Below are 288,358 nucleotides of genomic sequence, written 5' to 3'. Positions count from 1 at the left end.
AGATCCGGCCAAACTCTTTCAGTCGGAACCTGTTCCAAAGTAACCACCCGATGATTGAGCGATTTCCCTACTTTGCGCAACCTCATTATTGCAAACGTCTTCAGCCTTGACGTACATTTCCAACAATTTTATCACAATAAATTTTCGGTATTCATCCAGAGTCCCCAAAATATCTCTCAGAGTTTAATCGTCTTCGATGTTAAACTCAGCATAACAAGCAATCCCTTGCGGAGTCACATAATACAGATATCTTCAGGTTATTTTAAGATTCGCCGAACGTTTGCTCACACTCATTTTTTTACATATCAACGATACAAATTTATCGTACTCCATTGTAAGTGGCAACTTAACATGAGACTGTGGAGATAAACTATAGCGTACTGAGTTATTCGCCACCACAATCTCACCCCTCCCTCCCCCCTCCCCAATATAATGAAACCCTAATTTTTCGCTCTTCAGACATTATGACAAAATGCAAAACAACTTAACAAAGAAAAATTTCAGAACACTTGAAAATGTTTATGAATAGATTTTTACAAAATCCTTCACCTCTTTAAATAAGGGAAAAACCAGTCCGGGCGTTCAATTATTTGAGGTATAACGTCTTTTTAAAAAATATTATACCTAGTTGAATTATGTTATGTAAGTTAAGCATGAGAGAAATTCAAAAATAGCCAGATTTATAAGTGGTCATTCAAAAATAGACACAGTTTCAAAAGTAATCGAAATTTAGCCACTTTTCATGTAAAGATAAATCTGAACGAAAATATTGTTCAAAATCCAGAAAAATACTCCAGTATATTATACTAGAGTTCCAGCATAAGTATACTGGAACTTTCCGTGTGTTGGAGTTTCAGCATAATATACTGAAAGTTCATACAGGGGTGCACCGATCTCCAGTATATTATGCTGGATTTTTTCATGTTGCAGCAAAATAGTGACTATTTTTTTAATGACATTGCAAATGCTGGCTATTTTTGAATGACCAGTCCGAAAACTGACTAGCCCGTGCTATTTTTACGTTAAGCATAGAAGAATTATTTGTAGGCCCACTTAATATGTATTGCGTTTTAGTAAAGAACGCTATATGTATAGCGTCTTTTTGAAAGATGCTATACTTAACTGGCCAAACGACCGTTAAGCTATAACGTTTAAAAAAATGCTATATATATATTTGATTACTAAGTTTTTTCCCCATATATTTTCATTCTTTGGATCCAAAAAAACCACATTTTAATTCCGGATTCCCCTTGAACCTACCGACAACACTGTAAGAGTAGGTTCAGGTGTGCTAGCAACCCTAACGTATTCCACTGCATCATTGTGACACTCCTAAGCCTCCATTAATATATAGCTCGGATCATTATCGCAACTGGCAGGCATGGTCTCGAGATGAACATCGACAACTCTTGACTGCGAATACCCTCCCAAATATCTTTATGTTCATCCCCAAATTGGGATGTGGGCTCGATCATTGATTCTTGCTCAATATAGCTACAAGATCCTCTTTAATCAATGTGCTTCATGATAGGTCCACAAGATGATTATTTTATTATGGCAAAATACCTTACCATCTCCCTAAACTTGTCACGGATTATTAGTTACAGCCTTAAACTATTTGTGGTCTTAATTACTCCCCCCCCCCAGCTAGGCCTTTTGAGAGCCATTACCCCCCATTGACGCTGATGTGACAAATTGTATGGGTGCACTCGCCTGCCACGTGAATTTTTCTGTATATGTGGTATTTTTTGAAAAATAAAATATATTTTTACCTTTTTAAGTATGTTACTTTTTTAGATAATATTTTCCCGAATACAATTTATAATAAAATTTGGATAAAACTACATTATTTAGGCTAAATTTTGTTATTTGGCTAAAAATAATAAAGTTTTAGTTAATCTTTTTTTGAATTTGACCTGAAAATAAAGATTTATACAATTGAAATAAATAGTCAGTTCATCTAAAAAGTTATAAAAATACATAGTTTGAAATTAATTATTTTGGCTATAATTTTTTATATAGCTCTAAATTATGGTGGTGCTCTAAATAAATAAATATATATATTCAGATTTTACCTGAAAAAGTAAAAATACACAGTTGAAATAAATAGTCATTGTATCAAAAGAAGAAATAAAAAGAGTGTACAATTGCAAAAAATAACTTACTCTATGGATACATTTTTAGAGAAATAAAAAAAGAGGAAAAAATGCATAAGTACCTTCCTGATCTATATCCAGATTTCCAACTACACACTTTTCCTTTGCGGGAATCCTATTACCCCCATAAACTTATTTTAAATGGAATTATTTGCACCTTTAACGCTGACAACCAAATTTTTGGCAAGTGGTGAGCTACACGCGTCCCCACATGTATTTTTAGTACTTTTTTTATTCTTTCTTCTTTTTCTTATCCTTTTTTCTTTTTTCTTATTATTCTCATTTTTTTTGGTTATTTCATTCTCTTTCTTTTTGTTTTGGTCACCGGCGGCATAAAATGGTGGTCGTCGGAATTTCACAAACACTATTTTTTCCTGCGAATTTTTTTTCTGGCAACAAGTTTTTATCCCGATCTAAGTGTGTTTTGTTATATATATATAAATTTTTCTTGAAAGTGTAATTTATGTGTGGGAGGAAGAGCAAAAGAAATAAAAACGAATATAAGCTGAGAAAACTTTTTCCAGTTAAAATTTTAATACATTATTTTTTTTCCGGCTTGGGAAGGTTTTCCGATGATGAATTTTTTTCCCCAAATCTGCGTGTATTTTGCTTTGCTTATGATTATATCTTTTTGAGAGTTTAATTTATGTGTGAAAAGAAAAAATGGAAGAAAAACGGTTAAACAAAGTCGTCGGTGAATGAATATCCGCCGGAATTAGAGAAGAAACGAAAAAAAGGTAAAAGAAAAAAGACAAAGAAAAAGGAAAAAAAAAAGACGAAAAAATAGTAAAAAAGAATAAAAAATAATCTGAAAATATTTTTTCTTACTTCTCGAAATACACACACTCTGTCACGCCAGTGTTAAGGGTGCAAATAATTTTATTTAAAATAAGTTTAGGGGGATAATAGGATTCTCGCAAAGAAAAAATGTGTAGTTGGGAATACGGGTATAGGTCAGGAGGGTACTTATGTATTTTTTCAAAAAAGGCAGCCCGGTGCACTAAGCCCCGCTATGCGCGGGGTCTAGGGAAGGGCTGGACCATAAGAGTCTATCGTACGCAGCCTTATCCTGCATTTCTACAATAAGTATCTTTTAGAGCAATAAGTATGTTAGACATTATAAGTTATTTCTTGCAATTGTTCACTCTCTTTATTTCTTTTTTTGATGCAATGACTATTTATTTCATCTATGTAATTTTACTTTTTCAGGTAAAATATGTAAAAAGTATATTTTTAAGAGAACCATAATTTAGAGCTATATAAAAAATTATAGCCAAAATAATTAATTTTAAACTATGTATTTGTATAACTGTTTAGATGCCTTGACTCTTTATTTTAATTGTATAAATCTTTATTTTCAGGTCAAATTCGAAAAAAGATTAATTAAAATTTTATTATTTTTAGCCAAATAAAAAAATTAGCCTAAATAATGTAGTTCTGTCCAAGTTTTAATATAAATTGTATTCGAAAAAAAAATTATATAAAAAGTTTATTTTAAAAAAAAATACCACATATACCGAAAAATCCACGTGGTAGATGAGTGCACCCACATAATTTGCCACATTAGCGTCCAGGGGGTAATGACTCTCAAAAGGCCTAGTTGAGGGGGGTAATTAAGACCACGAATAATTTAAAACTATGACTAATAATCCGTGACAAATTTAGAAGGGGGAGGTGATAAGGTATTTTGCCTTTTATTATTTCTAAAAGATGAATCTTTCTTCTTGTCTTTAACCTTTACTTTTCTTAAAACTCAAACAAAGACTTTATTAGATTGAATACCAATAATCTTACAATAAAAGTATAAGCATACTCCCAATGAAAAGGATTAACATAATTTCTCGATTCTCTTGCTCAGCAATGAATAACTAAATCTTGCCTCTGAATAGTGACGGAATCAGAAATTTTATAAAGGGATATAAATATAAGAAAATAAATACACACAAAAAAATTAGTATATATATATATATATATATATATATATATAAATAAAAATATTTTTTTACCTAGCTAAACAATGTAATTGACACCTCTTACTATAAGGTGGCTCCAGCACTGCCTCTGAATCCAAATTAGAGAAACACTAGCATTTTTCTTTAACAAGAAATTACAATCCTATAGAAGCACTTCAAACTCTATAAAATCTTCACTTGAGGAGTTACAAAAGAAAAAAAAGTACAATTTTTTGGGTATCACATTCAACTATACATGGCTATCACATTCACCTTTAGTTACTATTTACTGATCACTTCTTAAAACATGAAATATGTGTTTAAATCCTAGTGATCTCTTCCTCATCACAGATAATTGGGACTAATTTTTGTCGAAAGACATGTTGACATTACAGTAATTCTGCTCTTGTAAACTTCTGGTACCATAGATGTCGAATTTAATTTGGTGTATCAGTTATTACGCCCACGGTAAATACTGGATAGCCAACTTCGGAGAGCCGACATCAACGTGCCAAACTTTTCCGTGAATGTGAGGTCTTGAGAAGAACAGTTTGTTATCCCTTAAAAGCTATTCCCACTAAAAATGCGACTTTCTGGTGCACTAAAAATCCGACTCTTGGAGTGAGAGATGAACAGTGAGAACATATCCTTGGAAGAGTTGAAAACAACTAATCCATGTGGAAGTTTATCCATCACTTATAAAAGAAATCACGCATAAGCTCTAACTAATAAATATTTGTTGTACGCTTGAAAAAGAGGAAGTGACCTCTACAGTCTCCTCCATAGTGTGAATGAGTAAATAGGTCAATGTGTCACTTACAGACTGTTTTTATTTTCTTTGGTACTGCATTAAATGAAAAGTCAGTTCTGCTCATTAACTGAAAAAAGTTATAGTCAGCTCATTAATCATTTGGTCTGTGCCACAGTTTGAATGAGAGTATAGTAAGATTTTTTTTTTGTTTTGGCTAATATAGTAAGGTCTTTATATTGTTGGCGCTGGTACTGTGGAGTATTGAAAAACTAAAGTTTGTGTACTATAAAATTACAAATATACTGAAACTCAATAATAATTCATATTATTAGTATATTTTAATATATTACAATATTTATTCACTTTATCTTCTAACTTATTATGTCGACTTTGTTAAAACTAGTTACTTATTAATTCAGGTAACTTAACATGATGGTTTAAAATAACTAAACACCGATTAATCCTTTCACTTGCTCACTTGCAAAGGCGTGCAGTGACCCCACGAAACCAACAAATTATCATTCAATCAGTCATCATCTTTAATTTTTATTGCTGGTTTAAGTGCCCAATGATTCCCACATTAGCAACTATCTCTGCACAATTCAGAGCCATTTTTTTTTTCGGGACTTAGCTTAGATTTGTTTTCAGTTATTTGAAAATAGAATTGTGACCAGCAACAATTCGTAATTTAACATTTTCATAAAAGAAAAAGAATCGCAGCAGAAATTTTAATTTTTGGATAGTGATTTATCACGGTTTATTGCAGTCTACTATTACCACTTGCCAGTGGAAAATTTAGATTTCTTATCATTATTGTGGGGTGCTTATGTGATTATTAAGGCATGATATCTATTATACCAGTGATAGAATGGGATCGAACTATTATTTCTTGAATTCTGTACGAGTAATTATAAAACATGTTAATTTACGATGAGGTTGAGTCTACGTCTTGATGTGCATATTTACTGTTATTTTTTTCATAATGACTTCAATCATCAAAAATATAATTTGGATAAGATAAAGGATAAAGTGATACCCCCTCCATTTCTATATAGTTGTAGTTTCTCATCTTGAGAGTCAAATTATATGAACTTTGATCAACATTTTAAAATGTATATTTTGTTTGCACTATAAAAAACGGAGGAAATTGAGGCGGTTCAATATGCGTATAGTGACGGTTCTTAACCGCCGTAATTGTCATCAGTGACGGCTTTTCCATCCGCCATAATCTCTTCCGCCAAAAAGTTTAATACAACGATTTCTTTTTAACCGCCGCAATATGCAGTTAAATTTGACGCTTTGATTGTGGCGCTTAGGAACCGCCATAATTGATGTCTTTCAAATTGTAGACAGTTTATACTGCCATAATTGTAATATATTTATTGTTAATTTTTTAATTTTACATTTAGATGCTTTTTACTACACAAAATTCATCATAATATGTAACCAAACACCCATCATAGTAATTAACATAAATTATAGAGAATTAGATAAGCAAAATATTCATCATTTTAAAACATAGGTCCCCAAAATCCCATATCATCCAAGATTCAAGTTTAAGTTGGTGAGAGTTATTCACCAATTACAACACACAAAAAACATAGTTCATCCTAACAATTACAACATAACAAAAATATAGTTCATCCTAACAATGATTACTAATTGTCATTTGCTCCGCTTTCATCAAAGGATCTTCTTGGCCTAGTTGGTGACCGGACGCCGTCTCCTAAATTGGGTGCCTGTATAAAAAACTAATTAGTAATGACAAACTAAGTAGCCAGTACTAATTAGAAGTACTCAATAAAGTTGTGGAAGCCTTCTTTCAAGGGGCCTCCTTACCCAAATTATTCACACACACATGTATAGTTTTACTGCCTAAAGTGGAGTCTCCTCAAGATTTTTCTACCTTTAGATCTATTAGCCTTTGCAATGATTCTAGCAAGATCATTGCTAAAATGCTAAACTCTAGACATATATAGCAGAATGCTACCCAAGATTATTTGGCATAATCAGAGTGGCTTTGCCAATTAAAGAGCTATTTCTGGCAATACCCTTCTAGCTCAATCTATTCTTAATGACATAGGGATACCCCTCTTTTGTTAAATAACAGATTATACATAAAAGGATATAGAAAATAAAATAGCAATCAGACTCAATTACTATTTGCTAAAGGACTATATTAAACCAATGAAAGCAGAATAAGTTACCTACTAAGGTCTGGAACATTGATCAAATGCACTTTTGGATAAGTGAATTTAGAGCAGATAAGGAATAGAATTACTTGTAGCATACGATAGGTGTGTCATGCGTTCTTTCCTAGTTCCTACCTAGAAGTAGCTAGTGGGAATATATCGGGTGAAACCGATAACTCGAACCATTAATTATTATTGGGTTATCGGTATTGAGTTATTTGGTTAACGGTTCGGTAACGGGTTAAATTTTTTTTTTATTGGGTTGTCGGTTCGGACTCGGTTTGGCAATTCTGTTATTGGGTAAAACCGATAACCCAATAAGGATTAACTAATTTACTAGTTTACCCTTAAGTATATACATACTAGGGTTTCATAATTCATAGTTCACTTTTTAATTTCCCAATTCTTTCTCAGTTTTTCCGCCTCACGCCCTCACCAGTCAGCCCGTCAAGACTCAGGCCGGCGTCAGCCGCATTTTGCAGCTTCTTTCTTTCACTCTTCAGTCGCATCTTCACTTTATTTCTCGGATCCATCACATTCTTCAGTCGCATCTTCACTTCACTCTTCAGTCGCATTTCTCAGCCGCATTCTTCAGCTTCATCTTGATTCTTCGTGTAAGTTTTAGTTGCTTCATCTTCATTTTTTTCTTAGTTTGTTTGAAAGTGTTCTGGCTCTGGATTTTTTTTAGTTTGTTTGAAAGCTGAAGTGAGATTTGTCGTGTGCTTTAATTGTTGAACTGTTACGAAGTTATCTTATGTCAGTTGTTATAAAATTTGTATTTCATAACTAATAAACTTGTATTTCTTATTCATTTAGATCCCTTGTATTTGCAGAAAGTGTCGAAGTGAAAATATGACTGATATTCTATTTTTTCATCACTGACTGATATTGGGATTTTTATTTATATTTTTTTGGGTTGAAGAATGAAAGATAGAAACTTTGGTTAGTGTTAATTTTATTAGATGTTGCAGTAAATTTAAATTCTTGTGAAATAGAACAGTTCTGAAAAGAGTTTTAGCAAAATAGTTCTTAAAATCTTATAAAACTACTTTAGCAAAAACGTTTTATACCGAAATTGTTTTATACATTGCAAAACAGTTTTAGTTGTTTTATCATATCGGGTAAACCGATAACCAAAACGACAATGATCGATAACCGATTAACCGATAACCGATAACCAATATCTTATCGGTTTGGTTATCGGGTTATGATATTTGTAAACCGATAACCGATAGGCAAAACCGATAATATTCATAACCGAACCGAACTGACCGATGCCCACCCCTACATTGAGGTAAGGATTTTGGACCAAAAACCCGTTCCTATGGTATTATTTCACGGATTAGAGCTATAATTAAACGGAATTAAGGGTTACAATTGGGGAAAACTAGGGCTTGGTATTGGAGACCTAGACTTGAGGATTTGAGGGACAATTTGTGGTCAGATTTTGGTACTTTTGATATGTATGAACTCGCGGGGAAATAAGAAATCTATTGATGTGAATTTTATCGAATTTCAAGACGTGGGCCCGGGAGTCGGGTTTTGGTAATTTCGAGATTTATGTTGTAAATTGATTATTTTCGCTTGGGCTTCGTTCCCTTAGCATATTTTGACGTCTTGATTCTGATTTTGGATAGATTCGACACAAGTGGAGGCCTATTCGAGGGGCAAAGGCATCGCGGGCTAGAGGTTGGACCGGATTGAGGTGAATAATGATTGTAAATGATGTCCTGAGGGTATGAAACCCCGAAATTGCATATCGTTGTGCTATATTAAGGTGACGCACACGCTAGATGACGAGCGTGGAGTCGTGCACTATTGAGGATTGTGACTTAGTCCATCCCGAATGATTGTTTTACCGTTGACTGAAAAATATTTGCTATCATCATGTTTTGGGCTGAATGCCATATTTGGGCCTCGTGCCAACTATTTGAACCCTTAAGGGATTTTTATTGATATTTCCTCACTGTTTTGACTTTATACTTGAACTCAATCATGCTATATTCCACTATTTTTATAACTCAACCATGTTTACTCTGCTTTAACACTTAAAATGATATTTTGGGCTCAGCATCATATTTTACTATGCCGAGTGGCTGTGAGATTCTGACTGAGTAAGGATGAGGGCCTATGATGTGAGGAAACACTGATTATGACTAGAGGCCGAGGGCCTGAGATTGTACCCCAAGAGGTGGCTTGTTGATATGAGGCCGAGAGCCTAGTGATGATGCCACGATATGGCTTGATATTGCGCTTGGGCCATAAGGGGCCCCTCTAGGAGTCTGCACACCCCCAGTGAATACCCATTGTGATGTGAGATATAGCCCGAGGGGCTGGTATTGTTTCTGAGATGTTTGCCCGAGGGGCGGATTTGTTGATACTATGCTCGAGAGGCGATCCTTTATGTGTTTATCTTTCCTAATTGCATGTCATTTACTTGCTTAATTGTTAAAAAGGGCGTTTTATGAAGTTTAAACTGAACTAAAGGGAATTGTGCATATTTTCACTGTTTCCTTACTTTATTGGCTTTTACTGCTTCATTATAGTCTGTTATGTGCCTTACGTGATTTCATACTTTTCAGTCTTTATTTATGATTATTACTCACTGAGTTGGAGTACTCACTTTACTCCCTGCACCCTGTGTGCAGATATTAAGGTGACGCACACGCTAGATGACGAGCGTGAAGTCGTGCACTATTGAGGATTGTGACTTAGTCCATCCCGAATGATTGTTTTACCGTTGACTGAAAACTATTTGCTATCATCATGTTTTGGGCTGAATGCCATATTTGGGCCTCATGCCAACTATTTGAACCCTTAGGGGATTTTTATTGATATTTCCTCACTGTTTTGACTTTATACTTGAACTCAATCATGCTATATTCCACTGTTTTTATAACTCAACCATGTTTATGTGTTTATCTTTCCTAATTGCCTGTCATTTACTTGCTTAATTGTTAAAAAGGGCGTTTTATGAAGTTTAAACTGAACTAAAGGGAATTTTGCATATTTTCACTGTTTCCTTACTTTATTGGCTTTTACTGCTTCATTATATTCTGTTATGTGCCTGACGTGATTTCATACTTTTCAGTCTTTATTTATGATTATTACTCACTGAGTTGGAGTACTCACTTTACTCCCTGCACCTTGTGTGCAGATTCAGGCATTGTTGATCATGCTAGCGAGAGTTGAGAGCTCCCGACAGGTTTCAGAGTTCACGAGGTAGCTGTTTGGCGTCCGCAATCCCATGTTTCTCCCCCCTTTATCTCATTTATTTTCCCTTATTAGTGACTTTGTAATAGTTTTGTAGACTTTTCAGACTTGTACTAGAATTGATAGATGCTCATGACTGGTGACACCTGCAGATCCACCAGCCGCCCCAGTTTAGGATCATGTCCTAGTTGTGGACGCTCCAACAGCACCAGTTCAGGCACCAGTTGTGCCCATTATGATTTTGGGTTTTCAGGAGGCCTTGGCTCAGATCCTATCAGTTTGCACTGGCCTATCTCAGGCGGTTTCAGTCACTACAACTGCAGCTACTTCTCAGGTCGGGGGAGGCACTCAGACTCTCGCCACTCGCACACCTAAGTAGGTCGTGCAGGGACTTCAAACGCCGGGGGCATATCCAGCCCAACCAGTTGCAACCGCTCAGGACTATGTAGTTCTTGCCATGCTAGAGGATGAGCAGCGTAGGTTGGAGAGGCTTGGTAGACTTCAGCCTCCGACCTTCAGTGGTGCAGAGGGCGAGGATGCCCAGGGTTTCTTGGATAAGTGTTAGAAGATGCTTCGTACAATGGGTATTCTGGAGACCAGCGGGGTCGCTTTCCACTACTTATTAGTTTTTTGGAGCTGCCTTCACTTGGTGGGAGGCTTTTGAGAGGTGTAGACCTGTTGGTGCAGCACCCCTTACCTGGCAGCAGTTCTCCATTCTTTTTCTGGAGAAGTATGTGTTGCAGTCTCGTAGAGAAGAGCTGCGCAAGCAGTTTGAGTGGTTGCGTCAGGGAGAGATGACTGTGATGCAGTATGAGATAAGGTTCTCCGAGTTAGCTCGTCATGCAATTTGGTTGGTTTCGACAGATAGAGAGAGGATTAGGAGGTTTGTGGATGACCTCACTTAACAGCTTCGTATTCTCATGACCAGGGAGAGGGTGACTGGTACTACTTTCGAGGAGGTTGTAGACATTGCTCGTGAGATTGAGTCTGTTCGTCGCTAGGAGCGAGGGGAGAGGGAGGCCAAGGGACCTCAAGGATTTGGTAGTTATAGTGGTGCTCCTTCGAGAGGTCAGCTTCAGCACGTCAAAGGCCGTCCATTCAGGCATGCTCAGCCAGCTCGCCCAGGTTATCGTGGGGCTTCATCGGGTCATGGTTCTCACAGTTCTTATCAGGGCCAGTCATCACTTAGTGCCCTTCCAGCTCAGAGTTCATCCCGTGCTCCATCAGTTCAGGGCTCTTCTATGCCAGGTTGCATCTGCTAGTCATTCCGGTGCTAGAGGTTCCCTTCAGTCCCCGTCTCTAGCATCCAGGAGTTGCTATGAGTATGGAGAGATGGGTCATATATAGAGGCAGTTTCCTCATTGCCTTGCGAGTTCATCTCAGTAGAGGAGTCAGCCATCGGCTTCAGCACCAGTTACTTTGCCACCACCCACCCAGCCAGCTAGGGGTGGAGGTCAGTCAGCTAGTTGTCACCCTAGAGGGGGAGGTCGATCAAGTGGCGGTCAGGCCCAATTCTATGCACTTCTAGCTAGACCCGATACTATTGCTTCCGATACTGTAATTATAGGTATTGTTTCGGTCAGCCACAAAGATACCTCTGTATTATTTGATCCCGGCTCCACCTTTTCTTAGGTGTCATCATACTTTGCTCGTTATTTGGGTACGCCGTGTGAGTCTCTTGTTTCACCTGTTCATGTATCTACCCCGATGGGCGATACTGTTATTGTAGACCGTGTGTACCGGTCAAGTGTGGTGACTATTGGGGGTCTGGAGACCCGAGTGGATCTTTTACTATTATGTATGTTGGATTTCGATATCATTTTGGGCCTGGATTGGTTATCTCCATGTCGTGCTATTCTGGACTGTCATGTTAAGATAATCACGTTGGCTATACCGGGTGTGCCATGTATTGAGTGGCGAGGTGTGACTGATTATGTTCCAAGTAGGGTAATCTCATTCTTGAAGGCCCATCGTATGGTTGGGAAGGGTTGTCTTTCGTATCTAGCTTTTGTGAGGGATGTCAGTGCAGAGACTTCCAATATTGATTCTATTCCAGTTGTGAGGGATTTTCCCGATGTGTTTGTCACACCTCCTTTTTCCGCACCCGCGAGGGTGCAAGGGAGTTTTTTCCAATTAAAGGACAATCGAAATGGGATTTGTTTATTTATTTCAGAGTCGCCACTTGGGAGGTTTTAGGGTGTCCCAAGTCACCAATTTTAATCCCGAATCGAGGAAAAGAATGACTCTATATTATAGTCTGCGTACCAGAAATCCGGATAAGGAATTCTGTTAACCCGGGAGAAGGTGTTAGGCATTCCCGAGTTCCGTGGTTCTAGCACGGTCGCTCAACTGTTATATTTGGCTTGATTATCTGATTTTATACGAATATGAACCTATGTGCGAATTTTAACTTTTAACCGCTTTTAACATTTACTGTTATTTTTGTCAAGAATTGCAACGTTGTGAAAATGTATCTCGAACCACGTTACAATCAATGTACCCGTGGTTGTCGACATACTTTGACTCCGTTGAGATTTGGATTTCGGTCACATCAATGTGCACCCGAGTTTAAGGAAATTAACTTATTAAAGGCGCGCCTAAAGCGACTAGCGTATTTATTTTGGGTAGGACCGTGGAATTTTGCTAAACGGTCCATCCTGAAATCTAAGCAATTTGAAAGCAAATATTTACTGAGGGCCCCGCAATTTTGTATTTTTATTTGGCGAGGCTCATCTCATTCTTATTTTTTTTAAAGGGGATTTGCAACGTCATGGACACGCATCTCGAACACGTCACAATCAATGTACCCGTGATTAGAAACACATTTCGACTCCGTTGAGAATTGGATTTGGGTCATATAAATGTGCACCCGAGTTTAAGAAGGTAAGATTTATTAAGGCGCGTCCTAAAGAGTCTAACGTATTGTTATTTTAGGAAGAGGCCGTGAAGGTTCATTAAACGGCCAAATCCAAGGTTTAATCAATGGTTATGTATTTTATTGAGGGCCCCGGCGGTTTGTGATTTATTTGACGAGGCTCGTCTCATTTTCATTTTAAAAGATAAACCTATAGTGACTATATTTTCTATTAAGTTCGTCTCTAAAATAAAAGAAAATCTCTTAATTATTTACATGCTGAAAACGTAACTTATTAGTTATTAGTTTACGGCTAATGCGATTGGAAAATTGCGATCGAGTTTGTACAAAGAAAAACTGCTTTCATTTTTATATTCTATTATTTACTAATGCTAGAACATGAGAGGGATACACAATAATATCAAAGCAGATTAACTATTCTTCAAATAATTTAAACTAGCATTATTAGATGAAGAAATCATACATATGCAACTTCATTACTCATTAATTAATCGACTACATTTTATACAAAGAAAGGAAATTTAATATTCAAACACAGATCCAAACAAAAGAATTCAACAGGAACAGGAGCCTGATTAATATTTCATTTTTCGCTTCAAGCCAAGAGTGTACAAATGTGTACCTGGAAACAGCAGTACAGGAACAAAAGAAGTAGGAGTCAGCAACAGTAATAACGCGGCAACAGCAGGTTCAGCAACACCGCAAAACCAGTAACAACCAGTAGAATGACCCAGTAACAGATTGAAAACTCAGCAGTGCAAAAGTACAATCGCAGTCAAAGCAGAAGAGAGAAAAGATACGAGATGCAGTAGTTTCTGACTTTTGAATAACACTCGAAGAAAAGCAAACAGAATTGTTCGAGTGAAAGTTCAAATTGTCTTTCTCTTTTACTATCACAAACTCTCTTAAGTATAAAAGTATGTCAACTCTCAAGTGTAAAAAAAATCTCTCAATAATCTCCACCCTTTTTCTCTCAATGTTCAAGTTCTAGTCCCTTTTTAATGTCAAGAATGACTCTATATATAGCAAGACAAGTCTTCCATTCCCAATCCCAAAATTATTCCCCCAATGGCATGCTTTGGCCCACTATTAAATGTCTTCTTTATTTTAAATTTTGTCCCCCATGCCTACATTAAATAACTAACACATTCCCAACCCATTACAATTTGTCCCCCATGCCTATATTAAAAAAGTACAAGATTCCTCCCCATTATAATTTGTCCCCCATGCCTATATTAAAAAAGTACAAGATTCCTCCCCATTATGTTTTGTCTTGTCCCCCATTATATTAAACAAATACCTCAAAAACCCCACCCCATTATATTTGTCCCCCATGCTTAACATAAAGAATCAAAATAATGTTCAATTACCAAACTACCCCTCCGACCTTATTGCAATTACAAATCTACCCCCGAATGCAATGCAATTTACCAAATTACCCCTCTGCTCTAAACAATCAATTAATCATAACTCAACCAAAATATAGTCAAGATGACCAATTTCTCAACAATCTTCAACAACAATTATATGAACACGATGAACAACACAACTCAAAATTAATGGAATGAATTAACCATATCGGGAACCAATCCTGGTTAATTTAGACCATGAATGTATGAGCAAGAACACAACAATACAAACAACAATATGCATGATTCAAATTAAATCAAGCGAATCACAAACAAACATAAACTCACATTAAATCACTGAATTTACACATGAACTTCAAACAAAGATGAACATGGATTAAATCTATTTTTAGCAACAAACATGACGGATTCTAACGATTCAAACAACATTAATATTTTCTGGAAAAATACATAACACATGAAACAAATTGAAGAAATAATTAATTAAATTTTAATTTGAATCTAACAAACATTAAACCAACAAATATTCACTTAAACAACAATATAATCATGAAATAAACATGAAAAATAACTAATTAATCCTTCATTTGAAATCTGAAAAATTAATTTAACAAACAACACATGAACATGAACTAAACAAAAAATCAAATATCTAAACATAGACATGAACAAAACAAACATTTGCCGATTTTAGATTCGAAAATATCAAAACAAAATACGGACGAAATAAAATTCAAAATCTACCAACCGGATTGAAATGACGAACAACGAACAACTAACGACGAACTCGAACAATGATCGACGACCTCGTCCAAAAACCCATTCATGTGCGCGAGGCAGAAGTGAAGAAGACGAAGTGAGGCAACAACTGTTTGGACGCCATGGATGTGAGAGAGCAGAAGCAACAACGGACAACCATGGACAACCATGGACAACCATGAACAACCATGGATGCCATGGACGTGAAGAGCAGAAGCTGTATCCTGGAAGGAAACAGAAGCAGCAGCACTGCTTGGAGTAGCCATGGACTCACGTCGCAGCTGGACGCGGGCAGCAGTGTGACACAATGGCGTCGACTTGCCGGCGAAGAAGATGAGGGCAGTAGCAGCAGCTCGATGGGTTTGTTCGGCTTAAGGACGTCGAAGGAGAAGGACGCAGCAACAGCTGCTCGAGTTCGGACGAGGGGGGTGACGACGAAGACGCAGACAAAGCCATGGGAGGCAGCCATGAACGGGGTTAAAGGTTTTTTTTTCCAGTTTTTCAAGAGGAAGGAAGAAGGTGATGAGATGGAGGGAGCTGGAAGTGGGTTGTTGTCGACGGGGGGGGGGGGGGGGGTGCGACGACGACGGGAAGGTGTGCTCGTGTGAATGTGTTGACGCAACTGTGTGTGTGTGCGTCGATGAGGAGCTTGGAGGTGGAGGGTGATGAGGCTTGGTGAGGGCAGCCATGGATGCTTGGTTGGAGCTTTGGAGGAGTTTTGAGTTTGGGAAGAAGAAAGCCAAAAAGGGTGGGGGCGGATAGTTTTTAGGTTTTTTTAGGGTTTTTTGGTTTGTCTTTTGACAAAATGAAGAGTGGGTCTTGGGTCAATGGGTTAATGGGGCGGACCGGGTCGACCCGTGTGAAGTGGACTGGGTCGTGGACAATTGTTTGGGCCTGGGGTTGAAAATTGAAGAAGTGGCCCAATCCGATTTTTATTTGTATTTTTGTTATCTTTTCTTCTTTTATTTTCTAAAACTAAATTATAAGAATACTTAAATTATTATTAAGAACTAAATTAAGTTATAAAAGCGCAAATTAACTACCAATAACAATTAACGCACAATTAAGTAATAATTAAGCATAAAATTGTTCATTTGGACATTAAATGCTAAAAATGCAAAAGATGCATATTTTTTGTAAATTTTTTAATTTTGATAAAACTAATTTAATTACTAACAATTATAGAATTAAATCTTACATGCAAATGCGACATATTTTTGTATTTTTTATTAATTTAGCAAATAAACAAACACAGACAAATACAAATAATAATCCAAAAATGTCACAAAAATACTCAAAATTGCACACCAAGGAAAATCATTTTATTTTGCATTTTTTGGGAGTATTTCTCATATAGGGCAAAAATCACGTGCTTACAGTGTTTCCTACAGACCTGCCGGGCATGCCACCGGACAAAGATATTGACTTTGGTATTGACCTGGTACCGGGCACTCCGCCCATTTCTATTCCGCCGTATTGTATGGAACCAACGGAGTTGAAGGAGTTAAAGGAGCAGCTTCAGGAACTCCTTGATAAAGGGTTCATTCGGCCTAGTGTGTCACCTTGGGGTGTGCCGGTTCTATTTGTGAAGAAGAAGGATGGCTCTATGAGGATGTGCATTGATTATAGGCAATTGAACAAAGTAACAATTAAGAACAGGTATCCTTTGCCTTGCATTGATGATTTATTCGACCAGCTTCAGGGAATGAGAGTGTTCTCCAAGAGTGATCTCCATTTAGGTTATCACTAGTTTAAGATCAGGGACTCGGATATTCTTAAGACAGCTTTTAGGACCCGATATAGTCATTATGAGTTCTTGGTAATGTCTTTTGGGCCTACTAATGCCCCAACAACATTCATGCATTTGATGAACAACGTGTTCCGGCCTTATCTTGACTCATGTGTCATAGTCTTCATTAATAATATTCTGGTGTATTCGCATAGTCTTGAGGAGCACGTGGAGAATTTGAGAGTTGTGTTGCAGAGATTGAGGGAGGAGAAGCTTTATGAAAAATTCGCCAAGTGTGAGTTTTGGTCAGTTCAGTGGCTTTCTTGGGGCACGTGGTGTCCAGCGAGGGTGTTCAAGTTGATCTGAAGAAGATAAAAGCGGTTCAGAGTTGGCCCAGACCGTCCTCAGCCATAGAGATTCGTAGCTTTTTTGGTTTGGCAGGCTATTATCACTGGTTTGTTCAGGGTTTCTCATCTATCTCATCGCCCTTGACCAAGTTTACTCAGAAGGGTGCTTCATTTGTATGGTCAGATGAGTGTGAGGAGAGCTTTCAGAAGCTTAAGACAGCCTTGACCACAACTCTAGTGTTAGTTTTTCCATCAGCTTTAGGTTCATATACCGTGTATTGTGATGCTTCAAGAGTTGGTATTGGTGGTGTATTGATGCAGGATGGTAGAGTTATTGATTATGCTTCTCGTCAGTTGAAGCCCTATAAGAAGAACTACCCCGTTCGTGATTTGGAGTTGGCCGCCATAGTTCACACGTTGAAGATTTGGAGGCATTACTTGTATTGTATGTCTTGTGAGGTGTTTACTGATCATCATAGCCTCCAGCACTTGTTCAAGAAGAAGGATCTTAATTTGAGGCAGCGGAGGTGGTTGGAGTTGCTAAAGGATTATAATATTACTATATTGTACCATATGGGGAAGGCCAATGTAGTGGCCGATGCTTTGAGATGAAAGGCAGTGAGTATGGGGAGTTTGGCATATATTCCAGTTGGGGAGAGACCTCTTGCAGTTGATGTTCAGGCCTTGGCCAATCGGTTCGTGAGGTTAAATATTTCGGAGCCCAGTCGGGTATTGGCTTGTGTGGTTTCTAGGTCTTCCTTATATGATTGCATCAGAGAGCGCCAGTATGATGATCCACATTTGCTTGTCCTTAAGGACAGAGTTCAGCACGATGATGCCAAATATGTGACCATTGGTGATGATAGCGTGTTGAGTATGCAGTGCCGGAATGTGTGCCCAAGGTAGATGGGCTTCGGGAGTTGATTCTGGAGGAGGCCCATAGCTCGCGGTATTCCATTCATTCGGGTGCCGCAAAGATGTATCAGGATCTGAAACAACATTATTGGTGGAGGAGAATGAAGAAAGACATTGTGGGATTTGTAGCTCGGTATCTCAATTGTCAGCAGGTGAAATATGAGCATCAGAGACCGGGTGGCTTTCTTCAGCGGATAGATATTCCAGAGTGAAAGTGGAGGCGGATCACTATAGACTTTATTGTTGGACTTCCATATACTTTGAAGAAGTTCGATGCTATTTGGGTGATTGTGGATCGGCTGACCAAGTCCGCGCACTTCATTCCTATGTGTACTACCTATTCTTCAGAGCGGTTGGCAGAGATCTATATCCGGGAGATTGTTCATTTTCATGGTGTCCCAGTTTGCATCATTTCAGATAGGGGCACTCAATTTACTTCGCAGTTTTGGAGGTCTGTGCAGCGGGAGTTGGGTACTCAGGTTGAGTTGAGCACAACTTTTCACCCTCAGACGGACGGGCAGTCCGAGCGCACTATTCAGATATTGGAGGACATCTTGCATGCTTGTGTCATTGATTTCGGAGGGTCATGGGATCAATTTCTACCGCTTGCAGAGTTTGCTTATAACAACAACTACTAGTCGAGTATTCAGATGGCTCCATATGAGGCTTTGTATGGGAGGAGGTATAGATCTCCAGTTGGTTGGTTTGAGCCGGGTGAGGCAAGGCTATTAGGGATAAACTTGGTGCAGGATGCTTTATAAAAGGTGAAGGTAATTCAGGAGAGGCTTCGTACAACACAGTCGAGACAAAAGAGTTATGCTGACATAAAGGTTCGGGATGTGTCCTACATGGTTGGCGAGAAGGTTCTGCTGAAGGTTTCACCCATGAAGGTGTTATGAGATTTGGGAAGAAAGTTAAATTGAGTCCTCGGTTCATTGGGCCTTTTGAGGTGCTTCGGAGGATTGGTGAGGTGGCTATGAGCTTGCTTTGCCACCCAGCTTGTCGAGTGTGAATCCGGTATTTCATGTTTCTATGCTCCGAAAGTATATTGGGGACCCATCTCATGTTCTAGATTTTAGCACGGTTCAGTTGGATGGTGATTTGACTTAAGATGTGGAGCCAACAGCTATTTTGGAGCGTCAGGTTCGAAAGTTGAGGTCAAAGGATATAGCTTCAGTAAAAGTGCAGTGGAAAGGTCGGCCAGTGGAGGAGGCTACTTGGGAGACCGAGCGGGAGATGCGGAGCAGATATCCTCACCTATTTGAGGCTTCAGGTATGTTTCTTGACTCGTTCGAGGACGAACATTTGTTTAAGTTGGGGAGGATGTGATGACCCAGCCAGTCATCTCATGAGTTGTTGCTCTGTTTTCCCCATTTCTACTTCTTATTGCTTTGTCTATCGGTTCTATATGTTATCGGGTTGGTTGGCTCGGGTTTGGAAAGGATTTGGTAAGGTTTGAGACACTTAGTCTCTTTTGAGGAAGCTTAAGTTGGAAAAGTCAACCAGATGTTGACTTATGTGTTAGAGGACTCAAATGTGAGTTCCGATGGTTTGGATAGCTTGGGGAGGTGATTTTGGACTTAGGAGCGTGATCAGAATGAATTTTGGAGGTTCAGAGTAGATTTAGGCTTGAATTGGATTTTTGGCATTTTCCATTGATAGGTGAGATTTTGATATAGGGGTCAGAATGGAATTCCGAGAGTTGCAGAAGTTCCGTTGTGTCATTTGGGATGTGTGTGCAAAATTTCAGGTCATTCGAACGTGGTTTGGTTGTGTTTTTGATCGAAAGCGGAATTCGAAAGATTTTGGAAACTTAGGCTTGAATCAGATGTGTTTTGGTTGATTCGATGTTGTTTGAGGTGTTTTGAAGATTGGTATAAGTTTGAATAAGGTTAAGGGATATGTTTGTGCTTTTGGTTGAGGCCCCAGGGGCCTCGGGGTGATTTCGGATGGTTGACGGAGAGTTTGGAATATTTGGTGAAGCTGCAGATTTTCTGCTTTTGTTGTTTCCGCACCTGCGGATTAGGGACCGCAGGTGCGATGCCGCAGATGCGAGGAAGAGGGCTGCAGAAGCGGAAGAAGGTAAGGGAGGCAAAAACTGTAGAAGCAGTTGGAGAACCGCACCTGCGATGGCGCAGGTGCGGATAGTGAATCGCATATGCAAAAATGAGGACTTAAGTGAGGACAACAGATGCAGTGGTCTTGACCGCAGAAGCGGGAATTGGGCCGCAGATGTGAAATCCCTGGGCCAGAACATATAAATTATTTCTTAGTTGTCTTTGGAGCTTTTTAGGAGATTTTGAAGAAGGATTTCAAGGGGACTTCATTGAGATAAGGATTTTGGACCAAAAACTTGTTCCTATGGTATTATTTCACGTATTAGAGCTATAATTAAATAGAATTAAGGGTTAAAATTGGGAAAATCTAGGGCTTAGTATTGGAGACCTAGACTTGAGGATTTGAGGGACCATTTGTGGTCGGATTTTGGTACTTTTGAATGTATGAACTCATGGGGAGATGAGGAATCTATTGATGTGAATTTTATCGAATTTCGAGACGTGGGACCGGGGGGGTTGAGTTTTGGTAATTTCAGGATTTATGTTGTAAATTGATTATTTTCGCTTGGGCTTCGTTCCCTTAGCATATTTTGACGTCGTGATTCTGATTTTGGATAGATTCGACGCGAGTGGAGGCCGATTCGAGAGGCAAAGGCGTCGCGAGCTAGAGTTTGGACCAGATTGAGGTGAGTAATGATTGTAAATGATGTCCTGAGGGTATGAAACCCCAGAATTGCACATCATTGTGCTATATTGAGGTGACGCACACGCTAGATAACGAGCGTGGGGTCGTGCACTGTTGGGGATTGTGACTTAGTCCATCCCGAATGACTGTTTTACCGTGTACTTGACTGAAAACTATTTGCTATCATCATGTTTTGGGCTGAATGCCAGATTTGGGCCTCGTGCCAACTATTTGAACCCTTAGGGGATTTTTATTGATATTTCCTCACTGTTTTGACTTTATACTTTAACTCTGTCATGCTATATTTCACTGTTTTTATAGCTCAACCATGTTTACTCTACTTTAACACTTAAATGATATTTTGGGCTGAGCACCATATTTTACTGTGCCGAGTGGCTGTGAGATTCTAACTGAGTAAGGCCGAGGGCCTATGATGTGAGGAAACACTGATTATGACTAGAGGCTGAGGGCCTGGGATTGTACGCCACGAGGTATCTTATTGATATAAGGCCAAGAGCCTAGTGATGATGCCACGAGATAGCTTGATATTGCACTTGGGCCTTAAGGGGTCCCTCCAGGAGTCTGCACACCCCCAGTGAGCGCGGGTACCCATTGTGATGTGAGATATAGCCCGAAGGGCTGATATTGTTTCTGAGATGCTTGCCCAAGGGGTGGATTTGTTGATACTGTGTCCGATGGGCGATCCTTTATGTGTTTATCTTTCCTAATTGCCTGTCATTTGCTTGCTTAATTGTTAAAAAGGGCGTTTTATGAAGTTTAAACTGAACTAAAGGGAATTTTGCATATTTCCACTGTTTCCTTACTTTTACTGGATTTTACTGCTTCATTATAGCCTGTTATGTGCCTTACGTGATTTCGTACTTCTCAGTCTTTATGTATGATTATTACTCACTAAGTTGGAGTACCTATTTACTCCCTGCACCCCGTGTGCAGATTTAGGTGTTGTTGATCCTGCTAGCGAGAGTTGAGATCTCCTGGCAAATTTCGGAGTTCACGAGGTAGCTGCTTGGTGTCCGCAGTCCCGTGTTTATCCCCCCTTTATCTCATTTCTTTTCCCTTATTAGTGACTTTATAGTAGTTTTGTAGACTTTTCAGACTTGTACTAGAATTGATAGATGGTCATGACTGGTGACATCCCGATATCGGGCTGTGTTGGGTTTAATTCCGCAACTGTAATGTTCACTGCTTACTTTGGGATTATTTATTACGTTTCAGACTTAATTCTTATTGTATAATTTCTTAAAAACTGGAATGTGGAAAGTGTCGGCTGACATTGTCTTCACGAGATACGCCATCACGATCGGGTCCGAATTTAGGGTCGTGACAGAGGTTAATTTTGGTATTGAGATACAAGGAGTTTGGCGCTTTAATACTCTCAAATTCTTAGGGAACTCTTCGTGTTTCTTTGATAAATTTAGCTATTGGTGGTAAGTGGCCATAGAATATACCAAGAATGATGTGTTGAATGAGAAAGTAAGAAACAAATCTCGGGGTTCATCCTCGTATGTAGATTTTTTGGTTATAATAAACAGGGGAGATATGTAATAAAAGGTTCGAGGAATAGAGGTAAAAGCATAACCAAGTCAAGGTCCAAATACCAAAATTATTCGTGCAACCATTATAGCAAGAAAGGACATTTGAGAAAGTTATGCTACAAGTTAAAACAAGACATAAAAGTAGAAAGAAAGTAAAAATATCGAGAACAATATTGATGTTACTGTTCGAAATGACCTTATCTTTGCTTAGTGATGAAAACGTCATCATATTGGTATTCAATGAGAAAAGTTGGTTAATAAATTCTGGAACTACCTCACATGTCATACTAAGAAAAGACATCTTTTCATCTTATACTCCTGTTGACTCAAGAGTGTTAAAGATTGATAATACCAGTGAAATTAAGGTGTTTGGTATTGGTACAGTTCGTTTCAAGACTAATAATGATTCAACATTAGTTCTTCATCTAGTGAAGCATGCTTCGAACTTTTCTTTAAAATTGATCTCCACATTAAGACTCGATGTAGAAAGTTATTATTGTATCTACATTAGTGGCAAATAGAAACTCAAGGGCTTATTAGTTGTGGCTTGAGGAATTAAGTCTTCATATTTATACATGACATAAGGCTCTATTTTTAGTGATTCCATAAATTAAGTTGAAAGTGATATTTTATCAAAATTATGGCACAAAAGTCTGAGTCATATGAGCGAGAGAGTGAGAGATATTATGTGTTTGGTTAAGAAAAATATACTTTCTAGAGTAAAACAAGTAAATCTGAAAAAGTGTGTTTATTTCTTAGTCGGCAAACAAAAAAATATTTTCTTTCATAGCCATCCTTCTTCAAGAAAGTCAAAATTATTGGAGTTATTATACTATAATTAGTTTGGTACCTTTAAAGTGAAGTCAAAAGGTATCATACTTTAATTTGTGACTTTCATTGATGATCATCCTCGCAAGGTATGAGTATATCCTCTGAAATCCAAAGTTCAAGTGCTTAGCGTGTTTAAGGAATTTCAAGCTTTAGTTGAGAGACAGACCAAAAAAAATTAAAATATATTTTCACTGATAATGATGATGAATATTATGGTCCCTTTGATAACTATTTTAGAGCACAAGGAATTCGTCATTAGAAAACTCCATCCAAGATGCCTCAATTGAATTGCTTGGCAGGATAAACAAAACTTTGGTTGAGAGAGTTAGATGCTTGCTTTAAGAGGCTAAACTTCTAAATTCTTTTTTGGGTGGAAACACTTAAAACTGTTGTTTATGATATCAATTTTTCTCCTACTGTTATTTTTATATCCCAAATAAAGTTTGGCTTACTAAAGATGTTTCATATGATCACTTGAGAGTTTTTGGGTAAAAAGCTTGTGTACATTTTCCTAAAGACGAGAGATCGAAGCTGAATGTTAAAACTACACAGTGCGTATTTATTGGTTATAGTCAAAATGAGTTTGGATATCATTTCTATGGTCCAGTTGATAAGAAAATTATTAGAAGTCATGGTGTAGTATCCTTTGAAGACCAGACTATTGAAGATATTGATAAAACTGAGAAGACAGATTTTCAAGGTAAAAAGAGCTTAGTTGATATCAATACAATTTCTACTACTAAGACACCTATTGTACATATGAAGGAATCCAAGATAATAATGAAGATGGTGGTCATGATCTAAATTATCATCAGGGTGTAGATATTATTGATGATGTTGTGGTTGATCAACAACCGATTTCTACTCAGATAAGTACTTCAAATGCTCCTGAAATCTCCCTTAGAAGATCTAAATTAATAATAATCAATGACTAATTAACAATACGTTAGTAAAAATATTGTGATTATTTATTTGTTAATTATAACTATATTTTAACAACTTGAAATTGATGACATAACTATATGCATGTAAACAACATGAACTGTTATTAACTATATTATAATTGGTGACTACGGGTAGAAAAACGGATTAAAAAAAATAGTTGTCCACCGATATTATCCATTAAAAGTGGGTTGGATAATGAACTTTTTAAAAATAGTTTAAATATGGATAAGAACCATATTATCCAATGTCACGACCCCAGTCCGCCCTCCGTGAACTGTCGTGATGACACCTAGTCTCTACGACTAGGTAAGCCTAATGAATGCAAAAAATAAACAATTTGCGGAAGAAATAGTTAAAAACCAAAATAACCGAATGAAACAGTATTTAAGATGCCACTCGACATATACAATACAACTCTCGAAACTAGCAACATTTTCCAAAACCCGGAATCTCATGAAACCACAAGCCTTTGAATTCTACAAGTTTCTAACTCCAGAATGTCTAACAATAGTAAGTACAGAAGGGCAAATACTTAAAGAGAGAATAGAAAGGGACTCCTCGGTCTGCGAACGCGGCAAATATACCTTGAAGTCTCTGGGAAAGTCTCCTCGCCTCAAGGGTGATAGGACTGAGTCAAAGTACCCGGATCTGCACATGAAAAATATGCGCAGAAAGGGCATGAGTACACCACAAAGGTACTCAGTAAGTGCCAAGCCTAACCTCGCTCGGGTAGTGATGAGGAAGGTCAGGGCCCTACAGAGGTTAAATAAAATTAAAGGTTTAACAGTATAGAACAAAACAGTATAACTAGGTACAACAGTAAAAGTAACACAGGATAGAAGAAGAAACAACAACAACTACAGAGGCAAAGTAAAACACAAAAAGATATACAGCTCAACACAAGACAACAACCGGGGATCTCCAAGGATACCGTCCTGTAGTCCCAAATATAAATATCCAGTGGATCTCCCGGGATACCGTCCCGTAGTCCAACTCATAATGCGAGAGGATCTCCCGGAATACTGATCCGTAGTCCCAAATGTAAATACTCAGTACAGGGGAAATCTACCAGTGCAGTCCTGTAATTCCAATTAAATGTGCAGGGGGATATCCCAGAATATCGTTCCGTAGTCCCAAAGTAAACATACATGGGGATCTCCCAGGATACCATCCCGTAGTCCCAAAGTAAATACACAGCAACAACAAGAAGAATACACAGTGCAATTCAAGTTCCATACCAAGGTAAAATAGGTAATTCTAACTTAGCATGTTGCACGTAATCCAAATAAGGCAATTTGAGCAAGTAAGACAATTAAGTCAGTTAGACATGCTTTCCTAAGCTAACAATAGGTTTAAATTGCAAGTAGTATAAACATGAAAAGAGACATAATTGTAATTACTTAATGAAAACCAGATTTTCAACAATTAGCACAAGTACGCACTCGCCACCTCACGTACCACGTATTTCAATTATTAATAATACCAAATCCTAAGGGGAGTTTCTCCCACACAAGATTAGGCGAGCCACTTACCTCGAACCGGCTCAAAGTCAATCCGAAACCACGTTCTTGCCACGAGTACTCGATTCCAAATGGTCCAAATCTATTCAATTCAAATGCATAATGTAAATAACGCTTCAAGTAACTGATTCTATAAAGAAATTCTAAGCTAATACACGAAATTAGGTAAAATAACCAAAATGCCCCTCGGGTCCACGTCTCGGAATTGGATAAAATTTACATTTTCAGAATCCTCACACTCTCACGAGTTCAGTCATACCAAAAGTACCACAATCAGACCTCTAATGGTCCCTCAAATCATCACTCAAAGCTCTCTAATTAACCTAGCCCTATCCCCCAATTTACTACAGAATTCAGCAGCTTCAGCTGCAACTCCAAATTCCAAATCCTTCCGCCAACCCTCTGAAATCATTCCGAGGCCACTGAGACCTCAACCAAAAACACAAAAAAGTTTAATACAACTGTCCAAACTTATACCAATCCTTAAAACACATAAAACAACGTTGAAACATCAAATCAACCACGGATTCAAGCCTAGGAACTCCAAAACCCTCAATTTACACTTTCGATCAAAAAGTCTATCAAACCTCGTCCGAATGGCCTGAAATTTTGCACACACGTCACATTTAACCCTATGGAGCTACTCCAACTTTTAGAATTCCATTATGACCCTTAGATCAAAATCTCACTATCAAACTGGAAACTTCAAAAATTCAACTTTCGGCATTCCAAGCCTAAATAAGCTACGATCCTCCAAAACACAATCCGAATACGCCCCTAATCCCGAAATCACTCAACGGAGCTAATGGAACCAACAAAATTCCATTCCGAGGCCGACTTCACACTGTTTTGACTACGGCCCAAATTCTACAACTTAAACTCTCATTTAGGGACTAAGTGTCCCAAAACTCTCCGAAACTCCAATTAATTCCTCCCAGCAACTCACCATAGCAAAAACAAACATGGGGAAAGCAGTTAATAGGGGATCGAGGCGTAAATTTTTAAAACGACCGGCCGGGTCATTATATCCAATTAGAAAATGGATAACCAATGGATAACTAATGAGTTTAACTTTTACATTTATAAAGATTCAAATTGGGGGTTTCTCAAGCTTGGGAGACTAGGAATTCTCCAAAAAGTGATCATATTAAAAAGTCCATGGATAATATAGTTACCCATATTATCCGTCGATTAATCAGTTTTCTATCCGTATTAAATATGGGTCGGATAGGATAATTTATTTATATTTTGCTTTTGTAACGACCCGACCGGTGGTTTTGAGCATTTGCACTTTTCTTGATAGTTTATGGGCATGAGTAGCTTCGTATGATATATTATGACTTATGTGAATCGTCAGTTTAGTTTTTCAAGTTATTGAGAATCGATTTGGAAGAATGAATTTCATGGTTTAAGCTTTATGTTGGAAGAGTTGACCAAGTTTGACTTTTTAGTATTTGACCTTGGATTAGAGTTATGATTGTTTCGTTAGGTCTGGATGATACTTTTAGATTCGGGTGTATGCGCGAATTTGTATTTAGATGTTCCTAGAAGAATTCAGCACTAATTGGCGAAAGTTGGAAATTTGAAAGTTTGGAAAGTTCAAAAGTTTGACCGAGAGGTGACTTTATAGATATCAGTTTCGAATTATGGTTTGGGGGATTGAAATAGCTTCATCATGTCATTGTGACTTGTATGTATAATTTGGGTTCATTCCGGATTGATTTGCTATGTTTCAGCACGAGTTTTGGAAGTTGAAAAGTTCAAAGTTCATCAAGTTCGAATTGAGATGTGATTTGTCGTTTCAATATTGTTAAATGTGATTTGATGCCTCGAGTAGGTTCGTGTTATGTTATGGGACTTTTTGGTATATTTGGATGTGGTCCCGAGGGGCTCGAGTGAGTTTCAGACGAGGTTTAGATTTGCTTGGATCATTTTTGGCTAAATTGCTGGTGGCAGATCTGGTGTGATCGCACCGGTGGCTGGTTTGCACAGGTGCGATGGTTGCAGAAGCGACAAAAGTGTCACAGGAGCGAAAGTGATGCTGGGTCCTGGAGTCCGTCGAAGCAGAGGTTTCTTCGCATCTGCAAAGGCAGATGAGGTAAATTTTGGTGCTGAAGCGAATGCCAGCGCGGAAACGCTGTTTGGACTCGCACCTAAATGTGCATAGAAGCATAGTTTTTACCACAGGTACGAAGGTAGGCCTCCAATGCTTCTCCGCAAAAGCGTGATTTTGGTTGCAAAAGCGATGCCGCAGAAGCGGCTAGTGTGTCGCAGGTGCGAAAATGCTGGGCAAAATGCTATAAAATGAGGCTTTTGGTTCTTTTATCATATTTTGAGATGTGAGATTCATATTGATGCAATTTTTGGAGCAATCTTTATCACAAGGATTGGGGTAAGTGTTCTACGCTTGATTTTGATTTTATTTCATGAATCTATCTTTATTTTTGGCAATTGGTTTATGAATTTTAAAGAGAAATTGGGGGTTTTAGCCTAAAGTTTAGAGAGAATTTGTGAGTTTTGAACATTGATTCAGAGTCGGATTTGAGTGAAACTAGTATGGTTGGACTCGTAATTGAATGGAATGTCAGATTTTTTGAGTTTTGTCGGGTTCCGAGGGGCGGGTTCAGATTTTGACGTTTGGCCGATTTTCGGCTTTTGATCAAGGATTCGACCTTTATCATTTGGAATTGTTTCCTTGGGTTTTATTTGATGTATTTGAGGATCTTTTGGTTAGTTTCTAGCCGTTCGGAGGTGGTTATGTGCGAGATAGCATTTTTGGAGCATCGCTAGGCTTGCTCGGTAGTGGATTTGGCTTGTTCGAGGTAAGTAACACTTCTAAACTTGGTGCTGAGGGTATGAAATCCCAAATTATGAGTTATGTGTTTTGGTGTTGAGGTGACGCACATGCTAGGTGACGGGCGTCTGGGCATACACCATGTGAATTTTGATACTGTTATTTTTGTGGTACCGTGTAGTTACCTGATCTTATCTGTAACCATGAAATTTCTACGTTCTAAGTAATTGATCTATCAATCATGCTAGAGATCATGTTTAGGCTATATGCTGGTACTGTTAGGACTCATAGTGGTCGTTTCTTGTTGTTGACTTATTGATCTCATTGAAATTTCGTACTTAGACATATTCATTCATTACATATCATATCCCAGTCTCTATTGTTATTCATGCATACATCATATCATCATTTTCAGACTAGTTTCATGTCATGGTGAGCCCGTGAGAGAGAGACTGGAGAGATTGATGACTGAGTGAGGCTGAAGGCCTAATTATGAGAGACATTTATGGGATCGGGCTGCACGCCACATCGGGTTTTACTGATTTATAATAGCGCTTGGGCTAAAGGAGCCCCTCCGGAGTCTGCACACACCCCTAGTGAGCGCGGTTAATTTATATTGAGGGATGGATCTTTCCTAGACATGGTTTATGTACGAAGCATTTAATGTGATGACCCAAAAGGTCATCTCTTGTTTTAGAAGTCGAATCCGTGTTTCGAGACCTTAAAAACCTCCATTTATCTCTCCTCGATTTGCATGCACAGTCCGGGCGTGTATCCGAAAAGCCCTTATGTGAAAAATTTAAGAAATGTTGGTTTTTGGCTTAAAAAGATGATTTTGTTGACTTCGGTCAACGTTTTGGGTAAACTGTCCTGCACCCGTAAAATATGGGACTTGAGCGTATGCCCGGAATCAAATTCCGATGTCCCTAGCCCGAGAAATGAATTTTTGAAGAAAATTGTTTAACAGAAAATATAATGATTTTTAGAAATTGAACAATATTTGATCTTATTCGTATCGGGCCCGTGTTTTGGTTCTGGAGCCTGGTACAGGTTTAATATGGTATTTAAGCCTTATATATGAAATTTGGTAAAAAATAGAAGTGATTTGACGTGATTCAGACCTTTTGTCGAAAAGTTAGAAGTTTTGAAACTTTCTTGAAAATTTCATGTAATTCGGTGCTAAATTTGTAGTTGTAGGTATTATTTTGGCAATTTGATTGCGCGAGCAAGTTCATATGATATTTTAAGACTTGTGTACATGTTTGGTTTGGAGCCCCGAGGGCTCTGGTGAGTTTTGAATAGGCTACGAAATGATTTTGGACTTAAGGAAAATTTTCTGGTATATTGCAGGTCTGCAGACTTCGCATTTGCAAAGTCTGGCTCGCAAATGTGAGCATCGCATTTGTGAAGGTATTTCACATTTGTGATAAGAAGGCTAGGAAGGGGACATTCACATTTGCGAAGCTCATTGTCGCAATTGCGATTGGAACAGAGGCCGCATTTGCGAACACTTATTCGCATTTGTGATGCCAGCAGACCTGGCCAAGCTTCGCATTTGCGAAGTAGTGTCCTCATTTGCGAGTTTGCAATTGTGAACCTATGATCACAAATGCGATATCTGCGACTGTTCAAAACGAGTTTTGGACGGGATTTTTGACTCATTTCTCAAATTTTCAAACACTAAACTTCAAGAGGCAATTTTCCAAAGACCACTTCTTCCCCAAATCGTAGGTAAACGTTTCTTAACTTATTTCTTTCAATCTATTTCATCTTTTTACAAAATTTCATCCTAGAATCTAGGGTTTTTCATGGTAGAATTGGGTGTTTTTGGGTAGAATTTAGCAATTTCGAAATTTGGGGATTAAGACCCCAAATTGAGGTTGGATTCCAAAAACCAATTATATATCCGGTCTCGGAGGTGAATGAGTAATCGGGTTTTAGTCTGAATTTCGAGTTTGGACCAAGCGGGCCCGGGGTCGGGTTTTGACTTTTTGGGTAAAATGTTAGGAAACCTATAAATATGTATTGTAATTTATTTCTTTAGCATTTATTAATGTTAGTAAGTTAATTATGGCTAAATACGAGTGAATTGGTGGTGGAATCGAGAGGTAAAGCGGCTGTTGAGCTTTAAAATACCCGTTGGCTTGAGGTAAGTGTTTGGTCTAATCTTGACTTGAGGGATTAGGGATTCCCGACTTGCTTGCTATGTGAAATACCATGCGTGTGGTGTATAGGTGTGGTGACGAGCACCTATGCATCGCCGAATTACTTGTTTAGCCTGTTCCCTTGCCCCGTTTCCCTGTATATTGTTCTCCTGTCTTACTTGCTACTTGCTTATTGATGATTCCATGTCTAATTGGTTATTGTTTAATATTGCTTCTCCATTGGTGTTATTAATTGTTCCATTATATCACTTTGTTGGTTTATACTAGTTTATTGGTGCTTCATGGTACACTTTGGTTGGTGTCACTGTGTAGTTTTAAACGGTAAAGTTTTATAATTGTAGTGATATTCCATTGTGTTGGATTAAAGTATCATTGTTGTGGAGGATTTTAGTTAACTTATGAAACACTTGTCTTTATTTTGGGATTGGTGCTGATATATATATTGGGATCGGGTTGCACGCCACAACAGGAGGAATCAGGGTGAATGTGATTGTCCGGTGGGATCGGGTTGCACGTCGCAACAAGGAGTAATAAGGGTGGGCAGGTGGTATCGAGTTGCACCCCGCAACATGAGGAATAAGGGTGATATATATTGAGTAGTAATAAGGGTGGACTGGTGGGATCGGGTTGCATGCCGCAACAAGGAGTAATAAGTGTGAATAGTTTTACTGTTAATGGTGATATGGTAGGACCGGGATGTGCGCTGCATCAATTATTGTTTATGTATTCATTTCTGCTGAGGCTCATTATTGTGGCATTGAAAATCCTTTGAGGATTGGCTATAAAAGAGTATTGGTAGAAGATTATGTTCCGTATTTATTTAATGCAAGCTACTATTATATTTCATTATGTATTTCCGTTTTGTTTTAGTATTAACTATTGCAGGTTATATATGTTGTTATGCCTCGCTGTAGCCTCTTCACTACCTCATTGAGGTTAGGCTCGGCACTTACCAGTACTTGGGGTTGGTTGTACTGATACTGCACTCTGTACTTTCTGTGCAGATTTCGGAACTAGTGGCTGATCGAGAGGTTGGTTGCTGTTACTGCATTCAGGAGACCCAAGGTAGTCCTGCAGGCGTCTGCAGTCCCTGGCGTCTGCTTTTATCTTTACTTCATTTCTGTTTTACTTTCTCCGAGACAGATGTATTTTCTTTCAAACCATTACTTGTAATATTCGTAAACTGTTCATGAGTTGTGACACTAGTTTCTAGGTGGTATCTTTTTCGACTTTCGTTAATAGTATATGAGTAATTAGTTAAATTATGTTCTTCCGCTTTTATTCCCACTGATTTAGTTTTATTAAATTTTAATTATAAAAAGGATAAAGGAAAAAGGTGTAATATTCTGTAATGTTGTCTTGCCTAGCGAGTACAATGTCAGGTGCCATCACGATCCCGAAGGTGAAAAATTCGGGTTGTGACAAGTTGGTATCAAAGCACTAATTAACAATACGTTAGTAAAAATATTGTGATTATTTATTTATTAATTATAACTATATTTTAACAACTTGAAATTTATAACATAACTATATGCGTATAAACAACATGAACTGTTATTAACTGTATTATAATTGGTGACCACCGGTAGAAAAACGGATAAAAAAATAGTTATCTACCGATATTATCCATTAAAAGTGGGTTGGATAATGAACTTTTTAAAAATGGTTCAAATATGGATAAGAGCCATATTATCCAATGTCACGATCTCAGTTCGCTCTCCATGAACTGTCGTGACGGCACCTAGTCTCTACGACTAGGTAAGCCTAAAGAATGCAGAAAATAAATAATTTGCGGAAGAAATAATTAAAAACAAAAATAACCGAATGAAACAGTATTTAAGATGCCGCTCGGCATATACAATACAACTCTCGAAACTAGCTACATTTTCCAAAACCCGGAATCTCATGAAACCACAAGCCTTTGAATGTCTACAAGTTTCTAACTCTAGGATGTCTAACAATAGTAAGTATAGAAGGGCTAATACTTAAAGAGAGAATAGAAAGGGGCTCCTTGGTCTGCGGACACGGCAGGTATGCCTCAAAGTCTCTAGGAAAGTCTCCTCACCTCAAGGGTGATCGGACTGAGCCAAAGTACCTGGATATGCACATAAAAAACATGCACAGAAAGGGCATGAGTACACCACAACGGTACTCAGTAAGTGCCAAGCCTAACCTCGGTCGGGTAGTGACGAGGAAAGTCAGGGCCCTACTGAGGTTAAATAAAATAAAAGTTTTAACAGTATAGAACAAAATAATAGAACTAGGTACAACAGTAAAAGTAACAGAGGATAGAAGAAACAACAACAACTATAACAGAGGCAAAGTAAAACATTGAAAGAAATACAGCTCAACACCAGACAACAACCAGGATCTCCCAGGATACCATCCTTTAGTCCTAAATATAAATATCCAGTAGATCTCCCGGGATACCGTCCCGTAGTCCAACTCATAATGTGAGGCGATCTCCCGAAATACCGATTCGTAGTCCCAAACGTAAATACACAGTGCAGGGGGAATCTACCAGCTGCAGTTCTGTAGTTCCAATGTAAATGTGCAAGGGGATCTCCCGGAATACCGTTCCGTAGTCCCAAAGTAAACATACATGGGGATCTCCCGGGATACCGTCCTGTAGTCTCAAAGTAAACACACAACAACAACAAGAAGAATACACAGTGTAATTCAAGTTCCATACCAAGGTAAAACAGGTAATTCTAACCTAGCATGCCGCACGTATCCAAATAAGGTAGTTTGAGCAAGTAAGGCCATTAAGTCAATTAGACATACTTTCCTATTCTAACAACAGGCTTAAATTGCAAGTAGTATAAACAGGAAAAGAGACATAATTGTAATTACTTAATGAAAACCGGATTTTCAACAATTAGCACAAGTACACACTCATCACCTAACGTACCAGGCATTTCAATTATCAATAATACCAATTCCTAAGGGGAATTTCCCTCCACACAAGGTTAGGCAAGCCACTTACCTCGAACCGGCTCAAAGTCAACCCGAAACCACGTTCTTGCCACGAGTACTCGACTCCAAATGACCCAAATCTATTCTATTCAATTGCATAATGTAAATAATACTTCAAGTAACTAATTCTATAAAGAAATTCTAAGCTAATACACGAAATTAGGTAAAATAACCAAAATGCCCCTCGGACCTACATCTCGGAATCGGGTAAAATTTACATTTTCAGAATCCTCACACTCTCACGAGTTCAGTCATACCAAAAGTACCACAATCGGATCTCTAATGGTTCCTCAAATCATCACTCAAATCCCTCTAATTAACATATCCCTAACCCCCAATTTACCACTGATTTTCCTTAATTTTTCATGCTTACAATGATAAAAATCACCTCAATAACGTGTTTATGGACCAAAGACCTTACCATAATGAATTCCTCTAAAAATCTCCCTTGAAAATGCTCCCCAAAGCTTGTTCTCATTTGAAAAGAGGTGAAAAATAACTCAAATTTACGAAGACAACAATTTATATGTTCTGTCCAGCGAATCCGCTTCTGCGGCCTTGGTACCGCACCTACGTTCCCGCTTTTACGGAACAAATGTCACATCTGCGACAATTCACTAAACTCAGATTTCGCACCTGTGGTTTCCCATATGCAGATGTGGTACCGCTTCTGCGGTGAAGCTCCCGCTTCTGTGGCTCCTGCTGACTTTTCCTATTTACGCTTCTGCGATTCTAACGCCGCTTCTGCAGCTCTGCACATGCGGGACCCAACTGCAGGTGCGGTTATGACAGAATTCAGCACCTTCAGCTGCAACTCCAAATTCCAAATCCTTCCGCCAACTATCCAAAATCATTCTGAGGCCCCCGAGACCTCTACCAAAAGCACAAATGAGTCTAATACCACTGTATACCAATCTCTAAAACAACATCGAAACATCGAATCAACCACAGATTCAAGCCTAAGAACTCCAAAACCCTCAATTTACAATTTCAATCAAAAAGTCTATAAAATCTCGTCCAAATGACCTGAAATTTTGCACACACGTCACATTCAACCCTACGGACTCCAACTTCTGGAATTCCATTCCGACCCTTAGATCAAAATCTCACTATCGAACCAGAAACTTCAAAAATTCAACTTTCGGCATTCCAAGCCTAAATAAGCTACGATCCTCCAAAACACAATCCGAACATGCCCCTAATCCCGAAATTACTCAACAGAGCTAACAAAACCAACAGAATTCCATTATGAGGCCATCTTCACACTATTCCGACTACGACCCCAATTCTACAACTTAAACTCTCATTTAGGGTATCCCAAAACTCTCCGAAACTCCAAATAATTCCTTCTGGCAACTCACCATAGCAATAACAAACACAGGGAATGCAGTTAATAGGGGATCTGAGCGTAAATTCTTAAAACGACCGGCCGGGTCATTACATTATCCCACACTTAAACATTCGTTCGTCCTTGAATGAGCATACAGACATACCTGAAGTAGTGAAAAATGAGGGTAACGGCTGCGCATATCCTGCTCGGTCTCCCAGGTCGCCTCCTCGACCGGCTGACCCCGCCATTGAACCTTTACTGATGTAATGTTCATTGACCTCAGCTTTCGAATCTGCTTGTCCAATATTGCCACTGGCTCCTCAACATAAGATAGATCCTTGTCCAACTGGAGTGAACTGAAATCCAACATGTATGACAGATCACCATGATACCTCCGGAGCATCGAAACATGAAATACCGGATGAACTCCTGCCAAGTTGGGAGGTAAGGCAAGTTCATAAGCAACCTCCCCAACACGTCTCAATATCTCAAAAGGGCCAATAAACCTTGAACGCAACTTTCCTTTATTCCCAAATCTCATGACACCCTTCATAGGCAAAACCCGAAGTAGAACCCGCTCTCCAACCATATAGGAAACATCACGAACCTTTCGGTCCTCGTAACTCTTCTATCTGGACTGGGTTGTACGGAGTCTATCCTAATATCACCTTAACCTTCTCCAAAGCATCCTAAACCAAGTCTGTCCCCAATAATCTAGCCTCACAATGCTCAAACCAACCCACCGGGGATCTACACCGCCTACCATATAAAGCCTCATAGGGTGCCATCTGAATGCTGGACTGATAGTTGTTGTTGTAAGAAAACTCTGTCAGTGGCAAGAACTGATCCCAAGACCCTCCAAACTCAATCACACACGTACGAAGCATATCCTCAAGAATTTGAATAGTGCGCTCGGACTTTCTGTCCGTCTGAGGGGGAAATGCTGTACTCAACTCCACCCGAGTACCCAACTCATGCTGTACGGTCCAGAACCGTGATGTGAACTGAGTACCTTTATCTGAAATGATGGAAACTGGAATACCATGCAGACGAATAATCTCCCGGATATAAATCTCCGCTAGACATTCCGAAGAATAGGTAGTACACACAGGAAAGAAATGCGCGGACTTGGTCAGCTGATCCACAATCATCCAAATGGCATTGAACTTCCTCAAAGTCCATGGGAGCCTAACTGCAAAGTCCATGGTGATCCGCTCCCACTTCCACTTCGGAATCTCTATCTGCTAAAGCAACCTACCCGATCTCTGGTGCTTATACTTCACCTGCTGACAATTGAGGCACCAAGCTACAAACCCAACTACGTCTTTTTCATCCGCCTCCACCAATAGTGTTGTCTCAAATCCTGATACATTTTCGCGGCACCCGGATGAATGGAATACTGCGAGCTATGGGCCTCCTCTACAATTAACTTCCGAAGCCCATCAACATTGGGTACACAGACTCAACCTTGCATCCTCAATACCCCATCATCACCAATAGTCACATCTCTGGCATCACCGTGCTGAACCTTATCCTTGAGGAGAAGCAAATGAGGGTCATCAAATTGACGCTCCCTAATACGATCAAATAAGGAAGATCAAGAAACCACACAAGCTAGAACCCGACTGGGCTCCGAAAGATCCAATCTCACAAACTAGCTGGCTAAGGCCTGAACATCTATCGCCATAGGCCTCTCCGATGCTGGTAAATAAGCCAAACTCCCCACACTCTCTGCCCGACGACTCAAAGCATCAGCCACCATATTGGCCTTGCCCGGGTGATACAAAATAGTGATATCATAGTCCTTCAACAACTCTAACCACCTCCTTTGGCACAAATTTAGATCCTTTTGCTTGAACAGGTGCTGTAAGCTCCGATGATCAGTATAAATCTCACAAGGAACACCGTACAAATAATGGCGCCAGTTCTTCAAGGCGTGAACAATGGTAGCTAACTCGAGATCATGGACATGATAATTCTTCTCATGCACCTTCAGTTGTCTAGACGCGTAGGCAATCACCCTACCATCCTGCATCAAAACCGCTCCAAGGAAAATCCTCAAGGCATCACAATAAATAGTGTAAGACCCCGAACCTGTAGGCAATATAAAAATTGGGGCTGTAGCCAAAGCTATCTTGAGCTTCTAATAGCTCGCCTCACACTCTTCCGTCCACTAGAATGGAGCACCCTTCTGGGTCAGCCTGGTCATAGGGTCTGCAATCGATGAAAACCCCTCCACAAAACGACGGTAGTAACCCGCCAAGCCAAGAAAACTACGAAGCTCTGAAGATGAGGATGGTCTGGGCCAACTCTACACTACCTCTACTTTCTTCGGATCCACTTGAATACCCTCAATCGACATCACATGGCCTAACAATGCCACGGAGTCCAACCAAAACTCACATTCCGAGAACTTAGCATATAACTTCTTTTCTCTCAAGGTTTGAAGCACTATCCTCGGGTGCTACTCATGATCTTCCCGACTTCGGGAATACACCATAATATCATCAATAAAGACAATGAAGAATGAGTCAAGATATGATCGGAACACATTGTGCATCAAATGCATAAAGGCTGCTGGGGCATTGGTCAGCCCAAATGACATAACAAGGAACTCGTAATGACCATACCAAGTCCTAAAAGTAGTCTTTGGGATATCTGACTCCCAAATCTTCAACTGATGGTACCCTGAATGCAAGTCAATCTTAGGAAACACTCGTGCACCTTGTAACTGGTCAAACAGATCATCAATATGAAGCAAATGATAACAGTTCTTTACTGTAACTTTGTTCAACTAGAGATAATCAATACACATATGCATAGAACCATCCTTTTTCTTCAGAAACAAGATAGGAGCACCCCAATGTGATACACTGGACCAAATAAAACCCTTATCAAGCAATTCCTGTAACTGATCCTTCAACTCCTCCAACTCAGGAGGGACCATACAATACAGAGGAATAGAAATGGGCTAAGTGCCCAGCAACAGATCAATGCCAAAATGAATATCTCTATTGGGCAGTATGCTAGGAAGGTTAGCTGGAAACACATCAGGAAAATCCGACTGAATCAATTGTAGGGGCATCAATACTGACATCTCTCACATAAGCTAGATACGCGTCACACCCCTTCTCAACCATACGCTGAGTCTTAAGGAAAGAAATAACTCTACTAGAAGTGTGATCTAAAGTACCCCTCCACTCAACTCTCTGAACACCTGGCATAGCCAGCGTCACGATTTTTGCGTGACAATCAAGAATAGATAATGGGGTGACAACCAGTCCATGCCCAAGATAACATCAAAATCTACCATGCTGAGCAATAATAAATCGGCTCTGGTCTCAAAACCACTAAGAGCAATCAAACACGACCAATAAGCACGGTCCACAACAAGAGAATCTCCCACAAAAGTAGAAACATAAACAAGGGTACTCAAAGAATCCTAAGATACGCCCAAATGTGGGGCAAAATAAGAAGACACATAAGAATAGGTGGAGCCTGGATCGAATAAAACCGATGCATCTCTATGACAAACCATGAAAATACCTGTGATGATAGAATCGGAGGCAATGACCTTGGTACGGGTAGGAAGGGCATAATATCTGGCCTGACCTTCCCCTCTAGGGTGACCTCTACCTCCCTAACCTCCACCTCTAGCTGGCTGAGTAGGTGGGGTAGTAACTGGTGCTGTAATCATAGCCTGAGAATTCTGCGGGGCACGCTGTGGCTGAGAAGTCTGTAAAGGTGCACCCCTCCCAAGTTTGGGGCAATATGGCATGTGTCACCACACTCAAAACAAGCTCTGGGAGGATGTGAAAGCTGTGACTGGCTCAAGCCAGGCATACTGAACTGACCACTAAAAGCACCCCACACAATAAGCGCACTAGATACTGGAGGTGCATAATAAGGCTCCTGAGGCCTAGGAGGAGCTGGAATACCACTGGATGCTGGAAGAGCTGAATTAACGGGGCGACCCATTGAACCCCTACCATGACGACCTGCAGCTAGGGCACGGGCACCAGAATAATGGCTCGACTCTCGAGACCTACTGGCCTTCCTCTCCTATCTTTCCCTAGCATGCAAACCCTCAATCCTCCTAGCAATGCTTACCACCTGCTGATAAGAAATATCCATCTCCAACTCATGAGATATGCTAGACCTGATGTTGGGAATAAGCCCCTCAATAAACTGGCGAACCCTCTCGCGAACAGTAGAAACCAAGGCTAGGGCATGTCTAGCCAAGCTAGTGTAACAAACATCATACTCCAAGACAGTCATGGTACCCTGGTGCAAATCCTCAAACTCTGTGTGCCATACGTCCCTGAGGCTTTGAGGAACATATATGAAAACTGAGTCCAAGTCAGTGAAGCTGCCTCATTCAAACTATCTAACTCATAGGTGGCTCCTCAAAGCTGGAAGGTAGTGAAAGAAACCCCGCTCGATCCTGTTATACCCATAGTGCGAAGGATACGGTGACACTCCTCCAGAAATCCCAAGGCATCATCTGATGCTATCCCTGGATACAGGAGGATCATACTTCATAAACCTTTCAAGCCTCCGCTGCTCATCCTCTGAAGCCGCTGCCCTATCCTCGGGATGACCTAGCACTGCGGGCAGTATAGGAATAATCTCTAGGACCTAATCAACATGAACTCGCTGCTCAGGAGTGCGGGGGGTGGGAGTCTGTGCTCCTCTCGCGTCCTGAGATGTGGCTGCAGCAAGGGGAAACAACCCTGCCTAAGCCAGAGTGGTGTACATACTCATAAACTGTGCAAGAGTCTCCTGAAGAGCTGGAGTAATAGTAGCAGTAGGCATATCAGGCACCTAGATTCCTACTAGAATTGCTAGTGGTACCTCGGAGGCAGCTCGCGCAGGTGCTCTGGCTGCACCACGTGCACGTCCTCGGCCTCTAGCCCGGCCACTGATGGCTGCAGTAGGGGGCGCGGGTGCCTGATCATCTTGGGTAGCAGGTGTCCTCACCATCTATGAGAGAATAGAAGACAAAAGTTTAGAGTTCTGACATAAAAATCTCATACGACAAGGAAATCAAATGAAGTTGAAATTTCCAAGCAGTTACATAGCCTCTCGCAGATAAGTACAGACGTCCCCGTACCTATCCGTGAGACTCTAATAAACTGGCTTGTTATTCATGACTCTTATGTACCTAGAGCTCTGATACCAACTTGTCACGACCCCAGTTCGCCCTCCGTGAACTATCGTGACAGCACCTAGTCTCTACGACTAGGTAAGCCTAACGAATGCAGAAAATAAACAATTTGCGAAATAAATAATTAAAAACCAAAATAACCGAATGGAACAGTATTTAAGATGCCACTCGACATATATAATACAACTCTCGAAACTAGTAACATTTCCCAAAACCCGAAATCTCATGAAACCACAAGCCTTTGAATATCTACAAGTTTCTAACACCAGGATGTCTAACAATAGTAAGTACAGAAGGGATAATGCATAAAGAGAGAATAGAAAGGGACTCCTCGGTCTGCGGACGCGGCAGATATACCTTGAAGTCTTTGGGAAAGTTGCCTTGCCTCAAGGGTGATAGGGCTGAGTCGAGGTACCTGGATCTGCACATGAAAAACATACGTAGAAAGGGAATGAGTACACCACAACGGTACTTAGTAAGTGCCAAGCCTAACCTCAGTGGAGTAGTGACGAGGAAGGTCAGGGCCCTACCGAGGTTAAATAAAATGAAAGGTTTAACAGTATAGAACAAAACAATATAACTAGGTACAACAGTGAAAATAACATAGGATAGAAGGAACAACAACAACTACTATAGCGGCAAAGTAAAACACAAAAAAAAATACAGCTCAACACAAGACAACAACCGGGGATCTCCCAGGATACCGTATTGTAGTTCCAAATGTAAATATCCAGTGGATCTCCTAGGATACCATAAAGTAGTCCAACTCATAATACGAGGGGATCTCCCGGAATACCGATCCATAGTCCCAAATATAAATACTCAGTACATGGGGAATCTATCGGGTGCTGTCCCGTAGTTCCAATGTAAATGTGCAAGGGGATCTCCCAGAATACCGTTCCATAGTCCCAAAGTAAACATACAGGGGGATCTCCCGGGATACCGTCCCATAGTCCCAAAGTAAACACACAGCAACAACAAGAAGAATACACAGTGCAATTCAAGTTCCATACCAATGTAAAATAGGAAATTCTAACCTAGCATGCTGCACATAATCCAAATAAGGCAATTAAGTCAATTAGACATGCTTTCCTAAGCTAACAACTGGCTTAAATTGCAAGTAGTATAAACAAGAAAAAAGACATAATTGTAATTACTTAATGAAAACTGGATTTTTAACAATTAGCACAAGTACGCACTCGTCACCTCACATACCATGCATTTCAATTATCAATAATACCAAATCCTAAGGGGAGTTTCCCCCCACAAGGTTAGGCAAGCCACTTACCTCGAACCGGCTCAAAGTCAATCCAAAACCACGTTCTTGCCACGAGCACTCGACTCCAAATGGTCCAATTCTATTCAATTCAATTGCATAATGTAAATAACACTTCAAGTAACTGATTCTACAAAGAAATTCTAAGCAAATACGCGAAATTAGGTAAAATGACCAAAATGCCCCTTGGGTCCACGTCTCGGAATTGGGTAAAATTTACATTTTCAAAATCCTCACACTCTCATGAGTTCAGTCATATCAAAAGTACCAAAATCGAACCTCAAATGGTCCCTCAAATCATCACTCAAAGCTCTCTAATTAACCAAGCTCTAACCCCTAATTTACTACTAACTTTCCTTAGATTACAATGATAAAAATCACCTCAATAATGAGTTTAAGAATCAAAGATCTTACCCAATGAATTCCTCTAAAAATCTCCATTGAAAATGCTCCCCAAAGCTTGTTCCCGTTTGAAAAGAGGTGAAAAATAACTCAAATTCGCGAAGGCAACTATTTATATGTTCTGCCCAGCGAATCCGCTTCTGCGGCCTTGGGACCGCACCTGCAGTCCCACTTTTGTAGAACAAATGTCGCATCTGCGACAATCCACAAAACTCAGATTCCGCACCTGCGGTTTCCCATACGCAGATGCGGTACCACTTCTGTGGTGAAGCTCCTGCTTCTGTGGCTCGTGCTGGCTCTCCCCCTTTCTGCTTCTATGATTCTAGTGCTGCTTCTGCTGCTCCGCACCTGCAGGACCCAATCGCAGGTGCGGTTATGACAAAATTCAGCAACTTTAGCTGCAACTCCAAATTCCAAATCCTTCCGCCAACCCTCCGAAATCATTACGAGGCCCCTGGGACCTCAACCAAAAGCACAAACGAGTCTAATACCACTGTCCAAACTTATACCAACCCTTAAAACACTTAAAACAACATCGAAACATCAAATCAACCACGGATTCAAGCCTAAGAACTCCAAAACCCTCAATTTACGCTTTCGATCAAAAAGTCTATCAAACCTCGTCTGAATGACCTGAAATTTTGCACACACATCACATTCAACCCTATGAAGCTACTCCAACTTCCAGAATTCCATTCCAACCCTTAGATCAAAGTCTCACTATCGAGCCGGAAGCTTCAAAAATTCAACTTTTGGCATTCCAAGCCTAAATAAGCTACGATCCTCCAAAACACAATCCGAACACGCTCCTAATCCCAAAATCACTCAACGGAGCTAACAAAACCAACATAATTCCATTTTGAGCCTGTCTTCATATTGTTCCGACTACGGCTCAAATTCTACAACTTAAACTCTCATTTAGGGACTAAGTGTCCCAAAACTCTCCTTAACTCCAAATAATTTCTCCCGACAACTCACCATAGCAAAAACAAACATGGGGAAATCAGTTAATAGGGGATCAAGGTATAATTCTTAAAACGACCGTCGATACATCCAATTAGAAAATGGATAAACAATGGATAACTAATGAGTTTAACTTTTACATTTATAAAGATTCAAATTGGGGGTTTCTCAAGCTTGGGAGACTAGGAATTATCCAAAATGTTATCATATTAAAAAGGCCATGGATAATATGGGTAACCATATTATCCGTCGATTAATCAATTTTCTATCCGTATTAAATATGGGTTAGATAGGATAATTTATCTATATTTTGCTTTTGTAACGACCCGACCAGTGGTTTTGAGCATTTGCACTTTTGTCAATAGTTTATGGGCATGAGTAGCTCCGTATGATGCATTATAACTTACGGTTTAGTTTTTCAGGTTATTCAGAATCGATTTGGAAGAATGAATTTCATGGTTTAAGCTTTATGTTAGAAGAGTTGACCAAGTTTGACTTTTTAGTATTTGACCTTGGATTAGAGTTTTGATTGTTCTATTAGGTTTGGATGATACGTTTAGATTCGGGTGTATGGCCGAATTTGTATTTGGATGTTCCTAGAAGAATTCAGCACTAATTGGCGAAAGTTGGAAATTTGAAAGTTTGGAAAGTCCATAAGTTTGACCGAGAGGTGACTTTGTAGATATCAGATTCGGATTATGGTTTAGGGGATTGAAATAGTTTCGTTATGTCATTTGTGATTTGTGTGTAAAATTTGGGTTCATTCCGGATTGATTTGCTATGTTTTGGCATGAGTTTTGGAAGTTGAAAAGTTCAAAGTTCATCAAGTTCGAATTGAGATGTGATTTGTCGTTTCAATATTGTTAAGTGTGATTTGATGCCTCGAGTAGGTTCACGTTATGTTATGGGACTTATTGGTATATTTGGACGTGGTCTCGAGGGGCTCGGGTGAGTTTCAGACGAGGTTTAGATTTGCTTGGATCATTTTTGCCTAAAGTGCTGGTGGCAGATCTTGTGTGATCATACCGGTGGCTAGTTTGCACATGTGCAATAGTTGCAGAAGCGACAAAAGTGTCAGATGAGCGAAAGTGATGCTGGGTACTGGAGTCCACCGAAGCGGAGGTTTCTTCGCATCTGCGAAGGCAGATGAGGTGAATTTTGGCGCTAAAGCGAATGCCAGTGCAGAAACGCAGTTTAGACTCGCACCTACATGTGCACAGAAGCAGAGTTTTTACCGCAGGTGCGAAGGAAGGCCTCCAGTGCTTCTCCGCAAAAGCGTGATTTTGGTTGCAAAAGCGACGCTGCAGAAGAGGCTAGTGTATCGCATGTGCGAAAATGCAGGGCAGAAAGCTATAAAACGAGGCTTTTGGTTCTTATATCATATTTTGAGATGTGAGATTCAGATTGATGCAATTTTTGGAGATATTTTTATCACAAGGATTGGGTAAGTGTTCTACGCTTGATTTTGATTTTATTTCATGAATCTATCTTTATTTTTGGCAATTGGTTTATGAATTTTAAAGAGAAATTAGGGGTTTTAGCCTAACGTTTAGAGCGAATTAGTGAGTTTTGAACATCGATTCAGAGTCGGATTTGAGTAAAACTAGTATGGTTGGACTCGTAATTGAAGGGATTGTCAGATTTTGTGAGTTTTGTCAGGTTTCGAGGGGCGGGTTCAGATTTTGACGTTTGGCCAATTTTCGGCTTTTGATTAAGGATCCGACCTTTATCATTTGGAATTGTTTCCTTGGGTTTTATTTGATGTATTTGAGGATCTTTTGGTTAGTTTCGAGCCGTTCGGAGGTGGTTATGTGCGAGATAGCATTTTTGGAGCATCGCTAGGATTGCTCGGTATTGGAATTGGCTTGTTCGAGGTAAGTAACACTTCTAAACTTGGTGCTAAGGGTATGAAATCCCGAATTATGAGTTATGTGTTTTGGTGTTGAGGTGACGCACATGCTAGGTGACGGGTGTCTGGGCATACACCATGTGAATTGTGACACTGTTATTTTTGTGGTACCGTGTAGTTTCCTGATATTGTCTGTAACCATGAAATTTCTACGTTCTAAGTAATTGATCTATCAATCATGCTAGAGATCATGTTTAGGCTATATGCTGACTGTTGGGACTCATAATGGTTGTTTCTTGTTGTTGACTTATTGATTTCATTGAAATTTCGTACTTAGACATATTCATTCATTATATATCATATCCCAGTCTATATTGATATTCATGCATACATCATATCATCATTTTTAGGCTAGTTTCATGTCATGGTGAGCCCGTGAGAGAGAGAGAGAGAGAGAGAGATTGGAGAGATTGATGACTGAGTGAAGCCGAAGGCCTGATTATGAGTGACATTTATGAGATCGGGTTGCATGCCACATCGGGTTTTACTGATTTATAATAGCGCTTGGGCTGAAGGAGCCCCTCCGGAGTCTGCACACATCCCTAGTGAGCGCGGTTGATTTATATTGAGGAATGGATCTTTCCTAGACTTGGATCTTGTACGAAGCATTTATTGTGATGACCCAAAAGTTCATCTCTTATTTTAGAAGTCAAATCCGTGTTTCGAGGCCTTAAAAATCTCCTTTTATCTCTCCTCGATTTGCATGAGTAGTCCGGGCGTTTATCCGTAAAGCCCTTATGTGAAAAATTTAAGAAATGCTAGTTTTTTGGCTTAAAAAGATGATTTTGTTGACTTTGATCAACGTTTTGGGTAAACAGTCCTGGACCCATAAAATATGGGACTTGAGCGTATGCCCAGAATCAAATTCTGAGGTCCCTAGCCCGAGAAATGAATTTTTGAAGAAAATTGTTTAACGGAAAATATATTGATTTTTAGAAATTGAACAATATTTGATCTTATTGGTATCGGGTCTGTGTTTTGGTTTCGGAGCCCAGTACATGTTTAATATGGTATTTAAGCCTTATCTATGAAATTTGGTAAAAAATGGAAGTGATTTGACGTAATTCGGACCTTTGGTTGAAAAGTTAGAAGTTTTGAAACTTTCATGCAATTTGGTGCTAAATTTGTAGTTCTAGGTATTATTTTGGCGATTTGATCGCGCGAGCAAGTTCATATGATATTTTAAGACTTGTGTACATGTTTGGTTTGGAGCCCCGAGGGATCTGGTAAGTTTTGAATGGACTACGGAATGATTCTATACTTAAGGAAAATTTTCTGGTATGTTGCAGGTCCGCAAACTTCGCATTTGTAAAGTATGGCTCTTAAATGTGAGCATCGCATTTGTGAAGGTATTTCACATTTGTGATAAGAAGGCTAGGAAGGGGACTTTCGCATTTGCGAAGCTCATTGTCGCAATTGCGATTGGAACAGAGGCCGCATTTGCGAACACTTGTTCGCATTTGTGATGCCAGCAGACCAGGCCAAGCTTCGCATTTGCAAAGTAGTGTCCTCATTTGCGAGTTAAAAAGGCCTTGTTCTTTGGAAGATCTATCTCGTGTCTGGTACTGCATGGTTCCACTCTGCAAGAACTGCAATTGCGAACCTGTGATCGCAAATGCAATATCTGCGACTGTTCAAAACGAGTTTTGGACGAGATTTTTTGACTCATTTCTCAAATTTTCAAACCCTAAACTTCAAGAGGCAGTTTTCCAAAGTTTTGACTTTTTGGGGAAAATGTTGGGAAACCAATAAATATGTATTGTAATTGATTTCTTTAGCATTTATTTAATGTTATTAAGTTAATTATGGCTAGATACGAGTGAATTGGTGGTGGAATCGAGAGGCAAAACGGCTATTGAGCTTTAAAATACCCATTGTCTTGAGGTAAGTGTTTGGTCTAACCTTGACTTGAGGGATTAGGGATCCCCGACTTGCTTTCTATGTGAAATACCATGCGTGTGGTGTATAGGTGTGGTGACGAGCACCTGTGCATCACCGAATTACTTGTTTAGCCTATTCCCTTGCCTCGTTTCCCTATATATTGCTCTCCTGTCCTACTTGCTACTTGCTTATTGATTCTCCCATGTCTAATTGCTTCTTGTTTAATATTACTTCTCCATTGGTGTTATTAATTGTTCCATTGTTCCATTATATCACTTTGTTGGTTTATACTAGTTTATTGGTGCTTCATGGTACACTTTGGTTGGTGTCGCTGTGTAGCTTTAAACGGTGAAGTTTTATAATTGTAGTGATATTCCATTGTGTTGGATTAAAGTATCATTGTTATGGAGGATTTGAGTTAACTTGTGAAGCACTTGTCTTTATTTTGGGATTGGTGCTGATATATATATATATATATATACTGGGATCGGGTTGCACGCCGTAATAGGAGGAATCAGGGTGAATGTGATTGTCTGGTGGGATCGGGTTGCACGCCGCAACAAGGAGTAATAAGGGCGGACATGTGGGATCGAGTTGCACGCCGCAACAGGAGGAATAATGGTGATATATATTGAGGAGTAATAAGGGTGGACTGGTGGGATCGGGTTGCACGCTGAAACAAGGAGTAATAAGTGTGAATATTATTACTGTTACTGATGATATGGTGGGAGCAAGATGAACGCCGCATCAATTATTGTTTATGTATTCATTTCTACTGAGGCGCATTATTTTGGTGCTCCTTTGAGGATTGGCTAAAAAAGAGTATTGGTAGAAGACTAGGTTCCGTATTTATTTAATGCAAGCTACTGTTATATTTCATTCTGTATTTCCTTTCTGTTTTAGTATTAACTGTTGCAGGTTATATATGTTGTTATGTCCCGCCGTAGCCTCTTCACTACCTCATTGAGGTTAGGCTCGACACTTACTAGTACTTGGGGTTGGTTGTACTGATACTGCACTCTACACTTCTTGTGCAGATTTCAGAACTAGTGGCTGATCGAGAGGTTGGTTGCTGTTACTACATTCAGGAGACCCAAGGTAGTCCTGTAGGCGTCTGCAAGCCCGGGCGTCCGCTCCTATCTTTACTTCATTTCTGTTTTACTTTCTCCGAGACAGATGTATTTTCTTTCAAACCATTACTTGTAATATTCGTAGACTGTTCGTGAGTTGTGACACTAGTTTCTAGGTGGTATCTATTTCGACTTTCGTTAATAGTATATGAGTAATCAGTTAAATTATGTTCTTCCGCTTTTATTCCCACTTATTTAGTTTTGTTACATTTTAATTATAAAAAGGATAAAGGTGTAATATCTGTAACGTTGTCTTGCCTAATGAGTACAATGTTAAGCGCCATCACGGTCCCGAAGGTGGGAAATTTGGGTCGTGACAAGTTGGTATCAAAGCACTAGGTTGCCCTGGTCTTGCAATTCATGTACAAGCTTGTTAGAGTCCGAGGGATCGATACGGAAATGTCTGTGATTATCCCCAGAGGCTACATAGTTAGGAATAACTTCATTTCTATTTATCTCTGTCGTGCAATTTGATCTCTTAATGCTAATTGAACTCTCTGCTCTATTCTTTCGTAGATAGCGAGAACACGTACCGCTTCATCAACTGATCAGCAGTTCGAGCCCCTAGTGGCAGCTCCTACGAGGTGTAGAGGACGAGGCCGAGGCCATTCTAGAGGCCGAGATAGGGGAAGGGCACAACCTAGAGCTTGAGCAGCAACACCAACGGTGGAGCCTGAGGTAGAGTTCGATGAGCAGGCTCCGACCTAGACCGCTGTAGTAGGGCCAGCTCAGGTTCCAGAGGGGTTCATAGCTACCCCGGTACTTTAGGATGCTTTGGTCCGTCTAGTGGACCTTATAGAGAGTGTTGCTCATGCAGGCATACTTCCTGTAGCACCAGCCGTCTCTCGTGCTGTGGGAGGAGCACAAACACCCTCTACTCACACTCCGTAGTAGATGAATCCCCAGTTTCAGACTCCAACAGCTCAGCCAGTTTGGGTATTGTATCACAGACCGGTGATGGATCAACTATATATTCGGAGGCTTTGTGGAGGTTGGACAGGTTCACCAAGCTTTTTACTACTACCTATAGCGGTACATCTTCAAAGGATCCCCAGGACTATTTGGACAATTGCTATGAGGTTCTATGGAATATAGGGATAGTGGAGACCAATGGGGCCGACTTTGCTTCTTTTCGTCTGTCAGATTCCGCCAAGAAATGGTGGAGAGATTATTGTTTGGCTAGACCAGCTAGGTCACCAACTCTCACTTGGGACCAGTTCTCGATGCTATTCTTGGAGAAGTATCTTCTTATCACTCAGAGAGAGGACTATCAGAGGCCGCCTTCAGTAGAGTTCTATGACCGTCACTCAGTACGAGACTAGATTTGTTGATTTGGCCCGTCATGCTTTTCTTATACTTACCACCGAGAGAGAGAGGGTGAGGAGGTTTATTGATGAACTTAATCAGCCTATCAGATTGCAGATGGCTAAGGAGATAGGGAGTGAGATTTCCTTCCAGGATGTAGCCAATGTGGCCAAACGAGTTGAGATAGGTTTAGCTCAGGGGAGTGGTCAGGGGTCTGACAAAAGGCCTCGTCACTCCGATGGATTCAGTGGGACCTCATCGGGAGGTCGAGGTACTTTTGGTAGAGGCTATCATCCAGGTCGTTTCATTAAGCACTTCAGACATCCTATGGAGATTTAAGGGGTCGTGGTCCTTATGTACCTCCTTCAGGGAAGCTAGTTTATAGTGCACCGCCAGCTCTTATTAGAGCACCTCCTCTTCAGAGTTATTATCACGGTCAGCCGGCCCGCCAAAGTCAGTCTCAGTTTACTCAGTCGTAGTATTCAGATGGATGTTTTGAGTGTGGCGAGTATGGGCATGTCTGTCGGACTTGTTCGAGATTAGTCGGTGTTCAGTCACAACAGCAGAGTTCCTGTGCCATGATTCCGGCACCACTTGCCCAGCCAGCTAGAGGTAAGGGTCAGGGAGCTAGAGGTAAGGGTCAGCATGGTAGACGTAGAAGTCAGGCCGTTAAAGGTGGAGGCCAACTAATAGGAGGTCGTCCCAGGGATATGGTTTAGGGTGGTCGGGACCAGCCCTGATGTTATGCTTTCCTAGCCAGGCCTGAGGCTGAGTCCTCCGATGTAGTTATCATAGGTAATGTTTTGGTTTGTAGTGGAGATGTTTCCGTTCTATTTGATCCAGGGTCTATGTACTCTTATGTGTTGTCTTATTTTGCTTCGTATTTGGTTGTGCCTCGTGATTCCTTGAGTGATCCCGTGTATGTGTCCACGCTAGTAGGGAATTTTATTGTTGTAGATCGTGTCTATCGCTTGTACGTGGTTATTATTGGGGGTTTTGAGACTAGTGTAGATCTCCTACTTCTCGATATGGTGGATTTCAATGTCATTTTAGGGATGGATTGGCTGTCACATTATCATGCTATATTGGATTGTCACACCAAGACTGTGACCTTAGCTTTTCTTGTCTTGCCTCGATTGGAGTGGAGAGGAACTCCCGGTCATTCTACTAGCAGGTTATCTCTTATATTAAGGCTCGACATATGGTCAAGAAAGGGTGTTTGGCTTATTTTGCTTATGTTCGTGATTCGAGTGCTGAGATTCCTTCTATGGTTTCTGTGCTAGTTGTCCGAGAGTTTCCAAAGGTATTTCCTGTAGACCTGCTGGGGATGCCACCCGACAGGGATATTGACTTTTGCATTGATTTGTCTGTGGCACTCAGCCCATTTCTATTCCTCTGTACAGTATGGCCCCACCAGAGTTGAAAGAATTGAAGGAGCAGTTGCAAGATTGGCTTGATAAAGGATTTATTTGACCAACCGTCTCGCCTTGGGGTGCACCGATATTATTCATAAAGAAGAAGGATGGGTCGATGAGGATGTGCATAGACAATCGGTAGTTGAACAAAGTCACCATCAAGAACAAGTATCCATTGACGAGGATTGATGATTTATTTGATTAGCTTCAGGGTGCCAAAGTGTTTTTAAAGATTGATTTGAGATCTGGCTACCATCAGTTGAGGATTAGGGCACTCAATGTCCCCAAGAAAGCTTTTCGGACTCGATACGGGCATTATGAGTTCCTAGTGATGTCATTTGGGTTGACAATGCCTCAGTAGCATTTATGGATTTGATGAACTGAGTGTTCAAGCCTTATCTGGATTCCTTTGTGATTGTTTTCATTGATGATATCTTGATCTACTCCTGCAGCCGAAAGGAGCATGAGTAGCATCTTCGAGTCATTATCAAGACTTTGAGAGACAACTAATTATATGCTATGTTTTCAAAATGTGAGTTCTGGTTGATTTCAGTTGCATTCTTGCGCCACGTTGTATTAGTAGAGGGTATTCAAGAGGATCCTAAGAAGATTGAGGCATTCAACGACTGACCTAGACCCACATCAGCTATAGAGATCTGGAGTTTCTTGGGTTTGGCAAGTTATTACCATTAGTTTGTGTAGGGGTTTTCATCTATAGCAGCCCCGATGACCAAGTTGACCCAAAAGGGTGCCTAGTTCAGGTGGTTGGACGAGTGTGAGACGATCTTTCAAAAGTTCAAGATAGCTTTGACTACGGAGCCGGTGTTGGTGTTGCCCACAGGTTCATGGCCATATATAGTATATTGTGACGTATCTTGTATTGGACGTGGTATGGTGTTGATGCAGAATGGAAAGCTTATTGCATATGCTTCGCGGCAGTTGAAGATTCACGAGAAGAATTATCCAGTTCATGACTTGGAGCTAGCAGCCATTGTTCACGCGCTGAAGATTTGGAGGCATTATTTATTTGGCGTGTCATGTGAGTTGTTCACGGATCATAAGAGTTTGCAGTACTTGTTCAAGAAAAAGAAGCTCAATTTGAGGCAGAGAAGGTGGTTGGATCTACTGAAAAACTATGATATCACCATCTTGTATCATCCCGAGAAGGATAATGTAGTGGTCGATACTTTGAGTAGGAAGTCAGCCAGTATGGGCAGCCTTGCATATATTCCAGTCGGCGAGAGACCGCTTGCCTTGGATGTTCAGGCTTTGGCCAATCAGCTCGTGAGGTTAGATGTTTCTTAGCCCAGCCATGTTCTAGCTTGTATAGTCACTCGGTTTTCACTATTTGAGTTTATCAGAGATCGACAGTATGATGACCCTCATTTGCTTGTCCTTAGGGACATAGTGCGGCACGGAGATGCCAAGTAGGTTACGGTTGGAGATGATGGGGTTTTAAGGATGTAGGGTTGTGTTTGTGTACCTAATGTGGATGGACTTCATGAATTGATTCTATAGGAGGCCCATAGTTCCCGGTATTCTATTCACCCAGGAACCGCTAAGATATATCAGGACTTGCGGCAGTATTAATGGTAGAGGAGGATGAAGAAGGATGTTGTTGCATACATAGCTCGATGTTTGAATTATCAACAGTTAAAGTATGAGCATCTGAGACCTGGTGGTTTGCTTCAGCAAATTGAGATTCCAGAGTGGAAGTATGAGCGTATCACTATGGATTTCGTTGTTGGGCTCCCACAGACTTAGAGGAAGTTCGATGCAGTATAGGTTATTGTGGATAGGCTGACTAAGTTAGTGCATTTCATTCCTGTGGCAGTTTCCTATTCTTTGGAGCGGTTGGCAGAGATTTATATCTGTGAGATCGTTTGTCTTCATAGTGTGCATGTGTCTATCATTTCTGATCAAGGTACGCAATTTACCTCGCATTTCTGGAGGTCAGTACAGTGTGAGTTGGGTACGCGGGTCGAATTGATCATAGCATTTCATTCTCAGACGGACGGACAGTCCGAATGTACTATTCTGATTTTGGAGGATATGCTCCGCCCTTATGTTACTGACTTTGGAGGTTCTTGGGATCAGTCCTTGATGTTAGCAGAGTTTTCCTACAACAACAGTTATCAGTCGAGCATCCAGATGGCTCCCTATGAGGCATTGTATGGTAGACGGTGTCGATCACCGGTTGGGTGGTTTGAGCCGGGAGAGGCTTGGTTATCGGGTACAGACTTAGTGCAGGATGCCTTGGATAAGGTTAATATCATTCTGGATAGGCTTCGTACAGTTCAGTCCAGACAGAAAAGTTATGCAGACCATAAGGTTCGTGATGTGGCATTCATGGTCAGAGAGTGAGTGTTTCTTCGAGTGTCGCCCATGAAAGGCATGATGAGATTTGGGAAGAAGGGCAAGCTAATCTCTAAGTTCATCAGACCTTTTGAGATCATTGATCGAGTGGGAGAGGTGGCTTATAGACTTGCATTGTGGCCAGGTTTATCAGCTGTGCATCCACTGTTTCATATGTCCATGCTTCGGAAGTATCACAGCGATCCATCCCACGTGTTAGATTTCAGCACTGCCCAGTTGGACAAGGATTTGACCTATGAGGAGGAGCTAGAAGCTATTCTAGACCAGCAGGTCTATCAGTTAAGATCGAAGAGTTATCCTTCAGTTTGTGTGCAGTGGAGAGGTCAGCCTGTTAAGGTAGCTACCTGGGAGTCCGAGTACGATATGCGGATACGATATTCCCATCTTTTTACAGACTTAGGTAATTTTTTATATCCGTTCGCGGACGAACAATTGTTTTAGAGGTGGAGAATGTGATGACCCAAAAGGGCATATCTTGTTTTAGAAGTCGAATCCGTGTTTCGAGGCCTTAAAACCTCCTTTTATCTCTCCTCAATTTGCATGTGCAGTCCGGGCTTGTATCCGAAAAGCCCTTATGAGAAAAATTTCAAAAATGATGAATTTTGGCTTAAAAAGATGATTTTGTTGACTTCGAACGTTTTGAGTAAACGGTCCCAGAGGGTCTAAAGTAAAATATGGGACTTGGGCGTATGCCCAGAATCGAATTTCGAGGTCCTAGCCCGAGAAATGAATTTTTGAAGAAAATTGTTTAACTGAAAATATAATGTTTTTTAGAAATCGAACAACATTTGATCTTATTGGTATCAGGCCCGTATTTTGGTTCCAGAGCCCGGTACAGGTTTAATATGGTATTTAAGCCTTATCTGTGAAGTTTGGTGATAAACGGAAGTGATTTGACGTGATTTGGACCTTTGGTTGAAAAGTTAGAAGTTTTGAAACTTTCTTGAAAATTTCATGCAATTTGGTGCTAAATTCATAGTTCTAGGTGTTATTTTGGCGATTTGATCGTGTGAGCAAGTTCTTATGATGTTTTACGACTTGTGTGCATGTTTGGTTTGGAGTCTCGAGGGCTCGGATGAGTTTTGGATAGGCTACAGAATGATTTTGGACTTAAGGAAAATTTTCTGGTATGTTGCAGGTTTGCAGACTTCGCATTTGCGAACAATTGATCGCATTTGCGATTCCAGCAGACCAGGCCAAGCTTCGCATATGTGAAGTAGTGTCCGCATTTGTGAGTTTGCAATTGCGAACCGATGATCGCAAATGCGATATCTGCGATTGTTCAAAACGAGTTTTGGACAGGATTTTTGATTCATTTCTCAAATTTTTAAACCCTAAACTTCAAGAGGCAATTTTCCAAAGACCACTTCTTCCCCAAATCATAGGTAAATGATTCTTAACTTATTTCTTTCAATCTATTTCATCTTTTTACAAGATTTCATCCTAGAATCTAGGGTTTTTCATGGTTGAATTGATTGTTTTTGGGTAAAATTTAGGAATATCGAAATTTGGGGATTTAGACCTCAAATTGAGGTCGGATTCCAAAACCAATTGTATATCCGGGCTCGGGGTGAATGGGTAATCGGGTTTTGGCCTGAATTTCGAGTTTGGACCAAGTAGGCCTGAGGGCGGATTTTGAATTTTTGGAAAGAATGTTGGGAAACCTATAATTATGTATTAGAATTGATTTCTTTAGCGTTTATTGATGTTATTAAGTTAATTATGGCTAGATACGAGTGAATTGGTGGTGGAATCGAGAGGTAAAGCAGTGGTTGAGCTTTGAAATACCCGTTGGCTTGAGGTAAGTGTTTGGTCTAACTTTGACATGAGGGATTAGGGATACCCGACTTGCTTGCTATATCAAATACCATGTGTGTGTCGTATAGGTTTGGTGACGGGCATCTATGCGTCGCCAAATTACTTGTTTAGCCTTTTCCCTTGCCCTGTTTCCCTATATATTGCTCTCCTGTCTTACTTGCTACTTGGTTATTGATGCTTCCATGTCTAATTGCTTCTTGTTAAATATTGCTTCTCTATTGGTGCTGTTAATGTTTCCATTGTTAAATTATATCAGACTGTTGGTTTATACTGGTTTATTGGTGCTTCATGGTACACTTTGGTTGGTCTTACTGTATAGTTCTAAACGGTGAAGTTTCATAATTGTAGTAAATTCCATTGTGTTGGATTGAAGTACCAGTGTTGTGGAGGATTTGAGTTAGCTTATGAAACATTTGTCTTTATTTTGTGATTGGTGCTGATATATATATTAGGATCGGGATGCACGCCGAAACAGGAGGAATACGGGGGAATGTGATTATCCAGTGGGATTGGGTTGCACGCCGCAACAAGAAGTAATAAGGGTGGACAGGTGGGATCAGGTTGCATGCCGCAATAGGATGAATAAATGTGATATATATTGAGGAGTAATAAGGGTGGAATGGTGGGATCGGGTTGCACGCCGCAACAAGGAGTAATAAGGGTAACTTTTGTACTGTTATTGATGATATGGTGGGGATCGGGATGCGCGCCGCATTAATTATTACTCATGTATTCATTAAGGATTGGTTATAACTAAGTATTGGTAGAAGATTTGGTTTCGTATTTAAATGCAAGCTACTGTTATATTTCGTTCTGTATTTCCTTTCTGTTTTAGCATTAACTGCTCCAGGTTATATATGTTGTTATGCCCCGCCATAGCCTCGTCACTACCTTATCGAGGTTAGGCTCGACACTTACCAGTACATGGGGTCGGTTGTACTGATACTGCACTCTGCACTTTTTGTGCAGATTTCAGAGCTAGTAGCTGATCAAGAGGTTGGTTGCTGTTACTGCATTTAGGAAACCCAAGGTAGTCCTGCAGGCGTCCGCAGGACCTGGCGTCCCCTTCTAGCTTTACTTCATTTCTGTTTTACTTTCTCCGAGACAAATGTATTTTATTTCAAACCATTACTTGTAGTATTCGTAAACTGTTTGTGATTTGTGATACCTGTTTCTGGGTGGTATCTATTTCGACTTTCGTTAATAGTATATGATTAATCAGTTAAATTATGTTCTTCCACTTTTATTCCCGCTGATTTAGTTTTGTTAAATTTTAATTATAAAAAGGATAAAGGAAAAAGGTGTAATATTCTATAATGTTGGCTTGCCTAGCGAGTACAATACTAGGTGCCATCACAGTCAAGAAGGTGGGAAATTCGGGTCGTGACATTTATATTTGTGGATGGATCTTCCACGAGCTGGATTGGCCTTATAGATTACTGGGTGACTAACTAGCAGTTGGTATGTATATATTCGGGAAGGATCTTTCCTGGACTGGATTGGCCATATATAGTACTGAGTGACTGAGCATGTCGAGTGATTGAGCATGATGAGTGGAATGTGTGAGATAGAGAGATTAAGCACTCTGAGAGTGTGAGTACACGAGTTAATCTCTGAGATACATTGCATTGACAGGGTCATCACTTGTTTTAGAAACAAATCATGTGTTCCAAGGCCTTAAAAACCTCCTTTTTACCTCACCTCGATTTGCGTGTGCAATCTGGGTGCATATCCGGAAAGCCGTTATGTGAAAATCTGTGAAAAATAGTAAATTTTACCTTTAAAATAAATTTAGGTTGACTTTGGTCACCATTTTGGATAAACGGGCTCGGACCCGTGATTTGACTGTCCCAGAGGGTCCGTAGGAAAATATGGGATTTGGGCATATGCCCGGAATCGAATTCCGAGGCCCCAAGCCCGATGAATTTTTAAAGAAATGTTTTCTGGAATATTTATGAGTTTTTGGAAATGAAATGTGTTTGAAATCTAATGGTATCGGGCCCGTATTCTGGTTCATGAGCCCAGTGCAGGTCTTATATGTGATTTAAGTTGAGTCTGTGAAATTTGGCAAGAAACGGACTTGAAATGACGTGAATCGAACCTTATTTGAGAAAATTGGAAAATTTGATTTCCTTAAGTGATTTCATGATTTTGATGCTAAATTCATTGTTTTTTATATTATTTTGGTCATTGATTGCACGAGCAAGTCTGCATGATGTTTTTGGGATAGTGTACATGTTTGGTTTGGTGCCCCGAGGGCTGGGGTGAGTTTTGGATATGCCACAGAGTGAAATTTGGACTTAGGATACTGCAGATTTTAACTGGTATATTGCAGTCCTACAGGCTTCGCATTTGCGAAGCCGGGCTCGCAAATGCAAGCTCGCAAATGCGAGAGTTGTGTCGCAAATGCGAAAAGCCCAGGTCCAGCATTACCTCGCAAATGCGAGGTACTCATCGCAAATGTGATGCCTTCAATAGTAGCCAGTGGTCGCAAATGCGACACCACCTTCGCAAATGCGAGTTCGCAATTGCGAACATATGATCGCAAATGCGAATGTTGCAGGTTCCTTAAGGGTTCACATTTGCGAACCCTGGTCGTAATTGCGACATCTGTGACCTGCAAATTTATAACTTAGCCGAAAATCTTCCATTTTTCAAACCCTTTCAAAACCAAAACACTCTTGGGATTTTTTTCAAAGATAACTTCTCTTCCAAATCAATTGTAAGTTATTTCTAACTTGTTTTCTTTAATCTTTAACATCTTTTCACATGATTTCAACTCAAAATCAATGTTTTTCATGGGGGAAATTGGGTATTTTGGGTAGAACGTAGGTTTTTCAAATTTTGGGGATTTGGACCTCGATTTGAGGTCCGATTTCAAAACAAATTATATATTTGGGTTCGTGGGGGAATCGGTAATCAGGTTTTGGTTCGAACCTTGCATTTTGACAATGTGGGCCCGGGGCGCTTTTTGACTTTTTGGGGAAAAACTTTATAAAACTTATTTTCATGCATTGGAATTGATTCATTTAGCATTTATTGACATAGTTAAGTAACTTGTGGCTAGATACGAGTGAATTGGTGGTGGAATCAAGAGGTAGAGCGATAGTTGTATTGTGTTTGTGACATCAAGGTAAGTGTTTGGTCTAACCTTAGCTTGAGGAATTAGGAGTCAAGTCCTATTTGCTATGTCTTATTTGTTGAGTACAACATATAGGTATGGTGACTAGTATCTATGCGTCGTTGTCCAGCATGCCCGTGAGTCTTAAATTGAAGTCATTGTGTTCTTATTAAGTACTACAAATGCCTAAGTTGTTAATTCACTGGGTTGAGCAAGAATTATGATTATTCTCGTGGAAATTGCTTATGGTTGAGTATTGGTGCTAGTTGAGGTTTCTTTCATGAAGTTAAAGGTTGGAACAAGTTTTGTTATAGCTGAGTCTCTTGCCGGGACGTATTTACTTCTTACTGTCGATTCCCTTGCCGGGATATTGTTGTTCTCTTATTGTTCCCTTGTCAGGATTCTTCTGTGATTGGTGTTGAATTCTATATTGGGATCGGGTTTCACGTCGCAACAATATTATGTTTGGATCGGGCTGCACGCCGCAACAGTATTATATTTGAATCGAGTTGCATGCCGTAATAATATTATAGTTGGATCGGGTTGCACGCCGCAATAGTAATATATGATATGGAATGGGTTGCACGCCACAACAGTTTTTTTATGATTTGGATCGGGTTGCATGCCGCAACAATAAAGGATAAAAGTGGTTATTGTTTTGTCACAGTTTCCTATTTTCTTTCTACTATGAGTTTTAAATTGTTCTTTATGCTTTCCTCGTGAGTTACTGTTGGTAAATGATATTCTCCCGTAGCATGATCCCCCTCCCATCCTTAACTGTATATTCCTGCTTTTATTTTCCGCTGTATATGATATAACTACACAGGTTTATTTGGTAGTCTTGTCCTAGCCTCGTCACTACTTCACCGGGGTTAGGCTATGCACTTACCGACATATGGGGTTGGTTGTGCTGATACTACACTCTGCACTGTGTGCAGATCCCGAAGCAGCAGATTTGGGACCTTAGCTTGGGTGGGTGCCTTCAGTCCATACGGAGATCCAAGGTAGTCCTGCAGGCATCCGCAGGCCCTACCGTCTCCCTCTTTCTTTTATTCCTGTTTCACTTATGTAATTCAGAAATAGTGTTGCATTTATTTTCGGACCTTGTTTGTAGAATTCTTAGACCGTCTGTGGAGTTGTGACACCAGTTCTAGGTAGTCTTTGTTTAAGAAGTTGTATTGGATATATTTACATGGTTTTATTGTATCTTCCGCTTGGTTAAATTTCCACTGTTTATAACCTATTTGTTTAATAATTTTAAAGGATTAAAAGTGGGAAAAGATAATTTGTTCAAACAGTTGGCTTGCCTAGCTTTCATTAGTAGGCACCATCACAACACCCGAGGGTGGGAAATCCGGGTCGTGACAGACATACACACATGACATACAAGCATAGAGATGCATTTTCCTCATATTGTACGATATCACGTTATTCATGACTTCTCACACATATTGACATATGGGCATAAAGATGTATTTTACTCTTGTTATCTGGAAAGAAAATGAAACATCTTATTTATTGTTGAAAGGATTTTTGGGAAAAATTACAGTTTTCAAACTCACTCATATTTTTCAACGAATTCGGTAAAAGATTTGGGTTTTCACTAATTTACTTGAAAAGCAGACCTATTTTCTGGAACTGTGAACGAGCTGAGCATTTTATCTCTGAGTTACTTCCTTTATTACTTTTATTACGTTGTTATGAACTATTGTTGGCTATTGGTGTTGGACTCCGATCCATGTTCCAGCTCGTCACTACTCTCAACCTAAGGTTAGGTTTGTTACTTATTGAGTACATGAGGTTGGTTGTACTCATACTACACTTCTGCACCTTGCGTGAAGATGTTGGATGCTGATGTTGCTGTGATCGAGGGGAGCTGGAATTGAAGACGTACCTGTGTTCCGGCAGTAGCTCCCTCTTGTTCATGGTAGCCTTAGATTCATAAAAATCCTTTTATTTACATTTCAAACAGATGATATATTTATTTCGTGCCAACTTTGTAAATTCTAATCTTAAAAGCTCATGATTTGTACTACCAGTCCTTGGGAAATGTATAAGATTCAGATATTTCCTTTTATTTATTGTCTCATTGAATTTCATTGGAATTGAGTTATTGTCAATTGACTTACCTAGCAGGTTGGGTTGGGTGCCATCACGACTAGTTGGATTTCGGGTCATGACAAGCTGGTATCAGAGCTCTAGGTTCATAGGTTCTACAAGTCATGAGCAAGTGTCTATATAGAGTCTTGCGGATCAGTATGATGACATCCATACCTATCTTCGAGAGGCTACAAGACATAAAGGATATACTTCCCATATTTTTTTCCTCATCTTGTGACAGTGATTCAGCTTGAAAGTGTAACTCTTTGAATTCCTTCCATGCATTCGTATGTGCATGTGAGAACTCGGTATTGGCTGTGCATCGACAACTTATGATTCCATAGATGAAGTGCGAGATATGATTTTGGTGTGCTGATGATGGGCTAGTCTGGAGTACTTGAGGACGAGTTTTGACTGTAGCTTGAGCATAGAGGCTTCGGTTGTGTGAGCACGTGCTTTTGGACTTTTATTTACAGTAATGTCCCTATGAGTGGAATTTGTGTATCAATGAGTGGTTGGATGGCTATGGTAGTACAACGTGACTACAGGAAGTGTTCAAATGGATTGAATGTGACGAGAAGAGTTTGCTTGAGATGTAAAAAGGACTATTAGGTGTTTGTTTTCTATCTTTATTTGATGTATTGCTCGAGTTGTGTGTGTGTTGAGGGATCTTTCATGTTGTTTAATTGTGGAGTGAAGTCAATTTTCATGTCTTGTTGTGAGTTCAAACTGAGGAAGGTTAAGTAATTGCGTAGTAATTATGGCAGTGGAAAGGTATAAAGAGATGGAAGTTTGACGCTAAATAGGTGGGTTATAACCTACAAGGCAATTTACGGATGTGTGATTTTTATGATGTTATGTGAAGGCTTTCTTTTCTACCAATGGATTATATTGTGCGATTTGGGTTTGGATCGGTTGTAATAGTTGACCTGAACCTCATGAGGAGGAATGCGAGATTTGCAGATGATTTGAGGTATTAGATGGTTTGTGTTACATGAGCTTATGAATGATTGAGTTGAACTTCGGTGCCGGATTATGGCAGTAATAGAGTATGGGTATTATGAGTTATCGAGTGTTTTGTTCTATGACTTTAAGCCAAGTAAGGGAGTCTGCTATAGACGATTTGATTGCATAATTATGTGTATATTGGTTTAAATTTAAGGCATACTCGTGAATCAGATATGACTTGCGGAGGTTGAGATCGAGGATGACTTGAGTAAAGGAATTTTTGGATACGGGTTATATTACACTTTATAGGTGTGTGGGAATCATGGAATGATTGAGTTGTTATTCATGACGGATGTAGTGTGCATAGAGTAAGGGTTCACTCAATTGTTTAGAGGTGTGGGTTACTTCTTTGGGTGTTGATGTGCTAATGGGGCACAAGTCGTTCGGCCCGTATTGGCGGTGTACTTGAGATGTAAGTAGAGTAAATGACTCCGAGAAGGTTCTAATGGGTTCAAGATTTATAAGTAGCAATTGAGAGTTTTCCAGATTTGTATATGGATAGAACTTGAGATTTACATTGAATGGTATAGGGACTCGCAATATTTCTATATCATTATGGATTATACACTTCGGTATCAAGGAGGTGAATGAAACAACTTTAGATTCACATAAGGTCTCGTCAGTGGGTGTATCAGTTGTGGTGCTTTGGGGTGCTTAAGATGGAATTCAATGGGTTATGGGCCTTATGGTGGTGTGTTTTTATGCTAGGATCTTGTGGGTGAGTTTTTATTAAGGATCGTAGTGTTCTAACAAGGAGAAGTGTCAACCTGAGGGTAATTTGTAAGGAACTCGGATAAATAGGACATCTTGGTAGTAGGTTGGATCAGCACGGTAATGGGTGTGATCGGTTCTTTGGGTGCTTATGATGTGGTGGGTTTCTACAGGTGCTTTGTGGCAACACTCTTGGGTTTGGCGACCTGAGTAGCTTGGTTAAGTTAGAGAAATTCTTTACTGATGGCTTGGTTATGTGCAAATGGGTTTCGAAGAGTTCTCGATGGTTACTACCACGATTAGAGGTGTATATTTTTTACTGACGTGCAGAATATGTTGCGTATTGTTATTTTCTCCTAGATGAGTTGAAATGAAGGGTTCCTTGATAATTGAATATATAGTTTGCTTGTGAATCAGAGTGGATTATGAGATTCACGTACTTTTCATATAATGGAATGATTGGTAAAATATTTTGTGTGGGATTAAGTTTTGTGTGTGCAAGGTCGCGATTCAGTTTTGAAAGGAAGGTCATGAATTATTAGGCACCATGGACGGTTTCAAAGTACTTGGGGAATGATGTTACTATTTGGTATTGCATGAGAAGAGTGTACATTTCAGAAGGCGCATTGTGCTATGGCTTGCAGATGCTTCATTGGTATTGCGGTACTCGCTGGGTTGATCTATTGCCGATATTTAGATTACGCTATGTGGCAGGGTGAATTATAGAGGTATTCCTCGTGGGATGATCGTGTATGGGGATATTAATACATTCAGGCGGTGGAGTTGGGATCAGATATGGTATTTTGTATGTTCTATGGATTGGGAGACTGAGAGTTCTCAGGAGCAAATTGTTCCATAGGTGTGGACGGTGAAGATGTGGCCAAAGTTAGCCAAATGGTATTATGTGTTATGGTTAGTTCATTATTTAATTTTAGAGAGCTATTTATCTATTTGTGGATGATCAGGGTTGATCTGGGGGCCCATTGGTAGACCTAATGAGGATGTGTATCCTACACCGGCTTAGATTGGTTGACTCTGTACTGCTATTGTTGAGGAATGTGCCATTCGATTAGAATTGATTCTATTCATATCTGGTATCTTCTATGTGTTACTCTTACATGCTACGAGGGGTTGTGATCTATTGGTTATATACACACATGGTGCGATTCTATTGGGGCCTTATAGAGAAATTTGAGCGAAATAGGTATTTGGGTGATGCATGATTGATGGCGCACTGGTAATGTTCTTTCGGGTTGGGTGGCATTGTGTCATTTGCTTCCCCGTGATTATGCTCATGAACTTTGGGTACTTGATGTTGAGTTACGTGTGGTTATTGATTTTGAGTTGGGTGGTTTGAGGTACTTTATATAGACCATTGTTTGGATGGGGTCATGAATTGTAGCGGAGTTATGTTGAGATACAATCCTTTTTGTTAGATTCATGTGTTTTAGTTCTACGGAGTGCGATGGGTTTTTACCATTGCGTTGTGGTGGTACTTGCTGAGCTTGCATGATAGTTCCTTCTTTTGAGTCATTTTCCATGTTTGAGTACATCTCAATTGTTGTGTGTTGGTGCACGGATTGCACGATTTCTGTCTTTGGTTAGTATTGGTATGGCATGTACATAGAGTTGCTGGTATTTGATAAGATGAGGTCATCAGATCTAGGATGTGTGTCATCAGATTTGATTGCGACACATTTGGAAGGATAATATCGAAAGTCGGCTTAGAAATTACTATAGTTCTTGTCGAAGGAGAGGGAGCTCCATGACTTGTTGATATGATGAATGGTTATGAGTTCATCGTGTTTCTTTTATCATCGGTAGTGTACGAAGGTTTTAGAACAAGATTTTGTTCGATATGAAGTTTATTACCGGAATTGGGTTGTTTTGAGCAGCTACTATGATTAGAAATTTTGATAAGGTATTTGAATTATGTGGTATATCCCGTGATTGTATATTGGGTTATGGTTATGGCTGGATATAGCTTGTTCAGACTTATACAGTGTATAGATTGCGAGGTTCAGGTCTTGTAGGATATTCGGGATGTTGGAAAATTGGATTCTAAGACTTACAGGCTAAGGTTGATGTAATGACCTTTAGTATGTTGTGTCTTCGGGCCGATATGGAATAGGGTGACATGGGATCACCCTTAGTATGTGCATGGTAAGGTTACACGGCGGTTTGGCGGCTTTGGAACAACTCTGGTCACTTTCGAGGACAAAAGTATGTTTAAGTAGAGGAGAATGTAACGACCCGATCTGTCATTTTGAGCATTTGCACTTTGCTCAGTAGTTTATGGGCATTAGTAGCTTCATATGATGTATTATGACTAATGTGAATCGTCGTGTTTAGTTTTTCAAGTTATTCGAAATTGATTTGGAAGAATGAATTTCATGGTTTAAGCTTTAAGTTGAAAGAGTTGACCAAGTTTGAATTTTTACTATTTGATTTCGTATTAGAGTTTTGATGGTTTCATTAGGTCCAGATGGTGATGTTGGACACGGGTGTATGCCCGGATTTGCATTTGGATGTTCCTAGAAGAATTCGGCACTAATTGGCAAAAGTTAGAAATTTGAAGGTTTGGAAAGTTCATAAGTTTAACTAAGAGTTGACTTTGTAGATATCGGATACAGATTGTGATTCCGGGAATTGGAATAGCTTCTTTATGTCATTTTTGACTTGTGTGCAAAATTTGGGTTTATTCCGGATCGATTTGTGATGTTTCGGCACGAGTTTTGGAAGTTTAAAAGTTCAAAGTTCACCAAGTTCGAGTTGAGATGCGATTCGTCGTTCCTATGTCGTTAGGTATGGTTTGAAGCCTCGAGTAGGTGTCGCGCCCCCTTTTCCCTCTGTGGAAATCAGGTTTATGACATTTTGGTATGGGACAACTCTTTCCTTTTGGGAAAGGGGTTTGCATTTTTGAAGAGTCGTCACCTAACGATTTTAAGGTGTTAGGGCACCTATAGAGTTTATTTATAACTACGTTTGTTAACCAGAGTTAGGGTAAGGGCTTGAAATTATCCTAAGGGGAAGGTGTTAGACACCCCTCAGGATCCACTAGTGTGGTTCCCGGCCAGACCTTTTTTGTGAATTTGTACAAGTAGCAAACAAACAAGTATGGCTCACAGTAGGGGATTTAAGTTTAAATATACAAGTGTCAGAAGAGGACAATTAATAAAAGAAAAGCAAGATTTTGAAAAGAATTACAATCTAAGCATGCTTATGAATGTAAAGAGGGGTGTCCTAGGTTTGTTTATAATATGGATCACATCAATGCGATACCCAGTATGACACTCCTAAAAGAGGGGCTACACGTGGTATTAACGCACCGATCATCATATCCATATCTACCTTTTCCCGCCCCGTGAAGGTAACTAAAGCGAGGGTTGGTCTCGACCCCTATTGAATGTTGTTACTCATCCCTTCCTATCAGTCCCGGAGAAATTTAGGACTCCTATCCTACAAAAGGAGGTTCTAGGCAGACCCTTAAGTTTAAAAGAAAAACATTAAGGTGACATATAATTAACAAGTAGGACTTCAATTAAAGAGAGCATGGAAGACAAACGAAAGGCTCAAATATACCGCCACATACAGTGCACATGAACAACATGACTCATACACAGATAATGTCTGAATTCAGAATTCTAAAGCATGGTATCTAAGTGATAACAGCAGAACCAGATATATTGCATGACTCAGAAAAGAAGTCCGAATCAGGCTTGCCTACTGATTTTAACATGTTGGCAGTTAAACAAAGGGAGTTCTGGTTTTATTATCTAAGTTATTACCTAAGACTTACCTAGTCATAAAGTAATATGCAGCAATTATTCAGAGTTAGTAAGAGAGTTTGGAGATTGTTTTTACCTAAAACATGCTATTCTAGTTGATACGAATGCAGAGATTGTTACCAATTTTATTTACAAACATCACAATGTGAAATTATTACTTTATTACCTTTTCATGAATCAGTAATTAACTAGGTGTTTTAAACAAAATGCAAACAGGATCCTAGAATATGATATCTAATATGCACATGCAAATGGCAGGATTGTCAAAAACAGAATCCCTAAGGCATGATTTCTAAATGGGCACAAAAGTTGCAGAATTATTGAAATAAGACTTCTGAAAGTACAAGAGTAACATCCTTTATGCTAATGTTGTTATTGTCCTAAGAGCAGGATTTCTAAGTGATAAACATAAAACATGGATTAGTGATGGATGAGATGCTGAAGCCAGAAACATGGGACCTAAGAGCATGATTTCTAATGCATGTATGAGTCCTAAGCATGGTTTCTATCGCACAATTAATAATATAACCCTAATAACATATTTTCTACCCTTTAAATCTATAACATGCATATTTACCCCATCCCTTTTCACTAGCCACCCCAATACTTGTTTACAACAGGTTATTACAGACCAATATTGAAATGAATTACATAAGTAAAAATGAAAAAAATAAGAAGTTACACTATAGGAAGCCTGATTAGGACTTCCTCCCTGAGTTATGTAATAAACCACCTCAAGTGCCGATACTGTTCCATAGCCTTTCTCATATCTGGGTGTGTCAGAGTTCCCTAAGGACCTCAAGGGGTCCCGGGTAGTGCTCAAACCCAGATTGCATAACCAAGATAGAGTAAGTGCAGTGTGGAAAGGCCAGATTTTATGTGTCCAAGCTCAGAGGGAGCTCAAGGGTCCCAAGGCAAGGCTCACACAAAAGGGGCAGAACCTAGTGGTCTAAGAGTATATGTGAGACTCATTGACATAGATTTAAAAGAGTTGAGTTGGAAAACAGTTTTGAAACAGCATGTTTGAAATAAGTTTGTAAAATAACAGAAGAGTTGCTTAGGGAAAAACAGTATGGAAAGGAGGAGAGAATAGGAGCAACAATAACTTGGAACAAGCCAATACATACAAGATAAGTTCAAAGAATAGGAACATTCACAAAGAGGGGAGTAAAGGGGTTGGGGATACAGAGAGACCAAATCAGAAACACATAAACATGGATGAGAAGAGAGGCATATTGACCGGCAATCGCAAAGAACAAGTAGGGACTGATTGGCCTTTAGAACATAAACAATTAATTCAAACTGTTAACAAGGGAATCATGCGTGAAATTAGAATAGTAATAAGACATAGGGACAGGGTGTGGGAGCGATCATGCAGGGGTCTATTACACATAATTAGTTATGACTTAGTGTTAGTCAAGTACACTAGGAGACATGCTAGTTGAGGGACATAAACAAGAACTCAAGTAGACATGTTGATTACATTTGAACAAGAGAGGGCAGAACATAAGCATGCTGAATAAAACAGTAAACCAGACAGACAATTAAACACATGAGTCATTGAGTTAGTGTAGAAAGAGACAGGGATTGACAAACAATGGAGTACATTGAGTTGAGTTTCAGAATTGAACTAGGGACATACTAGTTAAGGAAGCAAACTGCAGAAAAGTAAAGCAAGTAGAGTTCCACAGTCTAGCCTTGGCTTTCAGCCGTCTAGACAAGTAGTAGCACAAGTAGTAGAGAAAGAAGAGAGAGTTTGAGTGTATATGTGTGTTCTGAACTGTGTTCGTGTGTTTAGAGGTAAAACAAGAGTGTATATATAGCACTTTAGGAGTAGAACTAATAAGGTAAAGAGAATCATAGTTTAATCAATTAAGGATCAATCAACCAATCACAAAATCAAATTCTATAGTGAAGTTCGGGAAAGACCCCTTTAATTTGGGAATAGTCAATTAATAGTCATAACAGGGTTCACTTAAGGTAATAAATCAAAACCCTACCATATAGGGAGTCAGTAAGATCCCCCAAATTACTGATAACTAATTAAGGCAAGTATAACCAATCAAGTTCACAAATAAGGAAACAAGTAAAATCCCAGCACACTGATTTTAACAGGACAATCATTCGAATCAGTAAAAACAATCTTAGAGAATACCAATTTTAACAAGAAAGATTGCTCAAAACCCTAATAGAAATTAATCACGCAAGGATCCCGAAGAATATTAATTTTTAATAGGGAAGATTGTTCAAACCCCTAATACATTGGGTTGATAGAAAAATAAATAAATAATTGAGAACATGTGAAAGAAAATCAGTGCAATAGACAGAAACATCTAGAATTCACGCATATATAAGAGAATCATTCAGGATAGTGAATAATACTTAGTTTAAACACCGAAAAGTAAGAAAAATCTTTGAAGAAAAGTCTGATATGAACCCTAATTTCAAAAAAAAGAGAGTAAACGAATTCGAAACAATTAATCAGACCAAGAGATTTTTAAAGGAAAACACCCAATGATACTCGAATAACTACAGATCTATAAAGATCTGAGAAAATTCGAACAATAGTGAAACTAGGGTTTTTAGAAAATAGTAGAGATGAAGAAAAAATCGGTTAAAAACTCATGGATATACCTAGATCTAAGACAAATCTAAAGAAAAGTGGAAAATCTCAGGAGTTAGGTTTTCAGAGAACCCAAAGAAGATGAGAGAACCTTAAAACGTCACCGGTTTTAGCCGGAAAAGTCATAGATCTTACTCGAACAACCATAGATGGACGCGAAATGGCACGAAAGACCATAGATAGGAGTTGAACCGTTCCAGGTTCACTTGAGGACCTCAGGGTGGTGTCAAACCAGCGTGGGGTGATGATGAGAGGTCATGGTTTCCGGCGAGGGAGGTGGCCGGAGAAGGGTGGAGAGTGATTAGGGTTTGAGGGTGTCTAAGAGAGAAGATAGGACAAGATGATTCAAAGGCGACTCAACTGAAAGAATGGGGTAGGGTTTTGGGGGGTCGTTGGGTTAGAAAAGGTAAGAAATAACGTGGACTGTTGATTTGGGAGATCAACGGTCGAGATTAGAAAGGGTAGGTGGGGTTTGGGGTTTGGGTATGGGTTAAAAGGGTGTGGGTAGGGTTTTTAATTGAAACTGGACTGGGAATTGGGGTCCAATTTTGGCCATACTTAAAAGCCAAATTTGGCTATAATTTAAATAGCTAGTTCTTTCCTATTTAATTTATAAAAATAGTAAACCATTTTTGAAAAATAATTTATAAACACTAAAATGAGTTATAATTTATAATTAACAATTTAAAAATACAGGATCCAATTTTATGCATATAAAACATAATTAAATCTTAAAAGGGCTAATATTGCAATTATGTGCAATTTAGATTTAAAAATACTAAATATAATTGTAAAAATATATAAAAATTACCGTAGCCATATTTTGGCATAAATATAGAAATCCAATAGATGAATCATCAAAATAATAATTTTGGAAATAATTATTGGGGATTTTATGGATAAAAAGGGAGAAAATAAATCAATTTTAAAATCTTAAAATTATGGAAAAAATAATAAAACCCTTGGACATGCTTATATATGCATATATATGCTATTTTGAAGGTATTTTATGTATTAAAAATATATAGGGAAAAATTGGGTATCAACAGCTGCCCCTCTTTACCCGGGAATGATGAAAGAGTTTTCGGGTAAAGAAATGATGGCCAATCTTGACTGAGCGAAAAGGTTTGAAGAGGTTAGGCCGCACCCTAGCTTCTGAGCTGCCTATATATATCCCTGGTTCACAGGAATCAGGCTGTATGTAGTTCATGATTCACCCGCAGAATATGCTGATGAAGACATTTCAAGAATTGACGTAATATCCAAGGCCGGGTGAGTGAAATGTTTGCGGGAATGGTTAGGTTTGATATGGATGTTCGAACTGGAGCAGGATCGGTCCTGTTGGAATGGTCGTTGCTCGCCGGTTTACCTGCAATTAGAAACAATACAAGCGTATCCTGTGCATAAATTTAAACATGATGCAAATTCCCGTTGGACCATGAATGTTGTATTCGGATGGTGGGAATGATGTCCTTAGACCATGATGTCATGGGCCATGAAGCATATGATAAAGGATTCGCAGGCCATGACATGATGTTCTCGGGCTATGAGGATGGTGCCTCCGAACCATGACACCTTCGAATATTGATATGTAAAAGATTGAAAGAGATCCTCAGGCCATGACATGGTGTTCTCGGGCTATGAAGATGGTGCCTTTGAACGATGACGCCTTTGGATGAGTTGGCGATACTTTAGCCCATGAAGGATGCAATATTATGATGCCGACAAGACAGAGCTTAGTCTTGCGAATTGAAGGGCAGAGCTTAGCCCGTAAGAAAAGCGAGATAAATAGTGCTTGGGATAACGCTTAGTTTCGAAGAAAATTGGAGGCAGAGCTTAGCCTCAGAAGGCAGAATGATAGCCTTATGCAAAGATGTGAATGCATATGGAGGTAGAGCTTAACCTCTGAAGGCAAAATGGTAGCCTTATGCAGATTGGAAGGCAGAATAGTAGCCTTATGCAATGCAGATGCAGATGGAGGTAGAGCTTAACCTCGGAAGGCAGAGTGGTAGCCTTATGCAAGTTGGGAGGCAGAATAGTAGCCTTATGCAATGCAGATGCAGATGGAGACAACATTTAGTCTCGGAAGGCAGAATAGTAGACTTATGCAATGCAGATGCAGGTGGAGGTAGAGCTTAAACTCATAAGGCAGAATGGTAGCCCTATGCAAGAATGCAGATGGAGACATCGTTTAGTCTCGGAAGGCAGAATGGTAGCCTTATGCAATACAGATGCAGGTGGAGGTAGAACATAACCTCGGAAGGCAGAATGGTAGCCTTATGCAAGGATGCAGATGGAGACAATGTTTCGTCTCGAAAGGCAGAATAGTAGCCTTATGCAAGAAATAAAATAACAAATGACAATAGAGTTTTCTTAGCTGATAGCAGATTGTGGCGTTGTGATTACTGGGAGCATTGTGACATACGGGGCATCACTGGTGTGTGCGGATAGCAAATGTTGGCAAGTGAAATGGTTCGGAGGGTCGTATTCTTGAACAATGTTTGTTTCATGGGCGTACATTATATTTAATGATTTCGCAATCCTAGTGCCTTCATTAAAACAAAAATCATGAGTTTTGCAAGAGGGAAGGTTAGTTCGTATCCCCGTTGGCTTTGCTTGACTTGTTCGGCTCTGACTTAATGGGTTGACATTTATGGCTGTTGCTCATGAGGCGATTGGCTGAAATTACTTCGGAATTTTGAGGGTCCTCCTCAAAATTCTGCCCTAGTTTCCAATTGGGGGGGGGGAGAGTGAAATTTTTATTGAATTGTGACTGAACCCATAAGGCTGCCTACATATCCCCTCTTAAACGGGAATCAGGTCAGGCGTAGTTCAATTTACATCATATAAGGAAAGCATAAAGATTACACATAGTAACGTTTGACTGCATCTGAATTGATCGGCTTTGGCCAGACTTCTCCGTCCATATCTGCAAGTATGAGGGCTCCTCCTGTCAAAACCCGGTGAACCATGTATGGACCCTGCCAGTTGGGAAAGAACTTCCCTTTGGCTTCATCTTGATGCGAAATTGTTTTTTAACACCAGCTGCCCCGGTGTGCACTGTCTTGGCTTGACTCTTTTGTTGAAGGCTCTGGACATTCTGTTCTGGTAGAGTTTACCATGGCAGACTGCATTCATTCTCTTTCCGTCTATAAGGGCTAGTTGCTCATAATGACTTTTCACCCACTCTGCGTCGTTGAGCTCAGCTTCTTGTATGATCCTTTGGGAAGGAATTTCTACCTCAGCGGGAATGACAACCTCTGTACCATAAACCAGCATATAGGGGGTTGCCCCGGTTGATGTGCAGAGTGTGGTACGATACCCCAGAAGAGCAAATGATAACTTCTCGTGCCACTGTTTATGTTTCTCTATCAATTTCTCAATATTTTCTTGATATTCTTGTTGGTGGCTTCTACAGCTCCATTCATCTGAGGCCTGTAAGCCGTGGAATTCTTGTGTTTGATCTGAAATTTCGCACATAGCTTTCATCAAGTCACTGTTGAGGTTGGAGCTATTATTAGTAATGATTGATTATGGAATTCCAAATTGACAAACAATGTGGTTGCGGATAAAGTCTGCCACGACTTTCTTAGTCACTGCTTTGTAAGATACTGCTTCAACCCATTTAGTAAAATAGTCGATGGCTACCAGGATAAACCTGTGTGCATTGGAAGCGGCAGGCACAACTGGTCCAATAACGTCCATTCTCCAGGTGGCGAACGACCACGGTGAGCTTATTGTGTAAAGCTCTCTTGGAGGTACCTTTATCATGTCTGCATGTATCTGACAGTGGTGGAATTTTCAGACATATTGGATGCAGTCTGTTTCCATAGTCATCAAAAGTAACCAGCCCCGAGTACCTTCTTTGCTAAGACAAAGCCGTTCATATGTGTGCCGCAGGTCCCAGCATGAATTTCCTCTAGTAGCCTGGATTCATCCTTTGTGTCGACACATCTCAATAATCCCAAATCGGGAGTCCTCCTATACAGGATTCCTCTGCTGTGAAAGACGTTGTTGGAAAATCTTCAAAGTGTGGGTTTTGAGTAGGTTTAGCAAGCTCCAGGTACTCTCCTTTTGCTAAATATTCCTTGATATCATGAAACCAGGGCTTTTCATCTACTTCCTCTTCAACATGGGCACATTAAGCTGGATGATTGTGGACTTTCACCGGAATAGGGTCAGTGAAATTCTTGTTGGGATACTGTATCATAGATGATAGGGTAGCCAATGCATTTACGAACACATTCTGAATTCTGGGGACATGCTGAAATTTCGTCTTCGTGAACCTCTTTCTCAATTCCTATACATCATGCAAATATGGGAGTATCTTGGAGTTCTTGGTAGTCCATTCTCCTCGTACCTGATGTATAAGTAAGTCTGAATCTCCAATTACTAGTAGCTCTTGAACATTCATGTCAATGGCCATTTTGAGCCCCAAAAATGCAGGCTTCATACTCAGCCATATTGTTGGTACAGGGGAACCTGAGTTTGGAAGACACCGGATAATGCTAGCCGGTTTATGATATTAGGACTGCTTCTATGCAAACTCCTTTGAAGTTTGCTGCTCCATCGAAGAACATTCTCCAACCGTCGTAGGATTCTGCAATGTCTTCTCCTATGAATGATACCTCTTCATCAGAAAAATATGTTTTCAGGGGTTCGTATCCTCCATCCACGGGGTTTCAGCAAGGTGGTCTACCAGTGCCTGTCCCTTAACCGCTTTCTGAGTTACGTAAACAATGTCGAACTCACTCAACAGGATTTGCCACTTGGCTAGCTTGCCAGTAGTCATGGGCTTCTGAAAGATGTACTTCAAAGGATCCATCCTTGATATGAGATATGTAGTATAGGCGCAGAAATAATGTCTCAGATTCTGCGCTAGCTAAGTCAAAGCACAACAAGTGCATTCCAATAGAGAATATCGGGCCTCGTACGAGGTGAACTTCTTACTGAGATAATAAATGGCTTGTTCCTTCCTCCCCATTTTATCCTGTTACCCCAGAACGCAACTGAAAGCTCCATCTAATACTGCAAGGTAGAGTAATAAGGGTTTACCTGGCTCGGGCGGGACTAAGACTGGTGGTGTTGACAAATCCTTGATTTTGTCAAAGGCCTTTTGGCAATCATCAGTCCATTTGGTGGCAGCATCCTTTTTCAACATCTTAAAGATTGGCTCACACATAACTGTAGATTGTGCTATGAATCGGCTGATGTAGTTAAGCCTTCCCAAGAAACTCATCACATCCTTCTTGTTCTTTGGCAGTGGTAGTTCTTGAATAGCTTTGACTTTCGATGGATCCAGTTCTATTCCTCATCGGCTCACAATAAGCCCAAGCAATTTCCCGGCAGGAACCCCAAATGTGCATTTTGCGGGGTTCAGTTTCAGGTTGTACCTCCGCAGTCTATTGAAGAACTTCCTCACATTTTCTATATGGTCAGTGGCCTTCTTGGATTTGATAATAACATCATCCACATAGACCTCTATCTCCTTGTTTATCATATCATGGAAGATGGTAGTCATGGCCCTCATGTAGGTGGTCCCTGCATTCTTCAGGCCGAATGACATCATCTTGTAACAGTACACTCCCCATGGTGTAATGAAAGCCATTTTCTCAGCATCTTCCTCATCCATCTAGATCTGATAATAACCAGCGAAGCACTCTACGAACAACTGTAACTCATGCTTTGTGCAATTGTCAATCAGGATGTGTATATTTGGCAAAGGGAAGTTGTTTTTCGGACTGGCCCAGTTGAGATCCAGTAGTCGACACAGACTCTGACCTTCCCGTCCTTCTTTGGTACTGGCACAATGTTGGCCAACCATGTCGGGTATTCCACTACCCTGAGAACCTTATCTTTGATCTGCTTGTTGACTTCTTCCTTGATTTTCAAACTCATATCAGACTTGAGCTTTCTAAGCTTTTGCTTTACCGGTAGACACATCAGATCGGTTGGTAGTTTGTGAGCCACAATAGATGTACTCAAACCATTCATGTCATCATACGACCAGGCAAATATGTCCTCATACTCCTTTAGAAATTCTATGTATTCTTTCTTCTCTGACGGCGATAGGTGAATGCTGATTCGCATTTTCTTGACGTTTTCTACATCTCCCAGGTTGACAATATCGGTCTCGTCGAGGTTGGACTTAGGTCTGTTCTCAAAGTTCTCAACTTCTTTGACAATCTCATCAGGTATGTCATCTTCCTCTAAATCAATGTCTATTTGTTGCATTGTCTCATTGCATGTCACAATCATTGGTTCATCAAGACAAGTAATAGTAATGCTGTATAGGTAAAGTAATGAGAGAAAAATGATAGCAATAAGTATTAACTCATGAGAAACATCAAAATGCTTTCGATAAATTGAATAACTATTTTGAATATTGAAGATCTTATTACAAAAATTTAAAAATGCGAAAAGAAAATCATTTCATAAATAAAAATAGGGAATAATGCTTGTTTTAGCCTTGCTACCCCGAGGCTTGTCGGGCTTTGATTGTCCTGATGGTCCAATTCTTGAGATATGCCCCTCTGCTCACAGCTTGTATGGAAGGGCCTTCCTCCCCCTCTTCCTCGAGAATAACGCAACAGTCTATATCACTTCCTCTAGAAACAAGTTCTTCACTACTGCAAGTGCTTCTTCTTCATCTGACACATAAATAGTGTCGGCTTGTTGGAAGGTCTGCTCCAGATGGGGTATTGGATGGTTTAGTGGATATAAGGACCGCGCCATGGTGCCAACTAGTCATTGAATTCTTCCCAGTGTATTCATATCCCAAACTGAAGGTAGTGCCATATTTCTTGAGTTTTATGGGTTTAGAGATCCCTTGGAGGTTCTTGCCGAGCCCTTTGCCAGGTTCGTACCCACTCCAACTTAGTATACTCTCGATTTTGCTATCCCACCATTTGTCTTTGTCGATATCATTGACCCGCTCAATATGGTGGTAAGTTTCTCCACCCAGCTTCCTTCTTCTCTCGATTGCTAGAATAGTCTGGCGGCTGTATATAGGGTTGCTACCGTCACCATGAATGATCACTTCCTGATGATTCCATTCGAACTTTACTGCCTGATGAAGCGTTGATGCTACGGCCTCAACAGCATGAATCTATGGCCGTCCCAGTAGCAATTTGTAAGACGCTAGTACATCTATCACCTGGAAATCGACCTCAAACCAGGTTGGTCCCATCTTCAAGCATAGAATAATCTCACCAATGGTGGACCTCTGAGAACCATCGAAGGCTTTCACATTGATTGCTCCATCATTTATCTCATGCAGCCCTTTACCCAACTTCTTGAGTGTTACCTGCGAAAACATGTTAAGACTGGAACCTCCATCGATTAGGATTTTGGTGATGAAATAATCTTCACATTGCACGGTGATGTGTAGTGCCTTGTTGTGCCCCAACCCTTCAGGTGGCACCTTTTCTTCATGAAAGGTGATCTTATGGCTTTCTAGGACTTGTCCTACCATATTAGCCATTTCTCCGCTAGTGATGTTAGTTGGTATGTATACTTCATTTAGCATCTTTATCAAAGCATTCTTGTGTGTCTCATAATTTTGCAGCAAGGAGAGAATGGATATTTGTGCTGGCGTCTTGTTCAACTGGTCGATGACCGAATATTCCTTGGCCTGTAATTTTCCTTCAAAGGTCGTCCAGACCTGTCTCAATGAGGGGCGGCTGATGGAGGCCTGTTTACTTGACTTAGCCAGATGTTCAGGAGTATAGACTCTACCAGTTCTTGTCATACTCTGTGCTATGACAGTTTCTTCAACCCTGACCTTACCCTTCCTTCTCGCCTTAGCTATATAGTCCTAGGGTACAACATTTGTATAGAAATGGTGACATGGTTGACATCGTCATTGGGATCGGCGCGACTATCCTCACTTAGATTGGAACATGTGCCTTGGGTGGCAAGACTGCAACCTCAAATGGTACGGGTGCATTTGTCGGAGACACGAATTCAACCTCAATTGGTGCGGGTATCTTTGCGGGTGGCGCTGCTTCATACTCAAGAGGTATTGACATATTCACCTTAGCATCCTCGGACGGTTGGATCTAGACTACGATTAGATTGAGAGTCATTGTTGGTTTCTTTAGGTTATCACCTTCTGCGATCAAACTGATTGATCTCCTGGGATCCCAGTCATCTTCTATTTCAATCATGTGGATACCTCCACCCTTATGGTCTGGCAGAGGGTTGTTGCGGACATTCGGAGCGGTTTCCTTTGCCACAATGATCTGGTTATCAATCAAAGATTGTATCTTATCTTTCAAGGAGCGACATTCATCGATGGTGTGCCCTTTCATGCCGGAGTGGTATGCACAGGACTTGTTTGGGTTAACCCACTCAGAAGGATTCTCCGAGGTTACCGCAGGGATAGGGGTGACATAACCAGCAACTTTGAGCTTCTCATACAGCTGGTCGATGGGTTCAGCAATGGCGGTATATTATTTTGGAGGTCTGCGATCAAAATTAGGTCGGGGTCTAGGGAAATTTTGGCATACAGGGGGTGATTGATAATGGGATGGTTGAGCATTATAAGTTTGGTAGACATGAGCAGGTTGGGAGTATCTGGGTGAGGTAGGTTGGTATGTAGGAGGTGGAGGTAACTGATAAATTGGTGGCGGGGCTTGGTACGAGGGTAAGGGTGCTTGGTAATTTGGGTTTGGTTGGTATGTGAGTGGAGGTGTTGGGTAAGCTTGGTATTTGAGGGGAGACTTGGTCCTTTGTGCAACCATCACGGTCCCTCCATCTCTTTTCTTGGACACACTACCAGACTGTAAAGCCTTATTTGTAGCTTGCAAGGCCTCGAAATTTGTAACCATACCACTTTTAATACCTTCTTCAATTCTTTCACCCAACTTGATAATGTCGGAGAACTTGTGGTTCTCAATCATCATCACTCATTCATAATACTGCGGGTCCTGAGCCTGGACAAAGAACTTGTTCATTTGCTCCTCTTCTAAGGCGAGTCTAACCTTAGCAGCTTCGGACATCCAGCGAGTAGCATACTCGCGGAAGGCCTCTGTGGGCTTTTTCTTCAAATTCTGGATATAGAACACGTCTGGTGCATTCTCTGTATTAAACCTGAATCTGTCCATAAAGTCAGACGCCATGCCTACCTAGCTTGACCACTTCTTGGGATCCTGGCTGATGTACCAAGACAATTCATCTCCTTTCAAACTCCTCATGAACAGCTTCAAGCGGATCCTTTCATCCTTCCCTACTCTAACAAGTTTTTCGCAATATGTTCTCAGATGGATCCTTGGATCACCCGTACCATCAAACATTTCGAACTTAGGAGGTTTATACCCCTCAGGCAGTTCGACATCAGGCTATATGCAAAGATCCTCATAGTTCAACCCCTCGATTCCTTTGCTTCCTTCAATGCCCTGAATCCGGTTGGTCAGTTTATTAAGTTCCTCAGCCAAGTTCCTAATAAGCACATCCTTTTCATCAGACTTAGGTGTGCATGAGATAGGTTGGTGGAGTGTGGCATGGTCTCCACGTAGATAAGAGTGTTATGGTGACCTGGTGTATGGGTGCGGAAATGGTCGTTTGTGGAGTTCTGAGGTTCTGGGATGAGTAGTGGAGTGTTGTTTGGGGTATGGCAGGTGTTACATTGGTTCTTTGGTGGAGCAGTGTGATGTTGAGGCGCGGGTGTTGATACCCAATTTTTCCTTATGTATTTTTCATATACAAAATACTTTCAAAATAACATATGTACGCATATATAAGCATGCCCAGGTGTTTAAGTATTTTTTCCCAATTTTTAAAGTCAATTTATTGCTCATTTTAGCAGTATAAAAACCAATAATTATTCCCAAAGTTATCATTTAGGTGGATAATTTGTTTTATTTCCCATATTTATACCAAAATATAGTTAAGGTAATTTTTACATATTTTTACAAATTTATTTGGTATTTTTAAAGCTAAATTGCATATAATTGCAATTCCAGCCTACTTTAAGATTTAATAGCATTTTATAATTATAAAATTGGTTCCAACATTTTTAAATAAATATTTATATATTATTAACTGATCTAGTACTCTTAATTTACTTTCAAAATCATTTTACTATTTTTTATAAAATAAAAAGGGAAAAACTGGCTATTTAAAATCTGGCCCATTTTTATTTCAATCATAGCCAAATTGACCCCCTAATTGACCCAATTTTTAAACCCAATTGGACCGACCCAATTCTAATATAACCCGACCCCCGACCCAACCAATTAACCCGCCTGGCCCTTTCTTTCAATCCAGGCCGTTGATCTAAATGATCAACGGCTCCGGCGTTGATTCTATGGACTCTCCGTCCTGGCTCCGGTGTATTCAAGCATTAGAAGCCTATTTCTGACCTCTTAGACTCAAGATCGGACCTTCTTCCAAGCCTTTCTCATTTCTAGGGTTTCTCTGAAACCCTAAGCTATTCGAGGTTTTTCTATGGTTATTTTCTCCTATCTATGCTATGTCTGTGCTCTACTTGAGTTTTTAAATGTTTTCCCTAATTTTCTTTCAAAAATTATTTCTCTTCGATTTAGGGTCTCTGAAAAGGTTTTAAAATGTTTTCTGACTCCTCTTCGTCTTCTTCTCTTTGTGTGAATCTGTCTATGCTATGTTTTTATGTTCTCTTTTCTACCTCGCATGTCCTTCTCCTATGTTCTTATGTTTGCCTTATTTTGCATGTCCTTCTATTGTGCTCCGTTATTTCTTCTACTAGTTTCTATATCATTCTTTCACATATTTATCTTATGTGTTTGTTTACCCCTATGTTCCTTTACTGTATTTTCTACTAAGCTTTTAGGTCTTTAGTTGCCTTCTTTTGGATTTTGTTTGAGTTCTTTGTTAAATATGTTTCTCTACTGTTCTCTTAAGTTCTATACTATCTCTTTTCTCTTCTGAAACTTGTTTAAGTTCCAAGCTTTCTTAAAACATGTTCTTTATGCTTCAAATCAGTTCTTCATTCTATTTGCCTTGAACCTGCTATTTTATCTGTTTGTTTTCACTAAATCCCTGAAAGAGACCTCTAAGCATGTTTCAGTTATTTGTCTTCTCTTCTCTGTATCTGACTCGAGTTGAAAACCCTGGGATTTGGGGGTTTTTTGACGTGTTTGATCTTGTGTTTTGGACTAGGGTTCTATTTGGGACCCTGGACACTCTCAAACTCATTCTGAGTCTATGTACTGGATTTGAGCCTCTTTTTTATGACCCGAAATTCTTCTATACTAGGCTTTTTCACATGATAGTTCTTTCTTGTTCGATATGTCTGTATGTTTTATATATGAGGAATTTTACCTTCAAAAGGTTTTGTCAATTTGTGATTGATTCAGAATTCCTCTTAATAAGGTTTGATTGATTGTTACTGATTTTCCTTAAGTAAAACCCTTTCCTTATTTTTCCTGACTTGGTTCATTCGAACAAATCCTGCAATTTTGATTTACTGGCTGTTGAGTGATCGCATTTCCTTATTTGCACAAACCATGTACCACTGGACTTTTGCCTTATATAACTTCTGTGTATTTACCCTTCTTGTGCTACTTTGGAAAAGATTTTGATCAAACTCTTTCCTTAATTATTTTGCCAATTTGAAATCAGAAACCCTTAATTGAAGGGAGACCTTATGTGATTGATTTCGAAACTATTTTTTTACCTTTTCTTACTTGCTTTCTACACTATAAAGGGCACGTCCCTTCTGCACTTTTACACACTTCCAATTCAATACTCTTTAAGACCTTGAGTTCAATACTATGACAACACTTATTGAACACTTTTAGTTTCAATACTCCTACATTCTCAATTCAACACTCTATTCTCTTCTGAAATCTTCTGGCTGTGTGTTTGCAATTTGGCTTTACTACTACTCTTCTCTTCTTATTTCCCTGAAGCTGGTGTGTTCTAATTTAACTTTCAGCTTCATCCCTATGTGTTTGCTATATAGTTTCAACAATCTTGTCTACTTTGCTGTTTATGTTCTATATTGAATATGTTGTCTCTTTGCATCTGTTGCTGTGTGAATTCCCCATACCCTTATTCCTTTCTATGTGTTTGAGTTAAAGTTCAAAGCATGGCAACATCCAAATTGTTGCTCATGTCTGGACTTGATCCTTTAATGGATCCTAACTCCCAAACAATGTGGCTAACAGGCTTGTTGGGGTGTGCCAGCACTTCCAATTGCTGGGTATGACCACTAGCCTGTCTTGGCTTTCCCCAAAATCCCTTATATGCACTTGCACTCTCTCTTAGATTCTAAGTTCTTCCCCCTCCTATGAGCCTTGCTTTAGGACCTTGGGCTCCCTCTGAACTTGGACATTTGAGGGATGGCCCTTCCACAGTGTACTATAATCCAATTCTGCAATATATTTGGGTGTAAGCACTGCCCGGAGTCCACTTGAGACTCTTAGGGAACTCTAACATATCCCGAATTGGAGAAAGGCTTTGGAATTTGATCTTTGGAGTTGGTTTACTTCATGCTTCAGACAGAAGTCTGAATCAGGCTCTCCTTGGTTGGGATTTTTAGCTTTCTTATGTGATTTTATTTTACTTTTCTTTATTCATTCTGGGCTTTAATAATTTGTAATAACTTATGGGGTTTTAGTGAAAAGGGGAGGGTCACTCGTGTATGCATACAGGTAGATATCATGTTCATAGGTATTTACTGCTGCAATCATGTCCTATTTTCACTTCTGCATTTTTCATATAGAAATCATGTTTACAAGTCCTGCACTTCTGCGTCTTTCATATAGACACCATGCCTACAGGTTCTTCATTTCGTGTAAATACCATGTCTATAGCCTCTGCATTTCATATGTAGATACCATGTCTATAGCCTCTGCATTTCATACATAGATACCATGTCATAGCTTCTGCATTTCATACATAGAGACCATGTCTATAGGTTTCTGTGTTTCTTCCTATCACATAGAGAACATGTCTATAGAGTTTCTTGAATTCTGCATATGCATCTATCACTAGCCAAACACATTTATATGCTTAAATAATAAAAATCAACGTTTTAAACACCATGCCTATAGGATTTCTACATTTTCGTAAAGGTTAAACTCAATAACGCCTAGAAAGCATGTCTATAGGAGTAACCAACTGATCTGAATCGTTTACAAGTCTAAAATCAGTAGTAACATTATTCAATGTCTGCAGAACTTATGTTTTCTATAATCAATATGCCTTCTTCTTTTAAAAATCAGTACACTTCTGCATTATTAGATGTCATGCCTGTTGGTTTCACTTAGGCAAGCTATGAAGTAAAATTAGCTAATTGAATCAGACTCTGTTAATTCCAACCAGCAGGCAAGTCTGATTCCGGATTCTTATCTGAAATGTGTAATAGACCAGTCTGCCTCCTTAACGTTTAAGTTTAATTCAGACCATAACCAGTATCTGCAAGACATGCTAAACAATCTGTCTTTAAGTGAGGAGGCCCATCTGAGCCTCTTAAATTGTTATGTGTTTCCCATATCTGCCTTATGTGTTTTTGTTTGTCGCTTTAGAATTTTATCCTTTTTAACCATACAAAGCCCAAATCTCCCTTCCCTTTTGGACTAGTAGTCCCAAATGCCTCCGGGACTGATGGGATTGGGGCGGGTACTAGCATGCAAAAAGTAACGAAACCATTCCACATTTAAATACCTCAACGGGGTGGGAAAGAGTAGATATGGATATGGTGATCGGTGCGCTAATACCACGTGTAACCCCTCTTCTGAGGAGTGATTACCGGGTATTGCATTGATGTTATCCATATTATTTACAAATCTAGGACCCCCTTCCCTTTACTTGTTTATTTTATCACTTTCAAAATTTCAAATTCCTTTTTCTCAAATTTCAACTTCCTTGTTTCTTCAAACTTTAACGTATTTGCAATCACAATGTGACAACCCCTCATATTTAAAACCCTTAATTGCTTATTTATTGTTTGTACTTAAGTCAAAATTGTAGCATGGTCGGGAACCACTCTAGTGGATCTTGAGGGGTGCCTAATACCTTCCCCTCGAGATAATTTCTAGCCCTTATCCAAACTCTGGTTTTTCTGAACAAATTCTTCCTAGTGTCCTAATGCACTTAATCATTAGGTGGCGAATCTTCAAATCAAAAAACCCAATTCCCAAAAGGGAACGAGTTGTCCTCCCAAATTTCATAAACCCGATTTCGCGAAAAAGGGGGTGCGACAGCATGGCGACTCTACTGGGGAATTCTTTAAGGCTTTTACCATTTCATGCTATTTGTGACTTTATGCTTCCTTGAATGTCTTTAATGCCTTTATGTATTTATTTTTCTCTCCTACTTCGAAAACTGACTTGGCTCTTCGTTTCTTCTCTTTATTTCTCTTAATGTTTTCTTTTACCGCTTTCCTTTAATACTGTTGTAATTTTGAGCAATTATTGTAATTATTACCTTATGAATGTGCAAATACATGACAATTTGTTTAATTATTGTAACTGCATATTCAACATCATATTCTACTCGTGCCAAACAAAATACCAGAGCAACGCTTATAATGAGTGGTTGCGCCCTTCCGATATTATTACCCACTAAATTTGGCAAAGACGTATTTGCGGTAAAATCAGTCGATCAACGGTGTAGTTGACGGTTCCGTGCCTTTCCCTCATGAGTTGTCCGCTCAAGGGTACCAGTCTAATACCCCATAGAAAACCTACTCTATTTAATTGTGCATGCATCACTGTCAAAACCTAGCATTCTAGTGATCAGGCCCTCGTCCGAAAATACTTGGGAAATTTACCTTCCCTTTTGGAAATCCAACCCAACAACAAAATTATTGAAGCTGCCACCCTGTTCTGGGATTGCGATAGGTTTGTGTTTCACTTCGGGGAGATTGAGATGACACCCCTACTAGAGGAAATAGGAGGACTGGCTGGTATACCATGGGAGACTCCGAGTTTGTTAATGCCAGAGAATCGCAAAGGTAGAGGTTTTCTCAAGATGATGGGTCTAAAGAAGAATCTGGATTTAACTTGCCTGAAGGAGTCGTACATTCCCTTTGATTATTTGTACGAGAGGTTCGGTCACAGCAAATCCTACCGTACCTATCCTGATGAGTCCGCCCTTACGTCATTAGGACATATCCATCGAAGGGTCTTCGTCTTTATGTTCTTCTTTTTGGGGATGATAGTATTTCCTATAAAGAAGGCTAGGATCCATACCAGACTAGCCATGGTAACCAAGACCTTAATAGAGGGAATTGGCAGGCAAGCATTCAGCATAGTGCCCATGATTATTGTAGAGATGTACCGAGCCCTAGAAAAGTGTCAACAAGGAGCCCCACACTTCGAGGGCTGCAACTTGCTACTCCAACTCTGGCTCATGGAGAATCTTCAAAGGGGTGAATATCGGCAAGAGATTTAGCGTAGAGACTGGGACGATCATGTAGCCTTCCATCAACCAAGGCGAATAAACAACATGCCCAACATGTTTGCTCAGCTAGGAGATGCCAAGGGCTGGGTGAAGCTGTTTGAAAATCAAACTGACGATCAAGTACAATGGATATTCGAGTGGTTCCCTACTCAAGAGTTCATCACCCGATCCAGGGACGCTCCATTTTTTATACTGATTGGTTTGAGAGGAACCTACTCTTATATCCCTCTCCGAGTTATGAGACAAGTTGGTAGGAAACAGGTTGTACCAAGGGTCGACAAGATAAGTCACTTCTGGTCTGACTTCCAAGCTGATGACAGTCCTTATAAGTGCCAAGCTCAACATATGTGGCATTGCAAGATCATCATGGGGAGAGATACTATCGATCCCGACAGATACCATGCTGGCTGCACACCATACTATTTAGGCTGGCTGGAGGATAATCACAATGGTCTAGGCCAACCCGGGTTTGTTCGAGGTCACAGAATCATCGATGAAAGGGAAAAAGCACAGGTCAAATACAACCAACTACGCAAGAGGATTCGGGAATATGAAAGAGAGCACCGGGAGATACAAGAAGCCAACCAAAAACTGATTGAAGAATGGAAAGACATGGCTGTCAGTGCCAACAAACAATTAGGATACTTGGAACGGGGTTTATTGGAGCTGGAAAGAAAGTTTCTGAAAAGGATCGAGGACTGCCAGAATGCTGAGGGAAATGAAGGTGGACACCTGGCTAGAGCCTACTTGCTGCTGGGACTTCGTGAGCTGGTAAAGCTGTTTGATGGAGCCAAAGATGCCGAGTCTGGGGAAGGTCCTTCTGGGACCAAGTAGTTAGGATTCCTTTTCTTTTGCTTTAAATGTAATAAGGCCAACGGCTAGTAGTGACATTTTATCTTCTGCTATTTTTGGGCCGTTTTTGGGATTCGTCTTATTTTTATCAATAAAATGAGGCATTTAGCATTATAAGTTCTCCAAATCAACTTGTCGCTAGGCCTACCTCGGGCACAACAAGGCTCCCAAATTAGGACATGGTTTATATTCTCGCACTATGTGTTTAAATATCGCAATATCTTTTCCTTATAATCCGCACTAACTTGCCACCTTTTTGTTTTTACTTTTGTTTTATTCCCCTCCATAAAGGTTAGTTTGTGCACTCTGGCATCGTCATCATACTCCACAAGATCCAATGGCCCTCCACCCATTCCTCCTCCTAGTCTCGTCAGAAATAGAAACAAGGAAAAATGGAATATTTGAGCAACATTAGAAAGGAAAACTCAGTTGAACGGGTAGAAATCACTCAGGGTACTCATGTCTCCAAAGAAGGTGCATCCCAACTTGAGCAGAAACTGCTGAAATTTCAAGAGGAACTTGATCAAGTCCGGAATTTGGCAAGCTTGTCGTTTTCCCTCACCACCCCAGATGTCAACTTTCCTAACACTCAAAACCCCACACCTCCACAAAACATCCCGAAACCAAAAAACCATCCTGCTCCCCATCACCACTGTAACACTTGCCACACTTCCAACAACACCCCTCTACTCATCTCTGAACCACTGAACTCCGGAAATGATCATCTCCACACTCACCATAACACCCCCATCTATGTGGAAACCATGCCACCCTCCACCTAACCTGTCTCAAGCACACATGAGTCTGATGATAAAGACTCCCTTATTAGGAACCTGGCCACAGAACTCAAGAAGTTGACTAGCCGAGTTCAGGGTGTTGAAGGAAGCAATGGAATCGAGGGATTGAACTACAAAGACCTCTGCATACAACAAAATGTCGAACTGCCCGAGCGGTACAAACCTCCTAAGTTCGAAATGGTTGATGGTATAGGGGATCCCAGAGTCCATTTAAGGACATACTGCGACAAGATGGTTGGAGTAGGGAAGGACGAAAAGATTAGCATGAAGCTTTTTATGAGAAGTCTGAAAGGAGATGCTCTGTCTTGGTACATTAGCCAAGACCCGAAGAAGTGGTCAAATTGGGTATGTATGACGTCTGATTTCATAGACAAGTTTAGGTTCAACACGGAGAATGCGCTAGATGTGTTCTACATCCAGAACCTAAAGAAGAAACCCACAAAAACTTTCCACGAGTATGCCACTCGTTGGAGATCAGAGGCTACTAAGGTCAGACCGGCTTTAGAAGAAGAACAAATGAATAGGTTTTTCGTCCGAGCTCAAGTACCCACAGTACTACGAAAGGTTGATGCTGATTGAAAGCCAGAAATTTTCCGACATCATCAAGATGGGGGAGAAGATCGAGGAAGGTATCAAAAGTGGCATGGTCACAAACCTTGAAACATTGCAGGCTACCAATAAGACTCTATAGTCTGGTGGCACGTCCAAGAAAAGGGATGTAAGTGTCGTGATGGTTGCATAGAGAACAAAATCCCCAATCAAATACCGAACCTACCCAATACCTCCACTCACATATCAACCTACCCCAAATTACCAAGCACCCCCGCCCTCTTACCAAGCTCCACAACCTACTTACCAATCACCTCCACCATCCACATATCAACCTATTTCACCCAGATACTCCCAACCCACACACTTCTACCAAGACTACAACACCGAACAATCCCACTATTAATCACCTCCCCCTGGCCAAAACTTTCCTAGACCCCGACCAAATTTCAATCGCAGACCTCCCAAACAGTATACCACCATTGCCGAACCAATTGACTAGCTGTATGAAAGGCTAAAAGCTGCTGGTTATGTCACCCCTATCCCTGCCATAACCCCCAAAAACTCCTCCTAATGGGTCAACCCAAACAAAACTTGTGCATACCATTCCGGCATGAAATGGCATACCATTGATGAGTGCCGCTCTCTGAAGAATAAGATCCAAGATTTGATTGACAACAAGATCATCGTGGGAAAAAAGCCTGCCCCAAACATCCGCAACAACCCTCTACCAGACCACAAGGGTGGAGGCGTTCGCATGATTGAGATAGAGGAAGATTGGGACCCCAAAGGATTGATCGGATTAATCGCAGAGGGTGACGAGCCAAAGAAATCAACAGTCACCCTTAACCCGATTGTGGTCCAGATTCAACCTTCTGGGGATGCCGAGGTGAATATGTCTGTACCACTTGAGTTTGAAGCACCATCCCCTACAAAGATACCAACACCAATTGAGGTCTAGTTTGCGTCCCCAAAGGCACCTGTACCATTTGAGGTTGCTGTATTACCTTCAAAAGCAAGGGTGCCCATTCCGGTAGCAATGACAGCCATAACACCGTTCCACACAAAATCCATACCATGGGATTGCACAGCCGAGGCAAGAAGGAAAGGTAAAACCAAGTTCGGAGAAGCAGTTGCGGCACAGGGTATGACAAGGACTGACAGGGTTTAAACTCCAGAAAACTTGGCTGAGTCAAGTAAGCAGGCATCTGGAAGGCCAGCCATCACTGAAGCTGGGCCCAACGACCTCTGGAGGAAGATATAGGCCAAAGAGTATTCAGTCATTGATCAGTTTAACAAAACTCTAGCCCAGATCTCTATCTTAGCTCTGCTACAAAGCTCTGACGCACATAAGAATGCCTTATTGAAGGTGCTGAGTGAGGCATATGTACCAAGCAACATCACCGAAGGAGAAATGACAAATATGGTGGGATAGGTATTGGAGAGTCACAAAATCAATTTTCATGAAGATGAGTTGCCACCACAAGGGCTGAGCAACAACAAGGCATTGAACATCACCGTGCAATGCGAGGATTATTTTATCACCAGGGTCTTGATCGATAGAGGTTCCAGCCTCAATATTTGTCCGTTGGTAACATTCACAACATTAGGGAAAGGGCTACATAAGATAAAAGATGAGGCCATTAACGTCAAAACCTTCAACAATTCCCAAAGGTCCACTATTGGGGAAATCATCCTGTGTTTATAGATGGGGCCTACTTGGTTTGGTGTCAACTTTCAAGTAATAGACGTGCCGGCATCTTATAACTTGCTCTTGGGACGACCATGGATTCATGCAGCTGGAGCTGTAGCATCAACCCTACATCAGGCAGTGAAATTTGAGTGGAATCATCAAGAGGTGATCATCCACGGCGACGGTAGCTATCCATATACAGTCGCTAGACCATCCCAGCAATCGAAGGAAGAAGGAAGATATGCGGAGAAACCTATCACCACATCGAGCGAGTCAATGCCATTGACAAGGATAAATGGTGGGACAACAATATCGAAAGCATATTGAACTGGTGCGGATATGAGCCAGGCAAAGGACTTGGCAAGAACTTACAAGGGACTGCTAAGCCTGTCAAGCTGAAGAAACATGGTACCACCTTCGGTCTGGGATACGAGTACACCTGGAAAGAGTTCAATGAATGGTCGCCGCCATGGCGCGAGCCTTATTATCCACTAGAGCACCCGATACCTCGCTTGGAGAAGATTTTCTAGCCATCTGATGTTATATATGGGTCAAAATAAGAGGAAGCACTAGCAGCGATAACATGGATTATTGTGTCATTTTCGAGGAGGAGGGGGATGAAGGCCCTTCCATACAATCCAAGAGCCGAGGAGAGCACCTCAACAATTGGTCCATCAGAACCACCAGAGCTCGGAAAGCCTTGGGGTAGCAAGGCTAAACAAGCATCATGCACTATTTTTCATTTTTACTAGTTGACTTTCCTTTTGCCTTTTAATTTCGCAATAAGATCTTCAATGTTCAAAACAGGTATGGAATTTTTCAAAGCATTTCGATTTTTCTTATGAATCTTACTCTTATTACTTTCTCTCATTTACTTTATTTATAGTATTACTATTACTTATCTTGATGAACCAACGACTGTGACATGTAACGAGACAACACGACAAATGGACTCAGAGGAAGATGATATACCAGAAGAGGTGCTTAAAGAGGTTGAGGATTTTGAGAACAGACCTAAGTCTAACCTGGACAAGACCGAGATTGTTAACCTAGGAGATGCAGAAAATGTCAAAGAAACTCGGATCAGCATTCATTGTCACCGGCAGAAAAGGAAGAGTACACAAAATTTCTGAAGGAATATGAGGACATATTCGCCTGGTCGTATGATGACATGACTGGTTTAAGTACATATCTTGTGGCGCACAAACTGCCAATTGATCCGACATGCCCACCGATGAAGCAGAAGCTTAGGAAGTTCAAGCCTGACATGAGTTTGAAAATCAAGGAAGAAGTCACCAAGCAAGTCAGTAGAGTATCCAACATGGTTAGCCAACATTGTGCCAGTACCAAAGAAGGACAAGAAGGTCAGAGTCTGTGTCGACTACTGGGATCTCAACCAGGCTAGTCCCAAAGACGACTTCCCCTTGCCAAACATACACATTCTAATTGACAACTACGCCAAGCACGAGCTGCAATCATTTGTTGATTGTTTTGCTGGGTATCATCAGTTCTAGATGGATGAGGAAGATGTTGAGAAAATGGCCTTCATTACGCCGTGGGGAATGTATTGTTACAAGATGATACCGTTTGGATTAAAGAATGTTGGGGCCACCTACATGAGGGTCATGGCGACCATTTTCCATGATATGATACACAAGGAGATTGAGGTATATGTAGAGGACGTCATCATCAAGTCTAAGAAAGCCACTGATCACATGGAAGATTTGAGGAAGTTCTTCAATAGACTAAGAAGGTACAATTTGAAGCTGAATCCCGAAAAATGTGCATTCGGGGTTCTTGCCGAAAAACTACTTGCGTTTATTGTGAGTCTCCGAGGAATAGAACTAGATCCGTCCAAGGTCAAAGCCATTCAAGAGTTGCCACCGCCAAAGAACAAGAAGGACGTAATGAGTTTCTTGGGAAGACTCAACTACATCAGCCGGTTCATAGCTCAATCTACTGTCATCTGTGAGCCAATCTTTAAGATGTTGAAGAAGGACGTTGCTGCCAAATGGATTGATGACTATCAAAAAGCCTTCGACAGAATCAAGGAGTACCTGTCCACATCTCCAGTCTTGGTCCCGCCCGAGCCGGGAAGACCTCTCTTGCTCTACCTTGCAGTATTGGATGGAGCATTCGGTTGTGTTCTGGGACAACATGATGAAATGGGAAGGAAAGAGCAAGCCATCTATTATCTCAGCAAGAAGCTCACCCCATACGAGGCCCGGTATTCTCTGTTGGAACACACCTGTTGTGCTCTGACTTGGGTAGCTCAGAAGTTAAGGCACTATTTCTGTGCCTATACTACATATCTCATATCAAGGATGGATCCGTTGAAGTATATCTTTCAGAAGACCATGCCCACTGGCAAGCTAGATAAGTGGCAAATCCTGCTAAGTGAATTTGACATTGTCTACGTGACTCAAAAAGCGATCAAGGGACAGGCTTTGGCAGATCATCTTGCCGAGAATTCCGTGGACCGAGAATACAAATCCTTAAAGACGTATTTTCCCGACAAGGAGGTATCCTTCATAGGAGAAGACATTACAGAATCCTATGATGGTTGGAGAATATTTTTCGACGGAGCAGCAAATTCAAAGGAGTTGGCATAGGAGCAGTTCTAGTATTAGAAACCGGTCAGCATTATCCAGTGTCCACCAAACTCAGTTTCCCGTGCACCAACAACATGGCCGAGTACGAAGCCTGCATCTTGGGACTCAAGATGGCTATTGACATGAACATCCAAGAGTTGCTAGTAATCGGGGATTCAGACTTGCTTATACATTAGGTCCAAGAAGAATGGGCAACCAAGAACTCCAAGATACTCCCTTATCTGTATCATGTACAGGAGTTGAGAAAGAGATTCACAAAGACAGAATTCCAGCATGTTCCCAGAATCTAGAATGAGTTTGCCGATGCATTGGCTACCCTGTCCTTTATGATACAACATCCAGATAAGAACTTCATTGATCCTATTCTGGTGAAAATTCATGATCAGCCAGCCTACTGTGCTCATGTCGAGGAGGAAGCGGACGGAAAACCTTGGTTTCATGATATCAAGTAATACCTGGCAAAATGAGAATACCCAGAGCTTGCCAACATCACTCAAAAGCGCACACTTCGGAGGTTATCTAATAGTTTCTTCCACAGCGGAGGAATCCTGTATAGGAGGACTCCTGATTTGGGATTATTAAGATGTGTTGACGCAAGGGAAGCATCCAGGCTACTAGAGGAAATACATGCTGGGACCTGCGATCCACATATGAATGGTTTTGTCTTAGCCAAGAAGATACTCCGGGCTGGTTATTTCTGGATGACTATGGAAATGGACTGCGTCCAGTATGTCCGAAAGTGCCATCGCTGTCAGATACATGCAGACATGATAAAGGTGCCCCCAAATGAGCTTAATGCAACAAGCTCACCGTGGTCCTTCGCCACTTGAGGAATAGATGTCATCGGACCTATTGAGCCCACCGCATTAAACGGGCACAGGTTCATTATAGTGGCAATTGATTATTTCACCAAATGGGTTAAAGCACCATTATACAAAGTAGTGACAAAGAAAGTTGTGGCAAACTTTGTCCGTGATCGCATCATTTGTCGATTCGGGATCCCAGAATCAATCATTACTGATAATGGTTCCAATCTCAATAGTGACTTGATGAATGCCATGTGTGAAACCTTCAAGATCAAACACAAGAATTCTATAACTTACAGACCTCATATGAACGGAGCCGTAGAAGCTGCCAACAAGAATATCAAGAAGATACTAAGGATAATGATAGAGAAGCATAAGCAGTGGCACGAGAAGTTATTATTTGCTTTATTGGGATACCACACCACAATCTGCACATCAACTGGAGAAACCCCCTACATGTTGGTATATGGTACAGAAGTAGTCATACCCGCTAAGGTAGAAATTCCTTCCTTAAGGATCATACATGAAGCAGAGCTCGACGACGCAGAATGGGTGAAGAGTCGTTACGAGTAACTAGCTCTTATAGACTGAAAGAGAATGAATGCAGTTTGCCACGGTCACCTCTATTAGAACAGAATATCCAGAGCCTTTAACAAAAGAGTCAAGCCGAGACAATTTGCACTGGGGCAGCTGGTGTTAAAGAAAATTTTTCCGCATCAAGAGGAAGCCAAAGGGAAATTCTCTCCCAACTGGAAGGGTCCGTACATGGTTCACCGGGTTCTAACAGGAGGAGCCCTCATACTTGCAGAAATGGACGGAGAAGTTTGGCCAAAGCCGATCAATTCAGACGCAGTCAAGCGATACTATGTGTAACCTTTATGCTTTCTTTTATGATGTAATTTGAACTACGCCTGACCTGATTCCCGTTTAAGAGGGGATACTTAGGCAGCCCTATGAGTTCGGTCACAATTCAATAATGTTTTGAACCACGCCGCAGCTGTCGGTTCATCTAAAGAAAATTATTCTTAATTATGCACTTATATTATGCTTTTATTAAATCATGCATGTCTGTTACCAAAATTGCTTTTTTTAGCAACACTATCCCAATGATACGCATAGTATCACCGAAACAGAGTCGAGCAGGTCAAGCAAAGTCAGCAGGGATACGAACTAACCTTTCCCCTTTACAAATCTCACGATTTTTCTTTGGATGCAAGCACCTGAGTTGGAAAATCATCGAATATACTATACACTCATACTGATCAGGAATACAACTCTCAAAACCGTCACCTACTCACAGTTGTTATACGCACACAATATCCCCAGCAGCCACATTATCGAAATCAGATATCAGCTAAGAATACTCTACTGCCACCTGCCTTTTATTTCTTGCATAAGACTACCATTTTGCCTTCCGATACTAAGTTCTGTCTCCATCTGCATTCTTTGCATTGCATAAGGATACCATTCTGCCTTCCGATACTAAGCTCTGTCTCCATCTGCATTCTTTGCATTGCATAAGGCTACCATTCTGCCTTCCGAGACTAAGCACGGTCTCCATCTGCATTCTTTGCATTGCATAAGGCTACCATTCTGCCTTCTGAGGTTAAACTGTACCTCCATCTGCATTTCGCTGCATCGCATAAGGCTACCATTCTGCCTTTCGAGACTAAGCCCTGTCTCCACCTGCATGGCTAAAATATCGCCACTTTATTTATGTCTCGCATGGCTGAAAGATCGTCACCTTCATCTACATCTTGCACGGCTGAAATATCGCCACTTTCATTATTCTTGCATAGCTGAAATATCGCCACTTTCTATCTTGCATCGGCTGAAATACCGCCACCGCATTTACATTTTTTGCATTGGCTGAAAGATCGCCTCCTTCTGCATCTCATGGGCTGAAAGATCGCCAAATTGTCCGAAGGTATCATTGTTCGGAGGCGCCATTTTCATAGCCCGAGAACGTCATGCCATGGCCTGATGACCCCATTTTATCTTTTGCATATCATTATTCAAAGGCATCATGGCTCGGAGGCATCATCTTCATAGCCTGAGAGCATCATTTCATGGCTTGCGAATCCTTTATTATACGCTTCATGGCCCAGGATGTCATGGTCTGAGGACATCATCTTAACCGTCCAAAGATAACATTCATGGTCCAACGGAACTTGCATCACGTTTAAAATTATGCACAATATATGTTTGTATTGCTCATTTGCAGTTAAACCAGCTAGCAGCGGTCGCCTCAGCAGGAGCGATCCCGCTCCAGTTCCCGCAGCCCGGATTAGACCTTAACTATACTTCTTGACCTGAATACCGCATTCGTTCTTGTAAAACCTCCGTCAGCATATTCTGCCGATGGATCCTGAACTACATATGACCTGATTCCTATAAGACCAGGGATATGTAGGCAGCTCAGGAACCAGAGCACGGTCAAATTCTTCAAACCATCTCGTTCGGTCAAAATTGGCCATCATATCTTTACCCGACAACTATTTCATCCTTCCCGGGTAAAGAGGGGCAGCTGTTGATACCCAATTTTTTCCCTATGTATTTTTCATATACAAAATACTTTCAAAATAACATATGTACGCCAATATAAGCACCCAAGTATTTTAGTATTTTTTCCCAATTTTTAAAGTCAATTTATTGCTCATTTTAGTAGTATAAAAACCAATAATTATTCCCAAAATTATCATTTTGGTAGATAAATTGTTTTATTTCCCATATTTATGAGAAAATATAGTTAAGGTAATTTTTACAAATTTATTTGGTATTTTTAAAGCTAGATTACATATAATTGCAATTCCAGCCTACTTTAAGATTTAATAGCATTTTTATAATTATAAAATTGGTTCCAAAATTTTTAAATCAATATTTATATATTATTAACTGATCCAGTACTCTTAATTTACTTTCAAAATCATTTTACTATTTTTTATAAAATAAAAATGGAAAAACTGACTATTTAAAATCTGGCCCATTTTTATATCAATTATAGCCAAATTGACCCCCTAATTGACCCAATTTTGAAACCAATTGGAACGGCCCAATTCTAATCAAAACCGACCCCCGACCCAACCAATTCACCCGCCTGGCCCTTTCTTTCAATCCAGGCCGTTGATCATTTAGATCAACGGCCACGATTACCCCTTCCTTTTTTTAATTCACTAACCCTACCCTAATCCCTTCATTTCCATCTCTCAGACGCCTTTGAACACTCTCCCTCTCTCAAACTCTCTCGAAGGTTCCTGAAACCCTAGCCTCTCTCACCCTCCTTCAACCGCAATCTCACCGGAACCCATGGCTTCTCAGGCCATGGATGGCCTGTACTCACCCTCCTCCACTATTAAACCCTGGGTGTTCGAAGTTTCGAGGTCTGACCTCGATTATGTCCGTTCAAATCCCTACAGATCCAAGGTTCTATGGCCTCTCCGGCCTGGCACTGGCGTATTCAAGCATTAGAAGCCTATTTCTGACCTCTCCGACTCAAGATCGAACCTTCTTCCAAGCCTTTCTCATTTCTAGGGGTTCTCTTAAACCCTAAGCTACTCTAGGTTTTTCTCTGGTTGTTTTCTTATATCTATTCTATGTATGTGCTCTACTTGAGTTTTTAAACGTTTTCCCTAATTTTCTTTCAAAAATTACTTCTCTTCGATTTAGGGTCTCTGAAAAGGTTTTAAAATATTTTCTGACTCCTCTTCTTCATCTTCTTTTCTTTGTGTGAACCTGTCTATGCTATGTTTTTATGTTCTCTTTTCTACCTCGCATGTCCTTCTCCTGTGTTCTTATGTTTGCCTTATTTTGCATGTTCTTCTATTGTGCTCCGTTCTTTCTTTTACTGGTTTCTATATCATGCTTTTACATGTTTATCTTATGTGTTCGTTTACCCCTATGTTCCTCTACTGTATTTTCTACTAAGAGTTTAGGTCTTTAGTTGCCTTCTTTTGGATTTTTTTTGAGTTCTTTGTTAAACATGTATCCTCTACTGTTCTCTTAAGTGCTATACTATCTCGTTTCTCTTCTGAAACTTGTTTAAGTTCCAAGCTTTCTTAAAACGTATTCTTTATGCTTCAAATCAGTTCTTCATTCTATTTGCCTTGAACCTGCTATTTTATCTGTTTGTTTTCACATGAATCCCTGAAAGAGACCTCTGAGCCTGTTTCAATTATTTGTCTTCTCTTCTCTGTATCTGACTCGAGTTGAAAACCCTGGGATTTGGGGGGTTTTTGGCGAGTGTGATCTTGTGTTTTGGACTAGGGTTCTATTTGGGACCCTGGACACTTTCAAACTTATTCTGAGTCTATGTACTAGATTTGAGCCTCTTTATTATGACCCGGAACTCTTCTATACTAGGCTTTTTCGCATGATAGTTCTTTCTTGTTCGATATGTCTGTATGCTTTATATATGAGGAATTTGGCCTTCAAAAGGTTTTGTCAACTTGTGATTGATTCGGAATTCCTCTTAATAAGGTTTGATTGATTGTTACTGATTTTCCTTAAGTAAAACCCTTTCCTTATTTTTCCTGACTTGGTTCATTCGAACAAAACCTGTAATTTTGATTTTACTGGCTGTTGAGTGATCACCTTTCCTTATTTGCACAAACCATGTACCACTAGACTTTTGCCTTAAATAACTTCTATGTATTTACCCTTCTTGTGCTACTTTGGAAAAGATTTTGATCAAACTCTTTCCTTAATTATCTTGCCCGTTTGAAACAGAATCCCTTAATTGAAGGGAGACCTTATGTGATTGATTTTGAAACTATTTTCTTACCTTTTCTTACTTGCTTTCTACACTATAAAGGGCACGACCCTTCTGCACTTTTACACACTTCCAATTCAATACTCTTTAAGACCTTGAGTTTAATACTCTGACAACACTTATTGAACACTTTCATTTTCAATACTCCTACATTCTCAATTCAACACTCTATTGTCTTATGAATTCTTCTGGCTGTGTGTTTGGAATTTGGCTTTACTACTTCTCTTCTTTTCCTATTTCCCTGAAATTGGTATGTTCTAATTTAACTTTCAGCTTCATCCCTATGTGTTTGCTTTACAGTTTCAACAATCTTGTCCACTTTGATGTTTATGTTCTATATTGAATATGCTGTCTCTTTACTTCTGTTGCTGTGTGAATTCCCCATACCCTTATTCCCTTCTATGTGTTTGAGTTAAAGTTCAAATCATGGCAACATCCAAGTTGTTGCTCATGTATGGACTTCATCCTTTAATGGATCCTAACTCCCAAACAATGTGGCTAACACGCTGGTTGGGGTGTGCCAGCACTTCCAATTGCTGGGTATGACCACCATCCTGTCTTGGCTTTCCCCAAAATCCCCTCTATGCACTTGCACTCTCTCTTTGATCCTAAGTTCTGCCCCCCTCCTATGAGCCTTGCTTTGGGACCTTGAGCTCCCTCTGAACTTGGACATTTGAGGGCTGGCCCTTCCACACTGCACTATAATTTAATTCTGCAATATATTTGGGTGTAAGCACTGCCCGGAATCCACTTGAGACTCTTAGGGAACTCTGACGCATCCCAAATAGGAGAAAGGCTTTGGAATTTGATCTTTGGAGTTGGTTTACTTCATGCTTCAGACAGAAATCTGAATCAGGCTCCCCTTGGTTGGAATTATTAGCTTTCTGATGTGATTTTATTTTACTTTTCTTTATTCATTCTGGGTTGTAATAATTTGTAATAACTTATGGGGTTTTAGTGAAAAGGGGAGTGTCACTCATGTATGCATAAGGGTAGATATCATGTTCATAGGGATTTACTGTTGCAATCATGTCCTGTTTTCACTTCTGCATTTTTCATATAGAAATCATGTTTACAAGTCGTGCACTTCTGCGTTTTTCATATAGAAACCATGCCTACAGGTTCTGCATTTCATGTAGATACCATGTCTATAGCCTTTGCATTTCATACGTAGATACCATGTCTATAGCCTCTGCATTTCATACATAGATACCATGTCTATACCTTCTGTATTTCATACGTAGAGACCATGTCAATAGGTTTCTGTATTTCTGCCTATCACATAGAGAACATGTTTATAGAGTTTCCTAAATTTTGCATATGCATCTATCACTAGGCAAATGCATTTATTGGCTTAAATAATAAAAATCAACGTTTTAAACACCATGCCTATAGGATTTCTACATTTTCGTAAAGGTTAAACTCAATAACGCCTAAAAAGCATGTCTATAGGAGTAACCAACTGATCTGAAACGTTTACAAGTCTAAATCAGTAGTAATGTTATTCAATGTCTGCAGAACATATATTTTCCATAATCAACAGGCCTTCTTCTTTTAAAAATCAGTACACTTCTGCATTATCAGATGTCATGCCTATAGGTTTCACTTAGGCAAGCTATGAGGTAAAATTAGCTAATTGAATCAGACTCTGTTAATTCCAACCAGCCGGTAGGTCTGATTCCGGTTTCTTATCTGAAATGTGTAATAGACCAGTCTGCCTCCTTAACGTTTAAGTTTAATTCAGACTATAACCAGTATCTGCAAGACATGCTAAATAATCTGTCTTTAAGTGAGGAGGCCCGTCTGAGCCTCTTTAATTGTTATGTGTTTCCCATATCTTCCTTATGTGCTTTTGTTTGTCGCTTTAGAATTTTATCCTTTTAAACCATACAAATCCCAAATCTCCCTTCCCTTTAGGACTAGTAGTCCCAAATACCTCCGGGACTGATGGGATTGGGGCGGGTACTAGCATGCAATACGTAACGAAATCATTCCGCGTTTAAATACCTCAATGGGGTGGGAAATGGTAGATATGGATATGATGACCGGTGCGCTAATACCACGTGTAACCCCTCTTCTGAGGAATGATTACCGGGTATTGCATTGATGTGATCCATATTATTTATAAACCTAGGACCCCCCTTCCCTTTACTTGTTTATTTTATCACTTTCAAAATTTCAAACTCCTTTTTCTCAAATTTCAACTTCCTTGTTTCTTCAAACTTTAACTTATTTGCAATCACAATGTGACAACCCCTCATATTTGAAACCCTTAATTTCTTATATATTGTTTGTACGTAAGTCACAATTGTAGCATGGCTGGGAACCACACTAGTGGATCTTGAGGGGTGCCTAACACCTTCCCCTCGAGATAATTTCTAGCCCTTACCCAAACTCTGGTTTTTCTAAACAAATTCTTCACAGTGTCCTAATGCACTTAATCATTAGGTGGCGACTTTTCAAATAAAAAAAACACAATTCCCAACAGGGAACGAGTTGTCCTCCTAAATGTCATAAACCCGATTTCGAGAGAAAAAGGGGCGCGACAGCGGGATGATTCTACTGTGTTGGGATATTTTGAGGAGGTGTAGGGTTCTGAGCATTGGGGAAGTTGATATCTGGAGTGCTGAGGGAAAATGACAGGTTTGCCAGATTCCGGACCTGATCAAGCTCTTCCTGGAATTTCAATAGTTTCTGTTCAAGTTGTGACACATTCTCGTTAGGAACCCGAATACCCTGGCCATCAGTGGCCTCTACTCGTTCAGCCGTGTTCTCCTTCCAGATGTTGTTTAAATCTTCCATTTTGCCTTTGTTCTTGCCTTTAATGGGACTAAGAGGAGGAGTGGGTGGAGGGCCCCTAGATCTTGTGAAGTAAGATGATGATGCTAGAGTGCACGAACTAACCTTTGGGGAGGAGAATAATAAAAACAAAAATAAAAACAAAAGGTAACCAAGTCAGTGAGTATTATAAAAAGTATTGCAATATTTAAACACAGAGTGTGAGAATGTAAAACGTGTCCTAATTTGGGAACCTATTTGTGCCCGAGATAGGCCTAGCAACAAATTGATTTGGAGAACTTAGAATGCTAAATGCCTCATTTTATTGATAGAAATAGACGAATCCCAAAACGACACTAAATAAACAAGAAACAAAAGTCACTAATGGTCATTGGCCTTATACATCCATAAAGCGAAAAAGGTAAACTCATATCTACTTGGTCCCAGAAGGACCTTCCCCAGACTCGACATCTCTGGCTCCTTCGAATAGCTTCCCCAATTCACAAATACCTAGCAACAGGTATGCTCTGGCTAGATGTCCACCTTCGGTCCCTTCAGCCTTTCGACAATCTTCAACCCTTTTGAGAAATTTCTCCTCTAGTTCTACTATGCCTCGCTCCAAGTATCCTATCCTTTTGTTGGCACTGATAGCCATGTCTTTCCACTCCTCAAACAGCTTCTTGTTGGACTCTTGTATCTCGTGGTGTTCGCTCTCGCATTCACGGATCCTTTTGCGCAACTGGTTTTACTTGACTTATGCCTCAGCCTTTTCATCTATAATCCTGTGACCTCGAACGAACCCTGACTGGCCCAGACTATCTTGATTGTCTTCCAACCAACCAAAATAGAATGGGGTACAACCGACATGATATCTGTCTAGCTCGATGGTGTCTTTCCCAATTACGATCTTGCAGTGCCAGATGTGCTGGGCTTGGCACTTGTGGGGATTATCATCATTTTGGAAGTCAGCTCGGAAATGGCTCATATTGTCGACCTTGGGTATGACTTACTTCCTACCTGCTTGACTCATAACTCGAAGAAGGACGTAAGGGTATGTTCCTCTTAGACCAATCAATATCAGGAAAGGTACATCTCTGGATCGGGCGATGAACCCCTCTATCGAAAACCACTTGAACATCCATTGAACCTGCTCTTCAGTTAGATTATCAAAGAGCTCAACCCATTCTTTGGCATTTTCAGACTGAGCGAACATGTCAGAGATGTAATTCATTCTCTTTGGATGGTGGAAAGCGATGTGGTCATCCCAGGCTCTTCGCTGAATTTCTTGTCGGTATTCGCCCTTTTGGAGATGTTTCATGAGCCAAAGTTGAAGTAGTAGATTGTAGTCTTCGAAGTTTCTCGCTCCTCGTTGACACTTCTCTAAGGCTCGGTATATGTCTGTGATGATCATGGGTACAATGTTGAATGTCTACCCACCAATCCCCTCCATTAGGGTCTTGGTTACCATAGCCAGCCTAGTATGGATTCTCCCTTTCTTCATTGGAAACACGATAAGACCCAGGAAGCAAAACATGAAGACGAACACCCTACGATGAATATGTCCCAAGGGCGTGATAGAAAACTCGTCAGGGTAGGTACAATATGATTTGATATGATCGTATCTTTCATACAGGTAGTCAAAAGGGATGTACGATTCCTTTAGGCATACCAATTCTGCATTCTTCTTCAAACCTATTATTTTTAGGAAACCCTTGCCTGTACGGTTCTCAAGCATTAGCAAACCCGGAGTTTCCCACACTTTACCGGCCAGTCCTCGTATCTCCTATAACAAAGGCGTCATCTCGATGTCCCCAAAGCGGAACACGACACTTTCACAATCCCAAAATAAGGTAGCAGCTTCTATTATCATGTTGTTAGGCTGGACCTCCAGGAGGGATGGTAGATTACCCAGATATTTTCTAACGAGGGTTTTGTCACTAGAATGTAAATCTATCCACCAGCTTAGCAATCTTGGGTGGATGTTCGTGACCATGCCAAAACTGGGGACTTCGTGCCTCATATTTCTGCAAGAAAAACAAGGTTAGGCCCTTACCCCACCAGACTTGACTATTTAATATCAACAATTAGCATGAAGCATTTAGTTATCCAAATAAATGCATAGAACGTGATGATGTCCGTTTGGGTTTAGGGAAACCCAGTGGACCTTTGGATAAGGCTATCTTAAAGGATCATTATGTGGACAACATAACTGACCCGGCTAAGTTTGACCATGATGCATGCACAATTTAAACAGAGTAAGGTTTCTATGTGGTTTTAGACTAGTACCCTTGAGCGGACAACTCAAGAGGGAAGGCACGGAACTGTCGACTGCACTGCTGATCGACTAGTTTTACCGCAAATATGCCTTTCTGAATTTAGGGGGTAATGATATAGGAAGGCACAACCACTCATCAAGAGTTGCTATAGTATTTATTTGGCACGAGTGGAGTATAATGTTGAGCATGATTATGCAATAATTAAAAGAATGTTGACATGTATTTGCACGTTAAGAAAGTGATAAATACAGTAGTTGCATAATTTAAAGTAGTTATAAAGGAAAGAAACAAGAAAGACATGTCAGTTTTGCTTTTGAAAAAGAAATTAAGCGCCTAAAGTAATTAAATAAATAATTGCACATAGGGGGGGGGGGTACAAGTTTAAAAAACGGTATGAAATGGTAAAAGCCTAAATATCCCTAGCAGAGTTGCCATGTTGTCGCGCCCCATTTCCCTCCGCGAAAATCGGGTTAATGACATTTTGGGATGGGAAAACTCTTTCCTTTTGGGAAATGGGTTTGCATTTTTGAAGAGTCGCCGCCTAATGACTTTAAAGTGCGTTAGGGAACCTATATGGTTTATTTATAACTACGTTTGTTAACCAGAAATAGGGTAAGGGCTTAAAATTATCCTAAGGGGAAGGTGTTAGGCACCCTTCAGGATCCACTAGTGTAGTTCCCAACAAATTAGTTTTTTGTGAATTTGTACAAGTAGCAAACAAATAAGTATGACTCAAATAGTAGGGGATTTAAGTTTAAATATACAAGTGTTAGAAAAGGACAATTAATAAAAGAAAAGCAAGATTTTGAAAAGAATTACAATCTAAGCATGCTTATGAATATAAAGAGGGGTGTCCTAGGTTTGTTTATAATACGGATCACATCAATGCGATACACGGTATGACACTCCTCAAAGAGGGGCTACACGTGGTATTAATGCACCGGTCATCATATCCATATCTACCCTTTCCCGCACCGTGAAGGTAACTAAAGCGAGAGTTGGTTTCGACCCCTATTGCATTCTGTTACTCGTCATTTCCTATCAGTCCCAGAGGAATTTAGGACTCCTATCCTACAAAAGGAGGTTCTAGGCAGACCATCAAGTTTAAAGGCAAAACACTAAGGCGACATATAATTAACAAGCAGGACGTCAATTAAAGGGAGCATGGAAGACAAACGAAAGTCCCAAATATACCTCCACATACAATGCACATGAACAACATGACTCATACACAGATAAGGTCTAAATTCAGAATTCTAAAGCATGGTATCTAAGTGATAACAACGGAACCAGATTTATTGCATGACTCAGAAAAGAAGTCCGAATCAGGCTTGCCTACTGATTTTAACAGGTTGACAGTTAAACAAAGGAAGTTTTGGTTTTATTATCTAAGTTATTACCTAAGACTTACCTAGGCGTAAAGTAATATGCAGTAGTTATTCAAAGTTATTAACACAGTTTGGAGATTGTTTTTACCTAAAACATGCTATTCTAGGTTATACGAATGCAGAGATTGTTACCAATTTTATTCAGAAAACATCACAATGTGAAATTAATACTTTATTACCTTTTCATGAATCAGTAATTAACTAGGCATTTTAAACAAAATGCAAACAGGATCCTAGAACATGATATCTAATATGCACATGCAAATGGCAGGATTGTGAAAAACAGAATCCCTAAGGCATGATTTCTAAATGCGCACAAGAGTTGCAGAGTTATTGAAATAGGACTTCTGAAAGAACAAGAGTAATGACCTTTATGCCAATGTTGTTATTGTCCTAGGAGCAGGATTTCTAAGTGATAAGCATAAAACATGGATTAGTGATGGATGAGATGCTGAAGCAAGAAACATGGGACCTAAGAGCATGATTTCTAATGCACGTATGAGTCCTAAGCATGGTCTCTATTGCATAATTAAGAATATAACCCTAATAACATGTTTTCTAACCTTAACAACTATAGCATGCATATTTACCCCATCACTTTTCACTAGCCACCCCAATATTTGTTTACAACGGGTTATTACAGACCAACGTTGAAATGAATTACATAAGTAGAAATGAAAAAAATAAGAAGTTACACTATAGGAAGCCTGATTAGGACTTCCTCCCTGAGTTATGTGATAAACCACCTCAAGTGCCGATATTGTTCCATAGCCTTTCTCATATCTGGGTATGTCAGAGTTCCCTAAAGACCTCAAGGGATCCCGGGCAGTGCTCACACCCAGATTGACAGAGTAAGTGCAGTGTGAAAATGCCAGCTTTTATGTGTCCAAGTTTAGAGAGAGCTCAAGGGTCCCAAAGAAAGGCTCACACAAAAGGGGCAGAACCTAGTGGTCTAAGAGTATATGTGAGAGTTCTTGACATATTTTTAAAAGAGTTTAGTTGGAAAACAATTTTGAAACAGCATGTTTTAAATAAGTTTGCAAAATAATAGAAGAGTTGCTTAGGGAAAAACAGTTTGAAAAGAAGGAGAGAATAGGAGCAGCAAGCAGGGGAGTAAAGGGGTTGGGGACACAGAGAGCCCAAATCAGAAACACATAAACATGGATGAGAAGAGAGGCATATTGACCATCAATCACAAAGAACAAGTAGGGACTGATTGGCCTTTAGAACACAAACAATTACTTCAAAGTGTTAAAAAGGGAATCATGCTTGAAATTAGAATAGTAATAAGACATAGGGACAGGGTATGGGAGTGATCATGCAGGGGTCTATTCCACCCAATTAGTTATGACTTAGTGTTAGTAAAGTACATTAGGAGACATGCTAGTTGAGGGACATAAACAGGAACTCAAGTAGACATGCTGATTATATTTGAATAAGAGAGGGCAGAACTTAAGCATGCTGAATAAAGCAGTAAACTAGACAGATAATTAAACACATTAGTCATTGAGTTAGTGCAGAAAGAAATAGGGATTGACAAACAATGGAGCACATAGAGTTGAGTTTCAGAATTGAGCTAGGGACATACCAGTTAAGAAAGCAAAGTGCCGAAAAGTAAAGCAAGTAGAGCTCCACAGTCTAGCCTTGGCTTTCAGCTGGCTAGACAAGCAGTAGCACAAGTAGTAGAAAAAGAAGAGAGAGTTTGAGTGTGTGTGTGTTCTGAACTGTGTTCGTGTGTTGAGAGGTAAAACAAAAGTGTATATATAACACTTTAGGAGTAGAACGAATAAGGTAAAGAGAATCAGAGTTCAATCAATTAAGGATCAATCAACCAATCACATAATCAAATTCTATAGAGAAGTCCGGGAAAGACCCCTTTAATTGGGGAATAGTCAATTAACAGTCATAACAGGGTTCACTTAAGCTAATAAATCAAAACCTTTCCATATAGGGAGTCAGTAAGATCCCCCAAATTACCGATAACTAATTAAGCCAAGTATAACCAATCAAGGTCACAAATAAGGAAACAAGTAAAATCCCAACACACACTGATTTTAATAGGACAGTCATTTGAATCAGTAAAAAAATCTTAGAGAATACCGATTTAACAAGAAAGATTGATCAAAACCCTAATAGAAATTAATCACACAAGGATCCCGAAGAATACTGGTTTTTAATAGGGAAGATTGTTCAAACCCCAAACAGAATCAGTTAATACATTGGGTTGACAGATTAATAAACAAATAATGGAGAACTGGTGAAAGAAAATCAGTGCAACAGAAAGAAATATCCAGAATTCACGCATATATAAGAGAATCATTTAGGATAGTGAAGAATACTTAGTTTAAACACCGAAAAGTTAGAAAAATCTTTGAAGAAAAGTCTGATATGAACCCTCATTTCAAAAAAAAAAAAGTAAACGAAGTCGAAACAATTAATCAAACCAAGAGATTTGTAAAAGGAAAACACCCAATGATACTCGAATAACTACAGATCTATAAAGATCTGAGAAGATTCAAACAATAGTGAAACTAGGGTTTTTAGAAAATAGTAGAGATGAAGAAAAAATCAGTTAAAAACTCATGGATATACTTATATCTAAGACGAATCTAAAGAAAAGTGGAAAATCTCAAGAGTTAGGGTTTCAGAGAACCCAAAGAAGATGAGAGAACCTTAAAACGTCATCGGTTTTAGCCGAATAAGTCATAGATCTTACTCGAACAGCCATAGATGGCCGGGAAATGGCATGCAAGACCATGGATAGGAGTTGAACCGTTCTAGGTTCACTTGAGGACCTCAGGGTGGTGTCAAACCGACGTGGGGTGAAGTAGAGACCAGGAGATTATGAGAGGCCATGGTTTCCGGCAAGGGAGGTGGCCGGAGAAGGGTGTACAGTGATTAGGGTTTGAGGGTGTATAAGAGAGAATATAGGAGGAGATGATTCAAAAGCGGATTAACTAAAAGAATGGGGTAGCGTTTTGGGGATCGTTGGGTTAAAAAGGTAAGAAATAACGTGAACCATTGATCTGAGAGATCAACGATCGAGATTAGAAAGGGTAGGTGGGGTTCCGGGTTTGGGTATGGGTTAAAGGGTGTGGGTCGGGTTTTAATTGAAATTGGGCTGGGAATTGGGGTCCAATTTTGGCCATAATTAAAAGCCAAATTTGGCTATAATTTAAATAGCTAGTTTTTACCTATTTAATTTATAAAAATAGTAAACAATTTCTTAAAAATAATTTAAAAATGCTAAAATGTTAAAACTACAGGATCTAATTTTATGCATATAAAACATAATTAAATCTTAAAAGGGCTAATATTGCAATTATGTGCAATTTAGCTTTAAAAATACTAAATATAATTGTAAAAATATATAAAATTACCTTAGCCATATTTTGGCATAAATATAGAAATCCAATAGATGAATCATCAAAATAACAATTTTGAAAATAATTATTGGCGATTTTATGGATAAAAAAGAGAAAATAAATCAATTTTAAAATATAAAAATTATGGAAAAAATAATAAAACCATTGGACATGCTTATATATGCATATATATACTATTTTGAAGGTATTTTGCATATTAAAAATATATAGGAAAAAATTGGGTATCAACAGCAGGTCTGTGTTATGCTATGGGTTTTGTTGGTATATTTGAACGTGGTCCCGAGGGGCTCGGGTAAGTTTCAGACGAGGTTTGGATTAGTTTGGATCATTCATGGCTAAATTGATGGTGGCAGATCTAGTGTGATCGTACCTGCGACTGGTTTGTGCAAGTGTGATGGTCACAGAAGCAACAAAAGTGACGTAGGTGCGAAAGTGCTGCTGGGTGCAGGAGTTCGCAGAACCAGAGATTTCTTCGTATTTGCAAAGGCACAGGTGCATTGAGTTTGGGTGCTGAAGCGAATGTACGCAAAAGTGGAGTTTTTATCACAGGTGCAAAGGCAGGCCTCCAGTGCTTCTCCGCAGAAGCGTGATTTTGGTCGCAAAAGCAACGCCGCAGAAGCGGCTAGTGTGTCCCAGGTGCGAAAATGCTGGGCAGAATGCTATAAATCGAGGCTTTTGATTCTTTCATCATATTTTTAGACGTGGGACTCAGATTGAGGCAATTTGTGGAGTAATTTTCATCACAAGGATTGGGGGTAAGTGTTCTACACTTGGTTTTGATTTTATTTCATGAATCTATCTTCATTTCTTGCAATTGGTTGATGAATTTTAAAGAGAAAGTAGGGGTTTTAGCCTAAAGTTTCATAGAGCGAATTTTTGAGTTTTGAACATCAATTCGGAGTCGGATTTGAGTGAAACTAGTGTAGTTGGAGTCGTAATTGAACTGGTTGTCAGATTTTGTGAGTTTTGTCGTGTTCCGCGGCGCGGGTCTGGGTTTTGACTTTTGGCCAATTTTGGACTTTTGATTAAAGATTCAACCTTTATCATTTGAAATTGTTTCCTTTGGCTTTATTTGATGTATTTGAGTTGCTTTTGGCTAGTTTCGAGTCATTGAGGTCGGTACGTGCGAGATAGCATTTTTGGAGAATCGCTAGGCTTTCTCGGTATTGGAATTGGCTTATTCGAGGTAAGTAACACTTCTAAACTTGGTGCTGAGGTTATGAAACCCGGAATTACATGTTATGTGTTTTGGTGTTGAGGTGACGCGCATGCTAGGTGACAAGCGTGTGGGCGTATACCGTATAAATTATGACTCTATTATTTTTGTGGCACCGTGTAGTTACCTTATCTTATATGTAACCATAAAATTGTACGTACTACGTAATTAAGTTGTCAATCATGCAAGAGATATGTTTAGGCTATATGTTGGTACTTTTGGGACCCATAGTGGTCGTTTCTGGCTGTTGACTTATTGATTTCATTGCAATTTCGCACTCAGTCATATTCATTCATTACATATCATATCTCAGTCTCTGTTGTTATTCATTGATACATCATATCATCATTTTCGGGCTAGTTTCAAGTCATAGTGAGCCCGTGAGAGAGAGACTGGAGAGATTGATGACTGAGTGAGGCCATAGCCTGATTATGAGTGACATTTATGGGATCGGGCTGCACGCCGCAACGAGTTTTACTGATTTATGATAGCAGGTATTATCTGAGAAACACAGTGATAATAGAACTAACATCATCCTAATGATATGGAGTCAACGAGTACATGAGCACTACAAAATCTCAAAATGCATGGTCAAATTCTCAGTACAGATGTCTGAACAGTAAAATAATAATAGAAATAAATGAAGGAGAATTGCAAGGTCTGCGAACAACATAATTGCTACCCCGTCATCTCCACAGGCTAGTATCGGGGCAAACTCTAGAAATCACCATGCTTGGAAGTACCTAAATCTTCACATGAAGTGCAGATATATGAGTACAATCGACTCCATCTACTCAATAAGTAACAAACCTAACCTTGGGATGAAAGTAGTGACGAGCTCGGTAGAAATAGTCAGTGTCCAACATCAGTAATCAATAACAACTCAGGATATAATGAAGACAGTAAAAGTAAATAACTCAAAGATGTCATGATCAACTTGTTCACAATTACATAAAATTTAGACATGTTTTTCAAGTAAAACAATCAAAGCCCAACACAGATAAGGCATTTCATTTGTCAACTAGCATGAGAAAAATACATTTTTATACCTACATGTCTAATATACATGTCAAGTCAAGATGATCACAGTGGAACCATCAAGTATAATCAAACTTAGCATGCTCATGGTATCGGGAACAAGTTTCCATCACTATCACACACATAACCACACTCAGTATTGTATAGGTGCCTAGCACAAATGCCACCCACCAAAGCACGTATATAACCTCGTTCTTGCGCTCACTGTGAATATCAGAGTCCGGAGGGGGGATCCTCGCCCAAGCTCTAAACAATATCACACAACCTAATCGTGCGGACTGGTGCATGCGTCACCTCTAGTAAGTACCACTTATCCCAATATGGGGATTGCATACACGTCACCTTAAAATCAATACCAAATCGGCTATATGGCCCAAGCTTAGTCATCAACCTCTCATGTTTCAGTTAACCACATCTCATAGTAATCAGTTCAATAGTGTTACACATAAGAGGCATCAACAACATGTGAGAAATCAAAATAAGAATTTACTGAGATAGAATATCATACATGAATATAGTACCATGACTAAGAGTATGTTTACAATTAAGGCAAAACAACTCAAAACAATAAGAGTAGCCCCATCATGTCTCAAACAAGTAAGCACATAGACTATACATGATTTCTAACATGAATCATAGCTCAAATAATCCTACAAGTAGATAAAAGAAATATGGGTATAACGACGGATAATAGAAAACAAGTCTCATAGTAGTCTAAAATCCACTCGAATCATGAATATTCTATTACACGCACACACGCTCATCACCTAGCACGTGCATTACCCCGAACACAACACAAAATATCATAGTTCTCAGTGATAATTACTCTTAAATCCAAGTTTAGATATGTTTCTTGCCTCAAAATGCGGGAAGTAATACTCCAAAAAGCCCTTCTCTTGCGAATCGGCCTCCGAGCGACCCGAATCTAGTCTAAGTAACTTAATATCATCCATAAAAGCTATCGGAAATAATTTCAAATGATAAAGCTAAGATCTTGAATCAATTATGTTATGTCAAACCAAAAGGTCAACCCCGAGCCCGCACCTCGGAACCCGACAAAACTCACAAATTCCAAACATCCATTCTGATAAGAGTCCAAATCTATGTGTTTCACCCAAATCTAACCTCAAATTGACCCTCAATTCATTAATTTTTACTCTCTAAAACTATAGTCAAAACTCTCAAATTTCACCTTTAATGCACATAACTATGTGTAATAATGCATGGGTAATCAATATCTAACATTACAATTAACTAAACTTCACTTACCTCTTCTATTCTAGTGAAAAGTCTCACAAAAATCATATCCAACCGGGCTCCACAGCTCCAAATAATGAAAAATGACCCAACACTTCAAAATATAATGTCTGCCCAGCAATTCCGCATTTGCGGTCCACATCGTCGCACTTGGCATGCCACATTTCTAGAAATTCCATCACAGATGCGGAAGCCACTAATCTCCCAACAATCTGCTTCTACGGATCCCCTCGCACCTGCGAATTCACTTATGTGAACTCCTACTACTCTTGCGCAAGCCCATTTGCGCTCTAGTGCCTTATCTATGAACTTCCTCTGCTAGGACCTTAACTCGCACCGCACATCCATGGTTGCGTCTGCGGCCTTGCATCTGCGATCAATCTTCCGCTGATGCGAACACACTAGAACTCAAAATTCTCACTAATACCAACATAGCCAAAAATGATATGAAACTCATCTGAAACACACCCGAGGCCTCCGAGACCTTGTCCAAAAATATCAATCAATCCTAAAACATAAAACAAACCTACTCGAAGCCTCAAATCACACAAAACAACATCAAAACTATGAATCGCACCTCAATTCTAAGCATAATGAACTAATAAACTTTTAACTTCCAAAACTTATGTCGAACCATATCAAATCAACTTGGAGTTGCCTTAAATTTTGCATAAAAGTCCCACATGACACAATAGACTTATTCCAACTCCCGAAATTATAATCCGAACCCGATATCAATAACATCAACTTCCGGTCAAACTTATGAACCTTCCAAACCTTTAACTTTCCAACTTCCGCCAAATAGCACCAAATCAACCTACGGACTTCCAAATCCAAACCTGAACATACTCCTAAATCCAAAATTATCACACAAAGTTATTGGAACTAAAAACACCATTCCAGAGTCGTCTACTCAATTGTCAAACTCCGGTCAACTCTTACAATTTAAACTTCCAACCTTGGGACTAAGTGTCCCAATTTACTCCAAAACAACCCCAACACCAAGTCAACCACCCCGGAAAGTTATGTAATCACAATTATACATAAGTAAAGGATCAAATAGAAAAAACGAGACTAAAACACTCAAAATGACCGGCTGAGTCATTACATAACTATATTGCAAATATTATAATTTCTAAGGATTATATATTACGAACTTGTAATATTAAATTACTGACGAATGACTCGTAATATCTCGGTAATAATAATATTGATATTAATATCTTTATTAACATATTAGCTATTGATAAATAAAGATAATTTCCAATTATGGAAATGCATATTTAAGGGGTTTTAGGCCTGGGGTCGAGATATTGACAATAGATTGTGTGGGTATTTTAGTATAAATTGAATGCAACATAAGCACATTCATGTCATTTATGTATAGACTAACTGAAAATATATTATAGATCGCTAGACATTTTTGAAATTTATCCTAAAAAGATATTACCACAAGCAATTTTTAAAGTATATTTTTACATAAAGAGAATGCAACATAAGCACATTTAGGTCATTTTGTATAGAGTGACTTAAAATTTGTTATAAATGACGATCAACTTTTGAAATCTGTTATAAGTTATAACAATATAAATGTTGTTTAGCATAGACTGAGTTAAGATCTATCATAAATATATAGCTGAAAGATTCATCATCAACCTCAAGCTCAAATTTCAATTTTTCCGTAAACCACCTTAAATATTTTCCAAACTTCCTAAAATTTGAGATTTAGACTCGCCAAAAGATCCCCAACAAAATTCAATAGCATCCACTTGAAATAAATCACTCATTTGCAAATCCTAATTTTTTTTTCACGCTTGAAGTTCAATGATTTTTTTATTAAACAACCTGGATATGACATATAGAATGATTTTGATTTATTTTCTAAGTTTCAATTTTGACCTAGAAAATTTTAAAATATCACACAACAACCCCCGACCAAAGATAAACATTTTCTTAGCTAGCGTTTGGTCATTGTGACGACCCGAAAGGTTATTTTGAGATTTAGCCTCTATTTTAGTATTTCTAGACCTCAATTAGCTCCTTTTAGCATTTCTCGATTTGTGTGCACAGTTAATGTCTCATTTCGAAAAGTCTTTTTGTGATAAATTGAAGAAAATATGAATTTTTGTCTTAAAATTATTTGAGTTGACTACGGTCAACATCTGGTTAAACAGACTCGAATTAGTATTTTGACGATACGGATGGGCCCATATCGTAATTTGGGACTTGGGCGTATGCCCCAAATTAAATTCAGAAGTTCTTAACTTGTTTTCACTCATTTTTACCGAAAAGTAGCATTTTTGAATGTTGGAAATTTCAAAGTTTGACCGTAAGTTGACTTCTTAGCTAACGTGTATAGATATTGATGTTAAAAATTGAAATATTTCTATATTGTAATTTGAAACTTGTTGGCAAAATTTGGTTCAATTCGAAATTGATTTGACATGACTCAGATGCTTAAATGTGATTTTAGTGCTCTTGAGTTTCACTTTGATTGCATGAGCAAGTTCGTATGATATTATTACACTTGTGTGCATGTTTGGTTTAGAGCTTGAGGGGTTTGTGTGAGTTTCAGATAAGCTACAGATTGATGATTTTTCTATGTTGTGTGGTCTGCAGATCTCGCATTTGCGAGGTCTGGCTGGAAAATGCAAGCCTCTCTTTTGCGATCAAGATAGAGCATTTGTGAGCAGGGGCTTAGGCTAGGTGAACTCGCATTTGCGAGGAATTGTTCTCATTTGCCAACTGTGGACCTTCGTTTTTACAGAGGAAGTGGTCGCAATTGCGATCACTGACTGTTGTTGTCGACTTCGCATTTGCAAAGTGTATGGTCGCATTTACGACTTCTGTGGATCTGATACAGGGTTCACATTTGTGACCCTTATTTTGCATTTGCGATGTTCGCAATTGAGAACAAGACATCGCAATTGCGACATCCGCAGCTGGGTATAAGAGGGAAAAAATGGGAGTTAGTTCATTTCTCACAATTTCTCAACCCTAAACATCCTAGAGGCGATTTTCAAGAGACTTTTCTTTCCAAATTTATTGGTAACTGACTTTAATCCATTTCTTTTCAATTACCCATTACATTTCATGAGATTTTAACGTCAAATATGGGATTTTCATGGTAGAAACTAGGAATTTGGGTAGAATTGAAAATTTTTGTCAAAATGAGATTTAGACCTCAAATTGGGGTTGGATTTTGAAACAAATCACATAACAGGCTCGGGGGTGAATGGGTAATCAGGTTTTGTTCCGAATCTCAATTTTGACCAAGTGAGCCTGGGGTTGTCTTTTTTAAAAAATAATCTAAATTGAACATCTTCCCTTTGTGTGTAGTTTCCAAAGCTTATTTTGAATCATTTAGTGTATAATTTGCTAGATCTGGCTGGTTTGGAGTTTGTTCAAAAGGCAAGGTTGTGGTTGATTGATTTCTTGAGTTGAGGAGTGAGGTAAGTGTTAGGTCTAAACTTTATTTGAGAGAATTCAGAACCCTGGGACTACATGTTATATTAATTACGTGTGAAACAATGTATATGCGAGGTGACGAGTGTATATGTGTTATTGTGTTACTTGTTTCCATGTTTTCGTTACTTCTTAGTATATCTTGTCACATGTCATAATTTCTATATCTGACTTCCCCATAAATGTTATTTGTCATTCAGTTTTCCATGTATTAAATTTTCTATCCCATCTAAAATATCATGCTTATTTGCTACTTGACTCTATTTGCTTTTCTTGCATATATAAATTGTCTTATGTCTTTCTTGCCATATAGTTTTCTAAAAGTTGTTGCCTTCTATATTGTAGTTTCATATGTATGAATTGTTAATTGGTAGAAATCGATGAGTTGGTAAAGATTTGAGATATTTGAGTTATTTGATATTCCTTGAGTATTATGTGATCCTTTATTGTCTCGTACATTTACTCTCTTTATGTAGAACTTCTAGTAAATTTTGGTTGTTGGTTTGCCATTGTTTATTCAAATTGTTTGGGGAGCGGGTTGCACATCGCAACACAAATTAAAAGGTAATGGATTGAAATGGCAGAATAAGGATAGATTATGATATTGACAGATGATGATATGATGAGATTGGGTTGCGCGCCACAATGGAATAAAGTTGTATTTGTTTGTGACCATTGGATTGGCCTTGGTATTTGAAATGAGTTTATATGACTTGTTATTCTTGGCTTTCTGGTAGTTGGAGTTTAAGTTTGTTGTTTTGAATTAACTGTTTCATTTCCATCCCTGTCTCTTCTGTTATTATTATAGCATACAGGTTATTGTATGTGACTCGCCTTAGCCTCGTTATAACTTCGCCAAGGTTAGGATCCGCACTTACAGAGTACATGGGGTCGGTTATACTCATACTACACATTGCACTTATTGTGTAGATACTGAAGTTGTTCCCAGCTGCGTTGAGTGAGGTTTGCTCAGATCTAGCTATCAATGAAGACTTGAGGTATAGTTTCACGACATCCGAAGACCTGAAGTCCTCTTCTACATCATTTAGCTATTTGTTTTGATTCAGACTGTTATGTCTATTTTAAACCATTATCTGGTGTACTCTAGACACTCATGTATTCATGACACCAGTTCTGGGAATTGTATTTGGATTTCGTCACTTATTAGTTATTAATTTATTTCAGACTATTCAGTTTTATTATTATCATTTAATTTAGAAATTGTTAAAAATGGTTAATATTTCTAGTCGCTCGTGCACTTGTGACACTGGAATTGCAACTTGATGTTGAAGTTATTATGGATTTAATACTCTATTTTAGTTCAATTTCATTTATTACAGTTTAATTGAAATTAGTTAATTTTATACCAATTAAAAATAGATAAACACAATTCTAACGTTTGATTTCCTAGCAAGAAAAATGCCAGGCGACATCACAGTCTTGAGGGTGGGAATTCGGGGTCGTGACAAGTTGGTATCAGAGCACTAGATTGCATAGGTCTCATGAATCACGAGCAAGCTTAGTAGAGTCTGGAGGATCAACACGGAGACGGCTGTACTTATCTTCTAGAGGCTACGGAGTTTAGGAAAAAAATTCACTTCTTTCTTTCTTGATGGTGAGATTTCATTATATCAATGATAATTGAACAATTCTATTCTTGTTCTCTCACAGATGATGAGAACACATACAACATCTGCATCTGAACAGGAACCGGAGGCCCCTATGGCTGCTACTACCAGGGGCAGAGGTCGAGGTAGAACCAGAGGCCAAGGAGGTCGAACCAGAGGCCGAGGATGAGACAGAGCTCAGCTGCCAAGTAGCAGCACCCATAGTGGAGCCTTAGATTGATCATGAGGAGGAGGTCCCAGCTTAGATCGCACCTGTCGGACCAGCTTATATTCCGTAGGGATTCATAGCCACTCTAGTGTTTCAGGATGCTCTAGTTTGCTTGGTGGGCCTTATAGAGAGTGTGGCCCAGACTGGTGTATTTCCAGGACCAGCCATCTCTTAGGCTAGGGGAGGAGCATAGACTCCCGCTACTCACACCCTGGAGTAGGTGGCTCCCCTATATAAGGCTCTAGTAGCTCCAGCAATTATAGTAGTTTAGCATGTTATCGCTATATAGCTCCAGGAGAGGCCCGCGGTGTCTTTTGAAGGATTGATGAGGTTGGACAAGTTCACCAAGCTCTTTGTTATTCATTACAGTGGTGCACCCTCTGAGGACCCACAAGATTACTTGGACTGTTACCATGAGGTATTCCGCAATATGGGTATTGTCAAGACCAATGGGGTTAACTTTGCAGTGTTCCAGATGACCGGCTCTACCAAGAGGTGGTAGTAGGATTTTGAGTGGAGCAAAATAGTCGGTTCACCGTCACTTACCTGGGATCAATTTTCATAGCTATTTCTGGAGAAGTTTATTCCTTTCAATCTGAGGGAGGAGTACGGTAAGAAGTTTGATCGCCTCCAGCAGGGTAGCATAACAGTCATCAAGTACGAGACCAGATTTGTGGACTTGCCCGTCATGTGGCTGTGTTGATTCTTACAAATAGGGAGAGGGTGTGGAGGCTTATTGATGGTCTTACCTTCGGCGTCAGGCTTGGGATGATATTTATTTCTAGAGGGCTATAGAGATTTCTAGACGGATCGAGATGGTTCGCAGTCAGGATAGAGGGTCAACATTTGAGAAGAGGCCACATCATTTCGGTGGTTTTAGTGGTGCCTCATCTGGAGGTAGGGGTTCTTTTGGTAGAGGCCATCCTCCTAGACTGATAGAGTCAGCTCTTCAGGTAGCCCATAGTGCTTCAGGCGGCCTCAGTTCTCATGGGTCTCATCTTGAGCAGCCAGCATTCAATGCACCTTCAGCTCTTATCACTGCACCACCATTTCAGAGTTACTACAACTGCTATCAGGGTCGTCGGTGTTAGTCTCAGCTTCAATAGCCTCAACAGTTGAGAGAGTGCTTTAAGTGTGGGGACATAGGTCACATCAGGAGGTAATGCCCTAGATTGTCAAGCAATAGACCTCTGTAGGGTTCTTGTGCTGTCATGCAAGTACCAGTTGCTCCACCGCCCGCACACCTAGCTAGATGCGGGGGTCAGATTGTTAGAAGTGGAGGTCAAGCTATAAGAGGTGAAGGCCATCCAACTAGGGGTTTCCCGAGGGGCAAAGGTCAGAGTAGTGGGGCCCAACCATTTTTATGCATTCTCAGCTAGACTTGAGGCAGAGTCATCTGACGCTGTCATCACAAGTATTGTTCTAGTTTGCCATATGATGCTTCAACTCTATTTGATTTGAGTTCTACTTATTCCTATGTGTCATCCTATTTTGCTTCATATCTGATTGTGCCTCATGATTCTTTAAGTGCTCATGTATGTGCGTCCATGCCTATGAGGAATTCTATTGGTTTAGATTGTGTTTGTCGCTAGTGTGTGATTTATATCGGGAGCCTTGAGACTAGTGTAGATCTCCTACTTCTTGATATAGTGGACTTTGATGTTATCATGGTTATGGATTACATGTCACCTTATCATGCTAATCATGCCTAGACGGTGACCTTATCCATGCCGGGATTGCCCCGATTAGAGTGGAGGGGGACTCTTGGCCAATCTGCTAGCAACGTCATTTCTTACATGAAGGCTCGACATATGATCGAGAAGGGGTGTCTAGCACATTTGGCCTATGTTGTTATTCTATTGCGGATGTTCCTTCCATGGATTCAGTACCTATTGTGCGTGAGTTTCCAAAGGTGTTTCTCGCAGATTTGCCATGGATGCCACCCGATAGGGATATTGTAACACTCTATAAATTCGGGTTTGGTGTGGACATGTTAAATTAGTATTTATATGACAAATTGGACATATGAAGTCCTATCGAGATGAGTATGGGTGAAAAGAGTTGTTTTGGAACCAAGACGGAGAGTGAGGTGTATAAGATTTGAGAAAATCAACTATGTTTATGGAAGGTCTATGTTTTAAAAGGATTTCGTAACTATATGTTGAGAATTTTGGAAAATGTTAAACATAAAAGTTGTAGCCAATTGAGATATGTTTCCAATGATATATTGTGGAACCCGAACGGATTTCTGAGCAAAATGTGATGTGCATTTTAGTGGACAACGCACAGTATACCGGATGGTCCCATGCGCGGTCATGCACTTGTGGCAGTGTCATTGCCCTTTTGCACGTTCAGGTGCGCGATTGGGCCTTCAGGTATGCCGGGGCGCATCCGGGGGGTCATTTTTAAAACCCTACTTCATCACCCACAGCCCAAAACACAAGAACTTGCTCTAAAAAGTGAAGCTCTCAAGAACCTAACTGCTCAAAGGTCCTTCCACCATCCACGATAAGTTCAAATGGTAATTCTAAGTTAATTTTAATTCCCCAAAACCTTATTAATATGGGAAAACCCTCCAAATCATTAGATATTCGATTGGGACATCATTGTTGACAAAAGAAACTCTAGAACGCGAATTCAAGAAGATTGAACGTCAAAAAGTAATATTTACACCCTCTAAATGATTATAACATTGGATTAATGATTATAGACTCTAAGTTCATGGGATATGAGTTGATGAGTTTGATTGAAAAACACAAACGATTATATGTTTGGGTTAATGATTATTGGTTACTGGTTAAGGGTGTTGTTTATCTTATAGGCGAAGAAGAATGATATTGATTATAAGAAATTTGAGATTTTAGAATTTATCTAGGAGAAAAAGAATGGCTTGTTGGGTGTAGAAACACTATTAATGAGGGATATGAGGCTTTTCACCCATAAGGTATTTGATAAAATGCTTATGTGACCAAAACATTAGTATTATTACTAATATGGAATCCCTTTGACTTGCAATTGTATAGATTAAAGTTGAAAGGGTTGGAGAATGTTGTACTACGCTCAAGAGCAGGAAGTTAAGGCATGTGAGGCTAACTCTCTATGTTTGGGAATGTTAATGATTCTCCCTACTCTACGTTTCTTTTTCTACATTAGTAATTGCCTCAGGAGTATTATTAAGCCTGGTTCCTTGAATAGTTGCAGAACTTCTATTATCTAACTTCATAACTCGTTCATGACTTTTATTCCGAACGTTGTGAGCTCAGTGTGTAATCAATATAGACTTGTGTTTGATGCCCATGAGTCTCAGTCTTGATTACTCAGCATGTCATAAACAGTTGAAGTTTCAGTTTTCATAACAGTTCATGAATACATGTCTCAGTCTAGCTCTATTCAGCATTCAAGTGTTGATACCTAATTTTTTCCTATATATTTTAAATATACATAAATACCTTCAAAATAGCATATATATACATATATAAGCATGCCCAAGGTTTTTATTATTTTTCCATAATTTTTAAGGGTTTAAATTGATTTATTTTCTTCCTTTTTATCCATAAAATATCCAATAATTATTTCTATTATTTTTTTTTGATAATTCATCAATTTGATTTCTATATTTATGCCAAAATATGGCTAATGTAATTTTTATGTATTTTTACAATTACATTTGGTATTTTTAAAGCTAAATTGCATATAATTGCAATATTATCCCATTTTGAGATATAATTATGTTTTATACGCATAAAATTGGACATTTTATTTTTAAATTGTTAATTATATATTTTAAATCATTTTGGCACCTTAAATTATTTTCCAAAAATTATCTATTATTTTTATAAATTAAATAGGAAAAAACTGGCTATTTAAATTATAGCCAATTTGGCTTTGAATTATAGCCAAATCGGACCCCAATTCCCAGCCCAATTTTAAAATTAAAAAACCCGACCCATACCCTATTAACCCTTACCCAAACCCGAAACCTACCTACCCATTTTAATCTTGACCGTTGATCTCCTAGATCAACGGTCCAAATAAATCCTTTCCTTTTTAATTTCCAAACGACCCCTAAACCTAATTCATTTAACCCAATCCACCGCCTTCAGATGCTCTCTCATCTCCACTCTTCTCCCAAACCTAACCCTAGACTCCTCCACTCCCTTCCGTCTCCAGTCATCTCCGGCGACTATCCCTTTCAACCCAAGCCTCCAATGGGCCTCTCATCACCCTACTCATCATCTCTAAGGCCTTCAAGGATCCTGGGCCATGTCGATTTGGACTTAGGGCTTCTGTTTCTATTACTTATGGGTTCTCCTGTGTGATTTTGGGCAAACGCACACCTTATATTCACGATCGATGATGTTTCAACAGGTTCTTTTGATTTTTACTTGGGTTTCTTTTTGAAACCCTAACTCTCTTCTGAATCTCTCAGATCTATGTTATTTTTATTCTTTAAGACTATTTCCTTCTATGATTTGCTTATTCTCGAGCATTCTTCTAAAAGATCTTCTACTCTAAACCATTTTTACTCCCTTTGGAAAACTAGGGTTTTCAGAGTTCTTTCTATACCTGTTTCGACTGATTTCTTTATGATTAAGCCATTTTCCTTGTTTCTCTCGATCGATTCTAAGTTCGTACTGCTTTTTAACTCAACTCTATTAAAAGCCCTAATTTCTTAAAGATTTCCTTTACTTGTTTCTGTGAGTTAGCATGATTTTCTTTACTTTTTTCTATGTGTTAGCCTTATTTTCTTTACTTGTCTCTGCGTGTTAGCTTGATTTTCTTTACTTTGCTTCTGTGTATTAGCATGATGTTTTCCACTTTGCTTCTGTGTGTTAGCATGACTTTCTTTTACTTTGTTTTTGTGTGTTAGCCTGTTTACCTAGTTCTTGTTAATCTCTTGTGGTCACCATGCTTCGAATATGTTCTACTGAATCTCTAGCCTACTTACATCACCTCTACCTGGCTGTGTTTGCTCATCTTTTGTTTCTTTTTGCCTATATAATCGACCTTATTTGTTTGCTGCTTCTGTTCAATTGTCTCTATTTATATGTTGAGGTATGCAGAATCATTACTCCCCATGATTGATTCTGATTTTCCTTAACTTTTGGTAATTGAAGGATTTTCCTTCAAAGTCCTAGAATTCTACTCGACTGTTTGAATTAACTAATTGCATTACCTTATTTACTATGGTACTTTGTTTTACTTAGTCTTTCTTTAATTGGGTCCTTCTGAATTTGGTCCTAATTGACTACTTTATGCTTGCTGAATCTTGCCCCTTTCCTTATTTAATCATGCATTGATTTTCCTTCCTTCCTTATATGGTACTGAATCTTCCCGTTTGGCCTTGACTCCCTTAACTCAAGGAAGTACTTCCTTGACTCTCTAGATGATTGATTCTGAGTTCTTAAACTAGTATACTTCTATGACTTTTTAACCTTATTCCACTACCTACTTTCAACTATAAATACTCTCAAGTCTTTCACAAACAGCACACACACTTGGCTTTCAAAACCCCCCTCTCTTACTTAAAATCTCTATGTTATTCTACTACTACTAGCCGGCTGCTAGTCAAGGCTAATCATCTGTACTCCTTGGTTCTTTTATTCTACTTACTTTTTTTCTTCATTGGTATGTCCTAGTTTAATTTAAAGTCTCAATAACAACATGTTTCTTCTTGTTTCAATTTCTTTTATTTATAGCGTGCTTTCACTTATGGTTTTGTTGTGAAGTTTGTAGTTAAGCATGCTAATATGACCCCCCTCCCTTTAAGTTCATGTATTCCCTTTGTATGATTCAAACATGTCTGAACAATTGTATTCTTTTACCTACTGTGCACTTGCCACTTTGTGAATCCCAAATTCCTATTCCCCTCTATGTGTTCATGACTGGTTTGTGATTATGCTAGTGTCAAACTATCTCTGAGCAGGTCCAAGCCAGTCCTAATACTCCTGTTGGGGTCAGGTGTCTGCAGTCAATGTCTATGTATCCCCAAACCCCTTAACCCCTGTATGATTACTGAATTCATTTACTTACTGTATGTGGTCCTATCTTGAAATGTTTGAACTCTGTTTACTAAGCCAACTTCTTTTCAACAACCTCTGTTACTAATTGCTTTCAAAATAGACCTTTCAGTCCAATCTTTAATAAACTTCTTTCAAACATGTGTCATGCACTTTCACTCTAATCCTAGTTAATAAGTTCTGCCTCCTCTAGTATATGTACTGCCTTGGGATCCTCTTGAGAACCCTTGGAATGCTGGCATACTAAGGTTGGTTTTCCACATTGCACTGGTTCAATGCTTGGCTATTAAGTCTAGGTGTAAGCATTTCCCAGGGTCATTGAGACCCTTAGGGAACTTTGATGCACCTAGACTCTGATTTGTCTATGGAAATGAGGCTTGAAAGACAATTGGAGGCTTTGGGTAACTGTGGCCTGATTACAGGCTCTCTATAGAACAACTTCTTGATTTTCTATTTCACTTATGTAATTCATTTGTTGGCCTGTAATAACTTGTAAATAGATATTTGGGGTATTTAGTGAAAGGGTGGGTAGATGTATACTTTGTGCAGTAACCTGGGTAGAAATCCTGCTTTTAGGATTTATTTTCAAATCTACTTACCTTACTCGGTAGAAAACATGCCTATAGGGTTTTATTCCTATTGAATCTCATTGCTTTTACATAATAGAAAACATGCCTATATGGTTTTTATTCATGTTGAATCTGATTGTTTTTGCATAGTAGAATCATGCCTATAGGATTCCACTTTTAATTTCATAATAGAAATCATGCCTATAAGGACTTCACTTTTAATGTCACTTGCATCAGATACAAACCATGTTCTTAAATCTTGCATTTGTCATGTCAGAAGCCATGTTTCTAGGTTCCAAGCCATCATGTTTTAAATGAACTCAAGTATAGATATCATGCCTATAGGATGTAATTCCGATTTAGTAAGTCTTTTATATGCTATTGCAAATTGACTAAAAATAGTAATACACCTAGATATCATGTCTATAGGGATATAACTCGCAATTCTATATGGTAATTCTAATTAGCACAATAGATCAATCGTGCCTCACCTAGTTTACTTCTCAAAACTGGCTTTATTAAGCGATAACTTTTCTAAAATTAGTCCTTTCAAAATTGCTATAATCTCATTAGATATCCTATCTATAGGTTTAAAAAGGCACTATTTCTGAACTTGTTTTGTTTCTGCATTAACATAAATATCAATCCTGCATATAGGCAAGCCTTAGGGCATTCTCAAAACTTGCACTTCTCTGAAGCTGTTTCTGTTACTCAATGTTTATGAATTCTAATGGGTTTTTAAAAGAGATCCTAGGAAACTAATAGGTTGTGACTTTTGTATCTGAAAGTGGTTTATTCCTACATAATCACTTAGAAATTCTGCTTTAGGACTCTGATTACTAAAGACTTTACATGTGGTTGGTAGTGCTGCATGTATGCTTGTTTGCGGAAGAAACTATGAGCCTTCAATTGCTCCACTTATGTGAAAGTCCTAAATGCTTTTGTTTGACTTCTGCATTAGATTTTTTCCTTTAAGGCCTTAGGAGTATGTCTAGAACTGCCTACAGGTAGAGGTCCTAACTCCCTCCGAGACTATTAAGAAGGGACGGGTAGCAGCACGCAATAGGAATCAGTGACCAACACTCATTTTTCATGACCAATAAGGGGATGGGAAGGGTAGACATGGGATATGATGACTACGCATTAATGTCACGTGTAAACCCTCAATGAAGAGTGTTTACCGAACATTGCGTGGGGTGATCCTATAGGATAAACAACCTAGGACCCCCCTTTACCCCAAACCTTCTCCTTGTTTAACACTTTCCTTTATAATTTGTTCAACCTTTATTTCACTACTTGACTTGTTCAAACGTGTTGTACTTATTTGATTCAACTATTTATATGGACTAATATATAAATATAAGTTCGGTCGGGACCCACAGTTGTGGACCAAGAGGGGTGCCTAACACCTTCCCCTCGAGGTTATCTCGAGCCTTTACCCTAATCTCTGGTAATGCAAACCAATCCAAGAGTTAATCACTCTAGGTGTCCTAACACACCATAATTCGTTATGTGTTGACTCTTCAAATACCCAATTCCCAAAAGGAAATGAGTCACTGCACCCTATGGAATTTCGAAACCCAGACCTCTCTCCGCAAGGAGGGGAAAAATAGGGCGCGACATCAAGTATCATGTATCTCAGTATGGTTCTATATTTCAGTATCATGTATTTTAGTATGATTCTCAATTCTTGATTTTAAATTCATGAATGTTGAACACCTGTATTTGGGCCCGATGCCGTAGTTTATATGTTTTATGCATATTTGGGCCTGAGGCCGTAGTTTATGCTTTATGCATGTCTGGGCACAGGCCGTAGTTGATTCTTTATGCATTATTGGCCCTGAGGTCGTAGTTATGTATCATATACTTAGGCCTGAATCCATAACTTGTGTACATATATATTGGGCCCGAGGCCGTAGTTAAATAGGTTGTTCATCATTCAGAAGATGGAGTATTCATATCCTTACTTCCTTTATTCAGTTTCAATTATCTATTATCGTTTTAGTTATCAGTTATCAATTATCAGTTATCAGTTATCATTTCAGTTATCAGCTCAGTATCAGTTTCAGCATTTATAGTTCTTTCTTTCAGTTACTTTACATACCAGTGCAATTCAAAAGGGACGGACATCCCTTTTGCCCGGGGCCTGCATCTCACGATGCAGGTAATGATTTACAGGTTGACGATTCAAAGCGCAATGATTCTCATACCAGCTATTTGGTGATCCCCAGTTCTTTCGGGGCATTATAATTACCTTACAATCTTTAGTATTTTCAGACAATTAGTGCTTTCAATACTTCATTAAAGACTTCATAGGCTTGAGTAATAGTCTGATAGAGTCGCAGGCTTTTCATATTAAGAAATGTTTTCTATAAACGTGTTTCAAAATTATATTATTGTTTCCGCTTTTTCATTTGTAACAATTAGGCTTTCAGTATATCAGCATGTGCTAGTTTATCTTCCGCATTCAGTATTTTATGATATCACATGTTGATTTAGCAAGTCAGTTGGTTCGCTTGGTCACAGTATTCAGGCACCGGGTGTTGTGTTACGTCCAGGCCCAAGTTCGGGGTGTGACAAAGCTTGGTATCAGAGTACTATGTTCAAGAATCCTAGGGAGTTTATGAAGCCGTGCCTAGTGGAGTTTCCTTTATATGTGTGTGACGTCCACTCATATAAACGGTTAACTACCAAGACATCCAGGATTATCTCATTTCTTTCTACTCTAGATCGTGCCATGAATCTTAGAGAAATAGGTAAACTTTTCTTCCTATCTAATTCTAAACGTATTGGATGCCCAAGCGAAAAGCAGGAAAAACCCAAGGTTCTATAGAGGAGGATTGCCCATTGGGGTATATTTATGGAGAATAGGTTGAATGAGACTTGAGAGGATGTTGAAAGTGGGATACGATTGATCGTAGTAAAAAGAATTTAGAACATAACCTTATCAGAAAGTACAAAAACAGTTATCATGCTTTATGGTTATTAGTTTACCTCAGTTACCAGTTATACAGTCTTTCAGTTACCAGGTTTATGGTTATTTAGCATGTTGGTATTCAGTTATTCAGTTACCAGATCTCCAATATTCAATGTATCCAAATAAAGACAACTTGTGTATATACAGTGATGCCTATGGGTTCTAAAAGAAAATGTAAGTAGCGGTGATTATAGCAAAATATTAGCATATTTTACGTCCGGATTAAGACCCAAGACTCACTAGTTGGTGCATGAAGTGATTTATCAGATGATGGTATACTCTGAAGGACAAGTTTGTGTATAGTAGTGTGTCCATATGTGTTTTCCCTCATGAATCAATTTCATTTTTAATTCTTGGAAAAGAATCCACATGTTAGACCATGGTAGTTTAGATGTAAGACCCCCATGGTGTAACAGGTTAAGAATTTAACTGTCGGGGCCACATAATTGATCATTATAGTTTTAGACAGAAAAGAACCTAAGGGAAAAATACCTAGGAGTCAGAAACGTTTGTTATTACCAAAGGTGAGTTTTTGTACAACTCATGCATACGAATAAGAATATATGATGTATGAAATGAGAACGAAGAGCAGTCGATATTGAATTTCATGAAATGATTTTAAGTTGTTCATATTTACTCAAATAAGAAGTAGAAAGTACCACGTTAGTAAGTTACTATAAGAAGCAGTTATTATTGTGAGATAAAAGATATGACAGTTCCCCATTAGGTTATGTTACTAAGTGTTTACCCCAGATGGTTATAGTCTGATATAATTTTGAAGTGCATGGAAAGTTCAGGGTTAGATATTCCAATCTTGTTTAAGACAAATGAAATTTTTCTAAGTGTGATTCATGTACATAGTTCAAATAGACAGATAGTATGCGACCGTAGACTAGGATTAGATGGTGAGAGAAGTTAGGAATAACCTATGCTTCAATTTAGTTATTCAAAGCAGAACAAGAAAAGATGATGCTAGCAAGTGGTTAGTGAAAGAATAGTAAGTTCTGAGTAGATACAGTGAATTAACAATTTCAGCAGAGCTAGTAGAGATAGGATTTGATTTCTTAGCCAGCTTAATACTAGTGATTGGGTAACAATTTGAAATATCGAACTCGTGTTAGAAACCAAAGAGTTTAAGTCAAACCCGAAGTACAGTGATTGTTAAAGGAAAAAAAGGGAACCAGCTAGCCGTAAGAGTGCAAACTACATAAGAATAGCCTTTAAGAGTTATCAAAAAGAGGTTTCCCCGATTTACAGAGTGAGCAGAGTTAAATCACTAAAATTGTATATGTTTGTTGTGAATATATTAGCTTTCTATTTATGTAAGTAATCTAGTTTTTCCTAGTAAGAAAGATTGCTTAGAAGTACGTCGGAAAATGAGTCGTCATTGATGTAAAGTGCAAGGAATTGCAGAAGATAAGGAAAGTTGTTTGGATCCTAACAAAAGAGAAGGATATGCAAGTATAAGACCTTAACCTTTGGTCTAAGGGGGATATGTGAAAATCGTCAGTATGTCTAGTTGGATATTTGAAACCTATGCTAGCATGGGATATAAAAACTATAAAATCATGCCCAGTAGTGTATCACGAGGGTAGTACCATTGAAGGAAACTCTAATCTTCGAAGTATTGGTCAAAGACTTAGCTCACAACAATGCTATAATTGTTTTCAGGAAGTACCTTAAAGAGATAATCATGTATGGGTAGTATAGCTCATGATTGAGGCAGACAAGAGAACTATGGTGAAAGAAGTTCACCACTTAGCCAAGCTAGGAGTTTGACTTTCGGATTCCAAAGATGGTGGAGTTATTGTCCAAAACAGGACTTGTTCCTCCTTAGTAGCCAAAGTGAAAGAGAGATAGATTGATGATCCCTAATGGTTGCATCTAAAAGAGGGGATTCACATGCATAAGACGATGACTTTTGAACAAGGGGGAGATATTGGTACTTTGAGGTACCAAGAGGGACTGTGTGTTCCAAACATAGATGGACTTAGAGAAAGAGGATCATGTTAGAAGCCCATAGTTCCAGGTATTCTATCCACTCAGGTTACCCAAAGACATATCATGCTCAAGGATATTTATTGGTGGAAAAGCAGTAAAAAAAAGAACGTCACTGACTTTGTGGCCAAGTGTCCGAAGTATCAACAAGCGAAAGTCTAGCAACAGAATGCCTAGTGTTTTACCATAGAATACACATATTCTTGAGTGGAGATGGTAAATATGGAATTTATAACAGAATTATCTCACTCATTTTGAAATCATGGTTGTCACGCCCCAACCTCGGGAGGCGCGACCGGCGCTCAATCGAGTGGACCCAACTGAGCAAGCCTATATAACACTTTCTACCCAACCCAATATGATTAAGGGAACCATGGTTTTGTTTATTTAGACATTAGGAGAGATCATACATTCAACATTGTTAGTTCATTTTATATCATAAACCTTAAACCGTGGTTATATTCCCGAAACATCATACAATTTATAGTTTAGAGGAAACAGGAGTTCAGAATTTCAACATGGTCTAGTGACCCATCCAACCCGAACATAACCCACACAAATGCCTACGGAGCCTTAAGGGTGCAAAAGACAGTTATGATAGTGTCGGCAATAAGGCCCCAGCTATACCTCAAAAGTAGAAATTTACAACAAAAGATGTACAACATAACCCCTTGAAGGAAAAGGGGCTCACCAAGATTTTGAGAGGAAGATACTCCGCTAGGTGCGATCGGCACTGTCTGCTATAGAGCCACCTACATTCATTCAAAAATGTAGAGCCCCCGGCAAAAGGGACATTAGTACAATGGGATAGTACTAGTATGTATAACTAAACACCATCTCATTAGAAAGAACTATCATACAAGAACAAGGAAATCACAAAGAATCAATCAAAGGCTTTAAACAAACACCACATCATCAAATAAAAGAATCATATAACTTTCACATAATTTCCGTAGCTTTAGGTTGGGGCCATTAATATTGTTCATCACCATTCATAATACCACCGCTTTCTTGAGCGGAGTCCGATCACGGCCTGATAGGCTAAGCTGCCTTATTTGAGACATATAACTCCATCATCATTTCATTCTCGCTTTCCGGTTTCAATTATCAACACAATACCACCATGTATATAGCATGGCGTCCGATCGGCTAGGTCGTCTTACCAAGGCGTTACCCTTTTCTATTAATCATTTCACTTCCATTTTTGGTTTCACATACATTAGTTCATCGGCACTTGGGGCCAAAATTACCACATCATACTTAGCACTAGGCCACATTCCATAACTCACGTTTCACATTATTCCCATTTTTCAACATTTAACTTGCCATTTCAGATCATAGGCACATACTGTTGATACCCAATTTTTCCCTATATATTTTTTATACTCAAAATACTTTCAAAATAGCATGTGTATGCATATATAAGCATGCCCAAGTATTTTGTTATTTTTACCAAATTTTTAAAGATTTTCAAAACCAATTTATTGTCTATTATAACAGTACAAAATTCAATAATTATCTCCGAAATTATAATTTTGGTGAATAATTTATTTCCATCCTCATAGTTACACCAAAATATAATTAACGTGATTTTTTCATATTTTTACAAACTCATTTGATATTTTTTAAGCTAAATTACATAAAATTGCAATTATGGACTATATTACGATTAATAGTGTTTTGCAATCATAAAATCATTTACAGAATTTTTAGATTACTTTTTATATATTATTAATTAGCTCAGTGCTTTTAATTTGTTTTTAAAATTATTTTACTATTTTTTATAAATAAAAAGGATAAAATTTGCTATTTAACATGTAGCCTTAGTTCATTTCAATTATGACCCCATTACATTTCAATTTTAGCCTAAAAGTGACACAATTTCAAACTCAAATTTGAACGACCCAATTCTTATTTTTAGCCGACCCCTTAACACGTTTTCAAACCCGTTCGGATTTTCTTTTAAATCCTGGCTGTTGATCAAAATGATCAACGACCCTGATTCACCCTTTCCTTCTTTAATCCCCTAAATCCTATAACCCTAACCCCATTTGCACAATGACGCCGCCTCTGAATCCCAAAACTCTCTCAAGACTCTCAAGGTCCTTTGGAACCCTAGCCTCCTCCTACCTTGTTCCACCGTGTTTTCACCGGAGTCCATGGCTTCTCAGGCCATGGACAGCCTATACTCACCTCCTCCGGCTCTTGAATGCCTGATGCTCGAAGGTTCGAGGCCAGACCTCGAAGGTCTTCACTCAGACCTTCACTGATTCGAAGATTCCGGCTATCTCCGGCCTTGCTTACCATGGTGTTTTTAGCCTGATTCTGACCTCTCCGGCTCAGATCGGTGACCTTTTCAAAACTTTTTCTAGGGTTCTTATGAAACCCTAACCCATTGAGGTTTTCCCCGATTTTTCTCTTAGATTTGTTGTGTATCTATGCTCTACTTGAGTGTTCAAACGATTTCCCTAACTTTTCTTTCAAAAATTACTTTCCGAAGCCTCTTTTACCGTCTAGGGTTTTCTGAAAATGCGTAAGTGTTTATCTGACTTTCTTCTCCTTTTCTTTTGTATATATTTGCCTCTACTGTGTTCTTATGTTTTCCTTCTACCACGTATGTTCCTATACCGTGCTTTCTATATTCCGTTCTTGTATGTTCTGTTATTGTGTTTTCTACACTATGTCCTTGTATGCTTTTCGACTATGTTCTACTATTTTCTTCTACCATGTTCTGGTATGTTTCACCTACTGTATTCTTCTATCGTGTTCTTAAGTGCTCTTACTATTTTTTCCTTCTACTGAACTTTGCTTAAGCCTCTTCTAAAAGGATCTTCTTAAGCATGCTTCCTTCTACTGTTCTTATCAGTTTTTTCTCATCATGTTTCGAATTAGTTTCTTTACTCTGTTGCTTTGAACTCTTCTATTGTATTTACATGTTATTCATGAGTTCTGTTGTCGCGAGAAGCATGTTAGAAGTTTCAGTTCTTTATAGAAACTTCTGAACATGTTTCGATTCAACTGCTGGCCCTCTCATCTTTGCTTTATGGTTTGCCCGAACTGGGGTTCTTATTTCAAAACCCCCAACTCTTTTAGATCAATTTCGAAGTTTCATATGATTCTGACCTTTTGATAAACTCTTCTAAACTCTGTTACTGGATTTTCCACTGATTTTACGATGGCATGACAATTTTTCTTTCATACTTAACGCGTCTGTATGCTCTTTATATGTGATGAACCTTTCTGTAAAAGGGCTTTCCAACTTGTGATTGATTCAGAATCCCTTTTAATAGGTCTAATTGATTGCTACTGATTTTCCTTAAGTTAAAATCTTTCCTCTCTTTCTGATTTGGTTCATTGGTAATGTTGAATCCCTGATTCCTTGATTTACTAGGTACTAATTGATTTACTGTGTTCTTGCCTTATTTGGGATAACCGTATATTTTAAAATTTTCTTTCCTTAGTTAAACCCCTATGTATTTACCCCTAATTTCCTACTTTACGCAAGATGTTTACTTGATTCTCTTTCCTTAACTGATTGTTGTCCATTACCGTTTGAGGAAGTTCTTATGTTGATTGATTATAATTGATACATAGTTCCATAATTACTATGATTCTTCCCTTACTCTCTACCCGTTTTCCAAGCTATAAATATTCGACTCTTTCTCTTTTCACAACACAGAAATACACTTCAGAGCTTCACTTAATTCTCACAACCCCTTCTAAAACTTTCTGCACTTTGGCTTTCTCAAGACTTCTGCTTTCATTTGTTTTTCCTGAAACTGGTATGTCCTAGTTTTGATTCTAGCATCAACCCCAATGTGTTTACTTACAAGTTTTTACGTCTATGCCTAGTTTACTACTTTGTAGAGTTCAACTTCTATGATAGTATGCTTATGTCTTGCTATCTATTACTGCAATGAATCCCATTCACCATACCCCTTTATGTGTTTGAGCTGTGGTTTAAGACATGGCAATACACAAAGTTATTGTCCATGGATTAAAACTGGATCCTTTGGATCCTAGGCTCTTTCAATTTACCATACCCCATTCTCTTAGGTGTGTTGAGTTGAGGTATATCCTGGCAGCATCCAAGTTGTTATCTAGGGCTAAACCTGACCTTCAATAGGTCCTAACTCTCTAATTTTTAGCTGACAAGCTGGTCAGGGGTGTGCCATCACTCCTAATTGCTGGGCATGACCACCAGCCTGCCTTGGCATTCCCTAATTCCCCTCTATTGCACCTACACCTATTCCTAGAACCTTAAGTTCTGCCCCTCTCTTTTGAGCCTTTCTTTGGGACTTTGAGTTCCCTCTGAACTTGGACATTTGAGGGCTGGCCCTTCCACACTGCACTATAATCTAATTCTGCAATATATTTGGGGTGTAAGCATTGCCTGGAGTTCTTGAAGCTCCTTGGAACTTTGACACATCCCAAATAAGAGAAAGGCTTTGGAATCTGATCTTTGGAAGTTGGTTTATTTCATATTTCAGACCTAGGGTCTGAATTAGGCTCTCCTTGGTTGGAATCTTTAATTTCTGATATATTTTTTCTTATTCATTCTGGTCTGTAGTAATCTTGTAATAAACATTTGGGGTCGGATAGTGGAAAAGGGTAGGGGACTATGCATGCAAGGGGTAGATACCATGTTCATAGGGAATTACTATACTTCTGAAATTCTGCACTCATATAGATACCATGTTTATAGGATTTTCTGCATTCTCATATAGATACTATGTCTATCGGGTTTTCTGCAATTTCATAGCAGATGCCATGCCTTTAAGCCGATTCTAAAATTCTGCATCTTCATATAGACACCATGCCTATAGGACTTTCTGCATTCTGCATCTGTTATTAAGCAAACCTATTATAAGATTTAAATACCTAATCAATTGCATATAGACAACCTGCCTATAGGATTCCTGCATAAGCAATAACAGTGCTCAAATCAGTAACACCTGGAAAGCATGTCTATAGGAGTTGTTAACTAAACCTGAATCGTCAACTCGCTTATAAGCCAAAAATCAGTAGCAATAATATTTAACGCTTGCAGATCTTATGTCCTTGTAATTGACAATTCTTTTTCTACAATCAGTATACTTCTTTATTTCAGAAACTAATAGATATCATGCCTATAGGTTCTGTTTAACGCCTAGGCAAGCCTTAGGGCAAAATTTTATAATTGCATCAGTTTTGATAATTACAACCAGCAGGCAGGCCTAATTCGGACTTCTTATCTGGAAAATATGTGATAAATTAGCCACTCTTCCTACGTTAAGTTTAATACAGACTAAACCAGTATTTGTAAGTCATGCTAAATAATCTGCTGCTTTGAATGAGGAGGCCGACTTGAGCCTTAACTGCTATTTGTTTCCCTTTTAACTGCTATCTATTATTGTTTGTCGCCTAGATTTTTATCCTTTTGAAAACTCTGCAAAAGCCCCAACTCCCTCCCTTTTAGGGTTAGTAGTCCCATATGCCTCCGGGACTGATAGGATTGGGATGGGTAATAGCATGAAATAAGTAACGATACCATTTCGCGCTTTAACACCTTAACAGGGTGGGAAGGGTAGATATGGATATGATGACCGATGCGCCAATATCACGTGCGACCCCTCTTCCGAGGAGTGATTGGTGGGTATTGCATTGAAATGATCCATATTAATTATAAACTTAGGACCCCCTCCCTTTATTTGCTTTCATCTCTTCTTGTAAAACTATTCAAATCTTTTTTCATTAATTTCTGCCCTCTCTAGTTACCTTCGAAAGTTTTCAACCAAATTGCAATATTGTATGCAAGTCCTTATTTGAGCCTTGATTGTTTACTTGTAAAGTCACAATTGTAACATGGCCGGGACCACACTAGTGGATCTTGAGGGGTGCCTAATACCTTCCCCTCGGGATAATTTCTAGCCCTTACCCTAATCTCTGGTCTCTTCATCTCAAACCCTTCTTAAAGTGTCATAATGCACTATAATCATTAGGTGGCGACTCTTCAACTTCTAAACCCAATTCTCGAAATGGAATAGAGTTGTCCTACCAATGTCATATACCCGATTTCGACCCATTAGAAAAAAGGGGCGTCGACAGCATGGCGACTCTACTGGGGATTTTCTTTAGGCTTTTACCATTGCATGTTGCTTGTGACTTTACTATCTCATTAATTGCTTTATTTACTGTCTTTTATTCTTTCACTACAAAACTGACTTGGCTCTTCATGTCTTTTCTTTCCTTTAGCTGCTTTCCTTTACTGCTTTATTTCAATACTGTTGTAATTACTGCAATTATTGTAATCATTTATCTTATGAACGTGAAAATACATGTCAATTTGTTTCATTCTTGTAAACTGCATCTTCAACATCATATTCCACTCGTGCCAAACAAATACCATAGCAACGCTTATAATGAGTGGTTGCGCTCTTCCAATATTATCACCCTTTAAATTCGGCAAAGGCGTATTTGCGGTAAAACCAGTCGATCAGCGGTGCAGTCGACGGTTCCGTGCCTTTCCCTCTTGAGTTGTCCGCTCAAGGGTACCTACCTAACACCCCGATAGAAATCTTACTCTGTCTAACTGTGCATGCATCATGGTCAGACCTAGCCGAGTCAGTTATGTTGTCCACATAATGACTCATTAAATAGCCTTGTCCAAAGTTCATCGGGTTTCCTTGAAACCCAAATGGACACCTACATGTTCTGTGCATTTATTTGGAGAACTAAATACTTTTTATGCTAATTATTGGTTTAAATAGTCAAGTTTGGCAGGGTAAGGGTCTACCACTCTGTTTTTCAGAAAATGAGGCACGAAGTCCCCAGATTTGGCATGGTAACTAACATTCATCAAAGGCTGCTAAATTGGTGGGACGATCTCCACTCCAGTGATCAGACACTCGTCTGAAAATACTTAGGGAATCTGCCTTCTCTTCTAGAAATCCAGCCTGACAACAAAATCATAGAGGCTGCAACTCTGTTCTGGGATAGTGACAGGTCCGTGTTCTGCTCCGGGGACCTTGAAATGACTCCTTTGCTCAAAGAAATAGGGGGGCTTAGCTGGTATTCCTTGGGAGACTCCGGGTTCGCTTATGCCAGAGAATCGCAAGGGTAGGGGTTTCCTTAAGATGATGGGACTGAAGAAGAACCCAGACTTGACCTGTTTGAAGACTCCTACATCCCATTCCACTGTCTGTATGGCCATAGCAAGTCATACCGCACCTACTCTGATGAATTTTCCCTCACCTCACTGGGGCATATTCACAGAAGGGTCTTCGTATTCATGTTTTATTTCCTGGGGATGATAGTATTCCCTACGAAGAAGGCTAGGATCCACACCAGACTGGCCATGGTAACCAAGACTCTAATGGAAGGAATTGGCAGACAACCTTTTAGTATAGTGCCCATGATTGTTGCTGAGATATACCGGGCTTTGGACAACTATCAGCGAAAGGCCAGTCATTTTGAGGGATGTAATTTATTACTTCATCTCTGGCTCATGGAGCACCTCCAGAAAGGAGAATACCAACATGAGATCTTACGTAGAGACTGGGATGATCACATTGCCTTCCACCAGCCAAGGCGTATGAATTATATGCCTAACATGTTCGCTCAGCTAGAGTACGCTGGAAGATGGGTGGAGCTATTCGAGAATCTAAAAGAAGACCAGGTACAATGGATGGTCGAATGGTTCCCTACGGAAGAATTCATTGTTCGATCCCGAGACGCACCATTTCTCATACTGATTGGTCTAAGAGGAACTTATCCCTACGTTCCCCTACGAGCCATGAGGCAGGCAGGAAGAAAGCAAATCATACCAAGGGTCGACAAAATGAGTCACTTTAGGGCTAATTTCCAGGACGATGATAGCCCTCACAAATGCCAAGCTCAACACATGTGGCATTGCAAGCTCGTTTTGGGGAAAGATTATATTAAGACAGACAGGTATCACGCTGGTTGCGTGCCGCACTATTCGGGTTAGTTGCAAGATAATCACAATGGTATGGGTCAGCCCGGGTTCATTCACGGACACAAAATCATCGACGAGAAAGCTGAAGCACAGGTTAAGTACAATCAACTGCGCAAGAGAATTCGAGAGTGTGAAAGTGAGCATCGGGAAATACAAGAAGCTAATCAGAAGTTGATCGAGGAATGGAAGGATATGGCTGTTAGCGCCAACAAACGACTAGGGTATTTGGAGTGGGGTCTAGTGGAGCTAGAAGGAAAGTTCCTCAAGAGGATTGAAGATTGTCGAAACGCTTAAGGGAATGCAGGCGGACATTTGGCCCAAGCTTATCTGCTGTTAGGACTGCGCGAGCTGGTGAAGCTGTTCGAGGGGATAAAGATACCAAATCTGGGGAAGGTCCTTCTGGGACCAAGTAGTTAGGAGTCTTTTATTTTGCTTTTAATGATGTAAAAAGGCCGATGGCCACTAGTGACATCTTATTTTCTATTATTTAGCATCGTTTTGGATTCGTCTTATTTTTATCAATAAAGTGAGGCATTTAGCATTATAAGTTCTCCAAATTAATTTGTCGCTAGGCCTACCTCGGGCACAACGAGGCACCCAAATTAGGACGCGATTTATATTCTTGCACAATGTGTTTAAATATTGCAACATTTTCTTCTCATAAACCGCACTAACTTGTTACCTTTTTTGTTTTTCTTTATTTTTATTCCCCTCCCTAAAGGTTAGTTTGTGCATTCTGGCACCAGCATCATACAGTACGATATCCAAGGGCCCTCCACCTCCTCCTCCTCCGAGTCCTATCCGGAACAAGAACAAAGGTAGAATGGGAGATTCAAGCGCCAGAAAGGAAATTGAAAGAATTGAAATTCCTCACGGTACCCCGGTTGCTAAGGAAACTGCTGCCCAACTTGAGCAGAAACTGTTGAAGTTCCAAGAAGAACTGGATCAAGTTCGGAACTTGGCAAATTTATCATTCACTCTCACCGCTCCTGATGTCAACTTTCCAAATGCTCAAAATCCCGCACCTCCACAGAACACCCCACAACCACAGATGCAACCCACCCATGCTCAACACTGCAACACATGCCACACTCCACTACTCATTCCTGAACCAGTGAACACCACAAACGACCGCCCCCACAATACTACCATCTACGTAGATACCATACCCCACTACATTCAACCAATCTCAAGTGGACCTGAGTCTGATGACAAGGACTCTCTTATCAGAAACTTGGCAGCAGAACTCAAGAAGTTGACCAGCCGGGTCCAGGGCATGGAAGGAAACAAAGGCATAGAGGGGCTAAATTATGAGGACCTCTGCATTCAACCAGATGTTGAACTTTTGGAGGGATACAAACCTCCCAAGTTCAAAATGTTCGATGGCACGGGAGATCCCAGAGTCCATTTGAGGACATATTGTGATAAGTTGGTCGGAGTCGGAAGGAATGAGAAAATCCGTATGAAACTCTTCATGAGAAGCCTGAAAGGGGATGCTTTATCCTGGTACATCAGTCAGGACCCCAAGAAATGGACAAGCTGGGTAGGTATGGCATCAGATTTCATGGATAGGTTCCGATTCAATACAGAGAATGCACCGGATGTATTCTACATCCAGAATCTGAAGAAGAAGCCTACTGAGACATTTCGCGAGTATGCTACTCATTGGAGATCAGAGGCTGCTAAGGTCAGGCCGGCCTTAGAAGAGGAACAAATGAACAGATTCTTCGTCCGGGCTCAGAACCCACAATATTGTGAGAGGTTGATGCTGATCGAGGGCCAGAAATTCTCCGATATCATCAAGCTGGGAGAAAGAATTGAGGAACATATTAAGAATGGTATGGTTACTAATCTTGAAGCATTGCAGGCAACCAACAAGGCTTTACAGTCTGGTGGCACATCCAAGAAGAAGGATGTCAATGCTGTGATGGTCGCACAGGGAGCCAAATAACCACTAAAATACCACACTTACCCGTCACCTCCACTTATATATTAGCCTATCCCGAATTACCAAGCACCTGCACCCTCTTACTAAAATCCACCACCCGTTTAACAATCATCTCCACCTCCCACATATCAACCCACTTCATCCAGATACTCTCAACCTGCATCTATTTACCAAGCTTATAATGCCCAACCCTCTCACTACCAATCACCTCCCACTCGCCAAAATTTCCAAAGAACCAGACCAAATTTTGACCGCAGACCTCCTAGACAAAATACAGCCATCGCTGAGCCAATTGACCAGCTATATGAGAAACTTAAAGGTACTGGTTACGTCTCCCCTATCCCTGCCATAACTCTAGAAAATCCTTCCCAGTGGGTCAACCCTAATAAGACATGTATGTACCACTCCGGCATGAAGGGACATAACATTGACGAATGCCGCTCGTTGAAGGACAAGATTCAAACTCTGATCGACAATAAGGTTATCGTAGCAAAGGATCCTGCTCCTAATGTCCGCAACAACCCTCTGCCTGATCACAGAGGTGGGGACATTCACATGATAGAGATCGAAGATGATTGGGACCCCAAGGTATCGATAGGATTGATTGTTGAGGATGATGAGACAAAGAAACCAGCAGTCACACTTAACCCGATTGTTGTGCAGAACCAGCCCTCCAGGGGCAACGAAGTAAACATGTCTATACCTCTCGAATTTGAAGCACCTTCTTCTGCGAAGGTGGTCGGGCCAATTGAGGTTGAGTTTGGGGCTCCAAAGGCACCTGTACTCTTTGAAGTTGATGTGTTACCACCAATGGTACCCATTCCTGTAGCAATGTCAGACATAACACCATTCCACTCAAATGCCATACCATGGGATTACACAGCTGAAGCAAGGAGGAAAGGAAGGACCAAGATAGGAGAAGCAATTGTTGCGCAGGGTATGACCAGAACAGGCAGGGTTTACACTCTAGAGCACCTAGCTGAGTCCAGTAAGCAAGCCTCGGGACGGACTACTAAAACTGGTCCCGATGATCTTTGGAGGATAATACAAGCTAAGGAGTATTCGGTCGTTAAGCAGTTGAACAAAACACCAGCACAGATCTTCATCCTAGCTCTTCTACAGAGCTTTGACGCACACAAAAATGCCTTGATGAAGATATTGAGCGAAGCTTATTTGCCCAGCAACATAACTGGGGGCGAAATGGCAAATATGGTAGGAAAAATACTGGAAAGCCACAAAATCACCTTCCACAAAGATGAGTTGCCGCCGGAAGGGCTGAGTCACAACATGGCCCTACACATAACCGTGCAATGCGAGGATTACTTCGTCACTAGAGTCTTGATCGATGGAGGCTCCAGCCTTAACATCTGTCCGTTGATAACTCTCAGAACATTGGAAAAGAGCCTGCACGAGATCAAAGATGGGGCCATCAATGTCAAAGCCTTCGATGGGTCCCAAAGGTCTACTATCGGAGAGATCAACCTATGCTTGCAAATGGGGCCAACCTGGTTCGACGTTGACTTTCAAGTGATAGATGTCCCAGCATCCTACAATTTGCTATTAGGACGACCATGGATCCATGCTGCTGGAGCTGTAGCATCAACCCTGCATTAGGCAGTGAAGTTCGAATGGAATCACCAATAGGTGATCATTCATGGCGATGGTAGCAACCCCATATATAGTCGCCAGATCATCCCGATGATTGGAGGCAGAAGGAGAATAGGCGGAGAAACATACCACCACATTGAAAGAGTCAACGCTGTAGACAAAGATAAATGGTAGGATAACAAGATTGAAAGTATCCTTAATTGGTGTGGATACGAACTTGGAAAGGGACTCGACAAAATCCTCCAGGGAATCGCCAAACCCATCAAGCTGAAGAAACATGGCACTATATTTGGTTTGGGGTATGAGTACACTTGGGAGGAGTTCAATCACTGGTCGCCACCATGGCGCGGTCCCTACTACCCACTAGAGCATCTAATACCTCATCTGGAGTAGACTTTCCAACCGACAAATACTATATATGGGTCAAAGGAAGATGAAGCATTGGCAGCCGTGAAGAATCTATTTTTGGAGGATGATGATATGGACTGTTGTGTTATTTTCGAGGAGGAAGGGGAGGAACGTCCTTCTATACAAGTTGTGAACAGAGGAGAGCACCTCAGCAATTGGTCAATCAGAACCACCAGGGCTCGGAAAGCTTCGGGGTAGCAAGGCTAAACAAAAGCACCATGCATCACATTTTACTTTTTACTAGCTGATTTTATTTCCGCATTGTCTTTAATTCTGAAAAAGCTCTGATACTCAAAACAATTGCGAATTTAATCGAAGCATTTAAGTTTATTATATATCTCGCTCTTATTATTTTTCTATCATTCACTTTATTTTACACAGCATTACTATTACTTGCCTTGACGATGAACCAACGATTGTGACTTGCAACGAGACAACACAACAAATAGATACTGACTCAGAAGAGGATGATATGCCAGAAGAGGTCATTAGAGGAGTTGAGAATTTTGAAAATAGGCCTAAGTCTAACTTGGATGAAACTGAGGTCGTTAATCTGGGAGATGCAGAGAATGTCAAAGAAATGCGCATCAGTGTTCACCTGTCACCATCAGAAAAGAAAGAGTACACAGAGTTCCTAAAGGAATATGAAGACATATTCGCCTGGTCATATGGTGATATGACTGGTCTCAGCACGTCCATTGTAGCTCACAAACTGCCAACATGCCCGCTGGTAAAGCAGAAGCTCAGGAAATTCAAACTTGACATGAGTTTGAAAATCAAAGAAGAGGTTACCAAGCAAGTCAAAGCCAAGGTTCTCAGGGTAGTAGAGTATCCGACATGGTTAGCCAACATCGTGCCAGTACCAAAAAAGGATGGGAAAGTTAGAGTTTGTGTTTACTACCGGGATCTTAATCGGGCCAGTCCCAAAGACGACTTCCCCTTGCCTAACATACACATTCTTATCGACAACTGCGCTAAGCACGAGTTGCAGTCTTTTGTTGATTGTTTCGCTGGGTATCATTAGATATGGATGGAGGAGGAAGATGCAGAGAAAATGGCTTTCATCACGCCGTGGGGAATGTACTGTTACAAAATGATGCCATTCGGTTTGAAGAACGCTGGTGCCACCTACATGAGAGCCATGACTACCATCTTTCATAACATGATACACAAGGAGATCGAGGTATATGTGGATGACATCATCATAAAATCCAAGAAAGCCAGGGATCACATGGAAGATCTAAGAAAGTTCTTCAACAGACTGAGGAGTACAATCTGAAACTGAATCCCGTCAAGTGTGCATTCTGGGTTCCTGCTGTAAAATTATTGGGCTTCATCGTGAGTCATCAAGGAATAGAATTGGATCCATCAAAGGTCAAAGTTATCCAAGAATTTCCGCCACCAAAGAAAAAGAAGGACGTGATGAGTTTCCTAGGGAGACTCAACTATATCAGCCGGTTCATAGCTTAGTCCACTGTCATTTATGAACCTATCTTCAAAATGTTGAAAAAGGATGCTACTAACAAGTGGACTGATGATTGTCAGAAAGCTTTTGACAGAATTAAGGAATACTTGTCAATGCCGCCAGTCTTGGTTCCGCCTGAGCCAGGAAGGCCGCTATTGCTTTACCTTGCGGTATTGGATGGAGCATTCAGTTGTGTTTTGGGACAACATGATGAAACAGGGAGAAAGGAGCAAGCCATCTACTATCTCAGTAAGAAGTTCACACCGTACGAGGCCCAGTATTCTCTTTTAGAACGCACTTGTTGTGCTCTGACTTGGGTCGTGCAGAAGTTGAGGCATTACTTCTGTGCTTACACTACTTATCTCATATCCAGAATGTACCCTCTAAAGTATATCTTCCAGAAACCCATGCCCACTGGCAAGCTCGCCAAGTGGCAAATCCTGCTAAGTGAGTTTGACATTGTTTACGTGACCCAAAAAGCAATCAAAGGGCAAGCCTTGGTGGACCATATCGCCGAGAATCCCGTAGACGGAGAATACGAGCCCTTAAAAACGTATTTTCCCGATGAAAAGGTATCTTTTATAGGAGAAGATATTGCAGAATCCTATGATGGTTGGAGGCTGTTTTTTGACGGAGCTGCAAATTTCAAAGGAGTTGGCATAGGAGCAGACCTAGTATCAAAAATCGGCCAGCACTACCCGGTATCCGCCAAGCTCAGGTTCCCTTGCACCAATAATATGGCCGAATATGAAGCCTGCATCTTGAGGCTCAAAATGGCCATTGACATGAACGTTCAGGAGTTGCTAGTGATCGGGGATTCAGACTTGCTAATACATCGGGTTCGAGGAGAGTGGGCAACCAAGAACTTTAAGAGACTTCCCTACTTGCATCATATACAGGAATTGAGGAAAAGGTTCACAAAGATAGAATTTTAGCACGTCCCCAGAGTCTAGAACGAGTTTACTGATGCATTAGCTACTTTATCGTCTATGATCCAGCATCCAGATAAAAATTTCGTTGATCCCATCCCAGTAAAAATTCATGATCAGCCAGCTTATTGTTCCCACATTGATGAAGAAGCGGATAGAAAACCATGGTTCCACGACATCAAGGAGTACTTGACAATAGGGGAATATCCAGGACTTGCCAACGCTACTCAGAAGCGCACACTTCGTAGGCTATCCAGCAACTTCTTTCACAGTGGAGGAATCCTGTACAGGAGGACTCCCGATTTGGGTTTACTGAGGTGTGTCGAAGCAAAAGAAGCATCCATGTTATTGGACGAAGTGCATGCAAGGACCTGCGGGCCGCACATGAATGGTTTTGTCTTAGCAAAGAAGATACTCCGAGAAGGGTATTTTTGGATGACTATGGAAATAGACTGTATCCAGTATGTTCGCAAATTCCATCTCTATTAGATACATGCAGATATGATAAAAGCGCCTCCAAGCGAGCTTACTACAACAAGCTCACCGTGGCCATTCGCCGCTTGGGGAATGGATGTTATCGGACCTATCGAGCTTGCCGCATCAAATGGGCACAGGTTAATCTTATTGGCAATTGATTATTTTACCAAATGGGTCGAAGCAGCATCATACAAGGCGGTTACTAAGAAGGTTGTGGCGGGTTTCGTCCGCGACCGCATTGTTTGTCGGTTCGGAGTTCAGGAATCAATCATCACCGATAATGGTTCCAATCTCAACAGCGACTTGATGAAAGCAATGTGTGAAACTTTCAAGATCAAACACAAGAACTCTACAACCTACAGGCCTCAGATGAATGGAGCTGTGGAAGCAGCCAACAAGAATATCAAGAAGATACTAAGGAAGATGGTCGAAAGGCACAAACAATGGCATGAGAATTTATCATTCGCCTTATTGGGATACCGCACTACGGTCCGCACATCGACCGGATCAACTCCCTACATGTTGGTTTATGGTATAGAGGCGGTCATCCCCGCCGAGGTAGAAATTCCCTCCTTAAGGATCATACAAGAAGTAGAGTTGGATGATGCAGAATGGGTAAAAGGTCGCTACGAGCAGTTAGCCCTTATAGATGGGAAAAGGATGAATGCGGTTTTCCACGGTCAGTTATATCAGAACAGAATGTCCAGAGCCTTCAACAAAAGGGTTAAGCTAAGGAAGTTTACACCGGGGCAGCTAGTATTGAAGAAAATATTCCCACATCAAGATGAAGCCAAAGGGTAGTTCTCTCCCAATTGGCAGGGTCCGTACATGGTTCACCGGGTTCTAAATGGAGGAGCCCTTATTCTTGCAGAGATGGATGGAGAAGTCTGGCCGAAGCCAATCAATTCAGATGTAGTGAAATGATATTATGTGTAACCACTTATGATTCCCTTAATGATGTAATTTGAACTACGCCTGACCTGATTCCCGTTTAAGAGGGGATACGTAAGCAGCCCTATGGGTTTGGTCATAATTTAATAAAAATTCCATTTTTCCCCGCTATGGGAACTGGGGCAGAATTTTGAGTAGGACCCTCAAAATTCCGAAGTTAATTTCAGTCCATGCATCGCTAGAAGCGCCAGCCTAGTAAACTGGGGTAGAATTTTGAGAAGGAACCTCAAAATTCTGAAGATGATTTTTTTAGTCATTCAGCACAGCCGTCAGAAATGTCCGCTCAGCAAACTGGGGCAGAATTTTGAGGAGGATCCTCAAAATTCCGGAGCGAAAGAGGTTGCAATGTCTGGAACCACGTTGCAGTCGTTAGTTCATCTAAAGAAAGCTATTTTTGATCATATACTTAAGCTATATTTACTAAAGCATGCATAACTATTATCCGAATTGCTGTTGTTTAGCGACGCTACCCCAATGACACACAACGTCAAGAGCCTGGGGAAGACAAACTAACCTTTCCACTCACATAACTCACGATTTTCTTTGGATGCAGGCACTCGACTTGCAATATCGTCAGGTATATTTATGTACGCATACCTTCCCAAGAATGCAACTTCTCAGAATCATCACTTGACCGTAATTGCTATCCGTACACAATCTCCCCAACAGTCATATTGTCATAATCAGCTATCAGCTAAGAGATCTTACTACTAATCATCCTTTTACATTCTTGCACTGCATAAGGCTACATTTCTGCCTTCCGAGGTTAAGCCCTACCTCCATCTGCATTTCTCTGGATTGCATAAGGCTACCTTTCTGCCTTCTGAGGTTAAGCTCTACCTCCATCTGCATTTCCTGCATTGCATAAAGATACCTTTCTTCCTTTCGAGACTAAGCTCTGTCTCCATCTGCATTCTGCATAAGGCTACCTTTCTGCCTTTCGAGACTTAGCTCTGTCTCCATCTGCATTTTGCATAAGGCTACCTTTCTACCTTCCGAGGTTAAGCTCTACCTCCATCTGCATTTCTTGCATTGCATAAGGCTACTTTTCTGCCTTTCGAGACTAAGCTCTGTCTCCATCTGCATTCTGCATAAGTCTACCTTTCTGCCTTCCGAGGTTAAGCTCTACCTCCATCTGCATTTCCTGCATTGCATAAGGCTACCTTTCTGCCTTTCGAGACTAAGCTCTGTCTCCATCTGCATTCCGCATAAGGCTACCTTTCTGCCTTTCGAGACTAAGCTCTGTCTCCATCTGCATTTTGCATAAGGCTACCTTTCTTCCTTCCGAGGTTAAGCTCTATCTCCATCTGCATTTCCTACATTGCATAAGTCTACCTTTCTGCCTTTCGAGACTAAGCTCTGTCTCCATCTGCATTCTGCATAAGGCTACCTTTCTACCTTCCGAGACTAAGAATTGTCTCCATCTGCATTTTTTTTGCATTGCATAAGGCTACTTTTCTGCCTTTCGAGGTTAAGCTCTACCTCCATCATCATCTGCATAAGGCTGCCTTTCTGCCTTCCGAGGTTAAGCACTACCTCCATCCTGCATGGCTGAAATATCGCCACTTTATTTTCTTGCATCGCTGAAATATCGCCAATTTATTTTGTTGCAACGGCTGAAAGATCGCCACCTTTTCTTTCTTGCATCGGCTGAAATATCGCCACCTTTTATTTACGTCTTGCATCGGCTGAAAGATCGCCACCTTCTGCATTTCATGGGCTGAAAGATCGCCAAATTGACCAAAGGCGTCATTGTTCGGAGGCACCATTTTCATAGCCCGGGAATGCCATGCCATGTCCTGAGGACCCCATTTTATCTTTTGCATATCATTATTAAAAGGCATCATGGTTCAGAGGCACCATTCTCATAGCCCGAGAACATCATTTCATAGCCTGCGAATCCTTTACCATACGCCTCATGGCCCAGGACGTCATGGTTCGAGGACGTCATCCTAACCGTCTGAGGACAACAATCATGGTCCAATGGGAATTTTCATCACGTTTAAATTTATGCACAATATGCACTCGTATTGCTTACTTACAGGTGCACCGGTTGGCAACAGCCGTCTCAGCAGGAGCGATCCCGCTCTAATTCCCACGGCCTATCGATTTTTCAGAAAACCTCTCTCAATCTAAACATCGCGCTCGTCCGTTTCAAATCTCCATCGGCATATTCTGTCAATGGTTCTGGAACTACGTATGGCCTAATTCCTGTAAGACCAGGGATATGTAGGCGGCTCAAAAACCAGAGCTTGGTCAAAACTCCTTTCAAATCACCACTTCCGGTCAAAATTGGCCATCTTATCTTTACCCGACAACTCTTTCATCCTTCCCGGGTAAAGAGGGGCAGCTGTTGATACCCAATTTTTCCCTATATATTTTTTATACTCAAAATACTTTCAAAATAGCATGTGTATGCATATATAAGCATGCCCAAGTATTTTGGTATTTTTCCCAAATTTTTAAAGATTTTCAAAAACATATTATTGTCTATTTTAACAGAACAAAATCCAATAATTATTTCTGAAATTATAATTTTGGTGAATAATGTATTTCCATCCTCATAGTTACACCAAATATAATTAACGTGATTTTTGCATATTTTTACAATTTCATTTGATATTTTTTTAAGCTAAATTACATAAAATTGCAATTATGGACTATATTACGATTAATAGCGTTTTGCAATCATAAAATCATTTACAGAATTTTTAGATTAATGTTTATATATTATTAATTAGCTCAGTACTTTTAATTTATTTTTAAAATCATTTTACTATTTTTTTATAAATAAAAAGGGTAAAATTGGCTATTTAACATGTAGCCTCAGTTCATTTCAATTATGGCCCCATTACATTTCAATTTTAGCCTAAAAGTGACCCAATTTCAAACTCAAATTCGGACGACCCAATTCTTATTTTACCCGACCCCTTAACCTGTTTTCAAACCTGTCCGGATTTTCTTTTAAATCCTGGCCGTTGATCATTTTGATCAACGGCCCTGATTCACCCTTTCCTTCTTTAATCCCCTAAACCCTCTACTGAACTTTGTTTAAGCCTCTTCTAAAAGGATCTTCTAAGCATGCTTCCTTCTACTGTTCTTATCAGTTTTTTCTCATCATGCTTCGAATTAGTTTCTTTACTCTGTTGCTTTGAACTCTTCTATTGTATTTACATGCTATTCATGAGATCTGTTGTTGCGAGAAGCATGTTAGAAGTTTCAGTTCTTTTCAGAAACCTTTAAACATGTTTCGATTCAACTGTTGGCCCTCTCATCTTTGCTTTATGGTTTGCCCGAACTGGGGTTCTTATTTCAAAACCCCCAACTCTTTTAGATCAATTTCGAAGTTTCATATGATCCTGGCCTTTTGATAAACTCTTCTAAACTCTGTTACAGGATTTTCCACTAATTTTACGATGGCATGACAATTTTTCTTTCATACTTAACGCGTCTGTACACTCTTTATATGTGATGAACCTTTTTGTAAAAGGGCTTTCCAACTTGTGATTGATTCAGAATCCCTTTTAATAGGTCTAATTGATTGCTACTGATTTTCCTTAAGTTAAAATCTTTCCTCTCTTTCTGACTTGGTTCATTGGTAATGTCGAATCCCTGATTCCTTGATTTACTAGGTACTAATTGATTTACTGTGTTCTTGCCTTATTTGGGATAACCGTATATTTTAAAATTTTATTTCCTTAGTTAAACCCCTATGTATTTACCCCTAATTTCCTACTTTACGCAAGATGTTTACTTGACTCTCTTTCCTTAACTGATTGTTGTCCATTACCGTTTGAGGAAGTTCTTATGTTGATTGATTATAATTGATACATAGTTCCATAATTACTATGATTCTTCCCTTACTCTCTACCTATTTTCCAAGCTATAAATACTCGACTCTTTCTCTTTTCACAACACAGAATACACTTCAGAGCTTCACTTAATTCTCACAACCCCTTCTAAAACTTTCTGCACTTTGGGTTTCTCAAGACTTCTGCTTTTATTTGTTTTTCCTGAAACTGGTATGTCCTAGTTTTGATTCTAGCATCAACCCCAATGTGTTTACTTACAAGTTTTTACGTCTATGCCTACTTTACTGCTTTGTAGAGTTCAACTTCTATGATAGTATGCTTATGTCTTGCTATCTGTTAGTGCAATGAATCCCATTCACCATACCCCTTTATGTGCTTGAGCTGTGGTTTAAGACATGGCAATACACAAAGTTATTGTCCATGCATTAAAACTGGATCCTTTGGATCCTAGGCTCTTTCAATTTCCCATACCCCATTCCCTTAGGTGTGTTGAGTTGAGGTGTAGCTTGGCAGCATCCAAAGTTGTTGTCCAGGGCTAAACCTGACCTTCAATAGGTCCTAACTCTCTAATTTTTAGCTGACAAGCTGGTCAGGGGTGTTCCATCACTCCTAATTGCTGGGCATGACCACCAACCTGCCTTGGCATTCCCTAATTCCCCTCTATTGCACCTACACCTATTCCTAGAACCTTAAGTTCTTCCCCTCTCTTTTGAGCCTTGCTTTGGGACCTTGAGTTCCCTCTGTACTTGGACATTTGAGGGCTGACCCTTCTACACTGCACTATAATCTAATTCTGCAATATATTTGGGGTGTAAACATTGCCTGGAGTTCTTGAAGCTCCTTGGAACTTTGAAACATCCCAAATAAGAGAAAGGCTTTGGAATCTGATCTTTGGAAGTTGGTTTATTTCATATTTCAGACCTGGGGTTTGAATTAGGCTCTCCTTGGTTGGAATTTTTAATTTCTGATATATTTTTTCTTATTCATTCTGGTCTGTAATAATCTTGTAATAAACATTTGGGGTCGGATAGTGGAAAAGGGTAGGGGACTATGCATGCAAGGGGTAGATACCATGTTCATAGGGAATTACTATACTTCTGAAATTCTGCACTCATATAGATACCATGTTTATAGGATTTTCTGCATTCTCATATAGATACTATGTCTATCGGGTTTTCTGCAATTTCATAGCAGATGCCATGCCTGTAAGCCGATTCTAAAATTCTGCATCTTCATATAGACACCATGCCTATAGGACTTTCTGCATTCTGCATCTGTCATTAGGCAAACCTATTATATGATTTAAATACCTAATCAATTGCATGTAGACAACCTGCCTATAGGATTCCTGCATAAGCAATAACAGTGCTCAAATCAGTAACACCTGGAAAGCATGTCTATAGGAGTTGTTAACTAAACCTGAATCGTCAACTCGCTTATAATCCAAAAATCAGTAGCAATAATATTTAACGCCTGCAGATCTTATGTCCTTGTAATTGACAATTCTTTTTCTACAATCAGTATACTTCTTTATTTCAGAAACTAATAGATATCATGCATATAGGTTCTGTTTAACGCCTAGGCAAGCCTTAGGGTATAATTTTATAATTGCATCAGTTTTGATAATTACAACCAGCAGGCAGGCCTAATTCGGACTTCTTATCTGAAAAATATATGATAAATTAGCCACTCTTCCTACGTTAAGTTTAATACAGACTAAACCAGTATTTGTAAGTCATGCTAAATAATCTGCTGCTTTGAATGAGGAGGCCGACTTGAGCCTTAACTGCTATTTGTTTCCCTTTTAACTGCTATCTGTTATTGCTTGTCGCCTAGATTTTTATCCTTTTGAAAACTCCGCAAAAGCCCCAACTCCCTCCCCTTTAGGGTTAGTAGTCCCATATGCCTCCGGGACTGATAGGATTGGGACGGATAATAGCATGCAATAAGTAACGATACCGTTTCGCGCTTTAACACCTTAACGGGGTGGGAAGGGTAGATATGGATATGATGACTGATGCGCTAATATCATGTGCGACCCCTCTTCTGAGGAGTGATTGCTGGGTATTTCATTGAAGTGATACATATTAATTATAAACTTAGGACCCCCCTCCCTTTATTTGCTTTCATCTCTTCTTGTAAAACTATTCAAATCTTTTTTCATAAATTTCTGCCCTCTCTACTTACCTTCTAAAGTTTTCAACCTAATTGCAATGTTGTATGCAATTCCTTATTTGAGCCTTGATTGTTTACTTGTAAAGTCACAATTGTAACATGGTCGGGACCACACTAGTGGATCTTGAGGGGTGCCTAACACCTTCCCCTCGGGATAATTTCTAGCCCTTACCCTAATCTCTGGTTTCTTCATCTCAAACCCTTCTTAAAGAGTCCTAATGCACTATAATCATTAGGTGGCGACTCTTCAACTTCTAAACCCAATTCTCGAAAGGGAATAGAGTTGTCCTCCCAATGTCGTATACCCGATTTCGACCCATTAGAAAAAAGGGGCGTCGACACATACAAGAGCAATTCAAGTTGTAAGCATAGAGAGGAATTCATCTAGTTCGGCATAATAATCACAATATAACCTTGAATTGAAATTTAGGCATTTTAGCACATAGTTCATGTTCTTCACATATCCTCAATTTTACAAAGAATAGCATATAAAACACATGGAGACGCACCTTCCACATACATTCTCACAACATCAATCCATTTGATATAACAAGTACTACATCAATCAAATTTTGGACTTAAAATGTTTGCACGAACACCATGGAAGCTCAATTTCTAAGAAGAGGGGGGTTTTAGCCATACATACCTCAATAGAGCTTACCTTAAGTCCTTATTATAAATTCCGGAATTTTCCTAGAAACTTTGATCTATTTTATAAGAATTACAAATTGAACCAAGAATTAGAGACATGATTAAGGTTCTAGCTCATTTGAGCATATTATCAAGCACTAAGTGTGCATTGTGATTTTAATATCCTTTTGTGAGATTTTTATCATCTTACACCCGAATTGCTATCTTTTTAGCTCACAACCTCCCCATACCCTATTATCATTTATGCATGCAAGAAAATCCATTCTCATACCTATGAACCCACTTGCTAATTATTCAATCTAGTGTGAATTTCGAAATTAAAGGTTAGGGCTCAAGTTCCTACCTCTTGGGGTGAAGGCCTAGCAGCTTTACTTGATAATCTTTAAGGGTTTAGGCAAGGATTGAGTGGAAAACTTGATAAAGATCACTCTCTTGCTCTAGAACCTCCTCTCTCACTCTATTTATAGTAAAATATCATAAAAGGGACCTAAGGAGGTGTTTTTAATGGGATGGGGTCGGGATTAAAAAGTTAGAAATAGGAGGCCCGACACACTCTACGATCGCATATGCGATCGCATAATGGACACGCTGCCCGCAGAATGGACCGCAAAAATGGTCCCAAAAACCTGAACAAACTGTCCGGGTATGCGGCAAGAATGCGGTTCGCATACCTATTCTGCGGTCGCATAACACACCGCAGAACTGCCCCTCGCAAAAATTCCAAGGGGATTATATGATGACTATGTAGCCCGCATATTGATTATGCGATCGCATAATTGACCGCATAGTTGACCTCAAAATTAACCATCCAACTGTCTGACTCTACGGTGACTATGCGGTCTGTATAGCTGTTATGCGACCGCACAATGGACTGCGGAAATGCACTTTTCTGGAAAACATTATTCCTTAACTTTTTAACATACAAATCTGTCCAAAGGGTCCGAACCGCAGCGTGCAAGAATTTTACCAATTTCTAACACATATTCCTAACTTGGCACTACGAGCTTTCGGGTTTTGGGTAGAAATTTTCACAGGGCCTTAGAATGGTTTTATTGGGTGATTGTAGATAGACTTACCAAGTCAGCGCACTTCTTGCTAGGAAAGACCACAAATTTAGTAGAAGATTATGCCAAGTTATACATTCAAGAAATCATCTGATTTCATGGAACTCCATTGTCCATCATTTCAGACCGCGGTTCTCAGTTTACAATGAACTTTTAGAAGTCCTTTCAGAAATGATTAGGCATAAGAGTAAACTTAAGTATAGTTTTTCATCCTCGGAAAGATGGCCAGGTAGAGCACACTATTCAGACACTTGAGGATATATCCTTGATTTAAATATAGATGGAATAATCGAATACCTCTCGTTGAGTTTGCTAATAATAATAGCTACAACTCTAAAATCAAGATGGCACTGTGTGAGACTCTATATGGGTGAAGATATAGGTCGCCAATTGGTTGGTTCGAAGTTGGTGAATCAGAGTTGTTGTGACCAAATTTGGTCTATCAAGCTATGGAGAAAGTAAATTTGATTCAAGAGCATTTGAAAATGGCTCATAGTCGCCAAAAGTCCTTTCAGACATGCGGCATAGAGGCTATAATTTCAAATTGATGAATGTGTGTCTCTAAAAGTTTCACCCAAGAAAGGCGTTGTGAGATTTGGGAAGAAGGGCAAGCTTAGTCCCCGCTATATTGGGCTATATAGAATCTTGTGAAGGATCAGGCAAGTGGCTTATGAGTTAGAGTTGCCACCAGAATTGGTAGATGTACACCCAATATTTCACGTGTCATGTTATAAGATTCAAGTTTTCAGTACTCAGATAATCATATCAGTTCAGTACTCAGATACTAATGTCAATTCCATACTCAACTACTCATGTCGGTCCAATACTAGAATATTAATGTTAGCTTAGTACTCAGATATTGATGTCAGTTCAGTACTCAAATATTCGTGTCAGTTTAATATTCATATATCCATGTTAGTTCAGTATTCATGCATCCATGGCAGACTAATATTCACGTATATATTTCATGGTATGCGTAATGTGATGCCATGTGAGCCTTGTCTTAAGCTATGATAGCTGGCGGGTGTTTTTAGAGAAATGTTGAAGGTAACTAACGTTTTCATTCAGACCTTATATTATAGTCTCCACGTCCTTCAGTATTCAATCAATGTAGTAGTCATTCAGTTGAGTATCTCAATAGTTCAGTAATCGTGTATTCATTCAGTTTAGTATGCAAGTATTCATGAAAGTTCATGTTTCCACCAGACCCATTTAAGGTCCATAGTTAGCCAAAGTTACAGTCAGGACAATCATTCGAGTTCGAATGATCCCAAGGGGGAGATAATGTAACACTTGTCGTGCCCTCGTTTTTCTCACGAAATCGGGTTTATGACATTTTTGGTTGGGACAACTCTTTCCTTTTGGAAAGGGGGTTTGCATTTTTAAAGAGTCACCACCTAACGATTTAAGGTGCGTTAGGGCACCTATATGGTTCATTTATAAAGACGTTTGTAACCAGAGACATGGTAAGGGCTTGAAATTATCCTAAGGGAAAGGTGGTAGGCACCCCTCAGGATCCACTAGTGTGGTTCCCGGCCAAACCGTTTTTTGTGAATTTGTACAATTAGCAAATAAACAAGTATGGCTCAAATAGTAGGGGATTTAAATTTAAATACATAGGTGTTTGAAAAAAACAATTAATGAAAAGTAAGATTTTAAAAAGAATTAGAATCTAAGCATATTTGTGAATATAAAGGGGGATGTCCTAGGTTTGTTTATAATATGGATCACATCAATGCAATACCCGATCTGATACTCCTCAAAGAGGGGCTACACGTGGTATTAACGCACCAGTCATCATATCCATATCTACCCTTTCCCGCCCCGTGAAGGTAATTAAAGCGAGGGTTGGTCTCGACCCCTATTGCATGTTGTTACCTGTCCATTCCTATTAGTCCCAAAGGAATTTAGGAATCCTATCCTATAAAAAGGGGGTTCTAGGCAGACCCTCAAGTTTAAAGGTAAAATACTATGGTGACATATAATAAACAAGCAGGACTTCAATTAAGGGAGCATGGAAGATAAATGAAAGGCTCAGATATACCTCCACACACAATACACATAAACAGAATGACTCATACACAATTAAGGTCTAAATTCAGATCCTAATCATGGTATCTAAGTGATAACAACAGAGTCAGATTTATTACATGACTCAGAGAAGAAGTCCTAACCAAGCTTGCCTACTAATTTTAACATGCTGACAGTTAAACATTAATCACAAAGACGGTTCTGGTTTTTATTTTAAAGTTGATTACCTAAGACTTGCCTAAGCGTAAAATAAAATGCCGCAGTTACCAGAATTATAAAAAAAAGTTTGGAAGTTATTTTAACTAAATCATGTTGTTCTAAATGTTGCAAAGACATGCAGGGATTGTGACCAATTTCATTTAAACAGGATAATCAAACGTGAGATTGTTTTATGTCCTTTTTCATGCATCAATATTTTAACTAGATGTGACTGAGCGAGTGTGAACAAGATCCTAAAACAGGATATCTAACGTGCACATATGAAAATGCATAATGATTGCAGAATCCCTAAAACATGATTTCTAAATGCCCTAAGAGTTACAACATGACTTCAAGATGTGCAGGAGCGACAGTTTTATGTTGATGCTGTTATTTAGCCTAAAGTAGGAATTTTAAGTGGTAAAGTGATGCCAAATGAGATGCTGAAACAGTAAATCTAAGAACATGGTATCTAATGCATGACATGCTTTGAATGGGTTGATCTTACAAATGGATTATAATGCACATATAGGAAATGTAAACCTAAGACATAGTTTCTACCCATTGATGTTGATAGCATATATAACTACCCTCCCCTTTTCACTAGCCAGCCCCAATACTTGTTTACAACAGATTATTACAGACCAATACTGAAATGAATTACATAAGTAGAAAAGAAAAATAAAAAAAATTACACTATAGAGAGCCTGAAAATATGCCCAGATTTTTAGCACCTGATTAGGACTTCCTCTTTGAGTTATGTAATAAATCTAACTCTAACACCTCAAATGCCAAGATTGTTTCATAGCCTTTCTCATATATGGGTGTGTCAGAGTTCCCTAAGGATCTTAAGGGATCCGGGCAGTGCTCACACCCAGATTTTATAGCCAATCCCCATGATTGGTGCGATATCCCTTGAATAACAAGTCGGCTAGCTTAGAATAGTAGCAAGTAGCACAGAAGAGAGAATAGAGAGTTTTTAGTTGTTTGTGAGAGAGAGAGTTGAACAGTATTTTTTCGTATGCATGCTAGTGAATGAATAAAGTATATATAGTTTGAAAGCGGGCAGAAGAATAAGGTAAAAATAATAGTTCAGCAGTAATTATAGAAACAAACGTTAATTAGAATCAATTTAGTATACAAACTTCCTTTAACTAAGGAATCATACTCAAACGGTAAGAAGCAGTGGCAAAATAAGGAAAGGAATCAAGTAAAACTGCTTATAACACAATAAGGAAGTAGTACAAGTGTAATATATGTATAGAGCATGCAATTAAGGTCATGTTCAAAATCCTATTTAAGGAAAATATATACAAATTAGGTTGACAGCGGAATCAGCCAGAGAAATAAGGCAAGAGATATTTCAAATTCTGGAATTCAGTAAGGAGATCCTCGAGTGAGGTTCTAATTACAGGGAATCAATATTTATCAAAGGAAAATATCACACATGAGCGGAGTAACATGCTATAGGCAAGAATAAACAGGAAACCAACCTTAATTAAAGAGATATATCAAGAATCAGTAGAGAATATCATGCAAGATCGATGAAGAACCAATCACAATGATTCAAAGACCCACAAATACACATAGGGTAAAAACCATATAAATCAGGAATTTACAGAACGTTCATAAGAAATATACAGATTAATTGAACATAGCACCCAAGACGAATTTAGAAACATAAGAAACATTAGGGTATTCAACAAAATAACTCGGATAAAGGAGAAGGCTCAAACGAATATTTAAACACAGTGACAGTCGCAGATTAATACCAAAAAAATCAGAAGAAAAGCATTTTTTGAAAAAGGGGTTAAAACCCTAGTTGAAGATGAAGTGTTACTTTAGAAAAATCGGAAAAAACTTTTGAGGAAAATAGCAAAAGCTCATAATATACACAGATCTAAGACAGATCTAAAAGAAATCGGAAAATCTTAAGAGTTAGGGTTTTAGAGAAACCAGAGAAGATGAGAAAACCTTAAAATATTATCGTTTTTAGCCGGAAAAGTCATAGATCTTACTCGAACGGCCGAAGGTGGCCGGAAAATGGCATAAAGGACCATGGGTAGGAGTTGAACCTCTCCAGGTTCCTCTGAGGACCTCAGGGTAGTGTCAAACCGGCGTGGGGTAAAGCAGAGGCCAGGAGATGATGAGAGGCTATGGTTTCCTGCGAGGGAGATGGCCGGAGAAGGTGGACAAGGTCCATCGGAGAGGAGGGGAGAAGAGAAGGTTCTAGAGAGAACCAGAGATAGAGAAAGGGAGATAGAGAGACTAGTTGAGAGAGAATGAGAGGAGGGAAAATGAGAGATAGGGGTAGTCTATTAGGTTAAATATGGTATGGGGGGGATCTAGACCGTTGTTTAGAATTGATCAACAGTCCAGATTTGACCAGCGATTGAGTTGGGTATGATTTAGGTTTGGGCCTATGTGTTGGGCTGATTTAATTGGGGTTTTGGGGCTTGTTTAATTGGGTTATAATTAAAATAAAATGGGTCTATTTGTTAAATACCCAATTAAATTGAATGAAATAATTTATAGATATAGCTGAAAATTGTACCAAATTAATTTCATGCATAGAAAATAGTTAAAAATGATTAGTTAGTATTTAAAAATACAAATGCTTAATTTCCGGTCAAAAATAGTATAAAATCATATGATTGAGCTATAATTGCAAAGTTATTGCAATTATAGCCAAAAAATGCTAATTTGACTAATTATGAAATAATTTGGTTTAAATAGGACCATAAATAATAAATTAAATCAAGAGATGCTTTTGAAATCATTTCCAATGCCATTTTGTAATTATTTATTGGGAATAAAAATGTTAGATAAATTAATAAAAGTATAGAAAAAATTATAGAAAAATACCAACTGCTATTAATGCATGATTTTGAAGGTATATATGTAATTTCAAAATATTTTGGGAAATAATTGGGTATCAACAGCACTCCGTAAATTTGGACTAGGTGTGGACATGTTAAATTAGTATTAATATGACATCTTGGACATATGAAGTCATATCGGAATGAGTATGGGTGAAAAGAGTTGTTTTGGAATCAAGACGGAGAGTGAGGTGTATAAGATTTGAGAAAATCGACTATGTTTATGGAAGGTCTGTCTTCTAGAAGGATTTCGTAATTATTTGTTGAGAATTTGTGAAAATGTAAAACAATAAAGTTGTAGCCCTTTGAAATATCTTTTCAACGATATAATGTGCAACCTGAACGAATTTTTGAATGAAACGTTATGTGCGTTCTATTGGACAATGCGTTCCCAAGTGCACGCCCGGATAGTCCCGTGTGCGGCCGCACACTTGTAGCAGTGTTACTGCCCTATTGCGCATTTAGTCACTCGGTCACAGTAGTCAGGTCTCGGGTGTTGTATTACGTCCAGGCCCTGGTTTGGGGGGTGGCATGATTTTTGTATTGACCTGTCTCTGGGCACTCATCCTATTTCTATTCCACCATATCGTATGGCGCCATCTGAGTTGAAGGAACTGAAGGAGCAGTTGTAGAATTTGCTTGATAAGAAATTGATTATACCTAGTGTCTCGCCTTGGGGTGCATCTATGTTGTTTGTGAAGAAGAAGGATGGTTTGATGAGGATGTGTATATATTATCGACAGCTGAAGAAAGTCATTATCAAGAACAAGTATCCGTGAGAGGATTGATGACTTATTTGATCAGCTTCAGGGTACTAAAGTGTTTTTGAATATTGATTTGAGGTCTGGCTACCATCAATTTAAGATTAGGGCATCGGATGTCCCTAAGACAGCTTTTTGGAATCGGTATGGGAATTATGAGTTCAACTGATATCATTTAGGTTGACAAAAACCACAACATCATTCATGGATTTGATGAACCAGGTATTCAAGCCCTACTTGGATCCTTTTATGATCGTATTCATTGATGATATCTTGATCTACTCCTGCAGTTAAAAGGAGCATGAGTAGCATCTTATAGTTGTACTTTAGACTTTGAGAGATAGTCAGTTGTATGCCAAATTTTCAAACTGTGATTTTTGGTTGGATTCAGTCACGTTTTATGTTCATGTTGTATCTGCAGAGGGCATTAAAGTGGATCCTAAAAAATTGAGGCAGTTCAGAACTAGCCTAGACCTACTTCAGCAATAGAGATTCGGAGCTTCCTGGGTTTGGCGAGGTATTATCACCAGTTCGTTGAGGGTTTTTTATCCATAGAAGTCCTATTGACTAGATTGACCTAGAAGGGTGCCCCAATCAGGTGGTCCAATGATTGTGACTTGAGCTTTCAGAAGCTCAAGACTGCTTTGACTATGACGCTAGTGTTTATGTTGCATATAGGTTTGGGATCCTATATGGTGTATTGTGAGGCATCGTTTATTGGCTCGGTGTATTATTAATTGAGGATGGCAGTGTGATTGCATACGCGTTGCGGCAGTTGAAGGTTCACGAGAACAATTACCATGTTCATGACTCAGAGTTGGCAGCCATTGTTCATGCATTAAAGATTTGGAGGACTTACCTTTACGGCATGTCATGTGAGGTGTTCATGGATCATCAGAGTCCTTAGTAATTGGTCAACCAAAAGGATCTCAATTTGAGGCAGTGGAGGTAATTGGAGCTGCTAAAAGACTACGATATCACCATTTTGTATTATCCTGGGAAGGCCAATGTGATGATCGATGCCTTGAGTAGAAAGGCTGTAAGTATGGGTAGCCTTGCGTATATTCAATTTTGTGACCAACCATTAGTATCAGATGTTCAGGCCTTGGCCAACCAATTTGTAAGGTTTGATATTTCGGAGTCTAGTCGGGTTCTTGCTTGCATAGTTTCTCGGTCTTCTTTGTATGAGCGCATCACAAAGCGTTAGTATGATGACCCCTATTTTCTTGTCCTTAAGGACACAGTGATTCCCAACAGGTTACTATTGGAGATGATGGGGTTTTATGGATGTAGGGTTGGATTTGTGTGCCTAATGTGGATGGGCTTCGTGAGCTGATTCTTGAGGAGGCCCACAGTTCACGTTATTCCATTCATCCTGGTGCCGGCATGATGTATCATGATTTGAGGCAACATCATTGGCGGAGAAGGATGAAGAAGGATATAGATGCATATGTAGCTTGGTGTTTGAACTGTCAGAAGGTAAAGTACGAGCATTAGAGGCCCGATGGTTTTCTTCAGAGGCTTGAGATTCTTGAGTGGAAATGGGAGTGTATTACCATGGATTTTGTTGTTATGCTCCCATGGACTCAGAAGAAATTTGACATTGTATGGGTGATTGTGGACAAGTTGACCAAGTTGGTGCATTTCATTCCAATAGCAGTTACCTATTTTTCAGAGCAGTTGGTTAAGATGTATATCTGCGAGATTGTTCGTCTGCATGGTATGCTGGTGTCCATCATTTATGATCGGGGCACATAGTTCACATCGCACTTCTCGAGGGCCATACAGCATGAGTTAGGCACACAGGTTGAGTTGAATATAGTATTTCACCCCCAAACGGACGGACAGACCGAGTGCACCATTCAGATATTGGAGGATATGCTTTGCGCTTGCGTTATAGATTCGGGGGTTCTTCGGATCAGCTCTTACAACAACAACAACTACCAATCGAGTATTCAGATGGCTCCCTATGAGGCACTATATGGAAGGCGATGTCGTTCCCCAATGATTCAGGATCGACTTTGCACAGCTCAGTCTAGGAAAAAGAGCTATGTCGATCGTAGAGTTTGTGATGTTGCATTCATGGTTGGAGAGAGGGTTCTGCTCTGAGTTTCACCCATGAAGGGTGTGATGATGTTCGGAAATAAGGGCAAGTCGATCCCTAGCTATATCGAACCTTTTGAGATTCTTGAGAGAGTGGGTAAGGTAGCCTACAAGTTTAAATCGCCACCTAGTTTATCAGCAGTCCATCTGGTATTCCATGTGTCCTTCCTCCGAATGTATCACAGTGATCTGTCCCATGTATAAGATTTCAGCTCAGCCAATTGGACAAGGATTTGACTTTTGAGGAGGATCCAATGGCCATTTTAGCATGGCAGGTTCGGAAGTTGGGGTCTAAAATTTATCCTTCAGTTCGAGTGCAGTGGAGAGGTCAGCTGATCAAGGCAGCTACGTGGGAGTTTGTGTCCGATATGCGAAGTAGATACCCATACATATTCACCAGTCCAAGTACTTTTCAATGTCCGTTCAAGGACGAACGTTTGTTTTAGAGGTGGAGAATGTGATGACATGATTGATTATTTTGAGATATAGCCTCTATTCACGTATTCCAAGACCTAGATTATCTCTATTTTGCATTTCTCAATTTGTGTGTGTAGTCCATGTCTCATTCCGAAAAATCTTTATGTGACAAATTAAAGAAAATAATAATTTTTGCCTTAAAATGGTTTGAGTTGACTACGGTCAATATTTTGTGTAAACGGATCTGGACAGTATTTTGAAAATCCTGGTAGGTCTGTATCGTGATTTGGGACTTGGGTGTATGTCCGGAATTGAATTTGGAAGTCCCTAACTTGTTTTAACTCATTTTTGCCAAAAATTAGCATTTTTGAAAGTTGAAAATTTCTAAGTTTTACCGCAAGTTGACTTCTTAGCTAACAGGTATGAATATTGATGTTAAAACTTGGAATAGTTCCGGATTGCTATTTGAAACTTGTCTGCAAAATTTGGTTCAATTCGAAATTGATTTGACATGATTCGGACGCTTAAATATTACTTTAGTATTCTTGAGTATCACTTTGAAAGGTCAATCGTTTTGAGGATTGATTCGTAGATTTAGATATTTCTTTTGTGATTGGCTGCGCGAGTAAGTTTATATGATAATATTACACTAGTGATCCTGTTTAGATTGGAGCTCGAGGGGCTCGGGTGAGTTTCAGATAGTCTACAAATTGATTTTGGACTTTGGGGATAGCTGATGATTTCTTTGTTGCTGGTGTGGTCTGCAGATCTCGCATTTGCGAAGTTTGGCTCGCAAATCCGAGCCTCGCTTTTACGATCAAGATATCGCATATGCTAGCGGGGGCTTGGACTGGGTGAACTCGCATTTGCAAGGAATTGTTTGCATTTGCAAAACTGTGGACCTTCGCTTTTGCGAAGGAAGTGGTTGCAATTGCGATCACTGACCACTATTGTTGACTTCGCATTTTCGAAGTGTATGGTCGCATTTGCGAGCCAAATGTCACATTTGCGACTTCTGTGGCTCTAAGACAGGGTTCACATTTGCGACCCTAGTTTCGCATTTGTGATGTTCGCAATTGCGAACAACACATCGCAATTACAACATCCGCAGCTGGGTAAAATTGGGAGAAAACGGGAATTAGCTCATTTCTCACAATTTCTCAATCCTAAACACCCTAGAGGCAATTTTTCAAGAGACCTTTCTTACCATTTTCATTGGTAGGTGACTTTACTCCATTTCTTTTCAATTACCCATTGCATTTAATGAGATTTCAACATCAAATTTAGGATTTTCATGGTAAAAATTAGGAATTTGGGTAAAATTGGGGATTTTTGTGAAATTGGGATTTAGACCTCGAATTGGGATTGGATTTCGAAATAAAGCACATAACCGAGCTCGGGGATGAATGGGTAATCGAGTTTTGGTCGGAATCTTGATTTTGACCAAGCAAGCCTAGGGTTGACTTTTTCAAAAATGATCTAAATTGAACCTCTTCCCTTTGTGGGTAGTTTATAAAGCTTATTTTGAATCATTTGGTCAATAATTTGCTAGATTTGATTTGTTTGGAGGCTTGATCAAAAGGCAAAGTCGTGATTGATTGATTGCTTGAGTCACAGAGCAAGGTAAGTATTGGGTCTAACCTTGATTTGATGAAATTAGGAACCCTCGAACTACACGTTATGTAAATTATGTGTGAAACGATGTATATGCAAGGTGACGAGTATTTATGTGCCGTTGTGTTACTTGCTTCCATGTTTTCGTTTTTTCTTAGTATATCTTGTCACTTGCCTTAATTGGTATGTGCTTATTTGACTTCCATGCCATAATTGTTACTTGTCATTTAGTTATCCATGTATTAAATTGTCCATCCCTTCTATAATTTTACGTTTATTTGCTACTTGACTCTATTTACTTTTATTGCAAAAATAAATTGTCCTATGTCTTGCTTGCCTTATAGTTTTTTAAAAGTTGTTGCCTTATATATATATATATATATTGTAAATTCATGTGTATGAATTGTTAATTAGTAGATATCGATGAGTTGGTAAAGAGTTGAGATATTCGAGTTATTTAAGATTCCTTGAGTATTATGTGATCCTTCATTGTCTCGTACATTTACTCTCTTGATGTAGAACTTCTTGTAAATTTTTTTTGTTGGTTTCTGTTGATTGAAGTTATTTGGGGAGCGGGTTATACACCGCAATGGGAATTGAAAGGTAATGGAATGAAATGGCAGAATAAAGATGGATTATAATATTGACAGATGATGATATGGTGGGATCAGGTTGCGCGCAACAACAAATTGTATAAAGTTGTATTAGTTTGTGACTGTTGGATTGGCCTTGGTATTTGAGATGAGTTTATATGACTTGTCATTTCCATTCCTGTCTCTTTTGTTATTATTATTGCGTACAAGTTATTGTATGTGACCCGCCTTATCATCGTCATTATTTCACCGAGGTTAGGCTCGGCACTTATAGAGTACTTGGGGTCGGTTATACTCATACTACACTCTTTACTTCTTGTGCAGATACCGGAGTTTGCCCCAGCTGCGCTGAGTGAGGTTTGCTCGGATCTAGCTATCAGTGGTGTCACGACCCTAAAACTGGCCCAGTCGTGATGGCGCCTATCATGAAACTAGGTCAGCCGACACAAATCCCAAATCAAACCAGAATTTCAAAAAAGGCATTTTTAACTATAAATTTACTAAAATCGCATAACATGCGTCTAAATAACTAGTAGAGAAAACAACACAAGCCCGACATCAGGGTGTCACAAGTCACGAGCATCTACTAAGGTTTGAATATAACAAAGACAATCACATCCTGGAAATATACTAAAAATAGTCTAAGGAAGATAAGAGGGAGAAGAGCAAGGCTGCGAACGTCATGCAGCTACCTTGCCGACTCCGAAAGGCCCGCTGAATGAAGGATCAGCGCTCGCTATCACGATCCGCAACTCCTGGATCTGCACACAAGGTGCAGGGAGTAACATAAGTATGCCAACTTAGTAAGTAATAAAAGTAAATAAAGACTGAGTAGTAAGAAAATACATAACCCACTTTATAATGCCACAGTAAGTATAGTATGTTTCCAAAATAGTATATAAATAAAATAATCTCGTTAAAATTCGATTTCAGTAAAAATCCTTTGAAAAATGTCATTTTAGCGGTTTCAACAAAGATTCAATGAAGTTTAGAGTAAAAATGATGAAAATCATAAATAGCCCCTCGGGCAAGACATGTATCATAAACCGTCCCTCGGGCACAATATCAATTTGAACCAGCCCCTTGGGCCATCTCATAATCACTTGTAATCAGCCTCTCGGGCAACATCATATCACTCACATTGGGTACCCGCGCTCACTTGGGTGTTCAGACTTCGGAGGGAATCCTACAGCCCAAGCTCTATAACAAGCCATCTCATGGCATAATAAATCAGGCCCTCGGCCTCTCATATATCACAAATCAATGCAACATGCTTTGGCGCGCAGCCCGATCCCATGATATCCTCACAACGCAAGCCCTCGGCCTCACTCAGTCAGAAATGTCTAAAGCCACTCGAGCTAACAGTAAAACAGAGTGCTCAGCCCAAATATCATTTATAGTATCAAAACATGGTAAATAAGGATGAGTTATGAAATCAGTAAAACATATCATGACTGAGTATAGATATTAAATCAAAATAGTGAGGAAAATTAGTAAAAAAACCCTAAGGGTCCCAACAGCTTGGCACAAGGCCCAAATATAGCATTCAGCCCAAAACATAATAATACTTTCCAAGACATAATAATATCGAATAGTTTTCAGTCAAATATGCGACTTATTAGTCTTACGGGACGGACCAAGTCACAATCCCCAATGGTGCACGCCCCCACGCTCGTCATCTAGCGTGTGCATCACCTCAAAGTAGTGAAACGAGGTGAAATCAGGGGTTTCAAATCCTCAGGACAAGATTTACAGTCATTACTTACCTCAAACCGAACAAATCTCTAATCCGCGATGCCCTTGCCTCTCTACTCGGCCTCTAGATGCTCTGAATCTAACCAAAATTAGTATCACATCATAAATACACGCTAAAGGAACAAAGACCATGCAAAAATTATCAAATTAACTCAAAAATCCCGAAATTGGCCAAACCCTACCTCCGGGCCCACGTTTCGAAATCCGATAAAAAATTACAACACAAGAATCATTATCCTCTCACGAGTCCACACATACCAAAATAATCAAAATCGGGCCTCAAATGGACTCTCAAATCCCCAATTTAAACTCTCCAATTTCAAGCCCTAATACCCCAATTTTCACCCTAAATTCCCCCCTAGGTTCATGATTAAGTAGTGGATAATACATAACAAGTACATAATACAAAGTCCAAGCAACTTACCTCATGGAAACTCCTCAATTCCTTCTTGAATTCCCGGACTCACAGGTGCGGTCAATCCCTCCGCTCCTTAGACAACTGGTTGCTTCCCGCATCTGCGATCATCGCACCTGCGGTCCAACTCTGCAGGTTCGGAAACAATAGAAGCAGCAAAATCTGCAGTAACAATTCAAGACCAAACCTTTCGTCAACCCCCCAAATCCATCCCGAGGCCCTCGGGAACTCAACCAAACATGCCATCAAGTCACATATCACCATTAAAACTTATTCCAACCTTCAGAACACTCAAAACAACATCAAAATATCAAATCACCCTCAGATTCAAGCCAAAGGATTCCAAAATATCCGAATTCCGCAAACGATGTAAACACGTACCAAACCTCATCCAAATAACCTGAAATTTTGCACACACGTCACAAATGACACAGTGGACCTACTCCAATTATGAGAATTTCATTCCGACCCCAGTATCAAGATTTCCGTTGCCGACCGAAAAATGCCAAATTTTCAATTTCACCAATTCAAGCCTAAATCTATCATGGACGACCAAAATACATTCCGAACACACTCCTAAGTCCAAAATCACCTAACGAAGCTATCCGAACCATTAGAACTCACATTCGATATCTTCTACACATAAGTCAACATCCAGTTTACTTTTCCAACTTAAGCTGAACAATACTCAAGGAAGCAGAAACGAGGGAGACGGGGTTGTAACTCATGAAACAATCGGCCAGGTCGTTACATCCTCCCCCTCTTGAACAAACGTTCATCCTCGAACAAGTCAAGAAACATACCTGAAGCCTCAAACAGGTGTGGATATCTGCTCCACATCTACCGCTCGGTCTCCCAAGTGGCCTCCTCCACGGTCCAACCTCTCCACTGCACTTTTATTGAAGCTATATCTTTTGATCTCAACTTTCGGACCTGCCACTCTAAAATAGCCACTGGCTCCACATCATAAGTCAAATCACAATTTAACTAAACCGTGCTGAAATCCAAAACATGAGACGGATCGCCAATATACCTCCGGAGCATAGAAACATGAATTACCGGATGCACACTCAACAAGCTAGGTGGCAAAACCAGCTCATAAGCCACATTCCCAATCCTCTGAAGCACCTTAAAAGGCCCAATAAACCGAGGAATCAGTTTACCCTTCTTCCCAAATCTCATAACACCCTTCATGGGTGAATCCTTCAGTATAACCTTCTCTTCAACCATGTAAGACACATCTCGAACCTTCCTGTCGGCATAACTCTTTTGTCTCGACTGCGTTGTACGAAGCCGCTCCTGAATTACTTTTACTTTGTCCAAATTATCCTGCACCAAATCTGCACCCAAAATTCTATCCTCACCCAGTTCAAACCAACCTACTGGAGATCTACACCGCCTCACATATAAAGCCTTGTATGGAGCCATCTGAATACTCGACTGATAACTGTTGTTATACGCAAACTCCGCGAGTGGTAGAAACTGATCCCATGAACCCCCAAAATCAATGACACAAGCGCACAACATGTCGTCCAATATTTGAATAGTGCGCTCAGACTGCCCATCCGTCTGAGGGTGAAAAGTTATGTTCATCTCAACTTGAGTACCTAACTCTCTCTACACGGCTCTCCAAAACTATGATGTGAACTGAGTACCTCCGTCTAAAATGATGGAAACTGGAACCCCATGTAGGCGAATAATCTCTCGAATATAAATCTCAGCTAACCGCTATGAAGAATAGGTAGTACACAGTACACACTGGAATGAAGTGCGCGGACTTGGTCAGCCGATCCACAATTACCTAAATGGCATCGAACTTCCTCAAAGTCCGTGGGAGCCCAACTACGAAATCCATGGTGATCCGCTCCCACTTCCACTCTGGAATATCCATCTGCTGAAGCAAGCCACTCGGTCTTTAATGCTCATATTTCACCTGCTGACAATTGAGACACCGAGCTACAAATCCCACTATATCTTTCTTCATTCTCCTTCACCAGTAGTGTTGTCTCAAATCCTGGTACATCTTTGTGGCGCCCAGATGGATGGAATACCGCGAACTATGGGCATCCTCCAGAATCAACTCTCGAATCCCATCTACATTGGGCACACATATCCGTCCCTGCATCCGCAATACCCCCATCATCACAAATAGTCACATCTCTAGCATCGTCGTGCTGAACTCTATCCTTGAGGACAAGCAAATGAGGGTTATCATACTGGCGCTCTCTGATGCGATCAAACAAGGAAGACCGAGAAACCACACAAGCTAAGATCTGACTGGGCTCCGAAATATCCAACCTCATAAAAAAGATTGGCCAAGGCTTGAACATCAACTGCAAGAGGTCTCTCCCCAATAGGAATATACGCCAAACTGCCCATACTCACCGCCTTCCTACTCAAGGCATCGGCCTCTACATTGATCTTCCCCGGATGGTACAAGATAGTGATATCATAATCCTTTCACAGCTCCAACCATCTCTACTACCTCAAATTGAGATCCTTTTGCTTGAACCAGTGTTGGAGGCTACGATGATCAGTAAACACCTCACAAGACACACCATGGAGATAATGACTCCAAATCTTCAACGCGTGAACAATGGCAGCCAACTCCAAATCATGAACAGGGTAGTTCTTCTCATGGGGCTTCAACTGACGAGAAGCACAAGCAATCACTCTCCCTTCCTGCATGAACACACACCCAATACGAACTCTAGAAGCATCACAATATACTGTATATGAACCTGAAGTTGATGGCAAAACTAACATTGGAGCTGTGGTCAAGGCAGTCTTCAGCTTCTGAAAGCTCGCTTCACACTCATCCTACCACCTGAATAGAGCACCCTTTTGAGTCAATTTGGTCAAGAGTGATGCAATAGACGAAAATCCCTGAATGAACCGATGGAATACCTCGCCAAACCAAGAAAGCTGCGAATCTCTATGGCTGAGGATGATCTGGGCTAACTTTAGACCGCCTCTATTTTCTTCGGATCAACCTGAATACCCTTACTAGAATCCACGTGTCACAAGAAAGCTACTGAATTGAGCCAAAACTCACACTTGGAGAACTTTTCCTAAAGCTTCTCCTCCCTCATCCGCTACAATACAACTCTCAAATGCTCAGTGTGCTCCTCCTGACTACGCGAGTTAGGGCCGAAACACGCTGTTCATCAAATGCATGAACATTGTTGGGGCATTGGTCAGCCCAAAAAATATCACAAGGAACTCATAATGACCATATCGGGTCCTGAAAGCCATCTTAAGAATATCTGAGTCCCTGATCTTCAACTGGTGATACCCCAACCTGAGGTCAATCTTGGAAAACACCCTCGCTCCCTGAAGCTGGTCAAATAAACCATCAATACGTGGCAAAGGATACCTGTTCTTGACTATGACCCTGTTCAACTTCCTGTAATCAATGCACATCCTCATAGTGTCATCCCTCTTCTTCACGAATAGAATAGGCACACCCTACGGTGACACACTAGGCCAAATAAACCCCTTATCAAGGAGTTCCTGATGCTACTTCTTCAACTCCTTCAACTCTACCAGTGACATACGATACGGTGGAATAGAAATGGGTTGAGTGTCCGGCACTAAATCAATACCAAAATCAATATCTATGTTCGGTGGCATGCCCGACAGGTCTGCAAGAAACACATCCGGAAAGTCCCTCACTACCGGGACTAAATCAATGGTAGGAGTCTTTGTACTGACATCCCTCACAAAGGCTAAGTAAGAAAGACAACCCTTCCCAACCATCCGATGGGCCTTCAAAAATGAAATCACCCTACTGGGAACAAAATCAGTCGAACCTCGCCACTCAATCCGTGGCACACCCGGCATAGCCAATGTCACTGTTTTAGCATGATAGTCCAAAATATCACGACACGGAGATAACCAATCCATTCCCAATATCACATCATAGTCTACTATACAAAGTAACAGAAGGTCTACTCGGGTCTTCAAACCTCCAATAGTCACCACACATGGCCGATATACATAGTCCACAACAATAGCAACACCCACCAGAGTAGATACACAAACCAATGAAACAAGAGACTCACGAGGCGTATCCAAATAACGAGCAAAATATGATGACACTTATGAAAAAGTGGAATCGGGATCAAATAACACAGAGGCATCTCTGTGGCAAACTAAGACAATACCTGTAATCACAGCATTTGAAGCTATAGCATCTGGTCTGGTTGGGAGTGCATAAAACGGGCATGACCACCACCTGATCGACCTCCCCCTCTAGGGCAACCCCTAGCTAACTGTCCTCCACCTCTAGCTGACTGGGTGGGTGGCAAAGTGATTGGTGCTGAAGTCGATGGCTGACTCCTCTGCTGAGGCAGACCCACATGACGACGAGGATACTACCTCCACATATGCCCCAACTCCCCACACTCATAACAACCCCCTGGTGCTGGAGAGGGGGACTGAAGGGAACCCCTAGCACCGAGATGACTAGCAGAAGAACCTGGCATGGAAGAGACCTAAACTGATGGAGCACGAAACGAACTCTAGGCTGGAAGGGCACAAAGTGATGAATGGCCCTGATGAGAACTGTGAGTACCATAGCCCAATGATGCCCGACAATAAACTGGGCGAGCTGACTGTGCATGTCTGAATGGATGGCCTTTGTCGTGCTAAAACTGACCCCCATGAGGAGTACCACTGAATCCACCCTGACTACAAGGCCTCTTGGCCTCTCTCCCAACCCTCTCCTAACCACGAACCATCTTAATCTGTCGAGCTATGTCAACAACCTCATCAAAAGTAGCACCAGATACTCTCTCTCTGGTCATAAACAACCGAAGCTAAAAATTGAGGCCATCTATAAACCTCCCGATCCTCTCTTGGTCTGTGGGAACCAACCAGACCGCATGACAAGCCAACTCGGAGAACCGCATCTCATACTGTGTAACAAACCTATCACCCTAATGAAGCTCCTTGAACTGCCTGCATAGCTCCTCTCGGCGAGACTCAGGTACAAACTTCTCTAGAAAGAGAATGGAGAATTGCTGCCAAGAAAGGGGCGATGCGCCAACTGGCCTACACCTCTCGTAAGCCTCTCACCAACTGAGTTCAGCCCTGGAGAACTAGAAAGTAGTGAATGAGACCCCACCGGTCTCTAGAATACCTGCGGTCCGAAGAATGCTCTAACACTTATCTAAGAAACACTGTGCATCCTCACACTCAACACCACTAAATGACGGGGGATGGAGTCTCCCAAACCTCTCCAATATGCACAGCGCATCCTCTGGCATAAAAGGAGCTATATAGTCCTAAGCAGCTGTAATCGGCTGGGATGGAGGTGCCCTGGTGTCTGAAGTCCCTATACGACCTGCTCTGGTGTGTGAGTGGCGGGAGTATGAGTGCCTCCCCCGACTTGAAAAGTAGCTACGACTGCAGTAACTGAGACCGCCTGAGCCAAGCCAGTGCACACTGATAGAATCTGGGCTAGGGCCTCCTAAAGTCCTGGAATAACAATAGGCATAGTTGGTGCCTGCGCTGGTCCTGCTGGAGTGTCTGTAACTGGGACTTGATCATGAACTGGGGTGGCTGGTAGATCAGCAGTTGTTGCCCTAGTTGTTGTGCGGGCTACACCCCTGCCCTTACCACGGCCTCAACCGTGACATCGACCTTTAGTGGCCCCAACTAGTAATAGTAGTGGTCGTCTATCCTGACCGGTAGCACATATCCTCACCATTGAAGAGAATAGAATAATAGAAGTTTAGTGACCAGAATCAACAGATTAGCACGACAGGATTTAAAGAATGTGAAGTTTTTTCCTAAAGGTTCTGTAGCCTCTCGAAGATAAGTACAAACGTCTTCGTACCAATCCGCGAGACTCTATAAACCCGCTCATAACTCGTAAGACCTATGTAACCTAGGCTCTGATGCCGACTTGTCACGACCCTAAAATCAACCCAGTCGTGATGGCGCCTATCATGAAACTAGGCCAGCCGACACAAATCCCACATTAAACTATAATTTCATAAAAAGGGATTTGTTTTAACTATAAATTTACTAAAATCCCATAGCATGCGTCTAAATAACAAGTGCGGAAAATAACACAAGCCCGACATCAGGGTGTCACAAGTCACGAACATCTACTAAGGTCTGAATACAACAAAGACTATCATATCCTGGAAATGTACTAAAAACAGTCTAAGGAAGATAAGAGGGAGAAGAGCAAGGCTGCGAACGCCATGCAGCTACCTTGCCGACTCTGAAAGGCCCGCTGAATGAAGGATCAGCACTCGCTATCACGATCCGCAACTCCTGGATCTGCACACAAGGTGCAAGGTTTAATGTAAGTATGCCAACTCAGTAAGTAATAAAAGTAAATAAAGACTGAGCACTAAGAAAATACATAATACACTTCATAATGCCACAGTTAGTATAGTATGTTACCAAAATAGTATATAAATAAATAATCTTGTTAAAATTCGATTTCAATAAAAATCCTTTGAAAAATGTCTTTGTAGCAGTTTCAACAAAGATTTAATGAAGTTTAGAGTAAAAATGATGAAAATCATATATAGCCCCTCGGGTAAGACAGGGTAAGACATGTATCATAAACCGCCCTTTGGGCACAATATCAATCAGAACCAGCCCCTCGGGCCATCTCACAATCACTTGTAATCAGCCTCTCGGGCAACATCATATCACTCACTTTGGGTACCCGCGCTCACTTGGGTGTTCAGACTCCGGAGGGGCTCCTACAGCCCAAGCGCTATAACAAGCCATCTAGAGGTATAATAAATTAGGCCCTCAGCCTCTCATCTATCACAAACAAGTGCAACATGCTGCGGCGCAACCCAATCCGATGATATCCTCACAACATAGGCCCCCGGCCTCACTCACTCAGAAACCTCTCAAGCCACTCGGGCTAATAGTAAAACAGGGTACTCAGCCCAAACTATCATTTATAGTATCAAAACGTGGTAATTAAGGCTGAGTTATGAAATCAGTAAAACATAGCATGACTGAGTATAGATATTAAATCAAAACAGTGAGAAATAGTAGTAAAAAGCCCATAAGGGTCTAAACAGCTTGGCACGAGGCCCAAATATGGCATTTAGCCCAAAACATAATAATACTTTCCAAGACACAATAGTATCAAATAGTTTTCAGTCAAATATGCGACTTATTAATCATACGGGTTGGACCAAGTCACAATCCCTAATGGTGCACGCCCACACGCTCGTCATCTAGCGTGTGTGTCACCTCAAAGTAGTGAAATGAGGTGAATCCGGGGTTTCGTACCCCTAGGACAAGATTTACAGTCATTACTTACCTCAAACCGGACCAATCTCTAACCCGCGATGCCCTTACCTCCAGATGCTCCAAATCTAACCAAAATCAGTATCACATCATAAATACACGCTAAAGGAACAAAGCCCATGTGAAAATTATCAAATTAAATCAAAAATCCCATAATTAGCCAAACCCTACCTCCGGACCCTCATCTCGGAATTCGATAAAATATTACAACACTAGAATACTTATCCTATCACGAGTCCACATTTATAAAAATTATCAAAATCGGGCCTCAAATGGCCCCTCAAATCTCCAATTTAAACTCTCCAATTTCAAGCCCTAATCCCCCAATTTTTACCCTAAATTCCCTACGAGTTTCAGGTTTAAGTAGTGGATAATTCATCATAAATATCAAATACAAAGTCCAAGCAACTTACCTCACGGAAACCCCTCAATTCCTCTTTGAATTCCCCTGCTTGGAGGTCTAAAATCGCTCAAAAATGGTAAAAGAATGGATGAAAATCGCGAAGGGCCTTTTTATACATTCTGCCCAGCACTTTCCCACCTGCGACCCATTTCATACACCTGCGGGCCGCTTCTACGGTCAAAATAACCACATCTACGGCTTTAACTTAAGTCACCAGCTTTCGCACCTGCGCCCCAGACCTTGCACCTGCGGGCTCGCAGGTGCGGTCAATCCCTCTGCTCCTGCGACAAATTCTGTATCTTCGGTTGCTTCCCGCTTCTACGATCACCGCACCTGCACTCTCCACTCCGCAGGTGCAGAAACAACAGAAGTAGCAACATCTGCAGTAACAATTCAAGACCAAACCTTCCATCAACCCCCAAATCCATACCGAGGCCCTCGGGACCTCAACCAAACATGCCATCAAGTCATATATCACCATTCAAACTTATTCCAACCTTTGGAACAATCAAAACAACATCAAACATCAAATCACCATCGGATTCAAACCTAAGGATTCCAAAACTTCTGAATTCTGCAAGCGATGTAAAAACCTACCAAACCTCATCCGAATGACCTGAAATTTTGCACACATGTCACAAATGACACAGCAAACCTACTCCAATTCCCAGAATTCCATTTTGACCCCAATATCAAGATTTCCACTGCCTATTGGAAAACGCCAAATTTCTAATTTCGCCAATTCAAGCCTAAATCTACCATGGACGTCCAAAATACATTCCGAACACGCTCCTAAGCCCAAAATAATCTAATGAAGTTATCCGAACCATCAAAACTCACATCCGAGATCTTCTACACATAAGTCAATATTCGGTTGACTTTTCCAACTTAAGCTTCCAAATAAGAGACTAAGTGTCTCATTCCACTCTAAGATTACTCCAAACACAACACAACCAACACGATGTGATGAAATACAATTGAACAACACACAAGGAAGCAGAAATGTGGGAGACGGGGTTGTAACTCATAAAACGACCAACAAGGTCGTTACAAGTGGGGACTTGAGGTATAGCTGCATGACGTCTGCAGCCTTGAAGTACCATTCTACATCATTTAGCTGTTTATTTTTATTCATACAATTATGTTTATTTCAGACAATTATCTGTAGTACTCTAGAGGCCATGTATTCGTGATACAAGTTCTGGGATTTGTATTTGGATATCGTCACTTATTAGTTATTACCTTATTTCAGACTATTCAGTTTATTATTGTCATTTAATTTGGAAATTGTTAAAAATAGTTCATAGATATAGCTAACATTGGCTTGCGTAGCAAGTGAAATGTTAGGTGCCATCGCGATCCCGATAGTAAGAATTTCGGATCGTAACAGTCATAGATTTCGAAATTTGTTTTAATAATCTGATTGGGTGAAGTTTGGGTTGTAGATGAAATCTATTTTGGACATCATTTTCCAAAACATATTTCACTTTGTTTTTTTTAAACAACATGAAAGGTGACTTATATCCATAAGTTCTAAAACTATCAAAAATACCCAACAATATCAAACAAACAAACTTGCTAATCTTGTATATGCAGAACCTTCATCGATGTCACTCATTATAATTATCACAAACCATACTCCTCACCATAGATAAGTTTGGCACAAAATCATCATTTTTTATAATGAACTATATAATATACTATCCTAAAATCATAACCTGATATTGTAATATCAACTGCTAATAACACAATCACTAGCTACTATAATTCATCAAATTGTAATAATATTACAAGATCCATCAGTCCAAAAAAATAATAGTAACCAACAGGTAGATTAGTTGGGCATAATAGGTGGTGCGATTTATTATAAAATATAAAAATTTGAGGTAATTTTTTAAATTGTTAAAAAAAGATAATAATTTGGGACAAAACCAGGTGTAGGGCTAGTTTTGGAATTTGGGAATTTTATTTTCAAAATCTGTCAAAATTTGGATAAAATCTATAGACAAATAGATTTTGTCAAACAAGAAATTGGGAAAAACTTGGAAAAAGTTATGGCCAAATGGGGCTTAGCATTTTCTTGAGCCAAAAATAAAGAGAAAATAAATAGGAATTCAGAAAACGAAATAAGAACTTATGGGGTTCTGCCATCCAATTCTTTCCAGATGGGACTTATTTTATGAGAACACATGGCAAATTGATATTACTATAGTTATGCTCTTTCAAACATAGCTGTCTAACTTGATTTAAAAGCTATTCCCACTAATAATGCAACTTTCTGGTGTTTGACTTTTGGAGTGAGAGATGAATAGTGAGAACATATCCTTCTTAGAGTTAAAACAACTAATCCATGTGGAAGTTTATCCATCAATTATAAAAAAAAATTGCTCATAAGCTCTAACTAAGTATTTGTTGTTTACTACAAAAGGAGGGAGGGACCTCTACAGTCTCTACCATAGTGTGAATGTGTAAATAGGTCGATGTGTCCCTTATAGACTGTTTTTTATTTTCTTTTGTACTATATTAAATGAAAAGTTATTTCTGGTCATTATGTGATGACTCGCCATGTCATCATGCCACATAGGTGCCATTTGGCATATATTAATGCCATGTGGAAGCTTACATAAGAAGAAGGCTAGCATTTGTGAGAAGATTCTAGAGAGGTATGGACATTTCCTTAGGAAAAACCTAGATCCTTATGGATTTGCTAGGAAAGTCCTTGGAATCTTCTATGCTTGTAGAGAATTCTAGAAAAAGCTCTTATCTTGTAAATATCAAGGACTTGTGTAATAACTAATATTTACACACTAGCCCCTAGGAAACTAGTATATAAAGGAGGTCATTCATTTGTAATTCATCAAGCAAATAATTCAAGTTCTCTCTAATACAAGGTTCCTTTAACAATTCTCTTGTGTTCTTTCTTCCATTCTCTTAGCGATCTTGAGTGTAGTAAGGCTGACTTGACATAGCAAGAACGTGAGCAAGTTGTGCAAGATCGTGAGCGAGTTATCAAGTGTCGCACGTGTACTTAGTTAACAACTAAGGATGTGACAACGTGGTATCAGAGCGAAGGTTTCAACGAAGGGAATGGCAAACGACGGAGAAATTAACGCTACCAACACCCAAGCCAACGTCATCCAGGATGCTGCTAGCTAGAGCGGCCGTAGCAAAAAGAGGAATGCCACCAACAAGAGCCAGGAGGTGTCACCTGAGGTTGTGTCAAATGAAGGGCTTACATCCCAAGAACCATCTGCCACTGAGGCGAGTGAGGATGAAGTAGAGGTCCTTCCAGAGGACGTTTTGCTCGGTAAAGAGTGGGTGATGAAGATGAACGTGGGGATGGACTTCATGGAGATCTTTGGCCAACGCTTGGGGAAGGTGGAAGACACTCTTAACGTTCTTGAGGGGCACACTCTTGAAAAGATTGAGAGTATTGGAAATGACTTGGAGGGATGTACACAGACTAAGATGGAACTAAGGCAAACCATCACTGCCTTAGAGTGTAGACTCATGGAGGTTTTGAGTACTATCGATGCTATAAAGGCAAAGATAGAGTCACTCGAGGAGCATGTCAATGCTGGCGTGACCGAGGTAGCCAGCAATGTTGTGGTGACAAGGGAGGCCAAGATCGAGGCTCCCAAATCCCCGGTGTTCAAATGTGTTCGTGATGCACAAGAAATGGAAAACTTCCTTTGGCACTTGGAGAACTACTTCAGGCACGGCAAAGTGAGGGACGATGAGGCCAAGATCAACACTGTGGTATTGTACCTCTCAGAGATTGCCATGCTATGGTGGAGAAGGAAGATGGCCGACGTGGATAAAGGTCTATGTACTATTAGCACATGGGATCAGTTCAAAGCGGAGTTCAAGCGACAGTTTTTTCCAAACAATGTCTTGTACGAGGCAAGGCGCAAATTTAGGGAATTGAAGCAAACAGGGAGCATACGTAATTAAGTCAAGGAGTTCACTACCCTTATGCTTCAAATCCTCAACCTGACCAATGATGACTTGTTGTTCCACTTCATGGACGGGTTGCAAAATTGGGCTAAGCAGGAGTTGCAACGCCGACAAGTCACTGATATAGACCAATCCATAGTGGAGGCCGAATCAATGATGGATTTCAGGAATGAAAAACATGACAAAGGCAATGGCAATGAGTCAAAGGTTAACAATGTCAAAGGTGGGGGAGACCGTGGCAAAGTCAAGGAGGTAAAACAACAATACTCCAAGACTCAAAACTTCAAAAAGTCGAGTGGTCGTCAGGGCTACGCCGAGAAGAAGACGCAGGTCGAGAAGAAGGGATGCTATATATGCGGAGGGCCACATGGCTTCAGGAATTGTCCTGACCTCAAAAGCCTTAGTGCCATAGTACGTGAGCGGAAAGAGCAGCCACAAGGAGAGAGTCCGGGAACCGCACAGTTGGGTATGATCGAATTATATGGTGTTGTCACGAAGCAAGCTATCCAACCTACCGAGAATGGCAATCAATACGTGGATCTCACCATCAACAACAAGCCCGCTCGTGCAATGGTGGATACTAGAGCAACTCATAATTTCGTGACCGAGGCTGCCGAAAAGAGACTGGAATTGAAACTTGCTCCAACCAACTCTCGCATCAAGACCGTGAATGTCGAGATACAGAATGCTCGTGGGGTAGCTAATGGAGTTGGTGTCAAATTGGGAACTTGGAAAGGTATGACAAACTTTACCATAACTGCTATGGATATCTTTGACATCATACAAGGGCAAGAGTTCTTTAGACATTGTCATACTTTAATCGACCCCTACCTCCAACGTCTCTTGGTTATGGAGCGAGAAGAAGCTTGCATGGTACCTATAATGACTATGCCACACAGACAGAGCCAAGCACAACTCTCAGCTATGCAGGTTGTCAATGGGATCAAGAAGGGGGAGCCGACGTTCATGGCAACCATCACAAGTCTGGAGGAAAATAAGAGTTTTCAAGAGACACTGCCGTCTTGCATAGAGAAGTTTCTTGAGGAAAACAAAGATGTCATGCCCGAGGAGTTGCCTAAGCACCTGCCACCTAGGCGAGAGGTGGATCACAAGATTGAGTTGGAGCCAGGGGCTAAGCCACCCGCATTTGCCCCATATCATATGGCACCTCCAGAGCTAGAGGAGCTCAGGAAACAATTGAAGGAGATGCTAGATGCTCATCACATTCGCCGATCAAAGGCACCTTTTGGCGCACCAGTATTGTTCCAGAAGAAGAAGGATGGATCGTTGCATTTGTGCATAAACTACCGAGCACTTAATAAGGTCACCGTGAAGAATAAGTACCTGATCCCGCTCACTGTTGACTTGTTCGATAGACTTGGGCAAGCCAAGTACTATACCAAAGTAGATCTTCGAAAGTTCTACTACCAAGTTCGCATTGCGGAAGGGGATGAGCCAAAGACAGCATGTGTGAAGAGATATGGAGCCTTTGAGTGGTTGGTAATTCCCTTAAGCTTAATCAATACACCGGCCAAATTTGGAACCCTTATGAACAAGATCTTCCATCCCTACCTTGATCAGTTCATGGTAGTATACCTAGACGACACAGTCATCTACAACAACACCTTGGAGGAGCACATGGATCACTTAAGAAAGGTTTTCCAATTCTTGCGAGAGAACGAGCTATACATCAAGAGGGAGAAATGTGAGTTCGCACAATCAAAGATGCACTTCTTGGGCCATGTCATTAGCAATGGAGAGCTACGCATGGACGAGGCTAAGGTATGTGCTATCCAGGAGTGGGAGGCACCTATAAAGGTAACTGAGTTGAGATCCTTCCTTGGACTTGTTAACTACTATGGTCAGTTCATCAGTGGATACTCAGCAAAGGTCGTACCATTGACTGAGTTGTTAAAGAAGAACAAGCCATGGGTTTGGACGGAGCATTGTCAAAAGGCATTTGAATGCCTTAAGACAGTTGTAACAGAGGATCCAGTCTTGGCATTACCTGACTTTGCCAAGACATTTGAGGTGCACACAGATGCCTCAGACTTCGCCATTGGGGGTGTCCTCATGCAAGATAAGCATCCCATAGTATTTGAGAGCCACAAGTTAAATGAGACGGAGCGGCGTTACACGGTATAAGAGAAGGAAATGACGGCCAGTGTGCATTACCTTCGTACATGGAGACATTATCTGCTCGGGTCGAGGTTCGTGATAAATACTGATAATGTGGCTACTAGCTACTTTGAGACACAGAAGAGGCTCACACCAAAGCAGGCTAGGTGGCAGGATTTCTTGGCCGAGTTTGATTATGCGCTGGAGTACAAGCCGGGAAAAGGTAATGTTGTAGCCGATGCCTTGATCCGGAAAGCCGAGCTTGCTGCAATTACTTCAACGAGATGGGACATTATGGAGGCTATAAAAGAAGGCATGCATCATGATCTAGCAGCCAAACAGCTTATCGAGTTAGCCAACAAAGGCAAGATGAGACGGTTTTGGATAGAAGACGACCTACTACTTACCACAGGTCGGCGGGTCTACGTGCCTAAATTTGGAGATATTAGACGACGGATCATAAGGGAGAGTCATGACACAATATGGGCTGGTCATCCAGGTCAATGTCGCACTAGGGCCCTGGTTGAGTCAGTGAACTATTGGCCATGCATGCGTGATGACATAGAGTGCTATGTGCAGACTTGTCTTGTCTGTCAACAGGACAAGGTTGAACAACAACAACCTGGAGGACTTTTGGAGCCACTACCAGTTGCAGATCATCCATGGGAGAGCGTAACTATGGACTTTATTACTTGCCTACCGAAGTTCGACGGTTATGGTACTATTATGGTGGTCGTGGATAGATTTTCCAAATATGCTACCTTCATGCCCACCTCACTAGGTTGCACAGCCAAGGAAGCCGCCAAGATTTTCTTTAAGAACGTGGTGAAGTATTGGGGCTTACCACGGCATATAATCAGTGATCGAGACCCTCGCTTTACTGGAAACTTTTGGAGAGAGTTGTTTGACATACTTGGTACGGAGCTGTACTTTTCTACTAGTTTCCACCCACAGACGGATGGACAAATGGAACGAGTCAATGCCTTACTAGAATGCTACTTGAGGCATTATGTAAGCGCGCATTAGAAATATTGGGCAAAGCTCCTAGACATCGCCTAATTCTCTTATAACTTGCAGTGGAGTGAGTCCACTGGGCGGACACCATTTGAGCTAGCCATAGGCCAACAACCACAAACTCCACATTCATTACCAGTTGCGTTCGAGGGAAAGAGTTTGGGGGCTTATCATATGTCCAAAAGGATGGGAGGAGCAACTCGACACTGTTAAGTCCTACTTGGATAAGGCAGCTAAGAAGATGAAGAAGTTTGTGGACCGTAAGCGGCGTCCCACATACTATAGAGTTGGGGACGTGGTCATGGTGAAGTTTAACCCAAGACAGTTCAAGGCACTACGGGCCATGCATCAGAATCTGATTCGCAAGTATAAGGGGCCATTTAAGATCATCGCCAAGGTAGGCAAGATCTCATACAAGCTTGACATGCCATCGTATCTCAAGATCTACCATGTCTTCCATGCTACCATGCTTAAGCCATATCATGAAGATAAGGATGATCCGAGTAGGGGCCAATCAAGTCAGGCGCCAATGACTATCACTGCCTCGCATGATCGGGAGATTGAGGCTATCATAGATTACCAGGCCAGGCGAAAACAAGGGCAAAAAGCCACTGTTATGTTCCTCGTCCAATGGAAAGGGCAATCACCGGAGGAGGCCATGTGGGAGCTGTGAGCACGTGATTTTTTCCCTATACGAATTACTCCCATAAAATTCAAAACAAGATAATTTCTTTTCATTATTTGCAATTTTTGCGGATTTTGTGGCATTTTCTGACAATTGTTTGCATTTGTTTGTGCATGTTTGTTTTATTTAATTCATGAAAATACAAAAATACACTGCATTTGTATTTAGGATATAATTTTACATTCTTGAATTAATTAGTAATTTAATGTTTTATAAAAAATGGGAAAATCACAAAAATAGTTTATTTTGCACTTATTAATTTTAATTTCGAATTTTGGTGGTTTTGTTTTTCATTTGGTATTTAATTAGTTGTGGTAATTATTAGTTAGAGTATGTTAATTTAATTTGGTAGGATAATTTGATTAGAAATCAATTTAGGTTTACTTTAATTTTAATTTTAATTTAGAAGAAATTAGGAAGTTGGAAAGAGTCAAAATAAAGGAAAGGGAATTTGGGCTGAAACCAATCCAAATTTCCCCAGCCCAAATGGAAAAGTACCCGAAACCCCGCCCAAACCCACATCTCGACCCGGTCTAATCCCCCACCAGTAAACCAAATGACGCTGTTTCATGGGCAACAAATCGGGACTGTCGAGGTTTCTTGATCGGACGGTCCTGAATCTCGGGTCATGTGATATTTAAGTGTCCAAACGTGCCCCTACCCCCCCCTCTCATTTCATCCACCCCTCTCATCATACCCGTCGGAACCACCGGCCAGAAATCGTCTCCGCCGGCGGCGGTGCTCTGATCGGCCCCAAACTTACACCAAATACCCTCTTCCATCTCCACATCCCAGATACGCACCCCTTTTCCCTCAAATCGAACCCCAACTGTTCGAATCTCAATTCGAAACCTCAAACCCTAACCGCCGCCCTAGAATTCCCAACCCCTGCCTGGCGGCGCCGACTCCTTTTCCCACCAAATCAACTCTAAATAATCACCATAACCTCCTCATCCCAGATACCCAACCCACTACCCTTGAATCTCCTCGGAGCTGTTCGAATCTTAAATCAGAAAAAAAACCCTAGTTCCACAAATCCAAATCCAATAAGGTTTCTGACGGTTCTAGGCTATAATGGCCTTTAATCGCGTGTTTTCACACAAAAACACCCTATTAAAGATTATTCTTGTCTAGAAAGTTGACAGAGGCTTCAAATTGTTTCAAATTTGTCCGTGCTTTTAGGTATTTCCTTGGTTTTCATTACGTTTATTTTGCTTCTTTTCCTCTTTTATTGTCATCTGCTTCTTCCTCTTCTTCTGGACTTCTTAGTGTTTTAAAGTCGTCATTTTGTCCATGCATGAGTGCTTAACAATCCACCTGTTTCATTTGGCTATTGTTTGAAATTAATTAAGTCACTACTTTTCTGTTGGGTTTTGGGTTTTTTCTGGTGGGTTCCGGATTTTGCCTATGGCTCTTTAAATTGGGATGTTGAACTAGGGCTCAATTTGAGCCTGAAATCGACAAAGCCGGAAGTGGCTTTGGCCCAATGACCCATGCTGGACTAGTTTAATACTGGGTCAAGCTGACCCATGAGTCATGGAAATTTTACTAGAGTAAATAACCATGGCTCGAGGGGTAGTTTGGAAAATTGGGGAAGGGAATCTATGAGTAACATAATTGGGAAGCTTCTAGGAAGCTGGGGAGGGGGACTGCCTAACAAATTGAAATTCGAACCTGGGGTAGTTAAACAAAAAGGAAAATTAGATAAGGGCTCCTAAGCTAAAAGGAAAATTTGAAAAGGACTAAAATAAAAAAGCTGAACCCTTAAGGCTGCCCTATTTCTTGCCTATAAAGGCATCATTTCTTGCCTTTCAAGGCAGACCCAAGAGACTTGAAAGAGAAAACAAATTCTGAGAGAACAAAAAATGGCTGAGAATTCTATAACTGCACTAATTTCCAGCATATTTCTTGGATAAAAACTGATCAAATTCTGTATCAGCTGGATATTTCTGATCTTCTTCATTAGTAAATCTTTGAAAGTTTTACATCGTGCACCTGGGTTGCGAGAAGGTTTGATTTTTGGGTTTTTTGGGTTTCAAGCTGCTGTGAGGTCACTATTGCAATGATATTGTTGTGCTTTTGTTCTGCCATTATCTACTGCTTCTTCACCTCTTTTCATTTTCAATTTCCAGGTATATGTTCATTGATTCTACCTAATGTAAAACTTGCTTCAAGTTTGATATGGAAATCTGGAGATTGGGAGCTTAACATCAACCTGTTCTTTGTCGTAATGTAGCTTTATTTTTCTTTAGAATCATGAGTCATTGGTGCATGATTTCCTCTTTGGTGATAGTATCTTTTGAGGGTTGAATTTGGTTTAGAATTAGCAAGAGACTCACTTTCCTGTTAAATGTCTCATAGTTAGAGGCTTGGTATTGTATGACTGAACTTTATCATGATTCTGGACTATTACGAATGTTTGATTAACAGTAGGTCTAACTCAGCTTGGTTATATCTTGTATTTTTTTTGTTTGGAATCTTAATTAAAGCTGTTGTCAGCATGTTTCAAAGGCTGAAACTGACTGTTGTATAAAAGCTCTAGAGTGATTCAGATTGATATGTAGTTCATTTAAGTTCTGGATATCATGTTAGTTGTGTCTGGATAATGCTATGGGTCAGCTAAATTTATTTTTGGTTACATGGGGTATTGAAGTCATGTTTGAAGGGAAAGGAATAGTTCAGAATACTTTGGGAATAGAGTCGAATACTACTTTACTTTGGTGTTGATTACGGGCATGTTTAAGTAGGATTTGTTGTTTGCAAACTTGGAATGTTTATCTCATTTCACATTTCATATCGTTTCTTAATTAAATTGCAAGTGACTAATTGTGCATTGGGTATTTTAGCTGGAAATGGTATTGCAATTTCGTAATGGTTAGTTAGTCATCATGTGCTCGAATAATTGTGATGCAGAAGTAGAAGGTTAACTCCATTCCATGTTTCATGAAGTGTTAATGGAATTACAAGTAGCTAATTGTGCATATATGAGGGTTTTAGACTTGGGCCTAATATTGGCCCAATTGATGAAATTAAGGCCAGCCCAAGTCTGCTTGCGCGACATCCCCATTTACTAATAAAATTGGGCTCATGCCTGTTCCGCCATAATCTGATATCCCGCATGCTCGGGGACTCGACCTCGAGTCCAGCACTCCTCAATGCTCGATCCTCTAAGGGTCTGGGCTCATGTTGGGCCTGGAGTGAAGATCAGACACCCTTCTTCACACGTTGAGCCAGTTCGTTCGAGCCCAAGGCTCTTTCACTTTATCCTCTAATCATCATGCCATCCGTTCGGTCTGTTAGTCAAGAGTTGGTCCAAATTTTCAGTCCAAAAGTAGCGATAATTTTCTTAGTTAATCAGATTTCGCTGATTAAGGCATGCGATGCGTACCATGTTAGAATAGAATATGGCTTATGGCCCCACATGTTTAATTAGACAAAAAGATAAATATTCGTAGAGAAACTTTTAGGTCCGTCTAAAATACTATCGTGGTTGTGGACACGTTCGCGTGACACGGTTACAATTTCTTAAAAAATAAATCGGAGTATACTGTTGCGTAACTTCGGCTAAACTTTCTTAATAATACAAAGCGTTATTAATTATGGACACATTCGCGTGACATGATTTTTGACGCGCCAAAGGAAAAGAGTATACGTACACGTAACTCAATTCTTTAACTACGAAAAATCAAGTGATTTAAAAGCGGTAAAGGGTAAATGCACATAGGATCTAAAATCAGTAATTAGATAATTTTAATAAGCCAAGTATGATCAAAGTGACCGTGTTGGAACCACGGAACTCGGGAATGCCTACCCCTTCTCCCGGGTTAACAGAATTCCTTACCCGGATTTCTGTGTTCGCGGACCATAAATAAGAGTCAACTTCCTCGATTCGGGATTTTAAACCGATGACTTGGGACACCCTAAATCATCCCAAGTGGCGAGTCTAATTTGTAATAAATAAACGATCCCGTTTAGATTGTCCTTTACTTGGAAAATCTCCCTTATATTTATACCCTTTACGGGGTGTAGGTAAAAAGGAGGTGTGATAGCTCTGGCGACTCCGCTGGGGATCGAACCCAGAATCTCTGGTTCAGGGTTCAAGAATTCAAGCTTGTTAACATGATTTTTACTTGGCTTTATTTATTCTTAATATTACTGTATTCTGTGAATCTTTTGTGCTAAATGTTATCTGTTTACCGCTTTAATATTATCTGAATTGTATATAACTGTCTTCTTACGCCGCCCATCTGAGTCTTCTGGAAATGGTGCATACATTCGCGTAGCTCGCTTTTTCTGTAGAAATTATACCAAATAGAATGAGGTTGGGCAAGCGACAAGTCCGGGTAGACTTCAGTGTTCCCGGTACGTCACTCCCTCCTCGGCCCCAGTTGTCCGCTCGGGTACCCCAAGTCCAGACCAAAATCCCAGGATTTAAACCTAGAAAAACAAAGCCTCATGCCGGATCCCCAGTAGGAACGTTTGTTTGCATCATGTGCATTTGACTTAGGGGACTCAACACAGGGGTTGGGTCCGTCTAGGACAGGTATGCCCGAAATAACAGACCATCCTGATGCATTCTACGTGTGATGTGAACATTTATTTTGGCTTGCATGCTGACCGACCAGGGAAAATAAAGAAAAAAAAGGGAAAACCAAGAGTGATATAGTGAAGGAAATAAAACCCAGTTCTAAACATCCCGGTATTTGAAAAGCGTCCTGAAACTCTGCCCAAAATATTTCAAAAAAAAAGTTATTTCAAAAGAGCCAAACACTGTGTCCTTTCAAATGTGTCAAAACTGGCTGAACTACGCATGTCTGATTCTCACCGGGTGTGGGATACATAGGAAACCTACATAAGGTTCGGCCTTATTTTTGAAAAAAAAGAAGAAAAAAAAAACAAGAAAAGAGAGTCGGTGGTCGAATGAACGCAATCTTGATTTTTGGTCAAAATAAGCCGATTCAGCGTCGGCAATGTCTTAAACCATTTTGTGAGGGGACATAAAATAATTTCCTCTGGCCTCAAAATTCGCGCGAAATTGGGAAGGGGTTGCATTTGCAAAAACGACCGTTTGGCTAAAGTTGGAATATAGGGGAAGAAATTGTAGTTCTTTTCTTTTTTTTCTTTTCTTTTTCATTTTTTTTCTTCAAAAAAACTGTTTACAAAAGGGTCAACTCGAGTCATCCCTAACCTTAATCTTCCACAGGAACAAATGAATACCATCCAGGAACCGCCAGAAGTGGTCAGGGAACAAGCTCGGCTACACTTGTGTATGTGGTGGAATGATCTAGACGAAGATGGTCAGAAATGGGTGAAAAAGCACTGGGTGCTCTTATAGACATCTTTGAGATCAAACAACGGGAAGATTTGATCAACGCTTTGGTAACTTTCTGGGATCCTGTCCACAATGTCTTTCGTTTCTCGGATTTCGAGATCACCCCTACTTTGGAGGAGATAGCCGGGTACATTGAATTCAGACGAGATTTAAGGAAGCAACAACTTATATTTCCAAGGGCTCCATCGGTGCACAAGTTCTTTGACCTCCTGAATATTAGTAAACAGATGAATAAGGAACGTGTGAGCAATGGGTGTTGTTCTTTCCATTTTTTATACTTCAGGTTCGGGCATTCTACTAGTTTTGAAATGCATGAAAAGGGTTTGAGCAACAAATAAAACAAGGGCCTTTGGCAAATTCATCGTCGGTTCGCATTTATTGTGGCATTCTTGGGGATCATGGTTTTCCAAATGAGAAAGGAACGGTGGATATTCGTATGGCTAGAATTGCACAAATCCTCACTACCAAGGAAGATCATACACTTGCCCCGTTGGTGCTAGCAGATATCTATCGCGCAATGACTTTATACAAAGCAGGGGCTCAATTTTTTGAAGGTTGCAGCATCATTCTGCAAATGTGGTTGATCGAGCACCTTCGCCATCATCCCAGATTCATGAGTTATGGTTCAAGATCAAATAACTTCATCATTAGTTATGAGGAGAGGATAAAATATTACAACACACCAAAAGGATTTGAATCATGGGTTTCTCATTTGAAAGTTCTTAACGCAGATCAGGTCGAGTGGACTATAGGATGGCTCCCGAGGACAGAAGCCATCTATATGATTGCTACCAAAGGATACCTGAGGTTAATGGGCGTAAGGAGTATTCAGCCATATGCACCGCAGAGGGTCTTAAGGCAATTGGGAAGGTATCAGATTGTGCCTGAAAATGAAGATCTAAGCACCCAGGTCATAGAGTTACATCCAGAAGCTGCATTGCCCGAGGCTGTAGTTCAGCAGGATTGGAATAGCTGCCAGTATCTAAAAAATGGCACCCAGGTACCAGACATCGCCAAGGGGGAAGTAGATCCAAATTATGCTGCTTGGTTTGAGAAAATGTCTTATATAAACAACGAGCCATAGCCCGAAAGGCCCGCCAAAAGGCCTCATGTTCAAGCCTTTGATGTTATAATTTAAGAGAGGTTAGCTTGGGGGGAGAAGGAAAAGGAATATAAGGCCATCATCCATGGTCTACGAGAAGAATTGAGAAATGTCACCTTCAACAATGATTTGCAGGCACAAGAGGCCGAAGGTGAAAGGAGAAGATTGGTGCGAGAAAATGAAGCCCTCAGAGCTCAGGTTCGACAGTTGAAAATTGAAGCCGAGAACCGAGGCCGAAGCAGGAAAGATGAAAGGCTCATTTACAACTTCACTCAAAAGGTTCGTGACTATGAAGATGACCTACAGAAAGCTGAGTCTGAGCTAACAAAAGCACGGGCGAGGATGGCTAAAAGCACCGAAGGGCGTGTAGCTTTCGTTCAACAGATGAAAGAAAGATATGAAAGAGGGGTCACAGGTTGGGAAAAGGCAATTGGCAACCTCGAGGGTGAAATGGCTAAACAAGCCAAAAATTTTAAGGCTGAAAGAGAACATTGTTATGCCTTAATGGCATGGCTAGAAAGGGATTTGCAACAACTCCAAGAGAAGAACCGGGTAGCTGAACGAACTTTGGAAGCCAGAACCAAACAAATTGGGTGTTTGTTGCAAGAGAAGGGCGTCATAAGAGAGCGAGTCAAAAGGGTCGCCAACTATATCGCAATGAAGTGCAGTAGCTATGAGGATATGACTAGATATATGTTCTTCGCTACTGTGATAATTTTTGTTCGCCGGGTAATGGAAGATCTCTACCACATTCAGGGGGATTTAGCGAGTCAGCCCGCAGCAAGGCCGAATGATGCCCCGCGGGTCCCGGGGACAATTGAGGCATTGATGTATTCGTGATTTCTTGAGTATGTATTTTCTTTCTGTCAAAGTCTGCCAGTTGTCTTGGAGTCTGTATTTTTGTTATCAGAGTATGTGGGTTGTTTGTTTTTGAGTCTGTATCTCGTTCTTTCATCAGAGTCTGTTAGTTTCTTTCGAGTCTGTTAGTTTCGGTCTTTGTAATAGCATTTTTTATATATATGAAAACGAAAAATCCCAAAATGTTTTTACTTTATTTCACACTTATCCCCAATAACTACGCTTGGTCTGATTAATGCGGGGTCATGATACGTAGGTAATTTTCATAGGATTCGACCATAACCAAATAAAAGAGAGAAAGAAAGAGCGGAAAAAACAATAAAGAAAAGAGAGAAAATAAAAATCAATAGAGAATAAAAACAAAGAGAGAACAAAATAAAGGAAAAGGAAAAGAAAGAAAAGGGGGAGGTTTGCAATCGAAAGTAAGAAAAGGTTGGAATGACGCATGTAACCAATCAAACACAAAATAGGGACGGTTAACTGTTTAGGTGCATTCATGCCCAATGTACGGCTACCAATCTGTTAAAGCCTAATCGCTAACAAGGTTGTTGTTTGATATATTATGTCCAGGCAGGTGGTTAGTTGATTGGCATTCTAGCAACTCACTCCTACAACACCCGATCGAAAGACAGGCTGAATATGGTCAACCAGGAACCGGAAACAAGTATTGTTGACCCATCGAAAGAGGTGGAAGAAGTGGACGTTAATGCGATGAGGGAAGAAATGTATAAGCTGAAACAGCAGATGGCTGAAATGTACCAAGCCTGGGCGAAGGGGCATCTACCACCAGTTTATCCCGCCAACCCTGCTTATATCCCACCATCAGCCCAACCTCCGGAGCCTCCCACTGTGAACTCATCTCTAGCCTTTTCCCCTACCAACAATGCCATGGCGCCACTTCCCATACTTCTCAAGCTCCACCACCCAAACAAGTCTCATACCCTCCCCCCACCAATTGCACCTGTTTTTGTGGCACCTCCACCTGCTACATTATACCGATCTTCCAGTGAACCCCTGTTCCAAACTCACAACAACCAGTACTATACCCCTGAACCCACCTTCAAAGTTCCAGAACCATATCCTTACACCCCTCATCTTGATATCCCGGCAGAGACCGAGAAACCGCCCAAAAATCTTGAGCATGAAGAGATGATCAGAAAGGTCAAAAGCTTAGAGCAATCGTTCTGAGATATGAGGGGGCTGGAAGGTCAAGTGAGTGTGGCCTATAAAGATTTATGTATGTTCCCAGATGTTTAGTTGCCAGCAGGGTTCAAAATGCCCAAGTTTGATCTGTACGATGGGCATGGTGACCCAGTAGCACACTTAAGAGGATTTTGTAGCAAAATGAGAGGAGCAGGTGGAAGAGATGAATTGTTGATGGCATATTTCAGCCAAAGTTTAAGTGGATCGGCCTTAGAATGGTACACCAGACAAGATCACAACACTGGTACACATGGGACGATTTGGCCCAGGCCTTTGCCTGCCATTTTCGGTACAACCTCGAAATTATCCCAGACCATCTGTCGTTGACAAATCTTGAGAAGAAGCCCGGTGAGAGCTTCAGGGAATATGGATTCCGTTGGAGAGAGCAAGAAGCGAGGGTTGACCCTCCGATGAAAAAAAGGGAGATGGTTGATTATTTCTTGTAGGCCTTGGAACCCACTTATTTCGGTCACTTGGTGTCAGTAGTAAGTAAGTCCTTTAATGAAGTCGTGAAAATGGGAGGCATGATTGAAGAGGGACTCAAGTTCAACAAGATCATGAGTTATTCAGCAATCAAGGCGACCACTCAGGCCATTCAAAACGGTACTGGGGGTGTGCTCGGGAAGAAGAAGTAGGAGGACGTTGCGACAATTGAGTCGGGAGTTTGGGTTGGATCTAGGAACCTTCCCCGTTACTACAACCAGCCGTGACCCTATCTCCAAACTTACCCCCACACTCCATATAACCCACCGCAACACTATTACCCACCGCCAGACCCCCATTTTTCTGTCCATCACGCACAAACCTATACCCAGCTGCCCGCTCACTCACAATGGCGTGTGCCAGCTCCACAAAACCCATACCAAGTTCCACAAAATAACTACCTACCCCCAAAAGCCCACAGAGATCCTTCTGGAACGGGTTTTCGACCCAACCAAGCCTTTAAGAATGAGAGGTTGCAGAGGAAAAAGACTTTCACTCCATTAGGAGAATCGTATGCTAGCCTATTCCAGAGACTAAGACAGTTGGGTATGTTGAATCTGATTGAGGCTAAATTGTCGAATCCCCCTCCCAAAAATCTTGACTGCTCGGTGAGTTGTGAGTATTGTTCAGGGGCCCCGGCACATGACACCGAGAAATGCTAGAAATTGAAAACAATCATTCAAGAACTCATTGACACCAATCGGATTGAGGTCCAAGCTCTGGAGGCACCCAATATCAATCAGAATCCCTTGCCAGCCCATCATGAAACAAATATGATTGAGATAGTGCATAAGGGAGGGGAGCCTAAGAAGCCTTCGTAGACCGTCATGATGATTCGGGCTAGTGAAGCCAGGCCATTTGAAAAGTCAACCAGTGAGAATTCTGTGATCAAGTTGAACAATGCAAATAATGAACCATCTGTGGAGGTCAAGAGGGGGTCCTCAAGTGACATTGTAGGAAAACATGAAAAAGTAAAAGTGGTTGTGCCGGGAGTGATGAACAAGCCCGTGGTAATTGTGAAGGGCGCCACCACAGATCCTGTCGTTATCAAACCGGTAACTCAATTACCGATAGTTGACAGCAAGGCAGTCCCATGGAATTATGAATGAGTGACCGTGACTTACAAAGGGAAAGAGGTTAAAGAAGAAGTGTGTGAGACTCATGGTTTGACTTGATCGGGGAGATGATTTGCCCCCGAAGAGTTGAGAAAAGCTAAGACCTCAAAAGATAATCCAGTGTTGGTGAAGAAAGCGGTGACTAAGGAAGAAGCAGAGGAGTTCTTCAGAAGAATGAAAGTGCAGGACTATTCCATTGTGGAGCAGTTGAGGAAAACACCGGCTCATATTTCATTATTGTCATTATTGATCCATTCCGACGAGCACCGTCGAGCTTTGATGAAGATCTTGAACGAGACTCATGTTCCTGACAAAATCTCAGTAAACCACTTGGAAAAGATAGCTAACAAGATATTTGAGGTAAATAGAGTCACTTTTTCTGATGATGAGTTGCCCGTGGAGGGTACCGAGCATAATAGAGCACTTTATCTGATAGTGAAATGCGAAGATTCTGTGGTTACTCGGGTACTGGTTGACAATGGGTCTAGCGTGAACATTTGTCCTCTCTCCACATTGAACAAGCTGAAAGTGGAGGATAAAAGAATTCACAAGAACAGTATTTGCGTTCGGGGATTCGACGGTGGAAGGAAATATTCAGTCAGGGACATAGTGCTTGAGCTCACAATAGGGCCAGTTGAATTTACTATGGAATTCCAGGTGCTCGTGTGGTGGTTTCCTATAATCTTCTGTTGGGACGACCTTGGATTCATGCTGCCAAAGCGGTCCCATCTACTCTGCATCAAGTTGTCAAGTTTGAATGGGATCGACAGGAAATTGTCATACATGGCGAGGATAATTTGTGTGTACCCAATGATGCCATTGTTCCGCTCATAGAGGTTGAAGACGACAAGGGGACATGGGTTTATCAGGTTTTCGACACAGTATCGGTAGAGAAAATTCCGAAAGGAAAGTGCATTCCAACTCCAAAGATGGCTACGGTGTCAGTCATGGTAGCTGTTGAAATGTTGAAAAATGGTTTCGTACTAGGCAAGGGTTTGGGTGCATCTCTGCAAGGTATTGTGCATCCAGTTTCTCTTCCAAAGAATCTGAATACTTTTGATCTGGGGTTCAAGCCTACAGTTGCAGATGTGAGACGAGCCAGGAAAATGAAACAGAAAGCATGGGCATTGCCAAAGCCAATCCCATGTCTGTCCAGATCATTCGTCAGGTCGGGTAGTAGAAAGCAACTGTTGTCAAAGGTTCCTGGATTGCTGATTGGTGCCGATGGAGACTTGGAGAAGGGGTTCGAAAGGTTATTCACCGAGGTTAACATGGTTGAGGATGGAGAAGGGTCCAGCAAGGCAGATGTGCAATTCATGGGACCACGTGCAAAAGTCAACAACTGGGAAGTTACTCCTCTTCCTACCCCGAGGGAGTCTTGGTAGTGGGTTTTGATGTTCTTTTAGTTGTCTGGATTATTCCAGGGTCTGTAATTCAGATATTATGTTCCGTCCAGTTGGATGTGATAAAGCCCTATTGTCTTTAAATTCAATGAAATGCAATTGTTCCTTTTCCTTCATTACTTCTAATTTTGTTTTTGTTTTCTTCTTTTGTACAGTTCTTTTTATGCTGATATCAATGACATGACATGCATGAGGAATCTTCGGCCCAGTTTTAAAAGCCAATCTAACTATGAAATAATAATACAAGAAATTGAGTGTGATGACGAGCTGGAATTTGATGATGATGAGGCCTATGAAGAAATTAGTAAGAAACTAAGTCATTTTGAGGAAAAGACCAAACTTAATTTGAACGATACAAAAGCAGTTAATCTAGGGGACCAAGATAATGTTCGTGAAACTAAAATAAGTGTCCATCTGGAACCTCAACTCAGGGAGGAGATAATTAAAGTACTATTCGAATACAAAGATGTTTTTGCATGGTCCTATGACGACATGCCGTGTCTAAGCACTGATTTAGTGGTTCACAAGTTGCCCACTGACCCGACATTCCCTCCTGTCAAACAGAAGCTGAGAAAGTTCAAAACGGATATGAGTGTAAAGATCAAAGAAGAGGTCACCAAGTAGTTCAATGCCAAAGTCATTCGGGTTACTCGGTATCCCACCTGGTTAGCCAATGTTGTGCTTGTACCGAAGAAGGATGGCAAGACCAGAGTGTGTGTTGATTATCGGGATCTCAATAGGGCGAGTCCAAAAGACAATTTCCCATTGCCTAACATCCATATCTTGATCGATAATTGTGCCAAATATGAGATTGGTTCTTTTGTGGATTGTTACACAGGTTATCATCAGATCTTAATGGACGAGGAAGATGCAGAAAAGACGACATTCATCACGCCGTGGGGAACATACTACTACTGGGTCATGCCATTTGGTTTGAAGAATGCTGGGGCAACCTATATGAGGGCAATAATAACAATATTCCATGATATGATACACCAAGAAATCGAGGTGTACGTGGAGGTTGTGATCAAGAAGTCTAGAAAGCAGTCTGACCATGTCAGGGATCTGAAGAAGTACTTCCGAAGGCTTCGAAGGTACAATCTCAAGCTTAATCCAACAAAGTGTGCTTTTGGGGTGCCGTCTGGAAAGTTGTTGGGGTTCGCAGTCAGCCGCCGGGGCATTGAACTGGATCCATCGAAAGTCAAGGCCATCCAGGAATTTCCACCTCCGAGGAACAAGACCGAGGTGATGAGTTTGTTGGGGAGATTGAATTATATCAGCAGGTTCGTCGCTCAGCTCACAACAACTTGCGAGCCTATCTTCAAACTGTTAAAAAAAGGTAATGCGGTCAAATGGACAGATGAATGTCAGGAGGCGTTTGATAAGATAAAGGGGTATTTGTCAAATCCACTCGTGTTGGTCCCGCTAGAACCAGGGCAACCTTTGATTCTATATTTGACGGTTTTGGACAATTCATTCGGCTGTGTATTGGGTCAACATGATATCACTGGCAGGAAGGAGCAGGTCATCTATTACCTCAGCAAGAAATTCATGTCGTACGAGGTTAAGTATACTCATCTTGAGAGGACGTGTTGCACCTTAACTTGGGTAGCCCAGAAGTTGAAAAAATATTTGTCCTTTTATACTACTTACCTCATATCTCGCTTGGATCCATTGAAGTATATCTTTCAAAAGACTATGCCCACAGGGAGGCTTGCAAAGTGGCAGATCTTGCTCACAGAGTTTGACATTGTCTACGTGACTCAAACCACAATGAAAGCACAGGCCTTGGCGGACAATTTGGCCGAGAACCCGGTTGACGAAGATTATGAACCTTTGAAAACTTATTTCCCAGATGAAGAGGTGATGTACATTGATGAGTTGGAGCAAGTTGAGAAGTCGGGATGGAAACTTTTCTTTGATGGGGCTGCAAACATGAAGGGCGTGGGGATAGGAGCAGTGCTTATTTCTGAAACAGGGCAGCACTACCATGTTACGGCTCAGCTTCATTTTTACTTCACCAACAACATGGCTGAGTACGATGCATGCATTCTGGGTTTGAGGTTAGCTGTGGATATGGGTGTCTAGGAAGTCTTGGTCTTGTGTGACTCAGACCTCCTGGTGCACTAGATTCAGGGAGAATGGAAAACACGGGATTTGAAACTCATACCGAACAGATAATGTTTACATGATCTTTGTTAACGGTTTCAGTCAATAGAATTCAGGCATATCCCAAGGATCCATAATAAAGTCGCCGATGCTTTGGCTACTCTAGCGTCAATGTTACACGATCCAGATAAGGCTTATGTGGACCCTTTACAGATTCAGGTCCGTGATCAGCATGCTTACTGTAATATGGTAGAAGAAGAACTTGATGGGGAGCCATGGTTCCATGATATCAAAGAATACCTCCGGATGGGGGTATATCCGGTACAGGACACATGTGATCAGAAAAGAACAATTCGACGATTGGCAAGCGGATTTTTCTTCAGTGGAGGGGTGTTATACAAAAGAACTCCAGATCTTGGATTGCTAATATGCATAGATGCCAGACAGGCCACAGTTATCATGACTGAGGTACACTCCAGAGTTTGTGGACCGCATATGAGTGGGTACGTTCTGGCAAAGAAGATTCTCCGAGCAGGCTATTACTAGCTCACTATGGAGCGAGATTGCATCAGTTTTGTGCGCAAGTGTCATCAATGCCAGGTGCACGGAGATTTGATTCATTCCCCACCATCTGAATTACATGCAATGTCGGCACCATGGCCCTTTGTTTCTTGGGGCGTGGATGTCATTGTGCCAATCGAGCCAGCAGCATCAAACGGACACAGGTTTATTCTGGTAGCCATTGATTATTTCACCAAGTGGGTTGAAGCGAAAACTTTCTAATCTGTGACCAAGAAAGCAGTGGTCGATTTTGTGCATTCAAATATCATCTGCCGGTTTGGGATTCCGAAGGTAATCATCATGGACAATGGCGCTAATCTCAACAGTCATCTGATGACAGAGACATGTCAGCAGTTTAAGATTATACATCGCAATTCCACCCCATATCGCCCTAAGGCGAATGGAGCAGTCGAGGCAGCCAATAAGAACATAAAGAAGATACTTCGAAAAATGGTAGAAGGGTCCAGACAATGGCATGAGAAGTTGCCTTTCGCATTGTTGGGTTATCGCACTACTGTTCGCACTTCAGTAGGGGCCACTCCTTATTGTTGGTGTATGGCACGGAGGTAGTAATACCCGCAGAAGTCGAAATCCCATCCCTTCGAATTGTTGTTGAGGCAGAAATTGATGACATGGAATGGGTCAAAACCCGTTTGGAGCAATTAAGTCTGATTGATGAAAAGAGATTGGCAGTAGTATGTCATGGACAATTGTACCAACAGAGAATGGCGAGAGCATATAACAAGAAGGTACGTCCACGGAAGTTTGAAGTGGGTCAGTTAGTGTTGAGACGTATCTTGCCTCATCAGGTTGAAGTAAAAGGAAAGTTCGCCCCAAACTGGCAGGGGCCATTTGTCGTAACTAGAGTGTTGTCCAATGGCGCGTTATATTTGACAGATGTGGAAGGGAAATGTGTGGAAATGGCTATCAACTCCGATGCAGTCAAGAGATACTATGTATGATTTCGTTGTTTGTTTGTACTTGTTTGTATTTGGCATATTTTGAAGATTGAAATGACGAAGGAGTTTTGTTCTGCTATCTAAAACACTTTATCCCTCGTCACCCTTTTGAGCCTTATTTATTTTCTTTCTTATCCCTCCTTCGGAATCAGTAGTTGAATATCAGAAACACAAGCGCGAAAGATAAGAAAAGGAAGAAAAGAAAAAGAGAAAGAAAGGAAAGAGAAAGAAAAGAATGAAAAAAAAAGAAAAAAAAAGAGAAATGAAAGAATGAAAAGAAAAAGAGAAGAAAAGAAAAAACAACAAAAAAGAGAAAAATAAAGCAAAAAGAGAAAGAAAAGAAAGAGAAATGAGAAAATCACAACAACAAAGTAATTCCTATGTCATGAAATACGTTCAACTTGATTCATTTTAGGGATACGTAGGCAGCCTCACGGTTCGGTCTCATCAAACAAAAATCCAAAAGCTCCCAAGCAAGAAACTGGGGCAGAAGTCGTGGTCGTTGTGAGAAAGCTGATTCCGAAAGTTGTAATTTTAGCCCATTTGAATTATTTTGAGCCTTTTATACCCTTTTCTTTCTAACCCTGTCCAAAATCCCATATTACGGTCGCAAGAAAGACCTTCTGATCAGCCTTAGAGAAATTTTAAGTCGAGCAGGAAAGGTAATTCATGTCAGGATCAGCACTCTGGTTCAAGCAGGAAAAATGAAAATGAGAGAGTCTTATTGATGAAAACCTTCACAGACACCGTAAGGCGACGGGAGTTGAGAGAAATAAAATTAGAGGGTCTTATTGGTGAAAGCCTTCACAGGCACCGTAAGGTGATGGGAGTTGAGAGAAATTAAAATGAGAGAGTCTTATTGGTGAAAACCCTCACGGGCACCTTGAGGCGAAAGTGAGTTGAAAAGACAACAAGTGAGAAAGGCCTGTTGGTGGAAAACTGTTTCAAGGCACCGCAGGATGAACAAGGTTTGGGTAAAGTAATGAGGTCATGGAAATTCTGAGGCGACAAAGTACGGCAACTGAAAGTTGATTGGTTGGACAGATTGGGCCAATTAATCCGAAATGCATGTCATGATCATTAGTATCAGTTGTTCCACTCAGATAAGTTTCTTTTTCTTTTTCCCTTTGTAGTAGTTATTTGGTTTTGGATTCTTCTTATCCTTAACCCGCAAAGTCATTGCATTTTTATTTTCTTTTGGGTTTATTTGTCTAAGAGGTTTTAATGTCAGTCTTGTCCCACGTAAGTGGAAAAGAGTTTCAAAGCTCACTACCAACTCCCAAAGTTGCAAATCACAATGTAGTCAGAGCATACTAAAGACAGCATGATGTAAGGTGAGGTACAAGGAATCACCGGAAGTTTCATCGGTGGAATGGTCCAGTAATGTCATGGGAGAAGCAAAGGTTCGGATAAAGGGGTCAGGGGTTGAGATAGCAACATGGGTATATAACACTAGGTTCGTCAAAGGTCATGGGATTTGAAAGTCAGTCGGAAAGTCAAAGTGGTTCAGGGCCAGTTCAGGAAAGCCATTAAGAACAAAACAATGCAGTGGAAAGATCTCTAACAAGAATGCCATCAGCTAACCACCACTTTAAACTGACAAATTTTTCTCTGGTTGAAACAGGGGCAGAAAATTCGTTTTCTTCGGATAAACTCTCTGCAGGGGAAAGAGCAAGCATCAAAACAGGTTTGACCGTAAACTTTCAGGACCCTCCTGGAAAATGGGACCTAGTTTAAAGTTCAGAAATAGCATAATATAGCATAAATGTATCCCAAAAGAATATAAGTTAGCTTAGAAGTTTGCATGTCCGAGATAGGATTCAATTAGGAGTTTCCAGGACCCTCCTGAATAATAGGACTTAGCTTTAAGATTTCTATTAGATAACAAAAATTTAGCGTAAACTCTGTTGTAGGATAGTATAATTTAGCCATGAAAGTTGTCACTCTTAAGATAAAACTTGATTTTTGATTTTCAGGACCCTCCTGGATAATGGGGAGTAGTTTAAGACCCTCTTAGATTACAAGATTTAGCAGAAATCATACCTGTAGAGGACATAACTTAGGTTTTAAAAATTGTCGTTTAGTTAAGAGTTGTCAGGACCCTCCTGAATAATAGGATCTAGCTTTCAATTCTTAGTAATAATTGGTAATATGATTTAGTTTTACACTCACATTGTGCCCAGCCACCAAACAGGGGCAGGAAAATTTTCTTTGTTTTGTCTATTTTCAAGTCAGGAGCCCACCGAGAGTAGAGAATACTTTCAAATGTTGAAGTTAGGAGCCCGCCTGGAAAGCATGGAATATATTTCAAGTTGAAGTCAGGAGCCCGCCTGGAGAGTAGGGAATACTTTCAAATGTTGAAGTCAAGAGCCCGCCTGGAAAGCAGGGAATACTTTCAAGTTTAGCAGTTAGGAGCCCGCCTGGATAGCAGTGAATACTTTCAAGCGTAGCAATCACGAGCCCGCCTAGAGAATAAGGGAGTACAATTTAAATTTTAGCTGTCGAATTCTTTGTTGAAGTCAGGAGCCCGCCTGGAGAGCAGGGAATACTATCAAATGCATGCAGTCAAGAGCCCACTTGGAGAGCAGGGAATACATTTCAAGTTGAAGTCAGGAGCCCGCCTGGAGAGCAGGGAATACTTTAAAGCGTAGCAATCAGGAGCCCGCCTGGAGAACAAGGGAGTACAATTAAAATTTTAGCTGTCAAATTCTTTGTTGAAGTCAGGAGCCCTCCTGGAGAGAAGGGAATACTTTCAAATGCATGCAGTCAGGAGCCCGCTTAGAGAACAGGGAATACATTTCAAGTTGAAATCAGGAGCCCTCCTGGAGAGCAGGGAATACTTTCAAGCGTAGCAATCAGGAGCCCGTTTGGAGAACAAGGGAGTACAATTTAAATTTTAGCAGTCGAATTCTTTGTTGAAAGTCAGGAGCTCGCATGGAGAGCAGGGAGTACTCTCAAATTTGCAGTCAGGAGCCCGCCTGGAAAGCAGGGAACACTTTCAGATTAGCAGTCAGGAGCCCGCCTAGATAGCATGGGAATGCATTCACGTTTTGAAGTCTGGAGCCCGCCTGGATAGCATGGGAATACATATCAAGTTCAGCAGTCAGGCATCCGCCTAGAGAAAGGGAAGCATCTCAGTTTACAATTCAAGACAGCAACAAAGGAATTTTACCAAGAGAATACAAGACAACAAGGAAACCAGAAACACAAGATCAAGTTTGAAGATCAAGATAGAATTTTGTAAAGCATAGATCATAGTCTAGTCTAGCTTCTTTTATTTTTGACACGGTGTAATAAGGGGTTCAGTGAGCAGTAGCAGCAGTGAAACCACAGCTCCATGGTAGTCCCAGCTACCAGACATTCCCGAACTACACTGACCTGATTCCTTTTTAGCCAAGGATATGTAGGCAACCTCGGAAGCAGGGTGTAGTCAAATCTTCCAAAAATGCTTCCCACGGAGTATTCAAACGGGCAAAAAATCGCTCGTATCCGCTCACTTATCTTTGCACGAAAACTCTTTGTGTTTTCGAGCAAACGTGATTTTTGCCCTATACAAATTACTCCCATAAAATTCAAAACAAGATAACTTCTTTTCATTATTTGCAATTTGTGCGGATTTTGTGGCATTTTCTGACAATTGTTTGCATTTGTCTGTGCATGTTTGTTTTATTTAATTCATGAAAATACAAAAATACACTGCATTTTCATTTAGGATCTAATTTTGCATTCTTGAATTAATTAGTAATTTAATGTTTTATAAAAAATGGGGAAATCACAAAAATAGTTTATTTTGCACTTTTTAATTTTAATTTCGAATTTTGGTGGTTTTTCTTTAATTTGGTATTTAATTAGTTGTGATAATTATTAGTTAGAGTATGTTAATTTAATTTGGTACGATAATTTGATTAGAAATCAATTTAGGTTTATTTTAATTTTAATTTTAATTTAGAAGAAATTAGGAAGTTGGAAAGAATCAAAATAAAGGAAAGGGAATTTGGGCTGAAACCAATCCAAATTTCCCCAGCCCAAATGGAAAAGTACCCGAAACCCCGCCCAAACCCACGTCTCGACCCGGTCTAATCCCCCACCAGTAAACCAAATGACGCTGTTTCATGGGCAACAAATCGGGACTGTCGAGGTTTCTTGATCGGACGGTCCTGAATCTCGGGTCATGTGATATTTAAGTGTCCAAACGTGCCCCTACCCCCCCCCCTCTCATTTCATCCACCCCTCTCATCATACCCGTCGGAACCACCGGCCAGAAATCGTCTCCGCCGGCGGCGGTGCTCTGAACGGCCCCAAACTTACACCAAATACCCTCTTCCATCTCCACATCCCAGATACGCACCCCTTTTCCCTCAAATCGAACCCCAACTGTTCGAATCTCAATTCGAAACCTCAAACCCTAACCGCCGCCCTAGAATTCCCAACCCCTGCCTGGCGGCGCCGACTCCTTTTCCCACCAAATCAACTCTAAATAATCACCATAACCTCCTCATCCCAGATACCCAACCCACTACCCTTGAATCTCCTCGGAGCTGTTCGAATCTTAAATCAGAAAAAAAACCCTAGTTCCACAAATCCAAATCCAATAAGGTTTCTGACGGTTCTAGGATATAATGGCCTTTAATCGCGTGTTTTCACACAAAAACACCCTATTAAAGATTATTCTTGTCTAGAAAGTTGACAGAGGCTTCAAATTGTTTCAAATTTGTCTGTGCTTTTAGGTATTTCCTTGGTTTTCATTACGTTTCTTTTGCTTCTTTTCCTCTTTTATTGTCATCTGCTTCTTCCTCTTCTTCTAGACTTCTTAGTATTTTAAAGTCGTCCTTTTGTCCATGCATGAGTGCTTAACAATCCACCTGTTTCATTTGGATATTGTTTGAAATTAATTAAGTCACTGCTTTTCTTTTGGGTTTTGGGTTTTTTCTGGTGAGTTCCGGATTTTGCCTATGGCTCTTTAAATTGGGATGTTGAACTAGGGCTCAATTTGAGCCTGAAATCGACAAAGCCGTAAGTGGCTTTGGCCCAATGACCCATGCTGGACTAGTTTAATACTGGGTCAAGCTGACCCATGATTTATGGGAATTTTACTAGAGTAAATAACCATGGCTCGAGGGGTAGTTTAGGATATTGGGGAAGGGAATCTATGAGTAACATAATTGGGAAGCTTCTAGGAAGCTGGGGAGGGGGACTGCCTAACAAATTGAAATTCGAACCAGGGGTAGTTAAACAAAGGAAAATTAGATAAGGGCTCCTAAGCTAAAAGGAAAATTTGAAAAGGACTAAAATAAAAAAGCTGAACCCTTAAGGCTGCCATGTTTCTTGCCTATAAAGGCATCATTTCTTGCCTTTCAAGGCAGACCCAAGAGACTTGAAAGAGAAAACAAATTCTGAGAGAACAAAAAATGGCTGAGAATTCTATAACTGCACTGATTTCCAGCATATTTCTTGGATAAAAACTGATCAAATTCTGTATCAGCTGGGGATTTCTGATCTTCTTCATTAGTTAAATCTTTAAAAGTTTTACATCGTGCACCTGGATTGGGAGAAGGTTTGATTTTTAGGTTTTCTGGGTTTCAAGCTGCTGTGAGGTCACTGTTGCATTGATACTGCTGTGCTTTTGTTCTGCCGTTATCTACTGCTTCTTCACCTCTTTTCCTTTTCAATTTCCAGGTATATGTTCTTTGATTCTACCTAATGTAAAACTTGCTTCAAGTTTGATATGGAAATTTGGAGATTGGGAGCTTAACATCAACCTGTTCTTTGTCGTAATGTAGCTTTATTTTTCTTTAGAATCATGCGTCATTGGTGCATGATTTCCTCTTTGGTGATAGTATCTTTTGAGGGTTGAATTTGGTTTAGAATTAGCAAGAGACTCACTTTCCTGTTAAATGTCTCATAGTTAAAGGCTTGGTATTGTATGACTGAACTTTATCATGATTCTGGACGAATGTTTGATTAATAGTAGGTCTAACTCAGATTGGTTATATCTTGTATTCTTTTTTTTTGGAATCTTAATTAAAGCTGTTGTCAGCCTGTTTCAAAGGCTGAAACTGACTGTAGTTTGGATATAAAAGCTCTAGAGTGATTCAGACTGATATGTAGTTCATTTAAGTTCTGGATATCATGTTAGTTGTGTCTGGATAATGCTATGGGTTAGCTGAATGTATTTTAGGTTAAATGGGGTATTTAGGTCATGTTTGAAGGGAAGGGAATAGTTCAGAATACTTTGGGAATAGAGGCGAATACTACTTTACTTTGGTGTTGATTGCGGGCATATTTAAGTAGGATTTGTTGTTTGCAAACTTGGAATGTTTATCTCATTTCACATTTCATATTGGTTCTTAATTAAATTGCAAGTGACTAATTGTGCATTGGGCATTTTAGCTGGAAATGGTATTCCAATTTCGTAATGGTTAGTTAGTCATCATGTGCTCGAATAATTGAGATGCGGAAGTAGAAGGTTAACTCCATTCCATGATTCATGAAGTGTTAATGGAATTACAAGTAGCTAATTGTGCATAGAGAAGGGTTTTAGACTTGGGCCTAATATTGGCCCAATTGATGAAATTAAGGCCAGCCCAAGTCTGCTTGCGCGACATCCCCTTTTACTAATAAAATTAGGCTCATGACCATTCTGCCATAATCTGATATCCCGCGTGCTCGGGGACTCGACCTCGAGTCCAGCACTCCTCAACGCTCGATCCTCCAAGGGTTTGGGCTCATGTTGGGCCTGGTGTGAAGATCAGCCACCCTTCTTTTCACGTTGAGCCAGTTCGTTCGAGCCCAAGGCTCTTTCACTTTATCCTCTAATTATCATGCCATCCGTTTGGTCTGTTAGTCCAGAGTTGGTCCAAATTATTAGTCCAAAAGTAGCAATAATTTTCTTAGTTAATTAGATTTCGCTGATTAAGGCATGCGATGCGTACCATGCTAGAATAGAATATGGTTTATGGCCCGACATGTTTAATTAGACAATAAGATAAATATTCGTAGAGAAACCTTTAGGACCGTTTAAAATACTATCGTGGTTGTGGACACGTTAGCGTGACACGGTTACAATTTCTTACAAAATAAATCGGAGTATACGTTCGCGTAACTTCGGCTAAACTTTCTTAATAATACAAAGCGTTATTAATTATGGACACGTTCGCGTGACATGATTTTTGACGCGCCAAAGGAAAAGAGTATACGTACACGTAACTCAATTCTTTAACTACGAATAATCAAGTGATTTAAAAGCAGTAAAGGGTAAATGCACATAGGATCTAAAATCAGTAATTAGATAATTTTCATAAGCCAAGTATGATCAAAGCGACTGTGCTGGAACCACGGAACTTGGGAATGCCTAACCCCTTCTCCCGGGTTAACAGAATTCCTTACCCGGATTTCTGTGTTCGCAGACCATAAATAAGAGTCAACTTTCTCGATTCGGGATTTTAAACTGGTGACTTGGGACACCTTAAATCATCCCAAGTGGCGACTCTGATTTTTAATAAATAAACGATCCCGTTTCGATTGTCCTTTAATTGGAAAAACTCTCTTGTATTTATACCCTTTACGGGGTGTAGGTAAAAAGGAGGTGTGACCGGAACGATATGAAGACTTGTGGCAATTCAAAGATAAGATCCGAGAGTTTATGCAGCAGCATTGCGCCGCGGTCGTCGCAATATTAGGTGGGGGAGAGTGTGATGACCTACCATGTTATCATGCCACATAGGCGCTATTTGGCATATATTAATACCATGTGGAAGCTTACATAAGAAGAAAGCTAGCATTTGTGAGAAGATTCTAGAGAGGTATGAACATTTCCTTAGGAAAAACCTAGATCGTTATGGATTTGCTAGGAAAGTCCTTGGAATCTTCTATGCTTGTAGAGAATTCTAGAAAAAGCCCTTATCTTGTAAATATCAAGGACTTGTGTAATAATTAATATTTACACACTAGCCCCTAGGAGACTAGTATATAAAGGGGGTCATTCATTTGTAATTCATCAAGCAAACAATTCAAGTTCTCTTTAATACAAAGCTTCCTTTAACAATTTTCTTGTGTTCTTTCTTCCATTCTCTTAGCGATCTTGAGTGTAGTAAGGCTGACTTGACATAGCAAGAACGTGAGCAAGATCGTGAGCGAGTTGTCAAGTGTCACACGTGTACTTAGTTAACAACCAAGGACGTGACAATTAACTGAAAAATGTTATAGTGAAGTTCACTAATCATTTGGCCTGTGCACAGTCTGAATGGGAGTATGTTAGGTCTTTATATTGTTGGCGCTGTTGCTGTCGAATATTTGTATTGAAAAACTAAAGATTGTGACACTATAAATTATATACAGTGGCACTTCAAAATAGTCTATATTATTAGTATAATGTAATATATGTTATAGTATGTTATTTATTTTATTTTTTTCAGTTATCATATAAGCCTTGTTATTTTTAACCTTACCCATGTCCCATACTAAATAGCAACTCCTTGCACAATCTAGAGCCATTTTTACGGGACGTATAGCTTAGATTTCTTTTCTGTTATTTTAAAATAGAATGGTCACCAGCAACCCTTCATAATTTAAATGTTCTTAAAAGAAAAAGGAAAACAGCAAAAATTTAATTTTTGGATAGTGATTTATGCAGTCTATTGTTTCCACTTACTCGTAGAAAAATTAAACTTTTCAGCATTATTATTTCTTGAAATTAATAATAAGAGCAACAGCTTGGAAATATGTTATATAGAAACGTGTTCATTAACAAATAACAGTTTATAAAACTTGTTAATTTTAGGATGATGTATGAATCCACTTCTTGATGTGTATATCTACTGTTTTCTTTTTTCGAGAATGGTTTCAATATTGAAAAGAATTTGGATAAGATAAATGATGAAGTGATATAACTGATCTGAGTCACGGCTTGGATCTCTATCACTAAAAGAACGGAATTATCAATTGTAGTTTTTTTTCTTTTGTATGCCTTTATTTAATTTGCGGGGCCGTTTTTTAATATGAAGGTGACAAGGAAATAATTGAAGAGATGGGCAAGTCGACATGGAAAATTAGAAATGGAGCTAAATTTGGAGAAAGTAGACTCTGATGTAGACTTTGAAATTGATTGGGTCGGTGAGCAAATTTCGGCCCAGGTTGATTTGAATCCATAATTTTCATAACGAATATTAAAATAGAAACAAACATTAGATTGAATCGTATTTTAATATATAATTAGTTCTATACAAAGTTGGACTTATTAAATTTTAATCTTGTGAAATGAAAGAATTCCGTTCTATTACGTGTAAGCCAAAGAGCCAATTGCAAGATTACGTGTGCTGGACGCGTTAAAGAATACATTTATCTCTCATTAATTGTATTAGCCAATTGGGATTTTCAAAGATATCTTCTTGAATTTTTGGCTACTTCACATTCTCTAAACAGGATTACATGTGCGGGAAGATGTTAAAGAATATACTAATCCTCTTATCAGTTATGTAAGAATTTGCAATGTTAGTCACTTCACTTATCGCTTTAAGATTTTGAATTTAATAATCAAATTATATTGTCAAGCACAATCCTTCGAGAAGGAAAGAAAAAAAACAATTAATGTGGCTTTAATCTAACATGATAGAAATTTAAGGTCTCAATATTTTTTTTGTTTCAGTCTATTAACTAATAATAAGGTGTTGAGGAATCTTATCACCTTGTTAGTGAGGGTTTAATTTCTCACTTTATAAATCCCGTCCGCTACTCCTTATATATATAATGAATAAGAAAATAGTAATGTGTGTTATGTATTACTCGAGTCCCTTAGTGTCACGACCCGGATTTCCTATCCTCGGGAGTCATGATGGCGCCTACTATTGTGAGCTAGGCAAGCCAATTACGTGAATAATTTACCATTTTACCCATTTTATATCCATTAACAATTTCGAAGTAATAACATTTAAACATCGGAATTTAACATAAGCGGAAGAAGAAAAAAAAGGCAATAAGCTAGCTAAACGTAAATCCAATACAACTATTTGAGTCTCGACTATCCAAAATTAGTGTCACAGTTCCACAGACGGTCTAAGAATACTACAATTAAAGGTCGGAAAGATATAAAAACAACACTATCTCTAGAAATACGTGAAAGAAACAGGAATAATATATAGAAGGAGACGTCAAGGCCTGCGGACGCCTGCAGGACTATGTCGGGTCGCCTAATGAGCAAGAATCAGCAATTCCACTGCGGTCCGAAGTCTACAACACTAGGGTCTGCACAAAAGAGTGCTAAGGTAATATCAGCACAACCGACCCCATGTGCTGGTAAGTGCCTAGCCTAACCTCGGCGAAGTAGTGACGAGGCTAGGACCAGACTATCAAATAAACCTGTGCAATTTACTATATACAGCAAAAAAGAAGTATAGAAAGAAACAGTCATATACAGTCAAGTATGGGAGGGGGAAAACATATTGTGGGGAAACAACAAGCATCAACAGGAAACCAATAATTTAGTGTAGAGAAACCGTAACACAGTTATCAATAAAAATTAGGAAATCAAAGACAAGTGCACGACATCACCCTTCGTGTTTTAACACTCTCTCGCCAAAACAATACACGGCATTATCCTTCGTGCGTTACGCTCTTCCTCACCCAAACAACAATCACAAGGCAAACAGGGTAAGGGAATCTATAATCTCAAAATAAAATCAAGCAACAACAGAAAATCAGTAAATAAACGTAAAGGACAACATAACTCAATTATCAACAAGAATCAGGGAAATCAAGGACAAGTGCACGGCATCACCCTTTGTACTTTTACTCTCGCCCTCACCATAAGAACCAATACAATAGGCACGGAATGGTACATCGTGAGGCACGGCATCACCCTTCGTGTTTTATACTCTTTCCTCACCATGAAATCGATATAATAGGCACGGAATGGTACATCGTGCGGCACGGCATCACCCTTTGTGCTTTACACTCTTTCCTCACAATAACAAATAATGCACGGCATCACCCTTCATACTTTAATACTCTTCCTCACCCAAACAACAATCACAAACAAAGGGCAAGGAAACAAACAAAATAATAATAATAGAGATCCCAGCAAAGGAACAACAATTAAATAGTTAATCCCGGCAAGGGAACAACATCAATAATCTCAACATCCCGACAAGGGAGATAATCAACAAAGCAACAATATCCCGACAAGGAAATAATTTAATAACTCTTTCTCTTTCTTTCACTTTTATTTCATCACTCATTTTACCACTTGAGCCAATGTTCCAAAGGGTTCAATCATCTCATATGCTTTAACAATTCGTTATATAACTTGAGCCAATGTTCCTCGATGTTCAAAGGTCACAATTCCTTCCACAAACTTTTCACAACAAGTAGAAATCATCACCAAGGCATGAAAGATACAACGAAATCATGATATTTACAATGTAAAGACTCATGGTCATGCTAGTCTCCAACGTATAGATACTCGTCACCATGCCTATACATCGTACTCAACAATTACCACATAGCAAATAGGACTCAATTCCTAATCTCTCAAGCTAAGGTTAGACCAAACACTTACCTCGGTGCCTCGAACACAATTCAAGTTTCCATTAGAGCTTTACCCCTTGATTCCTCTGCCAATTCACTCGTATCTAGCCACAAGTTACTTAATTACATCAATAAATGCTAAATAAATCAATTTGAATGCATGAAAATTAGTTTTTCAAAGTTTTTTCCAAAAAGTCAAAATCTCCATCGGGACCACATGGTCAAAACCCAAGGTTTGAACCAAAACCCGATTACCCATTCCCCCACGAACTCGAATATATAATTTGTTTTGAGATCGGACCTCAAATTGAGGTCCAAATCCCTAATTTTTGAAAAACCTAGGTTCTACCCAAAACACCCAATTTTCCCATGAAAATTATTGATCTGAAGTTGAAATCATGTTAAAAGATGTTAATGATTGAACAAAACTAGTTAAAAACGACTTACAATTGATTTGGAGAAGAAAGGTTGTTTGAAAAATCGCCTCTTATGTTTTTGGGGTTTTGAAAAATGAAAAATAACTGAAAACCTTGTCTATTTATACCCTTCTCAGACCCCTTGTGAGGACCGCACAAAATGGACTGCGGCCGCACAGGCCTTCCTGAGGGTATTGCGGTCCAGTGCCCTGTGCGGACCGCACGAAATGGATCGCGGCCGCACAGGCCTCCACCGCGCACCACACAAAGGCGATTGCGGACCGCACTAGCCCCCTTTCGCGGTCGCGCACGTTTTTGTGCGGACCGTACTGGCGGGTTCAGAGACCTGCAACTTCTCTGAACCTGCCACAACAGTGTTTTTTTAGGCCTAAGGCATCCCGGAACCTACCCGAAACTCAATCGAGCCCTCGGAACTCCAAACCAAGTATACAAAAAATCCTCAAAACATCCTACGGACTTATTCGTGCAATCAAATCGTCAAAATAACATCATGAACATCAAATTAAATCTCGAGATCAATGAAATTTTTCTCAAAACTTCTTTAAACATCAACTTTGCAATTTAAGTCCGAATCACGTCATATGACATCCGTTTTTCACCAAATTCCACAGAAATATCTTAAATCATATATGAGACCTGTACCGGGCACCGAAACCAAAATACGGGCCCGATACCATCAAGTTCTAAGCAAATTTCATTTCAATTTCCTTTAAAAAATTTAGAAAATAATTTTCTTTAAAAATTAATTTCTCGGGCTTGGGACCTCGGAATTCTATTCCGAGCATATGCCCAAGTCCCATATTTAATCATGGGTCCGGTTCCGTTTACCCAAAACGTTGACCGAAGTCAAATTAGCTCATTTTGTAATCAAAACTTATCATTCTTCACAGATTTTCATATTTAAGCTTTCCGGCTATGCGCCCAAACTGCACACGCAAATCGAGGCAACTCTAAATGAGGTTTTCAAGGCCTCAGGGACACCGAATTCAATTAAAAGCAAGTGATGACCTTTTCCAAAAAGGTCATCACATTTTCCACCTCTAAAACAACCGTTCATCCTCGAACGGACAGAAGAAGGAAGTACCTGAGTAGGGGAAAAGATGGGGATAACGGCTCCGCATATCGGACTCAGACTCCCAAGTCGATGCCTTAGGAGGCTGACCTCTCCACTGAACACGAACAGAAGGAAAACTCTTCGACCTCAACTGACGAAATTGTCGGACTAGAATGACTACCAGCTCTTCCTCATAAGACAAGTCCTTGTCCAACTGGACAGTGCTGAAATCTAACACGTGGGATGGATCGCCGTGATATTTCCGAAGCATGGACACATGAAACACTGGATGCACGGCTGACAAGATCGGCGGCAATGCAAGTCTCTAAGCCACCTCTCCCACTCGATCAAGGATCTCAAATGGGCTAGTGAACCTTGGGCTAAGCTTGCCCTTCTTCCCAAATCTCATCATGCCCTTCATAGGCGACACTCAAAGAAATACCCGCTCACCGACCATGAATGCCAAATCACGAACCTTGCGGTTGGCATAACTCTTTTTCCTTGACTGAGCAGTACGAAGCCTATCCTGAATAATCCTAACCTCGTCCAAGGCATCCTAAACCAGATCCGTACCCAACAACCAAGCCTCTCCCGGCTCAAACCCTCCAACCAGAGACCGACACCGCCTACCATATAAAGCCTCATACAAAGCCATCTAAATACTCGACTAGTAGCTGTTATTGTAGGGAAACTCTGCTAAAGGCAAGAACTGATCCCACGAACCTCCAAAATCGATGACACAGGCTCGGAGCATATCCTCCAAAATCTGAATAGTCCGCTCGGACTGCCCGTCTGTCTGAGGATGAAATGTTGTTCTCAACTCAAACTGAGTGCCCAACTCTCGCTGAACTGCTTTCCAGAAACGTGAGGTAAACTGCGTACCTCGATCCGAAATGATAGACACAGGCACACCATGAAGATGAACGATCTCCCAGATATAGATCTCAGCTAAACTCTCGGATGAATAGGAGACTGCCACAGGAATGAAATGCGCTAACTTGGTCAGCCTATCAATAATGACCCATACTGCGTTGAACTTCTTCTGAGTCTGCGGGAGTCCAACAACGAAATCCATAGTAACACGCTCCCACTTCCACTCGGGAGGCTCAATCCTCTGAAATAAACCATTAGGCCTCTGATGCTCATACTTAACCTGCTGACATTTCAAACACCGAGCCACGTATGCACGATGTCTTTCTTCATTCTACGCCACCAATAATGCTGCCGCAAATCCTGATACATCTTCGCGGCGCCTGGATGAATAGAGTATCGGGAACTATGGGCCTCCTCTAAGATCAACTCTCGGAGTCCATCCACATTAGGCACACAAACTCGACCCTGCAATCTCAAAACTCCATCATCAACTAAGGCAACCTGCTTGGTACCTCCGCACTGCACCATGTCTCTAAGGACACACAAATGGGGACATCATTATATTGCCGATCACTGATATGCTCCAATAATGAAGAACGATCTAATGTGCAAGCTAGCACATGGTTGGGCTCAAAAATATTCAACCTCACGAACTGATTGGCCAAAGCCTGAACATCCAAAGCAAGCGGCCTCTCACCGACCGGAATATAAGCAAAACTGCTCATACTGGCTGACTTCTTACTCAAAGCATCGGCTACCACATTGGCCTTTCCTGGATGATATAAGATAGTGATATCATAATCTTTCAACAACTCCAACCACCTCCTCTGCCTCAATTTCAACTCCTTTTGCTTGAATAAATACTGAAGACTCTTGTGACCCGTGAATACCTCACATGTCACACCATACAGATAATGCCTCCAAATCTTCAATGCGTGAACAATGGCTGCCAACTCTAAATCATGAACCGGATAGTTCTTCTCATGAATCTTCAACTGCCGCGAAGCATAGGCAATGACCTTGCCATCCTGCATCAACACTGCACCAAGTCCAATACGAGATTTCATTATTGTCATTATTGATCCATTCCGACGAGCACCGTCGAGCTTTGATGAAGATCTTGAACGAGACTCATGTTCCTGACAAAATCTCAGTAAACCACTTGGAAAATATAGCTAACAAGATATTTGAGGTAAATAGAGTCACTTTTTCTGATGATGAGTTGCCCGTGGAGGGTACCGAGCATAATAGAGCACTTTATCTGATAGTGAAATGCGAAGATTCTGTGGTTACTCGGGTACTGGTTGACAATGGGTCTAGCGTGAACATTTGTCCTCTCTCCACATTGAACAAGCTGAAAGTGGAGGATTAAAGAATTCACAAGAACAGTATTTGCGTTCGGGGATTCGACGGTGGAAGGAAATATTCAGTCAGGGACATAGTGCTTGAGCTCACAATAGGGCCAGTTGAATTTACTATGGAATTCCAGGTGCTCGTGTGGTGGTTTCCTATAATCTTCTGTTGGGACGACCTTGGATTCATGCTGCCAAAGCGGTCCCATCTACTCTGCATCAAGTTGTCAAGTTTGAATGGGATCGACAGGAAATTGTCGTACATGGCGAGGATAATTTGTGTGTACCCAATGATGCCATTGTTCCGCTCATAGAGGTTGAAGACAACAAGGGGACATGGGTTTATCAGGTTTTTGACACAGTATCGGTAGAGAAAATTCCGGAAGGAAAGTGCATTCCAACTCCAAAGATGGCTACGGTGTCAGTCATGGTAGCTGTTGAAATGTTGAAAAATGGTTTCGTACTAGGCAAGGGTTTGGGTGCATCTCTGCAAGGTATTGTGCAGCCAGTTTCTCTTCCAAAGAATCTGAATACTTTTGGTCTGGGGTTCAAGCCTACAGTTGTAGATGTGAGACGAGCCAAGAAAATGAAACAAAAAGCATGGGCATTGCCAAAGCCAATCCCATGTCTGTCCAGATCATTCGTCAGGCCGGGTAGTAGAAAGCAACTGTTGTCAAAGGTTCCTGGATTGCTGATTGGTGCCGATGGAGACTTGGAGAAGGGGTTCGAAAGGTTATTCACCGAGGTTAACATGGTTGAGGATGGAGAAGGGTCCAGTAAGGCAGATGTGCAATTCATGGGACCACGTGCAAAAGTCAACAACTGGGAAGCTACTCCTCTTCCTACCCCGAGGGAGTCTTGGTAGTGGGTTTTGATGTTTTTTTAGTTGTCTGGATTATTCCAGGGTCTGTAATTCAGATATTATGTTCCGTCCAGTTGGATGTGATAAAGCCCTATTGTCTTTAAATTCAATGAAATGCAATTGTTCTTTTTCCTTCATTACTTCTAATTTTGTTTTTGTTTTCTTCTTTTGTACAGTTCTTTTTATGCTGATATCAATGATATGACATGCATGAGGAATCTTCGGCCCAGTTTTAAAAGCCAATCTAACTATGAAATAATAATACAAGAAATTGAGTGTGATGACAATCTGGAATTTGATGATGATGAGGCCTATGAAGAAATTAGTAAGAAACTAAGTCATTTTGAGGAAAAGACCAAACTTAATTTGAACGATACAAAAGCAGTTAATCTAGGGAACCAAGATAATGTTCGTGAAACTAAAATAAGTGTCCATCTGGAACCTCAACTCAGGGAGGAGATAATTAAAGTACTATTCGAATACAAAGATGTTTTTGCATGGTCCTATGACGACATGCCGTGTCTAAGCACTGATTTAGTGGTTCACAAGTTGCCCACTGACCCGACATTCCCTCCTGTCAAACAGAAGCTGAGAAAGTTCAAAACGGATATAAGTGTAAAGATCAAAGAAGAGGTCACCAAGTAGTTCAATGCCAAAGTCATTCGGGTTACTCGGTATCCCACCTGGTTAGCCAATGTTGTGCTTGTACCGAAGAAGGATGGCAAGACCAGAGTGTGTGTTGATTATCGGGATCTCAACAGGGCGAGTCCAAAAGACAATTTCCCATTGCCTAACATCCATATCTTGATCGATAATTGTGCCAAATATGAGATTGGTTCTTTTGTGGATTGTTACACAGGTTATCATCAGATCTTAATGGACGAGGAAGATGCAGAAAAGACGACATTCATCATGCCGTGGGGAACGTACTACTACCGGGTCATGCCATTTGGTTTGAAGAATGCTGGGGAAACTTATATGAGGGCAATGACAACAATATTCCATGATATGATACACCAAGAAATCGAGGTGTACGTGGATGATGTGATCAAGAAGTCTAGAAAGCAGTCTGACCATGTCAGGGATCTGAAGAAGTTCTTCCGAAGGCTTCGCAGGTACAATCTCAAGCTTAATCCAACAAAGTGTGCTTTTGGGGTGCCGTCTGGAAAGTTGTTGGGGTTCGCAGTCAGCCGCCGGGGCATTGAACTGGATCCATCGAAAGTCAAGGCCATCCAGGAATTTCCACCTCCGAGGAACAAGACCGAGGTGATGAGTTTGTTGGGGAGATTGAATTATATCAGCAGGTTCGTCGCTCAGCTCACAACAACTTGCGAGCCTATCTTCAAACTGTTAAAAAAAGGTAATGCAGTCAAATGGACAGATGAATGTCAGGAGGCGTTTGATAAGATAAAGGGGTATTTGTCAAATCCACTCGTGTTGGTCCCGCTAGAACCAGGGCAACCTTTGATTCTATATTTGACGGTTTTGGACAATTCATTCGGCTGTGTATTGGGTCAACACGATATCACTGGCAGGAAGGAGCAGGCCATCTATTACCTCAGCAAGAAATTCATGCCGTACGAGGTTAAGTATACTCATCTTGAGAGGACGTGTTGCACCTTAACTTGGGTAGCCCAGAAGTTGAAAAAATATTTGTCCTCTTATACTACTTACCTCATATCTCGCTTGGATCCATTGAAGTATATCTTTCAAAAGCCTATGCCCATAGGGAGGCTTGCAAAGTGGCAGATCTTGCTCACAGAGTTTGACATTGTCTACGTGACTCAAACCACAATGAAAGCACAGGCCTTGGCGGACAATTTGGCCGAGAACCCGGTTGACGAAGATTATGAACCTTTGAAAACTTATTTCCCCGATGAAGAGGTGATGTACATTGATGAGTTGGAGCAAGTTGAGAAGCCGGGATGGAAACTTTTCTTTGATGGGGCTGCAAACATGAAGGGCGTGGGGATAGGAGCAGTGCTTATTTCTGAAACAGGGCAGCACTACCATGTTACGGCTCAGCTTCATTTTTACTTCACCAACAACATGGCTGAGTACGATGCATGCATTCTGGGTTTGAGGTTAGCTGTGGATATGGGTGTCTAGGAAGTCTTGGTCTTGTGTGACTCAGACCTCCTGGTGCACTAGATTCAGGGAGAATGGGAAACACGGGATTTGAAACTCATACCGTACAGACAATGTTTACATGATCTTTGTTAACGGTTTCAGTCAATAGAATTCAGGCATATCCCAAGGATCCATAATGAAGTCGTCGATGCTTTGGCTACTCTAGCGTCAATGTTACACGATCCAGATAAGGCTTATGTGGACCCTTTACAGATTCAGGTCCGTGATCAGCATGCTTACTGTAATATGGTAGAAGAAGAACTTGATGGGGAGCCATGGTTCCATGATATCAAAGAATACCTCCGGATGGGGGTATATCCGGTACAGGCCACATGTGATCAGAAAAGAACAATTCGACGATTGGCAAGCGGATTTTTCTTCAGTGGAGGGGTGTTATACAAAAGAACTCCAGATCTTGGATTGCTAATATGCATAGATGCCAGACAGGCCACAGTTATCATGACTGAGGTACACTCCGGAGTTTGTGGACCGCATATGAGTGGGTACGTTCTGGCAAAGAAGATTCTCCGAGCAGGCTATTACTAGCTCACTATGGAGCGAGATTGCATCAGTTTTGTGCGCAAGTGTCATCAATGCCAGGTGCACGGAGATTTGATTCATTCCCCACCATCTGAATTACATGCAATGTCGGCACCATGGCCCTTTGTTTCTTGGGGCATGGATGTCATTGGGCCAATCGAGCCAGCAGCATCAAACGGACACAGGTTTATTCTGGTAGCCATTGATTATTTCACCAAGTGGGTTGAAGCGAAAACTTTCAAATCTGTGACCAAGAAAGCAGTGGTCGATTTTGTGCATTCAAATATCATCTGCCGGTTTGGAATTCCGAAGGTAATCATCATGGACAATGGCGCTAATCTCAACAGTCATCTGATGACAGAGACATGTCAGCAGTTTAAGATTATACATCGCAATTCCACCCCATATCGCCCTAAGGCGAATGGAGCAGTCGAGGCAGCCAATAAGAACATAAAGAAGATACTTCGAAAAATGGTGGAAGGGTCCAGACAATGGCATGAGAAGTTGCCTTTCGCATTGTTGGGTTATCGCACTACTGTTCGCACTTCAGTAGGGGCCACTCCTTATTGTTGGTGTATGGCACGGAGGTAGTAATACCCGCAGAAGTCGAAATCCCATCCCTTCGAATTGTCGCTGAGGCAGAAATTGATGACATGGAATGGGTCAAAACCCGTTTGGAGCAATTAAGTCTGATTGATGAAAAGAGATTGGCAGTAGTATGTCATGGACAATTGTACCAACAGAGAATGGCGAGAGCATATAACAAGAAGGTACGTCCACGGAAGTTTGAAGTGGGTCAGTTAGTGTTGAGACGTATCTTGCCTCATCAGGTTGAAGTAAAAGGAAAGTTCGCCCCAAACTGGCAGGGGCCATTTGTCGTAATTAGAGTGTTGTCCAATGGCACGTTATATTTGACAGATGTGGAAGGGAAATGTGTGGAAATGGCTATCAACTCCGATGCAGTCAAGAGATACTATGTATGATTTCGTTGTTTGTTTGTACTTGTTTGTATTTGGCATATTTTGAAGATTGAAATGACGAAGGAGTTTTGTTCTGCTATCTAAAACACTTTATCCCTCGTCACCCTTTTGAGCCTTATTTATTTTCTTTCTTATCCCTCCTTCGGAATCAGTAGTTGAATATCAGAAACACAAGCGCGAAAGATAAGAAAAGGAAGAAAAGAAAAAGAGAAAGAAAGGAAAAAGAAAGAAAAGAATGAAAAAAAGAAAAAAAAAGAGAAATGAAAGAATGAAAAGAAAAAGAGAAGAAAAGAAAAAACAACAAAAAAGAGAAAAATAAAGCAAAAAGAGAAAGAAAAGAAAGAGAAAGGAGAAAATCACAACAACAAAGTAATTCCTATGTCATGAAATACGTTCAACTTGATTCATTTTAGGGATACGTAGGCAGCCTCACGGTTCGGTCTCATCAAACAAAAATCCAAAAGCTCCCAAGCAAGAAACTGGGGCAGAAGTCGTGGTCGTTGTGAGAAAGCTGATTCCGAAAGTTGTAATTTTGGCCCATTTGAATTATTTTGAGCCTTTTATACCCTTTTCTTTCTAACCCTGTCCAAAATCCCATATTACGGTCCAAAGAAAGACCTTCTGATCAGCCTTTGAGAAATGTTAAGTCGAGCAGGAAAGGTAATTCATGTCAGGATCAGCACTCTGGTTCAAGCAGGCAAAATGAAAATGAGAGAGTCTTATTGATGAAAACCTTCACAGACACCGTAAGGCGACGGGAGTTGAGAGAAATAAAATTAGAGAGTCTTATTGGTGAAAGCCTTCACAGGCACCGTAAGGCGATGGGAGTTGAGAGAAATTAAAATGAGAGAGTCTTATTGGTGAAAACCCTCACGGGCACCTTGAGGCGAAAGTGAGTTGAAAAGTCAACAAGTGAGAAAGGCCTGTTGGTGGAAAACTGTTTCAAGGCACCGCAGGATGAACAAGGTTTGGGTAAAGTAATGAGGTCATGGAAATTCTGAGGCGACAAAGTACGGCAACTGAAAGTTGATTGGTTGGACAGATTGGGCCAATTAATCCGAAATGCATGTCATGATCATTAGTATCAGTTGTTCCACTCAGATAAGTTTCTTTTTCTTTTTCCCTTTGTAGTAGTTATCTGGTTTTGGATTCTTCTTATCCTTAACCCGCAAAGTCATTGCATTTTTATTTTCTTTTGGGTTTATTTGTCTAAGAGGTTTTAATGTCAGTCTTGTCCCACGTAAGTGGAAAAGAGTTTCAAAGCTCACTACCAACTCCCAAAGTTGCAAATCACAATGTGGTCAGAGCATACTAAAGACAGCATGATGTAAGGTGAGGTACAAGGAATCACCGGAAGTTTCATCGGTGGAATGGTCCAGTAATGTCATGGGAGAAGCAAATGTTCGGATAAAGGGGTCAGGGGTTGAGATAGCAACATGGGTATATAACACTAGGTTCGTCAAAGGTCATGGGATTTGAAAGTCAGTCGGAAAGTCAAAGTGGTTCAGGGCCAGTTCAGGAAAGCCATTAAGAACAAAACAATGCAGTGGAAAGATCTCTAACAAGAATGCCATCAGCTAACCACCACTTTAAACTGACAAATTTTTCTCTGGTTGAAACAGGGGCAGAAAATTCGTTTTCTTCGGATAAACTCTCCGCAGGGGAAAGAGCAAGCATCAAAACAGGTTTGACCGTAAACTTTCAGGACCCTCCTGGAAAATGGGACCTAGTTTAAAGTTCAGAAATAGCATAATATAGCATAAATGTATCCCAAAAGAATATAAGTTAGCTTAGAAGTTTGCATGTCCGAGATAGGATTCAATTAGGAGTTTCCAGGACCCTCCTGAATAATGGGACTTAGCTTTAAGATTTCGATTAGATAACAAAAATTTAGCGTAAACTCTGTTGTAGGATAGTATAATTTAGCCATGAAAGTTGTCACTCTTAAGATAAAACTTGATTTTTGATTTTCAGGACCCTCCTGGATAATGGGGAGTAGTTTAAGACCCTCTTAGATTACAAGATTTAGCAGAAATCATACCTGTAGAGGACATAACTTAGGTTTTAAAAATTGTCGTTTAGTTAAGAGTTGTCAGGACCCTCCTGAATAATAGGATCTAGCTTTCAATTCTTAGTAATAATTGGTAATATGATTTAGTTTTACACTCACATTGTGCCCAGCCACCAAACAGGGGCAGGAAAATTTTCTTTGTTTTGTCTATTTTGAAGTCAGTAGCCCACCTGGAGAGTAGAGAATACTTTCAAATGTTGAAGTTAGGAGCCCGCCTGGAAAGCAGGGAATATATTTCAAGTTGAAGTCAGGAGCCCGCCTGGAGAGTAGGGAATATTTTCAAATGTTGAAGTCAAGAGCCCGCCTGGAAAGCAGGGAATACTTTCAAGTTTAGCAGTCAGGAGCCCGCCTGGATAGCAGTGAATACTTTCAAGCGTAGCAATCACGAGCCCGCCTGGAGAATAAGGGAGTACAATTTAAATTTTAGCTGTCGAATTCTTTGTTGAAGTCAGGAGCCCGCCTGGAGAGCAGGGAATACTTTAAAATGCATGCAGTCAAGAGCCCACTTGGAGAGCAGGGAATACATTTCAAGTTGAAGTCAGGAGCCCGCCTGGAGAGTAGGGAATACTTTAAAGCGTAGCAATCAGGAGCCCGCCTGGAGAACAAGGGAGTACAATTTAAATTTTAGCTATCAAATTCTTTGTTGAAGTCAGGAGCCCTCCTGGAGAGAAGGGAATACTTTCAAATGCATGCAGTCAGGAGCCCGCTTAGAGAACAGGGAATACATTTCAAGTTGAAGTCAGGAGCCCTCCTGGAGAGCAGGGAATACTTTCAAGCGTAGCAATCAGGAGCCCGTTTGGAGAACAAGGGAGTACAATTTAAATTTTAGCAGTCGAATTCTTTGTTGAAAGTCAGGAGCTCGCCTGGAGAGCAGGGAGTACTCTCAAATTTGCAGTCAGGAGCCCGCCTGGAAAGCAGGGAACACTTTCAGATTAGCAGTCAGGAGCCCGCCTAGATAGCATGGGAATGCATTCACGTTTTGAAGTCTGGAGCCCGCCTGGATAGCATGGGAATACATATCAAGTTCAGCAGTCAGGCATCCGCCTGGAGAAAGGGAAGCATCTCAGTTTACAATTCAAGACAGCAACAAAGGAATTTTACCAAGAGAATACAAGACAACAAGGAAACCAGAAACACAAGATCAAGTTTGAAGATCAAGATAGGATTTTGTAAAGCATAGATCATAGTCAAGTCTAGCTTCTTTTATTTTTGACACGGTGTAATAAGGGGTTCAGTGAGCAGCAGCAGCAGCAGCAGCAGTGAAACCACAGCTCCATGGTAGTCCCAGCTACCAGACATTCCCGAACTACACTGACCTGATTCCTTTTTAGCCAAGGATATGTAGGCAACCTCGGAAGCAGGGTGTACTCAAATCTTCCAAAAATGCTTCCCACGGAGTATTCAAACGGGCAAAAAATCGCTCGTATCCGCTCACTTATCTTTGCACGAAAACTCTTTGTATTTTCGGGCAAACGTGATTTTTGCCCTATACAAATTACTCCCATAAAATTCAAAACAAGATAACTTCTTTTCATTATTTGCAATTTGTGCGGATTTTGTGGCATTTTCTGACAATTGTTTGCATTTGTCTGTGCATGTTTGTTTTATTTAATTCATGAAAATACAAAAATACACTGCATTTTCATTTAGGATCTAATTTTGCATTCTTGAATTAATTAGTAATTTAATGTTTTATAAAAAATGGGAAAATCACAAAAATAGTTTATTTTGCACTTTTTAATTTTAATTTCGAATTTTGGTGGTTTTTCTTTAATTTGGTATTTAATTAGTTGTGATAATTATTAGTTAGAGTATGTTAATTTAATTTGGTAGGATAATTTGATTAGAAATCAATTTAGGTTAATTTTAATTTTAATTTTAATTTAGAAGAAATTAGGAAGTTGGAAAGAATCAAAATAAAGGAAAGGGAATTTGGGCTGAAACCAATCCAAATTTCCCTAGCCCAAATGGAAAAGTACCCGAAACCCCGCCCAAACCCACGTCTCGACCCGGTCTAATCCCCCACCAGTAAACCAAATGACGCTGTTTCATGGGCAACAAATCGGGACCGTCGAGGTTTCTTGATCGGACGGTACTGAATCTCGGGTCATGTGATATTTAAGTGTCCAAACGTGCCCCTACCCCCCCCTCTCATTTCATCCACCCCTCTCATCATACCCGTCGGAACCACCGGCCGGAAATCGTCTTCGCCGGCGGTGGTGCTCTGATCGGCCCCAAACTTACACCAAATACCCTCTTCCATATCCACATCCCAGATACGCACCCCTTTTCCCTCAAATCGAACCCCAACTGTTCGAATCTCAATTCGAAAACTCAAACCCTAACCGCCGCCCTAGAATTCCCAACCCCTGCCTGGCGGCGCCGACTCCTTTTCCCACCAAATCAACTCTAAATAATCACCATAACCTCCTCATCCCAGATACCCAACCCACTACCCTTGAATCTCCTCGGAGCTGTTCGAATCTCAAATAAGAAAAAAAACCCTAGTTCCACAAATCCAAATCCAATAAGGTTTCTGACGGTTCTAGGCTATAATGGCCTTTATTCGTGTGTTTTCACACAAAAACACCCTATTAAAGATTATTCTTGTCTAGAAAGTTGACAGAGGCTTCAAATTGTTTCAAATTTGTCCGTGCTTTTAGGTATTTCCTTGGTTTTCATTACGTTTCTTTTGCTTCTTTTCCTCTTTTATTGTCATCTGCTTCTTCCTCTTCTTCTGGACTTCTTAGTGTTTTAAAGTCGTCCTTTTGTCCATGCATGAGTGCTTAACAATCCACCTGTTTCATTTGGATATTGTTTGAAATTAATTAAGTCACTGCTTTTCTTTTGGGTTTTGGGTTTTTTCTGGTGGGTTCCGGATTTTGCCTATGGCTCTTTAAATTGGGATGTTGAATTAGGGCTCAATTTGAACCTGAAATCTACAAAGCCAGAAGTGGCTTTGGCCCAATGACCCATGCTGGACTAGTTTAATACTGGGTCAAGCTGACCCATGATTTATGGGAATTTTACTAGAGTAAATAACCATGGCTCGAGGGGTAGTTTGGGATATTGGGGAAGGGAATCTATGAGTAACATAATTGGGAAGCTTCTAGGAAGCTGGGGAGGGGGACTGCCTAACAAATTGAAATTCGAACCAGGGGTAGTTAAACAAAGGAAAATTAGATAAGGGCTCCTAAGCTAAAAGGAAAATTTGAAAAGGACTAAAATAAAAAAGCTGAACCCTTAAGGCTGCCATGTTTCTTGCCTATAAAGGCATCATTTCTTGCCTTTCAAGGCAGACCCAAGAGACTTGAAAGAGAAAACAAATTCTGAGAGAACAAAAAATGGCTGAGAATTCTATAACTGCACTCATTTCCAGCATATTTCTTGGATAAAAACTGATCAAATTCTGTATCAGCTGGGGATTTCTGATCTTCTTCATTAGTTAAATCTTTAAAAGTTTTACATCGTGCACCTGGGTTGGGAGAAGGTTTGATTTTTAGGTTTTCTGGGTTTTAAGCTGCTGTGAGGTCACTGTTGCATTGATACTGCTGTGCTTTTGTTCTGCCGTTATCTACTGCTTCTTCACCTCTTTTCCTTTTCAATTTCCAGGTATATGTTCTTTGATTCTACCTAATGTAAAACTTGCTTCAAGTTTGATATGGAAATTTGGAGATTGGGAGCTTAACATCAACCTGTTCTTTGTCGTAATGTAGCTTTATTTTTCTTTAGAATCATGCGTCATTGGTGCATGATTTCCTCTTTGGTGATAGTATCTTTTGAGGGTTGAATTTGGTTTAGAATTAGCAAGAGACTCACTTTCCTGTTAAATGTCTCATAGTTAAAGGCTTGGTATTGTATGACTGAACTTTATCATGATTTTGGACGAATGTTTGATTAATAGTAGGTCTAACTCAGATTGGTTATATCTTGTATTCTTTTTTTTTGGAATCTTAATTAAAGCTGTTGTCAGCCTGTTTCAAAGGATGAAACTGACTGTAGTTTGGATATAAAAGCTCTAGAGTGATTCAGACTGATATGTAGTTCATTTAAGTTCTGGATATCATGTTAGTTGTGTCTGGATAATGCTATGGGTTAGCTGAATGTATTTTAGGTTAAATGGGGTATTGAGGTCATGTTTGAAGGGAAGGGAATAGTTCAGAATACTTTGGGAATAGAGGCGAATACTACTTTACTTTGGTGTTGATTGCGGGCATATTTAAGTAGGATTTGTTGTTTGCAAACTTGGAATGTTTATCTCATTTCACATTTCATATTGGTTCTTAATTAAATTGCAAGTGACTAATTGTGCATTGGGCATTTTAGCTGGAAATGGTATTGCAATTTCGTAATGGTTAGTTAGTCATCATGTGCTCGAATAATTGAGATGCGGAAGTAGAAGGTTAACTCCATTCCATGATTCATGAAGTGTTAATGGAATTACAAGTAGCTAATTGTGCATAGAGGAGGGTTTTAGACTTGGGCCTAATATTGGCCCAATTGATGAAATTAAGGCCAGCCCAAGTCTGCTTGCGCGACATCCCCTTTTACTAATAAAATTAGGCTCATGACCATTCTGCCATAATCTGATATCCCGCGTGCTCGGGGACTTGACCTCGAGTCCAGCACTCCTCAACGCTCGATCCTCCAAGGGTTTGGGCTCATGTTGGGCCTGGTGTGAAGATCAGCCACCCTTCTTCTCACGTTGAGCCAGTTCGTTCGAGCCCAAGGCTCTTTCACTTTATCCTCTAATCATCATGCCATCCGTTCGGTCTGTTAGTCCAGAGTTGGTCCAAATTATTAGTCCAAAAGTAGCAATAATTTTCTTAGTTAATCAGATTTCGCTGATTAAGGCATGCGATGCGTACCATGCTAGAATAGAATATGGTTTATGGCCCCACATGTTTAATTAGACAATAAGATAAATATTCGTAGAGAAACCTTTAGGACCGTTTAAAATACTATCGTGGTTGTGGACACGTTCGCGTGACACGGTTACAATTTCTTACAAAATAAATCGGAGTATACGTTCGTGTAACTTCGGCTAAACTTTCTTAATAATACAAAGCGTTATTAATTATGGACACGTTCGCGTGACATGATTTTTGACGCGCCAAAGGAAAAGAGTATACGTACACGTAACTCAATTCTTTAACTACGAATAATCAAGTGATTTAAAAGCAGTAAAGGGTAAATGCACATAGGATCTAAAATCAGTAATTAGATAATTTTAATAAGCCAAGTATGATCAAAGCGACTGTGCTGGAACCACGGAACTCGGGAATGCCTAACCCCTTCTCCCGGGTTAACAGAATTCCTTACCCGGATTTCTGTGTTCGCGGACCATAAATAAGAGTCAACTTTCTCGATTCGGGATTTTAAACTGGTGACTTGGGACACCTTAAATCATCCCAAGTGGCGACTCTGATTTTTAATAAATAAACGATCCCGTTTCGATTGTCCTTTAATTGGAAAAACTCTCTTGTATTTATACCCTTTACGGGGTGTAGGTAAAAAGGAGGTGTGACAGGAACGATATGAAGACTTGTGGCAATTCAAAGATAAGATCCGAGAGTTTATGCAGCAGCATTGCGCCGCGGTCGTCGCAATTTTAGGTGGGGGAGAGTGTGATGACCTACCATGTTATCATGCCACATAGGCGCTATTTGGCATATATTAATACCATGTGGAAGCTTACATAAGAAGAAGGCTAGCATTTGTGAGAAGATTCTAGAGAGGTATGAACATTTCCTTAGGAAAAACCTAGATCGTTATGGATTTGCTAGGAAAGTCCTTGGAATCTTCTATGCTTGTAGAGAATTCTAGAAAAAGCCCTTATCTTGTAAATATCAAGGACTTGTGTAATAATTAATATTTACACACTAGCCCCTAGGAGACTAGTATATAAAGGGGGTCATTCATTTGTAATTCATCAAGCAAACATTTCAAGTTCTCTTTAATACAAAGCTTCCTTTAACAATTTTCTTGTGTTCTTTCTTCCATTCTCTTAGCGATCTTGAGTGTAGTAAGGCTGACTTGACATAGCAAAAACGTGAGCAAGATCGTGAGCGAGTTGTCAAGTGTCACACGTGTACTTAGTTAACAACCAAGGACGTGACAATTAACTGAAAAATGTTATAGTGAAGTTCACTAATCATTTGGCCTGTGCACAGTCTGAATGGGAGTATGTTAGGTCTTTATATTGTTGGCGCTGTTGCTGTCGAATATTTGTATTGAAAAACTAAAGATTGTGACACTATAAATTATATACAGTGGCACTTCAAAATAGTCTATATTATTAGTATAATGTAATATATGTTATAGTATGTTATTTATTTTATTTTTTTCAGTTATCATATAAGCCTTGTTATTTTTAACCTTACCCATGTCCCATACTAAATAGCAACTCCTTGCACAATCTAGAGCCATTTTTACGGGACGTATAGCTTAGATTTCTTTTCTGTTATTTTAAAATAGAATGGTCACCAGCAACCCTTCATAATTTAAATGTTCTTAAAAGAAAAAGGAAAACAGCAAAAATTTAATTTTTGGATAGTGATTTATGCAGTCTATTGTTTCCACTTACTCGTAGAAAAATTAAACTTTTCAGCATTATTATTTCTTGAAATTAATAATAAGAGCAACAGCTTGGAAATATGTTATATAGAAACGTGTTCATTAACAATTAACAGTTTATAAAACTTGTTAATTTTAGGATGATGTATGAATCCACTTCTTGATGTGTATATCTACTGTTTTCTTTTTTCGAGAATGGTTTCAATATTGAAAAGAATTTGGATAAGATAAATGATGAAGTGATATAACTGATCTGAGTCACGGCTTGGATCTCTATCACTAAAAGAACGGAATTATCAATTGTAGTTTTTTTTCTTTTGTATGCCTTTATTTAATTTGCGGGGCCGTTTTTTAATATGAAGGTGACAAGGAAATAATTGAAGAGATGGGCAAGTCGACATGGAAAATTAGAAATGGAGCTAAATTTGGAGAAAGTAGACTCTGATGTAGACTTTGAAATTGATTGGGTCGGTGAGCAAATTTCGGTTGATTTGAATCCATAATTTTCATAACGAATATTAAAATAGAAACAAACATTAGATTGAATCGTATTTTAATATATAATTAGTTCTATACAAAGTTGGACTTATTAAATTTTAATCTTGTGAAATGAAAGAATTCCGTTCTATTACGTGTAAGCCAAAGAGCCAATTGCAAGATTACGTGTGCTGGACGCGTTAAAGAATACATTTATCTCTCATTAATTGTATTAGCCAATTGGGATTTTCAAAGATATCTACTTGAATTTTTGGCTACTTCACATTCTCTAAACAGGATTACATGTGCGGGAAGATGTTAAAGAATATACTAATCCTCTTATCAGTTATGTAAGAATTTGCAATGTTAGTCACTTCACTTATCGCTTTAAGATTTTGAATTTAATAATCAAATTATATTGTCAAGCACAATCCTTCGAGAAGGAAAGAAAAAAAACAATTAATGTGGCTTTAATCTAACATGATAGAAATTTAAGGTCTCAATATTTTTTTTGTTTCAGTCTATTAACTAATAATAAGGTGTTGAGGAATCTTATCACCTTGTTAGTGAGGGTTTAATTTCTCACTTTATAAATCCCGTCCGCTACTCCTTATATATATAATGAATAAGAAAATAGTAATGTGTGTTATGTATTACTCGAGTCCCTTAGTGTCACGACCCAGATTTCCTATCCTCGGGAGTCATGATGGCGCCTACTATTGTGAGCTAGGCAAGCCAATTACGTGAATAATTTACCATTTTACCCATTTTATATCCATTAACAATTTCGAAGTAATAACATTTAAACAGCGGAATTTAACATAAGCGGAAGAAAAAAAAAGGCAATAAGCTAGCTAAACGTAAATCCAATACAACTATTTGAGTCTCGACTATCCAAAATTAGTGTCACAGTTTCACAGACGGTCTAAGAATACTACAATTAAAGGTCGGAAAGATATAAAAACAACACTATCTCTAGAAATACGTGAAAGAAACAGGAATAATATATAGAAGGAGACGTCAAGGCCTGCGGACGCCTGCAGGACTATGTCGGGTCGCCTAATGAGCAAGAATCAGCAATTCCACTGCGGTCCGAAGTCTACAACACTAGGGTCTGCACAAAAGAGTGCTAAGGTAATATCAGCACAACCGACCCCATGTGCTGGTAAGTGCCTAGCCTAACCTCGGCGAAGTAGTGACGAGGCTAGGACCAGACTATCAAATAAACCTGTGCAATTTACTATATACAGCAAAAAAGAAGTATAGAAAGAAACAGTCATATACAGTCAAGTATGGGAGGGGGAAAACATGTTGTGGGGAAACAACAAGCATCAACAGGAAACCAATAATTTAGTGTAGAGAAACCGTAACACAGTTATCAATAAAAATTAGGAAATCAAAGACAAGTGCACGACATCACCCTTCGTGTTTTAACACTCTCTCGCCAAAACAATACACGGCATTACCCTTCGTGCGTTACGCTCTTCCTCACCCAAACAACAATCACAAGGCAAATAGGGTAAGGGAATCTATAATCTCAAAATAAAATCAAGCAACAACAGAAAATCAGTAAATAAACGTACAGGACAACATAACTCAATTATCAACAAGAATCAGGGAAATCAAGGACAAGTGCACGGCATCACCCTTTGTACTTTTACTCTCGCCCTCACCATAAGAACCAATACAATAGGCACGGAATGGTACATCGTGTGGCACGGCATCACCCTTCGTGTTTTATACTCTTTCCTCACCATGAAATCAATAGAATAGGCACGGAATGGTACATCGTGCGGCACGGCATCACCCTTTGTGCTTTACACTCTTTCCTCACAATAACAAATAATGCACGGCATCACCCTTCATACTTTAATACTCTTCCTCACCCAAACAACAATCACAAACAAAGGGCAAGGAAACAAACAAAATAATAATAATAGAGATCCCAGCAAGGGAACAACATCAATAATCTCAACATCCCGACAAGGAAGATAATCAACAAAGCAACAATATCCCGACAAGGAAATAATTTAATAACTCTTTCTCTTTCTTTCACTTTTATTTCATCACTCATTTTACCACTTGAGCCAATGTTCCAAAGGGTTCAATCATCTCATATGCTTTAACAATTCGTTATATAACTTGAGCCAATGTTCCTCGATGTTCAAAGGTCACAATTCCTTCCACAAACTTTTCACAACAAGTAGAAATCATCACCAAGGCATGAAAGATACAACGAAATCATGATATTTACAATGTAAAGACTCATGGTCATGCTAGTCTCCAACGTATAGATACTCGTCACCATGCCTATACATCGTACTCAACAATTACCACATAGCAAATATGACTCAATTCCTAATCTCTCAAGCTAAGGTTAGACCAAACACTTACCTCGGTGCCTCGAACACAACTCAAGTTTCAATTAGAGCTTTACCCCTTGATTCCTCTGCCAATTCACTCGTATCTAGCCACAAGTTACTTAATTACATCAATAAATGCTAAATAAATCAATTTGAATGCATGAAAATTAGTTTTTCAAAGTTTTTTCCAAAAAGTCAAAATCTCCATCGGGCCCACATGGTCAAAACCCAAGGTTTGAACCAAAACCCGATTACCCATTCCCCCACGAACTCGAATATATAATTTGTTTTGAGATCGGACCTCAAATTGAGGTCCAAATCCCTAATTTTTGAAAAACCTAGGTTCTACCCAAAACACCCAATTTTCCCATGAAAATTATTGATCTGAAGTTGAAATCATGTTAAAAGATGTTAATGATTGAAGAAAACTAGTTAAAAACGACTTACAATTGATTTGGAGAAGAAAGGTTGTTTGAAAAATCGCCTCTTATGTTTTTGGGGTTTTGAAAAATGAAAAATAACTGAAAACCTTGTCTATTTATACCCTTCTCAGACCCCTTGTGAGGACCGCACAAAATGGACTGCGGCCGCACAGGCCTTCCTGAGGGTATTGCGGTCCAGTGCCCTGTGCGGACCGCACGAAATGGATCGCGGCCGCACAGGCCTCCACCGCGCACCGCACAAAGGCGACTGCGGACCGCACTAGCCCCCTTTCGCGGTCGCGCACGTTTTTGTGCGGACCGTACTGGCGGGTTCAGAGACCTGCAACTTCTCTGAACCTGCCACAACAGTGTTTTTTTAGGCCTAAGGCATCCCGGAACCTACTCGAAACTCAACCGAGCCCTCGGAACTCCAAACCAAGTATACAAAAAATCCTCAAAACATCCTACGGACTTATTCGTGCAATCAAATCGTCAAAATAACATCATGAACATCAAATTAAATCTCGAGATCAATGAAATTTTTCTCAAAACTTCTTTAAACATCAACTTTGCAATTTAAGTCCGAATCACGTCATATGACATCCGTTTTTCACCAAATTCCACAGAAATATCTTAAATCATATATGAGACCTGTACCGGGCACCGAAACCAAAATACGGGCCCGATACCATCAAGTTCTAAGCAAATTTCATTTCAATTTCCTTTAATAAATTTAGAAAATAATTTTCTTTAAAAATTAATTTCTCGGGCTTGGGACCTCGGAATTCTATTCCGAGCATATGCCCAAGTCCCATATTTAATCATGGGTCCGGTTCCGTTTACCCAAAACGTTGACCGAAGTCAAATTAGCTCATTTTTTAATCAAAACTTATCATTCTTCACAGATTTTCATATTTAAACTTTCCGGCTACGCGCCCAAACTGCACACGCAAATCAAGGCAACCCTAAATGAGGTTTTCAAGGCCTCAGGGACACCGAATTCAATTAAAAGCAAGTGATGACCTTTTCCAAAAAGGTCATCACATTCTCCACCTCTAAAACAACCGTTCGTCCTCGAACGGACAGAAGAAGGAAGTACCTGAGTCGGGGAAAAGATGGGGATAACGGCTCCGCACATCGGACTCAGACTCCCAAGTCGATGCCTTAGGAGGCTGACCTCTCCACTGAACACGAACAGAAGGAAAACTCTTCGACCTCAACTGACGAAATTGTCGGACTAGAATGACTACCAGCTCTTCCTCATAAGACAAGTCCTTGTCCAACTGGACAGTGCTGAAATCTAACACGTGGGATGGATCGCCGTGATATTTCCGAAGCATGGACACATGAAACACTGGATGCACGGCTGACAAGATCGGAGGCAATGCAAGTCTCTAAGCCACCTCTCCCACTCGATCAAGGATCTCAAATGGGCTAGTGAACCTTGGGCTAAGCTTGCCCTTCTTCCCAAATCTCATCATGCCCTTCATAGGCGACACTCAAAGCAATACCCGCTCACCGACCATGAATGCCAAATCACGAACCTTGCGGTTGGCATAACTCTTTTTCCTTGACTGAGCAGTACGAAGCCTATCCTGAATAATCCTAACCTCGTCCAAGGCATCCTGAACCAGATCTGTACCCAACAACCAAGCCTCTCCCGGCTCAAACCCTCCAACCAGAGACCGACACCGCCTACCATATAAAACCTCATACAAAGCCATCTAAATACTCGACTAGTAGCTGTTATTGTAGGGAAACTCTGCTAAAGGCAAGAACTGATCCCACGAACCTCCAAAATCGATGACACAGGCTCGGAGCATATCCTCCAAAATCTGAATAGTCCGCTCGGACTGCCCGTCTGTCTGAGGATGAAATGTTGTTCTCAACTCAAACTGAGTGCCCAACTCTCGCTGAACTGCTTTCTAGAAACGTGAGGTAAACTGTGTACCTCGATCCGAAATGATAGACACAGGCACACCATGAAGATGAACGATCTCCCAGATATAGATCTCAGCTAACCTCTCGGATGAATAGAGACTGCCACAGGAATGAAATGCGCTAACTTGGCCAGCCTATCAATAATGACCCATACTGCGTTGAACTTCTTCTGAGTCTGTGGGAGTCCAACAACGAAATCCATAGTAACCCGCTCCCACTTCCACTCGGGAGGCTCAATCCTCTGAAATAAACCACTAGGCATCTGATGCTCATACTTAACCTACTGACATTTCAAACACCGAGCCACATATGCACGATGTCTTTCTTCATTCTACGCCACCAATAATGCTGCCGCAAATCCTGATACATCTTCGCGGCGCCTGGATGAATAGAGTACCGGGAACTATGGGCCTCCTCTAAGATCAACTCTCGGAGTCCATCCACATTAGGCACACAAACTCGACCCTGCAATCTCAAAACTCCATCATCAACTAAGGCAACCTGCTTGGTACCTCCGCACTGCACCGTGTCTCTAAGGACACACAAATGGGGACATCATTATATTGCCGATCACTGATATGCTCCAATAATGAAGAACGATCTAATGTGCAAGCTAGCACATGGTTGGGCTCAAAAATATCCAACCTCACGAACTGATTGGCCAAAGCCTGAACATCCAAAGCAAGCGGTCTCTCACCGACCGGAATATAAGCAAAACTGCTCATACTGGCTGACTTCTTACTCAAAGCATCGGCTACCACATTGGCCTTTCCTGGATGATATAAGATAGTGATATCATAATCTTTCAACAACTCCAACCACCTCCTCTGCCTCAATTTCAACTCCTTTTGCTTGAATAAATACTGAAGACTCTTGTGACCCGTGAATACCTCACATGCCACACCATACAGATAATGCCTCCGAATCTTCAATGCGTGAACAATGGCTGCCAACTCTAAATCATGAACCGGATAGTTCTTCTCATGAATCTTCAACTGCCGCGAAGCATAGGCAATGACCTTGCCATCCTGCATCAACACTGCACCAAGTCCAATACGAGATGCATCACAATAGACTGTATAAGGCCCTGAACATGTGGGCAAAACCAACACCGGTAACATAGTCAGAGATGTCTTGAGATTTTGAAAGCTCGCCTCACACTCGTCCGACCATCTGAACTAGGCACCCTTCAGGGTCAACCTGGTCATCGGGACTGCAATAAATAAAAAACCCTCCACGAACCAACGATAGTAGCCTGCCAATCCCAAGAAACTCTGAATCTCTGTAGTTGATGCTGGTCTAGGCTAGTTCTTGGCTGCCCCAATATTTTTCAGATCAACCTGAATACCATCTGCTGACACAACATGACCCAGGAATGCAATTGAACTCAACCAGAACTCACACTTCGAATATTTAGCATACAGCTGACTATCCCTCAAAATCTGAAGAACCACTCTGAGATGTTGCTCTTGCTCCTCCCGGCTGCGGGAATATATCAAAATATCATCAATGAAGACTATCATGAACGAATCCAAATAAGGACTGAACAATCGGTTCATCAAATCCATAAAAGCTGTTGGGGCATTTGTTAACCCGAATGACCTAACCAAGAACTCATAATGCTTGTACCGAGTGCATAATGCTGTCTTAGGGACATCAGATGCCCTAATCCTCGGTAGCCAGATCTCAAGTCAATCTTTGAAAATACATTGGCACCCTGAAGCTGATCACACAAATCATCAATCCTCGGCAATGGATAGTTATTCTTGATCATAACCTTGTTCAACTGCCGGTAATAAATACACATTCTCATCGACCCATCCTTCTTCTTAACAAACAACATCGGCGCACCCCAAGGAGAAACACTGAGTCTAATAAAACCCTTCTCAAGCAAGTCTTGCAACTGCTCCTTCAACTCTTTCAACTCAGGCGGGGCCATACGATACGGCGAGATAGAAATGGGTTGAGTGCCCGGAGCCAATCAATGCAAAAGTCAATATCCCTGTCTGGCGGCATACCCGGCAGGTCTGAAGGTAATACCTCTGAAAACTCACGAACAACGGGCACAGAATCAATAGAAGGAACCTCAGAACTAGAATTACGAACATATACCAAATAGGCCAAACACTCCTTCTCGACCATACGTCGAGCCTTCACATAAGAGATAACACTACGGGTAGAATGACCAGGAGTCCCTTTCCACTCTAAACGAGGCAAACCCGGTAAGGCTAAGGTCACAGTCTTGGCATGACAATCCAAGATAGCATGGTAAGGTGATAACAGTCCATCCCTAATATAACATCGAAATCAACCATGTCCAGAAGAAGCAAATCTGTAGGAGTCTCAAGATCTCCAATAACCACTATACATGAACAATGGGTGTGATCCACCACAATAGAGTAACCCACCGGCGTAGACACATAAATAGGGGTACTCAAAGGACCACTAGGCATGACCAGATACGGCGCAAAATAACCCGAAGCTTCTCTACTACGAACCAGAATAGTACCTGTACCTCCACCTCCAGCTAACTGAGCGGGCTAGACGAGTCCCTCAATAAACCTCCTCACTCTCTCTCACAGTGGGAAGTATGATAAGAGCATGACGAGCCAAGTTAATGAATCAGATCTCGTACTGAGTAACAGTTATAGAATCCTGTTGGAGACGCTCAAACTGCCTCCGATAGGCCTCTCCCTGAGTGATGGGGAGAAATTTCTCCAGAAATAGCTGCGTGAACTGTTCTCAAGTCGAAGCTGATGACCCAACTGGTATAGCCAATCAATAGTCCCTCCAACAGGTCTTGGCGAATCCAGACAAGCAAAGAGTAGCAAAATCGACCCCATCGGTCTCCACGATCCCTATGTTCCTGATAACCTCATGACATTTGTCTAGAAAATCTTGGGGATCCTCAGAAGATGCACCGCTGAAAGTAGTAGTGAAGAGTTTGGTGAAACTTATCCAACCTCCATAAAGCCTCTGAAGACGTAGCTAATCTATCACCAGTCTGTGCTACTACTCGGCTGAAGAAGCGGTACATGACCTCGCCATTCGCGAAAGGACAAGAGTAGAGGTTTCAATTAGCATTGAGAAACCAAACCACACGATAGGAAAGAATAAATGTGAAATTTTCTTAACTCTGTAACCTCTGGGGGATAAATACAGACGTCTCCAAACCGATCCCTCAGACTCTACTAAGCTTGTGTATGAACTGTGAGACCCATGTAACCTAGAGCTCTGATACCAACTTGTTACGACCCGGATTTCTTATCCTCGGGAGTCGTGATGGCACCTACTATTATGATATAGGCAATCCAATTACGTGAACAATTTACCTTTTTACCCATTTTATATCCATTAACAATTTCAAAGTAATAACATTAAAACAACGGAATTTAACATAAGCGGAAGAAAAAAAAAGCAATAAGCTAGCTGAACGTGAATCTAATACAATTATTTCAGTCTCGACTACCCAGAACTGGTGTCACAGTTTCACAGACGGTCTAAGAATACTACAATTAAAGGTATGAAAGAAATAAAAACAACACTGTCTCTGGAAATACATGAAAGAAACAGGAATAATAGATAGAAGGAGACACCAAGGCTGAGGACGCCTGCAGGACTACCTCGGGTTGCCTGATGAGCAAAAATCAGCAATTCCACTGCGGTCCGAAGTCTACAACACCGGGGTCTGCACAAAAGAGTGCAGAGTGTAGTATCAGCATAACCGACCCCATGTGCTGGTAAGTGTCTAGCCTAACCTCGGCGATGTAGTGACGAGTCTAGGACTAGACTACCAAATAAACCTGTGCAATTTAACTATATACAGTAAAAAAGAAGTACAGAAAGAAACAGTCATATACAGTCAAGTATGGGAGGGGGAAAACATGCTGCGGGAAAACAACAAGTATCAACAGGAAACCAACACTTTAGTATAGAGAAACCGTAACACAGTTATCAATAAAAATTAGGAAATCAAAGACAAGTGCACGGCATCACCCTTCGTGCTTTACGCTTTTCCTCACCCCAAACAACAATCGCAAGGCAAATAGGGTAAGGGAATGTATAATCTCGAAATAAAACCAAGAAACAATAGAAAATCAGTAAATAAACGTAAAGGACAACATAACTCAATTATCAGCAAGAATCAGGGAAATCAAGGACAAGTGCACGGCATCACCCTTCGTGCTTTTACTCTTGCCCTCACCATAAAAACCAATACAATAGGCACGGAATGGTACATCGTGCGGCACGACATCACCCTTCGTGCTTTATACTCTTTCTTCACTATGAAATTAATGTAATAAGCATAGAATGGTACATCGTGCGACACGACATCACCCTTCGTGCTTTACACTCTTTCCTCACAATAACAAACAATGCACGACAATACCCTTCGTGCTTTAACACTCTTCCTCACCCAAACAACAATCAAAAACAAAGGGCAAGGAAACAAACAAAATAATAATAGAGATCCCGGCAAGGGAACAACAATTAAACAGTTAAATCCCGGCAAGGGAACAACAATAATCTCAACATCCCGGCAAGGGAGATAATCAACAAAGCAACAATATCTCGGCAAGGGAACAATTTAATAACTCTTTCTCTTTCTTTCACTTTTATTTCATAACTCATTTTACCACTTGAGCCAATGCTCCTCGATGTTAAAAGGTCACAATTCCTTCCACAAACTTTTCACAACAAGTAGAAATCATCACCAAGGCATGAAAGATACAACAAAATCATAATATTTACAATGTAAAGACTCACGGTCATGCTAGACTCCAACGTATAGATACTCGTCACCATGCCTATACGCCGTACTCAACAATTACCACATAGCAAATAGGACTCAACTCCTAATCCCTCAAGCTAAGGTTAGACCAAACACTTACCTCGATGCCTCGAATACAACTCAAGTTTTAATTATAGCTTTACCCCTTGATTCCTCTGCCAATTCGCTTGTATCTAGTCACAAGTTACTTAATTACATCAATAAACACTAAATAAATCAATTTGAATGCATGAAAATGAGTTTTCCAAAGTTTTACCCAAAAAGTCAAAATCGCGCCCGGGCCCACATGGTCAAAACCCGAGGTTCAAACCAAAACCCGATTACCCATTCCCCCACGAACTCGAATATATAATTTGTTTTGAGATCGGACCTCAAATTGAGGTCCAAATCCATAATTTTTGAAAAACCTAGGTGTCACACCTCCTTTTTACACTACACCCCCGGAAGGAGGGAGTATATAAGGGAGTTTTTTCCAATTAAAGTGACAATCGAAACGGGATTCATTTATTTAAAAATTCAGAGTCGCCACTTGGGAATATTTTATGGTGTCCCAAGTCACCGGTTCAAATCCCGAATCGAGGAAAAGATTGACTCTATTTTGCAGTCGGCGAACACAGAAATCCGAGTAAGGAATTCTGTTAACCCGGCAGAAGGTGTTAGGCATTCCCGAGTTTCGTGGTTCTAGCACGGTTGCTCAACTGTTATAATTGATTTTAGTACATGTTTAAACCTATGTGCAAATTTTAACTTAAACCGCTTTTATTCATTTTTTAAAGAAAATTGCAACGTTATTAAAACACGTCTCGAACCACGTCACATAAATGCACCCGTGATTTTGACATATTTTAACATCGTTGAGATTTGGATTTGGGTCACATAAATGCGCATCCGAATGCTAATTTACATGTAAGACATTGTACAACTTAACACATTAAATACTAAAAATAAGTAATCCAGTACGCTAAATACTATGCTAAATGAAAACAAGGAAGATAAATTTCTTATCACCTCAATTTAATATACATCCAATGATGAGTTCAAAACAGTAGCACCTAAAGTTAATTTAAAAACCAAACTTTGACTCATGAGCTTCAACCAAATGACAACAAACTTAAATATACTCCAAAGAACAATCGGCACATGTTGTACATTTGTTTAAATTAAAGTAAAAGCAAAAGCAAAAGTTAAAGCAAAAGCAAGAGCAAAAGCAAAAGCAAAAGATTACTGTTATTTTAGTCGCTTTTAATATTTCGGAAAAAATTTAAAGTTATTTAAAACACGTCGTAAGCCACGCTACATAAATGCACACACGGTCCACGACACCTTTTATTTAAGGTTGTTGAAAATTAGAGTCGGGTCACATGAAATGCACACCTGAATTTTGGATCGTGTACACAATCAATAACATTTATTATTATAAACATGATCTCACCCAAAGTTGCGCTTATGACAAAATAAAAAGAGTAATTATTTCATGCAAAATTAAAGTAAGCCCAAAAGCAACGTATACCAAACCAATAAAAATAAATGTGCAAAATTGTCCTCCTAACCTCACATCATTGCAGTCAACAAAAGTATACCAAACTCCAATACTGAATAGTCATAAAACATATGCAGACTCATTGACTAGATCAGTCAAAAACCTTTCTCCTCTTTGTATTATCTGTTAGACAAAATTACGTTAATAATAGTACTTCACATTAAAGTTTAATTATAAACTCACATGTATCTCTTCTTCTCACATCAACAGTGGGTTATCGACAGAAGAGTCAGATATAGAGGAACAAGAATAGAATAGCAAATTAACTTTAAACCATTTAAGACATAGAATATCACAAAGAGGCGTAAATCAGAAAACAAATCAAACCTTAATTTTATTCCCAAAGTGTAGAGTGAGATAGAGAGGGTAACGGACAGAACGAAACAGATCAACACGCAAAACAGAACTTGAAGATTCAACCAAATTTTTAAAAAATAAATTTAACTGAAGATCAAAGGAATTAAGGTTTTTCGCCTGATGAAGAATCAGAACAAGTTATCGTCGGAACCTCGAACCGGCACACTCGGATTCGCAGACGGACAACTCGGACGAACCTATATCGAGACTACTGTTCCATAAACTTTTCGAATGCCACTCGTCACCTCCCTTTCATTCCCGATATTTCACTGTTGTTGCCCTCCCGTTGCAGCTATGTGCGTTGACGGGGGAGGAGTTGCTATAGTGGTGGTGGAGCTAGGCAGCTATGGAGGAGTTGGTTGTTGTGTGTTGTTGGTTTCAGAGGCTGCGTCTGGAGCTCGTTTTTCCGACGAGTTTCAGGCTACCGGGGTCAGCGTTGTTTCCCTTTTTTCGTTATTAGGTGTTGGAGGAGTTCTAGGAGGATTTGAGATGAGGGAGTTGGGGTGGTCTGCCGTGTATATCAAGTGTATCTCTAGTGTATATAGAATGTATACTGACTGTATGCGTTTTGAAGGGTGAGTGTATTTTCCAGCTCTCTTTGTTCCTTTTTCATACGCAACTTTGCTGCCTTTTTCCTTTCCAGCCTTTTTCGTTATTATCATGCGCAACTTTGTTGTTGTTTTTTTATAAAGAATTCAAACTTATATATTAATCGAGAATAAAGTAATGGAAGGACCTTATCTTAGCCTCTCACGAAATCGAACAAAGAAAAGCTAAGGCAAATACAGTTTGCATTCCATAAGATTTCTACTTGAATTACACAATCACATTCACATTGTTGCTCGTAGATAGAGGAATACCTGGAATTGGAAAAGAAAAAGGTGAGGAAGATCAGCAATAAAAGCAGCAGCACACGGCAACAAACAGCCCAGATTCAGTGATTAAAACCAAGGAATTAAAAACCTTCTCTAACCCAAGATAAACACATTTCAGGTTCCCAAGATGGTTCAGAATTGTTTTCAGAATGAAGAAGCCAAGAAAAATGAAATCGGAATAACAGTAATTGTTTTTCTTTTTTGCCCTTTATATTTCAGAAATCTGATTTCTCATACTCTCGTTATCAAAAATGTGTCTTTCGGCTTTAGATTGCTTAAGACTTCCTCCCTGTTGCTCTCAGTATCCTTCGACTCTTTTTTTCTTTCTATATATATCTCTATGTCTTATAAGCTTTCAAATCTCTTTTCTCCTGATTTTAAGCCTTAGTGGACAATTAACTATACTATCTTTAACCCTTAAAATCAGCAAGTGTTGTCTTCACTACTAGTTGTCTTTCCTTTTTTACAATCCCACTAACTTAGTGTTTATTAACTAATATTATTGTGTCCCAAGCATTTTTAACGGAAGTGTAGTCCAAACAATCGATCAATACAGTTTCAATTCAAGTTCTTATAAGGGTTCAATTTTTACTTTTGTTAAACCAACCCAATAAGACTTAATTGAACATCATATGCTTATGAGACACAAATTCTAATAGTAGAAGCAAACACAAACAGTAATATGATAGACATACTTACTAAGTGAAAAAGTAAATTCAAGTAAGAATCGAATACAAACACGATCAGAAGAAACCAGGATTAAACCACTGACCGGATCAGAAATCACGCGCGGCAACGGAAACCCGAACGACGACCTCAACGAACTCAAATTCGACCACAATGAACCTTAAACCGACAACCAAAATCAACAATCTTCCGAACCTCAAGCGAATACCATGATTTTAAATACCAAAACCGAAATCAAAAATGAAGGAATAGAAGCTCTATTATATATATTTTCTGTAATTTCAAGTAAACTAAAATCTGAATTTGCAAACTACAAAATATCTTTCATTTTTTCATCCCCATTTTCCGTTTGCTGCTGTTCTTGCACGCCATTGCTTCTAGTTTTGGCGAGCTTTGGTTGGAGACGGGAGCAGTGGCTCTTGAGAGGCGGGAGTGGGGGGCTGCTCGTTGAAGCTCAGGGGTCGTTTGGGGTAGGTTTTGTCGCGGTTGGAGGGTGAGGGACGGGCCAGTTCAGGCGAGTTGACAAACGGGAAGCGGCTGGTTTTCGAGGCTGAGCAACGGTGGTTTTGAGGTGGTCCGGCGGCTGGTCGTTGGTGTTGTCCAGGTGGGGTAGGCGTTGTTATGGCTGCTAGAGAGGGGACAGCGGCGGCTGAGGGCTGTGGAGAATGTGATCATTTTGAGAAGAAGCAGCAGCAGCTGCTCCTCGTGTATTGCAACTAGGGATTGGATATTAGAATGGGGGGGGGTCCTTTGGTTATGGGTTTGGTGGACCGGGTGTGGGAAAGGTGTTGGGCTGGGTAGGGGCTGATTTGGATTGGTTTTGGGGTGGGTTTTTTGCTTTGGTGCCTGGGATTTTGACCAAACTGGCCCAAACCAAATTTTCCTCTTCTTATTTTTTTCTTTTCAATTTTCTTTCTAATTAAAATAAATACAAACCTAAATTTAACCTTGACCAAATTATCCTAAAAATATTAATTGACTCTAAGTAGTCATTATCACAAATAACTAAATATCGAATTAAAAGAAAATCACACAATTTAACTTAAACATTAAAAATGCAAAATACCTATTTTTTTTAAAATTTTCATATATTTATTAATTAATTCCAAAATGTCAAAGTAAATCCTAAAATTAACTACAATATATTTTTTTGTATTTTTCATTAATTTTACAAATAAACATGCACAAAATAATGCAAACAATAATAGAAAATATCATGAAAATTCACAAAATTGCATACAAAAATAAAAATTATTTTATTTTGAATTCTTTGGGAGTAATTCGTACAGGGCAAAAATCACGTGCTCACAGCTACCCCTCTTTGTCCGGAAACACGGAGAGTTTTCGTGCAAAGATAAAGTGAGCGGATACGAGCGATTTTCGCCCGTTTGAATACTCCGTGTGAAGCATTTTTTTTTAAAGTTTTGACCGAACCTCTGCTTCAAAGGTTTCCTACATATCCCTGGCTAAAAGGGAATCAGGTCAATGTAGTTCGGGAAGTTTTGGTAGCTGGGACTACCATGGAACTGTGATTTTGTTGTTACTACTACTTACTGACTTCCTTATTACACCATGCTACAAATGAAAATAAGAAGCTAGACTAAACTATAGCCTATGAATTACAAAATCTTATCTAGATCTTCAAGACTTGCTCTTGTAGTGTTCTCTTGATTGCCGAACTCGAACTGCTTATTCCCTTCTTGCGAGCTTCAAATTATTTTTCCTTCGAAGCTTGAACTGCCTTCTTCTGACTAGTGTTGCCTTCCTTCTGACTTCTGACTCCAGGTGGGCTCTTGACTTCAACAACTTCTTAAAAATATAACACCTCCATTCTCCAGGTGGGCTCCTGACTTCATCAATGACTTAAAAATATAACAACCTCCATTCTCCAGGCGGGCTCCTGACTTCAATAAACAATTTAAAGATAATACCTCCATTCTCCAGGCGGGCTCCTGACTTCGACTACAACTTGAAAATATAACAACCTCCATTCTCCAGGCGGGCTCCTGACTTCAACAACTTCTTAAAAATATAACACCTCCATTCTCCAGGCGGGCTCCTGACTTCGTCAACAACTTGAAAATATAACACCTCCATTCTCCAGATGGGCTCCTGACTTCAACTATTTCTTAAAAATATAACACCTCCATTCTCCAGGCGTGCTCCTGACTTCGTCAATAACTTGAAAATATAACACCTCCATTCTCCAGGCGGGCTCCTGACTTCAACTATTTCTTAAAATTATAACACCTCCATTCTCCAGGCAGGCTCCTGACTTCGGCTACAACTCGAAAATATAACAACCTCCATTCTCCAGGCGGGCCCCTAACTTCAACAACTTCTTAAAATATGCGTTCTATTGCCTTTGTTCCTTCCTACCTCCTGAACCATTTTCCTTCTAGCTTGAATTATCTTCTTTCAGAACTGTTTCCCTCAAAACCGGTGTTTTCCTTCCTCTGGAACTACTTCCCTTAAGACTTGTGTTATCTTCCTCCCGAAATTGCTTTCTTTAAAACTTGTTTTGCCTTCTTCCGAAAACTACTGGGGATACCACTTTTCTCCAAACTTGTGTTATCTTCCTTCTTCCCCTAGTGGGTACCTGACTTCCAGAAAATTTTCTAAATGAAAGAAATTTTTCTACCCCAGTTTGAAAATCTTTCTTATGGCATGTCTTTCTGTCATCAATAACTTTTCCTGTCCCTGCTTAAAATCAAAGAGAATTTGTTAGTTTAAAACGTGGGGATGCTCCTGCTGGGGACGGTTTTCCCTTTCGCTCTTTTCCATGTTCTGCATTGTTCGACCATCTTGAAACTTGGCTGATAACTTCCGACCTTCTTGATGATTCTGTATTCACCAACTTCTCCACCGTTGTTTTCCACCTTTGCTCCATACTATCCCGAAATCTTAGACCAATCCATCATTTGGTCTTACAACGACGTCTTTCCCATCCCATCACATTATCCTCGCATGTCTTATCCCCATTTACCTTGCACCATGTTGGCAATTGGTAGTTAGCTCTGAAAATCCTTCATAAAAACAAACTACTATTGATCAAAAAGAAATGGAAAATGATGACTTTCGAAAGATAGAACAAGAAAAATCTTTCTGAACAATTGTTTGAAGAGAAAACAACTTATCTGAATGGTATAACCAATCCCAATGGTCATGTCATGCATTTTTGGATTAATCAACCCAGTCTATTTACATCAATCAATCTTTTTGATGTCCCTACTTTTCATTTCAAAGGTCCCGCAATCCATCTTCTTTTGCTGAAACAACATCTTTATTCTGCTTGATGTCTCGACGGATCTTTCTATCAAGCTTATCTCGTTTGCCCCCTTTTAATTCCTTGTCGCCTTATAGTGCCCTTCGAGGGGTTTCACTAATAAGACTCTCTCATCTTCATTAATTTCTCTGCTTGGACCGGAGTATTACCCTGATATGAATCACTTCTGTTTTCTCGACTTGTCATCTCTCGAAAAACTAATCAAAAGGTCTTTCTTTGGACCGTAATGTGGGCTTTTGGATGGGATTAGAAAGAAAGGGTATCGAAGGCTCAAAATAATTTGACATGGGTTTAAAATTACAACTTTTAGAATCACATTTCTTATTACAAATACAACCTCTGCCCCAGTTTCTTGTTTGGGGATCTTTGGATATTTTATATCACTTTGACCGAGCCGTAAAGCTGCCTACGTACCCTTAACAGGGACCAGGTCAAACGTAGTTCACACCTGAATTTCCTTGTTGTTATATTTTTTCACTTCTTTTCTTTTCGCTTTTTATTTTCTTTCTTTTTCTCTCTTTTTCGTTATTGATTCCAAAAAAAGGGTATGAAAGAAATAAATAAGGCTCAAAAAGGGGAACAAAGGGTAAAGTGTTTTGATAGTAGAACAAATTGTCTTCGTCATTTCAATCTTCGAAATAATGCCAAATACAAACAATCAACAATTATACCAAAGAAATTATACATAATATCTTTTTACTGCATCAGAAATGATAGCCATGTCTATGCATTTTCCTTTGATATCTGTTAAACATAAAGCACCATTGGACAATACTCTGGTTACAATGAATGGCCCTTGCCAATTTGGGGCGAACTTGCCTTTTGCTTCAACCTGATGTGCAAGGATGCGTTTCAGCATTTGCTGACCCACTTCAAATTTCCGGGGACGCACCTTTTTGTTGTATGCTCTTGCCATTCTCTTTTGATATAACTGGCCATGGCACACAGCTGCCAATCTCTTTTCATCAATCAAGTTCAACTGCTCCAAACGGGTTTTGACCTACTCATCATCATCAATCTTAGCCTCAGCGACAATCCGAAGGGACGGGATTTCAACTTCCGCCTGTATTATTGCTTCAGTTCCATATACCAACAAATAAGGAGTTGCACCTACCGAAGTACGGACAGTATTGCGATAACCCGGCAACGCAAATGGTAATTTTTCGTGCCATTGCCTAGAACCTTCCACCATTTTCCGAAGTATTTTCTTTATGTTTTTGTTGGCTGCCTCAACTGCTCCATTCGCCTTGGGATGATATGGGGTGGAATTGCGGTGTGTAATCTTAAACTGTTGATATACCTCTTTCATCAAATTGCTGTTAAGATTAGCACCATTATCCGTGATGATCACCTTTGGGATTCCAAATCGATAGACGATATTTGAGTGAACAAAATCGACCACTGCTTTCTTGGTCACAGACTTGAAAGTTTTGGCCTCAACCTATTTGGTGAAATAATCAATGGCTACCAGAATGAACCTATGCCCGTTGGATGCTGCCGGCTCAATTGGTCCAATGATATCCATGCCCCAAGCGACAAAGGTCCATGGCGCTGACATTGTGTGCAATTCCAATGGCGGAGAATGAATCAAATCTCCGTGTATCTGGCACTGATGACATTTGCGCACAAAACTAATACAATCTCGCTCCATGGTGAGCCAATAATAACCTGCTCGGAGAATTTTCTTTGCCAGTACATATCCGCTCATATGTGGCAGACTCCTAAATGTACTTCGGACATGAAAGACGCAGCTTGTCTAGCATCTATGCATCTTAACAATCCCAGATCTGGTGTTCTTTTATATAAAACTCCCCCACTCAAGAAAAATCTGCTTGCCAACCGTCGAATTGTTCTCTTTTGATCCCCCGTGGCTTACACTGGGTATATCCCTATTCAGATGTATTCCTTGATATCATGGAACCATGGTTCGCCATCAAATTCTTCTTCAATCATGTTGCAATAAGCATGCTGATCTCGTACTTGAATATGCAAAGGATCGACATAGGCTTTTTTCGGATGGTGCAACATTGACGCTAGGGTAGCCAAAACATCAGCGACCTCATTATGGACCCTTGGAATATGACTGAACTCCACTGATCTAAACCATTGACAAAGATCATGCAAGCATTGTCGGTATGGTATGAGCTTCAGATCTCGCGTTTCCCATTCTCCTTGAATTTGGTGCACCAGAAGATCCGAGTCTCCCAAGACCAGAACTTCCCGGACATTCATGTCTGCAGCTAACCTCAAACCCAAAATGCATGCCTCGTATTCAGCCATATTGTTGGTGCAATAAAACCGAAGCTGAGCCGTAACAGGATAGTGATGCCCTGTTTTAGAAATAAGCACAGCTCCTATTCCGACTCCTTTCATGTTAGCAACCCCATCAAAGAAAAGTTTCCAACCTGGTTTTTCGGCCTGTTCTAGTTCATCAATGTGCATAACCTCTTCATCAGGAAAATAAGTCCTCAGTGGCTCATACTCTTCATCGACCGGATTCTCGGCAAAATGATCGGCCAATGCTTGCGCTTTTATCGCAGTCCGAGTCACATAAGTTATGTCAAACTCTGTAAGAAAAATCTGCCATTTTGCAAGTCTTTCTGTCGGCATAGGCTTTGGAAAGATATACTTCAACGGATCCAAACGCGAAATGAGGTAGGTAGTGTAGGATGACAAGTAATGTTTCAATTTCTGTGTCACCCAAGTTAGGGTGCAACATGTCCTTTCCAAGTGAGTGTACTTAACCTCATGAGCTGTGAACTTCTTGCAAAGATAATAGATGGCTTGTTCTTGCCTGCCGGTGACGGCATGCTGCCCCAATACACAACCAAATGAATTTTCCAAGACTGTCAAGTAAAGAATCAAAGGTCTCCCTGGTTCTGGCGGAACCAGCACACGTGGGTTTGCCAAGTAACCTTTTATCTTATCAAACGCTTCTTGACACTCATCAGTCCACTTGATAGCAGCGTCCTTCTTCAACAACTTGAAAATAGGCTCACAAGTTGTCGTGAGCTGAGCAATAAACCTGCTGACGTAGTTCAGCCTTCCTAACAGACTCATCACTTCAGTCTTGTTCCTCGGAGGGGGAAATTCTTGTATGGCTTTGATCTTTGATGGGTCCAACTCGATGCCTCGCCGACTGACTATGAATCCTAACAGTTTTCCGGATGGAACACCAAATGCACACTTGGCGGGGTTAAGCTTGAGATTGTACCTGCGAAGCCTCTAGAAGAATTTCCTCAAATCCTCGACGTGGTCGGCCTGATGTTTTGATTTTATGATCACATCATCTACATATACCTTAATCTCCTTGCGTATCATATCATGAAACACAGTAGTTGTGAGCAGCTTATTTTTGACCATGTTTGAATTTATTCCTACTTTTCTCTACTCACTACCCACTTTCCCCACTTTCTCCACTCACTACCCACTTTCCCCATTTTGCCCACTCATGTTCCCCACGCTCCCCACTTTCTCCACTCACTACCTACTTTCCCCACTTTCTCCACTCACTATCCACTTTCCCCATTTTCCTCACTCATATTCCCCACTCTCCCCACTTTCCCCACTCATGTTCCCCACTCTCCCCAAAAAATATTTCCTCCACCCACTCTTCATCATTCTCTCTACATAAAAACAGACACACACAAAAAAAGGGGGGGCTTCACTCAAAATCCCATCCCCTGTGACTTCTTCTTCCTTACCTCTCACTCAAAACAAGGACCAGGAATTGAACCCTCCCCTCCCGATTTTCTTCTTCTTCAATCGCAACATACAAGAGAGAGATGAAGTCCGATATTTCCCGCTCCATTTCTATGTCAGCTGTGTTGGTTCGTCGCTGATTTCGAAGTGATTCGCCTAGGTTTTGAATTTTCTTCCACCGATTTCAGACTGCTGTTTGCTGAACTTCATTTCCCATTTAGATGTTATTTTGTTTTGATTGTTGTTAGGTATGTTTTATCCTCAAATTATTGTAAGATCTGTTAATATGAAGCTATGATTTCTTTCTGATACATCTGCTGTCTACTGTGGGTTTGTCGATCTTGGTTTATTTTTAGTATTGAAATAAATGCCATATGTGTTAAGATGAAATCATGGTTGTTCTATGACACCCATATTGTTATAGTTTTGATTGTTGTATGGCAGCATCAGTAGATTAATCTCTTCTTATTTAACTTTTAATGTTATGAATTACATCTGACAGTGCTATCTATTTTGTTTCATTATCAAATTAGTGGACTTGAAATAGTATTGACCTAAATGCATAATTTTAGTAGTAATGGATTATTAGTGCTAAAACTAATAGAAGCTCATTGCTCGATTATTTACTCCTATTTGTTGAGCTATGTATTTTAAGTCAGAAATATTTCCTGTTTTGGTAACGATGATTGATACCCATGGCCCTCACTTAACTAATTTTAACTCTTCAGAAATCGAGGTGTGCCATCAGCTGAATTTTCCACGGCCCTCGCGAACCTTGTTATTAACTTGAAAGTGTGGAGTTGCTTTACACGCGCTATTTTAAAAATTACCTTCTTAAACACGGGTGTGCATTTCATGTGACCCAAATCCAAAACTCAACAACGTTAAATAAAATGTGTCTCGGACTGCGGGCGCATTTCATGTGGCGTGGTCCAAAGACGCGTTTTAAATAACGTTGAATCTTTCCAAAAATAATTAAAAGCGGTTTAATAAGTTAAAATATACCATATGCTAAAACATGTATTAAAATCATATAATAGGCAAATTATAATAGTTTAAGCGACCGTGCTAGAACCACGGAATCCGGGGATACCTAACACCTTCCCTCGGGTTAACAGAATTCCTTATTCAGAATTTCTGGTTCGCAGATTTCAAAAGGAAAGTCGAATTTCCTCGATTTGGGATTTTAAAATAAACCGGTGACTTGGGACACCAAATAAACTATTCCAAGTGGCGACTCTGAATTAAATAAATAATCCCATTTCGAATAATTTCACTTAAATTGGGAAAACTCCCTATGTACTACCTTCCGGGGTAGGTAAAAAAGGAGGTGTGACAGCTCTAGCGACTCTGCTGGGGAACGAACCCAGAATCTCTGGTTCAGGGTTCAAGAATTCGAGCTTAGAATAACTGTTATAATTGGCTTGTTTTATTTGATTTTTACATGTTGAGCCTAATGTGCTAAATGCCGCTTTTACCGGTTTGATATTGTTTGGACTGTATATAAATTGCTATGAAACCCTCCTCTCTCTGAATCTTCTAAATCATCTGGGAAGTGTGCACTTCGTGTGAATTCTTTTCTGTTAGAGTCTTATCCCAATTTTAGAACGAGGTTTCAGACAAGTTGCAAAGCCGATGAAGCTTCTGTATTCCCGGTATGCTCCCCCTCGGCTCGAGCTGTCCGCTCGGGTAAGCCAGGTCTAGAACAATAAACCCAGGTTTTTAAACCTAGTATAACAAGCCTCATGCCGGATCCCTAGTAGGAACGTTTGTTTGCATCACGTGCATTTGACCTTGGAGACTCAACACAGGGGTTGGGTCTGTCTAGGACAGGTGTACACAAATGAAAAAGACCATCCTAATGCATCTTACGTGCTACTTGCGCATCTGTTTGTTTCGGTTTGCATGTTGACCGGCTTCTAGAACAGAGGAAGAAAATCAAAAAAAAATAAAAAAAATAAAATAGGAGTGAGAGGTAGGTATTTAGAAAATTCTGAAACTCTGCCGAAATTCCGAAAAAAAAAAAAGAATTCATCTCCAAATGAGCCAAAGTTTTCAACTGCCATGTTTCCCCTGTTCTGTCAAAACTGGCGAATTAAGCGGGTCTGATTCTCACCGGATGTGAGATACGTAGGCAAACCTCATCGGTTCCGGCCCATAATTTTTAAAAAAAAAAATCCAAAAATATTTTCCTTTACTTCCTCTCTAGAAAAGTCTTTTTTTAGACTCCAATTTTCAAAAAATCCAAAAAAAAAATATTTTCCATTACTTGCTTCTTTAGAAACTAATTGTTTATTTAAAAATAATATATACAAAAATATTTTCTTTTACTGCTTCTTTAGACACTAATTGTTTTTAAATATATATATATATATATATATATATATATATATATATATATATATATATATATACAAAAATATTTTTCTTTTAATTTCTTCCAAAAATCCAAAAATATTTTCATTCTTCTTTCAAAATTGAAAAGAAAATTCAAAATTCAAAAATATTTCATTTTTTTAGAAGCAATTCTTTCATAAATTCAAAATAAAATTCCAAAAATATTTTTCTTTCTTCTTTAGAAGTTTTTTCTATCGAAATTCCAAAAAAAAACAAAAAAAAAACAATAAAAGTCTAAATTAAAAAAAATCTTTCTTCTTTCGAAATTCCAAAAAAAAAAAATTGAAATCAAAAATATTTTGAAATCAAAATAGCCCCATCGGGTCCAACTTCATTTTTGTAAAAATAGCCCAAAAAGACCAATTTTTTTTTTTGATTGTAAATAAGTAAGGTGATGTCATTCTTGTCTAAAATAGTTGAATGTCCCCAAAAGGGAGCCGGAAGGACGTTTTTGCAAGAACAACAACCTTTAGTAGTTTTTTTTTAAGTTTTTAGCCGTTTAGACAGCGTTAAAATCTTCTTCCCCGAAGTGCTGAAAGGCCGTATTTGCAAAGCCGGATTTTTTATGAAAAAGAATAATAGTGATAACCTTTTCTTGAGTCAAAATGAGTCATAACCTTTTAAATTAAATCACCCTAATAAATGTGCAGGATGAACACAGATGAAAACGAACCCTTCGCAACTCTTGAAGAGATCCCCTTACAGCTCCACATGTGGTGGAATGACCTAGGAAAAGGTAACCGAGGAACTGTGATAAAAGTTTTGGGTGGTCTTGTCGGACTTTTGAACATCAAGCCAAGATTGGACGTGATTGAAGCCTTGATACCTTTTTGGGATCCGACTCGCAATGTGTTTCGCTTTTCTGATTTTGACCTCACACCCACGCTAGAGGAAATTGCGGGTTACGCCGGCCTTAGCGGAAACTTTAGAAGTCGGTACCCGATGTCACCGAGAGCAGTATCTCCTCACAAGTTTCTGGATATGTTGAGTATTAGCCGGGATATTCAGGATGGGAATTTATCTGAAGGGTTTTGCACTTTCCAGTTCCTGTACCAACGCTATGGCAATCCCCAAGGTTTCGAAGCACCGAATACTGGTCTGACCCATGCCGGAAATAAAGATAAATGGGAGGCAAGGCGGGGTTTGGTTTTTATAGTAGCATTCTTGGGTGTTATAATATGTCCGCGAAAAGACGGCAACATAGAATTGGGCCTCGTGGGAATGGTTGATGTCGCAATCAAGAAAGCTAATGGTACTTTGGTTCCCCTGATCTTATCTGAGATTTACCGAGCTTTGACCATCTGTCGAGAAGGGGGAAAATTCTTCCAAGGCTGCAACTTACTACTACAATTGTGGATACTGGAACATATCTGCCATCGTGTCGGGTATATGAACTACGGCATGACCGGTTTGGATTGCATCGAAGAATTTGAAAGCCGAGTGGTGGGGGTTGAATTTCCAGAGGGTACCGAAGCTTGGTTTGCACACTTGAGTTCTTTAACTTCGGATAAAATTGAGTGGACGTTCGGATGGCTCCCTGCCACCGAAGTCGTATACATGTCAGCTAAAGTGTGTTACTTTCTCCTAATGGGCATCCGGAGCATCCAGCCATATACTCCTCACAGGGTTTTGCGCCAACTGGGAAGATTTCAAACCGTCCCCCATGACGAAGATTTGAGTGTACATGTCGTCGAATTGGGCCCAAAGGCTGTATTTCTAGAAGGAAGAGTTCGCCAAGTTTGGAATGAGTGCAGATTTCTCGAACCCAAGACTATGGTGCAGGATCTAGCTAGAGGTGAGGTGGACCCCAATTATATGGTTTGGTTTGGCAAAAGGTTTCAAATTTCTCGAGAGCCCGAGAGACTTGCTAAGAGACCCCATGTCCAACAATTCACTAACGACTCGCAGGAACAGTGGGGCTGGTTGGAAAAAGAAGAAAGCTATAGGGCCAAGATAAGTAAATTAGAGGGACAAATCAGGGACCTCAAATTTGGCCACAGTATCCAAACTGCCGCAGATGAAGGGGAAAAGAAAAAGCTAACTCAGGAAATGAAGCTCTCAAAGCTCAAATCCATAAAATGAGAATAGTTGCTAGAAACCTGGAAAGAAGCCGGGCAGATGAAATGCTTATAAGCGGTATGAGAAAGAAAGTACTTAAGTGTCAAGATGACCTAGAAAAATCTGAGGCTAGTCTAGCAAAAGTCCGAGCACAATTTGTAGAGAATGCATAAGGGAGGCAGAGTTTGTGCGACAAATGAAAAGAAAATATGAGGGGATAATCGCCAATTTAAAGAGAAAGCTAACCACCCTTGAAAATGAGGCGGACAAATAGGCCAGGAATTTTAAAGCCGATAGGGAACATTGTTATGCTCTGATGGACCAAATGGACGATGATATGCAACAATTGCGGAATCAAAATCATCATGACACTCAAGTGTTGGAAGCTCGGAATCAGCAAATCGGGCATTTACTTCAGGAAAAGGGTATTGTCCGAGAGAGGGTTAGAGCCATTTCTTACTATATCGTCATGAAATGGCACGCATGTGAGGATATGACCTAGACCACTTTCTTCGCTGTTGTAATGACATTTGTCTGCCAGATAATAAGTGATTTGGAGCGGCTTCAAGTGTATCTCACACGTAGTCCCGTGAGATTGGATGATGTCCCACGGTCCCCAGGAGTCGAAGCATTGATGTATTCATGATTTTTCATTTATTGAGTCTGTATTTTGGAAATTATTTTTGAGTCTGTTGGTAGTTTTTAAAATTCCAAGAAAATGAGTAGTTGGAAGTCTTTTGTAATAGAAAGTTTAGGAGTTTTATTAATGAAAATTTGAAAATTCCCAAAAATTGTTTCTTTATTTTTCACATTTCTTTTTCTTGAACTACGTAATGATCTGATTCACGCGGCATCGTGATACGTAGGCAATCCCCATCAGATCCGGTCACATTTTTGTAAATAACTCAAATAAGAGAGGGATGTGAAAAAGAGAGCCAAAGAAAAACCAAAAGAAAAACGAAAAAAAAGCAAGGAAAGAGAGGAAAGAAAAGAGTGGAAAATAGGAATAAGAGGAGAAGTACAAAAGCCAAAAGTGGAAAGAAAAAAAAATTGGGGAAAATAAGCAGAGTCGGGATGAAACATGCAACCGTTGCGAAACATGTAGAAACACATTTAACTGTATAGGTGCATCATACCCCAACGTGCGATTACCTATGTGTTAATTGCTTCAAACTGACTGGTTTGTTGTTTACTGTTAAGTTAGGTTCTATAGCAAGGTGGTTGGTTTTGTGGTAGTCTGGCTTCACATTCATACTTCACAAGGTCAAAAGGAAGCATTGAAATGTCTTCGAAAATTCCTCTGCCAACAGTTCCTATTCCAGAGGATAGTCCGATGTCGACCATCCCAACTTCTGAGTCAGCAACTGCTGAGGAAAATAGAATTCTGCGTCTTCGCATGATAGAAATGTGGGACGCCTGGGCCAATGGAAAGGAACCACCAAGTGCGATCCCTGGATTCCCTGAGCTTTTTCCCAGGACAAGTGGGACCTCCAACATCCCCATGAGTTATCCAAATACCCCACTGGGATATCCTACCATTTCAGCCCACTTTGCTGGAACACCTTCTGAGCCTCGCCCCCAGGTGTTAGCTTCAGGTGCAGCTTCAAACATATTCACCGCTCCAGCTTGTTCAGCTATGGCACAACCTGCTTTACCCAGGCCTAACTTCGATTCATCTTCCTTCACATTTCAAGCACCATCTTTCCCACTGGAACCTACCCAGTTTACTACCAATGCTTACCCTCAGCTACCCCGGTACGAGTTTACCGCAGGGCAGGAAAAAGCCGAAAAAACACCTGAACAAGAGGAAATTACCAGAAAGATGAGAAGCACGGAGCAAAGTCTAAAAAATATACAGGGTCTGAGTGGGCAAAAGGGCGTATCTTACGCTGACCTGTGCATGTTCCCGCACGTACATCTACCCTTGGGTTTCAAAACCCCAAAGTTTGAAAAATATGATGGGCATGGGGATCCCATTGCCCACCTCAAAAGGTACTGCAACCAGTTGCGGGGAGCGGGAGGAAAAGAAGAGCTTCTTATGGCCTACTTTGGAGAGACTTTGGTCGGCATTGCTTCTGAATGGTATATGGATCAGGATATATCTCGTTGGCATATCTGGGACGACTTAGCTAGGGATTTTGTCAGCCAGTTTCAATATAACATCGACATTGCCCCTGATAGGAATTCATTATCAAATCTAAAGAAGAAGTCCTCGGAGAGCTTTCGAGAGTATGCTGTCAAATGGCCCGAACAAGCGGCTAGAGTCAAGCCTCCAATGGACGAAACAGAAATGGTCAGTGTCTTCCTTCAAGCCCAAGAGGCTTATTATTATCAAAACATGATGTCCGCAATGGGAAAGCCGTTTGCCGAAGCCATCAAAATCGGTGAAATGGTTGAGAATGGGTTGAAAACATGGCGAATCTTGAGTCAGTCTGCAATAAGTGCTACCTCCCAAGCAATCCAAGGCGGATCTGGAGGAGTAGCAAACCGAAATAAGAAGGAAGAAGTAGCAATGGCAACTTTGAGTGTAAGAAAACCCCGTTCGGCCAGACTTCATTTCTCTGAAAAACCCCCACAGCACGACTACCCCCATCAAGATGCGGCCTATGCTATGGATCTTCAACCATACGCAGTGATGAATGCACAACCATACTCTAGGCCACAACAACAATTTCACCAAAACCGAGCTCAATTTCCCAGAAATCAACTTCCTCACCATGCTCAGTATAATCCCCGACCTCCACAAAATAATTTCCCCTATAATGCCCGTGCTCGGGAGCCGCTCAGGAAGACAAACTTCACACCTATTGGTGAGTCATATTCTATCCTTTTCCCTAAATTGGTCCAAATGGGTTTGTTACAACCCGTACCCCCAAATAGGCAAAACCCAGAGTCACCCTCTTACCAACCTGGCGCCCGATGTGCCTATCATTCTGGGGTGGAAGGGCATGACACTGAGAGCTGTTGGACTTTGAAAAAGGGTTTTGAAAATCTCATAGAACAAAAGCGGATAGTGTTAAAGGATGAAGACATTCCTAATGTGACCAACAACTCGTTACCGGCTCACAACAATGGACCGGTTATTGGAATGATCTGCGAAGATAAAGAGTTTGATCCTTCCTTGAAAGCCATCATTGCAATCGCTGACGTCGAGAAAAAGCCAAAAGCTGATGCAAAGAAAGAAAAAGGGGAGAAAAAGAGTAAACCCACCCCTCAAAAAACAGAAAAAATAGTGGAAACCAAAACTGAGGTAGTACCCTCGAAAGATGCCATCCTTTATGTGCCCCGGGGTCCTAGGAAAGGACAAGTGACATTGAGCCCTCCAAGAAGGTTTGAGCTGAACAAAGGATCTAAAATGTATGTGCCAAAAGGGACCTATGTGGTACGGGGGCCAATAATTTCACCAAGGCAAAATGATCCCGTGGTTATTGGTCGTGCACCGCAGAGGTCCATGACAGATCCTACTGCCATCCCATGGAATTATAACGAGGCAGTAGTAACCTACAAAGGAAAAGAAGTCCTGGGAGAAGTAAATGAAACTAACCTGGCTGAGAAATACCTCAATCTGGAGGAAGTGAATAATGTCACGAAGAAGCGTTTCCCACTCAAGAAGCCAGTTAGTGCCGAAGAAGCAGAAGAGTTCTTCAGAAAAATGAAAACTGCGGACTACGAGATAATTGACCAACTCCAAAAGTCTCCTGCTCAGGTCTCTTTGTTGTCTCTATTAATGAATTCAATTGAACATCAGAAAGTGTTGATCAAAACCCTCAATGAAGCTTACGTTCCAATTGAAACTACTGTGGAACAACTGGAGAGGATGGCAAAAAGATTCTTCACAATCAATCAAATCTCCTTTAGCAAGAATGACCTGCCCCCGGAAGGGGCCACCCACAACAAAGCCCTCCACCTAATAGTTAAATGTGAGGGGTACTATGTGAAGAGAGTCATGTTGGATGGCGGTTCCGGAGTAGATATCTGTCCTCTCTCAACTCTACAAAGAATGGAGATCGAGACTGAGAGAATCAGGCCCAACAACGTCTGTGTTCGTGCCTTTGATGGCATCAAAAGAGAAACCATAGGCGAGATCGATTTGATTTTAACTATTGGACCTGTGGATTTTGAGGTGACCTTTCTAGTCCTAGACATGGATACTTCTTATAATTTCCTCTTGGGAAGGCCTTGGATTCACGCGGCAGGAGTCGTACCTTCCACTCTCCACCAGATGGTGAAATTGGAATATGAAGATCAGGAGATCATAGTCCACGGAGAGGATGAGCAATCGATCTATCGGGACCTATCGGTCGCATGCCTCAAAGCTAGGGAAGGTAGTGAACATATAGTCTATCAAGTTTTCGAGGTTGTGGTCGCAGACCAATATGAAGAAGGAAGCCCTTGCCCTCAACCTTTTCTCTCAAAAGCGTCAGTTATGGTTGCCAAGGAAATGATCAGGCATGGTTATAAACCCGGGAAGGGGCTCGGGACATCATTGCAAGGTATCACCGAACCTATCACCTTACTTGGCACCAAGAAGTTCTTCGGTGTGGGTTTTCATGCCACAGAAGCTGATGTGATGTGGGCAAATCAATGAAAGAGCAATGGTTGGGTTTTATCTCAGCCAATTCTGCATCTCTACAGAACATTTGTCAGGCCCAAGTACAATGAAGAAGAAGAAGAAGAGGCCTTCACGGCCGAGAAAATTAAAGAAATCTGTGGGGCTATGAGGAAAATGTTGTATGAAACCCACATGGTTCAGCCAGGAGAAGGCTCGAGCACCGCTGAGGTGCTGTATATGGGGCCCAATGCCAAGCTGCAAAACTGGAAGGCTACTCCGTTCCCAATCAGGTGGGAATCCCGGTAGTCCAGTCCTGCCACCTTTTCTGCATCACGAGTTATTTCAGGGTGTAACTCAGATGTTTTTCTTTTAGTTTCCTGTCTTTAAATGCTAATGTAAACCCTGTTATCTTCAAAATTCAATGAAATGAAATTAATATTTCATTGTTCATCTCTCTTTATTCTTTCTGATTTTGTTACTTTTTCTTATTTCTTCTTTTAGTTCTAATAATGCGGCTTTAAATAACATGACATGCTTGCGGACTTCATGCCCAGATCCAAACATGCTGTCTAATTGTGAAATAATGAATCAAGAAATGGAATATGATGAAGAAGAGGCTTTTAAGGAAATAAATCAAGAATTGGAACAATTTGAGAATAAACCTAAGCCGAACTTAAATGAAACCGAGCCGGTTAATCTGGGTAGCTCTAAAGAAGTCAAAGAAACCAATATAAGCATTCACACAGATGAAAGAACCAGGGACGCATTGATCCAACTTTTGTTTGAATTCAAAGATGTGTTTGCTTGGTCATACGATGACATGCCAGGATTAAGTATCGATTTAGTGGTCCATAAGTTGCCAACCTACCCCGATTATTCCCCTGTCCAGCAAAAACAGAGGAAGTTCAAAATTGATATCAGTGACAAGATTAAAGAAGAGGTCACAAAACAGTTAAAGGCAGGAGTGATCCGAGTGGTCCGATACACCACATGGCTGGCTAACATAGTTCTCGTGCCAAAGAAGGATGGGAAAATTCGGGTGTGCGTTGACTACCAAGATCTGAACAAAGCAAGCCCCAAGGACAATTTCCCTCTGCCAAACATCCACATCCTTGTTGATAACTGCGCCAAACATGAAATACAGTCTTTTGTGGATTGTTATGCAGGATATCACCAGGTGTTGATGGATGAAGAAGATGCGGAAAAGACAACTTTCACCATACCCTGGGGCACCTACTGTTACAGGGTCATGCCTTTTGGTTTGAAAAATGTCGGGGCAACTTACATGAGGGCCATGACTGCCATATTTCATGACATGATGCATCAAGAGATAGAGGTGTATGTGGACGATGTGATCATCAAATCCAGAACCCAGGACGACCATGTTCGGGACCTAAGAAAATTCTTTGAGCGGCTACGTAAATATGATTTGAAGTTAAATCCGGCGAAATGTGCATTCGGAGTTCCGTCTGGCAAACTCTTGGGATTTATAGTCAGTCGAAGAGGCATCGAGCTAGACCCAACAAAGATAAAGTCTATTTGGGATTTGCCTTCTCCAAGAACCAAGAAAGAGGTTATGAGCCTGCTGGGAAGGTTGAATTACATTAGCCGATTCATTGCTCAGTTGACTTCAACATATGAACCCATCTTCAAGCTGTTAAAGAAAGATGCAGCGATTAAATGGACGGATGAGTGTCAAGAAGCCTTTGACAAAATCAAAGAATATTTGTCGAACCCGCCAGTCTTGGTCCCACCTGAACCGGGAAGGCCTCTGTTCTTGTATCTGACAGTCTAGGAAAATTCCTTTGGCTGCATCCTCGGGCAACATGATGTGACCGAAAAGAGAGAGCAGGCCATCTACTATCTGAGCAAGAAGTTTACCAGCTATGAAGCCAAATACACTTTGTTGGAAAGAACTTGCTGCGCTCTAACTTGGGTCGCTCAGAAGCTTAGACATTACTTGTTGGCCTATACCACTTACCTCATTACCAGGTTGGACCCTTTGAAGTACATATTCTAGAAGCCGATGCCCACAGGGAGGTTAGCAAAATGGCAGATCCTGCTCACTGAGTTTGACATAGTCTATGTCACCCGCACGACAATAAAGGCCCAGGCTTTAGCAGATCACCTAGCTGAAAACCCTATGGATGATGAATATCAACCTCTGAGTACTTACTTTCCATATGAGGAGGTGAATTCAATCGAGATGACATCAGAAGACACCAGTGCTTGGAAAATGTTCTTTGATGGAGCTGTGAACGCAAAAGGCATTGGAATTGGGGCAATCTTGATCTCACCCACTAGTCAGCACTATCCAGCCACAGCCCGACTTCGATTTTTCTGCACAAACAATACTGCCGAGTATGAAGCCTGCATTATGGGTATGAACATGGCAATCGACCAAGATGTCGAAGAATTGTTAATCATGGGAGATTCAGATCTGATTATCCGACAAGCTCAGGGAGAATGGGAGACTCGAGATGTCAAACTTATTCCCTACAGGCAACATGTGGAAGATCTTAGCAGGCGATTCAAGTCAATAGAGTTCAGGTACATCCCTTGTTGTCACAATGAACTGGCCGATGCACTTGCTACTTTGGCCTCAATGCTGCCATACCCAGGAAATGCCCACATTGATCCCTTGGAAATCCAAATTTGAGAAAGGCACGGTTACTGTAATACGACTGAGGCAAAACCAAGTATTCAGCCATGGTATCATGATATCAAAAGATTTCTGAAAACTAAAGAGTACCCCGAGCAAGCCAGTGGGGACCAAAAGAGAACCATCAGACGGTACGCAAGTGGTTTCTTCCTGAGCGGTGATGTTTTGTACAAAAGGACTCCGGACCTCAACTTGTTAACATGTGTTGATGTAAAAGAAGCCGGAAGAATCATGTATGATGTACACGTAGGAGTGTGCGGACCCCACATGAACGGGTATGTTTTGGCAAAGAAAATCCTGCGAGCGGGCTATTACTGGATGACTATGGAAAAGGACTGCTTCAGTTTCGTCCGAAAATGTCACCAATGTCAGGTGCACGGTGATTTGATTCATGCACCGCCTACAGAACTGCATCCCATGTCAGCACCTTGGCCATTTGTTGCCTGGGGTATGGACGTCATTGGGCCGATTGAGTCGAAAGCTTCAAATGGGCATAGATTCATATTGTTCGCTATCGACTACTTTACAAAGTGGGTTGAAGCAATTACCCTCAAATCTGTCACCAAGAAAACTGTAGTAGACTTCGTGCATTCCAACCTCATCTGCCGTTTTGGTATTCCTGCAACTATCATTACGGATAATGCTCCAAATTTGAATAGTCATTTGATGAGAGAGATATGTGAACAATTCAAGATAACGTATCGAAACTCTACTCCTTATCGTCCCAAAGCCAATGGTGCCATCGAAGCAGCAAACAAGAACATCAAAAAGATTTTGAGAAAGATGATTCAAAGTTCCAGGCAGTGGCATGAAAAGTTGTCGTTTGTATTATTGGGGTATCGCACTACTGTGCGCACATCGGTCGGAGCAACCTCGTACCTTTTGGTTTATGGCACGGAAGCCGTAATACCCGCGGAAGTTGAAATCCCTTCTCTCCGGATCATTGTTGAAGCTGAAATTGAAGACAGTGAGTGGGTCAAAACCCGTTTGGAATAGTTAACCCTGATCGATGAAAAGCGAATGGTTGCAGTCTGCCACGGGCAGTTGTATCAACAAAGAATGGCTCGTGCCTACAACAAGAAAGTGCGGCTTAGAAACTTTGAAGGGGGGCAACTCGTCTTAAGGCGTATTCTCTCCCATCATCAAGAAGCCAAAGGAAAATTTGCTCCTAACTGGAAAGGCCCATACATCATCAGAAAATTGTTGCCAAAAGGGGCATTGTATCTGGGAGACATTGAAGGAAATGACTCTGAAACAGCTGTAAATGCAGATGCGGTCAAAAGGTACTATGTCTAATCCTTCTGCAGCAATAACATTATCCGATTAGGATGACGAAGGCTTTCATTCTCGCTACCCCAAACACTCCAATCCTTTGCTAACCCTTTGAGCCGTTTACCTTTCTTTCATTACCCTCTTTGGAACCTGAAAGTGTCATTAAAAATAACAGAAAAACAAAAGAAAAATCAAAAACAAAGTTTCCTGAACTATATTCGACTTGATTCTGAAAGGATACGTAGGCAGCCTCTCCCTAGGGCTCAGTCACACCAAAACAAAAATCCAAATTTCCCCAAAAGTGAAACTGGGGCAGACGTTATAATAATTCGGCGATGATCCCGCCCGAACGGTTCCAAAGTTGTAATTTGATCCAGTTTCTTTTTACCCAAACTTGTTTCAAGTCCTTTCGATCAATCGGCAAAAGGTTTTTCAAAATCAAAGAACGCAGTTGCTTGGATCTGATGCAATCAAGATGAGAGAAATAAAATGAGAGAGTCTTATTGGTGAAAACCTACGGGCACCATAAGGCAATGGCGAGCAGAGAAATTGAAGATGAGAGAGTCTTATTAGTGAAAACTCGTAACGAGCACTATAAGACGACGGTAAGAAGAGAAATGAGAGAGATCGATTGGTGAAAACCCACAAAGGGCGTCATTGATCGAAAAGAAGAAACCCCTCACCACCATTGGTATTGAAAGAGTCCTGGCAAGGTTTCTCGGTTTTGAAACACAGGTCGCAATGGGTTTATGAGAAGATAGGATATTTGTACGGATCGGTTGTCTAGTCCAAGAAGTATGTCATGTCTATTTGAAGTCCGCATGCACCTCAGATAAGTCCGTCCTTCCTCCCTGAAAGGGATGCTTCTCTTTTAAATTCATTTTCTTGTCCTTTGTTTACTTTTCATTGAACCTCTTTCGGTCTAACTCTGTTCCGTAACTAATACAAAGAAAAGGTGGCAAGATTGGTTTTACAGAGTTCTGCTTGATAAAAACCAAGTCCAAAGAAAAGTACCCCAGCCTCAGCGGGTGCATCAAGTCGATCACGACTGGCCATAATAGCCAATGCTCTAAAACCAGAGTTATTGAAAATGGAAAGAAATTCGAAGTCAAAGCCCTATAGGTGGATTAAAGTGAAAGGGCCAAAGCCCCGCACAGTTGAACCGCAGTTTGGAAAGTTTGAAAAGTTGAGTTCCTCAGTTTTAGGAGAGAGATCAATCTTCAGCAAGCAGCAGAGGTTCTCACAAAAAGAGCTAGGCCGAGATTAAGTGATCAAAAATAATGAAGGCCACAAAACCAACCACCGTTTCAAACTAACAGTTGTTCTTTGTTTGAAAAATTGAAACAGGTGCAATCCAAAGCAACCATGCAAAAAGCAGGTGCAACCAAAAGGAAATGCGCAAGGGTTAGAAATAGCTATGATGCAATAATCAACCCAAAAGGGAAGTCTCCTCCCAATTCTTTCCTGCATTTTTTTTTACTCATATTCTTAAACTCAAAAAAAAAATATATATATATATATAAATAAAATGAAGATTGATAAAAAATAAAAATAAAAAGAAGAAGAAGAGAAATTCAAAATCATGGTAGCATAGGGTATCCAATCTCTAGCTACGTCCTTTCCAACATAGGATCCCATTCCCTAGTCGATGCCAGCATAACCTGGTAATCTTTTCCCACCTAGGGTCTCATTCCCTAGTCACTGCCAGCATAACCTGGTAGTCTCTTTTAGTATTGAGTTCCACTCTCTAGTTGATCCCTGACATAACCCGAGGACCTTTTCCTTTCTCCGGCATAACCCGATGACTTTTCCGGCATAACCCGTGGATCTCCCCGGCATAACCCGAGGACCCTTTTTCTTTTCCGGCATAACCCGATGAACCTTTCCGGTATAACCTGTGGACCTCCCCGGCATAACCCGAGGACTTTTTTTTCTTTCGCGGCATAACCCGTGGACCTCCCCGGCATAACCCGAGGACCTTTTTCTTTTCCGGCATAACCCGATGACTCTCTCGGCATAACCCGTGGACTTCCCTGGCATAACCCAGGGACCTTTTTCTTTTTCTCCTGGCATAACCCAGGGACCTTTTTTTTTTCTTTTCTTCTGGCATAACCCGATGACTCTCCCGGCATAATCCGTGGACTTCCCTGGCATAACCCAGGGACCTTTTTCTTTTTCTCCCGGCATAACCCGTGGACCTCCCTGGCATAACCCAAGGACCTTTTTTTTTTCTTTTCTACCGGCATAACTCGTGGACCTCCCCGGCATAACCCGATGAATTTTTCGGCATAACCCGAGGACCTTTCCTTTTTCCGGCATAACCCGATGAATTTCCCGGCATAAACTATGGACCTCCCTGGCATAACCCTAGGACCTTTTTTATTTCCGGCATAATCCGATGACTTTCCCGTCATAACCCGATGACTTTCCCGGCATAACCCGTGGTCTTCCCCGGCATAACCCGAGGACCTTTTTCTTTTCCGGCATAACCTGAGGACCTTTCCGGCATAACCCGATCATTTTTCCAACATAACCTGGTAATCTTTCCAACTTGGGGCCTCCGATCCCCATTTGATTTCATTTTAGATATAGGGTCTCCGTTCCCTAATCTCTTTTTATCTAGGATACACAATCCCGATTTTATTTCTTTCAATAAAGAAATAATTTAGATTTTGTTGCAATAACTCACAAAATTTTCCTAGTGAAAACTGGGGCAGAAAAATTTCGTTCGTTCGTTTGTTTGTTTTGGTGCCTAAGCAGGTTTTTACCTTGAGGGACAAGTTTCCAGGCGACCAAAAGAATAAGTCTCTTTTCAAATAAAAGAAAAGAAAAACAAGAAAAAAGAAGTGAGCTCTAAAGTGCAGAAGTGGAGAAAAGATGCGGACTGCTCAAGATAGGATTGAAGTCACAAGCTTCGCATGTCCTGCCTTGATCCAAAAGCTGAAGAATGAACCAGCGATTGCAGCTAACGAGCATCAAGATTCAGATCGGAGTCCAACAGCAAGAACCAGCTAAGACTCAAGATCAAGCTTCAAGAGACATATAGATGGGAATCTTGTAACTCATAGTTGATAGGCTTAGCTAGTTTAGCTTTTTATTTTTCCATTTTTTTGTGTAATAAGGAGCTCAGCAAGCAGAAACAACAGCAACAGTAGTGAAACCACAATTTCCCGGTAATCCCAGCTACCAAAACTTTCAGAACTACACCGACCTGATTCCTTTATAGCCAAGGATATGTAGGCAACCTCCGAAGCAAGGTTCGGTCAAACCTTTTCAAAATGCTTCCAAATGGAGTTTCAAACGGGCAAAAATTGCTTGTAGTTGCTCACTTTATCTTTGCCCGAAAACTCTTCATGTTTTCGAGCAAAGAGGGGCAGCTGTGAGCAGCTTATTTTTGACTATGTTTGAATTTATTCCTACTTTTCTCTACTCACTACCCACTTTTCCCACTTTCTCCACTCACTACCCACTTTCCCCACTTTCTCCACTCACTACCCACTTTTCCCATTTTCCCCACTCATGTTCCCCACTCTCCCCACTTTTCCCACTTTCTCTACTCACTACCCACTTTCCCCACTTTCTCCACTCACTACCCACTTTCCCCACTCATGTTCCCCACTCTCCCCACTTTCCCCACTCATGTTCCACACTCTCCCCAAAAAATATTTCCTCCACCCACTCTTCATCATTCTCTCTACATAAAAACAGACACACAAAAAAAGGGGGGGCTTCACTCAAAATCCCATCCCCTGTGACTTCTTCTTCCTTACCTCTCACTCAAAACAAGGACCAGGAATTGAACCCTCCCCTCCCGATTTTCTTCTTCTTCAATCGCAACATACAAGCGAGAGATGAAGTCCGAGATTTTCGGCTCCATTACTATGTCAGCTATGTTGGTTCGCCACTGATTTCGAAGTGATTCGCCTAGGTTTTGAATTTTCTTCCACCGATTTCAGACTGTTGTTTGCTGAACTTCATTTCCCATTTAGATGTTATTTTGTTTTGATTGCTGTTAGGTATGTTTTATCCTCAAATTATTGTAAGATCTGTTAATATGAAGCTATGATTTCTTTCTAATACATCTGTTGTCTACTGTGGGTTTGTCGATCTTGGTTTATTTTTAGTATTGAAATAAATGCCATCTGTGTTAAGATGAAATCATGGTTGTTCTATGACACCCATATTGTTATAGTTTTTTTTGTTGTATGGCAGCATCAGTAGATTAATCTCTTCTTATTTAACTTTTAATGTTATGAATTAAATCTGACAGTGCTATCTATTTTGTTTCATTATCATATTAGTGGACTTGAAATAGTATTGACCTAAATGCATAATTTTAGTAGTAATGGATTATTAGTGCTAAAACTAATAGAAGCTCATTGCTCGATTATTTACTCCTATTTGTTGAGCTATGTATTTTAAGTCAGAAATATTTCCTGTTTTGGTAACGATGATTGATACTCATGGCCCTCATTTAACTAATTTTAACTCTTTAGAAATCGAGGTGTGCCATCAGTTGAATTATCCACGGCCCTCGTGAACCTTGATATTAACTTGAAAGAGCGGAGTTGCTTTAGGCACGCTATTTTAAAAATTACCTTCTTAAACTCGGGTGTGCATTTCATGTGACCCAAATCCAAAACTCAACAATGTTAAATAAAATGTGTCTCGGACTACGGGCGCATTTCATGTGGCGAGGTCCAAAGGCGCGTTTTAAATAACGTTTAATCTTTCCAAAAATAATTAAAAGCGGTTTAATAAGTTAAAATACAACATATGCTAAAACATGTATTAAAATCAGATAATAGGCCAATTATAATAGTTTAAGTGACCGTGCTAGAACCACAGAATCCAGGGATGCCTAACACCTTCCCTCGGGTTAACAGAATTCCTTATTCAGAATTTCTGGTTCGTAGATTTCAAAAGGAAAGTCGAATTTCCTCGATTTGGAATTTTAAAATAAACCGGTGACTTGGGACACCAAATAAACTATTCCAAGTGGCGACTCTGAATTAAATAAATAATCTCATTTCGAATAATGTCACTTAAATTGGGAAAACTCCTTATGTACTACCTTCCGGGGTAGGTAAAAAAGGAGGTGTGACAGTAGTCATCGCTCTCATATAAGTTGCCCCAGCATTCTTCAACCCAAATGGCATTACTCGGTAGCGATAAGTTCCCCATGGCGTGATGAAGGCTTTCTTTTCCGTATCTTCTTCGTCCATTAAAATCTGATGATACCCGGCATAGCAATCCACAAAAGATCCAATCTCGCGCTTGGCACAATTGTCGATCAGAATGTGGATATTGGGTAGAGGGAAGTTATCCTTCGGACTTGCTTTGTTGAGATTGCGGTAATCGACGCATACTCTGATCTTGCCATCCTTCTTCGGCACAGGCACGACATTAGCCAACAAAACAGGATATCGGGTGACCCGGATAACCTTTGCATCCAACTGTTTGATAACCTCTTCTTTAATCTTCATACTCATATTAGTCTTGAATTTCCTCAACTTTTGCTTGACGGGAGGGAATGCTGGATCAGTGGGCAATTTGTGGACTACTAAATCAGTGCTTAAATCCGGCATGTCGTCATATGACCATTCAAAAACATTTTTGTACTCGATGAGTGCTTTGATTAACTCCTCCCGGATTTTTGGCTCGAGGTGGACACTTATTTTAGTCTCTCAAACATTATCTGTGTCCCCTAAATTGATGGTGTATATGTCATTCAGGTTGGGTTTGGGTTTTTCTTCGAAGTGAATTAACTCCTTACTAATCTCTTTGAAGGCTTCATCATCATATTCTGATTCGTAACCACAATCTACTTCTTGAACTAACATTTCGGAATCAGATTGATTTTTAAGACTGGGCTGAGGATTCCTTATACATGTCATGTCATTAGAACCAGTGAAAAAAGAACTGTATAGTAAAGAAAACAAAACAAAAGGAAAACCATCAGGAATGATGAAGAAAGGGAAATTGTATTTCATTGATTGATAAAAGATAACAAGGTTTTCCCACTCAAACAAACTGAAAAAATAAAATCTGGATTACAACCCTGGAATAATCCATACAAACTTAAAGGAAAATCAAAGCGAACTACCAAGACTCCTTCCGAGTAGGGAGAGGAGTAGCCTTCCAATTATTAAGCTTTGTTTTTTGCTCGACAAATTGCACTTCCGCGTTGCTAGAACCCTCTCCAATTTCCACCATGTTCACACTATCGAACAACTTCTCAAATCCTTCAATCAACTCCTTGTCAGGATTAATCACAGAACTGGGAATTGTTGTCACTGGGCGACTCCTCGTACCGGACTTGACAAATGATCTGGAAAGACATGGGACCGGCTTTGGAAGGACCCATGTCCTCTGTTTCAATTTCCTGGCTCTTTTTATGTCTGCGGCTGTGGGCTTGAATCCCAGACCAAATGTTCCCAAGTTTTCAGGAAGAGACACGGGCTGTATGATGCCTTGAAATGCTGATCCCAAACCCTTTCCTGGTACAAAACCATTCTTCAACATTTCATACGCTACCATGACTGATGTGGCGTTTATCTTTGGATTCGGGATATATTTCCCCTCTGGAACTTTCTCGACTGACATTGCGTCAGAAACTTGGTAGACCCATGGTCCCTTGTCATCTTCCACTTCAATGAATGGCACAATGGTGCTGTTGTGAGCGCACAAATTATCTTCGCCGTGCACCTGTCTGTCCCATTCAAACTTGACCATCTGATGGAGTGTTGATGGCACCACTTTAGCGGCGTGAATCCACGGTCGCCCTAATAGCAAATTGTAGGAAACAGCTATATCCAGCACTTGGAATTCCATTGTGAATTCTACTGGACCTATGGTCAGCTCCAACATTATGTCCCCGACTGAGTCTTTGCCTCCGCCGTCAAATCCCCGCACACAGATACTGTTCTTATGGAGCCTCTCCTCTTCTACTTTCAGCTTGATTAGAGTGGAGAGAGGACAGATATTCGCACTTGAACCATTGTCAACCAATACCCGGGTAACCACGGCATCCTCGCATTTCACTATCAGGTAAAGGGCTTTGTTATGCTCAATACCCTCTACTGGCAATTCATCATCGGAAAAAGTGACTCTATTTACTTCAAAAATCTTGTTGGCTATCTTTTCCAGATGGTTTACCGAGATCTTGTCGGGAACATGGGCCTCATTCAAGATTTTCATCAGGGATTGGCGGTGCTCATCTGAATGGATTAGCAACGAGAGTAATGAGATCTGAGCGGGCGTTTTCCTCAACTGCTCTACAACAGAATAGTCATGCACTTTCATTTCCTCAAAAATTCCTCTGCCTCTTCTTTAGTTACAGCTTTCTTTACCGGCATTGAATTATCTTTAGCTCTTCTTAACTCCTCGGGAGTAAAACACCTTCCTGAGTGAGTCAAACCTTGCGCTTCACAAACTTCTTCTTTGACTTCTTTCCCCTTGTAAATCACCGTCACCTGTTCATAATTCCAAGGAACAGCCTTGCTGTTGATTACTGGAAGCTGAGTTACTGGTTTTATAATAACAGGCTCTGTGCGAGCACCCTTCACGACCACAACAGGTTTACTTACGACCCCTGGTATTACCACTTTAACTTTCTCTGGTTTCACTGCAACAATGCTTGACGACCCTCTCTCGGCTACCAAAGCTGGCTTATCATCTACCCCTCTCAATTGGACCACTGATTTCCCACTAGTTACTTTTTCCTTTGAGCTGGTTTCGCTGGAACGGATCATCATTACCGTTTGTGAGGGATTCCTGGGCTCCCCCTCTTTGTGTATCAACTCAATCATGTGTGTCTCATGGTGAGCTGACAGTGGATTCTGATTGATATTTGGTGCTTCTGAGGCTTGAACCTCGATGCGATGAGTATCAATAAGCTCTTGCACAGCTGTTTTTAGTTTCCAACACTTCTCTGTATCATGCCCAGGGGCCCCTGAACAGTACTCACAACTCATCGAGTGGTCAAGATTTCTAGGGGGAGGATTTGGCATTTTAGGCTCAATTGGATTCAGCATGCCCAACTGCCTCAACCTGTGGAAAAGACAGGTATATGATTCCCCCAGTGGAGTGAAAGTCTTTTGCTTCTGTGACCTCTCATTCTTGAGGGCTTGGTTTGGTTGGAAACCTGTCCCGGGGGGGATTTCTATAGGCCATTGGGGGTGGATATGTGTTTTGTGGAGCTGGGTATGGATTTTGTGGAGCCGGAGCACGCCATTGCACGTGTGCCGGAGTTTGGGTGTAGGTTTGTGCATGATGGACGAAAAAATAGGGATCTGGCGGTGGGTAGTAATGTTGTGGAGGGCTATATGGAGTATGGGGGTAATTTTGGTGGTAGGGTCGTGATTGGCTATAGTAGGGTGACGGGCCTCTAGATCCGAACCAGGCTCCGGACTCAACAATCGTGACATCTTCTTTCTTCTTCTTCCCTAGTACACCCCCAGTGCCGCTTTGGATGGCCTGAGTGGTTGCCTTGATCGCTGAATAGCTCATGATTTTGTTGGACTTAAGCCCCTCCTCGACCATGCCTCCCATTTTTACAACCTCATTAAAAGACTTGCCAATTGCGGACACTAAATGACCAAAGTAAGTTGGCTCCAGAGCCTGCAAAAAGTAATCGACAATCTCGCTCTATTTCATTGGGAGATCTATCCTTGCTGCTTGCTCCCTCCAGCGGAAACCATATTCTCTAAAGCTTTCACTGTGCTTCTTCTCTAGTTTAGTCAAAGATAGTCAGTCTGGATGATCTCAAGATTATACTGAAAGTGACAAGCGAATGCTTGTGCTAGATCATCCCATGTGTACCATCTTCCGTGATCTTGGCGGGTGTACCACTCCAATGCTGCTCCGCTCAAACTCTGACTGAAGTAAGCCATTAGAAATTCATCCTTTCCTCTGTCTCCCCTCATCTTACTGCAAAAACCTCTCAAATGAGCCACCGGATCACCGTGTCCGTTGTACAAGTCGAATTTGGGAATTTTGAACCCTGCCGGTAGTTGTACATTTGGGAATAAACACAGATCTTTGTAAGCCACGCTTACCTGACCTCCTAGCCCTCTCATATCCCTGAAGGATTGTTCTATGCTTTTCATTTTTCTGAACATCTCTTCATGTTCGGGATTTTTGGCTGGTCTCTCAGCTTCTCTCGGGAGATCAGAACGTGGATCGTAGGGGTAGGTTTCAGGAGCTTTAAAAGTGGGTTCCAAGGGATAATACTGGTTGTCCTGAGCTTGGAACACGGGTTCACTCAGGGATCTATGGAGTGCAGCTGGTGGAGATGTCACAAAGATAGGGGTGACTGACGGAGGAGGGCATGAAATCGATTTTGGTAGTGGAGCTCGCGGCATATGAGAAGTAATGCCATGGTAGTGTTGATAAACGGGAAAACCTGGATTGGTGGCGGGATGATCCTGAGACTGAGCTAGTGGTGGGATAAAGTAAGACGGTAGTGATTGCCCTTGGGACCAGGCCTGGTAAATTTCGGCCATCTGTTGCTTAAGCTTGAACATCTCCTCTTTCATTTTATTAACGTCCAACTCCTCTATCTCAACACTAGTGTCGACATCCGGGATAGACATGATTTCCGGTATTGGTCCCTTCGATTTGGTTTGGTAATGATAATGTGCCAGTATCCTCTAAATAAACTATCTGCTTGAATTCTCTGGATATCAACAAACTTGTTAGTTTTTTAAAGTTTAACACATATGCAATTATACGTTGGGATGCAATGCACCTAGGCAATTAACCATTTCTATCATGCATTTGCTTCGGTTGCGTGCGTCATTCCGGCCTCTCACAATTGTGCCTCTTCTTTTAAACTTTCTTTATTCTATCCTTCTTTATTTTTCCTTTTCCCTTTTAGTGGTGGTCGAATCCTATAGAGATTGCCTATGTATCATGTCCCCGCATGAATCAGACCGTGCGTAGTTCTGTCAGATAAGTGTGCAAGTAAATAAAATATTTTTGGGATTTTTAGCTTTTACACAATAGATTCTTCGATTACACAGACTCAATATCAGCAAATTTAAAAAGACCAACAGACTTTGATGCAACGGCGACGAACAGACTCCGAAATCAAGCTTTCATACTCTAAAGAAATGCAGACTCGGAACAGAAAGAAAATGCAAACCCAACATGACTCACAGACTTTGACAAAAAGGAAATACAGATTCAAACGGAAAATTATGAGTACATCAGTGCTCCTGGTGTCTGTGGGACATCATTCGGTCTCGCCACGGGCCTATGTGCAAGATCCCTTTGAAGTCGGTCCAAATTGTTCATTATTTATTTAACAAAGGTCATCACTGCCGCAAAGAATGTAGTGCGGGTCATACCCTCACAAATGTGGCACTTCATAATGATGTAGTCAGCGATGTTTCTAATTTTCTCTCTTATGATGCCCTTTTCTTGTAACAAACGCCCAATCTGCTGGGCCCTGACCTCCAAGGTTTGCTTGGCTGCATAGTTTTGTTCCTGAAGTTGTTACAAGTCTATTTCTAACTGTGCCAATGCCGTGTAACAGTGTTCCCTTTCAACCTTGAAGTCTTTTGCCTGTTTGATCATTTTGTTTCTCGTGGTGATGACCATTTTCTTCAACCTCGTGACCTCATCGTCGTACCTTTCTCTCAACTGCTTAACCAGGCATACCCGTTCATCTGCATTTTTGGCTAATTGTTTTTGAGCCCTGGCCAGTTCACTTTCTGCTTTGGTCAAATAGAAACTATAGTTACTCACTTTCTGCCTTAGGTTAGCTACGAGCTTTTCATCTCTGTTACTTCGGACTGGATTTTCTGCCGCTACTTTCAGTTTCTGAATTTGAGCTCGGAGGGCCTCATTTTCTTTGGCTAGACTTTTCTTTTCAGCCACATCCACCGCTTCTTGTAAGCCATTCTTGAATTGAAGGTCTTTGACTTGCTTTTCCAGCTTTCCTATTGTGGCCCTGTACTCGTTTTCTTTGGCCAACCAAGCCCACGGTTCTTGCGATGCCTCGACGAATTCCTGAATGTGTGGTTTTTTGGCCGGTCTTTCTGATTCGGCCCTTGCAGCATTCTTCTTTCTATACCAGGCAAGGTAGGCGGGTAAGACCTCGCCTTTAGATAGGTTCCGCACTCAGGTGCTTGCCGCCAAATACTGGCACTCGTTCCAAACAGAACGAACTGTTTCTTCGTGAAATTAGTCGTCGGAACTAATCTCAACCGCGTGGATACTGAGATCTTCATCTGGATGCATCACCTAACACCTTCCTAATTGTCTCATCACTCGGTAGGGAGCGTAAGGGTGAATACCTCAAAGACCCATTAGGAGGAAGTAAGGACCTGTGGCGGGTATATACATAATTTCTTCAACAGGAAGCCAACCTAGTGTCCATTCTATTTGTCCCGTAGTGATGGCGCGAAGGCGGGCTATCCATTCTCCAAACCCCTCCGGTAACTTGAACCCTGAAACCCTTGTGTTGAATTCTTCAATGCAGATTTTCTCTGGGGATCCATAAATCATATACTGAGGGTGGTGGCACAAGTGCTCGATCATCCACATTTGTAATAGCAAATTGCATCCCTCGAAGAAGTCTGCCCCAGCTTTACAAGCAGTGAGAGCTCGGTATATCTCAGACACTATCATAGGGGTGAGAGTGCTCTTGGCGTTGGTAACCAGGACCTTGACGACTCCAGCCACCCGTAAATCGATATTCCCGTCTTTTCGGGGAAACACCACAAGGCCTAAGAATGCTACCATGAAAGCGAAACGCCTATGCTCGTCCCATTTTGTTCGGATCCCTTTACAGCAAACCCTGCTTTCTGGATCATTGAACCCTCCTACATGCCCGTACTTCTGGTATATAAAACGTAGAGTGGAAAAAACCCCTTCCAACTCGGAATATGGGATTCCCTTGCTTATCTTTAGCAAATCCATGAATTTGTGAGAGTTAACGGCCCTTGGAGCGATCAGATACTTATTCCTCAAACCTGCAGTACTTTTCATATAACCTGCTATCTCTTCCAAGGTCGGGGTGAGTTCAAAATCCGAGAAGTGAAATACGTTATGAGCCGGGTCCCAGAACGTAACCAAAGCCTTTATGATGTCTACTCTAGGTCTGATCTTTAATAACCCGGTGAGACCCTCCAAATGTAGATTGACCTTATCCTGCTCTGACTTGCCCAGATCTTCCCACCACATACGCAACTCCAAAGGGATTTTGTTCATAACTATTACCGGCAAATTCTGACTCGTGCTCATTCTGCATGTTTATTGGGGTGTTTAAAATTTAAGACTTATTTGACTCAAAATAAAATTAACATACATTTTTTCAAAAATAAAATAAAAACCCCGATTTCGCAAATACGGTCTTTTAGCACTTCGAGAATGAAGATTTTAAAGCTGTGTTGGCTCACTGGTGAAAGCCTTGCAAAATAATGACCACAGGTGGCTGTTCTTGCAAAAAGGCCTTCCGGCGCCCTTTTTAAGGACATTCAGCTATTTCTGACAAGAATGACATCACTCTAACTATTTTTCAAATAAAAGTAAAATTTTGTTCTTTTGGCTATTTTTGCGAAAAGGAAGTTAGACCCGATGAGGGTTGCCTACATATCTCACACCCTGTGATAATCAAACTGGCGTAGTTCGGGCAAAGAAAATAAACTAATTTGGAAAACAAGACTTCTTTCTTTTGTTTTGTTTTCAAGTAAATAATACTAAAAACTTTTTTTTTCATTTTCTCAAAATTTTGGCAGAGTTTCGATGCTATTTGGGCACTGGTAATTATCTCTTTACACTGCTATATTTCTTTTTTCTCTTTTTCCCACTTTTTCCGATATTCCCGTATTTTCAGAAGCCGGTCAGCATGCAAATTTGAAGAAAATAAATGTGTAAAACAAATAGGATGCAGCAGGATGGTCATTTCATTTCAGGTTGCTTGTCCTAGACGGACCCAACCCCTGTGTTGAGTCCCCTAAGTCAAAAAATGCATATGATGCACACAAACGTTCTTACTAGGGATCCGGCATGAGGTTTTTGTTATACTAGGTTTAATGCCTGGGTGTATTGTTCTAGACCTGGCTTACCCGAACGGACAACTCGAGCCGAGGATGGGAGCTGTGTACCAGTAACCAAAATATCATCCGGTTTTGCAACTCCTCCGAATCCTCGTTCTATTTTGGGATATGACACTAACAGAAAGAAGTCACAACCAGCGTGCACTCCTCGGGAGAGAGAAGAGAGGGGTTACGTAGCAGTTTATATATACAGTTCAAATTCAACTTTTAGCATATTAGGCCCAAACAGGTAATAAAATCAGATAAATAAAACCAATTATAACAATTATTCTAAGCTCGAATTCTGGAACCCTGAACCAGAGATTCTGGGTTCGTTCCCCAGAAGAGTCGCCAGAGCTGTCACACCTCCTTTTTACACTACACCCCCGGAAGGAGGGAGTATATAAGGGAGTTTTTTCCAATTAAAGTGACAATCGAAACGGGATTCATTTATTTAAAAATTCAGAGTCTCCACTTGGGAATATTTTATGGTGTACCAAGTCACCAGTTCAAATCCCGAATCAAGGAAAAGATTGACTCTGTTTTACAGTCCGCGAACACAGAAATCCGAGTAAGGAATTCTGTTAACCCGGGAGAAGGTGTTAGGCATTCCCGAGTTCTGTGGTTCTAGCACGGTCGCTCAACTGTTATAATTGGCCTATTATCTGATTTTAGTACATGTTTAAACCTATGTGCAAATTTTAACTTAAACCGCTTTTATTCATTTTTTAAAGAAAATTGCAACGTCATTAAAACACGTCTCGAACCACGTCACATAAATTCACCCGTAATTTTGACATATTTTAACATCGTTGAGATTTGGATTTGGGTCACATAAATGCGCACCCGAATGCTAATTTACATGTAAGACACTGTACAACTTAACACATTAAATACTAAAAATAAGTAATCCAGTACGCTAAATACTATGCTAAATGAAAACTAGGAAGATAAATTTCTTATTACCTCAATTTAATATACATCCAATGATGAGTTCAAAACAGTAGCACCTAAAGTTAATTTAAAAACCAAACTTTGACTCATGAGCTTCAACCAAATGACAACAAACTTAAATATACTCCAAAGAACAATCGGCACATGCTGTACATTTGTTTAAATTAAAGCAAAAGCAAAAGTTAAAGCAAAAGCAAGAGCAAAAGCAAAAGCAAAAGGTTACTGTTATTTTAGTCGCTTTTAATATTTCGGGAAAAATTCAAAGTTATTTAAAACACGTCGTAAGCCACGCTACATAAATGCACACGCGGTCCACGACACCTTTTATTTAAGGTTGTTGAAAATTAGAGTCGGATCACATGAAATGTACACCCGAATTTTGGATCGTGTACACAATCAATAACATTTATTATTATAAACATGATCTCACCCAAAGTTGCGCTTATGACAAAATAAAAAGAGTAATTATTTCATGCAAAATTAAAGTAAGCCCAAAAGCAACGTATACCAAACCAATAAAAATAAATGTGCAAAATTGTCCTCCTAACCTCACATCATTGCAGTCAACAAAAGTATACCAAACTCCAATACTGAATAGTCATAAAACATATGCAGACTCATTGACCAGATCAGTCAAAAACCTTTCTCCTCTTTGTATTGTCTGTTAGACAAAATTACGTTAATAATAGTACTTTACATTAAAGTTTAATTATAAACTCACATGTATCTCTTCTTCTCACATCAATAGTGGGTTATCGACAGAAGAGTCAGATACAAAGGAACAAGAATAGAATAGCAAATTAACTTTAAACCATTTAAGACATAGAATATCACAAAGAGGCGTAAATCAGAAAACAAATCAAACCTTAATTTTATTCCCAAAGTGTAGAGTGAGATAGAGAGGGTAACGGACAAAATGAAACAGATCAACACGCAAAACTGAACTTGAAGATTCAACCAACTTTTAAAAAAAAAAATTTAACTGAAGATCAAAGGAATTAAGGTTTTTCGCCTAATGAAGAAACAGAACAAGTTATCGACAGAACCTCGAACCGGCACACTCGGATTCGCAGACGGACAACTCGGACGAACCTATATCGAGACTACTATTCCATCGACTTTTCGAACGCCACTCGTCACCTCCCTTTCATTCCCAATATTTCACTGTTGTTGCCCTCCCGTTGCAGCTATGTGCGTCGACGGGGGAGGAGCTGCTATGGTGGTGGTGGATCTAGGCAGTTATGGAGGAGTTGGTTGTTGTGTGTCGTTGGTTTCAAAGGCTGCGTTTGGAGCTCGTAAATACGACGAGCTGTTGGAGCTCGTTTTTCCGATGAGTTTCAGGCTACCGGGGTCAGTGTTGTTTGCCTTTTTTCGTTGTTAGGTGTTAGAGAAGTTCTAGGCGGATTTGAGAGGAGGGAGTTAGGGTGGTCTGCCGTGTATATCCAGTGTATCTCTAGTGTATATAGAATGTATACTGACTGTATGCGTTTTGGAGGGTGAGTGTATTTTCCAGCTCCCTTCGTTCCTTTTTCATGCGCAGCTTTGCTGCCTTTTTTCTTTCCGGCCTTTTTCATTATTATCATGCACAACTTTGTTGCTTTTTTTTTTATAAAGAATTCAAACTTATATATTAATCGAGAATAAAGTAATGGAAGGACCTTATCTTGGCCTCTCACGAAATCGAACAAAGAAAAGCTAAGGCAAATACAGCTTGCATTCCATAAGATTTCTACTTGAATTACACAATCACATTCACATTGTTGCTCGTAGATAGAGGAATACCTGGAATTGGAAAAGAAAAAGGAGAGGAAGATCAGCAATAAAAGCAGCAGCACATAGCAACAAACAGCCCAGATTCAGTAATTAAAACCAAGGAATTCAATTCCAAATCAATGGAGCAGTAAACCTTTTAAAAGCTCAGATTAAAAACCTTCTCTAACCCAAGATAAACACATTTCAGGTTCCCAGGATGGTTCAAAATTGTTTTCAGAATGAAGAAGCCAAGAAAAATGCAATCGGAATAACAGTAATTGTTTTTCTTTTTTGCCCTTTATATTTCAGAAATCTGATTTCTCATACTCTCGTTATCAAAAATGTGTCTTTCGACTTTAGATTGCTTAAGACTTCCTCCCTGTTGCTCTCAGTATCCTTCGACTCTTTTTTTCTTTCTATATATATCTCTGTGTCTTATAAGCTTTCAAATCTCTTTTCTCCTGATTTTAAGCCTTAGTGGACAATTAACTATACTATCTTTAACCCTTAAAATCAGCAAGTGTTGTCTTCACTACTAGTTGTCTTTCCTTTTTTACAATCCCACTAACTTAGTATTTATTAACTAATATTATTGTGTCCCAAGCATTTTTAATGGAAGTGTAGTCCAAACAATCGATCAACACAGTTTCAATTCAAGTTCTTATAAGAGTTCAATTTTTACTTTTGTTAAACCAACCCAATAAGACTTAATTGAACATCATGTGCTTATGAGACACAAATTCTAATAGTAGAAGCAAACACAAACAGTAATATGATAGACATACTTACTAAGTGAAAAAGTAAATTCAAGTAAGAATCGAATACAAACACGATCAGAAGAAATCAGGATTAAACCACTTACCGGATCAGAAATCACGCGCGGCAACGAAAACCCGAACGACGACCTCAACGAACTCAAATTCGACCACAACGAACCTTAAACTGGCAACCAAAATCAACAATCTTCCGAACCTCAAGCAAATACCATAATTTTTAATACCAAAACCGAAATCAAAAATGAAGGAATAGAAGCTCTATTATATATATTTTCTGTAATTTCAAGTAAACTAAAATCTGAATTTGCAAACTACAAAATATCTTTCATTTTTTCATCCCCGTTTTCCGTTTGCTGCTGTTCTTGCACGCCATTGCTGCTAGTTCCGGCAAGCTTTGGTTGGAGACAGAAGCAACGGCTCTTGAGAAGCGGGAGTGGGGGGCTGCTCGTTGAAGCTCAGGGGTCGTTTGGGGTAGGTTTTGTCGCGGCTGGAGGGTGAGGGACGGGCTGGTTCCGGCGAGTTGACAAACGGGCAGCGGCTGGTTTTCGAGGCTGAGCAACGGTGGTTTTGAGGTGGTCCGGCGGCTGGTCGTTGGTGTTGTCCAGGTGGGGTAGCCGTTGCTATGGCGGCTAGAGAGGGGACAGCGGCGGCTGAGGGCTGTGGAGAAGGTGGTCGTTTTGAGAAGAAGCAGCAACAGCTGCTCCTTGTGTATTGCAACTAGGGATTGGAGATTGGAAAGGGGGGTCCTTTGGTTATGGGTTTGGTGGACCGGGTGTGGGAACGGTGTTGGGCCGGGTAGGGGCTGATTTGGATTGGGTTTGGGGTGGGTTTTTTGCTTTGGTGCCTGGGATTTTGACCAAACTGGCCCAAACCAAATTTTCCTCTTCTTATTTTTTTCTTTTCAATTTTCTTTCTAATTAAAATAAATACAAACCTAAATTTAACCTTGACCAAATTATCCTAAAAATATTAATTGACTCTAAGTAGTCATTATCACAAATAACTAAATATCGAATTAAAAGAAAATCACACAATTTAACTTAAACATTAAAAATGCAAAATACCTATTTTTTTTAAAATTTTCATATATTTATTAATTAATTCCAAAATGTCAAAGTAAATCCTAAAATTAACTACAATATATTTTTTTGTATTTTTCATTAATTTTACAAATAAACATGCACAAAGAAATGCAAACAATAACAGAAAATATCATGAAAATTCACAAAATTGCATACAAAAATAAAAATTATTTTATTTTGAATTCTTTGGGAGTAATTCGTACAGGGCAAAAATCACGTGCTCACACTAGGTTCTACCCAAAACACCCAATTTTCCCATGAAAATCATTGATCTGAAGTTGAAATCATGTTAAAAGATGTTAATGATTGAAGAAAACTAGTTAAGAAATGACTTACAATTCATTTGGAGAAGAAAGGTTGTTCGAAAAATCGCCTCTTATGTTTTTGGGGTTTTGAAAAATGAAAAATAACTGAAAATCTCGTCTATTTATATCCCTTTCAGACCCCCTGTGCGGACCGCACAAAATGAACTGCGGCCGCACAGGCCTTCTTGAGGGTACTGCGGTCCAAAGCCCTGTGCGGACCGCCCGAAATGGACCGCGACCGCACAGGCCTCCACTGCGCACCGCACAAAGGCGACCGCGGACCGCACTGGCCCCCTTCCGCGGTCGCGCACGTTTTTGTGCGGACTGCACTGGCGGGTTCAGAGACCTGCAACTTCTCTGAACCTGCCACAACTGTGTTTTTTTAGGCCTAAGGCATCTCGGAACCTACCCGAAACTAACCCGAGCCCTCGGAACTCCAAACCAAGTATACACAAAATCCTCAAAACATCCTACGGACTTATTCGTGCAATCAAATCGTCAAAATAACATAATGAACATCAAATTAAATCTCGAGATCAATGAAATTTTTCTCAAAACTTCTTTAAACATCAACTTTGCGATTTAAGTCTGAATCACGTCATATGACATCCGTTTTTCACCAAATTCCACAGAAATGCCTTAAATCATATATGAGACCTGTACCGGACGCCGGAACCAAAATATGGGCCTGATACCATCATGTTCTAAGCAAATTTCATTTCAATTTCCTTTAACAATTTCAGAAAATAATTTTCTTTAAAAATTCATTTCTCGGGCTTGGGACCTCGGAATTCGATTTCGGGTACATGCCCAAGTCCCATATTTTCCTACGGACCCTCCGGGATCGTCAAATCACGGTCCGGGTCCGTTTACCAAATACGTTAACCGAAGTCAAATTAGCTCATTTTGTAATCAAAACTTATCATTCTTCACAGATTTTCATATTTAAGCTTTCCGACTACGCGCCCGGACCGCACATGCAAATCAAGGAGACTCTAAACAAGGTTTTCAAGGCCTCGGGGACACCGAATTCAATTAAAAGGTCATCACACTTAGAAACGATGGATAACAATCTTTTCTTATTTCTTCTTTGAAGAATGGCGGTTAACCATCTAATTTATTTTTTTTGCTAGTTATTTGCGGTATAAAACATAATAATATATCTAAATTAACATATTCATGAAACAGATGAAATAAATCCTTTTCCTTTACAAAGATGAAGTGCAGATCCCTATACCGCTAGATGAAGTCGGTATTTAAAAATTTTGGGTTCGAAATTTTAGTATTTTTATGTTATTAAATTTTAAAATTAATAATTAAAATATATTCAATGAATTAAAGTATTGAGTTTAATCGACACAATACTAAATATCACTGCTGCCGCATTAACCATTTTAATGATTTTACGCCTAATCAATGCCCCACATTACCCATCAACGGTCTTGGCATCAACCACAAGTCATTTTCGTACACTTTTCAATTAATATTTTCTTTGTGGAAGCGATCCATTGGACGGAGAACATAAATAACCATAACTTCTCAATGCAATGTTAAATTGAAATAATAACCTGAAACCAATCATGCATAATATTCGTTGTAGTTAAAAGAAAACATAACACAAGAAAAGTCATTTATTATTTTTTGGACCGTTATTTATCACTGATTATTGCAGTCTGGTGTTACCACCTACTATTAGTGTAAAGGTTTTGAGTTTTTGTGATGTATTATTATAGATGTTAATCCGAAAGTTATTTCTTTGATTTAATTATTATGGTATGAAAATATCAAAAGTGTTAATTACCAAATACTCACCCCCTCTCATGTTAACAGTCGTGGTTACTAAAAATAGTTGTCTCAAATTATTTGTCGTTTTAAAAATTCAAGACAAAATTGATTATTTTTTTCATTTTTACCCTTAGTAATAATTGTTCTTGAAGATGGAGATAACACATAAATAGAATAAATATTCAATGAAGAGAGATTATATATCTTATGACATGATAAGGGTAGAATAGCCCAATTTCTTTCCTAATTAATATTTCTTAAGGGGCGTGTAAAAGAGAAACACGATACATAATATGAGACGGAGGGAGTACTTTATATGTTCATTGACATTTTTTATTTAAAAATGTTCTAAAAGATTTGACCTATACTACTTATACAATTTTCAGAAATTCAAATTACTTTAACTTTAAATTTTAAGGTGATATTTTTTTCTATCAAACTTTAAACTAATACATCAAAAAAATTTAACGTTAAACTCTCAAATATTGTTATTTAATATATAGACGCGAAGAGAGTAATCGCTTTATACCACCTGGGGTGTGACAGGGTGAAATGTATTGGTTCTCTTCAGGCTTAATAATAGATTTGAGGTTCAAGCTTAGGCTTGGAGAAAGTGCAGTAACACTTCTTTTTTAATGATTCATACTCGGAGCAAATACAAATTAATCGAGACAGTGAATTTTATTTAAATGCCATATGATTATAAAAAAAATCTAATTCGGAAGAGTTTTTAATGTCTTATGACGAATGACTCCTCTAGGGATTTGTATGTGTTTGTTTTTCTCTTTTCAGAATGTCTCCTTTTTCGGATAAATAGTTGGATATTCTATCTTAAAGAGGTGATGACGATAGCTTGGATAGTGAGGTAAAGCTTCTTTTATCGTCTACAATTTTGAGATCACGGAAACCTTAGAGTTAGGAAAATAACCAGATATGGAAGATTGGCAAATTTGCACTAGCATTATCGATCTATTATGTATCACAATTTTATATAAAAATGATGTATTTAAAACTTTACTTTCTATCCTAAATAATATTTACCTTGTATTATTTTCAAGCACTGATACTTTATTATATATAATAAAATACATATTGTTTTTTAGAAAACTATTATTTCTGTACATATATAAAAAATAATTATGAAGCATATATTATTGGTCATAATGCCTCTTATTAAAAGGTGTCTCCGCCTCTAACTGCTTGTTTGGATGGTTGTTACGTATCGTTTCATAATGTATCGTATCGTATTGTATTGTATTGTACTGTATCGTTTGATAAATACAATATTTGGATAGATTGTGTCGTTTGTCATCGTTTCATGATACCACGCACCAGCAATATGAAGAATAAACTTGCAATATTATAAAGAAAAACTATGATACATGGTAAAATTAATATATAAAAAGGTATGGTAAATGATAAAATAAAATTATTTAATAATAATGAAGGGTGAGATTGAGAGAAAAAGACAAGGTAACGATGCAACCACACCAAATCGATCGTTACATAAAGTGGCACATTTCATCGTTACGTAACAACGGATTTAATGATACGATACAATAAAATATAAGTAACAATCACAACAAACATCGTATTTAACATAACAATACGATACAATACAATGGGTAACAACCATCCAAACAAGTTGTAAGTAAACTAAAAGAGGGGGAGTAGTGACTATTCCCCTTTATTAAATCCAATAACACTCCTTTAAAAAGAAATTAAAAATGAAGCAAACTACGTGGCATTTAACCAAATAGTAAAGTATATTTAGAGAACCTCTACTGTCTGATAATTTTTAACTACAAAAAATTGAAAAGCTATAAACCTAAACAGAATACTTTTAATATTGAAGATTCAAATAACTAATTTCATTTAAATTAGAATTGAGAATTGTTATTATTGTTGTATTGCTATTTTATTTGAATGTCACACGATTAGTTACCTTCATTGTATGTCTTGTGTTTTGTATGTCTTCCGTGTTGGGATTGTTACGCAAAGAGCCAGCCAGATTTAATTATGTTATATATATATATATATATATATATATATATATATATATATATATACTCTTATGTATACTAATTTTAAAACTTATTTACCCTCACTATTGAAGTTTTAATTTAATTACAAGCTCATATACAAATTACCAATTTTATACAAAATAATGTATTCTACTCTAATCTTTCATACTTTCTCTCCTTCCTCCACCCCAAAACTAAAAATATAAATTAACAGAAGAATTTTTGGCCTGTTTCTCCTCAACTTCAGCCACACCTTTACGAGAACAAAGAGATTTGGCATCAAGCAATTCTATTATGTTTTCTCTTTCTTTTAATTTTCTGTCTTTTTTTTTCTATTTTAAACAAGAATACAAATTAACACTTTTGAACAAGGGAAGATCATTAATTTCTTTTAGCTTTATAGAATCAATAAACAAAATAATATTAATCAGAAGCGAGTAGATTGAATTGGAAACTATGTTCCATTAGAAAACTTAGAAGCTTTGAATTTCGAAAATCGAAATTTACAAAATTATCTTTTGTTTTGGATTGGGTGTTATTACAAATTATTGGGAATATCCTTTGGAGTTTATATCTCAATTTTGAGAGAATTTGGTGAAGATTCGAGGTGGTTTTTGTTGAAATTTTAGATTGAAACTCGAAAAAGAAGACATAAACAAACTGTATGTATTTTGTATGTCGAGATTACAAATGGTATACAAGATATTCAATAAAATGGTATTCAAGATATCTACAACTCACATAACTGTATATAAGTTGTATATAAATTGTATTACATGTAAATTATAGTTTTTGATCGCATTCTATACAAAAAATATGTATTTAAGTTGTTGTTTGACCAAAAGATATTGAAACCTTTTTTATTAAATCAATTAAGAAAGTTAATGGCGTAAATCTCAGCCAAGTATAATAAGATCTAGCTTGAAGGGTGCTAAAGATGAGCAAGATGAACAATATTTCTCTGTATCTCAGAGAAGAACAACCAATTATAAATATGATTGCTTTGAATATAGAGAGACTTTGCAATAGATATTCAGCTTCAAGTAAAAGTCATATATCAATCGTAGAATCGTCCCCCTTTACAGAATGTTTGATCCCATTTTATAGGGGACAATCTCCCTTCTTAATCTCAAAAGAAAAGTACAACTTAAAGAATATTCCAAAAGCATATTCCTATTATTTCGTATCATGCTAACATAACTACAAACGTCGTGCGTTCGCTAGCCACTGTCGATCATCGTTCGTCACGACGATCCTTAAGAAGCGACATTGCAGGGACCTCGCTCTCTGATACACTTGGTTTCGGTCGTGGTCGTCCAAATTTCAACCAATACAGTTAGTCCCTCTGCTTGTCGAGGTTGCAGCTTGGGGCGTCCTTGATAAGCGGGCGTCATCCACGCATATGAAGAAATTTGATCTGCAAACCATGTCGGTTTCGGTTGATGACGGAAAAATGAATCATTTCGCCATACCTTGGGCGGTGTGTGCTATCTCTGGAGTGACGTCACTTCTACGTGCGTCATCATGGTGTGTCTTCCCGAGGGACAACATGATAGCATGTCGCTTCGGTTTCGCTACCACAGGAAGTCTTTTCACTTCGATTCTGGCGCCACCCAACCCTATAAATAGGGGAAGGGTTAGTGTTTTCAAAAGTATTTGGCCATTTCTCTTCCGATCATTTCCTTTCACATTTCTAGCTTTGCTTTTGCGTTTTTCTTCATCTCCTTTTTCTCGTTCATTGTTCTTGGTTTTTCTTTTTATATTAGCACATCTACCTTCATAGACATGCCTAGAACACACCATTCATGTGAGGGGGTTTCTGACGCCACCCCCCTATCTATAGCGCCCCCTCCCGGTGGCGAGGACTTGAAGATGGAGGAAGGGGATAGCCTTCCCACCGTGGATGAGCTACTGCTGAGACACCCTATGTCTCGAAGTGACTTTCTCAAAGACTCTCCTCGTACTCCCGTCCCAGTATTCTCTGAAACTGAGCAAGTCCACATCAATTCCCTCCATGTAAAATATAACATTCCTGCTCATATTGAAATGGTTCAAGCGGGAAGAGACTTCGTAGAAGTCCATATACCGGGGTATTGTGCTTTTGATGAGTACCCCTTTGTGATTGGTCACTCATTCCCCCTTCTCCCGTTAGCGGAAGAGTTCTGTCGATTTTATCAGGTTTGCCCGGTGCAACTTTCCCCGTACACGCTCAAAATACTCCTGTTGTTGATAAAGCATGTAGAGTTGGCGGGGTGTGAAGTTATCGTTCACCACCTCCTACATTTGTTTTCACCCAGCTTTCACAGGGGTACTATGGTGCATCTGAGGCCCCGTGTGAAAAAGGGCTAGTGGTCGGAACTGATGATCAGTCAAGCCGCAAATTCTGGCATAAATACTTCTTCGTCAGAACTGAACACATCGTATCCAACCCCGCTAGATTTCTTGAGTGGTGGAATGAGAATCGTAAGTGCCACCACTTGTTTACTCTTTCTTTTTTCTTCATTCTCCTTAGTGTTTATTTGTGGTTTTCTTTCGCAGCTATGGGGCATCCACCCCATCCTATTGCGGCCATAAGGGATTGGGTAGCCCATCTTCTTCCCCATGCAGTAGAGACTCGAGACTGGCCCGCTTTTGTGAAACGCTTTGGGCCGAAAGTTTCATCTGGTGAGCGTCTTCCTCTATATCATTCTTTGTCTATATATCATTGTCTATTGATACTAATCGTTATGACGATAGGTCGTTGAGCTTCTAGGAGGGGGGCCCAGTCCCTGCATTTCGTAAGGTCGACGCCTCCGCAGGGATGCAATTCTCTTTGGGTGAGTCCGCCCGAGAGGGTCATGCCCAGTCGTTACAGGCGAGGGACTCCTCTCGAGACATGGTTGTAAGGGAGGAGATCCCTTCTTTACCAGTTCAACATCCCGTGGATGAGTCCTCTAATGGGGATGAGTCTTCGTTGAGGAAGAAGAGGAGGACGGAGCTTAGGAAGAGCGTGGTCATTGAGACCCGCAAGAGTAGGACGGGTACATCGGAGACAGCACCGGTACCCACATTTGTGGCCGACGCTATTTCGGCGGAGAGATCTCCCCAAACATAAGGGGTTTATCAAGGAGGGGGGTCTGCGCGTTCTGCCGAGGGCGATGTATCATCTACTGTTGGGGGGTGCGCACCTAGGGCAACGGTTAGGGTTCAGACATCGACCTAGAGGATGTTCACGAGTTTGCATAGCGTCATACTCATGTGGAGGTCAGAATGGAGGGTTCTAATCGACACATAGTCATTCCTAGAAATTATGACTTATTGTCAGACTCTGATCAGGTGGCATCTATTTTTACCCCTTTGTGTGCTGCCCCTGAGAGTGAGGCACTTAAAGCGATGAGTGATGCGGAGTTGTCTCGTAGCGTTTCTTGCATGGCTCTACGGGTAAATGTTTTTCTTTTTATTTTGTCGTTGGATCCGTGTCACTAATTTTGGCCCATTTGCTCTAACTTTTACTTCTCGTGATAGACCCTTATCATGGAGATCGAGCGTGAGCGCCGGGAAAGGAGGAGAACGATCCTCTATGGAAAGATGTTTTCCAATTATCAAAAATATTGCACCAAGCATCGTACGATGGTCGACATCTACAATCAAGATCGTGATTTCCAATGCTCCGTGAAGGGCTCAATCAGAGGGAGGATTAATTGGCGCGTAAGGTCGAGGAGCTAAAGGAATGAGATGCCTTGTGAGGGACGTTGCCCGTAACAGTGAACTTGGGGAAGCCCTTAGAGCCAAGGAAGATGAGCTTGAGCTAAGTAGGGGAGTAATTTCTGAAAATGCCGATCTTCAAGCAAAGGTAGCCAGTTTGGTTGCCGAACTGGACATGAAGACAACTGAGGTCGACGAGCTTAAGGGTGAATTGAGTATGAATGCTGATAAATTGGCCCATGCTGAGAGGGGGAGGGCGGGGTCCATTTCTAAGGTGGCGGTTTCAGAGGACGCTCTCCGTGTTTGTAGTTTAGAGTGGACTAAGGAGATGGAGGCGTCTGCGCTTAGGGCGACAGAACTTGAGGGGCGTATTCAAGGGTTGGAGGCGGAACTGTCCGCTTTGAACAAGCAAGTGGATTCTTTAAAAGCGGAGGACGTACGACGACAGTCGTAGCCTTCTACATCTTATGCCCCAACTAATCCTGTCGTGCCTCGACATTTGTATGAGTTGTGGGTTCAAGCCAAGGCTCGGCTCTATGTGTACAAAGCCCTTCATGTTGATGGGAGGGCATCTGAAGTGGAACTTTGGGATGTACGTACTAGGGCTCGTGCGGCTCATGAGGCATGTGGGTACGATCCTCTCTTGCCCGATGGAGATGATATTAATTCTGATGATGCGAACAGTCTTGCCTCCGACTCTTAGTACAAAGACGCATATGCCACCGAAAATGATGTGTAGTGTTTGTTTTGTGCTTTTTGCTTCGCGATTTTTGTAAGGGTATTTTTGAACCCTTTGTAAGGATCAATATTTGTAATATATTTGCTTTAAATTAAGGTTGTTTTGGGCGTTCACCTCTAAGTTGTTTTCTTTATTTGGTTTGTTTGACGACGGTTTTGCCGCAATCATGTCGCTCTGGAGCTTGGTTGAAATGCTAAACATATTGTGTTTAGTTGAACTATGTTTGTTAGCAACGGCCTTGGCTGTAGGGATATTGCTTTCGAGCTGGCGCCGAAGTAGTATCCCATCGTGGTTTGAGTGATGTCGAACCCACTTTTTGTCAATCGCCTTAGCCATGGGGATGTTACTTTCGAGCTGGCACCGAAGTAATGTTCCATCGTGGTTCGAATGATGTCGAACCCATTCTTTTGTCGATGCCTTAGCCATTGGGATGTTACTTTTGAGCTAGTGTCGAAGTAATATTCCGTCGTGGTTCGAATGATGTCGAACCCATTCTTTTGTCGATGGCCTTAGCCATTGGGATGCTACTTTCAAGCTGGCGCCGAAGTAATATCCCGTCGTGGTTCGAATGATGTCGAACCCACTCTTTTGTCGATGGCCTTAGCCATTGGGATGTTACTTTCGAGTTGGCGCCGAAGTAATATCCCGTCGTGGTTCAAATGATGTCGAACCCATTCTTTTGTCGATGGCCTTAGCCATTGGGATGTTACTTTCGAGCTGACGCCGAAGTAATATCTCGTCGTGGTTCGAATGATATCAAACCCATTCTTTTGTCGATGGCCTTAGCCATTGGGATGTTGCAGGTGTCGATTTTATTCATGCATTGGAGACGCGTGTTGATTTCATGTACATAATGGAGTGATTTTATTCATATGTTGGGGATACATGTCGATTTTGTACATATACTGGAGATTCCTTATATCTAGTCCCTTCATGGTTCGGCCAGGAGATGTAGTCAGCAGGGGGGGCAATGAACAATACCTCACACGTTGAGGCGCCCTCCTCGTCGCCTCATTAAAAACCTCCCCGAGAAAACCCGATTGGGACAAAACCCGAGTGAGGGAAAAAGAGTAAGACTTGGGCGGCGTCTCTTTTCAGAAGTGGAAGTATTTCAGGTGGGCGACATTCTAGTTATTTTGTAGCAGTTTTCCTTCCATTGTTTCTAGTTGATTTGCTTGCTGCTGCTGTGATTTTATATGGCACATCCCAGTTTGTTCCTAATTTCCCTTCATTCAGGTTTTTCGCTGCTTGTATTTTGGCTTTTAGTACGTATTCCCCGACTTTGAGTGGTCGTATTTTGGCCTTCTTGTTATAATATTTTTCTGCTTGTTGTTTTTGGGCCACCATTCTTGCGTGTGTCATATCCCTTCATTTTTCGACCTCATCTAGGTCTTGTAACCTGCTCTCATCGTTGCTTGATCCACTCTCATTTGAGTATCACAGGCTGGGTTCCTCGACCTCAACAAGTATGACTGCATCGGTGTCATAGACTAGTGAATATGGCATCTCACCTATGCTGGTCTTCGGCGTTGTGTGGTAGGCCCATAGCACCTCCGGTAGCAGTTTTGGCCTTAGCCCTTTGGCATCTTCAAGCTTTTTCTTTAGTATGTTTAATATTGTTTTATTGGAGGATTCCACTTGGCCATTACCAACGGAATGATATGGTGTGGAGAATATCCGCTTGTTGTGCCATTTCTCAAAGAATTCAGTCATCTTCTTCCCGATGAATTGGGGTTCGTTGTCGCAACTGATTTCTTTGGGAATGCCGAAGCAGCATATGATGATTTTAGTTGCTACCGCCAGTTTGGCGAGACCATCCGCTTCGATGTTTTGCGCTTGGGGAATTTGGTCGAATCGGCATTCCTCGAATTCTGGCAGCAGTTTGTGGATTTTGGTCTGGTATTTCTGCAACCTTTGTTCCTTAATCTGGAAAGTCCCAGTGACTTGATTTACAACGAGCTGCGAGTCACAGCGGAGGATGATCCGCCAAGCACCATACTTGAGAGCCAACTTTAATCCTGTAATTACGGCCTCATTATTAGTCATTTCGGGGCATCGTATAGATTGGTGAATCACTTCGCCCGTCGAGACTTCGAGTACGAGTCCTAGTCCCGATCCCGAGGCGTTGGATGCACCGTCAGTGTAGAGGACCCAGAGGTCAGATCAGTCATGTGAAGTGCGAAGTGCTTCTTATTCGACTTCGGGCAATATTTCTGCACTGAAGTCGGCGACAAAGTCGGCGAGTACTTGCGACTTTGCCGTGGTTTGTGGTTGATATGTTATATAATTCTCACTTAATTCTATGGCCCACTTGGACAACCTTCCTGATAGCTCGGGTTTGTGTAGGATACTCCTGAGGGGAAAGGTTGTTACTACCTTTATGGGGTGACATTGGAAATACGGTCTAAGTTTTTGTGAAGCTATGACTAATGCTAGGGCCAGTTTCTCGAGGTGGGGGTACCTCGTTTCAGCGTCAATTAAGGTTTTGCTGATATAGTGAATTGGAGATTGTGTACTTTTGTCTTCTCGGACTAGGACTGCACTTACCGAGACTTTGGACATAGCCTGGTAGACTAGGAGGCACTCTCCTGGATCTGCCTTGGCGAGTAAGGGTGGCAAAAACAAGTATGTCTTTAGTTTTCTTAGGGCGTCGACACATTCTGAATTCTATTGAAGTCCATTGTATTTCCTTAATACATTAAATAATTTGTGGCATCTATCCGATGACCGTGAGATGAACCTTGACAAGGTGGTTATCCGTCATGTCAGCTTCTCCACCTGCTTTTTGCTGGTCAACGCTTCGAGTATTCCTTTGATTGCTTTAATCTATTCTGGTTTGACCTCGATGCCACTTTGGGATATCATGAAGCCGAGTAACTTACCTGAACTTACACCGAAGGCACATTTTTGGGGATTCAGCTTCATGCCATACCGTCTTAATATATCGAAAGCTTCATTCAGATGATCGATATGATCTTCTATCCTTTTCAACTTAACCAGCATATCGTCGATGTATACTTCCATTGTTCTACCGAGTTGGTTTTTGAATATTTTGGTGACCAATCTCTAATATGTCGCCCCCGCATTCTTTATCCCGAACGACATCACTTTATAGCAGTATGTTCCCTGGTGAGTGATGAAAGTGGTTTTTTCCTGGTCTTCTTCTTCCATGAGGATCTGATTGTAACCCAAACAAGCATCTAAGAAGCTTAGCAACTCGTGCCCTACTGTTGCGTTGATGAGCTGGTCGATGTGTGGTAATGGAAAAGAATCTTTCGAGCATGCCTTGTTTAGATCCTTGAAATCTACACACATCCGCCACTTTCCGTTCTTCTTTTTCACCATGACCATATTGGCAACCCATTGAGGATATTTTGCTTTCTAGACCGAACCATTCGTGAGCAGCTTATCGACCTCTTTGCTAACGGCTTTGTTGATAGCGGCATTGAACTTCCTTCTCATTTTCCGCACCGACGGGTAGAGGGGATAGACATTTAGCTTGGGGGTGGCGATATCTTTTGGGATGTCTGACATATCTGCGTGGGAAAAGGCAAACAGATTGGCATGGTCAGTCAGGAACTTATAGAACTTACCTAGTTCCGAGAGGTTGTGCCCGATATAAGCCTTTTTGTGCTGTTTTGCCATCCAACAGGACGGGATCAAGATAGAGACCGGAAGGGATCGCTCGCATAGCGTGTATCCATGGGCATCCTATGATGGCGTTGTAAGTTGTTTCCTGGTTCATGACGTGAAATGTCATTTCCAAAGTGACTCTTTCGGATAGGACGGGTAGCACTATTTATCCAGAAGTCCGTTCAACTGCATTATTAAAACCTATTAGCGTTATATAGCATGGTATTGTTTTATCTTTGAGTCTCATCTGCACGAGGACTCAAGGATGGACAATACAAGTGCCTCTCCGGTCATCTACCATTATTCTTTTTACATTAGTATCTGTGATACGTAAAGTGATAACAAAAGCATTATAGTGAGGGAAGGACAAACCGTCGACATCTGACTTATCGAAGATGATACTATATTCGAGGTCATCATACCGTTCGTGGGTGATTGATCGTTTGAGTTTATGTGTGGTGGTGAATTTGACATGATTAGTTGTTGTGCCATCGCCTCCTCCGATGATCATCTGCATAGTGCGAGGGGGAGAAGGCAATTTTGGAGGTCCTTGGGGCTGTTCGCGTCCGCGGGCGAAGTTAGCTCATCCTCGATCGCTTATCAACTCTTTCAGGTATCCCTGGCCCAGCATTCGCACTACCTCCTGTCGTAGTCCTATGCAATCTTCAATTTTGTGACCCCTTTCTTAGTGGAATTCGCAGAAAGTGCTTGACTTCCAGGTGTTGGGGTCTGACCTCATTTTTGCGGCCATTGCACCTTTGGACCAAGTTTCTCCAGTGCGTACACTATTTCTGAAGGAGAAACACAAAAATTGTGAGCAGATAGAAGTGGAGGCATACCTTTCTCGTGTCGATATGGTATTGTGTGTCGAGGGGGAGCATATGTATGCCGTGGTGGAGGCGGGGCAGATCTCCTAGTGTAAGGTTGATGCCTTTTTCGGCCGAGGCGGGGCCCCAACTAATTTCTTCGACCGTCGTTGCGACAATCTTTCCGTGCTTCATCTTGAAGTGACGTCAATCGTTGGTTCAGACGGTTGAGGTCATCCTCGTCAGCTCGTACCTCGGCGCAGTAAGCATTATGGACTTTTTCCCAAGTAATTGGAGGGTATTTCATGAGCCTACTTAGCAATTTTCTGGTCGCTCTTGACCCGTTCCTGTTTAGCCTGTTCTGGAAGGCTGCTACTGCCATTCCTTCTAACACATTTGGAAGGCTCATTCTTACCCTATTGAACCGAGCTAAGAAGTCTCTGAGTCCCTCGATGTGCATTTTCCTTACGGTAAATATATCATTTACCCTAGCTTCTGCATTTTTGGCTCCTGCATGGGCGGTAACAAATTTATCTGCCATTTCCTCGAACGTTGTTATCGAGCATGCCGGCAGTTGAGAGTACCATGTCAATTCTCCCCATGTTAGGATTTCGCCGAACTTTTTCAATAGTACCGATGGTACCTGCTCTTTTAAAAGATCGTTACCTTTCACAGCTGTAACGTAATGGATGATATGATCCTCCGGATCGGTAGTATCGTCATATATCTTTAGGTAGGACGGCATTTTGAAGGTCTTTGGGATGGCGTTGGTGGTCGCTTCTTCACTGTATGGTTGCTCGATGAATCGACCTACATCGCGTTTTGGCAACAACTTTGGAGCGCCTGGTATTTTGTCCACCCTCTCTTGGTGTTCCTTCATTTGGTCGCGGAGTGCTTTATTCTCATTTTCCATCTCCTCCATTTTCTTTAAAATAGCTGCAAACGTATCATTACCTATGTCATTAGCGGCATAAGTGTTACCTGTATGGGGGTCATCCTGCTCATCAGCGTTTATTGTAACATCTGCATGTGCAACATTCCTGTTATCCCTTTGGGCAGGTTTGTCAAGTAATGTGTTTAGAGAACTCATTAGCCATTCTTCCAGCAATCTTCGCACTACTGGTGGTGCCTCTTCCGGTTGTAGATGTGGAGGCTTCCTTCTCGCGTGAAGCAGTTACACTTTCGTGCATGGGAGGTGAATCGTCTCCCCTGGGTGTGATGCCCGACGTTTCATTTTCATTATCTTCCCTACTATATTCGTTGATGGTGTTCAGAAGGTTGGTTGTGATGCTTGCTATCGCTTTCAGTCTTGCATCTCCTTTCCTTGCCATTGTTAGTTTACACAAAGCTAGGAAGAGGTGGTTATCCCTTTCAAGAATCTAGATGAGACTAAGATATTAGCTAAAGAAATCCTCACAGACGGCGTCAATTTGTTTGACCAAAAGACATTGAAACCTTTTTTATTAGATCAATTAAGAAAGTTGATGGGATAAATCTCAGCCAAGTATAATAAGATCTAGCTTGAAGGGTGCTAAAGATGAGCAAGATGAACAATATTTCTCTGTATCTCAGAGAAGAACAACCAATTATAAATATGATTGCTTTGAATGTAGAGAGACTTTGCAATAGATATTCAGCTTCAAGTAAAAGTCGTATATCGATCTTAGAATTGTTCCTCTTTACAGAATGTTCGAGCCCCTTTTATAGGGGACAATCTCCCTTCTTAATCTCAAAAGAAAAAAGTACAACTTAAAGAATATTCCAAAAGCATATTCCTATTGTTTCCTATTATGTTAACACGACTACAAATGGTGTGCGTTCACTAGCCACTGTCGATCGTCGTTTGTCACGACGATCCTTAAGAAGCGACATCGCAGGGACCTCGCTCTCGATACACTTGGTTTCGGTCGTGGTCGTCCAAATTTCGACCAATACAGTTGTAGGTAAATTTTATATTTTGGCCGAATTTGTATATACTTTGTAAAAAAAATTAGTTATTTTTTGTAAACATGAAAAGTTAGACAAACCGGATAAATAACTTTAAAATCTCGTGTATATACAAAAAGGCCCGTGGGTTAATTCTTCTCAGTTTTGTTCTCGTGTTGCTGATCCATCACCACTACCAATTGGGCTCTGATAAATAACTGTTACATGGGCTGCTTCATACTAGGATTCGGAAGGAAGTCCCAAGAAGTTAAGATGGTCCAACCATACTTCACTATCATGTTATTCTTAATGTATTCAATATCATTTATTTTGAAAATAATTTATGCACAGGTTGTAGTGTATGAATTTGTAATTTATAGATTTGTAACATATGCAGTATAATTCAAGGATTATTATTGTTCAGTATAATATAAAAAAATCTATATATGTTGTATAATATAAAATATACGCTTACTTTTGAAACAACTAAAAGTTTGTTTACTATTAGAAGGGTATTAGTTTTGTCATTTTAATTTGTATTGATCAATATATTACGAGTACCTATAAATTTGTTCAGTATTCTATTGCATAAAATAATAAATAAGTTCACAAATAACTTAATCTTCAGCATACCAAGTACATGATCCTTCATAGGAAGATGTGAGTGTCAAGGATTAGAGTTGTAGATTAATAAGTAGTCGAGCGTATTTCTTTTTCATAGTTGTAGTACTAGTGTTATCCTTGTGTTCCCTATGTTTAGATCGCTATTCTTACATGATGTTTCCTTTGCTTCAGTTATTTTTTTCTGGCTGTTGTTGTTGTCTTTTCGTAGTTCGTTGTCATAACTGATGTGATTTTGCTTTCATTGAACCGAAGCTCTATTGAAAAAAGCCTCTTTACCTTCAAAAGGTAAATGTAAAGGTCTGCGCACATATTACCCTCCTCATACCCCACTTATGAGAATACCCTCCGCGCAATCTCTTTTAATTTTTGTTATAACGACATTTAACAAATTCCAAATAAAGATTATATTAGATGTAATGATGGATGACCAATTATACCTAACATATCGAGTAGTTTGGTTGATCATTCTAATTACTAAATGCCCTAATGTTGCTTTCTTCTCTTAATTAATTTCACATTAAAGCTACTATCAACATGATAAAAGTCCGTAAGGGTTACTGAGTTGGTTGTGTGAGTGCTTTTCCATATGGGAGACTAGAGATCAATTTTTCACCTTTCTTAGTTGGAGCTTGTACTGGGTTTGCCTAGTGCGGTTTATATCTACTGTGTGATTTCCGAGCTATTGTATAGTGAACAGATTACCCAATCCACCCTTAAAATACAGCGGTTGTAGGTTCCCTAGGAATATTTCGAGAAAAAAAAACATGAACGAAGAAACCTTTTGTCTTCTGATTCCATTAAACAATGCATCCACTTGTTTGAACTTTCTTTCGACTACCAATCACTCTGTTTTAAT

The 288,358-nt window shown here is 40.3% G+C and overlaps 1 protein-coding gene across 1 annotated transcript; it reads left to right on the top strand.

Moving 5' to 3' along the window:
* The first annotated feature begins 247,516 nt into the window (after positions 1–247,516).
* Positions 247,517–250,468, top strand: LOC138874903 (uncharacterized). Its single transcript, XM_070153697.1, has 3 exons — positions 247,517–248,690; positions 248,982–249,130; positions 249,629–250,468. The coding sequence occupies exons 1-3, from the start codon at positions 247,517–247,519 to the stop codon at positions 250,466–250,468; spliced, it is 2,163 nt and encodes a 720-aa protein (XP_070009798.1).
* Positions 250,469–288,358: the final 37,890 nt, after the last annotated feature.

Source organism: Nicotiana sylvestris, chromosome 8, assembly GCF_000393655.2.
Source record: "Nicotiana sylvestris chromosome 8, ASM39365v2, whole genome shotgun sequence".
Taxonomy (NCBI): domain Eukaryota; kingdom Viridiplantae; phylum Streptophyta; class Magnoliopsida; order Solanales; family Solanaceae; genus Nicotiana; species Nicotiana sylvestris.
This window is presented reverse-complemented; position numbering and strand designations above follow the sequence as displayed.

Excerpts from the sequence above, each read along its gene's own strand:
- LOC138874903 (XM_070153697.1), top strand. The coding sequence starts at position 247,517 with ATGGCACAACCTGCTTTACCCAGGCCTAACTTCGATTCATCTTCCTTC. Across the intron at positions 248,691-248,981 it reads GACAAACTTCACACCTATTG|ATAAAGAGTTTGATCCTTCC; the intron begins GTGAGTCATATT and ends TGATCTGCGAAG. Across the intron at positions 249,131-249,628 it reads TAGTGGAAACCAAAACTGAG|AAAGTGTTGATCAAAACCCT; the intron begins GTAGTACCCTCG and ends ATTGAACATCAG.